Source organism: Lytechinus variegatus, chromosome 10 (assembly GCF_018143015.1).
Source record: "Lytechinus variegatus isolate NC3 chromosome 10, Lvar_3.0, whole genome shotgun sequence".
Taxonomy (NCBI): Eukaryota; Metazoa; Echinodermata; class Echinoidea; order Temnopleuroida; family Toxopneustidae; genus Lytechinus; species Lytechinus variegatus.
In genome coordinates, this window is record NC_054749.1 from 13,922,184 (window position 1) to 14,210,541 (window position 288,358).

Genomic DNA, 288,358 nt, shown 5'->3' on the forward strand with positions numbered 1-288,358 from the left:
ACCTCTCATGCTTTACTTCTACTTCTAACGTTCTTCTTTTACTTCTATATATTTATTCCATTCCACTTCTATTTCTTTCTACACTTCTACTTCTAGATCTATACTGCTATACTTTTACTTTTACTTCTTTGTACTTCCACTTACATATCCGTCTACTTCTTCACATATATGTCTGTCATTGTACGACTTCGATTTCTACTTCGACCTCTCTTTGTTTTAATATCTACGTCTACTTTCGCAACTGTGCTTTACTTCAACTTGCACACATCCACTTCTATAGGCCTGTACTTCTACGCCCGCTTCTACACTGTAAAAACTGTGGTGTTAAAACTGACACCAATTGGTGTTAATAGAGGACCACACCCTGAGGTGTTAAAATAACACCCTAGAGATTGAACATAACACCAAAGAGTGTAAATGTAACAACCATAGGTGTTGTAATAACACCTATAGGTGTAAAACTAACACCACCAATTTAACACCGGTGTGAAATAACTGGTGTGGTCCTCTATGTACACGGGTTAACACCACAGTTTTTGCTGTGTACGTCTACATTTCTACTTCTGCGTAGATCTGCTGCTATACTTCTACTTTTAAATCGTATTGTATACACTCGCCTGAGCTGCATGCCAATCATATGTAATTTGTTATAGCGCCATCTACATGCTAACTACAATTCTCTTGCTACTTTGTGATTGATGAATATAACAAAACCACCTGCAAAATTGAAATAAATCTTTTCTGTAAGCTATATACCGGCAGGATTTAACCACTGATGAAAAGGGACAGGCGGGGAGTCGAGTGAGCCTCCGTATATGACTCAAGACTATATAAATTCTCGGGTCTTTTATATTATAGTCTCAAAAAACCTTTTAGGCCTATATACCTTCCGTTACCCTTTCACCTGCCAACAATGTTACCTACCAAAAATCTAATATCATGCTCTCTGTATTGGCATAATTAGGCCGGTTACTGGAACCTAAGCCCCGACCGTTACTCGATCTGGCCCTCCCCTCCCCCATCTGTCCACCTCTCTCGGTTTTCTCTTTTTACACAAGTTCCAAATAAAAAACAATAAAAATAAAAACAATAATAACAAAACGGAGACGATGAACAAGCAAAAATAAGGAAACAAAATAATTATTCCTCAATGATTCATTTTTTTATTTTTTTAAATGAATACTGTTTTGTAATCAGTCAAAGGTCATCACATATGTTATTCTGCTACTATACATAGTATAGGCTTTATGTGGATGTCATAATGCTATATATATTCTGATCAGAATATATACATGATTCAGACTTTCTGTAAAATTCATTTTATTCTGTTATAGTCTGATCAAAGATTTTCCTATTAACTAGAATCATATTCAGACTTTCTGTAAAATTCATTTTATTCTGTTATAGTCTGATCAAAGATTTTCCTATTAACTAGAATCATATAAGCCTATCTAATAAAGGTGATAAACACCCCCCCCCCCCCTTCTCAAAATGAACGCCCTAAAGAGTCCCCTAAGTCAGCCTATCCCCATGCATACTCAACCATTCGTAATTTGAAATACCATGAGCATTAGCTTATTACGTTGCACGATTCGCATTTTTATTATAAACCGTATATTTATCTAATAAATAATCAATCAAGTATATAACCTGATACTGTATAAAGTGTAAAGCCGATCATTCAAGAAGCACGTACGTATTACGCCTTTGTGAAAGACTATTATTAGTGACTCCATTATTTATCGATGTTTTACAACCACCACCTCAACAAGCACCCTAAGTTTGCAATTTGCTTCCAGATCCAGCATTGTTTCTGCGGGAAAGAGGACTTTTAAGTGGAAATATTCGTGGATATAAACCGACGGAATTGAAGTTTCGTGTTTGTGCTATTATGTACCATTCTTTTCTACTGAGAAAGAGAATTACGAGCTGAATATTTAGTCTGGTCGTGAATATCAACCGAATATCACTGGCTGCTGCGGTTAAAATCGGGTAGAATTGCCTTGAGCTGTGGACGTCTTTATCGAGTGATTTTGTGTGCCGAAAGCGAATGATGATCACAGGCTCAGCTGCTCGCGTGTGAGAAGGCTGGCGGAGCTGAGACAAGAACAACTGAACAAGGACAGAAATTTCTGTTTCGCATTGAAGATTTCTGTAGTTTAGAACCTAACAATGGTGGAATGCAAGGCAGTTTATGCTTTCAAACCCAAAGAGCCAGATGAATTGGAATTTAATCAAGGGGACACATTATTTGTGAAGGTACAGAGATGAACAGCTACCGTACTCGAGTCAAAATCAAATATGAAATTGAAAATGTCATATTTGTGTTAGCAAAGTATGTCACGATTTATGTTTGTCTGTTACTAAATAATAGTGACTGTTAACTTTTTGTGTAGTTAATTTGTCCTGCTATCAGTGCTATGTAAAAAGGGAAGAAATGCAATTACTGTGGTAGGATGGGGTAATCAAATTATGTTAATCTTTGCATTTAAGGGGGGGGGGGGTACTTGTAATTGCTACACAGATAACAAGTACTCGAGTGACACGTGTATGTTACTTTGTTATTAATTAAAAAATGACCAAGACAATACTTTTCCATATCCTGTTTGATAAAAATAATGCTATACTAATTACTATGCTTATTTTCAACCTGTAAATATTTTAAAGTTTTCAGTCAGCCTGTTGATATTTATTTTATAATTCCATTATATTGAAATTATAAATCTATGTAGTCCCCTACAGATAACAAAATGTGGGGTTTTCAAAGAAAACTATGCCCCCTTTCAGTGGGATATTTTGGGGAGTGTTCATCCTTACAATTCGTTGACACCAATATTGCTACATTGGCTGTGTGTGCATTTGATTAATTTAGAAGTTTTCCTTTTCACTTTGCTGTTCCCTCTCTAAAAATATTAGCTTTCACCTTTTGTCCCTACCCCCTCCCCTTTAAATTTGGATGTGGTGCATGGGGCTGTGGAGCACATACCAGTATCCCTACCCGTACCCTATCTTGCTAGGGATCAGTTTTTAAAAGAAATAGGACTCTAAAGCCATTTAAAAGTGTTCGCATCGACGACAACTTAACAACATGGACATTTGGACACCAGGGCTGCGATTCTTCTTGCTCCATTAATAGGAGTCGTCAGCAAACACAGCTTCTGTATGGAAATGACCAAATATGCACAAATCATACAAAGTAACATAATTAAATACAATAGGCAGGATTTATTCATTTACATCTATTTTATTCCTATTTTGTTTTAAGTGCACCATAATTCAAGTGGCTAGTAGATGCAAATGTACACTGTATTGTAAATCAAGTGCACATTACATGTACATGTATATCTTTTAATCATTATTCGTGTATAAAGCACTTTGTAATAGTCACATGATAATGCATTGACATGGTACTGGTAATGATGTGATAACTATCATGTCGATTTATGTTAATTTTTTGAAGACCACTCACCGGCCAGTAGTACTACAGTAATTCATTTTTATTCCCACATTTCATTCAGCGTAAATTGATATCAGTAATGAAATGTGTACACGGAATCCCTTGCAGAGTAATACATGTCAGATTCAAAACTTCTTCTGCACAGATTGCTTCCTGTAAAACAGACAGTCAGCTAGCTAGGAATGCCCTTCTAGTTCAAATGCTACATGTAGTATTCTTATTACCTTATTACCTATTACCGGATCTACTGGAAAAATGCAATTAATTATGCAGTCGTGTTTCCAGGTCTATCACTGTTGCTATCTCCATCTAACTATTAAAATAATGTGTGCCTGTGTGCTGTGCCAGAGTTACTATTCCCATGGGTGAGCATATTGCACTGCAGACCAAAACTTGTCTAACTGTGACTTGAATCTGTTCAACGTTGATGCAGTAACTATCTCTGCCGGCAAGGAGTTCCAGTCATTTACAACTCTGGCACTGAAAGTATTTTTTCTAACATCCAGTCTGCTTCTCCTCACATACAATTTGCATAGATGTCCACGTGTCGTCTGAGTTGATGCAGATGTGAAGAACATGTCCTTGTTCAAATCATCAATGCCATTGATGATCTTGTACGTCTGTATCATATCCCCTCTTCGCATTCTGTACTGAATGGAAGGTAACTTCAAGGAACGAAGCCTTCTACTGTATTCTTGATCTTTCAATGATGGCACCAACTTGGTCGCACGTCGCTGAACTTTTTCAATGGCTTTAAGGTCACAGACATACCTTGGGTGCCAAATAGCATTTCCATACTCAAGAATAGGTCTCACCAATGCTTTGTACAATTTAACAATGGTATCTTTATCTCTATAAATGAAAGTACGCCTGATCAGAGCAAGTACACGGTTGGCTTTCAGTACGGCACTTGCAACATGGGAGTGGAACTTCAAGTCAGAGTCAATGATAACTCCTAGGTCTCTCTCTTCGCTGACTTTTTCAAGCACAGTGTCATCAATCTGGTACTGAAAGTGTACGCTCTGCTTTCCTATGTGAAGAGACTTACACTTAGATGCATTGAAGTTTAGTTGCCATTTCTCTGACCACTCCACCAGCTTATCTAGATCATCCTGAAGTCGGTCACAGTCACTCCTTTGCTTGATTTCACGAAATAGTTTTGTGTCATCTGCATAAATCTTGACAATGCTGTCGACAACTTCAGGCAGGTCATTGATGAAGATCACAAACAAGGTGGGGCCGAGAACACTTCCCTGCGGAATTCCACTTTGGACGGGCCTCCACCGAGAAACTTTTCCATTAAGGGCAACTCTCTGTCTGCGTCTTAAAAGGAAACTACGTAGCCAATTCTTGATACAACCTGTAATACCATATGACTCAAGTTTATTCATGAGCCGCTGGTGAGGCACGGAGTCAAAAGCTTTACTGAAGTCGAGATAGATTGCATCCACTTTGTATCCTTCATCAAGAGTTGACGTCCAGAGCTCCATGACTTCTAACAGCTGTGTGACACATGATCTACTTGGGAGAAATCCATGCTGGGAGTCATGCAGGACATCATTCTCAACAAGGTGCTTAACAACAGCATCTCGTATAATTGATTCCAAAATCTTGCAAATGACTGAAGTTAGACTAATTGGTCTGTAGTTCTCTACAGCACTGCGGCTACCTTTTTTGTGAATGGGTGTTATGTTGGCATCTCTCCATGCCTGTGGGAGGACACCCTCTTTCAGTGACTTCCTGAAGATGAGTGTAAGGGGTACACATAGCGTTTCTGCCGTTTCTCTCAGAACTTTTGGGTGAAACCCATCAGGTCCTGCTGCCTTACAGGTCTTCAGCATTTTGAGTTTGTTCTTTACCATGCTTGTCCTTACTTCTACATCAGACAACATGTTCCCTCTGTGTCTGTGATCTAGCAATGGGACTTGCTCTAAATCTTCTTCTGTAAAGACACTGCTGAAGAAGGCGTTGAACAATTCTACCTTTTCTTCATCACTCTCAGCAGTTATTCCTTGATTGTTCTGCATCACTCCACATTTTGAACGATACTTCAGGGAACTGTTCACATACTTCCAAAAGGCCTTTGGGTTTGCCTTGACATTTAGGGCAATGTCTTTTTCAAACTTCCTTCTGAGATTTCTTGTCATCTTACGCAGTTTGATAGCTTCACATCTGGATTTTCTGTAGTCAATCATATTTGCTCGTCCACCATCTCTAAATCTTTTCCAGGACTTGTATTTCTTACGCTGTTGCTTCAGAGCTTTCCTCGTCATCCATAATTTCTTCTTCTTCAATCGAATTCCCTTAGATTTTGGAATACATTGGTCAATGGCAGTTTGAAGACTACATGAGAAGAAATTCCATGCTTCATCTACATTCATTTGATTCATTTCTTCATCCCAATCCACAACCATCATTGCATTGTTTATTGCCTGATAGTCTCCTTTATGGTAACGATACCGTTCTCCTTTACCAGCTGTCGATTCAATGTACAGATTCATATTGAATAGGATGCACATGTGATCACTAAGTCCAAGGCCAGGTAGGTATGATACTTCATCTATAGTTCCTTCATCATTGGTAATTAGAAGGTCTAGGATACTTGGCTGCTGTCCTGTGCGATAACGAGTATGCTCGTTGACGTGTTGATACAAGAAACAGTCACTGAGACAATCTATAAACAACTGTTCATTGGAACTATGAGATGTCCAATTTTCCCAATTAATATTGGGATAGTTGAAGTCACCCATGACTAGAAGATGAGAGGGATTTCCATTTGTGACTTCTCGTAGTAGTTCGCTCAATTTTTCTGAGCTGGCATCATCTCTACTAGAAGTTGGGCTGCGATATATACTTCCCAGTATCAAAGAGTCTTTTCCTCTCAGTCGCACTTTGACCCAAACACATTCAGTGAAATTTGCAGCATAACTGACTTCTCTAACCTGATCTGCAAAACTTTCATGAACATATGTGACAATTCCACGGACATTTTCTTCTCCAATGTTTGTAAAGATGACATAGTTGTTTAACTGAAAGTTTTGCGGTGTTGGTTGAACCACACAATTTTTTGGAAGGCTTTCACAAACAGATATGATATCCGGTTTATGTTCTTCAACTAATAATAACAGTTCATCCATTTTATTGAGAAGATTATATCACTATTGGTGTACAGTATTTTCAGCTGCTTCAACCTTGGAGTTGTGTCAGTATCATCCTTTGAGCCTCTTTCACTGTCTGTCTCTGTATCATCCGAGTCTTCTTCATTGTCTATTTTGGTATTATCCAAGTTTCTTTCGCTCTCATTGTCTGTATCCTCTGAGAATGTCTCACTATCTGTCTCTACATCAGATGATTCTGTATCAAAATCGATTTCTGCATTTTCAGACTCAGTTTCACTCTCTGTTTCGGTGTCCTCAGAAAAAGAATTGTTTTCTGTATCTATGATTGTATGAGTCACTGGACTTTCTCCTTTAATAGCACATATCAAAAGAAGTGCAATGATGCACATCCAAGGACAAAGCAATCCCAACAATGGGATACCTGGCCCCTGTCTTTAAGAGTTGCCATTGATCCAATCATTCACAACTATGGAAAGCCAGGAGTGTCAACTTCTGAAATGCTTGTTTGTTCAAAATATTGCCTTACTATGATGTATTCATACATCCATGGTTTTCTTTAAAAAAATCAGTGTGCTTTTTGTTTTACAAAGGACATTTTTTGAAATTCTTGTAGTTAATCGATATGACAATACTGGATTTCCATAGAATTGCGATTGATGGGATCAATCGTAACTCTTTGTAAGACGGAGCCCTGGATTAGGCAATGGTGCTACCCCTAGTAAGTGGGAAATAATTGACCAATGACTATAAAGAAGAGTTTCTAAAGAATAGACCTATGAAAGTGTGGGAAAAAGTACTACTGGCAAATCAGATACATATGACATATTTAGTGTGATTTAACACAAATATTTAAAGCTATCATATTCACTTAATAGAATAGATATAATGATAATAATGAAAATTTCGTTATATTTTGCCAATTTGCATGCAAGGAAAAATGGAATCACTTTAACGAGATTTTAAGCAATAGAATACAAGAAAATCCAATTCTACATGTATATGATGTACCTGTGCAACGTTGTACAATGTATTACAAAATATAACAGGCAAATCATTTACCAGTTATTCTCATAATCTGATCTGAGTCTTATTACTATTAATTATTATTCATTATTGAATTAATGTTCATCTGTTTGAGCAAGATTTTCAATCAAGAATTTCAATCAATTGTAATTTTTTTTCTCGTTTTATAATGCAGGGTCCTGAGCAAGATGGTGCTGGTACGGGTTGGTTAAGAGCGAGGCTTCGTGGCAGGGAGGGGCTTGTGCCTGCTAATTATCTCACAAAACTACCGTAAGTCATTTAAAAATGTTCTAGTCTTCTAGATCATATTATCGTCTAGCTCGCAGATGGGTTTTATGAATGATGAACATGTATTTTTTTTTCCTCCAAGAGAGGGAATCACAAATTTATTGAGGCAATGGCACTTACAAATGAACATGTACTCGACAGAGACCATACATGACATAAATTATGGAGAAAAAAAATTGCAGGGGGGGGGGGGCTCGGTAAAATTGCCCCTGAATGCCCCAAGCCCCTAAGGCCTTGGAAGACTTGAAACAGAGCTCTTGAATTTCCCATTTGGTCCACTGTAAAACTATGATACAATGCAGCAAATTATAGCCTGTAATTTTTTTACAGGTTAGGGATAAGAAGACGGGCAATACAAAATCTTGCCATGTACAGTACTTTAATTTGATGGCCAAACTAATTTAAATACAGTATGCATGTATCATTTTCGTTGGTAAAATTTTGGCAACTCGTCCATTCATCACATGGTCTACTTTCATAGTCTAATGCCATTCCATCCATCAACATTTTGTCTAACAGTCAATTGGTCCAATAACCATTTGGTACTAGTCATCACCTCGTCTAATCACCATTTTGTCTATGACCATTTCGTCTCATAACCAGTTGGTCTAATGCCCATTTTATTTTCATTCATTTTGCACAATTAACACTTAGTCCAATTAGACCAAATGGTAAGTGGACTAAATAGCTATTGGACCAACTTGTTATAGATGAAATGGTGAGTGGACAAATTGGCAATTAGACCATCTAGATATTAGACCAACTGATGGTAAACTAAATGATAGTAGACGAGTTGGCAATTGACAAATTAATAGACCAATGGGAAATAAACTATTTCATCAATCTGGGGCCCACTGCGGAATTTTTTTGGAGTTGTGATGATTATAAAGTTTACATTCAATCAAATCACTTGCTATTCATGAAATAGGAACCAGGAGTTGTGTCATAAAGCTGTTTGTACATGTAAGTTAAGAGTGACTTTAAGAAGGACTGGTGATCCTTTTTTCTGCACTTTAAAACCATCACCAACAAACATTTTGGTGTATACATGTACCTCAAGAAAGGATCACCAGTTATCTTAAAGGTAAATGCCAGTTTGGTAACGATATCAAAATGAGTTCGTACAGAATCCAATGAAATGACCACCAAAGTGTCTGTTTGTATGAGTAAAGAATATGTGCCAGAGGATCCTGGAAGAAATTGTGTAATTGCTGAGAAATAAGCATACAAAGCACAGGATTCAGGTCAAGCGTCGGGCCCAACATTCAGAGCAATGATCTGTGTTGGTGATCTTCAGTGTGAACATTTTTCAGCGTAGATTTCAATATTTCACAAAGTTCAGTTTATGTAACTACCAGATCTAGATCCTCGATGATATACTGACAACTACATGTAAGCCTTGTTTTACAGACTTTCTCATGAAATCAGTGTTTACTGCAATTACTGGCATTTCTCTGTAAGAGTGACTGGTGATCCTTTTTTCTGCACTATAAAACCATTGCCAATGAACATTTTGGTGTATACCTCAAGAAAGGATCAACATTCATCTTAAAGTCGCTCTTCTGTTATGAACAGCCTTATGAAAGGGCCCCCAGGGCCCAGTGAAATTAAGCTCGTGGTCCTGATTTTTATGATTGATTGCATTGATTACTGTGTAAAGTATGATCAATTGTAAAAAAAAAAATGCACCCCACATTGAATCATTTGTGACCTGCCACCCCAAAACCAACACGGGATCGACCAAAATGAATGTTGAGATTTTTATTGAGCTTGAAAATTCACTTCCTAAGCTTTAAAATGATATATAAAATGTTACAATTAACAAACAATAACCATTACAAGTACTTGTTTGAATGCAGAGGAAATTAAGCAAGGGTTTTAATACTCAAGCATGAGATGTGCATACTGTGTAATCTCAGTGAAACTTCCAAGCAGTCCTAAAAAGTAGTGTCCAAGACACTCTTGTATCTTTTCTTTTATTCAACTTCATGACTTCAAATTTTCACGGTATGAAGAAGAAGAATTGCTTTTTCAGATAAACTACATGTATTTATATTTTTGGTTTTTGAAGACCAATTTACCATTTTGGCTATTTACAGAGAACCTAGTGACTTATTGTTTTTTTTTTTTTTGGGGGGGGGGTCACATTTGGTATTGGTATTATAGCTTTTTGTGTACATACATACATGTAGGGCTCTGTTTATTGTGGGTGTTATGCGTAGGCAGAGGACATCTGGATGTGAAGTATCTCAAAGATCTGAGGGTACTAAATGCGGCAACTCCAGAGCCTCTAGTAATACCAGTAAATGTTCTGAGGTTTAAATCTTTGCAGCATTTGGAATCATACATGTACATGTAGGTTCAATCAGTAGGAGTTGATTTAAATGTAAAACTTTAAGTGCTTAAAAAATTGAAGTAATTTTTTTATAGCTTTGCTGTGTACATTGTCACAGGGCTCCATTGGAGACCAAGATATTCCAGGCTTCCCTGATTTTTAAGTGCATAAATAAAGAAATAATTGAATATTATTATAAGAATGAATGAATGAGTGAATGAATGAATGAATGAAGGAAGGAAGGAATGAGTGAATGAATGAATGTATGTATGAATGTATAAATGTATGAATGTATAAATGAATGAATGAATATATGACTGACTGAATGAATGAATGACTGACTGACTGAATGAATGTATGAATGAATGAATGAGTGAATGTATGAATGTATAAATGAATAAATGAATGAATGTATGAATGAATCATTCATTCATACATTCATTCATTCATTCATTTTATTCATTCATTCATTCATACATTCATTATGAACGTATGAATGAATGAAATAAATGGATGAATGAATGTATGTATGGATGAATTAATGGATGAATGAATGAATAAATGAATGAATGAAAGAAGGAAAGAAAGAAAAAGAATATAATTACAATTACAATATCTTTTTATATGTATGGAAAGATATATTGTATGAAGAGACCTATGTACATGTAGGCTTTATAATTGATATTGATTTTTACATGGATTTCTGTTTCATTGGTTATGACATCTATTTTTGACAAATTATTATAGGTTGCTAGACTATTGAACATAAATCATAGATCTGTATTTTACATTGCATTGTACTACTTTATGAGCAGATGACAGATTTATGTAGAAATTACATGTATTATTATAATTTTATAGTAAATAGTGGTAGTAAAATACGAGCTGTGATTGGCTGGATTGGTACCACGTGACCTCCCTTCAAAAAGTTATATTGTACATATGTACAATATAACTTTCGATTTTTGGATGGCAAAACCCGTGTTAAATGAATGGGGAGAATATCGATTAATTTGTTTTCAATCGATATATTTGTATATCGATTTCCCAAAGTAGCATTTTTATAATTTCCGATAGCAGATAGAAATACAAATTTACGTGGTTTAACCCCTTGCAGCAGACGACAAATTGAACATCGTGTTCAATTGGAATTTCACAAATATAAGGTAAGAAGAACGTATGCCATCTAGATCTAGACTATGGTAAAATCCATGATGGGGGCTTAGATTGAGGGATCTATTTACTATAATAAATAGTGAACTTCTATCATACAATATTACTGGACTATATGAACTCCAAATATAAAATTATCCCTCGTGCAAGCCTATTTCACCTCGGCCTTCGGCCTCGGTGAAATAAACCTGCACTCGGGATAATTTTATATTTGTCGTACATATAATCCAGTATATTGTACAATAGATTGTACACTATTTATATAATAGATGTTTTGACCAGAAGGGCCTAGTCATTTGATGCTTAAAACTCTCATTTTTAAGCATTTTCTTCAGTAGCATGCCATTGTAGGATAGGGCAAGGGTATGTGGAGATAAAAAAAACAACAACATGTATGCTTGAAATGCATAAATTGTAATTATAGCTTGCAGTGCATCACATACATGTACTGTTACTGAGATGCACTGTACAATCTAGGAGCAATTTCATCAATATTAGCAATCTACTGAAAGATGCCCACTGATTAAAACAAATTACATGTATTCTTCCTGTCAATTGTGACCCCCATGCCCTTTTGGCTGGAACTCCATATTAAAAGACACTGAAAGCAATGATGATCTAGCTCATTTGAAATCTACATGTAATGCACATTACAGTGTTGTTCGCTGGGCTCTCCGCCTTGGCATTTGCCAGTGGCGGCTGAATTTGTGTAGTATTGCATAGTGCATACTTGTATGTGCTTGCGATGGTTTCGATCTGTCTGTCATGTTTGATAGTGTAGTCTCGTGTGAGCAGACTCCTACAATGACTCCTGGGCCCTGTCTTACAAAACGTTATGATTGATCCAATCAATCAATCGTAACTCTATTGAAATCCATCAGTGTCGTAATTTTTTCTACAGGAAATTTGCAAAATGTCTTATGAAAACAAAGGAGATCACGCCAAATTTTCAAGAAATCAATGAATTTATGGATATACATTCACACCTAGATTTTTTTTGAACAAACGTGCATTTTATATGTTGACTTTGCTGGCTTTCCATACTTGTGATTGATTGGATCAATCATAAGTCTTTGAAAGACGAGCCCCTGTAATGATATAGGATGGGTTGACAAGGGGACAGATAGAGAAAGGTGAAAAATAAGGGAGAGGGAATACTGGTAATGACAATGGTCAAACATACCATTGCTTCACATGTACATTGTACATGTAATTTCTAAAGGATTTATTCCTTGGGAATATAAAATACAGCTGTTTGATTTCCTAATTGATCTTTTGTTGGTGTCAGTTATTTGTGGATTTTTAAAAACAACTATTAATTTTATCATTATTTTTTTTAGCTTTATTTTTATTGATTGATTGATTTTTTTTTTATTTCTTATTATTTTTTATTTTTTTTTTGGGGGGTGGTTCAAGATTATGAGCCTACGTGTAAATGTACATGTATTTTGCCAATTAGGGTGCCTGTCACATACTTCATGTCAAAAATAGAAAAGGTGATTCTTTTGGATGGAAATTGTTGCTGTTAGAATATGTACATTGTACATCGTGAATTTTTTCATCATATTTGGAAGGTTCATAAAAACACTTAACATTATTATATACATGTAGGTCTTTATATTATTTCGTTACTTTCAATCCCCCCTCCCCTCTATAAAGTACATAAATATGTGACATGTTTGCAATAAATCTGATTCTGTATAGGGTGAAAAAAATATAGGGACTTGAGGTGCCCTCCCGGAACCCCCCCCCATACTCATTTTTTGATACATGATGTACATGTAGTTTCAATTAAAAATCTAATGTAGTATCAAGTGCGTGAAAAATGGTAGACCTCTGGCCCCAGACAGAAAAGTTAATAGTATTATCCCTGTTGCAAGGTGCTATGTCAGTGTTTTATCGATTTATATCTTTGAAACCCCAATGGTTTGAATATAGGCGTACATTGTTTTTTGTGACTTCTACAGAATATCAATTTTGAATTTCTTCAATCTGCCTTTACCCCATATTTGATTGCATCAACTACAAGAGAGCGGACATATTCTGAGAAAAAGGTCCTGAGGGTTAAGACTAAGTTTTTCGGGGCTTAATGTACTTCCTATTGAGGTTTTGAGAAGGAAGTGACAGGAGGCTAGCCATCACTACCAGTGACTCATTATTTACAACCTGTGTGCTGGCTTTTATCACAGCATCATTCTCATGAGTACATCATGTTCATGATATAATGCCTACATACATGTGCTCAGGCAATTACATCACATAACCTTTTACAGTAATATTTAACCCTGCACAATACAAGCTCCACACTAACTTTTTCTTGGTAGCCCGATCGGTCCACCAAAATCATCTATTTCATAATCTTGGTGGCCCTAAAACAGTAGAAAACATTACAATTTATAAAAACTCTGATTGCCCAACTGGGCCACCAATGGCAGGCTTTTACAGAATTTTGTGGCCCAACTCTCATTCCCGGTTGCCCGGGGCCACCGGGCCACCGCAAATGTTGAGCCCTGCCTACGGTATACATTGTGCCAAGCCAATTGGAGGAGGGGGAGGAGATGGGGAACTTCATCAATCCATCTCCATATGAGGTACATTTAGAATATTAGGGGACGGGAGGAAGACATTTAATATCATTTTGCTATGCGGGCTGCTATATCAGCAATTTCAGTTTAAAAAAGCACCCTGTAAAAAGTCTGAACCGCATCTTTCCTGCAGGTAGCTTTTCATGTCATACCTTTTCTCACATTTTCCCCACAGAAAACATATTTGGGAATGCAGGAAAGTTTCTATAATAAAACTATCCACATGTACATGTAGTCAATGACATAGTATATCAGGATTCCTGTGTGGATACATAGCGCATACTTGACATGGTTGCTTACTGTACATAACAATTTTTGCTTCCAAGTTCCATCAACTATCAAGTCACTATAATAATAATGCATATATGTCTTAAAGATACAAGAGAAGCAAGAAACAGGATTGCTTTCATAGACTCCTTTAAAACAAATCAATCAAACTATAAAGAAATAATGTTGATTACTTGATTTATTGTGAAAATTATAAAGGAAGTGGCCTTTGTCATTTTGAATATGTGTACATGAATTACATGTACACCTCAGTTTTTGTCTCACCTGCATAGCAGAGTGAGACTATAGGCGCCGCTTTTCCGACGGCGGCAGCGTCAACATCAAATCTTAACCTGAGGTTAAGTTTTTGAAATGACATCATAACTTAGAAAGTATATGGACCTAGTTCATGAAACTTGGCCATAAGGTTAATCAAGTATTACTGAACATCCTATTAGAGTTTCATGTCACATGACCAAGGTCAAAGGTCATTTAGGGTCAATGAACTTAGACCATGTTGGAGGAATCAACATCAAAATCTTAACCTGAGGTTAAGTTTTTGAAATGTCATCATAACTTAGAAAATATATGGACCTAGTTCATGAAACTTGGACATAATAGTAATCAAGCATCACTGAACATTTTGTGCAAGTTTCAGGTCTCATGATTAAGGTCAAAGGTCATTTAAGGTCAATGAACTTTGGCCGAATCGGGGGTATCTGTTGAATTACCATCATAACTTTGAAAGGTTATTGGTCTAGTTCGTTAAACTTGGACATTAGAGTAATCAAGTATCACTGAACATCCTGTGCGCATTTCAGGTCACATGACCAAGGTCAAAGGTCAATGAACTTTGGCCATGTTGGGGTTTTTTGTTGAATAACCATCATATCTCTGTAAGTTTATTGGTCTAGTTCATAAAAAGTGGACATAAGAGTAACCATGTATCACTGAACATCTTGTGCGAGTTAGAGTAGTTTTCAAAGTCAGCACTGCTGCTATATTGAACCGCGTGATGCAGGTGAGACCGCCAGAGGCATTCCACTTCATGTTTCAGTGGTATTTAGCACAACTAAAGGTACATGAAAACATAACAATATTAGGCCTGAAAGATATAGCTCTATGCTTTACCCATGGGTATCTGTCCATCAGGGATATATTGATGATGATGACGACAATGATGATGATGATGATGGTGATGGTGATGAGGTTTTTGATGGTGACGATGATGAATGATTATGATGAGGGTCATGATGATGTTGATTATAATGTTGATTGATTGATGATGATGATGCTGGTGGTGAAGATGATAATGGTTTATGATGATAATGATAAATGATGATGATGATGGTGATTATGATGTTGGTGGGGATGATGATGATGGTGGTGGTGAAGATGATGATGATAATCAATGATAAATTTATAAAGATAATGATAAAGATGATAATTGTGATGATGAAGATGATTACGCTGATGGTACATGTAGCGATGATGTCATCCTTTCGAGTACACTGATCAGTAAGACCTACTTCTCAGATTTCTTTGAAAAGTTTGATCGTGGGGTAGATTTTCTTGTTTGATCATCAGGGAAAAAAATACACGGGGGCTCGGGGCGATTTTGCCCCCGAAATGCCCTAAAGAGCCCTGGAAAACTAAAATGGAGCCCCTGAAATTCATATAGGGTCCATTGTAAACTTTAACACAAATTAGGATATTTGGGCTAGTGAGCTCAAAAATAGCCCCGGAAAATAAATTTATTATTTTTTTCCCTGTTGATCATACAATATAATCAATGCAATCAACTTCAGAAATCAGCACCATGATCAACGGTAAACGTCCATTTCCTCTTCTGCCAACTCGTCCACCCACCACATGGTCTACTTTCATTCTAGTCTAATGCCATTCTGTCAAACATTTCATGTAAAAATCATTTCGTCCAATAACCATTTGGTTCAATCATCACTTTGTCAGATCACCATTTCATCTATGGGCAATTCCACAGGTTGGTCCAAATCATGTAACGTGAGTAACCGACACATTCCAAAGATTTGCCAGGAGCATAATAGAATTTCCCAAGTTTTGTTTTTATACAAAGGATAGTCAGACTGTGTACTTTGTTGTGATAAGGAGATGTTTAGTTCCTATCAATAATAATGGAGTTTTAATACAGCTCCAAGTATGAGTCAAGGTGTCTCCAAATGTAACGTGAGTAACCTTGGAATAGCCCCTATTCATGACCATTTTGACTCATAACCAGTTACATGTCCATTCATTTTCATTTATTTTGCACAATTATCACTTAGTCCAATTAGACCAAATGGTATATGGACTAAATGGCTATTGGACCAACTGGTTATTAGAGGAAATGGTGAGCGGAGGCATTGGCAATGAGACCTTGTGGATAGTGGACGAACCAATGGTAGACAAAATGCTAGTAAAAGGGTTGGACGAATTGGCATAATTGACGAATTGGAAACAAAGATCAACAAAGTGCTATTAAAAAAGCTCTATAAAATGTTTCATGCTATGTTATGAGTGCCTTTAAGTGTTGAATCTACTCAATTTCGTGATCTGCTGTACTTTAAATGTCATCATTAGAGACCCGGAGGGGTTTGTCGATTTCTGATCTATCATGCCCCGCTTGATGAAGGATTCTGAGGGGGTCCTACAAGGTGCAAACTTTGGGAGCACAATCTTTAATCTTTTAATCTTTAATCCATTTTTGAATGGATTTAATCTTACAGACATCATGAGATATTTTTTATAATTGTCTGTCCAAGTTATAATATTGAAATGTAGTCTTTAGTACTGGAAATGCCTACATGTACATTCAGTTTCAGTTCATTTGAAATTAGTATAATGCTTTGTGGTTGAACCTTTTGTGTTAATAATTAAAGCATGGATATATTGGCATGTATAGGGTCACTTAAGAAATAACCCAATAATTCTATATTAAGTACTGTACTGGTCAGTACAACCTTGCTTCTCAGATATTTTGTAAAAAGTTTGATTGTACCAATTATTGATTGTGTGCTGATCATTACGATTAATCACACACAATCAACAACTGTGAACTTCAGTCTTTAGTACTACCAATCACTATTAAAGCTTGATATTCCAGGGCCCTTTAAAGAACCCATCCACTTGTGTGATCTGCTGCACTTTAAATGTCATCGTTACAGACCCGGAGGGGTTTGTCGATTTCTGATCTATCATGCCCCGCTTGATATTCTGAGGTGAATCTACTGTACCACCAGGCACAAGCTTTCAATAGATTTAATCTTTCAGACATCATGCGATATTAACCCATTTGCCACTGCTATACCTGTCAGCTATCTTTCCAGGGGCCCGTCTTACAAAGAGCCAGCAAAGTCAACATATGAAATGCATGTTCGTTCAAAAAAGATTTCTAGATATCAATGTATATCCATGAATTCATTGATTTCTTTACAATTTGGTGTGTTCTCCTTTGTGTACAAAAGACGTTTTGAAAATTTCCTGTAACTAGAAAAAATATGACCCTGGGCCCTGTTGTATAAAGAGTTACGATTGATCCGATCAATTGTAACTCTGGAAATCCATTAGTGTGATAATTTCCTTTGTATGCAAAGAGAAGCACAGTGAATTTTCAAGAAAACAATGAATGCATGAATGTACATCACAGCTAGAAAATATTTTGAACAAACATGCATAATAGATGTTGACATTGCTGGCTGTCCATAATTTCGAACATACGATTGATCAGATCAATCGCACCTCTTTGTGAGACCGGTAACTGAATCTACACGTACATGAACATTCACTTTCAGTTCAGTATTAAAAGTCAGTTCATGGAGGTCCTTTTTACCTCCATGGTCAGTTAGGTTCGAATGGTTTCTGTTTTAATCTTCAATGCTATTAAGAATTAAAGCATGAATATTTCAATATTGGCAACTCAGCAACTTAGTTAACCTTGAAATAATCCCATACAATAAAGGAGTAAAGAGCATGAATTAGAAAGGATCAGGGAATGTTTCTTCTTGGTCAATCAATGTGATATGTATGCGTTGATCCCATTATATTTATAAAAGCAAGTATTAGGTGTGTATGAATCATAAATAGAAAATGATAATGTGTCAAATAATTGTGTATTATCTGAATTTATAGGCTAGGATGGCTCCTTTGAGAATGATTGTAGAATAACAAAACACTAAAACATACATGCATGTACATGTACATGTATGTTCACTCGTTTCATTTGTGGAGCAGAGCGCAGTTACCGCAGTAAATGCAACATACTACATGTACATGTACACGATAGGATTCTACATACTTGTTTTAGGAAGGTCACAGGCAATTTGCAGATAAATAATTCACCCGCGGGATGCCCCTCCCTAATAATGTCGATCAGTAATTAAACTCCTTGCATTGTGAAAGTCCTCAAGATGGCCCCCCTCATCTTCATTACAATTTGATTATCCCATTGAGTGATTGAATGCGGCCTTTATCGATTTGTAAGCAATGGCACGATGCACAGTCTTAATGTCATTAGGCAGAAACAAGAGTGCATGGGATTAGTAAAATACATATGAAATTGATAAAATTAGAGCAGTAAAATGATGGGATACCACACAATCTCATGTCATAAGGCAGTTACATAAAGTTGATCAGTAAAATGATGGATTATACACAATCTAATGTCATTAGGCAGAAAGTAAAAAAGAATGCCATGGGCATTGCGGGACTAGTAGATTACACATGAAATTTCTGACTGGTCAGTAAAATTGTGACATACTGTACTATACAATGTACATTTAATGTCATTAGGCAGCAACTACATGAATTATGCAAAAGAATGCATTAATGTGGGGTGATACTGATAGTAAACATGGAATTGATGATGAATTGTTGACCAGTAAAATGGTGAAAATTTTTTAACATGAACTTTCAGGTTATATGTTACAGAGAAGAGCTAGGAGAAAGAAGTTACGGAATTCCTTGAAGAGATGTATTTAAAATTAAATATGTTCCAATGCCATGTATTGATAGCAATGTTCTATTTGTAGCTAGACCCTTTTTAATGGTGGCCACAATTTCGAGTTACTGGTCTTAGGCAGAAAGGGAATGAACATTATGTAATGCAACTTGACATTAGCAAACTTAAATATTTATCAAATAAAAGAATGTTTATTGTAAATAATGCAAGTACAAACGAGATTTAAGATGGAAACTAATGCAAGTTCAATTCTTCTTTGTAAGGAGTTGTGTTTGAAACACTTTTCATTTGAAATTAGTGGTGGTCGGAAATCTTTTTGGGCCAGTTTGGATGACCACTGCCGTCCACTGTAGCTATAACACTGATTGACAGGTCAACACCATGGATGGTGGTAGTGCCTACTCTCGCCAGTTACCTGTTTTTCTTCGAAAATACCTCAAGTGATTTTCATTTCTATTTTGTAATTCAAAAATTTTCAATCTTCCTATATATCTCTCTCTCACAGGTCATGGTTCTTTCCAACGATAACAAGAAAAAATGCAGAACTTCTCTTGATGCAGGAGAGGAATGGTGCTTTCCTTGTCAGAAGAAGTGAATCGTCAGAAGGCCTATATTCATTATCAGTAAAGTAAGTTTGAAATCCTTTTGGGAGAAAAAAAATGTTTAAAGAAAATGATGTATTAATTTTTATTATTATGTTGGCATTTTTATTTTTCAAAGCCTCAAATCATCATTTTTAAAGATAAATCTTCAGAAGGCCTATATATTCATTATCAGTAAAGTAAGTTTGAAATCCTTTGGTGATTTAAAAAAAAAAGAAAATGATGCATTACTCTTAGATGTACTATGGCATTTGTATTTTTCAAAGGTTCAAATTTTCTTTTTAAAGACAAATCTTCAGAAGGCCTAATAAAGTAGGATATAAAGCTTAAAATCCTTTTCTGGAAAAAGCTGTCTAAAAACGGGTGAAAGGGTTGAAAAAGATAAACATCCGCCCCTGATACCAACAAATTGTCTACAGTGTAAATATTCACTTCCGAAACCAGAAACAAAAAGTGGGAAATCAGAAATAATGTATTTAAAAATATCACAGTTTGTCAATTATACGTACGTGTATATATTTCTCCACCTGAGTAACATACTGTCATCGGTGTGTGCTTCTACATGTAGATTCAAATAAAGATAAATGTTAAGAATTATATAAATCCCTTACATGTACATCAAAATGCAATTAAAATGAGTGAGTGATTTACGTATGCAACTGCCCCCACAAACTGATGACAAATGCCCTTGATGGAAAGATCATATTGTACCTAGGGTGTAATAAATTCATCACTGAAAATAATTGATTGTCTGCTTTGAAAACAACAGCATGCATACAAGCATTGGCAGATCCAGATTTTTTTGAGAGAGAGAGAGGGGGGGGGGCAAAATTTTCTGAGAAGCAACCCTAGAAGGGGGAATTATTTGAGTTTAATCTGATGCTAAAACTATTTTAAAGCATTATCTCTATTTTGTGATAAACTCTCGGATAGTAATCTGTGGCAGAGTTGTATTATGTAACTCAACATGATCACAGTTAGATTTGCAGGTGGTATGTGATAGAAGTTCTTACCTTCCCAAGTTTTGTTGCTGGTTAAATTTATCTCAAATGAAGTCGTTGACCTTTTCACTATCCTCTCAATCCCTGCCAGTCCTTTCTTCACTTGTAACTTTCTGTGAAATTTACATGAATATTCTTCCTCTTTTTCTCAGCTAATTTCTTTTTCTATTATATGATTTTCTCTTTTCATTCCTTTGTTAGAACAATTTTTACTCCATCCCTGCAACTACCTGGACCCTCCCTGTCTTATCCCCTTTCTCCTCTCTCGCAGCATGCCCAGTACAAGTATTTTAAGTGCCTTACCCCCACCCCCCAAAAAAATTCTACAATATCAGACACCAAGTGGTCTCCTAGAAAGAAAGAATGAAGAGAAGAGGAATAGAGCTCTAGTTTCTTTTAAAATTCAGGATTCCTACAGTCATGGAAAATCCTGGAAAAATTTGTGGTCATGGAAAGTCAAGAAATTTGAAAAATTTGTGAAAAGTCATGGAATTGCATCTTGGCTATGGCAGCTTTCCAGTTTGTCGTGCCTCGCAACTCTCATTTCTCTGTGATCATACTCTGCTATCATAATTGATGTTCATGATTTCCATTTTTCCCAGTTGTTTGACATCCCAATTTCTACATAACTCTCGGGTCGTCACGGGAAGTCATGGAAAGCAGCAATTTAGTCAAATTTCTGTGGGAACCCTCGGAATTATACCAGTATTGTCAGACAGCAGTGGAAAGGCAGATTTTATTGGAATATCATAATAATCGGCTCCATGACATTTGATTCAATGACAATCACTCCGTTGGAAAATCTACTTTTTAAGCCAAACATAAAACCTAACCCCCAAAACTAAAGAAACCAAAATCTTTGTCTTTACATTAGTCTGAAGCAAAAACTCTATTACAGTCCTTACTCTACTTCGACTTGGATTTTTTCATTCATTTTATTGGAATAGAAATAAATATTCCAGTCCAATTCTGCAATTGTATGCGTTTTTAAACTTGATATTCCCGATATCAGCTTCCAAATGCTTCAGATGACTGCTGACGATATATCACATACAGGGGCTGCGGAACAGTTTTCAAAGTGGGGGGGGGGGGTGACCATGCTAAAAATCACAATCATATGGTAATTTTTACGTTTTTGTACACGGTTTTTGAAAAACGTGGGGGGGCTAAAGCCCCCCCCCCCCCCCCCCCGGTTCCGTGGCCCCTGACATACATGATGATGTACTCTGACTGATTTGTTTCTTTATATTAGGTACAATGAAAGTGTACAGCACTTCCGAATCCTGCAGGACACGGCAGGTAAATTCCATCTTTGGATCGTCAAGTTCCCCTCTCTAGATGCCTTGGTAGACTACTACAGAACAACATCCGTCACAAGAGAAAACCAAGTAAGAAACTGGAAGTAATGGCCTTCGATGCCCTGTCGATTGGTCTGAATGCTCCTTTCATCGGCATTGGATATGATATGTAATGATTGGGGTTTTTTTTAGGCCTGACTATAAAACTGTCAAGGTTTTTGTGATTGAGTCGGTCTGAAATAACCTGGAACCCTCATATATTTGCAGAATCCAACCAAAGTGAGGATGCCCCCTTTTGGATATGTTTATTTACTAGTGTATGGAGCTTTCTAAAAAAAAATGGTCATTACGATTGTTTTAAGTGATTGGCTAATTCATTGATTTGACTTTTAAAAATCTGAGCTAGAAGGTCACACTTGTAAACTGTGTGTGTGATATATGTTACAAAAATGCAGCCCAGAAAAATTCATGTCCGGAAATCATTTAGTGCTTCAAAAAGTGAAATATAAAGTGACCGGAAACATCATCTTAATTTCATCCCATAAACTAATGTGTCTTTAAGACACCTAATTGCAAAATTGGATTTTGCTTTGTATTTTTAGCTTTTTATTCTCAATAAACATTGTTTTAAGGGTTCCTTTCTAGTTCTACATGTAATACATGTACTTGTACACATGTTTCATCTTGGTTTGAGAATTTTTTAAATCGGCTGCTCACAAAGTTAAATAATACCTTTAACCCTAAATAGACTGGGCTATTTCGACGCTTAAGAAGACTGGGGGGGGCTGATTCAGCCCCCCCCTTATGATCTTGGCCGTAGATCGCGCGATCGCGACGAAAATTGGCACACGCGTTACCCATGGCATTATCTACAAAACTATAACATCAAATTCTGCGAAAAATCTCATGTCTCATTAATTATGCTAATTTATGCGTAAAATCATAAGTTTGCTCTAATTAATAAAATAATGCCCCTGAAATGCCAATTTTTGTTTGACATGCTCTAGATAGGCATTTGATCAAATTGATTTTTAAAAAATTTCAAAATCACATTTTATTTTCTTATGTATTCTATTGTTTTCTAAATTTCTTATGTATTTCTTTGTTTTTCGACTTTTTGTTTTTTATTGTTTTTTAAATGGAAATTGTCTGGGACTTTATTTTGACCATAAACAAGATAAAATTAATTGATATTAAGCAGTAAAACGAAAAATAATAATACATTTATGAATTTTGGCTAAGAACACTATTTGCATTGGATTTGTACACAAATTCACGTTTTTGAGTAATTTTGGGTCTGCATGCACTTACGAAATGTTGCGTAATTTTGGAACCGCGTACCCGGGGGTCACAATTGTGGTCTCAAAAGTTGCGCGAGACTTGAAAGTAAAAAGTCAGTGAGCAACGCTGTCAAAAAATTTTGCGCGGCAGATTTATCGCGAAAAATGTCGAGGGGGGGGGGGCTGAATCAGCCCTTTAGGGTTAAGTCTAAGAAAGAAAAAGTGAAAATTGTTTCTCTGGGTAAATTGACAAATCGTAGCTGCCAACTTGTCCATTCACCACAGTACACTCACCACATGGTCTACCTTCATTTAGTCTCATGCCAGTCCGTCCATCAGCATGTCGTCTAACAACCATTTGGTTCAATCATCACTTTGTCTAATCACCTGTTGGTCTGTGACCATTTCGTCTCATGCAGTACAAGCAGTTGGTCTAATGTTAATTTTATTTTCATTCATTTTGCCCAATTAACACTTAGTCTAATTAGACCAAATGGTATATGGACTACATGGCAATTAGACATGTGGATATTGGATGAACTGATGGTAGACCAAACGATAGTAGACGAGTTGGCAATTGGATGAATTGGCATTGGACCAAATGAAAATAAACCTTTCTTGATGAGGTGCACTCACTTCACTTTCATATGTGGGATACTGTAACCCCACACACCTTGATCACACTGCTGGTCGGGTCCCTGTTTCATAAAACGTGTAAAAAAAAGTTAAAAAGCTACTGAGATCCGTCTATCTGATAGGCTGATGGTTATTTTGTTCAATAAAAATTGTGCACTTGTTTAATACTATAACAAGTCTTTTTATAATGAAATTGATGGGACCCGGTTCTTGATGCCTTTGTGATTCCAAGACCTGTATTCTAAAGTTGGATTTAATTCAAACTCTGTTTCAAATTTGTGGTTTAACTGTGGATAGCCAATAGTGGCATAAATCTCTAACAGTAGATTTAAGTTCATCAGCTCATTTTCACTCTCAAATCCGAGGGATAAAGAAGATAGCGTTCTTCACCATTCATGACTTAGGACAGAGCACAGTAATGCAAAGAAAATTTTGATATTTTTGGCTTTCCATAGTTTTAGCACAGAGTTAGACCATGGTCTAATTTCAAACCGACTTCAGAATACGGGTCCAAGCATCTGTTTTTGCTGCGACTGGTGTACAGGGCTGGCGTATGTCAAACATGCTGCGAAAACAAGAGTTATACAGTGCAGGTCAATGTCCACATCACACGAGTGCTTTGATGTACACATAGGATTTGTTCTTGTTTTGATACGGAAGACAATTTAGACAGTTTGAATGTATCATTTCCTGGAATCCATTTAGCTTAGGTAGTGATACACGCTTGTACATTTAAAGGGATGAATTAACTACAAGGTGAAGTAGAAAACTTGTTTAGAAGAGGCTTGTGCATACTATCTCTTTCTTGTACAAAGTGTTCACCAATAACATGGTTTACTATACACTGTATCTGACAGCACCTACATGTAGTCTAGATCTAGACGTTTGTAGTTATTTGTTTGGAAACACCCTATACTCACTCATTGCATACAGTGTACACACCATTGGGGTTTCCAAACAAATAATAGTCTAGATCGAGACTAAGGAGCGCTTATAGTGGGCAGATGGGATGGGTGGCCTAGTGCAGCAGCATGATGAGAGGCACCGACAGAGACCATGCTTTCTTGAAGTGAAGACAGTATATGGGTACCTTTATTTGCAGTTAACATTGTTGATCCATTCTCAAACTGACTGCTTAGATTACAAAGCTATGGCTACTCCTGTCTGACCTAAAGCATTACAATTGTGATTGATTACTACATGTAGCTAAAGCTGTAATAATTTATTTTTATTTTAAATGTTTTCCAAAATTTCAAACTGCCTTTAAATTTAATGCTTCATTGTTAGATGCATCTGTCGTGGTTTCCTTATGACTCAGTTTGGCCTTCATAATTGAGGGTGAATCTTTTTGTTCTAGAGCTCTAGAGCTTCTGGAATACATGTACACCAATAAACAGATATACATATAACTCAATGTGCACCCAGCCAAGGTTCTACATCAAGGGGCTGTGGGAAGAACTTGTAACTGTAAAAAAAGAATAACTTCTACTTCAGTCACATTTGCTCTACGGTGGCAGTACAGCGAGTCGAAAACGGCCATTTTAACATTGTTCATTATATAGTTGGTTTGAATACAAATGAATGAAACGGCCGTTTTCGATTTGCTGTATGGCCGCCGTAGATCAAATGTGACTGAGATATAAAGGTGCCAGGCTATGTTGTATACACATTCCACCATAGTTAGAAAATGAAATCTAAATGCATCAGTTTTGTTATTGGTCTACATTCATACCCCATCAACATTTTCCAACATGTGTTTAGTGAACTATACCCTTAAACAATAACAAGAAACCTCATGGAAATACAGTTAATCAAGGAATTGTCCTAGTCATGCCAAGATCCAGAATGTTTTTTTTTTCAGGAATATACTCTAGAGTTTCTGATTTAAGCGTCAACTTCAGGAATTTGTTGCTGATATTTGGCATACCTGACACCCTATGAATGTGTCAGTTTGCGTATCGCAACTCAACCAGCAGACACTACCCTTTCTACATACGTGTCCATGTTTTTCTGATCGTGCCCGAGTACAGCAATTCCATAGTTGAGTGGCTGCCCAGATTTCAGCCCTGCTGAAGCATCCTCTATTCAAACCTGTAATCTGGAGGTGTTTTACAAAGATTTAAGAGTGACTTAGAGTCGCACTTAAATTCTCAGTTGCGTACGGTAAAGAAGACATCACCACATTGGTCAGAACATACGCACAGGACGTGCACTACCGCACACCCATCAATCAGATTGCGCGTTACCTATCAAGTTGCGCGTCAGCTTTTAAGTGTGACTCTAAGTCGTTCTTAAACCTTTAAAAACACCCCCCCAAATAAGATTCCATATAAATGTAGCTACATTTATTTTGTCCGTTCTATCAAGACACCTGGGTCTCGTAACACAAAGGTTAGCGATTGATCGTACGCCTGATTTTACAATTGATTGTACATTGTAGTCGATGGAATAAATCGTAGAAAAATGTTCTACGATCATTGCTAAGTTTTGTGTTTTGGGCCCCTGGAAATGTGATCATCCTGGTTGACATGCAGCATATGGAACAAACCATGCAGAAGATGCTTGATCCATGGTCATTGCCTTGGATCACTTGCATTCCTGCTTTCTTCTTGAGTTGATCTTGCATGACTCTAAAAGTATTCTACATTTCATTTTCATTTTCTATCAAGACACCCGGTGTGAAGACCGGAAACGTGATCACCCTGGTTGACATGCAGCGTATGGAACAGACCATGCAGAAGTTCCCGCACCTGAAGATGCTGAGATCGGATGGAGGGGGAGGAGAACCCATGGACAACGGCTTCGCCCAGAAAGCACCCGGCCCCGGCTACATTGGCAGCAACGGCCAGAGCGGAAGGCACTTCAGCAACGGAGGCGTGAATGCATCTCAGCAGCCCGTACACAATAGCTGGGACGTCAACACAAGGCATTCCCAGAATAACATGATGGTGATTAGATTTTATATTATTCTTTAAAATTCATGTGAACTAGAAAAAATAATGACATTTATAAATAGGATGAGGTTTAGGTCCCTTCCAAAGAAATCAGTGAATACGTCCCATTTGGAATTGGTATAAAGTCAAGAGCCTCGACAAAATCAAATGCTTTATTGACAAAATCAATCTGATGCATACATATGCCAGTTTGGTTTAAGCTTTAGTTTGTGAAAAGTGATGAGTTTAGTTTTGGAGCAAGTGTGATAAATGACTTGTAAAACCAGGAAATGCTTAAAGCTTTTTTAAAGCTTTTTTTCCCAGTAAAAAACAGAGGATACAGTTTCCTTGCAATTCTTGTCCAGGATTTGACAATTGTAGACTTTGATGTGCACGAGGTTCCACTCTCGTCTTGGATGAGACAATAAGCTTTTTAAATCCTTGCATCTGATTCACTCAGAATGTATTAGAAACGAAATGATGAAAATCATGAACAGTAAGCTTCACGAAGCACTGCCCTGTAATCCATGTATTGATATAAGGTTTTCTGAAATTCATTGTCATTGTACTCTATGTTCATAATCAGATGATAAAGGCAATGCATTAAAGTGCTCTGAGAGTAATTTGGTTGTCGTTTTTGTTCTTTCCATAGCAATCTGCTCCTAACGGTTGGGACTCAAGGAGAAAGCAACCCACAGGAGGTGTAACGGTAAGAAAGTCACCCACAGCTCTCTTCATCTCCTTTCCCCCTGTATTATTATTCCTCCTTTATTTACCTATATCAGGGTTCCCAGCTTTTTTTTTCAATTTCAATTCAATTATTTTATTTTTCCACTTTCAATTTCATATTTACAATTATGATACAATTGACATAGTAACATTATAATCACATTTGAAGTACATCCAAAAAAAGATAACATTCTAAAATTACAATAGACAATCATCAAATCGAGATATATAAATAATTGAAAGGGAGGGAGGGCCAACCGAAAAGCAGAGCTTGTAAAATGGAGGCCCCCCTTAATGTTGTAATTACGTGTTTATAGCAACTGAATTGCTTTTTTTGTAAAGAAAACCAAAGTCCCTGATTTTCCCTGACGAAGTTTGAAATATCCCTGATAATTATTCAAACCCATTCCCAGTTTCGCACGTTTTCTAAGTTGTTGCAGTGAATAACATGTATTTTCAGCATAAAAACAATAATGTAAAACTAATTAGTACCACCATAACCAGTCATTCAATGGATGTTGTTTTGATATGCAACCAAATTTAACAGTCTGACTGACTACCGTGCTTTCGACTTTTGGGCTTATCAAAATTCCCTGATTTTTCCCTCGTTTGAGGCATTTTTCCCTGATTTGAGGTATTTTTTTTATCAGATTCTCTGAATTTTCCCTGATGGGCTGGGAACCCTCTGTATACCTCCCCTATATCTCACCTTTATTGCACTATTCCTATCTAGTAGATCTTTCACCTGTACATGACATTATTTTCTTTTGTGCTTTCACTTTGTGCACCACCCTCCCACACAATAGTTTCTTTTCTTTCATGAGCCTCCTCTTCTCATTTGTCATATCAGCTATTTTAGCACATCTCACTTTCAATCATGTTTTTTTTCCCACAGCCTTGGTTATATTTACCACTTCTTTCTTATTTCATTATGAAGCCTACATGTATCTAAGAAAGTCTTTTTCTTTCATATTGTGAATGATTAACCAAGAACTTTCATAATCCGTTTTTCTCATTGATGAAATGGCTTGTTCTTTTCCTTTGGTCCTTTTATCATTCACTTTTAGAGTTTATAGACACGTAGGCCCGTATTCTGAAGTCGGGTTTAACTTAAACTCCGGTTTAAAGTTGTGGTTTAAGTGTGGATAGCCAATTGTTACATAAATTTCTAACAGTAAAGATATCATTTTTTAGCTCATTTAGCTCTCAAATCATTCATAAATATCTAGGAAGTATGAATAGATGATTGTCTGCATCATCGATGAATCAGGAAAGAGCACAGTAAACATAAGAAACATACAACTTAATAAGAATTTTGACAATTTTGGCTTCCCAAACTTTTAGCACAGAGTTAGACCACGGTCTAGGTTAAACCTGACTTCAGAATACAGGCCATGGACTCCGTCTGTGTCCTCAGTACACATTGAATCTAGTCTCACTACTTCAGACTCTTTATTATGTACTATTCGAATTGCGAAAACCAAGGGTCTGCAGGCAGACTAACCATTCTTTGCCAAATACTTTGCCACTCTCTACCCGGTGTTAAAATGGGCACCGAGGAGGATGTAAAAACCATTGTACAGTAGTATGCCAGGCAAAATTGAGTTTGGCAAATCTCTTGTTGGGAAGGGATCGAATGCTCCCTAGGGAGTGGAGAAGTGCATAAAATCTGTGGGCAAGCCAGGATCCAATGACCTGGTGGGTGTTTCATAAAGCTGTTTGTCAAGTTACGCACAACTTTACGCAAGACTGGAACATGTTCTTAGGTCATAAATCAATTACATACGGATATCACATAGCAAAAAAAAGGATCACCAGTCATGCGTAAAGTCATTTATATCTTACGAACAGCTTTATGAAACACCCACCTGGATCCAATGACAAGGGTAATGATATATCAGTAAACTGCAAGTAGAGAGGTTGACTTGTTCTGATGAACGAACACGCAATATAAAATTCCTCTATGGAATTTATTCTGTAGATTGATTGTTCTTTCTTTGTTCTCTTATTAGGATCAAAGACAGCAGAGGCTACAGGCTCTTTATGACTTTGACCCTGAGGAAGAAGGCGAACTGTGTTTCCGCAAGGGGGACATCATCACCCTCATCGACAAGCCCACCAAGGACTGGTGGCGTGGCATGGTGGATGGCCGCACTGGCATGCTCCCGGCTCCCTATGTCAAAGTCTTATAATAATTAACACCAACTTTTGCTCCGTTATCCTTCGATGATCGAACGTTCAAAGAAAAAAGACATTTGACTCTGATGATGATGATGATCATGGATGAATGAATTCAAAATCTTACTTCTATGCGGCGCATTGAACATGGAATGGTGTGCTTGTATTGCATCGACATGAGAGAACGGTGAATGTGACACTGGATATCATAGATCCCAGTTCCTGCCATGCCATGGTATGAAGTCAGCGACCCCCTGTGGCTTGCGCCATCAAAGCTTGATGAAATGTGTTTACATATTTTATTGAATGGCAACGGTGTACATGTTCTTGCACATAGCTACATGTATGTTTCATTTCATATGCCAACATGGACTGTTAAAAAAAAATGCTACACATTGTATTTAATATGTTCACTTTTTTTACATGTATTATTGCATAAAGCTTCAGTATATATTGAATGTTTTGTTTCCATCCATTTATAAATCAAGAACTTTTAATCTAAAGAATCATGTACGCTTGATTGAAAGTGGATAGTGGTGTATTGTTATGGGAAATATGATTCAACCATACTTGTGCCGATACCAGTTTTCTTCAGAGCTTTTTATCCATTGTTTATACATAGATTATCCTATATACTGAATATTACTGTTAATGTTCAGTGAGAGCTGTTTTTAAATATGTATTGATCACATGCCAAAACTTGTCCATAAAATGTATATTTTAAACAAAAATCACATTTCAGGCATTTCGAGCACAAATGCTGAATGGGAAAGCCTAGAAGTCTTGATAAAAGAGTGAATGAAATCAAAGGAGTATTTATATCACCAATCAGGAACTTGAAATCTACAGGTAAATCATATCTCGTCTTTTTCATTTCTGCCAAAATACAAACATAGTCGATGAATTAAAGATATGTTTCCTCCAATTTTTAAAAAAGACAATGAATTCCTTCAAAGTAGGAAAAACAGTTATGAAAAATGAACAGCCAGATTGCCAATTTCCAGGTGGCGTGGAGTAGAGATTACATGTTTTTCCTCACATGTAGGAAGAAGAACCATGGTTTTATGTCAAAATAGAAAGGATATTACCTTAATAACAGGAAATTGGGGGAGGGGAAGGGAGTATAAATCGTGCCAAATTGCATTTAAAGACGTTTGATGTGAAGAGGTCTTGTAGCATAACGGGGAAGTTGGCCAAGTTGGCGACAGTTCCAAAGGTGGTTGTTAGAGGCCTTTTGAAGTTCCTCCTTTACTTCAAACATTGTGGATGGCTTTGGGAATGTCGGGAGTACCCGTCGCTTGTTGACAATACTTTTCCTTTGCATAGATCACCAAGATTGCGTTAGACTTCAAGGAGGACCTGTATGCTTTCTACCTTGTTGTACAGGAAGGTGCTACATGTATGTTTTTGGGCTTGCTGCCAAACTCTGATTTAGCAAGAGGAAGTCTGAAGGTCGGTCGAGTCTTTAAACGGAGAGGAGCAAGGGAGGGGTAGCGAGTCAACAAAAAACATCCTTGCTGATCTGAATAGTGAATGGGATTTGGGTGTGCACGTATGAAGCCAAACCTATTGTCATCTCATGACGTACCATCCATTCCCATCAAAACTTGTTATCAAATGTAGAAACACCCTGGCCCGTATTGCGAAGTTCGGTTTAACTTTACTCGGGTTTAAAGTTGTGGTTTAAGTATGGATAGCCAATTGTTACATAAATATCAAACAGCAGAGATATCCATATATCAGCTCATTTGGCTCTAAAGTCATTCATAATTGTCTAGGAAGTATAAAACATGATTGTCTTCACCATCGATGAATCAGGAAAGAGCACAGTAAACATAAGAAACATACAACTTAATAAACATTTTGACACGTTTGGCTTCCCATAATTTTAGCACAGAGTTAGATCATGGCCTAAGTTAAACCTGACTTCAGAATACGGGCCCCCCAGTCCAGTATGCACACAAAAATTGAACTTAACAACAAAGAAATATTAAGGGGAATATTAATATTTTGTTTGTTTGGGAGGGGCAGAGGGGGAAGGTGTAGTGATTGTTGGAAGGTGGCCAAAGGGAGCATCGATGTATGTATTTAGTTCCTTTGATTTTATTCTTAAAGGGAAAACTGATCATTGAACTACATAATCTATCGGAAACTGTCTCAAAATCAAGGTCACTTGTCACCATATTTTCGTCATATATAATAATGTGCACCATCACAGAAGTTCTATTCTGCGTGACTGTACATGAGTGGATATCGTGTTATAAAATTCCTTTTCACATGCGTTGAATGTAATCATACAGATTCGTTTCTGTTCATTGTTTATGAAACCAAGGTGCAAAGGGTCATTAATTACTACACGTATTGCTATTATTTTGTTATATAGAGTCTGTATATATCTTAAAATGTAAATAGACATACTTATCGATTGTCCAAGCAGCTTTCTTGTCGTATATCGAAAAAAAAAACGTATTTGAGCTGAACATGATTTTAACGTATGGAAGCTCTTCTGTAAAGAGCAAGGAAAAAGGGAATGAAAATGGGGGGGGGGAAGGTACAAGCTATTACATTTACAACAATAGAGCCATACTATTACTGGGCTAGCAACCATCTAACTTGTTTCATGTCACTCATAAGCAAATCAGTCTTAATAGCCAACGCTTAACGTTGTATTTCACATCATGCAGTTTCACAGTTCCGACAAAGGATTTATTTATACATATATATATATATCATAATCAATTGATTATTCAGGGTAGTTTCTAAGGCCTGTATTCTGAACTTGGGTTGAATTTAAGCCATGGTTTAAAGTTGTGGTTTAACTATGGATAGCCAATTGTGACACAAAATTTCAACAAGTTAAATTTACCAGCTCATTTGACACACGCATTATTCACAACTGTCAGGAAATGATTTTCCTTAACCACATTTTGTTTCTTCACCATTAATTAATGGGGGAAAGAGCAAAGTTAAATTAAGAAACAAAAAATGTTGACATTTAACTGGTGGCTTCCCATAATTTTAGCAGAGTTATGATCTCTGTTATAAACTCACACTTCAGAATACGGGCCTAAATGTGATTTTTTTTCTTGCCATTTCCCAGGTTGAACTTGGTTCTTTATTTTCTTTCTTTGATTTTCGTTTGTGTTTTTCATGTCCTTTCTTGCCAAACTATTTTTGTTTTCATGTAAAGATTGTTCTGTTTTTATGTTAATACAGTGTATCTAGACTTACTTACAGCCAAATTTTTATCACAGTATTGCCATGGATCAGTATAAAAGCAATATCATGATCATGTAACATGCACAAATAATGTTGTTTATGTTTCATTAAACTAGATAAATGGGAAACTGCTCAACTGTAAGAAATAACACCATATCCACTGAATGGGACTGCAGTGAACAGTGCATGATTTTGAATTACGGTGTTTATGTATTAATTCCAATCAAATTTAGGTGATCCCCACTATCCAAATAATAGCAATATTTCATGCTTCAAATGTCAATTAAGCAGTATCATCTCAATCATATCTTGCATTAACATTGATTTCTTGCAACATCACTAACAAAAAGTGATGACACCTTTGTTGGTTGGTGTTGATTTTTTTTACCTGATTGCTAAGAAAGCATGAATGCTTGTAAGCAAGCAACCAGGGGACCAACGGCTTAAGGTCCTCTCGAGGGACCTGGTAATGAGGATAAATGCCTTACCAGAAGGCACTAGTGCACAAAACCCCAAACCCAAAACACCAGCTCTCCCGACTGAGCTGTCACGTCATTACATAAAAAGTCTCATGTGTATGCCATCAAGGTGTGGATCGTATATATTATTCTAGAGCTTTCACAAAATATCCATCATGGTTTCTTTTAATTTGCCAAATTTTATTGAAATGTGTGGTAATATCTTTAGGTGTAGTTGGTTCGTTTAATTGGTTGTACTTGCCCGCAACATCTCTTTTGCTTTCAATGGAATGTTCTAGAAGTATATACATGCTATGAATATTTTATTGTATTTCTTGAGGACATTCTGAAAATAAGTGCCACCAAAATGCATGCAGTAAGCTTTATTACTTGTTCATCACTGGATTTTTATAATGGGGGGTGGGGGGGGGGGGTTATGAAGAGTAACAATTTAAACTTTTTTGTACATGGCTTACCATAGACTTTCTTAGGGCCATCAATCGTTTGGATTACAAGCAGAGGTTTTTCTACTTGGTACATGCTGTTTAGACATATTGGCATTAAATAATAACCCCCCACAGTACGTATATACATGTACCATGTTACCAGTTATTTGAGTTTGAAGTTGAGCATGATATTGAAGACACGGTTTGAATGGTAACAGGTACAGTATCCATTTGAAAATTTGTTCACATAATAACGGTCTGTAAAATCACAGCATGTTTCATTTGTAGGTGATAGAGAATCACAGTTAGCTTGCCATAGTCTATTCTGTGACTTCCGTCATTTATATTAGATTGGGGGCCATTTGTCCAGGCAGTCTTGCCGCCCTTTCACAATGTAAAAAAATTGTAATTTGAATGACGATTCCAGTGAAAAATAAGGCACATGTGAAACCAAACTAGAACATGATTAGAATCATGAACGCTAATCACTGTCACAACTACAATAGCAATCATCATTACAATGACAATTCAAGATTCACATGTGAAAAGGCCCCTAGAATATTATTCTAATTATCCTGGGATTGCTTTTCAAACATTATGGGCCTTTTCACACGTGAATCTTGAATCATTGTAATGATGATTTTCCAGTCATGCATAGAGTCATTTGTAACCCTTACAAACAGTTTTATGACCGCACCAGGAGCCATACATAGACTTCTCGACCATTTAAAGGTCTTGTTTCGATTTTGAAAATTTTTAAAGTAATCATTCCTATGTAATTTTTCCAGGCGGGCTCTTTTGTACATACAGTGCAGATGTGTTTTCTTTTTTTCTCAATCAAAATTACCATACAAGATGAGGTGCATGTCTGAATGAATTTCTCAATAATCAAATTTTAAATAGGGTATAAATAGGGTACATATATTTTTCTTGTCATATGATCTCAGTCAATTGTAAAGAGATTATACGTTCCAAGTCGTGGTTATATTTAAATATTGTGACAATCATGTACCTAATGTATAAATTTGTATTACATGTGCTACTCATGTTTTATTTAAAAAGAAAATAAAATGATATATTAACAATGCTCAAGACAACTTCCATTGTATTGAAGTTTTTTTTTTGCATTCCTGTATCCCCCCTTTTTTGTTGGGGGGGGGGGGGCATTCTAAGCACAATTAATATTGAAGATGGAAACTTTCGATGTAAATGTTGGTTCTTTATAATAAACATGACCAATCTCTGTGGTTTTCGTGGAGTACATATATGAATCAGGATGTGGCAAGGCATTTCGGACTCTAGCTGAAGTCATGGAGGTAGTCTTAAAGGGAAAGATCTTACAGATTTAATAGGTAAATGAGAATCGATACATGTTATGTACGTCGGAAAACATAGGAGTAATTGTCATGGCATTGGTTGAGGGGCCAATTTTAGATGGCGATCCCAAATCCAAGAGGACATGACTTTGAAATTCAATTAGTCCCTAGAATTATGTTTCAATGAGCTTTTAGTGACAGGTTAACAATCAAACAATGCACTTACAGGGCCAGCGCTTGTCTAATCAGTTTTCCATGCAAAGTTGAGAAGTACACGGAGAGTCTATCAAAATGTATGGTACACAGAGAGTCTATCAAAATGTATGTGTGTGAATAGTTGTGGAAAAAAGATATATTTCAGCCCCACTAATATAAGACATAATGCAAGGTAGCTGCCACGTCACTCTACACTAGATAATCTCCTTTTCAGGATAAAGTTTGAAGTTTATTTCATAACCACAGGTGGCGCTGCACCAGCCCGAGTTTGCTCAATCTCAAGATTTTAGCCCGATTTGCTCTCTTCGTGATTAATCTCGAGATTCAAGAAACCCCGTCTCCACCATCGCAAGAACGATTCCTGCTCGAGCGAGGCATTGATGCATTATGGTCTTGACGCTGTGAATAAAGAATCCAGAGTGCGTCTGCACCTGCGAATTTAATTAGCAGGATAATTTGTAAAATAGTGCGTTATTTTGCAAATAATCCCAAGTTGATTAATCCTGCGCGAACTAGCGCGATAATTGCATCTTCATTGCAAATAATTTTGAGATTGTTCAGATCAGGATAATTTGCCGGATCAGAAGTAGCACGCTAATTTGCAAACTCGGGCTGGTGCAGTCTGCCCTTAAGCCATCTTCTTATTCAGTAACAAGTGACCTATGAAAGTATCATGTATTACAAAGTTGGTTATCAGCTCAGTGTTGACTTTGGGATAATGAAATATTAACCAACAGTCTAAATATGTATCTCCAAAATAATAGTCATTAATTTGTGCAAAAAAAACAAACCCAACTGTTATTCAGCAGGGATGAATATACATGTAGAATGACTGAGAATCAAAGTTGTGTACAACTTCATGAAAAACTCGCTTTTTATATCAGATCCATCCATTCCATTCCATAAGTTTCTATGGACATAATGGCCCGTATTCTGAAGTCAGTTTAACTGTAGATCATGGTCTAACTCTCTGCTATAATTATGGGAAGTGTCAAAATTTTTATGTTTCTTATGTTTGCTGTGCTTTTTCCTGATTCGATGGTGAAGAAAATCGTCTTTTTATACTTCCTAGACAATTATGAATGATTTGAGAGCCAAATAAGCTGAAATATGGTATCTCTACAGTTTAATAGTGATCTATGTAACAACTGGCTATCCATACTTAAACCACAACTTTAAACCTGAGTTTAAGTTAAACCTGACTTCAGAATACGGGCCAATGACATTAACCTGCTCACTACCGAATTACACATTTTTCATACGCTTTGTACAGTAACCATTGGGTTAAAATGACGCACGACGCTATACCCCGTGGGGGCTACGTTGTATTCACCCAAAGTACAACTGCATATCGCTGATCATTCATGGACATGTCCAAGTTAGTGTATGTATTCCCATGCTTATATAGACTTTGCCCTTGGTGACAATAACACAATGTAGCATATTGAACATTGGAAACACAGAATAATAATTACTGGTATGCACTTTTGGGGAAGCCAAGGTACAGACCCCCCCCAAAAAAAAAAATAAAAAAATAAATAGATATATAGATAGAAAGATAGATGGATAGATAGATGGATGGATGGATAGAGAGATAGATAGATAAGTCATAAAATAAAATCAAGTAAAATAACAAAATAACCAAAATTAATAATAAAAAAATAATTATAACAATAATTAAATAAATAATAATAAAATACAAATGAATTCAACAAAATGGCAGATTTTCATTTGGTATCATGGTAACAAAGAGCAAAATGAATATTCCACATTTCATGAATAACTGGACATCAAGTAACAATGACTCTTGACAACTTGTCATGGGCTCTGCTTTATTAAAGCAATGTGTAATATTAGCATTCATAGACATTTTACAGGTACATCTGTTTTCAATCCGAGATTTGAAATAAATAGTAAATAATCATTCAAGTTGTAGCAGTTTTTTTTTCAGATTAAATTGTGCTAAGCATGTGATATTTATTTCATTTTAGTCAAATCTTGCTGAATTAAAATATACTTCTGTTGTCTCAAGAAATTTGACTTTGGTAAATTTACCTGTGCATTATGTATACCAAATTCACAATATGCAACCTTGCAATACACAACACTGTATGAAATACAATTTTTAGTATAAAATATGCAGATTTTTCACTAAAGTATACCAAAATAACAATGAGGTTCCGGCGTGGAAGGAAGAAAAAAAAGATACTGGAAAAGAAAAACAAAGGAAGAACAATTTCGATATCATACAGAACAAAAAAAAAGCAAACAAATTTTCAATACAAATCGTCGCACGCACCACGAACCGTCCTCTCTGCGCAGATACAGTGCGTTATCACGGCTCGCAATTTCACCACGAAATGTCCTCTCTGTTATGATGCCCCCTGTAGCGTAAATAATTCACTTCAAGAAAATGTAAAGATACGGAATGAAACTTTGAAACCTTAACTTTTAAACGAAGACACCGGTAAACAATTTGCTCTCCTTGTAGGTGCACTTATTGCTAGTTTTAAAAAAGCTTTTCTTTAAATGCGTTTTCTGCAAAACTAACTTTCGCATCGAAGTGCGCAGAGAGGACGGTTCGTGGTGCGTGCGACGAAATGCTACATAGTATAACAAGTAATAGAACCACAACACAAAGAACAGTGTCACTGATATTAAAAAAAGTGTAAAATTCATACACTCTCTTTTCTTCAAAATTGTAGACTCAACATGCTCAGCATGTAATGAGATATTCCTGAGAATTTGTTTCTGCATATCAAAATCATTGTCTCCATGTGCATTGCAAGTATTCATAGCAAAGAGAAATTTACATGGTGCTCTTTGCCCGAGGATACAAGCCCTTGCTATCATTACCCCGGCTTTAGCTCAAGCTACCATCATCGGGGCCCAACGCATGCAAGGAATCAATCCTGCAGGGAACCCATTCACCTCTCCTGGGTTGAGTGCAGCAGTGTGGATAAATTTCTTGCTGAAAGAAAACACGCTATGGCTAGGATTCAAACCCATGACCCTCTGTTTGAAAGGCGAGAATCAGAACCACTAGACCATGACATGCCCATTGCCTGTTAGATTAATACCATTAAATACTGATCATGATTAATAATTAAACATTTAATCAACCACTCACAGATTGTTATGAATTGGAGAAACCTGTAACATATTGTATTCTATAAACTAAACAAAAATCATGTACATTCACTAGGGAGTTAAAACCTCAAAATTGAAAAAAAAAATTGAAGAACTGAAAAAAAAAATTGATTTTCGAGTTATGAATATCGCCTCATAGCTCAAAATTTAAAAAAAATGAACAGCTTAAAAAAAAACTTGATCTTCAAGCTTGATCTGAGAGTTATAAATGTCATAACTCTATGACTTCTGACCCTCTTTTTCTTTTCTCTACAGAAATTAGGAACTGTTTTCAGATGGTTTTTGGTTGCCATTGCCACATTTCTAAAATACTTTTTTTTTCAGCTGTGAAGGTTTTAAATCTTAATACCCAGCAGCAATCATACTCTATATCTGCAAAATGTATTTCAAATCTACATATTCTTCTTTCTGTACAATGTCTTTTGGTTGCACATGTTTTTTTCATTTGGCACATATATTCAAGGCCTAGCTCAATACCGGTACACAAATAAATATATAAGAAATTTCCATAGAGCTACACATGGTTGAATGATTTTGTACAGGGTTTAATCAAAGTTTGAGGTTAAGGAGGGGATCTCAAGGAAGATTGAGAATTACATTTCTGAGTTTCTACACCAATTGTAAATAAATATAAACAGTTTTGAATGGTTTTCAATGTATATAAACAGTGAAAAACTATTAGCTCCTGCAAAATGACAGCATTCATTCCAATTCAAATTGAGATTTCAGTTGGATAAATAAATAAAATACCCACAAAAGTAACTTTTTATCAATTTCATCTGTACTGAAATGTCATACCTCCATCAAACAAGTGGACAGAATAATTGAATATCTTCCTCTTTACCGGGACAATTTCATAATCAAATTTAAAGATTGGGTGCCTGAAACTTGGCAAGAAACACAAAGAGGAAAGAAAAATGACTTAAATGTGCACACATATCCACATGACAGTATAACAACCAATTTCTACTACGGAATGCATAATAAATCCATTAGATTAACAAATAATCTCCACATATTAGTTCAGCTGTCAGGTCTACTTCCCATTTATGTTCCAAAGTATCGCAAATATATATCTGAATATTCAACTTCTGAGTATCAAACTTGTAAAACATATTCATCAATAAAGCTGTTGTTGCTTGCAAATATATAACTTCTCCTCAATAAAATATACTCGATAATGAAGAAACACACGGTGTAAGCAAAATTTGCTACAATGTACTTCTTAGCTATAGGTAGCATTGTATATAGGTAGCATTCTGTTCAAGATTGCTTTAAACATTTTTTTCTTTAATTTTCACAAAAGAAAAGGAATAAAAAACACTGATACAGAAAAAAAGGTAAAGAATTCTATTACATATTCATACTCTGTTTTTTTTAACCACCTGAGAAGTAAATGACTAAATAACACTTGAAATAGATATGCATGCTTGCAGTGACATACAGTAAGAATAGCATTACTTGGAAAAAACAATTTTTCTACTTCAATATCGAATTTCGTTTGTGCTTTAACTACCCTGCCTTACTCATTTCTTTAATTTCATTCTGTATGTATGACGTTTTTGGCATTGGATTGGTCAACTCAGTAGGCATGATTTTTTGGCTAAATTGCTGGCAATACACATTTAGCACAAATATTGACCTTGATATTTTGAATGAAAAATGCTTGAACTAAGCGAATGCCATAGAAATAAAAATACACTTTATCCTCTTTGAAGGGAATAAATCTATTCATTAAGGAATCAATAATTAGGTTATGCTAACTGATTAAGTGGTGAATTAAACAATACTTGTATCAACCCTTTCATGGATTTTCTACACCTCTCGTTGCCCCAGCCTCAAATATATTCTTTTCTCAAGATGATTTTCAAGGCAATAAACTAGACCTCTATCCAATTCAAAGCACTCAGGATATTTGTGCTACATGCATTCCATATGAATTCAAGACGAATCCTTTATATTGAAATTTTACAATGTTTTTCATTTTTACTATAAACTTCAGGAGTTGAAAATCCCTCAAATTTCCTCTTCATTATATTGCCATCGTTGCGTATGAAAACAAAATCCAATCAAATAGTGAAAGTAAGAATTCATGGTGAAGCGAAATCACTACAAAACCATGAAAATAACTACACACTTAAACGACGGCTTAGGCAGTATTTCTATCATCAAATACGAACATCTACATTAACTATATCAGGATTTTTTGTGCTCTGTTTATAATAAGCCAGGGCTAAGTTCTATGACTGCTGTCTTATCATCTACATCTAACCTGTTATGCCTTACTTGCTCTTCATACAATTTAAAATAACAGTCCTATGTATTTTCTTTGGAGGTCACAAAGTATGAATCACTCCCAAAAGTTTATCGACCTCATAAAAATAACTCGGTTACATCAGGGGACATGACACGTGCAAACTGTTGAAACGGAATAAATAATTGCAGCGTAGAGCAGGTTATGAGGAAGTTATTGCATCATGTATGATCCTGCCTTACCCTTTACACACTATTGAATGCCAGCATAACAACAAATAAATGCAATCAGCATGATAAAGCACACTCTGGTCATCTTGAAACAAAACCAGGGGTGCTAGCTATTCATAAACAGTTCCATCAGCGATTTTTCATTGACTAATCAGTTCTCAGCCAATCAGATGCCAGGATTTCACTAGCTTATAACAATATTCGGTGAACAATATGAACCTTTTTTTCATGAAATTCTCCCCTGGTGCTCTGATTTACAATTAATCTACAGTTCAGTTGACAAGTGCCTTTACAGGTTCTTCAAGTATGTTTTTCATATGATTTTGAAGTGCATGGACAATGCGTTCTGGTTCTTTCAGGGGCCACCGCCCAACAGAGGAGGCCCGTTACACAAACCTTAGCGACTGACCATGGAGCTGAATTCTACGATCGATCTTACACAATAATCAATGCAATCAATCCTAGACACCAGCCCAAAGATCAATCGCTAGGCTGTATGTAAGCAGGCCCTGATGTCAGCCTCTTCTCAAGATGTAAACACTTCAAGATAACGCAACGAGGAACTACCTCTTCCCGACAGTTTCACTTTCTTCTGGGTATCTGCAAAACAATCTTTGTACACAATACCATGAGGGAGCATTTGAAATAAACACAAGGGCACGTATTCTGAAGTCAGGTTTAACTTAGACCACTGTATTACTAAATGCTAAAATTATGGGGGGGGGCAAAAAAATATTGTTTATATTGTACATCTCTTATGTTTACTATTTTGTTTCCTGTTTCTTTCATAGTGAAGAAAAATACTTCAGTTATCATTCCCAGACAAATACAAACAATTTGAGTGTCAAATTAGTTAATAAATTGATGTGTACTGTTAAGGATATGTGCCCTATTTGCTCTCAAATGTTAAAGCACAACTTTAAACCTGGGTTTAATTTAAACTTGAGTTCAGAATACAGGCCTATTTGTTACAAGCTACTGAAATCCTAGCATCTCATTGGTTCAGAGCAACATTGTCAGTGACCCCCCCCCCCCCTATTTTGTTCTTGTTTAGCCCTACAAAAGTCAGCCTTACAGGAGAGCTGCCAACCTGAACAAGAATATTTCAGCATTTTAAAAGCAGAAAATCTGTATTTTGGTCAGGAAATCAGTATTTTCAAAGAAATGCCAAAGGACAACACAAAGGCATAAAACTGAAACTTAAGAAATCAGTATTTTGCATGAAACCATCAGTATTCTTCTAATTTTTCAGTACTAAGTACGAAAAATCTGTACTACTTGGCAGCTCTATGACAGTGTTGGTTTTATGACACATTTTGGCCTGCGCAATAGGAGTAGCCTATTTACCTACCATTAAAAATCGACCAACTACCGCAGGATTTCAGTCGCTGCCTGATGCATTCATTTTATTACAAAAAAAATGCAAGTCTGAAAAGGTAATCAGACTTTCTTCAAAATATCATCCTCTGCACTGTACTGTCACCATGCCACTATACTAATCTGTATGCATAATGCAATTTGTACGCATAACTTGATGAAAAGACCTAGAGAGTCCCACTCCTTCAAAGTCATGCATTGCCCTCAATACATCAGCCTAGTCCCACCTAATCATCTTAATGTTAAACTTTTTAAGATTCAAAATAAATTGATGTGATCTTTCCAAGCAACAGTACTCATCACCATGCATTCAAATTTTTTCCATGGACATATAAACACATAACTTGATGAAAACACCTCGGACGTCCCACTCCTTCACTTTCAGGCATTGTCCTCAATATATCAGCCGAGTCTGACCTATCCATCTTGATGATATACTTTGCTTTGATCCTCTTTTCAAAATAAATCTATTGTTTTTTCTGCACTGTCTTAGCTCCACGTAACAGCATCCGTCACCACGCATTCCCTTTTCTCACAACCTATCAAAATAACTTCAGTGAAAACACCTAGGCAGTCCCACTCATTTACTTCCATGCATTGCCCTCGATACATCAGCCTAGTCCCACCTATTCATCTTGATGTTAAACTTTGCATGAAGTCTTCAAGGTTGTATTCTGTCTCATACTGGCTCTCATCCCACAGATCGCCAAGGTTTGCTAGGACCGAGTTCATTGTGTTAGGACCTTGTTTGGCCTTGCTTCCATTCCCCTCGATGGTCGCCTCACCAGGTCCAACAGGGCCACTCTATAATAAAAAAATTAATAAACAATAATAATAATAATAATAGTCAGTTCTTGTATAGCGCATTACACATTATGAATAATGTCTCTATGCGCTTCAAAAGGACTTGGATATTATTACCTGGCTGTAGCTCGGCATTTCAAGGAATAAATTCCTGCCAGGTACCCATTCACCTCACCTGGGTTGAGTGCACCACAATGTGCTGATGGAAACTATGCCATGGTTGGGATTTGAACCCACTACCCTCTGTTTCAAAGTCCGGAGACTAATCCACTAGGCCACAATGCTAAATTTCAAGATTCTTCTTGTTGTATACAAAATTATTCATCATATGGCACCCAAGAATCTACAAGACTTTAATCTCCCTTTGTTCCTCCTCTTCAGTCACTCAGATCCCTCCATTCATCTTTTTCCCCTCTCTAATTTAAACCATAGCCCTTGCACAAAGACCCAATGGCCCGTATTCTGAAGTCGGGTTTTACTTAGACCATGGTCTAACTCTGTGCTAAAATTATGGGAAGCCATGTATCAAAATTGTTAAAAAGTTGTTTTTTATGTTTGTTGTGCTCTTTCCTGATTCATCAATTGTGAAGACAATCATCTTTTTATACTTCCTAGAAAATTATGAATGGTTTGAGAGCCAAACGAGCTAAATAAGGATATCTCTACTGTTAGTGATTCATTTAACAATTGGCTATCCATACTTAAACCACAACTTTAAACGTGAGTTTAAGTTCAACCCGACTTCAGAATACGGGCCAATATGTTATTGCCCCTGCCATCTGGAACAAGCTCCAAACCAGTATCCCAAATGTTCCCTCTGCTGAAAGGTTTAAATCCTCACTTGAAAACTCATCTTTTTTCAACATCTTCATCTTTTTTTAGTCAGCCCACCTGTGTGCTTTGAAACACCCGTATAATGCGCACTACAAATGTTATTATTATTATTATTACTGTTTCATAAGAAAATGAGATACAGTATTAAACGATTAACAACTGTATACTTGTACCTAAAAATCATTAGACATTATTAAAATATTAATGACTAGATATACACTTGTAACAATACATGGGAAAATTATAGACAGTTTGATTTCTACAATCTTGTCTTTTGACTACCGGTATACAAGTCATACATGAGATCAAGGCCAAGTTTAAGATGACAAATGTCTTGACTTTCTCTTACAATCCGATTTGAAACCAACTTTAATTAATAATGTATTCTCAAGTGTATAAATGGCCAATAAAAAACCTGTAAATCTGATTGGGGTGGGCATCACAAAAAAAAACTTACAGACTATTAGAATTATTCATACTTCATAAGTTTCACTTTAGAAACAACCACAAAGCCCACTTTGAATGTTTTTAATCTTCAGCATAATCACTTTCAGGGGGGGGGGGGGGGGTGATGGTGGCATCGGGAAATGAACAGTCTGCACATATTAGGTAATGGTATTTATTCATGCTTCATCTATCTATAAGTTTCAATTTACAAATAACCACAAAAACAAGCTTTTAAGGAAACCAAACCCCAAGAAGACAAGCAGACCTATTGGAAAGTGTGAGATTGGTTATGAAATTATGGACATTTAAACAGTCTATGGGGATCCTCAAATTGGCAAACATGCTTCAAAATTCATTTGCTTTATATACAAAGTTTCAGTTTTTCCTCATAATCTTTCAAATTGCGTCTTGTATCCTTCTGAGCATAACATCTGTCATTGGAAAGAAAACAATTCACACCACATATGTTAAGGTCAGGAGGAGATAATGTAAAATAAGTAAAAAAAAAAAAGGGAAATCTGAAAATTAGTGTACAAAACAAAAGGAGAGTTGTCCACATAATCAGTCATTTCGTAGCACATTTGCCAATTTGAGGGTCCCTATAGAAAGTGTTGCAAGTATTTTCAAACTTTCATAACTCTCATTTTACAAACAATTTAAATGAAACACGATATTGCTCCTCTCAATTTTATTCTTTCTGAAGATTGATTCTCTCCTCATATTTTGGTTTCCTTTCTCCTGTCGTAAACTTAAGCATAATCACTTTTTTTTGGGGGGGGGGATGATAATGGTGGTGTCACTGAAACAAACAGACAATAAATGAAAATTAGGTAATTAAATGATTTTCATTTTGATAAGTTTCACTTTGCAAACAACCACAAAAGCCAGCTGTTAAACATATGGTCATTTCACTTCAGCACTATCACATTTGGAAGGGGGGGAGGGAGAGGAGGAGGAGGTGGGGACATAACATGAAACAACCAGACTATGCATATTATGTAATGGTTTTCATTCATACTTGAAATTAAGCTTCACTTTTGAATCATCCACAAAATCCAGCTTATAAAGGTACAGTAATAATGATCAACCATCAACCCAATCACATATTTGCTTTTAAATCTTTTAAAGGAAATAAGTAAAAAAATAAAATAAACAGCAGTTTGCAGTATATTCCAGGAAACTTAATTATGAAATCCTCTGTAATTGATTCTAGTGGTTGGGAAACTAGAAGCCTTTATTTTCCTTTTATGTAGTGATAAAACTGATAATAATCTGAAAATACAAGTTCCCTATCTTGATAGATGCTGCTATCCAATATCTATAATTGCTGATAATACTAAAGAAACTTACCATATCTAAATTGAATAGATCCAGAAGCTGATCGGTACCCATAGATTGTAGACTTGAGTTATCCTGAGTAATTACGGTATTTGCAATGTTCAGCTTAAACTTCTGAAGACTGAAATAAGAAAAAAAAGGAATAATAAACATGATAAAATAAGTTTAGTCCTTTGTGACAACAAATTTCAAAGGAAGCAAAATTTCAATCGATTATGATCTTCATGTTAGAAGAACTACATCGAGCATCAAATTGTTTAACTACAGCAGACTTTGCATAAGTCAAACTTCAGACCAGGGGCGGGGGGGGGGGGGGTCACAAAGATTTAAGCATGACTTAGAGTCGCACTTAAATGTCGACAAGTACATAAAATGCAATGCGCTATCTAATTGATCAATAGTATACTCAGTAGTGCGCGTCATCTTGGCATGATCTGACCATGGACCTACTAGCAAACGGCCCCCAGTATACAATGCACAGTTGAGTATGCTTTAGTAGAAGTTGGGCAATATGATCAACCAATTTTTATTATAATTAATAATAATCAACATAACAAGCAAGATGGTGCATATACAGTTTGCATATAATTTGCAATAATCTATTTTGTTTCCATCTATGGGTGAATAATTTATGATCATTACTGAATGTAAGTGTATTGCTGTAATCTAGCTGACAGTGAAAGTCAACAGGGGAGGGAGGGGGGTCATTTCATAAAGCTGTTCATAAGTTAAGAGCGACTTTAAGAACGGCTGGTGACCCTTTTTTACATGCTAAACCATGAATATACCATATACCATAAGAAAGGATCACCAGTCATTTAAAGTTGCTCTTAACTTCCGAACAGCTTTATGAAATGGCCGCCTGAAGTCGTATACAAAGTCACCTACAGATACAAGTAGGAGACTGAACTGGGTATTCTGGACATGTATAAAAGCCAAGTTACACTATTATCATACAAATAATTCACTAAATTTTGCCAGGGTAGAGCTGCACATTCTCAATATTTCATTGAGCTCTGATTTGTTTTGCCACAAATACACTTTACACGAGCACCAACTGACCAATTATTTATTTAGAATAATCACAAATATTTATAGTATATCCAAGACAATCAATTTGAAATTTGTTTCTATTGACTCGAAACTAGATTTTGAAATCAGCCTACCTGTATCCCAAAATCACTTGACAAAAAATAATCAAAACATAACTCATACTTGTGTCAGTTGTGTGAATGTCATTATCAAGGTCAAATCACCCAGGTAGGCTTCCTGATAAAGACAATCTTCCTTCCTAGTTGTCATTGTTGCCATGGCATCAAGGTTGCAAGAAAACTGCCTATAAAAAGGAATATCTACTGTCTTGTAGACAATACTTTGTGTATCCCAGCCATGGCGTAATTTCCGTCAGCAAGAAACTGATCCACAGTGTGCTGCACTCAACCCAGGTTAGGTAAATGGGTACCGTTAGGAAGTAATTCCTTAAAAAGCTGTGTGCGCTATGAACGTCTAGCTTAGCAGGGTAATATTAGCCTTAAGCACTTAATAAGGTGGATATGTGCGCAATATAAATACCCTACATTATCATTATTATTATTATCTTTGGCACAGCTTGGTTTAAAGATCTCAAGCTCAGTCTTTGACAAGATCCTGGTCCCAATTTAAGAAAACTTGTAAAGATTAAATCAATCTTTGTGACTGGTCTCAATTAAAGATTGATCGTAACTTATGATATGAAAATTGTACAGGTTTATATCACTTTCAAGTTGATTTCAATTTGAATTAATAGAAAGACATGAAATACAACTAGTCATCAAAAAATGAAAATAAACATACTTTCCATAATTTTGAGGAGAATTAAAAAATTTGAACCATTTGATTATCTCATAGGTACATGTAGCTTATAATTTGTTAGCTTTTTTCGATTCTTTTAGTTCTATATTTATATAGATATGTGAATATGTAATTGTGCTATTGATTATGCAAATATTACTGATTCAATTATATCAATTGTAACAAAAATTATGTGGATAAGACCATTGTGGAAAGCACCCTGTATAACCTGTATAAATAAAATAAATAGATAAAAAAATAAATAAATAAACAAATGAATGGATCATAAATAAATAAATTAATGAATAAACTATAATAATTGATCAATAAATAAATGAATAAACAAATGAATGAATAAATAAATAAATAAATAAATATATAAATAAATAAATAAATAAATAAATAAATAAATAAATGAATGAATGAATGAATGAATGAATGAACAAATAAAATAAATAAATAGTGATTTTATCTGTCTGTTAAAATATATTATTTTGCCTTGCCTATTAATATAGGCCTATGTATTGTATAGTAGATTTAGATACTTTTCACACCTCACCTACAACCAATTTCCCTTTACCCCAATGTATTTTTCAGATAAATGATTTAACTTGAACTTTGTCAAGTGTTTTCACATGCGAGTATAAATAGCAGACAATATTATTAAAGTATAATATTTCCCACCCCCACACTCCCAAATTTTATGAACTATTTATAACAAGTTTTCAAAATAGAAATGTCAACATCCAGACAGACTTAATGGTATTACATGAAAGTACAACAAAATAAGCTAAGAAAAAACTTCAATGGAATGACGCACTAAAAAGCATAGATTATGCATTGATATGCCATACTGAAGGAGAAAAAAACCTGTTCGTTTGAAAAAAAAACATAGGAAGAGGAATGGTTGTTTCTATCTTGTCTCGAGAGGAAAAGGCTGAACTTGTTAACGGATCTAAAGAGTTTAACATGAGAGAATGGACACGCCCTAACGACCTCCACTTCAACTTCGAACATGTTTCTCCTATCATTCAATAAGGAAAGACAGTTGGCTTCTTTTTTTTTTTTGGGGGGGGGGGTAATCGAGTCTGGTTTACCGATATATGAAACTTGCAAGTGATAAATTACCTTTACAAATTAAGTACACAATGGTTTATAGGGAACGACTTCAAAATGATATGCAGACTTCCTGCAAATAATTAATTTATAAAGACTGATTGCTGGTTGTACAAAGAATGAATTTTGAATCAGCTTGTAATTTAGTCCTAATTGCAATCCGTTAGGTCAGACAAACCTTTCTAAAGCTAGGGTTACACCGGAACCAAAGCAGCTGCGAATTCATCTGAATACCCGTATTCGCGTGGTTTCGGGAGTGTTCTGTTGTCCCTCCGCGAATGCGAGAATTTTCGGGAGGGATTCAGAGACATTCGAATCTCCTGAAACCATCTGAATCAGGCCGTATTTGGGCAGAATCGGTCCGCATTTATTCGGGAGAATTTGGTTTTGGTGTAAACCTGGCTTAATAAAGGATGTCATGAGAAGGGTACCACCCGTTGGAAATTCTTTCCACACTGTAGTGTGGCAATCCTTGATTTTTAGTTGCCTTGTTTAGATATTATCGTCTAAAAACTTTGGTTGGTTTCTGTTGATTTCACATTCTGAATAGTTACAAATAAAAGTAACACAATACATGTACCTCTCATTTCGTCAGAAGCATTTTTTTTCAAATTCATCCCTTTAAACCTATATCACATGATGACCAGACAACTTCCCTACCAACTGTATTGTGAGACTCCTAATGATGAAATAATAATGCACTTGAGGATTCGAAGGCAAAAAAGACCTAAAAAGCTATTAAAGGAGTGTTGAAAAAGTCTGAAAATTTTAATGCAAATGTCATTATTCGGCCGTATGTAGAATTTTGATTTTTATATTCTTGAATACTTTTTATGGTAGGTCTTGGAGCAGCGACTCTGAAAAAGATGGTTACCTGAAAGCATCTCATTTGGCAAATTTAGGGAACGATTTGGGCTGTGAAGAGGGTAAAATATCACCCTTAGGCTATACATTTCCTACACAAATTCACAGGCCCATGGTTTTTTATAAAAAAAGGGTCATCGTAATGCACGGCTTCATGCTTTAAAGGTAAATGCTAGTCGTGGTAACGATATAAAAATGAGTTTGTACAGAATCCAATGAAATGACCACCAAAGTGTCTGTTTGTATAAATAAAACATTTGTGCCAAAGGATTCTGGAAGAAATTGTGTGATTGCTGAGAAATCAGCAAATAAACACAGGATTCGGGTCAAGTGTCGGGCCCGACATTCAAAGCAATGATTATACACTGTCCCACGTGCGCTTATCTGTGTTAGTGATCTTCAGTGTGAACATTTTTCAGCGTAGATTTCAATTTTTCACAAAGTTCAGTTTATGTAACTGGACCAGATCTATATCCTTGATGATATACTGACAATTAAGCCTTGTTTTACAGACTTTCTCATGAAATCAGTTTTTACTGCAACTACTGGCATTTCTCTTTAAAGCATTTATCTATTCATAACAAGACCTGTTACTGGAAAGTGATGATTCAAGATGGGTCCGGAAGCGAGCGACAAGTGTCTTTTGGTTAATGAGAGGATCAGCTGTGTCAGAGTGAGACTCAGACAATTTGGTATTTCCTCCCCGGGTCGAGGGGGGGAAACAGACCCACTTGCCTCGCTTCCTGTTACCCCCGGCAACCAGGAAACAGTTGTATTTATTTAAAACCATCAACAGTAACGGTTTTCTGGCGCACAGGCAGGCAGTGACTGTCTCTGCCTATTTGACTCTGACTGGTTGCACATGTATGTGCAGTGTTGCACATGAATAAAGAGGTTGTTCATGGCACATTACTCCTGGGTTGTTATTAGTCAATTCATTCTTCTTTTTTTTTCCACAGTCAAATTCTTAGTTTTGATGGATATCGCTGAATCGGTTCATCAAACTATCCCTTTGCCTTCCAATAGAGATTGCATGATGATTCATTTCCTTCATCAAGATTTTCAATTTTAAATGTATTCCAGTCATGTTCAAATTGATAAATCAGTAGTTCATTCAATAAATAGCAATTTTTCATTGCATGAGCATATAATAAATTCTTTTTTTTTTACTGAGCACTGCTAAAGATTTCTTGGGTATAAAAATAAAAGCTCCCACTGTTGTAAAGACCAATTCTGTTTGGGAACCCTCCAAAAAAAATATTTGGAGGGAGTCAAGTATGCCCTAACAAAAAATATCTAAATTTATGCAGTGACAAACATGTTTTTGTTCTTCTTTAGAACTCCCATTAAGGCTACCATATTGGATCAAAAGAGGATATCATCACAAACCGCCCTTTCACACAGAAAAAATTGTAATTTGAATGATGATTCCATTGAAAAATAAGGCTAATTAATGACAAATTTATAACATGTGTGAAACCAAACTAGAATCCCGAACGCTAATCACACTCACGAATTCAAATTCTACTCCGGAGGTGAATTCCAGTTGAATTTTACCCAAATTACGGTACAAATTCTCCATGTGAAAGGCCTGACCTCCAAAACATCTTTTTGGGGGCGGAGCTGACATGTCCTTTCGAGCACTTCCGTAGATAATACAATTGTCACGCACTCATCGTATCGATGAAGTGCTTTAATTGACAAGTTACCAAGGACACAAACTGCCTTCGCTCGGGAATTTGAATTCAAATCACAGTTTTTGATTGAGCGTGTGAAAGGCCCGATGATTCTAAAGACGAATAGCAATCATCAATACAATGATTCAAGATTAACGTGCGAAAAGGCCAAAAGACTATGCGACATACATAACCCCTAACCTTTTCACTGTATTCTGGTCTTGGTAGCGTATCTACATGTATTCATGCTGTCCTTTTTCACCAGCATAAATATGGACATGCTCTTGGGCTGCATTTTCAACTCGGTTTCATGTTATGCTAATTTTCAAAACGTAATCAAAAAGCAAAAAAAAATCAGAAAGCTTCATTATCAATAGTTATCATTTCTTGAATGTTGTAACTATTGTTTCCTGCAATACATAATTTTTTTTCTTCAAGAACAGCATACTTTGTTGTTGATCCACCCTAAACTCACAAAACACTATCACTCCTAAAAAAAGTTTAATTTGAAATGTCCAATTATTCTTTAGTTCCTGAGAATGAAAAATATGATGGACAACCAGCACTAGTCTGCAGGCACAGACCCCGATTGAAACTTTGATCAACAAGTGTGTCTCCATGCAAAGACTCCATGTAGCACATACAAAACTTGCTGAGGGCCTTCAGTACACAAGCCATGTGTAGGCTGCAATTCAGACCCTTTACTCAAGTGAAGGGTTTGCCCAGCAGACTAAACTAGCACTGGGTGGAAGTATTTAATAAAACCACAAAGCATTAAGTTTAAAATACATTAAAAATAATCAGACAGACTGATTTGAGTCTGCATACTCAAATGGCTTGATTTGGTGGATTTTGAACAAGCATGAACTTGAACCATTGTCAATGACAAAAGGAAGTAGTTTTCGTGTGACAGGTGAAAAGCTTTGAAGTGAGTAAATTCAGGACAACTATCAAAATCCTACCAGTACTACTGACGCTCTTCCTGTATTTCCTAACCAGGAGGTGGTACTGAAAACAGTCAGTCATTAATTCTGCAAAACTCGAGTTCAACCAGCAATGACATCAGAAAGCCCAAAACTCCTTATTTAGTTACCAAAAACAGTGAAACAGAACAATACCCAGAATTTAAGTTTAAATCAAATAATTTTCATTTTCCTCAAATGGTGATTTCAATCTTGTACTAAAAACTAAAATTTAACCAACAATGATAGTGAAAAGTACACATTCCTTTAATATTTGGCTGTCAATTTAGGCAGACATAAGACAATGATATTAAATCTAGAACAAGAACTAACATCTAGAATTAGAACAGGATTAAAAATCATTCAGATATTTCCTTACAAAATATTGATTTAATCTGTCATTAGCACTGAAAGTATTAAGCTCAAGTTCAACCTACAATGGTAGCAAATAGCAACAACATAACATTCTTATTTGGTTAGTCAATTTCATGCAGTCACAAATCAAAACAGTGAAATTCACTAAAATCTATAAATCTAACTATTTTTAGAATCAAGATTAAAATTAAATAAATAAAGAAGTTTCATCTGTCATTAAAACTGCTGCTTTTTCTCAAGTTCATGCAACAACTATGTTTGGTTGCTACTTCAGTCAAATTTAAAGCAGTAATGTTCACTAATCTTACAATTCCCCAAATCAAGATTAATGTTTGTGACCGGCCACCCCAAGACCTGGGAGGGGGAGGGGCAGTCAAATATATTACTGTACAAACGCGTGACCCAAAAAACGTGTTTAAAGTGGTGTTTTCTCAGTTTTGGACGCGGTCCATGTGTGGACTTGTTAAGGGTATCAAAAACACCAATTTTCAAGGAAAGGGGTGGTTTTAAAAGACTGGTCAATGGTCAATTGCGGGGTCAAACATATTCCCCCTCCCCCCACAAGCTTTTTCCCCCGAGGTCATATTTTGGCAACAACTTGTTTAGGGGCCAAAATGTGTAAATAAAGCATGCAAAAAAATTGTTTAGGGGGTTATTTTGCACACAGAGAAAAACGTGTTTAGGGGGTGTTTGGAAATTCCTTGGTCACGCGTGTGTACAGCAATATATTTGACTGGCCCCCCTGGGCCCAAGACCAAAAATAAGTCTCCAGGGAAGGTTCACTACAAATAGCCAAAATAGTCATTTGGTCTCCAAAAAGCAAAAATTAGAAAATTAGCTCAACTGGAAGAGCAATTATTCTTCTTCACACCGTAAAAATAAAAAGCTGTCAAATTGAATAAAAGAAAAGAAATGTCAAAGAGTTTCTTTGACATTTCGTACGCACATCTTGTGCTTGAGTGAACCCCAAACTTCAAACCTTGTTGTTTTCCTTATTCTTAGAGGCTCTTACTGAAGTTCCTCTCTGGACATTCAATCATGAACAGACAATGAAAATTTCATGATTCAATCAAATACTTGTGTGGGTTACTATTGACCAATTTAGACAAGTTATATATCATTTTAACGCTCAGGAAATGCCTTTTCAAGCTCAATGAAATTTAAACTCTCAATATTCATTTTGGGCAACTAATTGTTGTTTTTTGGATGGCGGGTCACATTTGATTATCCTGTCAAATAAGTGGTTTAATTCATCAATTAGAGCAAAAAGTTCCAAACTCCATGTTTGGTTTCTAATACTGTATAACACTAAACCATGATGTTCACCAATCTGACTTAAAATTCCCAGAATTAACATCTTTCAAATTTATTGGAATTTTAATCAAGAAGTGATTCGATCTGTCATTCGAACTGTTTCCATTTCCCTCAACATACAATGCTATTGAAAAGCCAAGAACTTCTTTGGTTGCCAATCACATCCTATACAGTTGAACATCAAAATTGCAAAATTAACTTATATGTAACTGACTGTTCCCAATCACATCCTATACAGTTGAACATCAAAATTGCAAAATTAACTTATATGTAACTGACTGTTCCCAGAATTAGGCATTGACTCATCTCTGGTTAGACTTTACATGTTCAATGAAATTTGATGATTAACCAGAGAAAATTAATTCATGACCATTTTGATAAGACTACCCAAAAAAGGTCATTGTCTAGCCTGTGAAGGATTCATTGGTCTTTGTGTTGAAACAAATTATAGATTTTTCATCCATGTAGATTATACTGAACAGAAAATAGAAAAGGAAAGTGATAAAAATTTCTCAGAAAGACGACTTCAGCTTTTTTCAAAATTTTCAGGCCAGATTGGATGCCAGTGTAGAGTACACGTAGGCCTATAATGTGCTACCCATTTTAGCTAATACATTTTCCCCATTAAGATACAGTTCACTCTTACATGTAGTTTGCCCATATCACTTCACATTTCAAATAAAAGGATGTGGGTGTACAAGTGTGTAAACAATTTTTTTTAGAAAAGGGTATCAGATGCAAGGATGCTTGGAAGAGATCATAAGATCACATTTTAAGTGTAAACAATCAATCCATGACATCCAACTCTTATCTCACACAAGGCACATGACTTCATTCTCAGTTTCACTTCGTTTCACACAGTCACCTTCAATGTTGTAAATTATTATGTTAATACCTTAAAAGGAAATAGTAACGTGGAATTTTTTTTTAAACTTGATATTAGAATCACATGAACAATCCTTTCTCTTTTTATCAATGGGAAAGAAGAGAGGTGTAACAAAGGGGGGGGGGGGGGTAAGAGAAGAGGGGTAGAGGAAAGGGAATGGAAACAGGTGAAGGGGGGGTGGTGAAGGGTATGGAGGGTGGAAGTGAAGAGGGGTGGTTGAAGGGTGAGGGTGAAAGTAAAGAGAGGGAGGGGGTTGAAGGGTAAGGAGGGTAAAAGAGGGGGGTGGATGTAGAGAGGGGGAGGGGAAAGGGAATGGGAACAGCCGGGGGGGGGGTGAAGGCTAAGGAGGGTGGAAGTGGATGGAAACAGCTGAAGGGGGTGGGGTGAAGGCGTGGATGTAAAGAGAGGGAGAGGAAAGGGGTTGGAACAGCCAAGGGGGGGGTGGAGGGTAAGGAAGCTGGAAGTAAAGAGGGGAGGGGAAAGTGGATAGGAACAGCTGAAGGGGGTGAAGGGTAAGGAGGGTGGAAGTAAAGATAGGGAGAGGAAAGTGGATGGGAGCAGCTGAAGGGGGTGGGGTGAAAGGGTGGATGTAAAGAGAGGGAGGGAAGGGGGTTGGAACAGCCAAGGGGGTGGAGGGTAAGGAACTGGAAGTAGAGAGGGGAGGGGAACGTGGATGGAAACAGCTGAAGGGGGTGAAGGGTAAGGAGGGTGGAAGTAGAGAGGGGAGGGGAAAGTGGATGGGAACAGCTGAAGGGGGTGAAGGGTAAGGAGGGTGGAAGTAGAGAGGGGAGGGGAAAGTGGATGGGAACAGCTGAAGGGGGTGAAGGGTAAGGAGGGTGGAAGTAAAGATAGGGAGAGGAAAGTGGATGGGAGCAGCTGAAGGGGGGGGGGTAAAGGGTAAGGGGTAGAAGTAAAGAGAAGGAGAGGAAAGGGATGGGAACAGTTGAAGAGGGGGGGGGGGTGGGGATGAAGGGTAAGGGGTGGAAGTAAAGAGAGGAAATGGGATGGGAACATTAAATGAAAGAAGGGAATGGTCTGAGGGTGGGGAGTCAGAGAGTATAGCAAAGCAGGGTAGGAAATAATTAAGGGGCCATTTTTTTTTGGTTCATTGGGACAACTGTTGAATTTCTGCTGTAAATAGTTCGAACACCAATTCTTGTTTTCTACAATGTTCTTGATTATTTTTCGTGGCAGATCTTGGGACAACAAAGATGGACACCCTTAACATTCCATTTTGCAAATTTTGGGGCAAATCTTTAGCGGTCATGAGGGTGAAATCATCCGTCGCCCTTGTGTATTTCCCACACACGAGAGAGGGTGAGAAAGAAAGGTGAGAGAGAAGGAATAAGAGGAGGGCAAGGAGTGAAGGGAGGAGATTGAGAGGGAAAGAGATGGGGGGGAAAAAGGCTGGAGGAAAACAAAATGTTAATTAAAGCGAAGGTGTTGTCAACTGAATTTAAGGACAAGTCCACCCCAACAAAAAGTTTATTTGAATAAATAAAGAAAAGTCCAACAAGCATAACAGTGAAAAAAAAACACTGAAAATTTCATCAAAATTTGATGTAAAATACGAAAGTTATGACAATTTAAAGATGGCAAAAATGCCTACATGTGTATCCACCATGACTGATACTGCTGAAACCACAAGCTCAAATTTGCCTTGATAAAAGAGGAGCAATGGTTTATATTGTATGAATAAGCATTTGTCTTTAGCCCTTTACTAGTAACAAGCCACTTTTATACCTTGTATATCTTCAATTTGTTTGAAGTACAAAATATGCATAAACTATGACCACAGAAAACACTGATGGCAATCAGATCAAGCTATTTTTGGTTACTGGTATAATCAATGTTCTTGAAAAATGACCTCTTTCCTGTTGATATGATTTGGAAAAGGCAGTGAAACATAATTATGGTTTGTTTTGAGAGGGTTTTAAGAGGGAAGTAATAACTGGGGGGAAATATGGTGGTTTCCCTGAAAAAAATAGATATTTGAGCAAGATTGCTTACTATGGCTACACTTATTATGCCCATTAGATATTACATTTGTGAAATATTTCCATTGTTATTTGATCTAATACCAGATAGGTTAGTTTAATAATCATTGTTGATAAAATGGTCAAAATATTTTAGCCTTTTTTCTAATATAAACCATCTGTTAAATGTCATATTTGGGTATCAAGAGTGAATGCAGCCCTGGTGAATGTCAGTTACAGTTCTTCATCAATCCCTCTCCCTCCCCAGCATTGTTGCAATTAATTCACACTCTAAAATTAATGGCATTTTTTTTCTGACACAAAGTTTGAATAATCAGATCTGTGGTCACTAACTTGCACATAATGATTAACCCGAGTGCCTCCCCAAAAAAATGAAACCAAGGTTTTATTTCTTACGATTTTTTATAAGCATCATAGAAAACACAACTATCATTACAATGCAATGGAGGAAAATGCCTATATACCTGCATGTACACCTCAGGAAAGAGTGTTCTCAGGAAATAATATGTTCTCAAATACATGTATTAGGTATCTAGATTAAGACAGTCACAGACAGTAACTAAAATAACCTGGAGCCTGGTTAGTGTTTTTTTGAACAAAAAGAAAATTAACAATATTCTCTGTTTCACAGGTCACCAGTGTACTTAATTCAAGAGTGACTGGGAAGGGGGATCTCGAGAAGTTTTTAAGATTTTGAATCTAACCTTATGTTGGACCTATGCTGAACCATTGCGTGACACACAACACGATCCACACAATACCGTTGAAGAACTTTAGAGTCACCTGTTATGAAGACCTTGGAACCTAAAATAGCATTGTTTAAAGTGATTCAACTAATTCATAGTCTTTATCCCCATTTTAGGTTAAACTTCTTTGTAGATAAACCTTTATAAATAAAAAGTCCTTTATGAATAAAACATGATTAAACCGATCTCTATTGCCACAACCTAAAATGTTCTGTAAAATTAAATGATGTGGGGGCTGATATCTTACTCCTAACAAGTGGAATGCCTCTGGCCGTCTCACCTGCATCACGCGGTTCAATATAGCAGCAGTGCTGACTTTGAATACTACTCTAACTCGCACAAGATGTTCAGTGATACATGGTTACTCTTATGTCCACTTTTTATGAACTAGACCAATAAACTTACAGAGATATGATGGTTATTCACCAAAAAACCCCAACATGGCCAAAGTTCATTGACCTTACATGACCTTTGACCATGATCATGTGACGTGAAACTCAAACAGGATATTCAGTGATACTTGATTACTCTTATGTACAAGTTTCATGAATCAGATCCATAAACTTTCAAAGTTATGATGGTAATTCAACAGATACACCCAATTCGGTCAAAGTTCATTGACCTTTGACCTTGGTCATGTGACCTGAAATGTGCACAGGATGTTCAGTGATACTTGATTACTCTAATGTCCAAGTTTAATGAACTAGCCCAATAAACTTCCAAAGTTATGATGGTAATTCAACAGATACCCCCGATTCGGCCAAAGTTCATTGACCCTAATGACCTTTGACCTTAATCATGAGACCTGAAACTTGCACAAAATTTTCAGTGATGCTTGATTACTATTATGTCCAAGTTTCATGAATCAGATCCATAAATTTTCAAAGTTATGATGGGAATTCAACAGATATCTCCAATTCGGCCAAAGTTCATTGACCCTAAATGACCTTTGACCTTGGTCATGTGACGTGAAACTCATGCAGGATGTTCAGTGATACTTGATTAACCTTATGTCCAAGTTTCATGAACTAGGTCCATATATTTTCTAAGTTATGATGACATTTCAAAAACTTAACCACAGGTTAAGATTTCGATGTTGATTCCTCCTACATGGTCTAAGTTCATTGACCCTAAATGACCTTTGACCTTGGTCAAGTGACATGAAACTCTAATAGGATGTTCAGTAATACTTGATTAACCTTATGGCCAAGTTTCATGAACTAGGTCCATATACTTTCTAAGTTATGATGTCATTTCAAAAACTTAACCTCAGGTTAAGATTTGATGTTGACGCCGCCGCCGCCGTCGCCGCCGCCGTCGGAAAAGCGGCGCCTATAGTCTCACTTTGCTTCGCAGGTGAGACAAAAATTGTATGTTTTAGATTTCATTTTTTTTTGAGGTAGAATAGACTACTTAACATTTATTTCATTCACCATAAAAACATGTGTACATAAACAAGAGAATTATCAGAAATGATTCAAAGGTAAAAAGATGATGAATACAACTAAATAATAAACGGTTTTATGGGAATTGAGGACGACAAATAGAGCTAGAAACATTATAAACGTGGACCTCTTTGTACATAAGTTAAAGCAAATACACTATTACAGAAGAAAACAATAAACGACAACAGATGGATTATTTTCAAATTCTAGCACCAAAAGTCAAAGTTAAAATCCCATAACAATGTTAATACAAACAAACATAAATGCAATCATTCATACATTCAAACAGGAATCATTCTTCATCTAAATTCTGTATAGAGTCATAGAGAATTGATTCAAATGACTACAGATGCTATTTAAAAGCTTAAATGGATCATCAGATAAACACTTACACTAATATTTGGATCAAAATATATTTCCAACATATTTTGCGGATGAGATTAGAATCATGACATTTTTGGGACAAAATTCAATTTCAAACACTTCTTACGAGACATGATATACTAGCTGTGAAATGAATTAAAAGGCATTAAAAATCTCTGTTTCCTTTTTATATCTTAATGCCAAAACATTAATGTCAAGAATGCTCGCTGCAGACTGGCATGCACCAAGGTCTTGTACAGTTTCCATGGAGTCTAATTATTATCATTAACATCATCAAGATGAAAACAGGAAATGGGAATCCGGTCGATTAATTAAAACATTTGCCATTCAGCCAGCTGCAGAGAGGGTTCTCGCAGGGACCTGTTGCTGAAACTGTGAAAGTGTTGCGGTTAAATGATACTCAAGCAGTCAAGCGCAAGTCCCAAATGCATGCATTTCATTGGTTGAAAATCAAGTTGCGCTTGATTGTGGGAGTTGCGATCGATTGCAACTATTTGTGCAATGGGTCCCAGATTTGTGGCACGTTACCAAAGGAAATGGGTAAATTGCTGATTGGTATACAAGCGCTTTGTCTGCTTTCCATCTAAAGGACTCAAAATCCAAATTCGAAATTCAAAAGGGGCAAGGCCATTTTTCAATAGGGCTTTAAGGGAAGGGAACTTGCACTGTATACCATGAATACAATGCAAATTTTATTCATAAATCTCAAAAATGGATAAAAAGGTTTATCGATAATAGGGGTATCTTGATGATATGCTATGTCTCTCTCTACCCATGCCATTTACCTCCACTTACATCATCACACACATAAATTCAAATATAGATAAAGAAAACATTGAAATTTGATAATTTAATCTAACTCCAGTCTTCTGGGTATTATCACAATCAGAGCTCAGTATTCTGTACACAGGTACACAGATCCACCCCCCCAAAAAAAAAGTTTATTTTTGAAAAAAAAAAGAGAAAAATCCGACAAGCATAACAATGAAAATTTCATCAAAATCGGATATAAAATAAGAATTTACGACATTTTAAATTTTTGCTTAAAGGTCACGTCCACTCCAGAAAAATGTTGATTTGAATCAACAGAGAAATATCCAATGCGCACAATGTTGAAAATTTCATCAAAATTGGATGTAAAATACGAAAGTTATGGCATTTTAAATTTTCACTTAATTTTCACCAAATAGTTATAAGCAGAACCCAGTGAAAAGTGCAATGAAATAGTTGATGATGTCCCTCACTCACTGTTTCTTTTGTTGTTTACTGTTTGAATTATACAACATTTCAAGTTTTACAAATCTGACAAAAAGGACCAACATGACTGAACCATAAAATGTAAAAAAAAGGGGATTCCACAACTTCAGGGAAAAATAAAACTTCTTTCACATTACCATGAGGAGAAAATTAGAATATTTCATATAATAAAAAACAAAAGAATTAGTAAGTGGATAATGTCATCAGTCCCCTCATTTGCAGATAACGTTTTTGTGAAATTAAGCGAAACTTAAAAATGTCATAATTTTCTTATTTTACACCCGATTTTAATGAAATTTTTATTATGCTTTTTGGATTTTTCTCTTTTTATTTAAATCAACTTTTTTGTTGGGGTAGACATCTCCTTTAATTTCACAAAACAGTTATATTCAGATCCTGGTTGGTATGCAAATGAGGGGACTGATGATATCACTCACTCACTATTTCTTTTGTATTTTATCATAAGAAATGTGAAATATTCCAATTTTCTCCTTGTTGTGAAATAATGTTATATTCCTCCATGAATACGTGGTATTACCATTGCTTTGAAATCTTATGGTTCAGTCAAGTTGGTCCTTATTGTCAAGTCTGTAAAATTTGAAATATTGTATAATTGAAACAATAAAAAACAAAAGAAATGGTGACTGAGGGACATCATCGACTCTCTCATTTGCTTGTCACTGAGTTGTGCATATAACTGTTTTGTAAAAAATAAGCAAAACTTTAAAATTGTCATAACTTTCTTATTTTACATTAGGTTTTGATTGAATTTTCAGCATTATGCTTGTTTGATTTTTCTCTATTGATGAAAAAATCAACATTTATCTGGGGAGGACTTGACCTTGAAACAATGGTCGACCTGGGATTTTCTTTAGAACGAGCAGTCAAATATGACACAAATTAATTTGTACAATGTACATAATCAAATTATCATCGCAATTTGTACTCAGATCATTATAAATTGCCTAGAAATGTTAAATAGAAGTTTTTTTTCATATCTAAAGAAGCTAGAAAGAGTACAGTAAACACAAGATGCATAGAGTATAAACACATGTTTGACACTTTAAAACCTCCCATAATTTTAGCCTACACACGCACTGAGACAATGGTCTAAGTTTAAGCAGAATTAAGAATATGGGCAAGAATGTTGATTAGTGGAGGTGCCATGACCGAATGGTCTAAGGCGCCTGGCTACGTCATAAAAGGTCCAGGTTTTAATCCCCAGCCGCGGCACTTAGCAAGGCATTTAATTGACATTGCTCTTTTATCCTGCATTTAAATTGAAATGCTACAGTATACGCACTGTTGGTAACTAGGTGTGCACTTGTAAAAAAAAAAGAAAAAAGAATGATATTTGATTATTATTCAGTATTACATTTGGCATCACTTGTGCCTGGGAGGCGAAGAGCAAAGTGAATCCCTGTGGATTGTACGTCTCCTTCTGATATTACTGATTGGGGCTGTGCAGGTGAACCAATCACACAAACAATACAATGGGCTTGCCCTACACACAGGACCTCAATTTTAACATCCTATCCAAGGAACAGCTTGCTTATCACTGTAGCAGATCCTGTGTCAATGAAACAGGGGGGCAAACCATATAAGCTTGATTCATTCAACCCGGGCGGAGTTGGAACCAAATCTTTGTTTCGACATGCAGACACTCCACCGACCGAGCAAAGTAGCCCCTGCTGAAATTGAGAAAATTCCTGAAATTAAGAAATTGGAATTTGACTTACCCCATGATCTTCTCCTCCAGAGTCCCTCTAGTGATGAGACGGTAGACGTTGACCACCTTCTTCTGTCCTATCCTATGAGCCCTGTCCATAGCCTGCAGAGGTAAAGATAACAATTAGGGTGTGGTTGAGGAGAGAATATACCTCCAATCAATGAGATCACTATTATATTCATCAGGATCAACCTCCATGTTACCATACTTGATAACCACCTCCATCACTACCATCATCATCATCTTCATCATCACCATCATCATCAACATCATCATCAACATCATCATTATGACCATCATCATCATCATCATCTTCATCATCACCATCATCATCAACATCATCATCAACATCATCATCATCAACATCATCATCATCACCATCATCATCATCATCATCTTCATCATCATCATCATCAACATCATCATCATCACCATCATCATCATCATCTTCATCATCACCATCATCATCATCTTCATCGTCGTCATCATCGTTGCCATTATTTTAATTGTAATCACCATTACCATCATCATCATCTCCATTATCACTATACTCCTCCTCCACCTTATCATCATCCTAATCTATCAACATCATTCCCATAATTTTATTTGCCAATGTCACAGTCATGACCACCAACATCATCAACAATATTGCCGCCTTCTCCTCCTCATTATCATCGCTGCCATTATCATCATGACAGTTTTGCTAATTATCATCATAATCATAACCACCCGTCAAATAATAATTGTTCAAATCATTTTCACAATCACCGTAATTGCTATCGACATCATGATCATCATCAAAATGATTGTCATTATCGCCATCACTTTTATCTCATATCACCATCATCACCACCAATATCATCTTTCAAATCATCACCTTCGTCATCATCACCATCATCACCATCATCACCACCAATGTCATCTTTCAAATCATCATCAACGTCATCTTTCAAATCATCACCATCATCACCATCATCGCCAGCAATATCATCACCATCACCTTCATTATCATCACCATCACCATCATCATCATCACCTTTAACATTTCTTTCATCGTCATCACTACACTCCTCCTCATTATCATCTTTGCCACTTAACAATCACTGTTATCATCATAATTAACATCATTATCATCATAAGCATCAACATCATCACTAATGTTGTTATCGCCATTATCTTCATTAGGATATTACCAACGCTATTCCCACTTCAAACACAGCTGTATCTTACTAAATGATATAATAAGTATACAAGAAAAAAGGGAATGTGGGCACATGACATCTTCAGCCCACTTATTGCATATTCATGACAGAATTCACTTGACCATTTTCACAATATATTGCTGAACTTTGAAATTCAATATATATTTATCAGATTTTTATTAAATTTTCAGTATTCTGCTTACTTCATTTTACTCTATATTTTTTTAAGCTCACAGTAGCTTTTTAAACCTGTGCCAAGTCTTATGAATTAATTGTTATCAATGTTATCTTATTACTATATTACTATTGCTTGAATGATTGTGAGTTATCACAAATGCCTAATAGGCATCTACAGACCATTCAAGCAGTGCAATCACAGGAATCGATAAGCAATGGCCATTTGAATTGTTTGATTGTTTGATGTTCACTCCCAGGCCTAGTATAGTTGTAACTTTTTATGAAACAGGCACCTGCAGTACTTACCTGCAAGTCTTTGGTGGGATTCCAGTCATGTTCTACAAAGATGACCGTGTCTGCTCCGGTCAAGTTCAGCCCCAGACCACCGACATGAGTGGTCAACAGAAGAATATCAATAGATGGATCATTGTTAAATCTAGGGGTCAGGGAGGGAAAAAAATAGAATTACTTTAGATGGCTCAGAATAGAAAACTAGAAATATATCCACGAGTGGCTAACATTACATGAATCATGGGTGAGTGCAATATTGGCACATAAAAGTGGAATATTTTTGATGTCCCATAAAAAATTTCACCTAATATATTCATCATTAGAATATGCAATACAACATGATATGGAACAGCAAGATTTGTACATCTATAATCTTATTTGATAGATTTTAGCTCTCTGTGCAATATGCTTAATTATTGCACAAGAAAATGAAGCTGAACAAAATATGCATTTTTTTAACTTACTGCTAAAACACCCTATGTAGATAATAATAAACTACACCGTTTGTGCTGTCATCATATCAATAGTTGATTAAAAATAAAAATGAAATTTAGAAAGGGGCAGAGATGTCAGATTTTCCCAGTAAAATAATTTGGAAGAGGATGTTTGGTATTACGTACCATTTTGCATCTGACCAGTTTTTAGAAAGAAAAAAATTTGTGAAATAGGTAAAAAACACCCCCCGAAAAATGAACAAAACAACTAAACAAAGAAATAAATGTCATTTAATTAAGAACCAACCTGTGAACAAGATCATGTCTTTGGCTAGCAGGTACACTCCCATCTAACCTCAGGTATGCTACTGATGGCATCTGAGATCTGAAACATAGCAAAAAAATATGTCATATTATTAAAATGTTTATTTTTGCATTATTTCATTAAAAAAAAATTAACATAAAGCTAAGCAATTGATTGTAGGGATCTTTAAGATAGATCATACACAGTGACCAATATAATCGATCATATAAATCAGCATTAAGATCAATCACAAAGCTTTTTGTTACGAGGCTTTGGAGAATGTTTTATCAACATTTGTCATGTGACAAGTCTGCTTAATTTTGATTGGCTGTAATCAGGGGGATGTTTCATAAAGATTTAAGTGTGAATTGCTCTAAAATTCCCAGTTACATACGGTATAAAACACATAACTACCGCATATCCATCAATCAGATTACGAACATATCATGTACGCTTCAGCATTTAAGTGCGACTCTAAGTCATACGTAAATCTTTGTGAAACACCCCCCCCCCCGGTTACCAAGGCATTGGTTTGGTGAGGCGTTTATCCTCATTACAAGTGGGGCATTTCATGAAAGGACTTGTCACACGTTTGATCCGACAAGTCCCATTTAATCCAACAGTTACCATAGAAACAGTGCTTCCCAGCCAATCAAAATTAAGTAAAGTTGTCAGATCCGACGAATTGTCGGACAAAACTGTTGATGAAATGCTCCCCTGGTCACTTGGAGAAGACCTTAAGCCATCAGTCCTCTGGTTGCTTGTTTACATGCCCTCATGCCTTCTCAGCAATTAGGTAAAAAAAAATATCCCCACCACCGTAACATGTACCTGAGAAGGTCTTTCTCTACGATGTCCAGCATTCCTTTGAGTTGACAGAAGAGAAGCACCCGATGCTGGCCAACCACAGACTGGGTCAACTCGGAGCCTGGGTTAGATCCTAGAGCATCCACACCAATGCCGCAATCTAACAACAGTTGCCTGGTATGACGAAAAAAAAAGATATTCATTCGCTTCTGGGGAAGGTGTGAAATGACCTTTTCACATTCTTCAAACCATTTTCATGAAACACATGGTTCGTAATTTTCACTGACTATTGTTACAGGCACCCAGAATTCTTGCATCTGATTGGCTCTGATCAAATATGTTGGTGAAATTCACTCAATATTTGTTTTATGAAACACTCCTTTTATCATTTCCTCATGACAATTCATATAGATAGATAAAGAGTTGTAAGGGAATGAATACTGCTAAGATTTGCTCTTCCACTGTCCTAAAAATAATTGATACTTGGTTGATAAGTTTGAGATGTCTATTCATTCAAGATATGTAGTTGAACCCATATATTTATTTCTTAGTGCAGAGTAACTACATTTTTGAGAGAGGGGATACATGAACAAGTGTTGCTAAGGCGAGCACATAATACGCCCACCTGAAACATGGAAAATGGAGTTATTGGTCAAGCAAGAAAAGTGGAAGATGGCGACTTCACCTTTGACCTTTTGACCCCAAAATCAATAGGCTTCCTGGGATTGATAATAGGATCCTACACACCAAATTATATGAGCCTAGGTTAAGTTAAACTGAAATTATCGTGTTTACAAGGAAAGGTCAACGGACGGACACGGAGCGTGATACCATAATACGTCCCGTAGGACGGGCATACAATAAAACAATATAAATCTTCAATGTCACACAACCCACGTGGATTTATGTCTAACCAATATTACTTTATAAGTTATATTTAGTTATCTAGTTTCCTATTCAATGGCGCACTATATATTACCTCGGCTATAGCTCCAGCTGCTAAAGGAGCTTGGTGCATTCAAGGAATTCATCCTGCCAGGTACCTATTCACCTCACCTGGGTTGAGTGCAGCTCAATGTGGATAAATTTCCTGCTGAAGGAAAACACGCCATGGCTGAGATTCGAACCCATGTCCCTTTCATTGAAAGACAAGATTCGTAACCACTAGACCACGATGCCCCCACTCTATAAGTTACACTGAATCATCCGCTTTTCACGAAGAGAAATCTCCTTGAGAGAATTCCATCTCTGCAAAAGTACAAATACTCTGCAAACACACTTGTTTATTCTTTCCTTCTAAAATTGTCAAATATTCAGTCCAGGACAAGAGAACAAAAAGGAACAACCAATGCTTTTTGAAAAACATGCAAAAAAAATGCACGTGGAAAAGTGCATTTAAATAAAAGGCATCTTGTATAATTTGTAATGAGTAAAACCTACTTTAGGGCAGTTAGTTTTGGAGCATGGTTGATGTCGTGCAGGGACGAGTTCTGTTCTTTCAGTTGCTTGGTTACCGCTTCATACTGTGGATGTTTGTTGTTGAGAACGAGTAGAGGATGGTTGCATACCTTACGTAGATACTGCAATGCCTGAAGAGAGAGAGAGAGAGAGCGAGAGAAATGTATTCAAGCAATGGAGGAATCATGGTGTAGTGGTTCTGATTAAGTCTCTTAATCAGAGAGTCAGGGGTTCAAACCCTCCTGTAGGTGTTAATTTTCTTCAGCAAAAAACAAATACCCATATTGTACTGTCCAAATTGGGACCTAGGAAGAATTTATTCTTTGAAACATCGAAGTGTGTAACAGCTGCTCTGCAACAGCCAGGGTAATTATGCTGCAATTAATGTATACCGCTTAGGGACTTCTGATACATTAAGCATTAATCGTTATATAAACAAGTATGATCACTTAATCATTCCATTCACTTTAATATTCAAGCTTATTCGATATTGCATATTTACACAGAAGATTTGGAAATGTTACCCAGGGGGAAAAAATAATAAATTTTTGCCTGATACCAAAGTGAACTGTTACTTTGAGCACAATTATACCACAAATATGTCAACTTATGGCAGCTTCTGACCAACCTGGAATATATGTCCAGTAGCAGCAGCCGGGGCTTTGGGTTTCTTCTCCTCAGCCTCGGAAGAGATGGTTTCCACCACTCCCATCTTGGCCCTAGACCTAGCAAAGTCCTCATACAGTTGAACCTAAAAGAAATGATCACCAGTCAAATGAGAATGTAAGAGCATTGTAATTGATAAGATACTGTATGTAGTTATAGTGGTTGTTCATGGAGGAGGAATGTAATCTTCTTTTAACCTGCTAAGCAAATCCATTTATTGAGAATTCAAACCTCATAGAACTATAAGAACCCCCTCCCCCTCCAAACTGATAAAAAGTAATAAAACCAAATTTTCCCCCATTTTCACCATTTAAAACTGCTTTAGCATGTTTTCTACATGTCACAGAATAACACAAAATTGATGTTTATAACATGAAGAACACAGATTATGCATTTCACATTTCAAAGAACACAGATGAATGGGGGTCTTCAGGCTAGGATATTACCTGTAGTGGACTGAGCTCGCAGTAGTAATCCTGGATGATCTTGGGTGGAAGGTCATCAAGGACATCTTCTTTGAGTCTTCTCAAGAGAAATGGTAGGACCTGACGATGAAGGGCCTCCATTGCCAGAGCTCCTGTGGGTTGGAACCGACAAGAATTGCAAGAATGGCAACACAATCACAAATGGGTTTTTGAAAAAAAAACTTAACCAAATTACATCATAATTCAGAGGTTAAAGAGAAACAAGGTTGAAACTTTCAAGGTGTTGGACAATTTATCTTTATCAGGAGAATGACAAATATACTGTGTTTCCATGTACAACTATCTTATGTAACTAGCCGCATTGCCATGGAGACACATTAGACTCAAAACATTGATCATGATAACAATAATAATGAAACACATTTCGATGTCATAATGCATGTTTTACAAAATAGGCAAAGCATATGTACAAGAAGTTTAGATAAGATTAGATTAGTTTAGAAATTAATGTAGTACGGTCAACTGCAGAATGGACTCATTGGCCCGTATTCTGAAGTCAGGTTTAACTTAAACCGTGGTCTAACTCTGTGCTAAAACTATGGGAAGCCAAAAGTGTCAACATTTTTATTAAGCTGTATGTTTCTTACGTTTACTGTGCTCTTTCCTGATTCATCCACGGTGAAGACAATCATCTTTGTATACTTCTTAGGCAATTATGAATGATTTGAGAGCCAAATGAGCTGAAACATGATATCTCTACTGTTAGTGATTTATGTAACAATTGGCTGTCCATACTTAAACCACAACTTTAAACCTGAGTTTAAGTTAAGCCTGACTTCAGAATACGGTCCATTGCCACAACTTAACAAACGCTGCAGTCACACTAATGAAACTGACCAAAGCTGAGTCATTGGTAATTATGTAATAGATTGCATTGGTCCAAAGTTGGTTCCGTTGGTGAGACCGGAGCATTAGTTGGTAGTCAGCAGGGTTCCTAGCTTTTCAAGAAAACACAAATTCCCTGATTTCTCCTGGTGAAGTTTAAACATCCCCTGATAAACATTCAATCCCATTCCCAGTTTCGCATATTTTCTAAGTTGTTGCAGCGAATCACACATATTTTTCAGTATTAAAACAATAATGTAACACTAATTAGTACCACCATAACCAGTCGTTCAATTGATGTTGTTTTGATATGCAAAAAAACACAACAGAGTCTGACTGACTACCTGACTGGAAAAAAGTAAGATAATTTTCCCTGATGGGATGGGAACACTGAAGTGGCAGTGGGTGATTTCAAATTCAGTGTTAACCTTTTTAGTGTTGTTGTAAGGTCAATTTTTTAACTAGTGTAACACCAAACATAAAATGAAGATGGTCGCAAGAAGTCACTCACTATGTGTTGAGCTGTCAATATTGTGATCTGGATTATTTGTTTCGACTCAGAATAGGTTTAGGAGCTAGGAAACACAATCCAAAATGTGCTTCAACACCAACACCAACACCAAACACAAAATCACCCAGTGAGTGCACTCTGCGCTGAGAATATCATTATGGTCAATCTAACTTGGAATATTGACTTCAATTAGTTTAGCAAACTGGAATGTCAATGGCTACTTCATTCATAGGGCTACAAGAGGAAGCAAGATGAATTCTTAACTTTACATAGTAAAAATTCACGCCACCAAGTGTGTTTTCTTTTACAGAATTTTGGTGGCCCTACTCTCAATTTTTGGTTGCCCAGGGCCACTGGCAACAAGCCCTCCAGTAACTCACCAGCCTCTTGTTCCTTGGAAGAACTCTTGGCATCCCGGCTTTGGAGGATGGGTTTGGCAAACCTTGCTATGAACTGTTTCTCTGTTCCTAGGAATCCAGGCAGCAGGAAGTCAAACAGAGACCACAGCTCCAATACATTATTCTGTAAACAAATGACAGAGAAAGAAAGAACAGGAGCGAAAGATTAAGAACAAGAGAAAGAGAGAGTACATGTTAAGGAAGTTTAGTGATAATGAAATATACTAATACATGTACTGCTAGATATACAATCATGTTGGTCACTAAACTGTGATGATATTTCAGCCAGCTGAGTAATAAAGACAGTCTAGGTTCATTAACAAAAGAAACAACCCTCTAAGAGCTGCTTGAACTGGTCTACAGATTCAGCAGTGTTTGGGGAGGTGGATGCATGTACCCAGCTAAAATGGAGAAAGAAAAGTCATTATTGTTTAAATAATAATTTGGATTCCTAAATATTAAGGATACAATTATAAACAAGTGGAATGCCTCTGGCCGTCTCACCTGCATCACGCGGTTCAATGTAGCAGCAGTGCTGACTTTGAATACTACTCTAACTCGCACAAGATGTTCAGTGATACATGGTTCCTCTTATGTCCACTTTTTATGAACTAGACCAATAAACTTACAGAGATATGATGGTTATTCAACAAAAAACCCCAACATGGCCAAAGTTCATTGACCTTACATGACCTTTGACCTTGATCATGTGACCTGAAACTCGAACAGGATGTTCAGTGATACTTGATTACTCTTATGTACAAGTTTCATGAATCAGATCCATAAACTTTCAAAGTTATGATGGTAATTCAACAGATACACCCAATTCGGCCAAAGTTCATTGACCTTTGACCTTGGTCATGTGACCTGAAACGTGCACAGGATGTTCAGTGATACTTGATTACTCTAATGTCTAAGTTTAATGAACTAGACCAATAAACTTTCAAAGTTATGATGGTAATTCAACAGATACCCCCGATTCGGCCAAAGTTCATTGACCCTAAATGACCTTTGACCTTAATCATGAGACCTGAAACTTGCACAAAATTTTCAGTGATGCTTGATTACTATTATGTCCAACTTTCATGAATCAGATCCATAAACTTTCAAAGTTATGATGGGAATTCAACAGATATCGCCAATTCGGCCAAAGTTCATTGACCCTAAATGACCTTTGGCCTTGGTCATGTGACGTGAAACTCATGCAGGATGTTCAGTGATACTTGATTAACCTTATGTCCAAGTTTCATGAACTAGGTCCATATATTTTCTAAGTTATGATGACATTTCAAAAACTTAACCACAGGTTAAGATTTCGATGTTGATTCCTCCAACATGGTCTAAGTTCATTGACCCTAAATGACCTTTGACCTTGGTCATGTGACATGAAACTCTAATAGGATGTTCAGTAATACTTGATTAACCTTATGGCCAAGTTTCATGAACTAGGTCCATATACTTTCTAAGTTATGACGTCATTTCAAAAACTTAACCTCAGGTTAAGATTTGATGTTGACGCCGCCGCCGCCGTCGGAAAAGCGGCGCCTATAGTCTCACTTTGCTTCGCAGGTGAGACAAAAAAACAGTTGTCACTTTGTATTTTAGTTAGTGTCATAAACTAAATTGGGCCAGCAAGTTATGGATTACTTTCAAGGAATTAAATTGTACAGAGTAATTGCCTACACATCAGTTGGTATCACTGCTCATACCTGTATAGGTGTCCCAGATAGGATGAGTCTGTGACATGCATTGAGCTGCTTGATGGCCTTTGCTAGCTTGGTCCGTCCATTCTTGATTATATGACCCTCATCAAGGATGCAATAATTCCAATCTATTGTCCTATAACAATATAAAAGTGTCGTATAAAGAGCGATTTCCTAAAATGATCAAACATTTTCAGAGATGCCAACTTTTGGAAATCAGAATTAGGGAGGATTTGCAAACTGACACCAAATTATGTGCGCATAGCGCACATCTCAAGCGCGGAGCGCTCGACCCTTGCGGCCGGGGTCCAGGGCCCGCCTTAGGGCCCTGGAAGCTCTGGGTTTCTAGATGCTCTCTGGTGCAATCTGACCCTTATTTTGGAACATTTCACATGTTTTTAAAAAACATTGTTCCCACTTTTTTAACATAAAAAATATCAAATATGCATTTTTACATGTAAAAAAAAATGAGGGGACAATAGAAGAAAAGTACCTGTTCAACAATAATAAGGAGGAACTATCAGCTATAGGCAGGTTATGTTCCACTATAATTGAGTATAAATCCAGTAAAGAAAAGCTCAGCGCGGTAAGGTCTACCTGTATAAAAGATCTTGTCTTCGTAATGTCCGTATGCTCCCAAAGTCAGACCTCCGTGCTCAACTGAAATGTCCACGCTGCAATTGTGCAAAATGCTTGGTAAATTCCTCTTTCCGGCTTATGAATACACGGATACTAGAGACTGTATTCAGTCTTATACTTCTGAGACCATTTCTTGGACTTCTTTTGATGATTTTCCGCCATTTCGTGTCAATATCAACCCATCAACACGCCGAAATCACACACCGATATTCCACCGCACGACTCGACAAATCCAGCGGCCGCAAGCGCAAACGGCTCACGAAGCTAGCCGGGCCTACCGGCCTGGTGCACAGTGGATTCCCGTTGGGCATATCACATGCACCAGCTTTTCGCTGCTCCTTATTTGTCTGCCTTTCACACAGAATTTAGTAGCAGCGAACGTAATGGAGTTAATACATGCTAAAGTTAGCAGACGATACATGTACTTCCAATCCAATTTGATCAATGCAAAAAAATCGTAATTTCGGGAGGATAAGGATGGTAATCGTAAGGGCGGGAGTTGGGATGAATTTTCGGGAGCCTCCCGATGAAATCGGGAGGGTTGGCATCTCTGCATTTTGTACGTCCAGCCCCCATTTTTTTCCTCCCAGGGAATAATTTTCCTGGGCCCTTACTTACAAAGAGTTAACCCTATCTAGGGTTGTGATGTAACAACCCTAGTTGTGGCAATTTGCAATTTCTTATGTATTTCTTTGTTTTTTGGACCTTCTGTTTTTCATTGTTTTTTAATGAAATTTGTTGGGGACTCTTCTGAGATCATAAACAGCATAAAATAAATACATTTAGACCAGCAAAAATGATTTTTGGTTGAAAACACCATTTGCATTGACTTTGTACACGAAGTCACGTTTGTGAGCAATTTTTGGTTGACATGCACTTACATAATGTTACATAATTTTGTGTACCTTGGTGACCCAAAACTGGTCTCAAAAGTTGCGCAAGACTTGAAAGGAAAAAGTCAGTGAGCAGCGCGGTCAAAAAAATTTGCGCGGCGACAATATTGCTTGAATCGCCGGGCCCCGGCCTGGATAGGGTTAAGATTGATCCGATCAATAAAGTAGATGGAAATCCATCAACGTCATTATTTTACCTAAAGGAAATTTGAACAATGTCCTTTGTAAGCAAAGAGAAGCACCCTGAATTTCTAGGATGCAAATATACTATGAATTTCCTTTTTCTTTTCAGTGACCATTGCTATTAATTCCAATGTAATCACCTAGCATGAGTGTCATTTGTACTCCCACCCTGTTAACTAACAAATAAACAATTTAGAGCATTGAATAAAAGAAGCAGGGGAAATTGTGATTTGCTGTAATATGATGATTTTTTATCAATCTTACCTAAAGAAATCAATATCATTCCTGACGATATCATAAGAGACAACCACAAGATTGTGCTTCTTGACTTTGCTCCTTAACCTGTATAGGGATAAGAGACATGTAAACAAATCAAACCTACGCAAAAATACAAACTCATTTGCAATAATCATATTTAGAGCTGAGAGTTTTCTTGCAGGGATAGAAAGCACAAGACTTATGGGGCATTGCAAGAAACTTGTGATCAATTGCAAGTCTACTTTCGTTCCCGAAATCAAGCATGTGCCATGCAATTATTTGCAAATTTGCAATTGATTGCAAATCTGCTCCATGAAACACAAAGTGAAATCTGATTTGCTATAGTTAAAAGTGATCAATCAATTGTAGAATTGCAACAGAATATTTGCAATTGAATGCAAATATTTTCTTGCAATACCTCCTTAGTATTTTATGGTAAGGCTGATTTTCATGCTTCATTACATTGATCTTTATGTGCAAGCAAGCTCAATCCCAATTTGAGTTTCGTATCAGCTTAATATCAAGGCCTCCTTCACTCTAATACTTTAAAATACTGGTTTGGAATGACATCTTAATGACCCTTTCTCAATCTGGGACCCTGGAAAGTTGGACTCTAATAATAGAAATAACACCTATTTTAATAACATTTTACACAATTTCAAGGTAGATTTCATGTCAAAACACATGAAAACCTCAATATATATATACAATTATTGTGGCAGGCAATTTATCATAGGCCCAATATTTTCTATCCACTGAAGTCCAATACCAATTTTCGATATTATATCATGCAAATTTACAGGGGATATCCCTCAGGACTGAAGGTTGACAAGGCCGAGGATTACATCTGTCCACATCAACATTATTTTCTGCACAGGAATGGTCCCAACATTATAAACCTTATTTGAACGCACAACGTGAAGGTGCATAGGTGATTTCTAGTTGGTGTTTTCTAGTGTGTATACTTCAGTTTATATTGAAGGTCAGACCAAGCAGAAAATCTTTCATGTAGACAAACACATGTAACACTCGGCCTCATGGACCCTCGACATGGTTACCCTTCCCTTAATATACAATATTCCAAGAACATTCCTCACCTAGTACGTTCAGTTGGAGGACCAGTGTAGTGCAGGGGGTTCAGATACTGGGTGGAGCAGAACTTCTGAACCTCGTAGACCCAGTGACCAGTCAGGGTCGGGGGACACACTACTATGGACGGCATGGGCACACAGTCGGCGCTCTTGGCCTTCTTGTAGGCGGCGTTCCGGTGGTGGTGGTCGCCAGCCATGATGCAGATAGACTGTAGGGTCTTTCCCAGACCCATGTCGTCGCACAGGATGCCATGGAGCTTGTACTTGTTGAGGAATGCTAACCAGTTCACACCATCCTACGGATGTAAAGGATAAGAATTTTAGGGTGATGAGCTATGGGTCCTGTATCATAAAGATCTAGGCCCCGTCTTACAGAGAGTTACGATTGATCCGATCAATGTAACTCTATGGAAATCCCTCAGTGTCATAATTTTTTCTACGTAAAATTTGCACAATGTCTTTTGTATGCAAAGAGAAGTGCAGTGAATTTTCAAGAAAACAATGAATGCATGAATATACATCACAGCTAGGAAATATTTTGTACAAACATGTATAATAGATGTTGACCTTGCTAGCTTTCCATAGTTGCGATTGATCGGATCAATCATAACTCTTTGTAATACGGGCCCAGGGTTCCATTGCATAAAAGTTACTATAATAGTAACTATGCAATCCATTGGTAACTCTAATATAATCCTTGATTTTGATTCGCTGTTGAGACATGTTACCATGGTAATTACCATTGGATTTTAAAAAAAATACCACAATGACAACTTTTATACAACATGGTCCTGTTTTAATACCAAACGCAAAGTTTTATTAAAATTTTAAAATCAGCCAATTAAATTCAATGATTTCAGTAGCTTTTAACTGTTATCTAAAACTTGTTATAACAAGTTCTATGAAACAGGCCCCTGATTCATGTTATACCCGCAGGATAGATTTACATTACAGGCGAGGTCACAAAACAGGTGGAATTGACAAGCACTCAGGGTTCTTGTATTGCAGATTAGCCTAGAGGAGGAGTGATAGATTCGAACACACGACCCTCTGTTTACTAGGCGCGAGTCAGAACCAGTACACGACAGCTATTCCAGATTAAAAATGAAATATACATAAGAATATTTCCAGTATTGTTATTATTCTGAAATGACATTTTCGCTCACTTGTTGGTACTTCCTGAGTTCAGCCTTGATAGGAACGGGGACCTTGTAGTTGTCTAGCTTGGAGCCGTCTAGGAGTTGTTCCAGGAAACATCTCTCCCTGTTTTTCTGCTCAACGAGGGCGTCTGTCATGGCGGGTGGGTCAGGGATACCAGCCTATCCAATCAACAAGTAGAGGAATTATTAAGACTATTTTTTCTTTTTTAACAAGAGGTCATATAGTTACCAAGAATGCATACAGCATTTCCATTTCTTTGATCGTAGGATAAAAGAGCACTGTTGAGGCATACACATTCATATCATTTAGTGATGCATTTAATGGTGAAACATATTTTGGTTGGATTCACCAAATTTGAAACAACCTTTGATTGAAGCTTAAGTATCTGACATTACCATCACTTAAGGTATTAACCTTGATTTTTTACACGCAATCCCAGTGTTCACCAATTATCCAAAATAATGACCCACAGAGTAAAGTTACAAGTTTTAACAATTTTATTTGGACCAAAAGTCAACCTGAGCAAGAAATATCATATCACGCAACCATGTTTAATGTCCATGTACAGCTAGGTATAGCAGAAATATGCATTATTCTGTGCTTTGAAATTTGGTTTAACATTAAATTAAATGAAAACACACAAACAAATGGAAATAAGCTTACTATCACCCTACGGTCTCACCTCAAGCGGCATTAGCCTGATCAGAGTGGCGAAGCATTGAGTAGCGGTCAGCCTGATACTGTCCACCTGGTCACTCATCCTGCCTAGTAGAGGTACGACCAGGAGGACGATGTAGGGGACAATGTCCATCCCAAGCTGATCAATGACACCTGTTCAGATCAGAGCTAAGGATCATAAACTATAATAGCTGAATCTCCAAGGACCACACTATACTGTTTGTCTTATGAAATATTTGACTTTAAAAGGTGTTCAATGCATATCCAATCCAATCCATAGGTTATTTTTTAGAGCACCTTTTCCTTTCGGTTACAAAGCACTGTGCACACATCACTCCATGTTTGGGCCACTAAAACAATAATTCAACACCTAAGAATGGTTAGCTTAGTCCACGCAATTCATTGTCCTCTTCAGCAAATTAGATGGTATATGATGGCTTTCTTGAATTGCTCAACAGAGGAGGTTGTCAGCAACAGGAAGGTGATTCCACAGCTTTGCAGCAACCACAGGGAAGCACCTTTCACCTGCTCATTTGGGATATTTTAGTGGGTGACTCATAAAGCTGTTTGGAAGTTAAAAAACAGGTGACCCCTTCTTGCACTGAATGATATATCCCCATGTAGCATACTTATCATCTGAGAATATGCTCCAGTCTTGCATAAAGGCATCAGGCATGCATTACTTTATGAAACACAACCTTGGTAATGAACCAAAAAAAAGGCTACAGACTGATTTACATGCTACATCATTGTTTGGTTAGATTGGTACTTAAATTTCAACTTGATCTAATCCTGTGTGTCTTATTCCCCTCACTCGATCTTACATATTTTAGTATACCTTGAATCAAAAATATGTCAAAATATCTGGAGCACAAGAAAGAAAAAAAAATCAAAGGATACAAGCTAATGCTTCGACCGCTCCTTCTCGCTTGACCTCATCCTCCTGGGCTCCTAGCATGGGAACGACCTCCATCAGGAGACGGTTCATGGTTGCCATGGTAATGACCTTACACATCATTCCCAAGCAACGGGATGACATGTGACGAACGGACGTGTAAGGGTGCTCCAGGCACGTGATGAAATGGGGCAGCAGCGCCTCTAACTGCATGGTTCAAATGAAAATCAAAGTTAGAGATAAATATCAGTTGTGGTAACGACCTCAAAATGAGTAAGAACAGACTCAGATGAAATTACCACCCATGTGTTTGTATGTATGAATAAAAAATGTGTGCCACATAGCTCTGGAAGAAAATACGTAATTGCTGAGAAATGAACCAGATAAGCACAGAATTCCTCAAATGTTGGGGTGGATTTATGATGATGATGGTGGTGGTGGTGATGATGATGATGATGATGATTATTATTTATCATTATTATTATTGTTTGCCATCATCATCATCATCATCATCACCACCACCACCACCACCATCATCATCATCATTATTATCACCACCATTATCATCATCTTCTTCCCCTTTTGGTACTTGGTAATTGGTTGATATAGAAACGGACAGGACTTCTTCCTACTGACCTTGGGATGATAACAGGAATGTAAAACAGGAGCAAGAGTTTCAAAGACTTGCATTGAGGTGACAAGATCTTGGGCATGATGGTCCTTATCCAAGTGAAACAGTCGATCTAAGGATAAGAGGAAATATTAAATTGATCTTCGCTCTAAAACCAGTTTCTTATATAGATCATCAAAAACTGACATGGATAAACCAATTTGGTCTGCAATGACTGTTGTCGCTGTCAATTGCACATAAACCTAGGATCCAAATCATTAGTAGTATAACACTAAAAGAACCCAGAACAAAGAGGACACAGGGTGACAGAGCATTCTTTGCTGCTGCACCCCGTCTCTGGAACTCACTTCCCTACACAGTTCAATTCTCATCCTCTCTTCAGTCATTCCAAACAAACTTTAACACCTACCCTATGTCTCGTCTAATAATACATGTACCCTAATAAACACCCTCTCCTTATGAGTTATAGTGTTTTTTTTTATTGATGTATGATTTAATATTGTTCTAATTTACTATTTATCATGGTGAATTTATATTCAATTGTCAGGCGCCTCGGGCATTCCTTGGAGTGGATACATGTATGTGCGCATTAGAAATATGGTTATTATTCTTAGATAAATGGAGAAATCGGAGGTTGGTTTATAGTTTGACATAAAGGAACACAAACATGTGTCCATAACAAAATATGCTTACATTATGTACCTCAATCTTTCCAATACAAATATTTCGTAAACCCATCAAAATATTTGAATAATAGTATTAACAATATTCTGCTTTTACATCGCAACAATGTCTCTAAGTGCTTTACAGATACCCTGGTCATCAGATCCTGGCTTGCCCGCATACAATATCTGCATCTTCACTTCCCCTAGGGAGCATTCCAACAAGAGTTTTCTAACTCTAGCTAGGCATAAAAAATTGTTGCGGATATTATATATGAGCACCTCTCCAAACTTGGAACTTACCAAAATTCCCAGGATTTATTTTCTCCATGCGGAAGGCATACAAAATAATCATAATTGCAGACATTATATGAGAACGTCTCCAAACATACATGGAACTTACCAAAATTCCCCGGTTTGATTTGCTCCATGAGCTGACCTGTCATGGACTCCCAGACCTTGCCTAAGGACTCCAGCAGCCTGCTGCCAAAGTGTGAAGTGATGGTAGTCAGGGCCATCTCCGACCCCCTCCTCTGGATCTTAGTCTGCTTCATGGTCTCTGATGATTCCCCACCAGGGTCGACGCCCAGGCTTAGTGCTATGTCGGGCATGCTGCTGTCACGGCTGCGAGACTTGGTGAAGGCTGCTCGTCTGCTCGCAGCTGTCAATACTGCTTGCTGAATGAGAGAGAACAAAATAATTCACCTCAAAAAATCTTACATGTATGAAAAGGAGTCCCAACCTACTACTAAAGCAGCATTGTATTGATACGTTCAAGGTTTGGAAAGACATAATTTTGAGGTTTGTAAAGGGATACTTTGGGAGCAATAGACACAGTTATGACGGTTATTCAGTTTAGGAAAAAAATCTGAAACCTGTTAAAAATGTTTTCATATTGATTCTATATATTGTGACCGACCGATAAGCAAATTCATTCCATCTAATCTTTTTAATTACTTTCAATGAGAAAAGGTTCAGAGCAAAGCAAAATAGAAACTTTGAACAGAGGAGCCAAAGGAAATTATGACAGAAAGGTGCAAAGTAACTTGACCATTGCTGTTGGTCATTAAAGAATCACAGGAGATTACATTACCTGTTGCTGCTTGGACAATGTAAGGACACCATGAAGCTTATCGCAGGGGACGATCGTCTGTGAACTGCTGCCCTCCCCGCCCCCGACTGTCAGGGGCGATGACGACCTGGACCCCCCCGGGCCAGGCATGGGCACGGCAAGGGTGTTTGATGGGGGATCGTTGGTGGAGGAGCGTAGAGGTTGGGAAGCCGGTGGGGTGATGGATGGGTCAGAACAGAGACTGGTGCAGAGGTTCTTGATGATCTTAGGGTTGGGGCAAGGTTGGCGGGATGAACAAAGCTCCAGGAGACGGGCCAAGTTCCCTGCAGCTCTTTTCTGAAAATGAAAAAGAAAATTCTCTTCAGTACATAGCATCAAACTTATTCTCTAATATTAACTGGGAAATTCTCATTTTTTCTTCCCTTTTGCTATCAAAATAAAATACAAATCCAATCACAGGACTAGTGACATTTGGTGTAAAGACACTAATTTACATATTGTGTACATGTAGGTGTAGTAAGTGGGTACCAAGAAGGATTGAATTCTCCAAAAGAGCATGCAATACTGTTGCTGAAGAGTGTACAAAAACAATATCGTTGTTGTCCAGTCATAATCCTCCTCCTCCTCCTCATCATCATCATCACCATCATCATCATCGTCATCATCATCATCATCACCATTACCATCACCAACATCATCATCCACATCATTATACATGTAATAATCATCCTCCTAATCATTATTATCATTATCAACATGACCACCACCATCATAATCATCACCATCACCACCATCATAATCATAATCATCACCATCACCAACATCATCATCCATATCATTATAATAATCATCCTCCTCATCATCATCACCATTATCATCATTACCATCATCATCATCATCATCACCATTATCCTCATCCCTTCAGTTACCTGCATAATTGGACTCTCTTCCTTTTTGACTGCATCCATCAGAGGTCTGATGAGTGGATTCAATTTATCAGGTAAGGCTTGAAGAGAGACTAATGCTCCTGTCACACATGACTGAGTTCTAGATAAAGAGAAGAGTACAATACAAACTTAGTAACCAAGGCAAGATAGAAATTTAATCTCAAACTAGAAGCATTCTCGATTTTCATAACATTTTGTTACAAATTCAATCTCCAGCATATGATTTAATGATTTTTCAGCTAAAACATCTTGACAGTGTCTGCATGAGTGACATATATTTTTTTCTTATATGAAGGGGGACCATGTCTGCACACCTTACAATTCAACTTAACATCATTCATGATTTTTTTTTCAATTTCTCAAAAAAATTCAGTTGATAATCTTCCTTGTATTCTTATGAGTAAGTTTGCCAAATATCTCCTAAAGAATTGAGAAAAATATGATCTTCTTGGGGAAAAACCTCGGCCAGTCATTTTCACATTGAACAAAACGATGGTTCCCCATGTCTGCGCACCCATTCACTTTACACACAATTCAGGGATTTTGATGAGAAAGGCTGCATTTATGCCTGAAATTCTTTATTTTCCACCATTTTTAGTCAAATCTTTTAATGAATATTTTTCTATGTGTAAACTTTGTGGTTGTCGTGTTATCTTCTTATTACTATAGTCACAAAGATTCATGTGTGCGCAGACAAGGGGCACTGTGCAGACTTAGGTGACCTTACCATACATGTGAACAATATTTATCACAACACACATAAACATTTTGTCCACTCCCTGGGGAGCATTTGGCCATAAAATTCTATATTCCTTACCTGATACTGAGTTTTTGTTGCTGTTCATTGATTTCATGGACAGATGCCAGCACCTGTCTTGCTTTATTCTGGAGATCTTGGTGGGCATCGCTTCCACCAATCGTCTGAGATAGATGCTGCTGAACGGAGTCGTACAATGACTTCGCTTGGTCAACAGTAAAGGCACTGGATATGGGAAGACATGACAAAATACCCTGGAACATTCCTTAATAGCAACAACCCAAGTCCTAAACTTCTCAAATCTGGTCAGGTTTCTACCCATAATGCAACAATCTGAAAAGTGTAGTCATGTAATATAGAAATTTTGAATGATAGCATACTAATTCGCAACTCAATACATTCATACCACAATAATTATGCAAACATATAGCAAAACATCAAGTATTTTTCCTGTCAAAATATTTTAGTTTCAGGATACAAATAGGATTAGGGCTGATTCATTATCTGCACTATTAATAGATATTTCAAAATGCATAAAATAAGACTAGCTATATATAAGACCCAGTCAATGGGAGACCACAAAGTGTTGGTCAATTTGCCCCCCCCCCCATCCCCTTTAAAGGTACCATGAAAACTCTATTAGAAACTAGATAAATCAATCAATGGTTTACTGAGTTTAATTATATAGATCTGGGTCCCGTCTTACAAAGAGTTATGATTGGTGCGATCAACCTCAACTAAATGAAAATCCATGTCATAATTTTTCTCCAGGAAATTTGCACAACGTCCTTTGTAAGCAAATAAAAGCACCCTGAATTTTCAAGAAAATGTATGACTTTACATCATATCTGGAAAATATTTTGAACAAACAAGCATATCAGAAGTTGATTTTAGTGGCTTTCCATAATTGTGGCTGATTGGATCAATCATAACTCTTTGTAAGACGGGGCCCAAGAAGAGTGAAATTAGTATGTTTAGAATGAATATGTAATCTGGGGCCCGTTGCATAAAACTTTTTACCTGAGAAAACTTAGATTGTTTTTACCGGAGTTATTGCCCTGTGTTAAAGTCAATGGCAGAAATCAGACTAACCTTAGTTTTCAATTTTTACCAGAGTTTTCTCAGGTAAAAAGTTTTATGCAACGGGCCCCTGGTCATTCAAATAATGGCTTAAAGGTAAGTGATAATTGGTGTAGAAGAGAGTATAAGATCCACTATTTACCTCGGGAAACTGGTTTGCAATATGTCAGGTCTCATTGCTCTCCAGGCCACAACAAGGCTCTAGGCGTAAACATACAAAAATATTAATAACTTATTCATCTTTTCTTCTTTTTTTTTTTGCAAATCATCATGATCACTACATCTGCAACTACCCCCATCCCCACAATGACTACATAGGTGACTCCCCCTCCCCCCTTACCCATCTTGCAAGACTACGCCATGATCATTACCATCGTAACTACATGTACCACCCCCTCCTTTCCCCAACTTTCAAAAACAGACAAGATAGAGCACAGGCCTCGAAATAATCGACGGCCATCGACGGCCATGGCCGTCGATGCCCCCATTACTGGCCGTCATGCCCTTCTTCTTTTTGCTAAAAGTTACGGCCACTAAAAATGTGCCCTTTTTTATATGGCCGTGGTGCCCTTTTTCTCATAAATGTGCCCTTTTTCTGATATATAATGTGCCCCTTTTGAAAGTCTGCACCTTTTTTTCTGAGCGAGGAAAACTTTTCTCCGATCTCAAAAAGTATCCAATATGTTAGCTTTCGATGAGCTAGCTATACACCGCTAGCGGCCGGCCGGCAGCTAGTGCGCTTTACATATGCTATGTAAGCTGCAGCATAAGAATGGACGAGCCCTTGATACACAAAATGAGTTCATTGTCTGCGTGCACAAAACAATAAGAAAACACACAACCAAGCTCACTTGAGCTGATTGGACCTTCGGATAGCCAATGAAACTTTTGGGGAAACAAAGAAGAAGGCACTGGTTCCCTTATCAGGAGAGGTCATGACTTCAGAAATAAATTGACCCCTCCCCCATCTGTGTGTGTTTGAGGGAGAGAGAAAGATAAGGGTGGGAGCCGGAGAATTCCTTTCATGTTTCAAAACAATAATGCAACCTTTTTTTCTATCCCCCTCACACAATGAAAACTACATTCCAACATGTGCCAGTCTTCACCGGTACTTTCTCGACTAGTCTCCAAAAATAGACCCAGTTATACATGTAGGTTCAAATGATAAAAAATCGTAATTTTAAAAGGTATTTCAAATTAGATATTTTGCAAAATATTTTTTTGAAATACATGTGTAGAATCGTGGGCAGTGCCACAAGTGGGGGCGGGGACATGGTGTGGGCAAGGGATGTAATTGTTCAAGAAATGCTCCACCTGGGGTCAGTCTCAAAGAATAGTTCATGAATGAGTTGTTTACATCTTTGGGCTTTGGACTTTGAACTCTGATCTGGGCTGATTCATTCATATGCAGGGGTGTGGCACTTGGAGGGATGCATGCATAATACCAGAGTACCAGCATGGATTTAGGAAGGATTTTCATTGGAACAATAAACTGAAAGTTTTAATCTCATTTCATGTAGTTTCTTTTGATATAAATATCATGGAGAAGGGGAAAAGGTCCTACTTTCATTTATTCTAAACATGTGACTTTGATGGAGATTTATTCATGGGGTGGGGGGTCACCATAAAGTAGGTCAACTATTGTGACCTAAAAGACCTGATTCCCGACGAACAATCGAATCATTCGATTATTTTTTCAGGAAATTATTGAATGGTAAAAATGACAATCGTCCCAGGCCTAACATCCATGCACCATAGCGGTCACGCACAGTTCTCAAAGTCCTTTGCTATTCGTTCATTGTGTGCAGAGAGGGCGGGATAAAATGACAAACACAGTACAACTCCTTTGCTATTCGTTCATTGTGTGTATAGAGGGCGGGATAAATGACAAACACAGTACAAGTACATGTTCCTTGTATACAATGCATTTATTCCAAGTTCCACTCCCATCATATCAGCCCATATCAATAAGCGCAGCTACCGCTAGGTCATGGAAGTAGGTCAATTTTTGAGTGCGTGATTTCTGATATTCCAGGAATCTCGATTAATCGAACTAATCGAATGTTTCCTCTGGCAAACAATCGAATGGCAAAAAGGGTATTCGTCCCAGGCCTACTTGGCATGCCATGAGGTAATTTGGATAAAGAATTAGATGAAATTTACTTCTACCAGAGGTACTTTTACTTGATTTGTTAATATGTACATGTTACATGTTGGATGTCAAATTCAAGACTCAAAGCAATGCAATGATGTGTTATCCTGTCCTGAAGTGATTCTGAAGAATAATGAAACTTTCTTTTAAAACCTTATACAGTGAGTGTTGTCAGACTATTAAAGTTCATTTTTTCTTAAGTAAATAATGTGGTTTGGTAATGAATCTGATGTATAACATCGACTGTGGAAAGCCCCCCCCCCCCCCCACGCCGCGAAACTGTAACACCTACAAATAATTTATTACATGCCCCTTAAAAAGTGGCCTTGGTGCCCCTCTGTATGGCCTTGGTGCCCTCTGCTGCCTGGCCTCAGTGAAAAAGTGCCCCTCAAAAAAGTGGCCTTGCCCCCCAAAAATCCTATTTCGAGGCCTGAGAGCATGACAGTCTATATGAAGAGCTCACTTGCAAAAGGGGTTAGGTCCATTTATCATCAAATTGATTTTTTTTGTCTCAATGTATAGATTTTTAGCAGCTCTATAAGATGATGCCAAAGAACAGTTGAAATATCCATTAAAAAGTGAACTAAAATGGCAATAAAAAAAATCACTTTTTTTCAAAAGGAGTTAGGTCCATTTCACTTTGGTTACAAAAGGGGTAAGGTCCACACAGAATTCTTTTGGAAAATATTTTTAAAAATAAAAAGACAGGTAAAATTCTTTTATACCAAAGTTTATGTTCTCATGGAAGTGCATCATGACAATTTAATTTCTCATAAGAATATTGCAATAAGTGAGAATAAAAAACATATATTAAAATCATTGTAAGGACAAATTGACATCATGTTACCAAAGCCGCAATGATCGCATTTGCTATTGTCTAGGATTTGACGTCATCTGGATCAAAATCATCATTCTTTAAATAATTTCTTATACCTGACATATATAATAATTCAAACATTCTTTTTTCAGACGATGTCACACCATCAACTTTCCACACAAAGTTTGCATCTCACAAGAATTCAGAGATCAAAACTTGGGCAGAGTAAAGTCTAGCCAAATGTGATGTCATAACAAGGGCGGAACATTATGTTTATGAAATACACACATTAAAGCTCACCTTACATTCCAGCTGTAGTTTCATGAAAGGATTTGTAACCTCATCAAAATAGACAGTACTTGATAAGACCTCCATCAGGGTTGACCTCAGGCCATCGGGGCATTTGCAGTCCTGAAAAAAAATAAATAAATGTGTTCATGGTTGAAGCATTTCAATAATTTGTTGGAATCAATAAAAGTCTGAAGAGTACATGTATCTACTTAACTAACATAATTATCAAGAATTATTTTTATTCTCTACTTGTTTCCTACCTTCATGTCTTGTAAAAAACTTCACATAAAAGTGAACCTTTCATCACTGTGATACATACTTGTAAAAATATAACTTTAAAATAAAAGTTACCATTACATAAGAAAAAAAAACAGATCTAAATAAGTAATGCAGTAATAAGCTATTAAATTTCTATAAAGAAATATTTATATATATATATATATATATATAAATATGTATATATATATAGATGAAGTTTGAAACATGGAAATACATGTGATAGATTTTTTCTAAACAACAGATAAGTTATATAACTAACCTGTAGTCCTGCTTTAGCCCACTCCTCAATTACCATGGCAACCTGCATCCGCTGTAAGGAATTCTTGGTGTTGAGATGGAAATGAAGGAGCTGACAGAATGGGTCCAGTCCGCCATCTTGACTGGGAGCGATGGTCAGGGTTAGGTAGGGGGCTAAACGACCAAGGAGTCTGGAAAGGTGATATGCGAATAAAAAAAATTGTCTTGGTAAGATGAACTAAGTCTGAAGTTGATCCCTTAAACAGATGATGAGAACAAGATATTTCAATGTATGTGTATCACTTGACCTCATGACCCCCGAATCCAAGAGGTATGGAGAGGTAATATGCATAACAACTGATGATTGTGGTGATAGAGTAATAAGATTTAATTAATAGTTATGGGTAATTGTTTCAATACTGCAAATGAATATTTTACAAGGATTCAACTAATAATATTTCTGTAATTGATAGCACCCTTAGGCTCCTAAGTCTTTGATTTTGTGCAAAGCATCAGAAAAGCATGACATTTCTATGTAAGAAATCTGTGACTTACAAAATACAGGTATCTATTTTTGGACAAAATATTTTGAGTTGTTTATTGTGGTATACTTTATTTTGTATTTTGTGTTATTATGGTAAACCATATCCAGAGAGCTGCAAGAACACTGCTCTGGTGTGACTGGCAACAGAGATGAGACTGAAAAGGCAAGTGGAAGTAACTCACAAGCAGCTGACAATTCTGGTTTTGAGTCTAATGTCAGAAATGCATTAAATTTATTCCGAATAACCATGACTCGATGAAGCATTGCATCCAGAAGCCTCAAACAACACATGCTGAGCTGGAAGACTCTCTAGGAGGATAAGGAAGGATCACAAGCAACAGCTGCTGAGGTCATCAGTAGTGATATAATACTAACGTTAAAAACAACCCAGGGCAGCCACTTCAGTTATCAAAGTGCAGCCCTTCATAATAAGTTGTTATTACTACCCTTCTTCAATCTAAAAAGCCAGAAGCAAGAAGGTCCAATCTAAAAGCCTTTGCCGTGACTCGGCCTGAAAACCTCCCTTTCATGAGGTGGAACTCTGACAGTGAGCCATTTCATCTGGTGATGAAGGAATTTACTTAAGGACTTTTTTATTCTATCATGGGTAAATGGACAAATGATTTCTCTTCTCTCTGTATTGATACACACAATGGCGCTAGCTTGAATGAATTTCAAAAAAGGAAGTTGTCCTAGGTAGTTGTCCTGGGGTCCGTTGCAGAAAGAGTTGCGTTTAAACGCAAGTCAAAAAAATCAATCGCAAGTCCCAAATGCATGCTGTTGATTGGTAGAAAATCAAGTTATGAATGATTTTTAATAGTTACGATCGATTGCAACTCTTTCTGCAACAAGGCCTCTGACCTTATAAACAGCCCTTATTCTATCATTGACAACAGAATACATTGCCAAAGGGATTGTGTGTATGTTGACTGAATGGTCGGAATAAGATCAATCATGTTAAAAACCTGGATTACAAGATCAAACTCAGTGATCTTGATCCAATACCAGTGCAAAAACTTTTGACTGTGTGAACAAGGCTTTAGTATGGTATAAGTTGTGGTCACATTGATATCTGTGATTTTGTATTGTGTTATCATACAAGAAAGTATGGACAAACTTCTTGGAAAAAAAATGAATTATCCAGGAGGAGAACGAGTTTCAAGAAAAGGAAGTTGTCTTGATCTTTTGTACATTTATTTTATCATTGACAACAGAATAATCTGTAAAACGGAGAGTTTTGTGTGTTGACTAACTGTCCGAGTAAAATCGACTAAATGAAAGACCTTGACTATAAAATCAAACTCACCAGTCTTGACCCAATATCATTAAAAACACTTTGACCAGTGAACTGGGTTTTGTCATGGTATACAAGTATGTTGTGGTCATATTGATATCTGCGATTTGAAATATATATTTTACTACGTAATATCGTAAGAGATTACGTGTATGAGAGAGCCCGTTACTGCGCATGCGTCAATTCGTTACTGCATGCAAATGGCGGCTTGCTGAGCCCCATTTTTTCTTGGAATATTTCCTCCTTTATCGGCGGAATCCTCATCGTTTTCAACGATTTCTTTTTTGTTTATTCAACTAGTTTCGAAGTAGCCTCTGTCAAACACACTTTTGTGGACAGAAGGTCTTTTCATCATGGAAAAATCTTCGCTTAAATCTGCTAATGACAAAACCACCACGAGTGGTACCTCGACCGCTTCCCAGGCCGCCACGGGCGGGGGACAGACAGCGTCGCAGCCTGCTACCCCTGCGGGGGAGCGGAGCGGGAAGTCTACCAAGCCGAAGCAGGCCCGCTCGAATGGGTCCGTCAACAAAGCAAAGCAAAAATCGGCAAATACCACAGACTCTCCCGAGGTCCTTACGAGGATGAATAAACTTAGGGACATGATGTCTAAAGTCCTACAAGCTCTACCACCACCGGTGGACGATTCCCACGTTGGAGTCAGGGCTAGATCTAATCGCCACGGGCGAGAATCAGCTTCAAAGTCAAGCTCATCTCAACCACGTGTTGACGTTGCACCTACGGGTCCCACTGGGATCGGTGCTCAACCAGACCTCCCAATTTTATATGACTCACCGGACTTAAGTCCAGACGAATTAGAGTCTGGTCAGATTGATGTCGATCATGATAGAGGAGCAGGCCTGGCGGATGAAACTTTTGTCCCGCCTATAGCGGCAAAATTTGCCCTTTCTACAGACATTGGGGAACCAGTCGATGATGGTATAGCGGAGTCAACTACATACCTGCTTAGCCACCAGCTAGAGCAAAAAGTGCTTATTGACACGGCTACCAGGTACCCTACTCCCAACAACTGCAGATTACTGGATGCACCCAAAGTAAACCCAGCTATCTGGGATAACCTTCCAACTTACTCTAAGTCTAATGACTTGAGACTCCAAAAAATTCAGAAATCACTGACACGAGGGCTAAATGCCTTTGTACACACGCTTTCCTCTACTGACATTACTGAAAGCCAGCAAGATGCGTTAGCACTTTTGTGCAATGCCAACTTTGAAATAAATTGCATGAGGAAGGAGTTGATAAAACCTGCCATGGAACCCTCGCTTTAGGCACCTTTGTAAGCCTACCACACCAGTCACTGACTTGCTGTTTGGAAACTTGAGCAAACAAGTTAGAGAGCTCAACGAGGAACAGAAGGTTACTGCAGGGGTTATTAAGGGCCCCAATCGCAAACCCCAATCCCATCAGCATAACTATCACCCCTATAGTCGGGGTTCAGGACGGGGTGCACACTCACAGTATGCTAAGGCTGGATGGAAAAGAAGTGCAGCACCAGCCACTGCAATTCGTCCACCACCAGATAGTGAAGATCTGCATTTTTTAGACCAACGATCCAGGTGGAAGGACCGACAGTCCCCACCTCACGACAACACTCAGAGGAAGCAGAAACAGCCTGCCCAAGTGCCACGTGCACACCACAAACAAGGTCACAGAACCAAGTAATTCCTGACGAGGTGAGAAATTACACATTTGCTTACCTTAGATCTACCTTTAGGCCCACTGTTGGAGGCCGACTGAAAAAATTTCATGAAAATTGGCGTGAAATCACCTCAGATCCTTCCATTCTAAATGCTGCGCAAGGATATAAAATTGAATTTGCGAAACCACCACCTTCACGAAGTTATCCCCCTTTCACTTTCAAGTGTAGTGGAGAGGAAGAAAAAGCTTTGTCAAATGAGATACAAAAGCTTCAGGAGAAAGATGTTATTGAACCCTGTCAAAGTGAGAAAGGGGAATATGTATCAAATATCTTCTCTAGGCCAAAAAAGAATGGTGGTCTTCGTCTTATTCTAGACCTATCAGATCTTAACAAGTATCTACCTTACCAGCATTTTAAGATGGAAAATATTTATACTGCGGTGCAACTTATCACGCAAAATTCTTTTCTTTCTTCAGTCGACCTCCAAGACGCCTATTATTCAGTCCCTATTCATAAAGATCATAGGAAGTACCTAAAATTCCTCTGGCAAGGCCAATTTTGGCAATTCAAAGCTTTGCCAAACGGGCTATGTTCAGCCCCTAGATTGTTCACAAAATTACTCAAACCATTGTTGGCTGTTTTGAGGAAACAAGGACATGTGGTTGTGAGCTACCTAGATGATCTTCTCATTATTGCTGACTCAAAGCAGGATAATGAGAAAGCCCTAGAGGCTGTTGTTGAAAGTTTCTCAAAACTTGGTTTCTTAATCAATCCAGAAAAGTCTGTATTCACTCCGGTGACAGAAATCACTTTCTTAGGCTTCGTTCTCAACACAGAGAAAATGATAATGACCTTGCCAGAGGAAAAGGCCCAAGACATTATTAGCTTGTGCTTTGAATTGCTACATACTCCCAATCCTTCCATAAGACACGTAGCCAAAGTTATTGGGAAAATCGTTGCTGCTCTACCTGCCACGAGATATGGTCCACTATTTTACAGGGCACTAGAGAATGACAAGATTGTCTCATTAAAAATGAATAGGGGTCATTTTGATAGAAAGATGACTTTGTCACCAGAAGCCAAGAAAGAATTGTGGTGGTGGATAGACAATGTGCAATTAACCTTCTCACCTTTGAGACGGTCCACACCACAACATGAAATTCGTACCGATGCCAGTGGTATCGGTTGGGGGGCCACAGATCTAAAATCTAATACTGGTGGCAGATGGAACAGCATCGAACTTTTATATGCCCAGAATAATAGAATAAACTATCTTGAGACTAGGGCAGCTCTGCTGGGGCTGAAATCTCTGTGCTCAGAATTATGCGATACTCATATATTGGTGCGTGTAGACAATGTCACAGCAGTGTCCTATATAAATTCCATGGGTGGCACTAAATCAAATGAGTGTAATAAGGCCGCAAGAGATTTGTGGATGTGGTGCAGAGAAAGGGATATCTGGGTCACGGCAGCCTACCTCCCTGGAAAACTCAATACCCAAGCTGATAAAATGTCAAGATCCTTTAATGACAGAACAGAATGGATGCTAAATAGAGATAAATTCCTTCAAATTGTGCATCATTTTGGTTTGCCCAAAATTGATCTGTTTGCTTCTAGACTCAACAAACAGTTAGAGAATTATGTTTCATGGTTGCCTGACCCAGAAGCTGTAGCAGTAGATGCTTTCACCCTCAATTGGAAGGGGCTGGATTTCTATGCTTTTCCACCCTTTTGTCTTGTTGCTAAATGCCTCCAAAAAATAAATGAGGATAATGCATCGGGCATTTTAGTAGTCCCAAATTGGCCCACTCAAGCATGGTTCCCCCTCTTCAAGAAAATGATAATTGGGAAACCCATGTTCCTCTCAAGAAGTGAATCACTACTTACACAACCTATTACTAATGAACCTCACCCTTTACATTCTCGCCTTGATCTTGTCTGTTGCAGGTTATCACCAAACCCTTTGAAAATAAAGGCCTAAAACCTGGAACTGTAAAGATTATTATTTCTTCATGGCGCAAGTCAACAAAGAAACAGTATGCAATATACATGAAGAAGTGGAAAAGTTTCTGTGAAACATTAAGCTCGGATCATTTGAATGCAGACGTGACTGTTGTGTTAGACTTCTTGAGCAAACTTTATTACAAGGACAATGCTGGATATAATGTTTTGAACTGTGCACGGAGTGCTCTATCTTCCTTTCTTAATTTACTGGACACCCCTTATTCAGTTGGAACTCACCCGCTCATCAAGCGTTTCATGAGAGGTGTGTTTCATCTTCGTCCTCCCACAGCAAGATATAAAGAGATTTGGGATGTCAGCCATGTCCTTAATTACTTACGTTCTCTTTCACCAGCGAGCTCATTGACTCTTAAAATGTTAACGCTGAAACTATGTATGATTATTGCGCTGACCTCTGCGCAACGTGTTCAAACACTCCACCTCATGAAACTGGACAAAATGAGTTTGTCTAACAGCGCAGTCTCTTTCCACTTTGAGGAATTGTTCAAACAGTCAAAACCAGGTAATCTAGATACATCTGTAACTCTGGAAGCTTATCCCCAAGATAAGAGACTTTGTGTTGTAAGATACTTAAAGTACTACTTGAAGCTGACTAGACCAATCAGAGAAAATGAACAGAGATTGTTCATCAGTTTTAAGAAGCCACACAAAAGGGTCTCAGCTCAGACAATTTCCAGATGGTTAAAATATGTACTGAGTTCAGCAGGCATTGATACAGTCAAGTACAAGGCCCACTCTACTAGAGCGGCTTCAACGTCGGCAGCAAAGAACAATGACTTGCCAGTATCAGCTATACTAAGCCAAGCAGGCTGGTCAAATGAAAGGACTTTCAAGACTTTCTATGATAAACCAGTGGTTACTGGAAGGACTTTCTCTCAGGCCATCCTAAGCCAGTAGTCTACAAGATAGTCCTGCTTTATTCCTTAAGTGGTATGTGTCATGAATATGACTCCTGTTTTACTAGAAGGCGACAGTGTTGCTTTAAAATCTCATACACGTAATCTCTTACGATATTACGTAGTAAAATATGAAAATTAAACGAGAACTTACCGTTTGAAGTTTAATTGATATTTTATTAGTAATAAGAGGAGGAGATTACGTCCCTCCTCACCCTCCCATGTACTTCAAACGCTAATTCAGTTCTCGAAAAATTTATACACAATCGCCTTCTACTCTACGAAAATTGACGCATGCGCAGTAACGGGCTCTCTCATACACGTAATCTCCTCCTCTTATTACTAATAAAATATCAATTAAACTTCAAACGGTAAGTTCTCGTTTAATTTTCATATTGTATTGTCATAAGAGAAAGTATTGGAAATGTTCTTGAAAAAATAATTATCGAGGAACAAAATGAACTTAAAAAAAAGTTGTCTTAATCACCAAGCCAGCCTTTATCGTATTATTGATAACAAAATCCTTTTTAAAGGGATAGTTTTCTGTGTTGACTGAACTGTCAGAGTAAGATTGATCGTGTAAAAAACCTTGATTACAAGATCAAACTCAGTGGTCTTGAACCAATACCAGTGCAAAATCCTTTGACCGGTGAACAAGGTTTTTAGTATGGCATAAGTTGTGGTCGCATCGATATATGTGATTTGCAAGATACAGTGGAATATCTAAAAAGAAAGTATGGGGAATTTCTTAGAAAAAAAAAGAACTATCATGTTGGAACAGAACGAATTTCAAAGAGAGGAAGTTGTCTTGGTCTTTGTACAGTCTATTTTCTATACTTTGTGAAAGGGAGAGTTTTTTTTTGTCTTCATTCAAACTCAACTGGCTGAATAAGATGGATTGTATTGATTGATCATACATGTACATTATATGTAATTCATGTTACATTTTTTCGCTGCTACCTCATACTCCTTGCAGAAGGACAAAGATATCCTGGAAGCTCAGATAACGAGGTTCAAGGATAGCAGCGGAGAAGCTGCGAAGATGATGGTTAAGGAGATGGCTCAGAAAACAAGGAGATTGTGGAGGGAAGAAAGGAGGCATCACAGCTAAAGGGAAAGACGGCAAAAGCGGTGAGGCCGAAGGAGAAAGCAGAGAGAGAGAGAGGACAAGGCAGAGAAACGGATGGAAGAGATGGAAAAGCAAACAAAGCAAGCGGAGTGGAAGAAGTATGTGGGGCGAAACAATTGAGTTATATTGAGGAGCTCAAAGTTTATTGAGAAACTCAAAACAAGCAGAGAGTAAGGAGTATGTAATGCTGTTCAATCGAGTTGTTATTGAGGAGCTCAAAGCTTATTGAGAAACTCAAAACAAGCGGAGAGTAAGGAGTATGTAATGTTGTTCAATCGAGTTGTTATTGAGGAGCTCAAAGTTTATTGAGAAACTCAAAACAAGCGGAGAGTAAGGAGTATGTAATGTTGTTCAATCGAGTTGTTATTGAGGAGCTCAAAGTTTATTGAGAAACTCAAAACAAGCGGAGAGTAAGGAGTATGTCATGCTGTCCAATCGAGTTGTTATTGAGGAGCTCAAAGCTTATTGAGAACTCACAGCAAGCGGAGACTAAGGATGAGGAGAGGCTCAATTGGATTATGATTGAGAAGCAGACTCGATGAAGCAGGACATCGCTTAAAAGGCTGGAGAAATCAATCAGCTGCGCAAGGTCAGTGACCGGTGGGTAATTCATGTTACTATAGGATATGTCAACTGACACTTTCAAACATAATAGATGGAATTGCTTAGGGACAGAGCAGTACAGCATCCACTGTAGATCCAACAGACTGAACCACTGGCCAGCTGCCACTCATGGTGACCAGTAAACTGCTGACATGGCTGAGATGCGTGCTGCTCTTGCAGTGAATGATAGGATACATGTATGTTAACTCATATTTCCTTAACGCAATAGATGAGTTCGCTCAGGGAAGTGAACAGTACGGCATCCACCATAGAGCAGAAAACACCGAAAATCACTGACGAGCTATTTTTACAATATTTCATTTCCCCATGAAACCTACGGTATCAAACAACAGACATCAAAGGCTTCCATGCTTCTTTAAATTAACAGCTGCTTGAATAAATTTGTTGCCAGTTGCCACTTCAGCCATAAAAACTTCTTTGTTGCACTTTGCAAGTGATCCTGCCTAGAGGTCCTAGTAATGACTAGTGTGTTTGGATGTGTATGAGTGTCTGTGTGTATGTACACTAATCTGCATGCATATAGCCAAATCTCCATACTTTTTTTGTGTTTTTTTATATTTTTTTTTGGAACAGGAGGTAGGGAGAACTAGCTACAATGACAGGATGGTAACTGTGATTGCTACTTACGTGAAGCAACATTATCAAGACTTATACCCCAAGATGGATAAGCCAAATGTGAGTATTTATCTTATCTGTTGTGAAGTCATATTGTACTGTGGCGGAACAATCTTCATGAATTATCTGTATGTCACGATCTCAACACATATTAATGTGAAAAAGATTCCTAAAATAATTATTTTAAGTATTATGAATAATTTATGCAAATTTATTGGTAAAAAGCTTATTTGCATATTTATAACCCAATTTCACATGGGATTATGAATTCCATTTTTTATTCCAAATTTCAGCTCTGTAATCATATCATAGAGTTTACAAAGAAAAATTGTTAAAGCCAAATTTTTCCTTGTATGTATTTTCTTGTATTTAGAATTTCTTACATATTTCTGTGTTTCTCATTGTTTTTGTTTTTTTCATTGAAAATTTTTAAAGACAATTGTGCCTGCAGATAGCAGTCAACACAAGGGTGTCTAGAGGTTCAGCTACTTGGGAAGCAAACTCACACATCATGCAGCCATTGATTAGAACATGCATGTAGGTGCTAGCGTACAGAAAGCACAAATTGTCTTTTGATGGCTTCATAACAAATCTAGAAACCACATGGAGCGAAGATCTGTACCCAAAGAAAAGTCTATCAAGCAATTGTCCTCACAATGCTTCTTTAAGGTGCCAGGCAAGAGATTTTAAACAAATCAAGAAGTAGCCAGGCTTCCTTAAAATTGAGGCATCAAAAATGATAACATGCAAATCATCTCTCTGACAATAGACAGGCAGTATCCCGATCCAGAAACAAACCGAGAAGCTTTCTTAAAAACTTCAAACTTTGTGGTTAAGTGTCAGAATAGATCTAATGCAAGAACCATAGCATCATTCAAACGTGGATGTGCCTTTTATAAACATGGAATCGACAATGGTACGCCAGGCTTTGCAATCTGACATGAGAGTTGGAAAATTATGTAACAGACTACATGTACATGTACTTGTACATGTATCCCTACAATCAACAAAATCTAAAGGTCTTTGTCCTCTCGTTTTAATGAGGGAGGCGCAACCAAAGAAACATCAGAAATAACTTCTTTCTCACTACGGAAACAGTGACCAGCAAATCTCATACTATGTTTAATTACCGTGGTGGAGATAGGTGGAAGATCTCCATAAATCTCTTCTTTTGCTTTGTGATCTCTCCAACTAATATGTTGTACCCTCATCAAAAATTGAGTAAATGTGTCACAAAAGTTGTTGTATACTTGAAAACTGACATATTTCAAAATTGATGGACAACTCTACGCAATTTTCATCAACACTTCATATAGGTCATCATAACAATGTCCCTTCTACTGGAAGCTTCTTTATCATGTGCAATGGTGATATAGAAGATGAAGGTCATTGTTTCAAGACTTGTTCTTAATGTGATGATCTTAGATCTGAGTTATTCAGAATTGTTTTCATGGATCAGATCCAATATTTTACGAGTAGCCTACATGTATTTACCATCTGTCCAAAAGCCAGTTTTGCCAACCAAATTTCAACACGTCACAGAAGTTATCATATACTTGAACAATGACATCATATTTCAAAATTGTCTGACAACTCTATGCATTTCTCAGCAACCATATGCACTTATTGTTTCAAATTATGTGCTCGTGTTTCTTAAGTTATGTTTATGTGTTTTACTTTTGTATTATTTTCTACGTTTGATGTACATCACTACTAAGCCGGTCGTCTATGAACAGGTGTGATTTTTAATGAAGAAGTACACTAAACTGTCATATGTTATTTTATGTTCATTTCACACACACACATATACATATTGAGACAGTGATGTTGTCACTCCATACACACATTAACAACCAGACTGCTGGACCTGAACTTTACATGTATATCAATTCTCAATCCGTGTCATTATTTCAGTTTATCTTAAGAGTCAAACTAACCCACATAACATAAACTAAACTTAACTCTTTGCCTGCTTTGTTTAACTAGAGTCACATACAGCAGCCTGCCAAGTTCGACTCAAGTCACATTCTTTTCACAATACACACAGAGTGCATTAAGTCTATTGTTCAAACACACTACACAATAGTGGTGTGTGCATTGCATTGTACTGTTTACTCACAAAGTTTTTCTTTACTATACACCTATCAAAGCAATTGTGAGCAGAATTAGCACTGTCCATGCAGAACCCCTCTTAAGGCTGCACCATGAAATTAATGTGGCACAGGAGTAATTCTGTCTGTGGCGGCTGAAGAGTGAAGCAAAACTGTTTGCAATCAATTAATTGGAAAGGACCTATCTTCGTTTGTTCATGTGGAGAGTTGCTCAAAAGCAGGGACGCAATTCATTTTTCTTTGGAGGGATTAACATTACCTAGCTGCTGTTGCCCTTGCAAGCAAGACTGCTTCTTCCTGGTCGGTCTGAGAGGCAGTCATGGAGACGTCCCCTCCGATGTACTCGACGTCGTCCTCTCGTATCGTCTGCTGGCTTTTCCATGAAGACTTCCCAGGTGACTTGCTGGTTTCCTGTAATTAATTCAAAATGAATAATGCGTAATACTGTAGTATACTCAGTCATTTAAAAAAAAACAGCTTGTAGGATTGGGGTCAAATCATCGTCTTTCAATCTGATTTTTCTCAACACACATGCATCATATAGAAGAAATAATTCTGAAAGTGTATTTACAGCAATGTTATTATCAACCTGGATTCCGGCACGTTTTTCGTTACAAAAAATTGCCACCAGAAATTCGTTGATAAAAAGAAAACAACTAACGCAAGACCTAAGTGTATAGGCATTGGCTAATTTGTTGCCACTGTGCATAGTATTCCTCATCAGACAGACAGCTGATGTTTCCTGTAACAGCATCAGATTCAACAAGAGTGTCGCTAAGGAGACCAGATCGCGTGTCGTAATACGCCCACCTTCAACGCAAAAAATTGAGTTACTGGTCAAGAAAGGAAAGGGGAAGGTGGCGACTTCACCTTTGACCTTCTAACCTCAAAATCAATAAACTTCCTTGTTATCCATGCTAGTATCATACACACCAAATTATATGAGCCTCTGGGTTAAGTTAAATTGAAGTTATCACGTTTACAAGGACTGCAGAAGGGTAAGTTGAACACATGTCACTGTGACCTTGACCTTCAACCTTTTGACCTAAAAATCAAAAGGCTTCCTGGAATCCATGCTATCATCATACACATCAAATTATACAAGCCCAGATTAAATTAATCTGAAGTTATCGCATTTACAAGGACTGCAGAAGGGTTAGATGAAAACATGTTGCTGTGACCTTAACCTTTGACTTTTTTACCTTAAAATCAAAAGGCTTCCTGGGATCCATGCTAGTATCATACACACCAAATTATATTATGAGACTAAGTTAAGTTAAACTGAAGTTATCGCATTTACAAGGAAAAGTTAACGGACAGACGAACTGACACCAAGCGTGATACCATGATACGTCCCGTCTAGGACGGCATATAAAAAGGCAAGATTACATGATAATAGAAAGGCTGCCTGGGGGCCGTTTCATAAAGCTGTTCGTAAGATAAGAACGACTTTAAGAACGACTGGTGATCCTTTTTCACGCGATAAACCATCGCCAATGAATATACTATTTACCACAAGAAAGGATCACCAGTCGTTCTTTAAGTCGTTCTTATCTTACGAACAGCTTTATGAAACACTCACCTGGACTATAAACTCAAAAACAACTTACCTTCGGTTTATGCTTTGCTTCTATGAGCATCTGGGGATCTATGGGTACTCTTGCAGGTTGCATAGCTAGACATAGCCAGGTGCTCACCCACGGAAAGGCTGCCTGGACGATGAATTCAAACGGCGTTCTCTGGAGAAGGGCATCCCAGACCTACCGGAAGAAGTGCAGAAGGTGAATCTTGTTATTAAAAGAAATCAATGCATCATCAGGGTAAATTATCAATAGACCAGTTCGTAGTTAATTCATGGGCAATTTTGGTCAAATGACCTTTCATTTCTTTCATCATGATAAGCAGATTTCAAAGCAAGATATTACGTAAGCTTGCCTTACATAGCAGGATGAAGAAATTGAATAGACCAAGTGACTAGAATAACACACCAATGAACACTTAATGAAGGTATTTGTTGCATTCCTACTTTGAATGGATATCTTAGCATGTTGCACAATGTACTTGACAAACTGAAATACCAGTCGTTCGTGGAAGGATTGTTGTTTTTTGTGGATGTAAATGAAACGACAATTCAAAAGAATATATGAATAATCAAGACATCAAAGTTGGTGCTTATCTCATTAGATTTTAAAGCACCATGTCACTTTAGTACAAATGACCTTCACCTGATCATGCGTAGAATCATTTGATCATGCGCAGAAAGGAACTACGAACTGGCTTATTGGTCTACTGCCAACTGGTCCACTCACAACATGGTCTACTTTCATTTGGTCCAATCATCACTTTGTCCAATAACCATTGGGTCCAATCATCACTTTGTCTAACCACCATTTCGTATATGATGCACCACGCCGTACACCAGGGTACCGTAGTACCCCAGGGTACGACGTTGTGCAGCGCCATCTCGTGTTGTAATAGTGTACAGTTACATTGTTGTCATGGTGATCACGGTCGTACGATCGCACAGTGGGCCAGAATGAACCCAAAGTGCGACAAAACCCTTTTTTCACATATTTATACGATTAAATTTGGTAGATAGGGGTAATTTCACCCGTAGAATTCAATAAAAGTATTTTCAAATATCGATGACGTCATTAAAATACTGTTTTCTGATTGGCTGTTAACATTTGAGAAGAAATTACATGTTTCTAATTCTACAATAATTTTCAAATTTTCAGAAACTAGTTTTAGAGAAATTTCAGCAATAAGGAAGCATATTAGCAAACAGCAAACACATAAACAGGCAAACAAACAAAAAAAAGTCTGTGCTCGGGGTACAAACAATTCAATTTGTGACTTGAGTATCGCTTAACCCTAAAAAGACTGGGGGCTGATTCAGCCCCCCCCCCTCGACATTTTTCGCGATAAATCCGCCGCGCAAATTTTTTTGACCGCGTCGCTCACTGACTTTTTACTTTCAAGTCTCGGGCAACTTTTGAGACCAAAATTGTGACCCCCGGGTACTCGGTTCCGAAATTACGCAACATTTTGTAAGTGCATGCAGACCCCAAATTACTCAAAAACGTGAATTTGTGTACAAATCCAATGCAAATAGTGTTTTCAGCCAAAATTCATGAATGTATCATTATTTTTCCTTTTACTGCTTAAAATCAATTAATTAAGCCCCTGACAATTTACATTGAAAAAAACAATCAAAAAAACAAAAAATCGAAAAAAAAAGAAGTACATAAGAAATTTAGAAAACAATAGAAAACATAAGAAAATAAATGTGATGTTGAAATTTTTTAAAAATAAATTTGATCAGGTGCCTATCTAGAGTATGTGAAACAAAAATAAGCAATTCAGGGGCATTATTTTATTAATTAGAGCAAACTTATGGTTTTACGAATAAATCAGCATCATTAATGAGACATGAGATTTTTTGAAGAATTTGATGTTATAGTTTTGTAGGTAATGCCAAGGGTAATGCGTGTGCCAATTTTCGTCGCGATCGCGCGATCGACGGCCGAGATCATAAGGGGGGGGGCTGAATCAGCCCCCCCCCGTCTTCTTAGGCGTCGAAATAGCCCAGTCTATTTAGGGTTAAAAAGGGCGCCCTACCATGAATCCGGAATTGTAAAATTTAAAGTGAAATTGTAAAAAAATGCAAAGGGTTTTTTTTTCAATGGGTACAATGATTAACCACACCTACATGAATTAAAATGGATTGATGCCAGTATTCGACAGTGAAATCTTTAAAATAATTATCCCAATGATAAATAATAGAGGCCGGGTCCTCTGCAGGTTAATCGGTACAAGGCCTACCTATATATTTCACCAAGAACAGCGTATACAAAGTTATTCCGAAACAGAGTCTCTCTCTGTTATCTCAACAACCATTATGTCTTTGGTGAGAGGATCTTTTAGCATACATGTACTTTGAACATCAGGAGGAAGAGGCTGTGCTTGTTGTACTCTTAAAAATTTGCTACTAATCACAATGTCACTTGTTACCATTAGTCTGTGGAATACATATAAAGTCAATAAGAGTCATAGACCAATCAATCCTTGAAATGATAATATGCACTTCCTTCTTGATTGATTTTAACAATAATTTATAGCAAATTTAGAATGAGCCAAGAGATAAACGAATTCATACGTGTATGTGAAGTTACAAACCCTTCATTTTTTTTTTTTTTTTTTTTGGGGGGGGGATAAATACTAATAATGATAATGCAACTTTATACATGTATAGATCCCACGTATCTGTCATTTTCATTTTTTGGCAGAAAACTGAGTGAAACCAATCACATCCCTAGTCATGTGTGTTATAGCGATATACAGTAGGACTTACTTTATGATAGCGATATACAGTAGGACTTGGTTTATGAACAACAAAACAAATTAATAATCTTACCCGGGAATCTTACCTTAAGAATTAATCTTCTCAGAATGACAGCATATATGAAACACGGGATGGAACAGTTTGACATCAAAATGAAGTTGTTTTACATGTATTACTATATAGTTAGTGGAAGTGGAAATGACAGCTTGTCTTAACGTATGTTTAACGAAAATATTTTAGGAAGATACCAGTCTAAAGAACCAGACACCTGAGCCAGACACCCCCCCCCCCCTCTCTCTCTCTCTCTCTCTCTCCCACCACGCGACGGTGAGTTTCACAGAGATACGGTCTTATACGGTCCCGAAGGCAACGTTCGGCACGCGCATAATGGGACACTAACTTGGAACGACTTTTTGTGATAAATACGGCGAACATGTGGTTGGAAAATTGGATATATCTCCAGAAAATGCACGTATCTGCAGCTAAATTTGGTATCATTGTAAAGCATGAACTATAACAAAGACCGTCATGGTATTTATAGCGCAGCAATCGGCAGCAATTTGTAAAAGAAATGCTCATGAAAAAAAAATTGCTAAAACCCCCCATTGTCAAATGGTTTCGTCCAAAATTACCTCTGAAGGGATCATCATTTTATCTTGAAAATTTTTGATCACTTAAAGCAATCATTCATCACAAAGTACCGTGAATTAGAAATAAATTAAGCTATCCGTTTTGTTTAAACAGTGAAATGTCTAAAACGTGTCGTTTTCACATGCGGTAGCCGTAAAGGGTCATTTTTCCGGTAATATTGAATAAAATGGGCAACTAATAATCAATTTCATGGAGAAATATTGTATGGAGACATCCTACAGGTTCTTATCTTTGCTTAGAACATGAAAAAAACAAAATTTGTTTCATGACCAAAAACCAGTTTTGGCGCACTTTTGCTCTCTCCCGGCCCACTGTGGATCGGTGCGACAATCATGACAACGATGGGGACAATGATCACAAAGCCTATTTCCTTTCTTTGATACAATCTTATGCCAATAATAGTAAACAAATAGAATAAAGTTATCATTTGCATGCATTAATTGTTACATAAGATCACTAAAAAGAAAAAAAAAATCTGTACAAAACATTAAAATATACTTGTACACATTTTTGGTGACCCAGGGTACAGCGCAAAAAATAAAATAAATAATTCAACAAAATGGCGGATTATTTGGTACCCCAGGGTACCAAATACTGCATCATATGACCATTATGTCTCAAAACCAGTTGGTCTAATATCCATTCTATTTTCATTTGTTTTGCACAATTAAAACTTAGTCCAATTAGACCATTTGGTATATTGACTAAATTACTATTGGACCAACTAGTTATTTGACGAAATGTTGAGTGGACGAATTGGCAATTAGACCATATGGATAGTGGACAAACTGATGGTAGACCAAATGATAGTCAATGAGTAGGCAATTGGGCGATTTGGAAATAAACCATCATCAGGCAGTGTTGTAGCTAGAACATTTTTAATGCTGGGATAAGTGTAAACGGTAAAGCGTAACGAGTGAAGCACAAAGAGCGAACTACTTGAATTGATTAACAGTGACTTCTTATCAGAAAATAATGAAAACCAAATGTAACTTAAACATAATGACTACTGAACAGCATAATTCTTTTCGGAGATGTGGCACATTTGTATTTCCTACCAGGAATATAGTCAAGGTCGGTACTCCCGAGTAACAAGGTCGCTGGAAAAAACATTCTCCCAGAGACTTTGTACACATGACTCAGCCCAAGGCCAAGGCCGGTTTCAACTGTATTCCTATCACTTACCTTCTTGACAAGCTCTAGGATATCTTTATTGGTCTCCAAGATGCACCTTTGATAGACATGTCTTAACATATCAGTTAAGATAGGAGCAATCCAAGCAGCTACAGGCATCTATGGTAGTATTAAAATGAAAAGAATACAAATTCAGACAACAAGGTCCAACTCCATCTTCACAAATTCAAGCTTTAACTGTAAATTCATCTAATTCATTTACTGTCAGATTGCATGAATCCATTGCCTACCTGTGGGTTCTCTGTGCAGAGTAGGGTGTGAAGGGTGTCCAGTACGGCCCTCCGGACAGATCCTATGTTGTGCCTCATGAAAGGCCAGAGTCTCTGTACCATGACCCCCAGGGGTTGACTGAGACTAGACTGGATGCAGACTGAAGGGTTGGAGAGGAGGGATGCCAGGAGATTCATGATACTGTTGGTGGACGCCGTCAGGTCGTCAAGTTCGACTAGGGTTTCCCACAGTGTGTGCAAGATCTGCATCACCTGAAGGACGAATGGGGGAGAAAAAAAGAATTCTGTAATAGCTTTTGCACTGGGATCATCAGGTTCCAGGTCACGTAAGGAATGAGTGCATCTTCTGTGAGCAAGCCGTTCATGGTTGCTCTCAAGTCCTTAAAGGTAAATGCTAGTTTTGGTAACGATATCATATGAGTTCGACCACCAAAGTGTCTGTTTGTATAAATAAAACGTATGTGCCAAAGGATTCTGGAAGAAATTGTGTAATTGCTGAGAAATCAGCAAATAAGCACAGGATTCGGGTAGAGCGTCGGGCCTGGCATTCGAAGCAATAATTACACGCTGTCCCACATGCGCTTATCTGTGTTGGGGATCTTCAGTCTGAACATTTTTCTGCGTAGATTTCAAGCTTTCACAAAGTTCAGTTTATGTAACTGTACCAGATCTAGATCCTCGATGATGTACTGACAATTAAGCCTTGTTTTACAGACTTTCTCATGAAATCAGTGTTTACTGCAACTACTGGAATTTCTCTTTAAGCTTGACTATGGTTTATCAGAGTGTAAGCTCTGTTAGCAGTGGCACTTGTATCTTAGGTCAACAGAGTGTGGGATCTTCATCACCAGGTGTGTAAACGGGAGGAAAATCTTTATAATATTGATCCTTGATGATACTGTTGGTAGATACTTTCAAGTCGTCAAGTCAGACTAGGGTTTCCCAAAGTGTGTGCAAGATCTGCATCACCTCATGAGTGAACAGAGAAAATTCCTTTACGTAACATTTTCAAACAAGAAGAGCGCCTCTGGCAGTCTCGCCTGTATTACGCAATTCAATATAGCAGCAGCGCTGACTTTGAAAATGACTATAAAATAATTATTCACAAAAAACACCATTCATATAATAATATACTTCATTGACCCTAAATGACATTTGACCTTGATCACTTTCAAAGTTATGATGGCAATTCAACAATTACCCATAACATGGCTAAAGTTCATTGACCTTAAAATGACCTTCGACCTTGGTCAGGTGACCTGAAACTCGCACAGGATATTCAGTGATACTTGATCACTCTTATGTTCAAGTTTTACGAACTAGATCTATAAACTTTCAAAGTTACAATGGCAATTCAACAAATACCCCCAAATGTCCAAAGTTCATTGACCTTGGTCATGTGAAGAGGGACATACCCAGACTTTGATATCTTTCTAAAATATTGTCAGAGCATTTTTGAAAGATTTTGCATTTGCCCACTGGTCCTAAAGATAAACGTGATGGAAATAAATTAACAATTTTTTATTAATGCATGAGGGGCAAATGCACATTTTCTGCTTTTGAATGAAGACATTCATTTATAATGGATGTACACATCAATCACCACCCTGAAATCAACGAGGAGTTATGTGCCATAATGTACACACTTGGTGGATTTCGACACAAGCAGAAGGAATTCACCCAGTTTCACCCCCTCCCCCCCCTCCAATCATTACATGAAATCAACACAACTGTGTTAACAAACTTTAGAGAGAATTTTTTTTAAAGAAACATAAATAAATATATAATGAATATGAAAAATACAATTCAGCATTGTTGAACGATTTTCAACTTAACTGGACCCCTTCTCCTGACTAGAAGTCATGTTAAACAGGTTTTAGATTCTAGAATGATGGCTCTAGAGCTACAAATTTGCATCATCATGGATTAAAAGTTCATATTACCATCCCAGGACAATAGGAAGGTGGTCCATGAAATGAGTTTCTAGGTTAATGAGGGACATGTTTCATTGTTATATGTGGAAATATAAAAAAGAGTTACTTGCTCTTTTAAACGTCTATATTTTAGAAATTAGGGGTAGGCCATGAGACTCTAATTCCTTCAGCATCATGTAAAGCATGTAAATCATCAAGAACGTCCATTTTGAAAAGTAAAATTGCAGTTGTTTCCTTATTGTCATGGGACGGCAGTATAATAGTTCTGCTGGATGATAAAGCAAGGAGTTTACCTGTTGAGGGCTAGTCTTAATGAGCACTTGAGTGACAGGTAGCAAGGCTGCAGCGGAGACTGCCCTCACGTCATCATCCACATCCTGGAGTCCTTGTATGATAGAGGGCAGTACAGCAGGAAGGAGGACTTCTGTCATTTCCTAATATTATCAGAGAAATTAGGAAATATTGATGCATGTTTTAAGATTCTTCTCAAAGTAAGGGCAAGGACTGACTGTTCTTTTACCTTGCATACATCTAGAACATCAGATTTGTGACTATTTGAACCATAGAGTTCTGGCTAACTACTTTGAAAGGTTGAATGGAGTTCAACCTTTAACGTCAACTGACTTTTAAAAAAAATACATATACCTATATTTTGTTTGTTTACAGTTTTATATATATTCTATGTGAATCCTTTACCTTGTACAGGCACTTGTAACACACACATCATTGGCTGCAATAAATGTTTTAATGTATCATTAAAAGACCACAGTGGTCAGTAGCAAGCATTAATATCATTAAGAATGTATGATTTCCTAAAAAGTGCTTTGAGCACTCTACTGAGTGGATTTGGCACGATATAAGTTGAATTATTATTATTATTATCCTTATCAAAAAAGGTTTAGAAGAATACATTTTACTGTGAAAAATCAATAACATACAAATAGATATATTCTCTGAACTGTTTCTTTTTCACTATCACTTACTAACAGTTCCTGTGACTCATCAGTAGTATAAATGTGCAGCTGTGCTACAAAATGTATTCAAACATGGGCAGAGCTTGAATTTTCTCATTCCTTTCTCCCAAAATGACTAAACAAAAAATTTTTTCCCCCAGAAAATATAAACCTAAGAGTAGGATGAAGATATTAATGATGGTGCATCCACAAAGATTTGTTTTTCAAAATAAAAAATGTTTCCTCCCGTCCAAAATATAAGAGCATATAATGATATTAACTTCAAAAAAACTCCCGTGATACAATTGGCACACAATAAATCTCTAGTGTAAAATTTACTTGACCATTTCTTTGAAGCATTTGCATATAACAGACACGTTACCTTCCTAACTGCTAGCAGATACTTGAGTCCCAGCAGTCCACCGTGACGGACCTCCCACTGATTCTGGGCTAGGAGCTGGAGTAGGATCGTACACACTCCGTGCACGGCCTCAGGGGTCATGTGATGTAGGACCACACCCAGAGCTTGGGCACAGGTTTCTCTGACTGGTGCTACCACCTGAAAAAAATAGAGAGCGAGAGCTTTCAATGCATATGATAAGCTTTCTGACCTTTGACCTCACTATCAGGGGTCATGTGATATAGGACCACACCCAGAGCTTGGGCACAGGTTTTCCTGACTGGTGCTACCACCTGAAATATCATGACATGAAAAGTCATTCTAGCTTGCCCAGTATCGTGTGCGCCTCAATGGCGACTGGCTTGAATGCTGCCAAGGGAGTGGAAGATGTGCATAGGCTGTGTGTGATGGAATCCTATGACCAGGCAGTGCTTAGATACAAACAATATACGTCTGAAACTTCTTATGAATAACCATATCAATATCATTATCAGAATTCAATCAATTTGGAACAACAGTTGTCCCGAGAACAAAATATTTTGATGTATATAATGATCTTTGACCTCTACCTTTTTTTTAACTCAAGGCCTACATCACCAAATGATAGTCTTTCATGTTTCACCTTCATTATAACTTTCTATTGGAGGTCTGCATTACAGAACAGCAAATGTAATAAGACAGAAAATTACTACTTCAATATGACAAGAGAAAAATAGTACAAATTATGTGATCATTACCTGTGCCTAGAGCTACTTTATATACCTGTCCTAAATTTCACCAGGGAATTCCTTGCTTCTCTCTAAATATGGCCAAATAACATAACAAGTGGAATGCCTCTGGCCGTCTCACCTGCATCACGCGGTTCAATATAGCAGCAGTGCTGACTTTGAAAACTACTCTAACTCGCACAAGATGTTCAGTGATACATGGTTACTCTTATGTCCTCTTTTTATGAACTAGACCAATAAACTTACAGAGATATGATGGTTATTCAACAAAAAACCCCAACATGGCCAAAGTTCATTGACCTTACATGACCTTTGACCTTGATCATGTGACCTGAAACTCGAACAGGATGTTCAGTGATACTTGATTACTCTTATGTACAAGTTTCATGAATCAGATCCATAAACTTTCAAAGTTATGATGGTAATTCAACAGATACACCCAATTCGGCTAAAGTTCATTGACCTTTGACCTTGGACATGTGACCTGAAACACGCACAGGATGTTCAGTGATACTTGATTACTCTAATGTCCAAGTTTAATGAACTAGACCAATAAACTTTCAAAGTTATGATGGTAATTCAACAGATACCCCCGATTCGGCCAAAGTTCATTGACCCTAAATGACCTTTGACCTTAATCATGAGACCTGAAACTTGCACAAAATGTTCAGTGATGCTTGATTACTATTATGTCCAAGTTTCATGAATCAGATCCATAAACTTTCAAAGTTATGATGGAATTCAACAGATATCCCCAATTCGGCCAAAGTTCATTGACCCTAAATGACCTTTGACCTTGATCATGTGACCTGAAACTAGCACAAAATGTTCAGTGATGCTTGATTACTATTATGTCCAAGTTTCATGAATCAGATCCATAAACTTTCAAAGTTATGATGGGAATTCAACAGATATCCCCAATTCGGCCAAAGTTCATTGACCCTAAATGACCTTTGACCTTGGTCATGTGACGTGAAACTCATTCAGGATGTTCAGTGATACTTGATTAACCTTATGTCCAAGTTTCATGAACTAGGTCCATATATTTTCTAAGTTATGATGACATTTCTAAAACTTAACCTCAGGTTAAGATTTCGATGTTGATTCCTCCAACATGGTCTAAGTTCATTGACCCTAAATGACCTTTGACCTTGGTCATGTGACATGAAACTCTAATAGGATGTTCAGTAATACTTGATTAACCTTATGGCCAAGTTTTATTAACTAGGTCCATATACTTTCTAAGTTATGATGTCATTTCAAAAACTTAACCTCAGGTTAAGATTTGATGTTGACGCCGCCGCCGCCGCCGTCGCCGCCGCCGTCGGAAAAGCGGCGCCTATAGTCTCACTCTGCTTCGCAGGTGAGACAAAAACAGTTGGCTTCATGTCCATTTGACGTGATCTGACTTAATTTGTTGCGTAACTCATGAGACACACGTACATGTCTTCAAACTTTATATTTTCCACAGTAATTTTTTGGGCTGACCTCAATCGACTCAATTGAAGAAATCGCAGCGGCCAATACATACCTCATCTGATACAAAGTCTCCAAATCGATCCAGAGCAAGCACGCACAGCAGACGAAGTGACATATCTTCAAGGAACATCTGGTTGAGAACAACCTACGTGACAAAGGATATCAAATAATTACAACAATAATGATGATAACAATAGCATAGTAAAATAATAATCCTTATAATAAAGTACAATGGTACCACAATAATGATAATAATCATAACAACACTTATATTAATAATATGCAGCATTTAAAACAGCACTTAATACAATGTTGGTAAGAGCTCCATTCTATTATCACAGCATCCCTCATCAGATGTTCAAGCACTCAAGAAATGTCTTCCTTTCAGGTTACTTCACCTAGGTGGTAGGCAAGTGAATGCTATGAAACTGGTTGGCCTCTGTACAAGGCCTATAGGAATTACAGAATTCAGTAATTAAGGGGTTAACACTAACTTGCCTTGCCTGAACATGTTTTATTGATTGCATAGATTATAATATACTGTATGTGAATAGAGTAGCAATGGAAGAAAAAAAGAAATAAAAAAAGGAAAAAAAAATTGCCATATACCTGGTCTACAGATGAGTCAGCTGACTTTCCAGCACTCGGTCCATGGGCCTTGAGCACCTCTCTTAGGCCTGTAGCTGCCCCATGCCTGATCTCCCAAGATTGGTGGAAGAGGTCATTAGTCAGCTGCTCACAGAATGATGTGAAGGACCAGTCTCCAGGCTGCAAAATAGATGGGACGTTTGTTCCACGGATGACATAACATGCATGTCTCATAGCAGAGGGAATCAAGATATATTTCCTTTTCAATTTGTCTATTCATTGATACACTAGATGTCTTTGTGCCATTCTATCACCAGCTGCTTTTGTCCTGTATAGGGCCCATTGCATTTAAGATTTTTTTTCCTTTCAATTTGTCTGATCATGGACACAATAGATATTTTTGTGCCCTCTCTAACACACTTTTTTTCAGAGTATCTGGGGCCCACTGCGTGAAATTCATGATTATGGTGACTTTGCCATCTACTGAATTTTATGACAACAACCAATGAGGAGAGCCTTTATACAGAAATTATTATTTCTTTTAGGTAATCCCCAGGCATTGGTTGTTGTTTATGTTATTGTGCATATTGTATATTGTTAAGTTTCATATGAGAATTTGTTATGTTATTATGTTATGTGTTCCTGGAAATTAAATAAACATAAACATAGACATAATGACTGCCATGGTAATAATGCCCACCAGTCAATTAAAATCAAGAATTAGATTTAATCAGATGCAAGGATTTCATTCGCTTTACAGCAGTTGATAGTGAATATCTTTGCCTATTTGTTTTCTGGGGCCCGTAACACAAAGCTGAGCAATGATTGTACAACAGTTTTCTACGATTCATTCCATAGACTATATTGTACAATCATTCGTGAAAATTGAGTGTACGATTACTCACTAACCTTTGTGTAACGGGACCCTGAAGTACTTCCAAGGTGTGTCAACAACCTCCACCATCACTTAAAAGCCTCTTCCTTTCTCTTTCTTTAACTCTTCCAAGAAAATAGTATTATGGGGTGTCCAAACTTCGTGAACTTTTCAAGAATATTCATCAGGCCTAATCTTGTTCACAAATTATAATTCATACAAAACCAATTCAAGAAATAGTTACAACATTTACGGCAAGATCATAAACTATAAAATCATGGACGAAAATGTAAAGTAGGTCAAGGGATTTCGCCGGTATTGCGATCGCAAAATTCTATTCCGATCGGCGATTGCGGGCTGTGCTGGAAAACCGTTCAGAAAAAGTGTGACCTAACTTCGCGCACCAAAGCTTTTGTGGAGATTTAAACAAAGATTCAAGCTCAAAAACTGAAATATTTATATCAGATTGATGGCAAAATGCTATGGAATCGGTTAGTACCACATTTAACTCACATTTTTGATGATTTCTGCTTGTAAAATGGTGATATCGTGATGCTTGTTGCATTCTTCAAAACGGGCGCTAACGGTGACAAATTTGCAGATCTTTTGCAAATATTTTCATGAATACTGGACTAATCCTAGAGAAAATTTCACCAAAGGGTAATTTTAGGTCGCTTTTCACGTTGATGATGTCAGATTTTAAGGATATTGGCTAGTTTTTGAGATAATGACCGTCTGCGAAGTTTGGACTCACTGCCATACTATCCAAGTTTTCTATGTTTGCCTATAAACCGAATGCACTCATTCCTTCTCTCATCATCATGACCGACCAGCTGGCCCAATCTATCTCTCTTTCTTATCACCCCAGCTCCTTGTCTGCAAGCACAGACCTATAGTTTTTTGCATAGTGCATAATGTACAGTCAGGAGTAGAGAGACTAGGTCCACTCGTTTACTGCCGCTGCGTCGACCCAAGACACAGTCTGAGAGTTTGGAGAATATTCATTTACTCTTGTCATGGTATCATTTGTTAGTGTCAAATTCAGGTCAAATTCAGGGCCCTGTTTCATAGAGGACTTGCAACTGTTGTAAGTTTGCCATAATGGCAACTACCATGGTAACAGGGCTCAGCAGCCAATCAGAATCAAGGTTTCCATGATAGTTGCCATGATGGCAAAGTTACAACAGTTGTAACTCTTTATGAAACGGTCCCCAGGTCTGTGCTTGCAGACTACCAACCCCTTCCCTCTATGTCTCTGCCTCTCCGTCTCTCTCTTTACCTCTTCCAAGAAAATGGTACTATCCACGCTGTCTACCGATGCCTTATCAAAGGACGTACTGGCTTGACTACCAAAGGTGCTCCCGGCTCTCAGTCGTTTCTTGGACGGCTCCTCCTTGTCCATGCTGTGTAGAGGAATTAAAGATAAATACCAGTTGCGGTAACGATCTCAAAATGAGTTCAAACAGGATCCAATGATATTACCACCAAAGTTTTTGTATGTTTCAATAAAAATAGGTGCCAAATAGCTCTGGAAGAAAATGCGTAACTGCTGAGAAATGAGCAAAATCAACATGGAATTCCATCTAATATTGAGTATTTTTCGAAGCAACATTAATACACTGTCTCACATATGCTTTTCTGTGTTAGTGATCATCAGAATTATCGATTTTGAGCTAAGATTTCACGATTTTACAAAGATAAAATAGTTTACATTAATGTAGCAGATCTATGTATAATATTTTGACAATTAACCTGAATTCAAAAAGACTTTCTCATGAAATGATTGTTTGCTGCAACTATTGTCTTTTACATTTAAAGTGGTATGTGTCAGTTTTCATGGGGAATTTCAAACCATTTGGATGTCAATCATGCAGTGTGGAAGAGATTTATGACCAGCAGACATTGTGTAATGTCACTGGAAATTGCCTTGTGGTAGAATCATTATCTCACTCTTCCTAGCCTGACAGTTGCCTGAGAAAGAAGTTCTCAGTGGTACATTGAGTTTGCTTCCCCCCAAAAGAGATCTCTATCACAGGTATCTCCAGTGCTTATTACAAAGTCTGGGCTCAGCAAATAATGATCAACTCCCCATAAAGCTAATGCCTATATTGGCTAAAGTCATCCAAGAAATTTACTTCAACCGTGCAGAACTTGATACTTGGAAAATTGCACTTATGGCCTGATACAAACCAGGTTGTCTACCAAATCCAACTATCTATGCAAAATAAAACAATTATCAATCCTTCTCCTGCAAACTGTAAATGTTAGAATTTATTTGGTAGTAGATCATATTTGTTTGTTTAGAATGACTTTTTGTTTAGTCCATTTTTTTATGATTCATGCCACAAAAACAAATTAACATATGTTATGTAATGAAAAATGTATTATATAAGAATGTTATGAAAGAAGAAGAAAACAATAAATCAAATCAAATTATGTAGGATTCAAGGTTAAATAGATTTGAAAATTCAATATTCATTAGGTGTTACGTTTTTGGTTTCCCATAACTTTAGCACAGAATTACACCATGGTCTAAATTTACCTCAACATAAGAATACAAGTGAAAGCCTCTGGCAGCCTACAGTGGGTAGAAGAATAAAAAAAAAATAATATACCTTGTTCCTTCTAGACCATCTTTGGACCTCTGTTTGGCCAGCAGCTTAGCCTTTCTCTTAGCCCTGTTCTTCTCTCTAGAACTCAGCCCTGGACCAAGACTAGCCATCTCCTGGGCTACAATGTCAGCTGCACTTGCCTTGGTATGAAAAGGTCCAAGCCAAATTATACATGTAGGGAAAAGTTATCAAACCTCATGGATGTTAGATCAAGTGTGTTTGTAAACATTTGCTAAAGGCCTGGTCACACCGCCCGAGCGTTGTTGGAGCGGTAGGGAGAGAGGATCTAATTTCGCTCACAAAAATGGGGAAAAAATCAACAAAACAAAAAAAAAAAATCGAAATCGAAAATGGTGAACGGTAGCGAGCGGTGATGATTTTTACTTTCCGCTCCACGACCGCTACAACAATGCTCGGGCGGTGTGACAAGGTCTTAAAAGATGATGTTTAATTCTGGCTGTGAATTGTCGTAAAGAAGTTGTGAGTGCACAATCCAGAGTGCAGGTTTATTTCACCGAAATAGACCTGCACGAGGGATAATTTTATATTTGGAGTTCATATAGTCCAGTAATATTGTATGATAGAACGTTCACTATTTATTATAGTAAATTGTACAACGCCCACTTAGCTTGTTGTACACGAGCAAATGGGAGGCTGAATGTCAAACATTTGTACTCTTGCAAACATACCATCCAAAATGTAACGTCCATAATGTAAAGTTGCACAGGTCAGGAAAAGGTGACGTCACTATATAAATTAAGATTTTGCGCATTGCATGCACTTGGTAAATGCAGACGTGCAGGACTGACTGGCTAAATGCACACTGCCATTAATCAATATTCTCTCCATTCATTTAACACAGGTTTTACCCTCCAAAACGAAAGTTATATTGTACATATGTACAATATAACTTCTTGAAGGGAGGTCACATGGTACCAATCTAGCCAATCACAACTCTTATTTTCCTACCACTATTTACCATAGGACATTACTTTATGGTTATGGCAAGCAGTAATATTATTCATTTGTTATTACAATAATCATATTTGGCACTTCATAAAAAAGCAATATCAATCCTTTAAAGGGGAATCCAACCCAAATAAATACTTGTTTTATAAGGAAAAGAAAAATCAGACAAGTTGATAGGTGAAAGTTTGAACAATATTGGACAAACAACAAGAAAGTTATGAATTTTTAAAAGATGTAAATATTGGTAATCACTATACCCATGGAGACTTCAAATTGGCCGCATATGGGATGTCATAGTGATGTAAGGCAAGGACTACTCTTCCATGTACTCCAACGTATTATGGCTAAAATGTCATTTCCCCCAAAAGTTTTATTTCAAATTATATTTTTCTGTCATGAGGACATACAACAATATACTACCTGGGTTATATTTAGATCACAGCCCCAGGGGAATGGGTGCTTAGGAGAAAACCACAAATCCATGAAAATAAAGTACATGGCCTATGGGAGGGTTGTCCTTGTCCCTTGTCATAATTTACTTACTCAGTTGCCAATTTGAAATCTACATAGTATTAGTAATCTCAATTTTAAAGCGTCTATAACTTTCTTGTTGCTGGTCCGATTTCTTTCAAACTTTCACCATTATGTTTAATTTAATTTTCTCCTTCCAAGCACAACATTTTATGGCTAAGGCTGGATTCCCCTTTAATTGTTACTATCATTATCCTACTTTGCATTTAATAACTTACTGCATATTAGTAAAATTTGGATTTTAATTAGAAAATAGTTCTATAGACATTTCAGAGGTTTAGTGTTCACTCAATCAAATATATGTATGGTCAAAACGGGATAGTATACATAAAGATATCCAATCATTATGCTGTCAAATATTTTCGTAATTAAAAGAAAGGAAAATATTTAGAGAGGCCAGTGTAAAATAAAACATATAATTAAACACATTTTCACTGACAGATAAGGACAAAAAGCATTTTAAAACTCACTGGTGGTTTCAAGAGGTTGGAGGTTGTTGGAGTCTGAGGAAATGTACTCAGGTCATCATCATTGAAGAGGTCATCCGTTTCCACGCCGATAAGACCAACATCTAGACCAAGCTTCTTCTGGAGTAGCCTCTTCTGTTTGGCCAGCCTTTCCTTAGGGTCACCACCTGCAATGATGAGAACACAAAAGAAAATAAAAAAACACTAGGCATAAAACAAGACAGACACATCGTACAATGTGTATAACGTATAAAAATACATTTGAATACAAATAACTTTTTTTGACGAAAGAAAGGAAGAAGCCGGTAAAAAATGGTGATGCATGGGGCACGGGTCACAAAAGTAAAATTTGAAACCTAACCGTTGCCCAGAGTCAAGCAATCACAGCTAATCCTCTTGTTAAGCAAACACATTTTGCAAAGGGGTAAATGTCATCGGAGCAAACATCATGAAATCTGCAGGAGTTGTGGAAGTGATCAGATACCTACCAACATCTACTTCAAGCTCGTACTCTGATCCTGCCGATCCAAGGAGGGAAGCGCCCTGGTCCAAGACTCGAGCAACATCAAACTTTGAGAACTCTAGACGAGTGGCATCACGCTGTGACTGCACTGAAGGAATACTGATACTGGGTGGACCGTCTACGCCTGGTTCTGAGGTTGGAAAAGAAACATAGGCTAAGCATACCTCGCAAACTCTGGGAATGAAAAAATGTATTCTGTGAATAAAAAAATATATTTCATTATAAAATGCGTGGCGACTCATCGCGGCGCTCAAGCTGCATGTAAGTGAAAATGCGCACTGCTATTGCAGATGAAAAAAAACATTGAAAAATATCTCACCCTGGTTTCAACAAAACGATTGAATAAAAGACATATTACCAGAAATTACATTGATCCAATAACCATATTTGTGTAAGTTTAAGAAATAGAGATGTATAGAGATGATTTTTTCTCAATAAATTATGATGAAAGCTGAAAATTATATTCAATTCTTAGAAGAGCATATATGGGGGAGGGGTGGGGTGGCACTGTGTTAACTATTTGTGATAGCAGATCATTAAGGAGCTACATGTACCTGGTTTCATAGGATCAACTGGATGACAAGTTTGTGGTACATTCTTCGCGATGGCTTCCACGGCTTGCCCAGCAGCAATCCTCGTCTCCCAAGATCCACTCTTCAAATATATATGAACCTGTCGATATGGTTATAATGAAACAAGAAAAACTATGAATAAGGTGATAGGTAACCAAAAATGCGATTCAGATCATTTGGAGTAGCATGTAGTTTGAAGCAATATTTCATTAACTTCATATTGCTTCAATCTAGAATGAATATCGCTCCATTATCGGTAAGTAATTTATCTACAATATATTTTTATGTAAGACACAGTTTATCAATGTTGGATTAAAGATGCAACACATGTATTGTACTTTTTTTTGACAAATAAAAACTGTAATGATATAAAAATATTGCACAAGAATAGGTGATCTTTACTCTGATTTTGTGTGTTAAAAGTGACCTATCATTATGGACAATATGACTCAGCAATGCAAATCCTTATTATACGATGCTCTTTATTTCATACTTTTTATGGTCATATATTGTTCATACCATCTTTTAGTTGTTTTTGAAATATTGAAAGATGGTACTTGCAGTTTCAAATATGATGAGCAAAAACTGATTTAGACTTCAGGAAAGTTGCTGATTCCAACATCATTCTGGAATTTTACACACAGAGAATCACACTACTGTCACTACTTGTTCCTTCCTCATATCATATATTCCCTATATTTTGCACTTAACATGTACATGTATTTGTGTCAGAAGTTTATTTTAAATTTAACTCCCCTTTACTACATGGTTGGGTAATTCTAATTCACTCTTTACCTAATTTGTTTATGAATAGACCAAACCTAACTGCTAGAGCAGGCAACTCCTCACTGTGTTTGATAGCTATTGTGTTTGTGTGTGCACTGCATTTAGGGCAATGCAAGCAAATTTTCATCAGACAGAAAAAAAAAGCAAGCATAGGGTGCAGTAGTATCTTGTAATAGCTCATTGGCTAGTAAGGCCAGCACTTTGGTGCCTCGCCTTCATTATGTGGAGTAACATGTAAGCCAGCTGTAGTTAGTACACTGGTTTGAGTTCAAGGTCCAGACTGTAAGTTGAAGGGGTTTTTTTACCATGTATTTAAGGAAAGCTTTGATAATATTTAGAAACTGAGATGATAATTTGTAAGTAACAATTGAACTTGATTTATTCCTTGAAAAAGGCTTGAAGCATTTATATGTCCTTACACACGTCAAGAAATGATTGCTACAGGACTTGACTTAATATTCAAATACTTAAAGAGATGAGGTATTTTGTCACTTAATGAAGGCAATTAGTCTTTCTATTTAATGTTCAAAGCTTTTGTTTAAGCTCTGTAACCTTTGTTAACTGAGGTGATTTTATATGACAACACATTAGATTAATTTTTCACCTGTTGAATAGAACACTAGTTAGGTAACCAAAACAAGTACAACATGTTTAATGACCTCGTACTCAAATTTGAATTGTTGCCTTACATTCCATTCTATAACAAAGGGGGAAAAATTATCTATGTAAGTCTATTTAAGGACTGTTGGTTTATGATATCACCAGTAAATAAACAAATATTCAATGCTCCTAGTGTGATTATTCTGAATACTACACGAGTGTAACTTGAAGCAGTCTATTCAACTTGGCTTCACATTCTTGATTCAAGAATGCGAGGCCAAGTTGAACAGACTGCATCAAGTTGCACGTATTTAAACGACAAGTCCACCCCAACGAAAAGTTGATTTGAATAAAAAGAGAAAAATCCAAAGAGCATAACACTGAAAATTTCATCAAAATTGGATGTAAAATAAGTAAGTTACGACATTCTAAATTTTTGCTTAATTTCACAAAACAGTTATATGCACATCTTGGTTGGTATGCAAATGAGGAGACTGATGATGTCATCTACTCACTATTTATTTTGTATTTTATGATATAAAATAGGGAATATATTTTTCTCCTTATTGTCAAGTGAATAACGATTAATTCCTCCCTGAATATGTGGAAGAAGTATTGTTTAATACTATATGGTTCAGTCAAGTTGGTCCTTGTCAAAGTTATAAAACTGAAATATTGTATAATTCAAACAATAAAAAACAAAAGAAATAGTGAGTGAGGGACATCATCTACTATCCCATTCAAGTTGTGCATATCACTGTTTTGTGAAAAATATGCAAAATTTTAAAATGTCATAACTTTCTTATTTTACATCCCATTTTGATGAAATTACAGCATTTTGCTACTTCAATTTTTCTCTATTGATTCAAATCAACATTTTTGTGGGATGGACTTGACCTTTAACATACCTTAGAGAGTAGGATATGAAGATCATGAGGATGCAGCTTCTGAACTTCTCCCAGCTGTTGTGCAGCGGCCCTCCTAGTGACTGGTGTTGACCCTGTATCTAGCAGTAGGAACAGCCTGTCAAGCCTACATGTATACACAAAAAATTTTAAAAAATGATAATCAGACATCTAGTAAATTGTTATTCAATTCAAAATGCAACCCTTCCACCCCATTTCTCCCTCATAAAAAAGGAGACGAAAACTGAAAAGCATTTTAGAAAATGAATGGATGCCGAGTATTGATAATAGAAATAATGCATGTCATGTCATTTCAGACTTTTGAAAGATTAAAAAAAAATCAAAGAGGCCACTCGAACCAAAAAATCAATAACAAATATATGTACAATTTGAAACTATTTTCATATATTCAATGCCCAATTTCTGCATTCACATTACCTGCAGGGAATTCATACATTGATACTGACAAAATAGATACTGACAGTTTAAAAGCAGTTTTGCTTCTTTTGGGTCCTGGCCATTTTTAAATACCCGGTAGTCATTTTGTTTGTTAATGGATGACTCGGATGATTTTTTTATGATGATCATGTAATATGTTGATTTTAAACGGTCAAATAAGTGAGATGAAATGAAAACCATGAAGGAAAAATTCACCCTGACTACAGGTTGGTTTTAATAACAGCAGAAAAAATTAGAGAAAATTATTGTTGAAGGTTTGAGGAAAACTTTTAACGAATAAGAGAGTTATGAAATATTTATTTCTGATTTGTGGTATCATATGCGAGCAGCTCCACACATATAACATTGTACATTTCAGACATTCTATTTTTCAATGGAAAATGAAGAATAAAAATATTTTTTCTGATACGAGGGGGCATGAAATGATGTTCCTGATGATAATGTATATTCACCCCCACAAAGAAAATCATTCATACTTTTTTTTTACAAAATTACATTTTGGGGAATTTAGATTAACATCACATAACATATAGAGCAGATGCTTGTCTGTGACATCACAAAATAAATACAGTAGTATAAACATTCATAACTTTCTTTTTCCCAAAAATGATTTTCATCAACCTTCCCCAATATTTTACTCTATTATTACATGTATGTAATTATCAAAAAAAAATTGACATTGGGGTGATCTTCTCCTTTAAATATTATACCTTGTAGCCATATTGATCTAGGAGACATCAAATCAACATAGGAAGCTTGAATCTTGGGATCCTGAAAAAGAGAAAGAACAAAAAATGTTCGTTCGAATTACTTTTAGAGCATGTGACAAACAACAATAACATGCTATTTGCCCTTGTCCCAAAATAAATTAAAGGAAATTCATTGTCATTGCACTCAAAACTATTCACAATTTTATAAACTTTGGTATCCAAGGTATACAATGCACCAAAATTTTAAGTTTTGCCACATTTTTGTCATTGTTCTTGGGTTTGGAATAAAAGTCTTAATTTAAGTTTAGTTAGAACAGGTCCCTATTTTCTAGACCAAAAGCTTCAGTCTCTGTATTTTGGTTGTTCCGCTGAACTATGTTGGCTCCACTCACCAATACATAGACTGAAGAGCTTGGAGGCCCGTACGTACAGCCAACGTATAAGTGAACGTTTTATAGGTCGCGGTTTAAAACTGTTTTTAAGCGAAATTTACAGTTTCATGGTTTCCATTATCAGGGAAATGTAAGTAATTGCGTACCTTGGACCAGAGTTATTGATAAAAATCCTCTGGATGATCGAAAAAATCTTTCATCTAAGTCGACAGTTTCACCTGAGCTGACGGTTTTTCTTGCAAGTTGCCATCTTGAATGACATCATTATCGTTATTAACTTTTTAATGTCTCAATATATTGAATGTCGTCTGCTACCTGTGATCGTAGCTGTTTAGCTCGCATGTGCCCAGGGCAGATCGCATAATAATTAATATAGAAAGCAATATCAATATCACATTCATAAATTGTTGACGCCCTCTCCGTTCGTTTGTAAATATTTCATATTTTGGCTGCCATTTTTATCGTTTTTCCGGTGTCCAAGACAATTAAACATCGGTAAAGTACAATTTTCATACCTTTTCATCAATATCGTTGAAAGTATTTTAATCATTGAATATCAAATATTCAAAGTTTGTAGTTTATAAATCCTTAGAGTGTAAATTCGATGTGTAAAAGTACATCAAAGTGTCGACAGTCAATTGACAAAAGGGAGGACGTGATAACACATGCGAGCGTGAGCTCACACGAACACTCTACCGTCAGTGAATGGGGATTATGGTAAAATGTCAGAAATTGTTTTTATAAATCCCCAGAAACGACGGTTATTCCTGTCTACCTATTTTCATGATTTTGTAGGTATGTGCGAATACGGAGCATCGCTTTTGACAGTCAGTGGAATATCAATGTTGACTTTTCTAAAATTAAAATCGTGGGTGGAAATCCCAGGGGGACATGTCCCCCTACCCAAAATAATAGGGGGACATGTAACAATAATACATTTTTTTTTCTTTCTTTTTTGGTCAAACTTTTTGGGGTTAAAATGACCTTACTACAGTTTGGGGATAAACCTTTTTTTTTAACTTGTCACAGTTGCCAGCGAAAGCTGGGGGAAGTGTACCCCCCCGCCCTTAATTTGAGGTGGGGGATGATCCCCCCACCCCAATCTTTTTTTTTGATAACCTTTTTTTTTGTTTGTCAAATTTAGTTTTCTGCGTCCCCCCTATAATTTTTGGTTGATAACCTTTGGTGTATTTTTTGATTATCAAAATAATTTGGTGGTGGTCCCCCCTAAAATTGTTGGCTTTTGCCGCCGATGCCAGCGTCCCCCTACCTTTGGGGCCAATTTCCGCCCATGATTAAAATGCAAAAAATATGTTGTTTAATTTTTCACTCTTGTAAGAAAATACATGAAAACTCAGAGGAAATATTTCACTTCCACATGGCTCTATTGTCTATTTTTTTTCTATGTTATTCATTTTTTTCTATTTTATTATAATTATTTTTTTTTTTTCAAGGGTGCAGGGGGGGGGTCGTGTTCATAAGTTGAAATGGGGATGGGATTTGTATAAGTTTTTGTGTCACTTTTGTTCTCTTGTTTTGAGTGTTTGGAGCTTTGATGCCTGTTTTTGTTGCTGTTCAGAGCTTTATTTATGTGCAGTGATTTCACGCTAGAATATGAACTTATTTTTCATTAAAAAAAAGAGTGCTCGAACAGGGCCTTTGTTGTAATCATACATATCTAAGAAATGCATATATTAAAGCTTAATTTTTATGTTTCCTTCTTGATACTTGAATTGCATGCAATGCTACATCTTAACACCCTCAGACTCTGCTGCTCATCCTTCCTAAAAAAATTGTAATCGAATGCCCACGGTCTCCAAAATGAAAGCTACATTATCCATCTATAAACAAATTGTTGAAACAATAAAATACATAAAGAATTGGTGAAACAATCAAATACATCAGAAAAACACACTTGTATTTTTATACCATACAAAGTACATGTACAAAAGGAATGATATTTTTCATTTGTAAAAAAAGACCCCATACATACATGTACACAATACTAAAGTTGAAAAAGAGCTAATTGTAATTTATATCAGAAAAACAAAGAAATACATTAGAAATTACAAAAACAATACTTTAAACAAATTCATTTAGGAAATTATCTACATGATGCTGTTTTGATGCCAACTAAATTATATATAAATTATCTCTCATAATCACCTTCATTTGGCAAAAAAAGAGGCGAGTAATTGTGATTTTGCGTAATTTGCATAATTAATTAGAATTAATTAAAAGAAATTATTTTACACATATTAAGAAGAAAAATTACCAAGTGAAATTATTACACATCAATTGAGTTTTCTTTCACCTTACCATTGATACCTAAATTACTTCAAAGGGCTCAAGAACAAAGAAGTTAGAGCCCGTTGAAGACTTGGGTTCAAAATGGTCACAAAAATCGGTTATGCACTCCATTGACTTTAAATTAAGACAATGACCACAAATAAAATTTGGATAAATATGCACGACTTAAACTGGAATAACTTTATAATTTCTTGATGAAACTTTGAGTTCTTGGTATCATTTGAAAGGTCTTTTAAGGGCTTTTAAATGATACCAAATTCATTGAGATTTGAGGATTTTCATTTTTTTTGTCACATACCTAGATTTTGTGTTAAAAAAAATGTTGTGCCAGTGTGTTGTGCAGCCATTGGCAGAAGTTGTAATTTAGCAGAGCAATTAGGCCTATGTATTTTTAAACACTGTGACATGCACTGACTAAGCCTATACAAAATCATAAGAAATACATAACTGAAAAATGACACCCAGTCCTCTAGGCTCTGACTTCCCTAGCTCTCACACCCACACCCAGGGCCAAATTCCCTCCCCTGCGCTGCAGTGCAGCTGCATTGGCCCTGCCCGGCCCAGCAGGGCCACATCTAGGGGCTCACGCTCCCGTCCGCGCCCGGCTTGATAGCTCTACGATACCGCTTGCTCCAAATTGTGTCTGCCTGCCCCATAACACGGGACGCATCCGGCGACCATTTATTGTTAGAGCTAGAGTTTACTAAAATTATTTCAAAAGAAAACCGTAAATTATACCAACACACACACATTAAAGTCGTTCTTTAGCAACTTACCTATGCTACGGTGAAGTAAAATGATAAAACTTGAAAAGTTTGCTGGGATTATCTTCACTCAATCGAGCGAACGTAAGTCCCGTCAAAGGTCGAGAGGCAAAAGGTCATAGGTTGGCTAGCTACACGTGCGCGTGGAATCTGTCGCAGTAGTATTGTAAACAACAGACATATCATAAAGCACGCAAATTTCGCATAGGAAATCGATCATATTTTACGTACTTTACGGTACTACTGTATTGCTTGCCCTCTGTAATGAGGTTTGGAAATGGGATTTTGAGGTCTTCCCCACGCAGTTAGTCCATCATCAGATCATCGATCATCATGCCAAGTGACAAGTTCAGACAGAGAAATCCAAAGAATAAGCAGACTAAATTTCAGCTGGTTTTTGATGAAGGAAGCAGAAGGTAAAAAATATAAAGTTCAAACATTGAATTTTGAAAAACTTGTTTGACATGTTTGACCTGAAAATGAGTCTGAGCGAAACTTTGTCATGAAACTGAAGTAAAATGTGGAACTGAAAGCAGAGATGCCAAGTTCAAAGACCAGCTGAGCTGTGCTATACCAAAAGCTTCAGTCTCTGTTTTGTTGTTCTTCACTCACCAAATACAGAGGAGAAATTCTTTTAAAAATGTTTAAAAAAACTCCTCGAAATAGACGGCTGCCAGCTGTCTAAGCTATGCCATAGTATTGAGATTTTTCTGTGAATCTGACTGAGATCACAGAATGTATAATATGGGGATAGGCTGTGATAGTTGCGTTAGAGATTTGAGGGGATGATCGAACAAGAGTCCAAAATGCTTGAGTCTCATGCATAATGCGTGAGACTTGGTAGCTCTGTGAAAGTTGAAATTAGGCTGAAACTGAGGGGGGGGGGGGTGGATGTGCAGCTGATGTGAGATTGAGTCATTTGAGTGATATGAAAGTAATTGAGGCGAAACCATGGTTTTTATGGAACCACTGGTCAGTCTTTGTACAACCATCCATGATCATCACACAGTGTGAATAGAATGGATGTGGACATGGGAAACCGATGCTTCGCAAGGGCAAGGCAGCGTAGCTCAGTCGATAAGATCGTAGATCTCAACGTGAGAGGTTTGAGTCCCCGCTCATGCCGAAACACGTCTTAACAAAAAAAAATCTGATGCTCACCAGCGTTGTGGTCCTGGCAAAATTCATGTCAAGTCACCTGATGCGTTCATGCCCAAGTCCAAGAGGGCCCTGCATCATACTGGTAAAAATTATGATCATTTGCCAACACTGGGTTACTATATTTCTTATTGCAATAATTGCAGAGTGAACTCGCAATAAAGCAAATAATTTATACTCTCCAATTCAATGCAGGCTCTGGCTAGTTCAGAGATGTTGAGTTCAAGAGTCATCTTTCAAGTTCAAGAATAAAAGTAACAAAGAAAATGCTGAATGTGATCTGAATGGAAAACTGAAATTCAAAAGCTCACATCATCACTAATCATATTCAAAAGTTCTGTTTTTTTCTTCTACGTTTGTAATGCCTAAAAATATTAAGAAATGCTTTATTATTTTTTGAATTCCCCTTTCATAGTGAGTTTCTGACCGGCTTCCAGCGAAGAAAGAAAGCTCGAAAGAAGATTGCTCTGCAAGAAGTAGAGGAGAAGAGAAAAGAAGATAGGAGGAAAGAAAGACAGAAGAGGAGGGATGCTCTGGAAGAAGAACTGAAGAACATCAGACTTCCTGGTAAGTTGTCGCCCTACATGTTAAAATCTCTTGATCATGCAGCCACCAGACGGTATACCAAAAGGCCAAACTATTGTACACCACAGACCCGGGGGGGGGGGGCACTTCCAGTGACAAGTGGATACCATGCTTGACCATTGGGTCCTGAAAATTGCCCTAAACAAGTATTTTTCATATTCTGAATATGCACTCCTTGACAAGTATTGGCATGTGAAACCCTACCCTTAACAAGTATTGGAAATAAAACAATACCCTTGGCAATTATTCCCTGAATTGAACCCCTAAACAAGTACAGCGATATTTTAATTGTTATTTATTTGTCACGGACTTCGGTTTTGCCGTTACCTACATCATTGGGTTTAGGATGGCCCCAACTCGCACAAATCGTACTCTAAACACGTAGCATTGACTGTTGGGGCAAAATCTACATCCTTTATATAACATTCTATTATTGTTACCCTCCCAAATTTGACCCTAGTGAAATAGTGCCCTATCTTGGAAAAGACATCCCTTTTTACATGTTTTTGGGGGCACGCATGGTATCCACTCGTCAATGTAAATGACCCCCCCCCCGGGCCACAGACTTCTTCTCAAGGCCACACAGTTTATTTCCAATTCGTCTACTCACCATTTAGTCTAAGAACCAGTTGGTCCAATAGCCATTTAGTCCATATGCCATTTGGTCTAATTCGTTTACTGCACATTTCTTGTCTCTCAGATCTGGTAACATCAACTCAGAAGAAGAAAGATGAGGTGTTTGATCATCCGGAACACACAGTAACGGTTACAACCAGCCTTGATCTCAAGAAAGAACATGGAGGAATTGGAGAAAATCAGGTACCAATTATTCCATTTCATTCATATTTGCTAAGGCTTGTGTCATATACAGTGCATATCAAAAAAAGCGGGACAGATTTGAAAAGTCTATAAAATCTTTGTTTCAAATTATGATCTCTATATTTTGGTGTCAGTACGTGCTCTGGGGTCTTATCCTTAAATGCCATTAATATAATTTAGTTTCGTTCATGCTTGAGCGAACACGGAATGTTTTTGTCTGGGGTAAAAAAGGAGGCTTGCGCCAAAATGGCATAAAATGATCAATATGCTGGTCGGACTTCTTGCTAATCAGCAGACTTCCTCTTAACCTTTTCATTATCTTTGCCATAATTTTCGAATTATGCGGTCAAAATTCATTTCCAAATCTACTCATTTGCTTGAATAGTTCTGTTGTTGTTCTTTTTTTAATATGTTCTCTTTTAGCTTTGAATATTACTTCTTTAGGCAAGAACTTTTTTTTAAAAAACCAAAGTATGGGAGATCGAGCGTTTTTTTCAAATCCTTTCATTGTGTGCTACAAAGGTTATGGTGCCTTTGATCAGTGGCATACTGAGGGGTGGGGGCTTGGGGTGCCCCAAATAAAAAATCATGACCAAACAAAAAAGTGGGAAGGAAAATAACAGAAAACATAGAAAGTGAAATATGATATCATTTTTTTAATATCATGTCAAAATCACAAAATTTGATATTTTAATAAAAAAGTGGAAATTTTTGCTTCCTCACTTCACAACTTTTTGATACATTTACCTGATCTACCATATCTTTCTCCTTCAAAATTGACTCGATTCACCATTGCCATTTGAAAGACATGAATCCTTTCCTGTTTGTCCTGTCAAGCACATAATTAAACTTGGTGAAGGATTCAATATCCCCTTGAAAATAGGATTCCTGCCTTTTATAGGTACCATAACATAATTTGTTTCACATAATAATTATTAAAGGTAAAAATAACATAATTTTTTTCACATAATAAAAGGATTTGAATAATTACAAATCTCCCAATTAATAATGCAAATCTTCTTACTTGGGTTGACAAAAATTCTCTTCTTTTCTTACTTATGAATGAAAATTAAAAGGTAAAAGAAGTTTAAATGAAAAACCATATAATTCAGGAAAATAAATAAATTTGTAAATGAAATTGGACAGAATAATTCGAAAACTATGGCAAAGAAAATGAAAAGATTAAGAGGAAGTCTTCTGAGTAGCCAAACTCTACTCATCAAATTTCCCATTTCTGCCATTTTGGCGCAAGCCTCATTTTGAACAAAAACGTCCCGTGTTTGCTCAAGCATAAACAAAATTTTTTTTTTTGAATGGCATTTCAAAGATAAGATCTTAGAGCATCTATTAACATCAAAATATAGACGTAATGATTTGAAACAAATTTTTTAGACTCTTCAAAACTGTCCCGTTTTTTTTGATACGCACTGTATAGGACTTACAGTTGTGATTTTGCCATCATGTCAGGTACCATGGTAACAGGGCACAGCAGCCAATCACAGCAAGGTGTTCATGGTACAGTAGCGCCCAAAATAAAGTTGACACCCTTAACGCACGTAACGCCGCACCGGCCCGCACTGCGTTTATTTTTTCATTAACGTTCACGCGCGTTATTGCCAGCGCGGAAGGATATCAAACAAAAAAAAAAAAAGTACCTCGTAGACTTACGTCGCATAATTATTGCGATAACGAACGCGATAATAGCGCAATAATCATGAAGATTGTCATAATAAGATGAATCGGCGCGCCGATGTTTTACTAAAACCTCGTGTAAATATTTTGAAATTTACCACCCTCTTGGAGATCGAAATCCAGGAAATCCAAGGGTGTCGATTTGGGTTGATTAACGGTGCGCTAGTTGACAAGTCAACAAACTGAAGAAGTCTCGGAGGAGGTGACTTGGTTTGACCAGACCTCGGAGATGCCAGAACACTCGTCGTCTCGTGCCATCATGAGAATGCTCGATCCGTTCTGATTTGGAGTTCAGTTGTTTTCCCCATGATTCATTAATATACTCGTTTTAACTAGTGTCACTTTTTAAGAATTCTCATTTGTCTTATCGTGTTTCACTTTCTTTAAATGCGTGTAGTTTGTTTTCAACCTAAAAGACATTTTGTCCAAGAGCAAAAATAAATAAAAATAACATGATAAAAAAGGTTTTCAACCCAAAATTATGACATTTCGTCTAAGAAAAATTTTGACAAGCTGAAGCAGAAATAAATAAAAAAAAGAGGCATTTTTGTTTTCACGGCATTTTTACATTACAAATTTTAATTGTGCTTCTCGAAAGTGGGGGGATCCCCGGGATCCGCCAGTGCTAGTGGATACAAGATAATACGCGGGTGTTGTACCTCTGTGTTGTGATGTTATGTGATGTTGTAAGAGAGATTGGCAAAGCGAGGGGGAGACACCATAGGCGGCGGAAGCGGGGGGGGACGTGTCCCCCCCTAAATTTGAGGAGGGGGGACGGTCCCCCCCTAAATTTGTTGTTGATGACTTTTTTTTTTTTTTTTTTTTTTTTGCTTGTCAATTTATTTTCGTACGTCCCCCCTAAAATTTTTGGGAACCTTTTTTTTTTTTGCTTCTCAAAATTTTTTTGGTTGTCCCCTCCTAAAATTTTTGGCTTCCGCCGCCAATGGGAGACACACATAAAAAGATAATAAATACACAGAAAGTAATACGACTTGAGAAACCACAAGAGAATGACACAATTAAATAGCGAGATGCATAAAGATAGTCCTTTAATTTGTTCCCAGATCAGGATGAAAAAAAAATCAGCTCCCGCTTTGCGCTCGTATAACTTATTGGAAAAGATTTCAATGTATCAGATCAGATCTATCATTTTCAGCTCGAGCTGAACTATGTCATCTTCATGAGTCACACTGTAAGCAGACCAGTATATATAACTTCAGCTAACGCTTTGCGCTATATTTTTTTTTTTGCTGAGATACAAACCGTGATACACAATTATCTTCGGCACAAACATTGCTCATTACAATGCTTAATTTCCAGGGCAAACGACATGTTATTTCCCCCAATATTTTAGCTCACTCTTATTTGTGTGATATAATTTGTTAGTTAATTTCTTTGAGCTCTCTGACAGTTACTAAGCTTTATTCTTACACACAAAAAAGGTAAGGTTAGGGGAAGATGGGGCAAAGGACCCCAGGCTTTCGGGCAAAGGAATTTTGAAATTTGCATAAGTTAATAATTTTGAAGCAGACGTTCGACATGGCGGCATAGTATCAACCATGAACTTGTAACATGTAAGAATAAAGCAATTAAAGTATATCACGGCTACATCTTGAACTGTTCAAAGGAACCACAAAAAAATCAGCTTTTACCTGCAGTTCAGCAGTTCAGGGAAATGGATGAAAATACCCCCCCCCCCCCTTATTGGCGGAAGCTGCATCCGCGGCCCCTGTTTCTGTCAAGTTTTCAAGATCCATTTGATGGTGTAGTACTATCGTAGCCGGGATTTATTTGGGGGGGGGGGGGCGATGATTGCACGCGAAGTGTATAACACTTGCAGTCTTGCAGAGCGCGCAAATTTTAAATAATTTTTCTTCCCGCTCGAAGCGTGGATGTTAAATTGCGTTATAAAAAAAATAACAAATGCCTACTTTGGTATAATCAGATTTGATAGAAAAAAGATTCAGCAGCATTAAAAACAGAGTAGAAGACAAGTATGCTATGCAGTAAGGGAGAAGTAATCCTACCCGCGGATGACATAGATGCTCTGAAATTTCGAAGAGCAAAATTTCCAGGTCATATCATGGTAACACCAACAGGATTTGTTTATAATTGTGCTCTGGCATTATTAGCTCATTGCGTGATATTTAAACACAAAAGGAGGGGGAACATCACGGTGACTTCTCTTTTCATATCCTTTTCGCCGTTGTCAGAATAATGTTTTCTATTTCTATAGAGAGTAACAAAAGGTAAATCAAGTATCTTAACTCCTTAGCATCTCAAAACAATTTTGAAACATGTCCTGATCATTCGTTAATTAAATCTGAGATGTTTGTGACTTCTATTTCATTTCCTTTTGCCGTTGTCGGAATGTTTCTTTTATATTTCTTAGAGAGTTCATAACAAAAAGTATATAAAATATATGTTAACTCCTTAGCATCTCAAAGCAATTTTGAAACATATCCTGGTCATTCGTTCATTAATCTGAGATGTTCGTGATTAAAATCGTGAATTCTCTTTTATTTTGTTTCCTATTTGCCGTTCTCGGAATAGTGCTTCATTTATCTTTCTTTGAGAGTTCATATCGAAAGGTATTATTTTAACTCTTTAGCATCTCAAAACAATTTTGAAACATGTCCTGATCATTCGTTCATTAATCTGAGATGTTTATGACTTCCATATCAATTTGTTTGCGCTCCTTTTTTGCAGTGCGTAGCGTGTTAAATTATTTCCCTATGGAGAATAATAGAAAATACGCAGTTTTTGAGGGATTTACTAAGATATCTCCCAAACGCGTCAACAAGGTGATCTATCAAACCAGAATAGAATAGAGCAGATTCTCACCTTGAACATGATATGATTTTCAGTCAATTTTAGTCAAATTAAGTTCTGTCACTTTTGAGGTTTTTGGAACCTTTCTTGATGATTTTGAAAATCCATTTGTACATGAGCCAATGGGCAAGTGCGGGAAACGAAACGTTTGGTGCGACTTCACATTGTTGTAAAAAAATATATACGTCACAATAGACCCTATCAAAAAAAGACATTTTGCAGAAAATGCTGTAGATTGCGAATACCTAAGAATGATTTTGATTGGATAAAAAAAACCTCTGTCACTTTTCACATTTGCAAAAGCTTTTGCAATTTGGTCACTATAGTTTGGCGGCCGGTTCAGCCGATGGCATTGTGTGTACACAGTAAACACGCATAGCTAGGCAACGCAGCGCGTGAAGAATGTCACTATTCGTACAGCGACGACTTGAGTGTATGTTGGATAGAACCGTACCATTTTTGACCGGGGGGTGTGCCAATGAATGCAAGTGATCAAGAAGAGTTACAAAACTGAAGGGAGTGAGAAAACAAGGAAAGTGAGAGGGAAATTTATGAAAACAAGTAATGCGAGGAAAAATTACAAGAAAATTAGAGAAAGGAGAAGAAGTGAAAACACGTAGCTGAGTGCGCTCACGATATGTAAGTTGAACACCCTGCACCGCAATGTAGCAGCCCGCCACTATACACGTAGACTGCCTGCACGATGCGAAGACAGCGGCGCGTATTAGTGACTGTGCGTTAAACGTCCCATTTCTATGCCTTAAAAAAGGAGCGTTTTTTGTACACAACAAATTGATATGTATTTTATATCCTTTTGCCGTTGTCGGAATAATGTTTCATATATATATTTCTTAGTGGGTGTTGCAAGAAAATATTTGCGATTCAATTGCAAATATTCTGTTACAATTTCACAACTGATTTTTACAACGTTAGCTGAGCAAACCAGATTAATACCTTGGTCACATTTACTCTACGACGGCGAGTTGAAAACAGCCGTTTTAACATTTTTTTTTTTGGTACTAGCTATACATAAATAAAAATGAATAAAACGGCTGTTTTCGACTCGCCGTACGGCCGCCGTAGATCAAATGTGACCGTGGTATTAACTTCGTGTTTCAAGGCACAGATTAACAATCAATTACTAATTTGCAATTAATTACAAGACATAATAGTGATTGATTTAGGGACCAAGAATAGACTTGCAATTGATCGCAAGTTTCTTGCAACACACCAATAAAAAGCTCATAAAGAAAGGTATATAAAATATATTTTAACTCCTTGCACCTCAAATCAAATTTGAAACATGTCCTGATCATTCGTTCCTTAATCTAAGATGTTTGTGACTTCTCTTTTATTTTACTTTCTTTTCGCCGAGAGGTGTTGAGGAGTTAAAATATATTTTATACACCTTTCGTTATAAACTCTCTAGGAAATATAGAAGCATTCATATTCCGTCAACTGCGAAAAGGAAATACAATAAAAGAGAAGTCACAAACATCTCAGATTAATGAACGAATGATCAGGACATGTTTCAAAATTGTTTTGAGGTGCTAATTAAGGAGTTGAAGTAAATTTTATATACCTTGATCCTTAAAAACTAAGAAATATATAGTCACTGCATACTTGTAACTCATATTTGAGTGATTTCGGGTGATTTCTTGCAATGGTCGAGAGTGGGCCATAATCGGGCCATAATATGCCTGCACGTCTATCATGTACTGTGTTATAGAAGTGTTGGTGTATTGTTGAAGTTTAATAATGACCCTATATAGCTAGCTACTTCGACCCGTTGAACCTGACTGGGATCAATATTCGTCAATTACGCCGTCTAGCACGTTTTGAGAACAATGGACGAAGGTGTGAAAATCACAAAGCATCCAACAATAGGAAGAATCCTTTTCAAGAAGTTATGCTAAGATCTCTTGTGTAGCGGTTTGAATGTGAATTAACCCTGGACGCCTGAATGGTCTAAAGAAATTACGCCTATTTTATCTTCAAGACAAAAAAGATAAATCAATGAAATAAATAATGTGTGTGTTTTACTTTTTACAAACGTGTATCAATTAATTGAACATCTTATTTGCTGTATTGATGAAGAGTACCAGGTCGATAACATGATTTATTGATGACACCATGTGAGTTCTCAAATAATGGTACAAGATTTTAGAAAAAAAAGTTTTGGGTGTCGTCTCGTTTATATCAAATCTCAGCAAATATTGAAAAGTTTCTGAAATGTCATTACTTTGAAAGTATGCACTTCATTAAACGTGCACATCAGGATGGTCTCCCATCCTGATGGGAATACATTTTGCCTTGTCATGGGGAAACTCCCCATGTAAGGAGACAAATGAGCTGCACTCCTTCCCTATCATTTCAGCGGAAAGGAAGTGATTACTCAGAGAATCCGGAGATGGAGGGGAGAAAGAGTAAGGTAAGGATCTGTCTATTCAAAAAACAAATGGAAGAAACATAAATAGAACGGGGGGGGGGGGGGGGGCGGCGGAAGGAGAGGTTTGCCAAATAACAAATTATGAAAACATTCAGGTCACTGTATCAAAAGCAAGTTCAAGTTCAACTATTCAAAATTTAAAAAAATATATATCACATTATAGTAAAAATATAGGCCTACATGCGATGCAAGTGACTACAGTAATAGTATGATTTTTTGTAAATGAAAAATATGCATGTCCTCTTCCTCCTCTCCTTTTTTTCTCTCACGTCATTATCCTGATCACTTCAATCTATCATAATTATGATTTATCATTAATCTTTAATTTATTTTGAACACTATCATGTTAAGGATTGGTATGTGATAATTTATTAATAAAACATAACTTGAAAAAACTATATAGCATAGACAAATTGGTTAAAGCTCCCCCCCCCCCCGTGGTGCAAATCTAGCTGGTCCAACAGTTGGGTAATAACAACGTATATTGGTATATTCCATATTTATTATTATTCTAAGGTTGCGTATATAGAACATGGTTTAATCCTGACAAAATGGCTTTTATTATATTTCATTTTACTTTATTTTCACCATTCGTTGTGCTCAATTTCGGCTCCAGCTACTCTCTTCCTTTCTATTCGTTTCAACGTTTCCTCTGCCTCTACATCAGGGGGGGGGGGGGGGTACTTAGATTTGGACAGGGGTGTGCGGCTGAAGGTTCAAAACCAATAACCATTATGGGTCATTTTGGCTAAAAGGCACCCATTATTAGGGATTTATTAAAATTTGACCCCCCCAAAAAAAAAAAAATGGAGAATATGGACCCACGTTTAATTCCAGTATCTAAAAATTAGGGCCATGTTTAGGGATTTTTCAGCATAAAATGTAAAATCAAACCCCATGTTTAGGGATTTCTTTAAAAAAAAGCGACCCATTCCAGCGGCACATATGCCTTATTTCGTGAGTCCCCCCCCCCCCCCCCGTTGGTCTGAATGTATTCAAAATTTTCTGAACGCTAAAATATGACTTTATTGCTCATAATTAATTACCTCGTAATTTTTTCTATTTATGCCTCGACTGCACTGATTTTTGCTTTTTGCAATTTGCAGATACCATATTAAGACTCGTGAAACGAAAATTAAACGGCACGCACAAAATTTACAATTTGAAGCCAACACCGAGCTCTATCTAATGAAATTAGATCTAACTGTTGTCTTGTCGACGGAGAAAGGTCATTTGTTCGCGATTTGGTATATTTCTCCTTATCCTGGGGCTGGCTTCAAATTGTAAATTTTGTGCGTGCCGTGGAATTGTTTTATCACAACTTCCAAGTCCGGACGGCTGCACACGCGTTGATCCTGTTGACTGTATCCACCGTCTTTTGACTTGTTAGCTCCATGGGCATGGTACAACTACAAAGTACAAGAACAAGTCCTGCATTTGCCTGGTCTTTGGCAGAGCCTCTCTTTTTCGAGGCTCAGGTTGTGGAGTAGGGATTTTCGTTTATTTGGTTCTCTGGTTATTTTTAATATTGTTATTCTTTTACTGGCATTTGATCTATTCATTATTTTCTAATACTGCCTGGCCAGGGTTAAACTGCATGTAACAACGTATATTGGTATATTCCATATTTATTATTATTCTAAGGTTGCGTATATAGAACATGGTTTAATCCTGACAAAATTGCAGAATTTTCTGTTTATGGGGGGGGGGGGGGTCGAGTACAAAATTGAAAATCAAATTCTTCGCAAATGTGGATGCATACGTTATACCGGATGTGGTTTATGAAAATATATAGCCTTTAGGTCAATCGATATCTATTAGCATGATTAGGTAAATAAGAGTAGGTCTTATCATCATGTCGGCATCATGTTAAAGGTGTGCTAGCTCGGAAGGACAAGTGGAAAAAGTATATAGATCAACCAGTTGCCTAATTGTGAATGTGAAAACAGATCCTCTTTTTAACCTTTCAATCCTAAAATTCAATTTTTCTTTAAAATTTTGACAAATGTAGCTTACCAAAAACCTAATACAAGTTTTAAAATCATATTTCTTGGGGGAAATCCATGCAGTGCATTTCCTTCCCCTTAAAAATTCCAAACTTTGGCAATTAACTCTTAAGAAGTCACCATGTAATCAAATTTTTGCCCACGTAATGGCAACCATACGATAAATAGACCAAAGGAGAAAAATTTGTCCATTGACATCGTTTGCTATTATTATGTTACCTGGTTATTGTTCATTCGTTCACTGTTTGAGGTTCATGGGTGGAATCTCGAACCAATTGAAGAGTTGCAGCTCTGTAATTACTGATAGCTTGAAGTAGAAGTTCGCCTTGGTGAGAAACACGCGGTGAAACTGTTCAGTATAGGACCTACCTTTAATTTTTAAATGGAATCTCAACAAAAAACAACTGCATACATGCCCCCTCCCCACTGCCATGTCATCACCATCGCAATAATCATCATTGACATATAATCATCAAACTTTTAGGATTATTATAATCATTCTCGGCACCTTCATTATCATCACCGTCAACATCATAAAACATTAATTAATCATCACCGAGGGGCCGAAGCAGGGATATATCCTATTTTCATAGGGTGCATCAATAATTGTCCACCGCAAAATATCCTCTGATCCGCCGCCCATGATCACTGTTTGCTATTCTCGGGATTATTTCACATTGGCGGCGGGAGCAAAAACATTTAGGGGAGGACCTAAATTTTTTGACACACAAAAAAGGTCATCAACCTAAATTTTAGGGGGAACAAAACATTAAACATCTGAAGGGAGGGGGGGGGGGTCCACGTGAATTTAGAGTGGACGCAGGAAACAAAATTGACAAGCAAAAAAAAGTTATCAACAATAAAATTTAGGGGGGCACGCCCCCCGTCCTCTGCTTCCGCCGCCTATGTTATTTCATAATTCTAATGATCAATTATTAAGATCATTGTTACCATCCCATCATCATTATCTCAACATAATTATCATCATCACCATTCTTGTCATTGCCACATCATTAGGATCACAATCACCGTCATTACCTTTCTTATCGATAATGATCATCACGATCATAAAAACCAGCACTGTCATCACATGTTACTCAGAAAACTGATTTAAAGACTTCCCAATTCGACGAATTATTCTCTTAATTGTTTCAAATGTAAAGCTCAAGTTATACCTCTTTAATAGAGAGGTACAATCAGTTGCATCGTACTGATAACTGCAAATAATAATAATTGTAATTATAGGGCTCGGGTCTCATTCGAAAAAAAACCCCGCTATAGTGGTAAAATTAATAATAACATCGATGAGTATGATAATCATAATAGTAGTAGTAATAATGATGATGCAAAAAGCTATGTGACTCTAAATACGGCCCTTGAGATTTGGTTCAGCCAACAAAGAGTCAGCATCAGGCAGATGAAGGGGATTTTCAAAGACGTATACTCGGACCCTAGCTAGAGCTGGAGAAGGAAGAAAGAATAAAAGGGATAATTATTGGTTGGGTCTGAGCATGTAATAGGTCCATGGTCTGAGGGACGATTGTGAGTAATCTTTTCATCATTACAATGTTAACAAGTGCTTTGCTTGGGACAGCTGCACTGGCAAACAAACTCGTAGTCAGCGTCTATCAACCCATTTCATTTCGCACGCGCGTACGGTACGGCGGAGAACTGAGGCTAGTAACCAAGATCGTTTGCTAGTAGTCTGGACGGGCATGTAATGCGCGGCCGAGTAGATTCTAGGACTAGATTCGTATTCTAAAGCAGAGCGATTCTGCTGATCTCTACATGTGAGTTGTTTTCCAAGCCAATCAGTTATCGAAAATGTAATTGAAAGAAACAATCTATGCCCACAATCTTTGCGAATGGTATAGAAAAAGGCTCGCTGATTTGGAGTCCTAATCATATCGCGATAAATTATCGCAGCTCGAGAAAGTAGTTCGCGGCCGTGGCCGTGCGCCGAATCACCGGCCAGAACACGGCGATATCTGCCACAGACTAGCCTAACGTTCACGCACGTTAATATTGCGATAGTCAGACCCACATCGATTAGCGCGTTTCACGTGCGATATCTGTCAAGTTTATTTTGGGCGCTACTGTAGTTATCATAATGCCATTAAAGGGATCGTTTAACTTTGTGAGAAGCTGATTTAAAAAATTCTCAAACTAAGATGAAATATGTTTATGAGTTTATGTATTTGTTCCAAGAAACCCTAGAAATCATCTTTATTTCGGATGAAAAGTTGTTAGTATGTGGGAATATGTGATTATATTGGATCGCGTCTACTAGACGATTTTTCAAATCACTGAGACTTCGCCAATTTGAACGCCTCCCTCTGCCGTTGAGATCGTACTAGTATTAACGGCTACGCAAGCGAGAACTGTCAATCAACCAACAGTGAATAGTGGGGGGGGGGGGAGGGCCTCTACGGCCGGTATCGGCGGCTGCACTGAGAATTGTAAACATTACATGCAGCGCATGTTCCGCTGGCCCGTGCCGTGTAATGTAGCGCCTTGCCGGTTCTTGGGTGTCGAAGCAGAGAAATTCACTTTCAAAGAGAAACAGAATCTGAGCGCAATACAAGATACGTACAGACCCTTTTAGATAAGAAAAATTGCGGACTTACTGATTCCTCGCCGGGATGATAGTAACGTGGCAAATTTGGGTCGATGTATTACTTGAAGATAAATCTAAAGTGTAGCATAAGAATATGTGCGATCCAATTATCATACATGTACTTGCGAATGGAATAAGGACATGTGGCCTCTCGAGCTCTGTGTAGTATGTCGTGAACTGAGGGGAGGATCCGGGGCCGGGGGGAGAATGCCTTCATCCCATGCATGAACGTTTCATAGTTGATGTGGGTATGCAAATTACTTGGTGTTACGTAAGACTCTTCTCATATCGCTCGAAAAATGAACATAGTGCAGGACATAATGTTTTCATTTCTAATATATGCATGTGCAGTCATATGATTATAATATTTCATATATTTAAGACTGAGCTCTGATGGGCCGAGCACAACTGCGCTGGCTGGTCAAGGAGGGGAGGGGGGGGGGGGCAAATCCGACTTGCACCCCCTTTTTGAGAGTAGTAATTAATCAAAACTTGTGAGGTAAATATGCCATACATTTTTCCCACGTGTGCACCACCCCACTCCCCCCCCACCCTTGAACGGGAGGTCCTTTCCTCTTCTTTTTTTTTGCTTGACAAATTTTTGGCGAAATACCTTTTAGATGAAAACCTTTTTATTTTTTTTGCCGTGTCAAAATTTTCTCAGGAAATGGTGCCCCTCCCTTTAGAAAGTCCTGGATCCACCCCTGCACAACATAAAGCTGTTTATCTCCCCCTCCAACACATAACTGCACACAGCCAAACAACCAATGTAATGTGATTCCTAAAAAGAGTTAGTAAAAAGAGTTCGTGCAGTATAATATATATATATATATATATATATATATATATATATGGGCAATTCCATGGTAACGGAATTACAAATCAGAGAAATTTTGCTGTTATTTTTGCTCACAGCATCCAGATATCTCAATATTTTCCAATTTTCTGAACCTAATACTATGCATGGTCACTAGTGCTATATACAGAACCAAGATTTTTAGAAAACCCCTCACACGTTCAGATGTGAATGACGGATATGTGCTATGGTAACGGAATTACCAGAGAAATGAGTCATTTTGCAACCCAAAGTTTAGTAAAAATTTCTCTGAAATCTACAACACACTAGCTCCAAGTTAATGTCTGATTCAATTCATTATAATGTCAACCTTATTTTGAAAGTAATTTAATCGCAAATATCATCAACAAATTTTCACGATTGGTCTTTCTTTAGGGGAAGTACATGGTAACGGAATTACACATAATGGTAACGGAATTACGCCTCTGACATTTGGGAAGGAAAATGATATTTTTAGGCATTTAGGACTGGTGAAATGCCTCAATAAAGCTTGTTTATATATTCTTCTCTGATACTTAACACAAACTAAGTACTTCACATCTCTAAAATTAAATAAAATATAAGTATATAGTACGTAATAGGTGGCTCTACCATGAATAAACATCATTTTACAAAATATTAGGGATCAGTGGTAATTAAATTTAAGTTCATTTTCAATTTTAGTGGTATTTGGACTTACTAGCCACTTTTTGCCTTCTGTACTGATGGAAAGAATTATGTAAAGGCCAAAAATCATCACTAATAGTCATGGTAACGGAATTACATGGACAACAGCCATACCTTATACACATCAGGAATTTTACAAAAACTGAGGATAGCATGTGATCAGATCTGCACATTTAGTCAAAAATTTGTGTAGATGATAGTTCAAGATATTCTAAAGTCTTTGAATACTCAAAAGAAACATAGTTAGCATCTTAAAACAAAAAACTTTCTATTTGTTTGTTCAATAAATGTTCTGAAAACAAGAAACAATGCTGAAACCTCCTGAAAATAGTGCTGACATTTACATCTTGAAAGAATGTTGTGGACAACTAAGTGTGGTTCTAATAATCAGTGCACCAATCTATTTTTTTTAAGGTAAGGATTCATTTTCTGTCTATATGTAGCTCACTGCGGACTGCAATTATAGCAGATCTGAGTATAAAATCAATATCAGACATCTTCCTGACAGATGTATTGCCGAAATGTGACCCTAAGAAACTGCAGTGATTTGATGATCATATGTCATATTCATGAAATCAGTAGGTTTCTTGGGCCATGATTTTTTATTTTATTTCTATTAAAATTTTTTATCTTTCATATACAATATGAAAATTTATCCGAGATGAATTTTTATCTTCCGTATCTAAATTTTCATCTTCCGTATCCATGACAAAGCAGTGCCTAGGATGCATGTTTATTGTGTATCCAACCATTGCATCACAGATGATGTGCCTGCTCCAATATTCTTTGAAGAAAAAAAAGAACTTCAAATTCGGTGGAGGCCATTCTCTCAATACATTTTCAATATCAGCATTATTTCTAGGTCAATTTACTCAAGACTTTGAAATAAGAATAAAGGGAAATGATAATCATTTAATCATTAGAGTACTACTCTTAACATTATTCTTGTAGATTATTAACAAAAATATTTCAAATAATTTTATTGACTAATGTTGTTTATGAAATGAAATGAGGTATGAAATGATGTGATATTGACTTCATATTGTTGTTCATTTTTTTTTTCAATTAAATCCCTGTAGGCACAGAATTTCATTTGATGCAATCTCACTCATTTGCCAAAACTCATGGCAGAAAGGCTTTTAATTGGTTGAATGAGATGAGTGCTGTAAAAAAACAGCCTTTCTCATTGCAAATTGCTTCAAAAATAGGTTTGTGTCACAGAGATAAAACAAAGACAAAATGTTTATTGGAATACCATTTTGGAACAAATTTTAGTTGATTTTATAATTTATATCACTTTATATTTTAGAGATAAAATATTTTATTTTATTTTATATCAGAATGTACATGTATCCAAGAATACTACCACTGTCTCTTCATTTCTCTCACAGCAGAATGCTGTACATTTCTACCCATTTCAAATTGAGTTATGTTGCTGTTCTCAGATGATTTGTTATTGATGACTTTGTTGGTCTCAATATTATCACCATCCTCTCCTTACAGAAGTGTTCATTCTGTGTATCATCCTCACTTGAAGGGTCATGTTGTTACTCACTTTATCTGTGAAGCAGTGATTATTGGATGATGCTGACTTTGCATGTTTCTGAGCATCCATTGCATACATGTAGGGATGGAGCACATTATTGGTTTGGTGCTAATTAAGACATCTTGAATATCTGTGTCAAATCCACATTACTTTTGGAAATGTAAGATTCAGTATGATTTTTGGCATGTGATTCTTGTAACATCTGTAAATTATGGATCTGACTTCAACCTTTTCCACTCATTACTTTTTACTGCTCGCTACACTGTTCGCCAATCAATGCCAGAGTCTGGTCCCTCACCATTGCTTGTTGCAAAGAATATCCAATCTTCCGTTGCAAGGAGAGTTACACAGAAGATATCGCTTAAATTATTAGGCAGTCCCTTCTGAAAAATATAACCATTTCTTTGAAGCATAGGACTACTCCCAGCCATCCCAGTTGTCCGTTGAGACTTGAGGGTGAGTTGATCAGAGGCAATTACAAAAAAGGAACGTCATTCTTTTCCAAGGCACACACAGTGAACATGGTCACTTCGTGATTGTGCTTCTAGTATTTTGGATCTCATTAGAATTGGTACTTGGCAATGACATTTTTTGCACAATCAATCTGAATGAAATTTTTGTTAAGATCATCGTGCATAATCATTTTTCTACTCCTCCCCAAGAATTGATTGCCCATTAATCCTTTGTAGGGCATTCACCTACATTGTATGCTCCATCAATATACTTTATTAATGGTAATGTACATTATCTTGCCCCTTTTCTGAATGTTATACTCAGGCCATATTGAATGGGACTTGCTGTCAAGTAATTGTATAATTTCATCCTGATTTGGAGTGTAATTACTAATCAGAAGGCTTTTAATGTTTATAACTGTGATCTACAGCTAAGATATCAACATGCCAATGGAACAAAATGGGCTAACGCACACCCCTCTAAAGATATGATAATGGTAATTCCGTTACCATGTAATTCCGTTACCACAGTTACAGCAGAATTAGAAATGATATTTCAAAAAAATGTTGCTAAGTCTTTAGTAAGTCACATGAAGTCAGAGAATTCAGAATCTTATAAAATTCAAGCAAGTATTTAGTTCATAGGAAAAACTTTGCAGTTTCATGGTAACGGAATTACATCCGTTTTTGTAGTAGATTGCAAAATTTTCTCTGAGAAATTTGAAAATACCCATGATAAAGACATTTGCTACTGGTAACTATTACACCTTCACACACAACATTAGATGATTTTGAACCAAAATTGTAAAATATTTTTTAGTTATCAAATTTATCCCAAATAATGTAAAATACATGTTCTCTAATTGAAAATGGTCATCAAATTCAAAAGATTGCTCAGCCAAAACCGTAACAGATATTTGAAAAAGGTTTTCAGTTCCTTAAAATATAAGGTTTTGTGTAAAAAGGACATTGACATTCAGATGCATATCATTAATTTGGAATTTTACTGTTTTTACCCTCTCCCATGTGGAATTGCCCATAAATAAAGGTATATCTTGGGCATAAAAAGGACATAAAATAATTGCATTCTGCGGCCGGCGGCGAAAGTATAAAAATATTAGATTCTGGATTGGCAGCGTTGAAGCATAATCTTCCGCCGCCAGTGTCAGAATGTATATTTTTAGGTCCTTCGGGGATGATAAGAAATATTTCCATCCACGTTTCACATCAGCAGATACAATACTTATTATCATTTAGGAGGGATGTCCCATGCAACTAAAGTCTGATTTTTTTAAGTACATCGTAGCTTTATTTTTATAATCATGGACCTACTATGGCCTAAATTAATGATGCGAGCGCGAAGCGCAAGTTAATGTTCACTCTTATATTTCGATTTGAAAGGAAATATAGGAGCGCGAACTGTTTTATGTACATGTACATCTTAAACGGGTCATTCTACTCTTGGTAATCAAGCAGGGTATGGATATCTTAAACATTTTGATTTGATTTGGTTTGATTTATGTTCTCGCGTATAACATTGTTTAAAATTTTGGCATGAATCATAGAGTGTAATTAAACATTATGATTCAACCCACACACACACCAAATTATCCATATCCAACTATTACTATAAATTAAAAATTAGCAAGATCGAGGATTGTCATATTGTAAGCATATTGCTTTTAAAACAAGTGGAATGCCTCTGGCCGTCTCACCTGCATCACGCGGTTCAATATAGCAGCAGTGCTGACTTTGCATACTACTCTGACTCGCACAAGATGTTCAGTGATACATGGTTACTCTTATGTCCTCTTTTTATGAACTAGACCAATAAACTTACAGAGATATGATGGTTATTCAACAAAAACCCCAACATGGCCAAAGTTCATTGACCTGACATGACCTTTGACCTTGATCATGTGACCTGAAACTGGAACAGGATGTTCAGTGATACTTGATTACTCTTATGTACAAGTTTCATGAATCAGATCCATAAACTTTCAAAGTTATGATGGTAATTCAACAGATACACCCAATTCGGCTAAAGTTCATTGACCTTTGACCTTGGACATGTGACCTGAAACACGCACAGGATGTTCAGTGATACTTGATTACTCTAATGTCCAAGTTTAACGAACTAGACCAATAAACTTTCAAAGTTATGATGGTAATTCAACAGATATCCCCGATTCGGCCAAAGTTCATTGACCCTAAATGACCTTTGACCTTAATCATGAGACCTGAAACTTGCACAAAATGTTCAGTGATGCTTGATTACTATTATGTCCAAGTTTCATGAATCAGATCCATAAACTTTCAAAGTTATGATGGGAATTCAACAGATATCCCCAATTCGGCCAAAGTTCATTGACCCTAAATGACCTTTGACCTTGATCATGTGACCTGAAACTTGCACAAAATGTTCAGTGATGCTTGATTACTATTATGTCCAAGTTTCATGAATCAGATCCATAAACTTTCAAAGTTATGATGGGAATTCAACAGATATCCCCAATTTGTCCAAAGTTCATTGACCCTAAATGACCTTTGACCTTGGTCATGTGACATGAAACTCTAATAGGATGTTCAGTAATACTTGATTAACCTTATGGCCAAGTTTTATTAACTAGGTCCATATACTTTCTAAGTTATGATGTCATTTCAAAAACTTAACCTCAGGTTAAGATTTGATGTTGACGCCGCCGCCGTCGCCGTCGGAAAAGCGGCGCCTATAGTCTCACTTTGCTTCGCAGGTGAGACAAAAATGACTGAAAGCCGAGATTCAAACTTACTATTTAATTTGCATTAATTATACAACAGAATGGTGCGAGCGCGGAGCACAAGTTGAAAATTGTTAATATTTTGACATGAAGAGCTGAATCGGGTCATTCTAAAATACGGTCTTATGGTAAGTGTAAAGATTATACGCTAAGCGAGCTGAAATTTGCTGAACATTGGATAAACTGTTCTGTAATATTGCATATTTTCCTAAATAATGATAAGAGCGCATGTAGAACGCAAGCTGATTTTTGTCTCACCTGCGAAGCAAAGTGAGACTATAGGCGCCGCTTTTCCGACGGCGACGGCGGCGGCGACGGCGACGGCGGCGGCGGCGGCGTCAACATCAAATCTTAACCTGAGGTTAAGTTTTTGAAATGACATCATAACTTAGAAAGTATATGGACCTAGTTGATAAAACTTGGCCATAAGGTTAATCAAGTATTACTGAACATCCTATTAGAGTTTCATGTCACATGACCAAGGTCAAAGGTCATTTAGGGTCAATGAACTTAGACCATGTTGGAGGAATCAACATCGAAATCTTAACCTGAGGTTAAGTTTTTGAAATGTCATCATAACTTAGAAAATATATGGACCTAGTTCATGAAACTTGGACATTAGGTTAATCAAGTATCACTGAACATCCTACATGAGTTTCACGTCACATGACCAAGGTCAAAGGTCATTTAGGGTCAATGAACTTTGGCCGAATTGAGGATATCTGTTGAATTCCCATCATAACTTTGAAAGTTTATGGATCTGATTCATGAAACTTGGACATAATAGTAATCAAGCATCACTGAACATTTTGTGCAAGTTTCAGGTTTCATGATTAAGGTCAAAGGTCATTTAGGGTCAATGAACTTTGGCCGAATCGGGGGTATCTGTTGAATTACCATCATAACTTTGAAAGTTTATTGGTCTAGTTCATTAAACTTGGACATTAGAGTAATCAAGTATCACTGAACATCCTGTGCGCGTTTCAGGTCACATGACCAAGGTCAAAGGTCAATGAACTTTGGCCGAATTGGGTGTATCTGTTGAATTACCATCATAACTTTGAAAGTTTATGGATGTGATTCATGAAACTTGTACATAAGAGTAATCAAGTATCACTGAACATCCTGTTCGAGTTTCAGGTCACATGATCAAGGTCAAAGGTCATGTAAGGTCAATGAACTTTGGCCATGTTGGTTTTTTTTTTGTTGAATAACCATCATATCTCTGTAAGTTTATTGGTCTAGTTCATAAAAAGTGGACATAAGAGTAACCATGTATCACTGAACATCTTGTGCGAGTTAGAGTAGTATTCAAAGTCAGCACTGCTGCTATATTGAACCGCGTGATGCAGGTGAGACGGCCAGAGGCATTCCACTTGTTTTTTTTATATATTCGCGATTGAATTTTTTTGTATAATGATTTCTATTTTTCTGTTTTTCAAATCGTTCCTCTTTCCTTATTTCATTCACATTTATTCTCCTTCTTATATCCTTTCTTATTGATCCTCTCTGTTTCCCCTTGCTCTATATAGGCATAGGTAGAAAAGCCCAAGAAACTCCAGAATCCTGAGACGTCAAGATGGTATTTTGTACCAAAAAATATGAAGTCATGCACCAACCTAAAAATATCAATTCAATCGGATTTTAAAAAAAATGTGGAAAGACACATAGTGTTCGGCGACAGGGCATATAAAGTTAAAGAATAAAATAAAGAAATGCTAGTAAACGCAGAGAGTTGAGTTTTAAAAGTTCCTCGATCTTATATTCAAAGCTATTCCCGGGATGCACGGTTTCAAATCTCCCGAAATTTTCGGAATTTCGGGAGATTTGACCTTTTCCAGGAAGGGTTCTGAATGAAACAAATCAAGGAAATTTCGGGAAATCCGAAGATTACAAGTAAACAATAATTAAACATAGCAACTATCAACATTCATGTTATATTTTTCAAAATTGTTTGCTGAAAATTTTCTGTTCGCGCTAACGGATTTCGTAATTATGTTGATCTTTCAAAAAAGGGCATGAATAAACGGGTTTTAAGTCCTTAATTTTGTTTCGGCTGGCTACATTATTTGTAGGATTTTTTTTAAATATCAAACTAGAAATTCCAGGAAATGTCTATAAATTCGAGAAGTTTGTTTTGGATCTGTGGAAACACCGATGCACATGACCCTGGGAAGCGGTGGTGCTAAATCACCTCCAAGATTTATATGGGGGTACAATGCTATAATGTACTGGTTTGATCCAAACACCTTCATTTCGGAGGGGATTTTTTTTATATATATTTTTGATTGTATGATTATTTTGCTTTAAATTTTAATTGTTTTCCTTTGTCAAAACTGCTAGTTTGGTATCATTAGTAAATCGTAATATTCAACTTTTTCTTATTTTATTTCCATATTTATTCTTTCTTTTCTTTTTTTTTCTTTCCCTCTTCCTTTTTAAGGGGGAACTGCCCCACTTATTTAAATTCAGGAGGGCGTCCCCCCCTCGCTTCCATTTATCGATACCTTTCCCATTCCCTTCGTTGGGCTGCAAATCTTATTTCGACGTCAAAGTGTACACTATTATACAACACATGAAAGAGAGAAAATTGGGAGAGAGACGTAAAATGAAAGGACAAAAACGATAGTGTGACGTGGTTGAATTCTCTAATTATTCACAAAGTGCAACCCTGGACATGGAGGAATGGGGGGGGGGTCTGAACATGTCGTGAATTTTGAAATCTTGAAATGAATATCATTACATCATTATGGGATATAAACAGGGGGAAAAGACACACAAGAACATAGCAGACATTTTCGTTTCTAAAATCAAAATGTGCTTTATTTTTTCTCCTTCAATTTCTTGTCTTGTCCGAGGTTGGAGGTTGGTTGCCAGCGACCCCCTCTCTTCACGCCAGCACATTTACACACTGACGAAGCGGATCGGAGAGATGAAATCGTATATCTCCAGAATGGTCGATGAAAAAATTAAAATTATTGAAAGGGGTAGCGGGAACGGAACGCTACAGATTAAGCCAACCCGCGGCCCCCTGAAAAAAAATGGAGACGAGGGAATTGGAAGGGGCAAGTAGCGTATTTGTTCTAAATAATGATAATGATAGTAATAAAATAATATCAGATTTATATAACACACGTGTCCATCTTGTTAGGTGCTCAAGGTGCCAATGTATCATTTTACTGCTTGATTCGTGTGATCAAAACGAACATACCTATAATCCTTTATTTGAGCCCCTCGCCCGCGCAAACGAAAAACACTATACGAACTTCCACAACCATGCAATAGAGAGAGAGAGAGAGGGGGAGGGGGGGAGTGGTGTTCATTTTCAAAAGTGATTATTTTATTTTATTTCTTTATTCATTTATATTTTTGCTTACGAGCTACACTCCATCGTAAATGTTCAAAATGTTTGTCGGTATAGCCCTTGATTCTACAAACGTATACTACCGGTACCGACGTCAGACGACCATGAGTCTTGGAAGTGTTCGACACTCTCAGTCACATTTTCTTTCGCCATACCAAGGCCCAAGGGGCATTACTAGCTTTCTCAGTTTTGGCATTATTCATTATTCATTTCATTTATTTATCTGTTATATATTGGAGGGCTTGACGTACTACTAAGGATCGAAGTTCTAATACAGTCTTATCTTACCATATCTCATAAGGTCTAAATATATCACATTTCAGCTCATTTTATTGTATACTTTTTATTTAGAACTGAGAGTTGAATATTCTGGGCAGTTATTGTAGTCATGAACAAGATGCGTATCTATGATTCATGCATGCGAGCGCGAAACACAGAAGTAATTTTTTAACATACTCACCTACAAAAGTATCCATTTTGCAGTGACTCATGAATAAATATGTCATACAAATCTCACCAATGAATAAAATGCGAGCGCGAGTTGTACATTTGAAAAACCTCGGACATAAAAATGTATATTCGAATCACATTTTCAACCAAAAATTGGATGGATATATTATAAGCATAACTTTATGATGCGAGCGTGAAGCGCGAACTGAAATTCTAATTTTCCGCCCAAACTCGGACATTCTAAGCACTTTTTCTGTCATGTACAATAATTTTTTTATGAGTATTATTGAGAACTGAACATATTAACCACGTTTTTTGAAGTCATTAATAGGATGAGTAAGCAATCAATCAATGTGAGCGCGAAGCGCGAGCTGATTTCCCCCCCCCCCCCCCCCCCCCCTCTCTATATATATATGTAACTCGACAATCGATGCGAGCGCAGAGCGCAAGCTGATATTTTTTCCGACATGAAAAGTGGACTTTCTTACATGGCGTATCTAGCAGGGGCGGCAAGGGAGGCACGTGCCCCGGGAGCCACTTTCAGTGGTGCAAAATGGAAAGAGGGATGCTAAGAAAAAAAAAAGAAAAACAAAAAATGAAGAGAAAAGACAAAGGAATTAAGACGCAGAAAAGGAATACCGCTGACGGTGTGATTAATACCCCCGTCCTATGCACCTTTAATGATCTTGCATGTCCTTACCCAGAGATGAATATTCGTGACAACTTTTGATTAGTGATCTACTTATATTCTCTCCTTGAATTCTAACAAACACTCCTTATAAAAATAAAATCCTTTTTCAAACGCAAATGTCATAACTTTTAATCTATAGCTACGAGTTTGCATAATTTTTTTTTTATACCTTTTCATTAATTCTTGCAAACAGTTCGGAAGTATATTTTTTCTGGTTTGCCAAAAGGGAGATAAAAACTCTCCATTAGTTTTACAAACGATAATTAAAAGGACATTTTTAGGTGAGGATATACATGTTTGTGTAAAACAATAATCAGCTCGCGCTTCGCGCTCACATTATAGGGCCTACCCCAATGAGATACGTATCCTTTTCATGAATTCCTACAAAAGTCCTAAAAATTATCGATGTTTTGATTTCCATTCGTTTAGATTTATCAAACTCATTGTTCTGTAACCTCCCACAAAAAGATTCGACGAAACTTTAACGTCTACAAAACTCTGCTGCCCGTCTCCTAACGTACACTGAAACGTATGACTCCATCTCGCCAATCCTTCAGTCCTTACATTGGCTGCCTGTTGATAAACGAATCACCTTCAAAATTCTTTTACTTATACATCATTCAATCTATATTCTCTCTTCCCCATATACATGTATCTCCGAAGCTCTATCTCAAAATATTAGCATTCATGTAGCTCTGATCATCATCTGATGCTCTATTGCTCCCGACACCCAGAACAAAACACAAATGGGGGACCATGCATTCTCTGTTATAGGACCAAAGCTATGGAATCAATTGTCAAATTTTCATCAACAGAAACATTCAAGTCCCAGTTGAAAACTAAATTTTGATCTCCCACTAACATTCAGGAGAATTCGAAATCTATACCCTTTCGCTTTATATTGTTGGTGTGTGTTGTGTTTATTTTTTTTTTGAAGCGCCATGAGCACCGAAAGGTGGACCTGTGAGCTATATAAGCCACCATTATTATTATTATTATGAATTATTATTATTGTTAGTATTATAATTATTATTATTATTAAAATTTCCCCTCAATATATTTTTTCAGCTCACCCTCGTGCTTGCATGAGTTGCTTAATTATAGATACGCATCGTTAAGAATCATTAAAAATGTCCCGATTGTAGGTCTCAATATCAATTTTCGGCTCGCGCTTCGCGCTTGCTTTCATTGTCTGGATATGCATTATGTTAATCATTACAAAAATTGCTTAGAATATTCCTTTATACGATCTTAATAGGCACGTGCTTAGCGCTCGCATACATTGTTTACGCTAGATACGCATCATTTGCATGATTAAAAGAAACGGACTAAACTATTATTTTGTTTTGACTGGTCAATTGCCGAGTATATATATCATAGACCTACAATTTGAAAGGGGTGCGATTTTAGCACTTGCCTGGGCTTCGTTTGTTCTAGATACGTCACTGCTGACATGGGGGATATTCATTGAAACAATGCAAGCGAATAGCGCGAGCTGAAGTTTTCTATATTATGACCCGACAACTAAACATTCTAAGTAGGTTATTCTTTAAATGTAAATATCAAATTCGATGTACCTCAATAAAAAATCATTGCAAGCGCGAAACACAATAAGCTATTTTATCTACACGTATATACGAAGGTTATCATCTCAACAATATATTTCACGATATAAATACTTGATCACGACTGGACGTTGTACAACAATAAAGACAAAGTTGTCTATATTGCGAACTAAATTTACTGATCTGAAAGGGACTATTTTAAAAGTGCTGCCCAACACGTATATAAGAATTTTGTGAATATATTGAATACTCTAATTGAATGACGACAATTTTCGCGACTGGGACCTACGGCCGGGCAATTTTAATCACTGTACGTAAAAAATGATGGGCTTAATTTTAAGGGATTTAGACGTACAACCTATACATTCAAAGCATTTTATTAGAACAGCCCTGTGTGCCTACATTACACTGATGGTATTTAGCCTATATACATGGAGTAGAGGAACATTCCTTCGTGACAATCAGTTCTATCATTTTTCCAGTAGGCGTCAGTCCGACAACCTCTTTTCTTTTAATTTTTCCCCCTTTTCCACTTTTCTTCTTTCTCTTCTTCCCCACCCTTTTCCCTTCTATTTTCCCTCTCTTCCCTTATCCCGACAGTCACGCATATTAACCGACGATAAAATATCCAGAGTGGTGGGGGGGGGGCTTACCCTGTTAGAGATGGCCTTTCAATATTGACGGAAATACAATTATGCTCATTCACAAGCATTTGTTTTAAAATACACGAATTCAAGTGTACTGTTACTTGATGGTTGTGGTGATGATGGACTAATTATTCCATGGAATCTAAAAATTACAGTGATTGGATCGAGCAGAAACGGGAACTTTCGTGATTGACGGTGTGACTAGTTTTGTTTAAAATTCTGACTCAAACTAAGATTTTTACATTGTTTCATTTTTCATTATTTTCCTAAAATGAACATGATATGATGATATATATAAACAATGCCAGATTGAAGGTAAAGGATGCTTCATATACGCTGAAATAATGAGGGGTTTATAAAAAAATTGTATAAAGAAAATCAATAACCAATTTACAGGTTTTCAGGTATTACGAGCTAGAAAAGAACACAAAAAATATCTTCACGTAAGGTTCATAGGATTGTGTAACAAAAATCAGATTGCGTCTTTATACTGTAAAGAATTTACGGAAGGAAGAGCGAAGGGAAGCAGAAGCGGGAAAGAAATGGAAATTGAAAAAGAAATGTGATATGATTTGAAAGGTGTCATGAGCGGATTATATGGCGGAGAAATGTAAAGAATTATTGACCCCAATCATGGATAAAATTAAATACGGCTACCCCTTCCAAAAAACACACTGTCATACATGCAAATCAAATACACAAAACAAACAAACTTATGCATAATTTGTAGGTCTTATACAGTCATGATATTCCAGGGTCTCGGGAGTTGAGATGTTTGGGTTTGCAAATTACTACCCTATATCTAACACGTTCCAAAATAGTCTAAAACGGATAGGCCCCGATCGATCGGAGGGGGGGGGAGCAACAGGACCCGGGAGTTTCTCACAAGTATCTTACGTGAAGATATGCCTATACCGAAGATTGTTGATGGGAACATAGGCGGCGGAAGCGGGGGGGGGACGGCCCAAGCGGGGGGGGGGGGGACGGCCCCCCTAATTTTTTTTGTTGATAACCTTTTTTTTTTTGCTTGTCAATTTTTTTTTCCTGCGTGATCCCCCCTAAATTCACGTGGACCCCCCTGAAACGTGTGTTGCCCCCCCCCCCCTAAAATTTAGGTTGATGACCTTTTTTTTTCCTTGTCAAAAATTTTAGGTAAGCAACTCCTAAAATTTAGGTTGATAACCCTTTTTTGTGGGCGCTTGTAAAATTTTTTACCTGTGCATCAGGTGGACACCCCCTAAATTTTTTGGCTTCCGCCGCCAATGGATGGGATGATCTTTGTTGGGGGAGCTCGTGGAGAACGTAAACACACAAACACGATGGTGGATGATGAAGTTTCCATGTCAGGGGCACGGGGGGGGGGGGGTGGAGGAGGGGAGGTCACTGCCTTTCGGGCTGCCTTTATTCCCAGCTATGTTCCGTGCATGTAAACATGCACATCGACATATCATGACAAGAGTTGCGCTCGGATACATACATGGAGCTATATTCAGTGCATTCGCCTCTTTTATCGTCCATATCAGTTTATCTCGATCGAACCAGTCGACGGACGTTTGCTATATCGTGACCAGGTAAAAGAGAATAATCAAGAACCACAAGGACGTATTGTAGTTTATGCAAAGGTAAAGCAAAGAACAGAAAGGTAATTTTGGGAGGAGGGGCACAATATAGCTTCTGGAAAATCACACTCCATCCCTCCATGATCCACATAACCAAAAAAAAAAAAAAACCTACTCTACACTGTACGCAGCTCTGGGATTCTTCATGTATTTGTAGACCTGGCCGTTATTTAGCGTTATTTTCTGTTGCCGTTTTATTTGCTACTAATTTATGTCGCCAAAATATAAATTCATCAAAATCCCATGGTCTATCCATAGAGCTATTGGTCTGTCATTCGAGGCATACATGTGGCTTGACCCAGGCTATAGCATATACAAAATGTACAGACCAAAGGCGGAATGGACACTCACGAGTTCGACACCTGACAGTACATTAGATTCCCCAATGAAATGCAAGCGATACACACACAACTAAACCCTTTCACCATAGAGCTATTACAGACTTCAAGGCACATGCGCTTATCACACAGAGCGGACACCGAGAGAACACAGACCCCCCCCCCAACAAACTTCGAACACAACAGATCACGGAGAACTGAATTCCGCCGTGGTAAGCTCCGCCTACTTTCTCACATACATCACAAGGTGGCGCTATATAATATCGATTTAAATTGGACACAGAATCATGAATCAACCGTCGAGAAGTGCATTTTTCTCTTCAAACATTGCCTCAGATTTTCAGTTTTTAAAAACACTTCCCGAATATGTTATGATCCCAAACTTTCACATGGGTATTTTTGAGTTGTTAGTCGAATGTTCATAACATTTTCAAAGAGCAATATGATAATTTTTTAAATTGCTCACAAAGTTAAATATTCCCTTTAAAGTAACCGTAGATGTCATTCTTTATGAAACGGGCCCCATGTGCAATTCATTCAAATGATATCTTATACATACATAATCTCCAGGGAACGTTTCATGCAGATTTTCACCTAAAGGTGTTAGTAGCTACTGGAAACCCTTGCATCTGCTTTGCCGAGGACAGATTAATCAGTGAAAAATCTATGACAAAATTCTTCAAGAAATGCTCTCCTAATCAGGGTTGTCATATTTCTGGTCAACTGGTTGGAATACAATAATAATAATAATATTATAGGATTTATTCAGCGCAGGTATCCACCTTGTTAATAAGTGCTCAAGGCTCCCCTATATACCCCGGGTCACCTAGTCTACCTACTCCGGTGCTCACATCTTTTTTGAGGAATTACTTCCTGCCAGTACCCGTTTACCTCACCTGAGCTGAGTGCAGCACAATGTGGGTAAATTTCTTGCTGAAGGAAAACATGCCATGGCTGGGAATTGAACCCATGTCCCTCAGATTGAAAGACGAACCCCTAGACCACGATGCCCCATATATCTTTCCCATTTTGCTCAAAAAAGACAGATTTCCATGCAAGTTTGTTTGATGTATTGTGGATTTATGTATGATGAATATACTTGTTTAGCTTCTGGAATTACAGAAATGTATGAAGGTTCTGCATGATTGTACTCATTTTGAAGCTTACATTTTTTCTATCTGTAAATATTTATTGACAAAAAAATGATAAGATTATTTATATATTTACATTCCATCGTCAATCAAAGTAGACACATTTTTTGTCTGATAAATATTTAACAGGTTGACTATGATGATCCAGATGAACTAGAAGAGGAGGATGGGGAGGAGGAGAGCGGAGATGGAGAGGAAGAAGATGAAGATGAGGAGGAGGAGGATGCCATCCCAGGGATTTTAAGACATTCCAAGGAGGAGGAGGATGAAGAGGAAGAGGAGGAAGCAAGCGAAGATGAGCAAACCACCCAGATGAAAGCAGCCAAGAGTAAAAAGAAGTAAGCAAGCCTCCAAGGAGAAGTAATCATAGACACTCTTTAAAGTGGGAATGAACTGTGTGTGGTCTCTCATTGACTGTGTGTTATAGTCTTAAAATATACGTGTTCAGATATCTACTGATACTACAGAGAATAAATTAACCTATAATTGTATTTGTGTAGAGAAACTAAAATGTTTCTGACAGGATAGCATAGAGTGATCTGTCCAATCCTTGAAAAATTTGAGGGATCCAAACTAAGCCTGAGTCGAATCGATTTTAAAATCGTGCAGATTTTGCAAAATCGGCGCATCGAAAAAAAAAAAAAATACGTCGGCTGGCCGATTCGTTTGGATCACACAATCATCAAAATATCAGTAATGTCCAACTTGACTACTACTTACTTGATTTCTATTGCCCCCCAAATGAAACCGATTGTGTAATTACGATGCCTATTCACCATTAATTTTAAGTTTATTTCGATCATACTTCGAGTCTTACTCGTCTGCTCGTGCTGAGATAATTTATGCACGATGAATTCATGAATGGAAGTCATGGCCATCGATCGAGCATGCGCAGTACTGTTCTTTAATCAAACCAGAAAATGGCCGGAGATTGACGCGATCAACGTAAAATAAATCTTGCTTTCATGAACAATATTGATATCATGACCAAAGAACATTATTTAATCGTAATATTTAACAATAATTTGCATATGATAATCATTAATATGAATTCAGAGCTTGATGTGAAACGTTTGTATTTCGTTTAAATTTTCAATGGCGGACATCTCATGACGATCGACTTGAGTCGAGAGAGTGCACTTGTCTAAAAAAAATAATTATCACATCAGGATTGATTCTCGAACATTGCCTACATGCAAAAACTCTTTTCAAGATCGTAATATAACCATATAATAACATTTTACATGACAAAACAGAGAAAATTGCGTTTGATATTTTTTCCCATCAATTTGAAGCTAGTTTGTGCCCAACTTTGGGCTCTGATTTCATGAATGGAAAATATGTCATACGTCATCGAACACGCATGCGCATTGTGCTTCTTTTCTCGGAGCTCGGAGAAGACGTCCAGAGATGGAATAACAAAAGAAATAATGCCAGTATTAATTCTTCCATATGAACATAACATACTTTGCTGACATCATCAATATTCTTAGTATGACAATAAAATCTTGTTAAATCGTAATAATTTATATGAATTTAGGGCTCGATTCGAAACATTCGTATTTATTTCGATCGCATGCTCAATATTATTGTGTCAACAAAAAAAAATGGATTGTCATCATCAGGATTAAGTCATATTTCACAATCTTTCCTCACAATCGTTATATCAGCATTGAATAGCAATTCAAATGACCATCCAGAGAAAATTACGTATTTATTCGCATAAATTTATTTGGAACTCATTTTGGAGCCAACTAAACAATCTCAGGCAAGTTATAGCGCTCTCCGTTGGTTGCACTTGTTTGCTGGCACTGACAAGCACGCCTGTCGTTTCGGGAGAGTGAGTGTACGGGGCTGCGGACGGGGCTGGTGAATGCGAGTCTGGACTGCGAATGCTAGTTGACCGAAAATCATTCGGATCGACTCTGCGTGATTCATGTCTTTATTATTGTTTCACTTTAAACTTATATGTTGTCATCTGCAAATATCATTGTTGAAGATATTTTGGGAAGAATTCTGCATTGGTCCCCGGCCTTTTTTTTGTGTGTTTTGTGGTCATGGAAAATACAAACGAACTTTGCTCTTGTCATCTGCTTGTGCAACGCTCACCCGGCCAACGCCAGCGCAGCGCATACCGTCAGTGCGTAGTGCATGCATAGCGCATCGACGCGATGGCCGGAGCAAATTTTTTCCCGCCTTCAATATTCGATGCATCGATGTTCGATCGAATTAAAGCTGTCGAACACCGGTTTTCAAAATAATCGATATGACTCAGGCTTAATCCAAACAACCTTTCCACTACAAAGTCATACTGCTGACCTGTTATATAAAACAAATAATGCACATTTAAAAAAATTTGTGGTATTATCGATGATGCGGGCATTTCTGGTATTCGTAATTAACATGCAAACACCCTCGAGTGCACTGCATCGCCATTACACACTCATAAATGTGCATTATTTTTATATTAAAGGACAAGTTCACCTCAACAAAAACTTGATTTGAATAAAAAGAGAAATATTCAACAAGCATAACACTGAAAATTTCATCAAAATCAGATGTAAAATAAGAAAGTTATGACATTTTCAAGTTTCGCTTCATTTCACAAAACAATTATATGCACATCTCTGTCGATATGCAAATGAGGGAACTGATGACATCACTCACTATTTCTTTTGTATTTTATTATATGAAAATTGAAATATGAAATATTTTTATTTTCTTGTCATTGTCATGTGAAATGAAGTTTCATTCCTCTCTGAACACGTGGAATTCCATTATTTTAACATTTTGTGGCAAGGAGGTCCTAATCATCAAATTCGTAAAAATTGAAATATTGTATAATTCAAACAATAAAAAAACAAAAGAAATAGTGAGTGAGTGACATCATCGACTCTCTCATTTGGATTTAACTGGCTCATTCATATAACTATTTTGCTAAAAACAAACGAAACTTTGAAATGTCATAACTTTCTTATTTTAAATCTGATTTTGATGAAATTTTCAGCATTGTGCTTGTCTGATTTTTCTCTATTGAATCAAATTAAAATTTTTCTGAGGTGGACTTGACCTTTAACATTCCATTCAGAGATTATAATGAGGCTGATCTAGGATTAAGATGATGTTTTGATAATTCAATATGGACCATGATCTTCTCTTTCACTTCATACGCCTGTGATCTCCTTCCAGGGAGATATTCACCAAGCGACGTCAGAAGCTCAAGAAACAGATGATGAAGCGGAAACGAGGCGCCTCCCAGCACACAGTCAAACGCATGAGGAGCATGAAGAGAAAATCGTTGGGTAAATTCATCAAACGTGGATCGGCGAACAAAGCAAAACGGTGACACAGGTCCCAACCTTCCTCAAACGTCTGAGAATTTTGTAAGCCCATTTTGTCTGTTTTGAAATTCATTTTACCTTACCTGTATGCACTTTTGAGATAAATTGCCATTTGGTCAACATCCGCTTTGTGTACTTTCCATTTGGTCTCCTCCCACATGGTTTAATAACACTTTGGCCCATATTCTGAACTCAGGTTAAATTAAACCCTGGCTTTAAGTTGTAGTTTAACTATGGAGAGCCAACTGGGGCACAAATCCTTAACGGTAACACATCCAATTTATTAACTCATTTGACAATGAAATTGCTCATAATTGTCTGGGAATGATAACTTAAGTATTTTTCTTCATTATGAAAGCATAAGGAAACAAAATAGTAAACGTAAGGAATGTACATTATAAACATGTATAATTTTTGAATTTTTGGCTCCTGTTAGTCTTAGCACAGAGTTAGACCACGGTTTAAGTTAAACCTGACTTCAGAATACGGGCCTTTGTCTATAACCAGTATGTCTACTAATCATTTGGTCTATTTGCCAGTTAGCCCATTTACCTTATTTGTCTAATTTCCAGTTGGGCTATACCCAAGTGGTCCAATATCCACTTGATCTAACGCCACTTGGTATATATGATCAGATGAACTTTATGTACCCTTTATGTACCAAATTTACATTTGACAAAGTGCTGAGTAATATTAAAGTAGACAAGGGTAAATTCAGACCTGCATGGAATCCTTGATTTTGATTGGCTGTTGATCAGGGTTACCATGGAAGTTACAAGTGGATGGCAGAGTTACCATAATAGTAAATTTAATGCGATGGGGCCAGTTGGTTACGAGACTGAATAGGGAGTTTTAGAATGAGTGAAGGAGAACGACGTATCAGTCTACTGATCCGTATTTGTCTGTGTTCACTCCAGATATGAATATTTAAATGAAAATGAAAGGATAGATTTATTATCTGATCATAAACTGATTACACTTCACTGATTGAAATAAAATTTAAATGAGGCAGAACGGTTTCCTATTTCCCATGATATGCCAAGTCAAAGTTATCAATATTTTTATATTTGAAAGACCCGTGGAGATCGCCATTTTGCTCATACTCCCTATATCTCCGTGGGGGGTTGTGACGTCAGCGACGAACAACTCGGTGTCATATCTTTATCAGGCAGCTCGAGCTAAAGCCAGGGTAATAATAATGATAATGACGCGCCTTGGAATAGAATATTTCTAGATAGATGGCGCTATATAAATACCTATCCTGATATGTTCATAGACGTTAGTGATCACTATCAGAATGATAGCAAGTGATATTGCAAAGTGATCATCCTTGCAACTTATGTTGATTACCAGTGGATCCAGGATATTGAAAATAAAAGGTCGCAGATGACAAATTGATTAGATTTAGTATACCTAGATAGATCCTTGTCAATTGATTGGTTGTTCGATACCAATCATTTAGCCCATTTTACAATGACGTCATCAACCGTGCAATTTTGGATCCATACAATTTTGTCCAAATGTTGCAAATGCGCACCGAGACTACAGGCACCTCAAGTAAATCACTCGTGTTTGCAGCGGACATGTTGTATGTACCGGCAAAGATCAAGCTCATACTGCATGAGCATATTTTGCATCGAAATTCATAAATTTCACTGAAAAAGAATCTTTAGAAGAAAAATAATTTTTAGGTGTCATGTCAACCAAATAATGAATGTTCTTTTCATTCGTGCAATGGACAGAATACTTCATTCGGTGAAAGATGAAATGAATGATCTGTTCAACTCGGCTACACCTCATTGAATGGATCATTTAATCTTTCACCTCATGAAGTATTCTGTCCATTGCACTCATAAACATTCATTATTTGTATACGATATTGATATTTATGTTGAATGGGCGATTCTAAAAGAAAAGGGATGTGCACCCCTTGTGCCATTGCCTGGCTCTGCCATTGATCGCAACTCCTCTTTATATCAACTAGATGTTAAAAACTATTCATCCTGATGTAATTACAATTAATTAATAAAAAATAATAATATAGGATATTTATATTGCGCACATATCCACCTTGTTACGTGCTCAAGGCGCTCCTATATTACCCGGCTAAGCTAGGCATTCATAGCGCACACAGCTTTTTAAGGAATTACTTCCTACCGGTACCTATTTACCTCACCTGGGTTGAGTGCAGCACTCTGTGGATTAGTTTCTTGCTGAAGGAAATTACGCCATGGCTGGGATTAATATCACTTTCTAAACCTAACTCTTTGTTTAGTGCTTGGTTTAATAATCTGAAGCACATCTTGTCACCTACTTCATTTGCAATCCTACTTGGCTTTATGATTTTTCCCCAAAATACATGTAATGTAGGTTATCAGACTTAATACTTTGTATTTGTATGGGAATGAAAAATTGTTATCCCGTAGGCTCCGAGATTCGTTGAATCCCACATGTTTAACACAGGGACCACCCAGTTCCCGTAAGCAACGGGTTAATTTGTCAAAATCTTTATTTAGTTATGCTGCCCTCTATGGCTGAAAATGAAATGCTGTGGCAAGAACCGTGTGCCCATTGGGCATTTTATCAAACTAATTTATAATGTACAGGGACATGCTGCTTTTATGACCCCCCCCCCCTTTCAAGACATCAATTTTAGGAATTAATGGGGGGGGGGGGGGGTTACAATCAGGGTATATTATACAATAGGCCTTCCTTGTATCATAATAAGAAATATATGTACAACTGTAATCTCAAATCTACTTCAGCAAAGTATTGGGCATTGGCACTGTGAGTGCAACCTGAAAGATTGTAAGAGAAGAAAAATTTTATGTTTACTTTTCAAATTGATCATATCTGGCATGTTAGGGCCAAAATTGTCAAATTTCTCCCCCCCCCTCCCCATCTTTTTTATGCATTGTTTTACCAATTGATTATTTTATTTTTACTCAAAGTTGGCGGACATGATATAGTCTCCTGATTTTATTCAGATTTCCTTTTGTTTTTCGTAGTTATAATTTGTAATAAACTATCATGTTTTTAAACAAAATTCTAAGTTTGTTGTGGCTATATTTTGGTCAATGCAAAGTATATTTTATAAAGGGACTCTAACATGAGTGAATCCGGGTGCCGAGTTTGTACCATGGTTTGTGTAACATTCAATTGTGTATAATGTGCAAATGCAAGTACAACAGCAAGGTTATGAGTGTTTCGATTGATTATATTTTGGCCGTATTGTAAGGATGAATGTGCTTTATTTTGCTGTGATCACATGTGCGTGTGTGTATCCAGGGTGGGGTTGGGCTCAGTTACAAGGTAATTGATCAATTACGTAATTAATTACATATTTTTAGTAAATGTAACTGTAATTGAAGTTTTGAAAGGGAAAGTCATTGTAATTGAAAAAAATGTAATGACTTCAATTTCTGTCAATTACTTTTAATTACATTCAATTACTTTACAATAAACTTTCTGAATTTGTGATTTACGGTAATTTAATGACCTTTTTCAGGTCAAATGCTTCAGCATCAAAGAGAGTAACAGGCAGAATCTGTGTTTTTTAACCTAAACCTTCATCTTGTCAGAGTCTCTGTAACATGGAATTAAATGTATGTTAGGGCACTAGAACCAAAGGGTTTTAAACTCAACTATGTTTATTTTTTTCTCTTGTAAAGAGCTATAATGTCTACCGGTATTCATCTTTTTGTCAAACCCATTGCAAAAATTGGTTTTATCATGTTTTTGTATTTTCATCAAGTACTCTGGAATATTGCTTCCCCAAAAAATAATAATTGATAATAATCATTGTCTCAAATCACACCCATTCTCAAAAACATACAAGTAACACTTCAGTTATTAAAGGAGTTTACTACAAAAGTTTTTATTGAGGATAAACACTACCCATTTGTTGAATAAACAATTCATGTAATACAGAGCTGTATTAATAAATAAATTATAGTGGAGCACCACATGTTTCTCCACTAAAACAATAATATTTACAAACAAAAATCATTTCAAAATATATGTAAATATGCCAAGTAAAGGCTTCGTCATTTCTTTACATATTTACAGCTGTTGGTTTCTGTTATGGGAAGTGGACTTGCATAGACATCACCCAGTATTATGTAAAATGGGAGTACAACTGAATATTGTTGTAATAAAATGTTTTTGTTGCAATATCTGATAATGGGTCCCTCATTTCATAATTAATAAATGACTTAGCCTATTCTATCAATTTAAGTTTTTATGAAATTGAAAATAAATCACTTTCCAGTTTCGTAAGTCAGAGTAATGGAGCTTAAACCAAAACCATTAAATTCTTTATCAAGTTCTGATGATTTTATGCTGATGTCATTAATGCATCACATTCCTTTTTAACCCTTGTTTGATAAGAATTAATAAAGGATCAAAATTGTCCATAAATTTTTAATATTTTCTTATTATCCATGCACATAAAAAAACAGCAAAAGGAAGGGTTCTATTTCTAAGCCAGCTCTTTATACACTGCAAAAACTCTGGTGTTGATTTAACACCAGCCCAAAATCTATGTCCACACCAGAGAAGTATTGAAACAACACCAGTTTGGAATCAAATCGATGCTGTTTTAATACTAATTGGTGTTGTAGAAACACCTATCTGGTGTTAGACCAAAAGGAAACTGGTGTTGTTTAACACTTCTCCGGTGTTATTCCGGGATGCTGTTAAATCAACATCAGAGTTTTTGCAGTGTAACACCACATGTGAATGAGCAGAAGAGGTAGATACAGAGTGATTGGAAGAAAAAATCATCAAAATGAATGGATCTTACTCTTCCACACAAAAAAATATTCTTTTGTGCATTGGTCTTGTATGAAATTTGAAAATAACTAATCAAACATCAATCCTACAGTAATACATAATCAACCTTGTTCAGTCAAACTTGTCATAATGAACACGTGCATGTGCTGAAATAATTCTGTTATTACGATGGTGTCTATTTCATCCATGTGTATTTTTATGTTTTCAATCAGGTTAAAGCTATTTCAGAATGTGCTAGTAACCTAAACTCATGGTTGAATGGGTTGTCCAAACTTGTCCTTAAGCGTGAACCAATTCAGGTAAAATCTGCAACATTTATAGCATGCTTTATGCAATGTTTGAAGTGCTGCACACAATCAACATTGGCTTCGAGCATGGCTACCCTGGTAGCTTTGAAAAGGCACTGATAATCTTCACAAAGTGAGGTCAAGGTACATGTATATATCTCAAAAGTAGAAAAATAAATGAAATGATATGTTTTGTTTCTATTTATAATACTATACAGTAGTTGGGGGATTAAAACATTAAATTCCTGTTACAATCCATTGACTTGCCAGTAACTTGAATTGAGAATGGAAATTTACAAGGGATTATAATTGATTGATGATGTTCTTTGAGTGGTCAGGGCCCCATTTCACGAAGCTAACCAATTGATCGTTGGTTGATCTCTGCCACTTATCATGCACATTAATGAATGCGATCACTCCTGGAAATCGGCCCAGTGATCAACCATTAAGCTTTTTGTTAACAGGACCTCTTGGGATCAAACGCATCACCCGACATGAACCTTGCTCGAAGCTGATAAGGATGAATGGACAAAATATTTGAGACGGGGAGGAAACCGATAAAAAGTTTCATTAAGGAACTGTACAAGGTCCTCCCCACAATGCATCCTTAGCCGTCCTGGGCCCCGTAACATAATGCTTAGCGATTGATTGTTGTGCAGATGTCTACAATTGATTGCATTGATTTATTGTGTATGATCAATTGCAAGACACAGCCTTATGATCAATCTCTAAGGTTTGTGTTACAGGGCCCAGGTTTGAAGCAAACATTGCGACGGTTGTTAAACACAAGATTTCCTTTCTGTGTCTGGCATTGGGACCTCATTTCCAGGCAAGACGATGGGTTTCCTAGAAAGGCAGGAAGCTGCTTCCTCTAGAAAGTTTCGATTCCTTGAAATCTTGACCCCCGATGTCTCAACCGCTGAAAGCTTCCATTCATCCCTTCAGAATGCCATAGAATGTTGCTTCTCTTGTTGAAAATACTCCAAGTGGTGAATTGTAAACTTAGGGAAAAAATACTTAGCAGAAATGTGTGGTTGATTGAAATCTTGACCCACTATCTGCACACTGCTGACATACTTAAAAATCTAAAGTTCAAAGTCATTTCCGTGTAAAATTGATGCATCAAATTCTCCTTTGGAGGTAATCCCTCATATCTGAAAAACAGGCACCATTCTGATAAGTCGATATAATTTCTCCAGCTTAACAGTTGTACTTTCTTGTTAGGTTTGCCCTCCTCCTCATAATCCTTATAGAGACAATGCCACAAGTTGTTCTCTTGTTCAATATTTGTCTAATAATCCAAACAATGGACTCGTCTTATTAAGAAAGTCAGTGAAACATCCAGATCTTCTTAAGAGTTTATAATCCCCTTCATCAGAGTGAGGATCGGTGGTTAGTATATCTGTGGTGGACTCGTTGGTGGGCAGCCAAGAATATCAACTCCAAAGTTCCTCTTTCCAATGTTGGGTACATAGTTATCTTCATTTGCCTCATAGTAGTCGGGTCCGTCAAGAAGGAATTTATGATCTGTGTGAGATAAAGACAAATTTGCAATAATTACTTTTGGAATTGGTGACCTTCCTGTCTGACTGTCAATAACAAATATTCTATGCAGCGTTGTTAACATTTTCATGGAGTGTAAGAAAGAAAAATGAGAATAAAACATGCGCCACAAAAATCTTTTTGAAGAATATAAACTTGTATAAATAAAATCTAAATGATACATTTCAGCACTTATCACGCAATTACAAATACTTAGAAATAAAGAAATTGTGAAGAAATTATAAAGTAGACATTCTCATTATAAATGAAAGAGTTAACTAAATCAATGAGGGCCATATAAACCGTTTTGTGTATTTTGAATAAAATATCAAAACTAATACATCAAAGAAAACTGGATATCATCATCTGCACGTTGGGAACTTCCATTTATCCCCCCCTCCCAAAAAAAAAAAACAGAGTGAACTTACTATTCAGCATAAAAGCACCGTTGACTCTCGCTGATGGGTGGAGGCCCTTGAAGACCTTCTTGAGCGTGGACTTCTCAATCGTTCCGAGGGCTTCGTTATAAAGCCACACCTTGTTGCCCTTGAAGAGATGGGTCAAACCACTGGTCTTGTCATAGAGGGCGGCGTACACAGTGAGAGGGTAGCCGTTCGGACTGGGACTGACGCGGACAGGTCCCTGGTAGAGGGTCGTCCCATCATAGATCCACTTCTTGCGTGCTGTTGTTTGCGACAAAAAAAAAAGAAGAGAGGTAGATGTAGAATCCAGGATGTATTTGGTAGAGCTTAGTCCAGAAGAATTCTGGGATAGTACTAATAGTGTTTTGTGCATGTCGCAATTGCAAGATAAACTTCCCTAGTTTTCCGTGGCATGGAAAACAAAAAACCAATCCAGAGAATTCGGGAAGAAAGATTCATGGAATTTAAGTGGAATGCCCTATTTGTCAGTCCAAAACATTAGTTAGAATCATGAAAAACATGTTGAAGGGAAATCCTATAAAATAAAACCATGCATCAGTGAATCTGCTGATTTTTCACTGATCTTCATCGTGTTGAGCAAACATGTACTTACTGCTGTTGGAAACTTATATGTTTTCCTAAGATTTTCACTATTTGCAACCGATTGCTTTATCATCATGATTATGTTTTGTACATGATATAGAACACAGAATTTGCATTCTAGAAAACATGAAACTGAGGACATGTTTCTGAGGTCCCACAACACCTGTATTTCATCTGTATCTGAATTCAAAATAGAGATGAGCACACACACCATGTCAGACACTAGATCTCTTATTAGCAACAATTCTTTTAGCATATTCTAAGCAAAATTTGTTGTTCTGTTGCAAGCAGTTTATGTAGCTATCAAGGAGTTCAATAAAAAATAGCTTTGGAGTTGTTTTTCTTAAAGGACAAGTCCACCCCAACAAAAACTTGATTTGAATAAAAACAGAAAAATTCAACAAGCCTAACACTGAAAATTTCATCAAAATCGGATGTAAAATAAGAAAGTTATGGCGTTTTAAAGTTTCACTTATTTTCAACAAAATAGTTACCGGTATATGAACGAGCCAGTTACATTCAAATGAGAGAGTTGATGACATCACTCACTCACTATTTCTTTTGTATTTTATTATATGAAATATGAAATATTGTTATTTTCTCGTCATTGTCATATGAAATGAAGTTTCATTCCTCCCTGAACATGTGGAATTCCATTATTTTAACATTTTGTGCTTCAAGCAAGGAGGTCCTAATCTTCAAATTTGTAAAAATTGAAATATTTTATAATTCAAACAATAAAAAACAAAATAGTGAGTGACATCATCGACTCTCTCATTTGGATGTAACTGGCTCGTTCATATAACTATTTTGTTGAAAATAAGCGAAACTTTGAAATGTCATAACTTTCTTATTTTACAGTTTTCTGTATATATCTTAAGGAACTGTAATTGGCTATATTGCTTTGAGCGTCTTCAGACGGTCTGTGCTTAAAAAGATACCGCCATTATTATTACATGTAATGACCTTTACCTTTGAGGAAGACAATCTTGTTATCTTGTCTCTCGTAGACTGCCTTCATGCCTTGCTTGATTCCCCTGAAGAACTGTTCAGTCAGTATGCCCATGTCTGTATCGACTGCCACCAGAGGGAACGTGCCATCGGGGTATCCTTCGGAGTTGTAGTTTGGTCGGAATCGCCACATTTTTTTGCCCTGATCAAAGAATGGATTGGTGGAGAAAAGGGGTGGTCGGAGAAGAGTAGATTGGAAACGAGGGTTTAAAAAAGGGTTCTATGACATTTCATTGTTCCAGTCACAATTGCTCCGCTCTGAATTCTGCATGCTAAACAAATGATCAACTTCAACCCTGGGTTAAACACTATATACCCTACCCTAAATTACCTAACGTTATACCCTATTACAATCCTAACCCTACATCTTAGACCAAATTAAGACTGGAGCAATATTGTTGCAGGAGCAAATGTTGTGTCATCATAAAAGAGCCATGTTGCTTAACACTTGCATATGAATGAACCATGAAATCAAATTCGAGTCATATTTGTGTAAATTGCCACCTCTAACCCAATATATTTTCATAATTCGGGAATGATTTGTCTATTTTGCCTGGTTCATATGAAATGTTGCAAAGCCCTCAGACTGTACCATAACTTCAGAAGAGAAGAAAGAATGGAAAATGCAGGAGACAAAAACTTTGTGCAGGTCTCCCCTCAGTCCCCTGACATTGTGCAAAAAAAGGCCATTTGACTGTAGATCTCCCTCCAAAAATAATAGGAGAGTTGGTATCTATGGAGATCATAAACCTTCATCTATGAAAATAGCCTTTCGGATTGATATCCTTCTAAAAAAGTGAGACTTGGAAGTGTCTTGAAATCATAGCTCTTCTATGAAAACTTCTGAAGTATAACATAAGTATACTAGCTTTTATTGCTTTGAGCTCTTAGAATGACGATATGACACTAAGAGGGCGTTGCAAGGAAATGTTTGCAATCAGTGTCAAATTACAAGTGATTTCTTTTACTAAAACAGATCAATTTATTTTGATCTTGTTAATATATGGAGCAGACCTGGGTCCCGTCTTACAAAGAGTTGCAATTGATCCCATCAATCGCAAATATGGACGGCCAGCAACGTCAACATGTATTATGCATGTTTGTCCTAAATATTTTCTAACTGGTGTTTATTCATGCATTCATTGTTTTCTTGAAAATTCACTGTGCTTCTCTCTGTTTACAAAGGACATTGTGCCAATCCCCTATAGAAAAAAATTATGATACTGATGGATTTCCATAGAGTTACGTTTGATCCAATCAATTGTAACTCTATGGAAATCCATCAGTGTCATAATTTTGTATACAGGAAAGTTTAATATCCTTTGTAAACAATGGAGAACACACCAAATTATCAAGAAATCAATTAATTTATGGATATACATGTACAATCATATCTCAATTTTTTCACAAACATGCATGCAGTTTATATGTTGACTCTGCTTGCTTTCCATAGTTGTGATCGATCAGATCAATCGCAACCCTTTGTAAGACGGGGCCCTGTGATCAATAGTCAATTTGTGATTAATTACAAGATTTGTGATTGGTTTTGGGACCTAACATGGACTTGCAATCGATAGCAACCTTTCGTGCAACACCCCACTATTACTGGTACTTACCTTGAAGATCATGAGGTTACCCCTGATATCAGCGACGGCATCCAAGGAGGTGTTACAGTATGGTGGGATGAGGATAGGAGGCTGGGTGGTGGTCGTTTGGGTGGTAGGAGGGGGGTCAGTTGATACCTGGAAGGGGTTCTTTCCTGTGTGACAAAGAAAAAGGAGGAACATTGATTACAAACACATTTTCATTATCATTTCCTCTGGAATGTTTAATGTGTTATCTACTTGGAAGATACTCATGCCAAGATTATTTGTCTTGACTTGTAAATTTAATAGCATTATCGTGTTGACGTGGTGACATATTTTACCTTACCAAGTCGACTTCAAACCTTATCATGTCAGCATGGCTATCGACAATCATGACGCAAGGTATGTTAGGTACCTTTAAAAAGTTATCACCATGTTAACATATAACCTTTTATAAGTTGACTTAGAAGGGTCATTTGACATGGCAAGATAAAATATCTAGCCCACATCTTGTCAAGTAGATGGCTCCTGTATGTTTCAGGGTTTTTTCCATGGTCATTGTCTCTCCTTTAGTATGCTTATGCCTCCCCCTCTCTATATTTTTGTTTTGGGGGTTGGGGCTTCTCACCTTTGCCTCTATAGATTTGGACATTTTCCCTCTCTGTCTCACTCTCCTTCCCTCGCAAATCGCCGATTGATATATAGGACAATATTTATATCTTGTTTCTAAAATACCATAGAAATACTTGTATGCCTACTTCTTTCATGCAAATGCACACTGCTTCGAAGCATTTTTCCAGCCTTATTCCTTGAACCTTCATGATTATAGAATTGGGATATACTTTTGATATTTACTGATTTCAATTTGAAACAAATTAAAAATCTGAATCAGAACCTTCTAAGTGTTGCTCAACACGTGGTATCTTCTTTATTTCAGGAATTATTTTTTTTAGGGGATCACAAATGGGACACATTATGATATAGGGTATATTTTGTTTATAATCTTTCATGAAATGAATTGAAAAATCAGAATCAGAGCCGCCTTGAATATGTTCACTCAACATCTCATTATTTTCTGCAATTTGTTGTTTTTCTTGCCGTATTTTAAAGGTGGTCATGATGGCAACAACACAATTTCAGCAAATATTAAAACAATGTCGAATGAGCAAAGCGCAGTACATGCAAAGCTTTGGTAATAATATAATAAGGGATAGCTGGATTTTTTTGGCAGAGATTATAGCATTTATAAATTCCCCTCTTCTGAAATACCTTCAGCGGGATGATTATAAGGTAAAGTGGGCCCATGGGTATTTGTTTGGACTTGTTGATGAGCTGGTCCCCCTTCAACGAGTTCCAGTTCATCCTTCTCTAGTTGTGACGGAGGAGGGGATGAATTCAAGTTGCTTGCGCGGTGAGTGGTGGGTGTGGTGGCTGTTCTTTTGGTGTTGCGCCCTGCTCAGGTTGATTCGATACGAGATATATGTTTAATTCCAAATTTAATATACCCTTACCACCAACGGAAATTGCGGATTTGGATGGGGATAGTTTTGTTATGAAATATATCAGACACAAGTGGGCCATGTTTGAGGGTGAGGGGAGGGGTGGGGGGCTAAGGAGCCGTGTGGACACTAAGGAACCGGGGGTCGGGACCGAAGTAAGGAGGTGGAGAAGGAGGCAGAGAAGGGGGGGCATGAGGAGGGGGAAATCAAATATCATGATTCATTCATTCGTATACTTCAAGTGCACAAATTATTGACTTACATGTATGACATTAATTAAAGCAATTCAAAGAAAATAAAACACATGAATCTACATTTTCGGTTGAAATTTAAAAGTTCTGTTTAACAATATAATCCAGGATCGTATTCAATTTAAAGAAATAAAAATAATAATTGGCATTTATATAGCGCTTTATCAATCTACGACTGTTCAAAGCGCTTCACAATTATTATTACCCGGTCACTGGATTCATAGCATTCCAAGCAGCCTGTTTGGCGCAAACTTGCTAAACCAACCACAATGACATATATTGATTAAACTTACTAAATTATATTAACACTTCCATCAATTTGGTTAAACATTTTTCTTTCAATCTTTTCGACGCTTGGCAGTACATAAACAGATAAATTTATGAGTTTTCATTTTTAAAAAGGGGAAGGTCCCTTAAATATGTGACAAAATTGTGTAAAGAAAATTCTTTCCAACTTCATCCACCAACCTATTACAAATGGCATGCTGTTCAACCAAAGCAATAAAGGGATTACAAACGAGTTTAAAGTTCTATTTTTGTATATCACATGATAATTCCAACTAACGATTTTAATTGCTACATTTTGTTCAGTAAAAAAAAGACATTTATCTTTGTCTGCACTCTTAAAAGATTGACAAAATAAACGATGACAAAAAGAAGCTGCTGAAAACTGCTTATCTAAAAAAAAAAAGAGCCAATGGAGTAATGCAGAGTCAAAAGGGGCCTAAGCTTTCGATCCCAGCAGAATCTTCGTCGGAGGCAAAGCTTAGGCCCCTTTTGACTCTCTAAAATAAACGATACGTAGTGAATCCAAATGCGACCAAAAATTGTCCAAACCAACCTATTTCTAGACTTATAATTGATAATAATTATTTTTGATAGCACACAATAATCATAAAATATTGGTTATTTTGACCAGCACTTTATTATGTTGAACATGGGCAGTGGGCGCCACAGGTAATAGGTGTCACCATCCCTCTAAGATTTTTTTCAGGTCTTGGAAACATTTATTTTTCTAATCGGAGAAAAAAAAGGAAATGGTGAGGAGAAAGACCTCTAACCACATTGGTGTACAGATGGGGGTGCTATGGACACCCAAAAGTTTTATGACCAAGATGACAAAAAATAAAAAGAAAAGGGTGAAATGGGCCAATATAATTTTCTGAACATTGCGTTACTGAAATCTTACACATATCTGGTTCATTTCATCACTGTCTAAACTCTCTAAAGTTCCTATTATCCTATAGAAGAAAATAACATCCCTCTATGAAAATTACCCTGGTGCCGCCCCCGTTACTATACAAACGGAGAAGGCGATCGAGCGCGATCACGGAGGAGATTGTTTGACCTTACCGTAGATGACTTGAATGCCGAGTCTGTCATCGAGAGGGAGGCGGAAGTTTGGGATGTAACCCTTGTCCCACGGCCACATGAGGGAGTTCCTCTGGTCAGAGTGATCGAGTCCCAAGGCGTGCCCGATCTCGTGGGCGGCCGTGTAGAAGAGATTTATTCCTGTTTTGGTAAGACAACCACAACAGCAAAAGAATGAAATAAAAGCGGGAATGATTATAACCATTTTGCTTAATACATACATGTATCACACTTAAAAAACGAAATGTCAAAATATTGTGATGTGAATACAATTATGGTCAAAATTAACTATAAAAAAATTGTTGATATTGACTTTTATTGTTTATTCACTAACAGATTTTGGCCGTTCCTCTTTAAGAGAAGGGAGATCTTTAGAGAATCCAAAAATCTCCCTCCATCAAGAGTTTTGTCGGCTAATTCGCAAAATATCATTCCAAAAAGAAAATCGAATGTATCATACTTTTTAAAATAAAACATTTAAAGATAAACGAGAGGGGAGCTAGGAGAGGCAGGTGTGAGGATCCCAAGATTTGAGCAGAATATCCGAGCAGATGTGGGGACAAAAATCTGAAAGGTGCATGGAAAATGATTTTATTTCAAATGTTATTAATTATAAACCTTCCTTTTTTTGGGGGGGGGGGTAGGGGTCTCATATTATGAACACCAACTAGGCTTTCTATTTTTAAATCTACAAAGCGCTATTCTGAAATGATTTCAAGAGCGCCAACTCACCGGAATAAACCTTGTGTGTGAAATGCTCGTCATCATCGAAATGGACGTCGCCGTTCGTTTTACCCCACCCGCTGTTCGGTGTGAACGCGTGAGCCAGTGTACCGCCCTCGCCATCGAAGGCGGGATCGCCGTAGACCGATGTGTGAACACGGCTCCCGAACCGCAGCTCGATGTCCACTTCAACCGTCTCGTCGTGGACTTCGACGAAGCTGTGAGGTATGTTAAGAGAGAAAGGGAAATATTTTTGTATGTTGATATTTTCTAAAATTATGCACAGCAACCTATCATCTCAATGCATCCGTCCCGTGATTTGATTAAAATGAGGTGAAATAATAATTGCCGAAAATGAAACTTGTATTCAATCATAATATTGAAGAGACCGACGCTAAATTCTTTCTTCACCCAAATAATAAAACCACATAGGATGTGGCCGGCTGCCACCCGTTATGTTCACATCTGATAAAAGTTTATAAAATATTCCTCTTGTAGGCATATAGCCAAGGAGCGTAGTTCCTCCATGGGGGTATGGGGTGCACTGTCATTTTCAACAATGGTATTATATTTATCTAAAAAAAAAAAACATGAAATTCATGACGATCAATAAGGGCATCGATATGGGGGTGCCTCAATTTATTAAGTGTTCATCTCCTTTTTAGTTCCTTTATAGGGCCTAATTAAGTTCTGTATAACCCCTCCCCCCTCTTTATTCCATGCCTCGAAAGCGACTCTAAGGTTAACCAACAGAGCGTCTATATCAGCCATTAACTTTAGGAGAGAAAAAATGCACTCTTTAAAACCACTTCCAAATTTCCTTCCGTCCTACTTATTTAACTGAATGAGTCATGATAGTGATTATCTAATTTTTAGATAATTTTATTACTCGAAAAAAAATCATGTGACTTCGTTTGACAACTGTGAAAGTACATTGTTTCCTTTCTGCGAAATCGTAGTGCAAAGACCGACGAAATGAGTCTAGAAAATGAACTTCACCCGCAAATATAAATATTGAGCGGATAATGATATTTTTTTCCCATACTATATTTAATTATCAAGGACAGAGGTATATAGTCAGACAAACGAATCACTTCTGGGTTTTTATTATTGTCCTCGATTACAGTTAGATCTGAAATGCAAATAGTGACACATTCAAATCTGAAAAATAAACTTGCTGCGAATGTAAATAGCGGCCGTCTATATGAAAGTGATGCAAAAGAAATTTCGGTTAATATGGGAATGGTTATTGACAAAGGATAACCGGGATGGTCATGAACTCCAAATGACTTTTGATTTGCCGGGCAATGACTTCTTTGTGAAGCTTTTAATCGGTCACGAGGAGTCAACTGTCACTTTTGGAATGAGTATTGTAGAATATATTTTTACAAAACATCATGATTTCGGGTATTTTTTAATAAGAAATTTATTAGCTGTGGGATTTGCACATTGGCGGTGGAAGCCAAAAAAATTAGGGGGGTCTACCTGAAATTTTGTGATGGACACATGTAAAAAAATTGACGAAAATGAAGAGCTGTGATTTCAGGTTATTGGTAAGAGAATCACAATAATGACATATATAAACCCATCAAAAAAAAATTGGAAATCTGTGTTTGGCCATTAATTTCTCCCAACTCCCAATTTTACACAATGCATATTTAACATCATTCAAAAGATAATTTAATTTTCTTTTTTTTAAATGATACGATGCTTGTTATGATCATGCCATCACGAAAAGAGCAGGATTCAAATCTGTTGGATGAGGTCTGAATTGAAAAGCTGCAAAACGAGCAGAAATAGTCATGAAGGGTCAATACAGAACATGATTCTTTTGTCTGTGTCAATAGAGATGAAAAGCCATTCAAATCAAACCCCTGCTTCTGATGGTTATGTGAGATAACATGGTTTGAGTCGTGGTTTGTTTGTTTGTTATGTGTTTGCTTGTGCAGAGTTGTGTTTGATTCCATGTTAATTGTTGATGTTAAGGTGCATGAAAACAATTAAATGAAACCGCTGAGAAACTCACTCATCACCACTGAAAAAAATATGTCATTTTGCAACTTTTGATTTTTTACCTTGCCCCACATCAAGGCACTGCACCTCCATGTGAACCATAATCATAATCATGTAGGGTATCATTTTTAAGAAAATTAAATGATCTATTCATTGATATTAATTACACATTGATATTTACTAGAATCGAGGAGGGATTATCGATCAAAATCAGATTTCCAAACTTTTTTTGAGGAGTTTATTTGAAGCACCATAAAGACATTAACCCTCAGCCACATCAAAATTAACCTCCCAACACCTTTGCTAAATTTTCTTCCAAACAATGCAAACAGATCAACCTGTCAATGAAAATTCGCCAATCCATGCATTAATCCCGCATTAATAGAGATATTTATATTATTGTGGGGAAAAAGAAGGTGACTGAGCATTTAAAATGTAAATAGTTTGTTCCCATTATCATCCCTGAGGTCGTGGTAAATGCATATTAAAACGAAATTTATCATCTTTTTCTTCTGGAAAATTCAAACGATAAATGGAGGTCCCTGAAAATCGGGTCAAGCTTTTCAAAACGTCAAAAGTGTGGTCAATTGCTCAAATACGATTCAATAGAAGTAAAATGGATAAATGATTATTATTGCCAGTAAAATTTAGATAATGCATTGAACGCGAGCGGGCAGGCACCCTGACATAATTTAGTTAAGAAGGATATTCAAATTTACTGAAATTTTTAGAAAAATCTGTAAAATGAATGAATTATTTGAAGTGGAATATAAACCCGTTACATTCATATATTCTTCGATATATGGCAAGGGAATTCATGTGCGTGCTTTCGGTTACTCTGTGTTGTCTCAAATACTTCACCCATTCTTCGAAATCAGTGAAGTCATTCAAAGAGAGAAAATTGAGACATCACATTTCTGTCTCATCATTGCTCACTCGCCATAATAAGGTCAAACCTACTCATTAAATGCTGTTCAATGTTCATCCTTCATGCTAATCTATAATAATCCCTTTCGCTTTAACTCCATATTTCCTACCCCCCCCCCTTCTCTTTTCTCTTTCGATTTCCGAAAGTAAAACTGTATCAGCCTCAGTCTCGGCTCATACTTCGGTAGTGTTTCCAAAAATAATGAACCAGTTTATTGATGTTATAAGAAGTTCTTATTTTATTCATAATTTTTGTGGAGCGTTGTGGCCCAGTGGATTAGTCTCTGGGCTTTGAAACAGAGGGTCGTGGATTCATATCCCAGCCATGGCGTAGTTTCCCTTCAGCAAGAAATTTATCCACATTGTGCTGCACTCAACCCAGGTGAGGTGAATGGGTACCTGGTAGGATTTATTCCTTGAAATGCAAGATGGGCCCCTGCTCATCATCTAAAGTCCATAGACAGGCTTAACTTTTTTGGATAGCAGCCCAATAAATAAAAGGTAAAGTCATTCTTAATCGAATATAATATGAAATTCAATGGTAGGCCTATTTACGAAAAGATGCCGTTGAACTCGTTTCCGTTGCATATTCACTATATTGCACCCCTGGAAAACAATTGGCTTACCAGGTTTAAAATTGAAACAAATAATAATAATTCGCCTACATTGATTTGATTGATATTTACATGCATCAATGGTAAAAATGATATCTTTCATGTTTCGATGCGTTTATTTTGGAGGGGGTGGATGCCACTATTGTTTACACCAGTATGATAATGTACATGTAGGTGACCTACAAAATTACTACCTGTCAGCCAAAATATTCCGATTTGTTTCTCAACATTTATGAACGACATCTTCTTTCAATTGACAATGTGCATTGATGTATCAAGACCAAATATTGACACGAAGGTCGTGCTTAATGCTCCCACATAGAAACTGTCATTAATATCAATCATCCGCAAAAGAATGCACATTGTTACTCAAAGGCTGGTCACACCGCCCGAACGTTGTTGGAGCGATCGTGGAGCGGGGAGAAAAAATCTTCACCGCTCGCTACCGTTCACCATTTTCGATGTCGATTTTTTTTCATTATTTTTCGATTTTTTTTTCGATTTTTTCCCCAATTTGGTGAGTAAAATTCGACCATCTCTCCCTACCGCTCCAACAACGCTCGGGTGGTGAGACCAGGCCTTTAAAGCAATTCTTTTTTTCCATCGTGTATAAGCTTTGTTAAGTATAATGTTCACCCAAAGTCATTGTAACGTCATGCATATCTGCGAGGTCGTTACAACGTTGGGCCAACGTTTTGTCGTGTAAAGCTTGGCTTAAAGGGAGGAGGGGCGGCAAGCAAGCATAACAACAATTATTTCTTGCTGTATAATGTGGAACAATCTCAAAGTAATCATTAAACCTACACTCTTAAAACAGATCAAATTGACTAGACCAGTAGTCAGCTGGGTACAACTGATCATTATGGATATCACATTTCTGACATATATTCTAGTCAGAAATAACTCTGTTCTATAATACGACTAGAAAATAGTCAAATATGACTAGAATAACAGTTGCACCAGCTGACCCTATTAACTAGTCACTTTTACTGATTTTTTTAGTGTATAAGGCCTACTACAACCCTCCTGAAGCGTCTGCATATTTTCCTGCATCACTGCCATCACCCCCCCCCCCCCTCCCTCCCTCCCTCCCTCCTTTACCCAATTGCTTACTGAAACGTTTTGGTCCATGATACAAAGTACTATGGGGGTTTCAAAATTCAGTAGTTAACTCTGTTGATACTAATTCTGGAAACCCCTCGTAGAAAATATAGGGTTATCGCTGTAGAATTTAACTCAAACGAGACAGCCTTTTCAAATCCAGGTCATTTTCTATGAACAGAAAACATATTGTATCCGAGTCCTCAATAGTGATTAATGGTCGTGCTGTAAAATCTACGGTAAAAATGAAATAAAAGGAATATTATTTCCCTGTTTTTCTTTGAATGAAGAAGTGACCCGGCCTTTGTAGGGATGGAAAGAAGAGCAATAAAATTAAAAATCCAAACTGGATTGATGAATAGACGTCTTTGTATCTCTGATGGTCAAGTATAAGAGGGACCTTTGAAGTGAGGTATATAAAATATCGAGAAGCGGACAAGGACATTTGCCATGTACAATGTGATTACGACTTTAGGTATTAGATATTACTATTGCCTTGTACATTATTATGACCGGACTCTTCAGCTTGTATATTATTCCGTCGATTGGTTCAAGGAAGTTCAAATAGATTCCCTTCTGTATTACAGACAAGAATATCACTTGGTCCTTTGAAGTCCCAGTGAGGCCTGTTAAACATACTTATAAATTTTGATATGCACCAATCGTAATTTTAATAGTATTACTTTACCTGGAAATAGTCTCATTCCACTTCAAGTTGATCATATCACGCAATTCATGATATCAATTTATTTTTGTTACAACAGTGGTATCATGCTTCATGAAGCATAAAACAATTTCTTTTCCTCGCAATAGTTTGATTGACATTGTTAAAGGATTAGAGAATGTCATGCAAGAACGTAGGCCCTATTGTTTGAGATCAGAAGATGGCCAAGACCACGGTACTCAAATTTAAAGTTTATGTTTTAATCCTGTATCAGATTGATGCTTAGAAAGAGCAAGCCTGTAGCAGGCCATGCATTTTTTTTTATTTCATACTTCTTCAGATAATTCATTTTATTCCCTTCTCACCTGATCACATTTCACGTTTACTGCAAGTTTTTTTTTCAACAAAACCCTTAACTATATACCTTTCAATTAATGTATTACTGAAATCGATTATTTATTATAGTCAACAGGGGTATAATATAAGAACGCAATATTAATGCCCGAAATATCGTTTAAAGAAACAGCATTAAAAGATGATTCAATTGGTGCAGGGGGCGGCAACGGTGTGTTATGATGCGGGGGGGGGAACAGGACATTTTTTCTCGATTAAAGTACAAGGGTGGCATAGAGTTACATCTGTCTTCTTGATGCTTTTCTTTCTTTTCTCTTTTTTTATTTTTTGTTCTTTATCTCTTTTCTCCATTAAACCCTCTTTTTACACTGCTTGGAAATCATAGGGGATATCACCCCTGGTCCCTGTCTGAGTGGGACTTCCCCATAGCCCCCCCCCCCCCCGGTTTGGAATCTATATTGAAAATAAATATATGTTCCGCTGCCTTATGTATATCAACAGATCATTCTAACGATTTGCATGCATCACTGGCGTACAGATGGGGGTGGGGGTCTTGGGGAGAATGGACCTCAAATTTTTCACAACCAAGAAAAAAGGGGGAAATGGAAGGAAAGAAATACTAGTAAGAGAAGGGAGAAAGATGGTATTTTCTGAATATTATGTCGAAATATATCACAAAATTATATTTTCATATTTAATTCGGATTTTTTTTTACAAATTTTGCCTGATATGCCATGTACATCCCCTCGAAATGTTTAGCTCATGACGCCACTGTCACCCCTGCTAGGGAATGCCTGTTTTTTTTTTTTTTTTTTTTTTTTATTTATTCATTTTCCAACACATGGGCTGGATAGCCCTCTTCAGCCTAGCGGCTGTTCTTCTGAGGGGTCCAGATGTCGATGTACTCTGCTACACCTATCCCGTACAAAAATAAACCATGTTCCCCAGGTGAGGCTCGAACTCACAACCTCCGCATGCCTACAGTTGTAGCCAGACGGTGCTGGGTACTGTCTATAAGTACAGCGCGCTAACCTATTGCGCCACTGGGGACGGTTGAGTAATAGGTTGGTAAATAACAATATGGATGACTTGAGACCAAACTTGACGCGGAAGAGTTGGTCATTCTTTCATGTTCATTCGTCCAAATCTATTGTTTAGTTTCGACGTGAAATGCATGTATAATCCCTTTTTTGTCTAGATGTTGCCCGAATAATGAACTTTTTTTACAATATTAAAAACCGTTTTTATCTTGGTAGATTACTTTGTGAAATAAAGTATTTGCATAATATGCCCGCACACTTGCTTTTTTCAAAAGGCCCCCAAAATAAAATGCAAACCTTAATGCAAAAGGTGTTCTAATCCATTAAATCCAATCAGTTGTAGGCATATGAGATAATCAGCGGTACACAGACAATGAAGATTTTTTTTCTGATTTATATTGTTGAAATCATTTTTCTTTTGGTTGTTTTAATTCTATTTTGACCCCAGGTCCCACAAAACGCAAATAACGCATAACTATAAGGAAATTGACTTCGACGATTGTCTTTTCGTTTCTTAAACTTCTTCGGAAAGTATAACCCTATCATACAAAGACCAGATTCAGAGCCATTTATTACTGTCCATAATAAATCTTACATAAAGTATTTTGAAAATTCACAACATTCGCGCATAATGTTGACACAAAGATACAATATACAATCGATATGCCACCGTGTTTACGATTCTTTATATTTTGCTTTGAAAATGTATATTAAATGCAATTTGCTTATTCCTTTTACTGAAACCTTTTTATTAAAAAAAAATCATTGTATGCAAATCAGCCGATACCAAATATGTTTTGGATATCACCGCTCGTAAATATAGTTGCGGTTTCGCCATTAACTTCTCCCGTTTTTCTATCATTTGTCATGTTTGTTGTGTAACTATTTTTAGAGTATATAGGCCTGCTGGCCAAAATTGGTTTTCCCATACTACAGATTGATTAACTATCGAATCTAGGTTAATTTGTATTTACTTGCGAGACAATTTTCTTCTCAATGACAACAAGATGATCGAAAAATGGGGAAAGAAAATAATCATTAGGTAGTTTGAAACTCTGACTCACCATGTCATTATCTTCTTCAAAACATGTTTACAGTTGCTTGTATTAAATGGAATTGAAATTGGGACATAATAAAATAGATGAAAGAGAAACTACTTGGACATGTTCTAATATGAATATTACCCTTGTATAGTGATAACAAACATGCTGCTCATCGTGTGTTTTTCCTAGATTCATGCGTGAAAAGTTACAACATCATTTATTTTTCTTTCGCACCGTCGCAAATGTTGTTATCCGACGCAACAATAGAAAGAGCTGGCAGTAGCGCCAAAACCGCAACACCACCACCCTAAACTGACATGTAATCGAACTTGCCCCCACACAATAAAAACGCCACTGCTGACAATGGACAATGGGGATTTTTTAAAACCAGTTAATATTTCAGCCATTTCGATCGCAAATGCACATGATGTAATTCATTTTCCTATAATCAGCCGGCGTCGATGTTAGCATTCTTCTAACGTGAAATCACCCTTAATTTGAATTCTATTTATAACTCTCTGGCTTTCGAAATATGAACAAGGAAGATCTTGTTGTTTATTAGGGTGCATTGGTTTTGCAGACACCGCAAGTGGCACTTAACATGTTAAAGATCAATTCTTAAGTGATCAGAGTTTAGGATTTGTGACGCAGGCGGAACAAAGCAAGCGATACAAAAATTACCATTGATAGCTGTGTTTAATTTTCAGGGTATTCCTTGGCAATTTACTTGTCAATAGGGGGCATTTATTGTGCGGTTTTTTTAATCTCATCTTTTGATCAAGTATCATGACGGGTTGTATTTTGTGTTAAAAGCAAAGGGTAGATGAAGATTAATGTCGATGTATCTGTCACTCAAGCTTATCCCAGGAATTGTGTCAAATCTGTTTTGATGTTTTTTACATTTCTACCTTGAATATCGAAAAATGATAGCAAACACTGTTTTGCAGTGCACCGTGACAATTTAGTCAATATTGTATCGTTTAGAAACTCTAATGTTCTCGTGTTTTCCTGCTTTACATAATTTCAAGAAGTCTTGATAGCACGGTTATTTCATTTATTGAGAACGGAGGAGTCGAAATTGAACATGGAGATTATAATTTCTCGAGAATTGTTATGGTCTATGATTTCTTGGAAAATCCAATTGAACTTGTTTCATGAGGAGGGGGGGGGGTACAAAGTGAACCAGAATGTCTAAACGAGTAACTGTCAAAGAAAACATATCGTTTGGCAGTAATGAAAACATAATGATGATTGATGCCTGTCATTATAATCATAAATAATGAGGCGTGAACCAGAACCGAATCTCACAAAAAGTTGTAATTGATCCAATTAATCTTAACTGTGGAAATCCATCAAGGTCATAATTATTCACATGAAAAACACCCCTTCGAAAACACAGGAAAGCACACTAAAAAGACATCGATGTATATGCAAATATATGTATAACACTTTAAATTTTGGAGTTGTTAGCTTTCCATAGTTGTGAATGATCGAATCAATTGTAATTCTTTGTAAGGGGGCCCCTTACAAAGAGTTGATCCGATCAATCGTTACTATGGAAAGCCAGCAATGTCAACATATAAAAATACATGTTTGTTTAAAATATTTTCTAGAAATTATGTATATTTAATTCAGTGTGCTTCTCTTTGTTTTCAAAGGATATTGAGCAAATTCCCTGAAGAAAAATCATGACACTGATGGATTTCCATATACTATCGGATCAATTGTAACTCTTTGTAAGACGGGGCCCATGCAGGTGCCCTTGACTAGGTTTATTATGCACTTTCGCTGAAATGATATCTTATATAAACGTGTCCAAATCAAGGACCAGATAAGATACTTCGAGGTGCCAGAAAATGGATCATTCAATTGTGGCAGTGAAAGGGGTCGATCTTTACCCCCCCCCCCTCCCATTATAAAGGTGTGATTTCACTGCAACCCTGGTTGATCACGTTAAGTGCTCCGAAATGGTGGGGCCGATTTATTTTGCATATTTCATTTATTTATTTATTTATTTGTTTATTTATGTAATTATTCAATTGTTTATTTTATCTATTATTTATCTATCTATCTATATTTATGAATTTATTTATTTGATTTATTTATCAATCTATTTGTTTGTTTATTTATTTACATATATACTTATTTGCTTATTTTTATTTTTCCATTCATTCATTTTGGGGGTATTTTATCATCCAATCAGATGCAAGGATCTATCTCAGTAGCTTATAACAGTGATCAGTAGAAATCAGCAATAAATCGCTTCGTGAAAATGCCCTGACACGAATCTGTCCCATCGTTTATAATGAATGATTGGCACGCGTCTGAAATAGGCCAAATTGATAGTGATATTACCAAATTGGCATTGACAACGCCCTAAGTGAAACTGATAATGGTTATCGCACCGCCCGAAGAGACTTGTTTTTCAGTATACCCGATAATGGGTTCAGCAGAATAAACTATTATGACATTATTGGTCATAAGCTAGTTATCTAGTTAGTCAAATTCCCGTTAAATCGTTAATGTTTGTGTCGTGGAAATATCTGCCTATATACATATACGTAACTTATCAACAAAATGTATGAGTAATGCCATCTGTATTGCCCCCCCCCCCCATCTCATTTTCTCCCTCTATTATCTCTCTCAATCCAATACAACGTGGTCATTTTTTTCTAAAGAGTGATTCAGGCCTATAAAGGAACAAAGTCATGGGCACATTCCATAGAGCGTGTTATAAAAAAGTTTGCAGTCAAATTTTAAAGCTATTACCATAATTACTAAAATCATTCGATTTGATTGGATGATAGTTAGCTTATTATAGAAACTGTGCATTTGTGTTTTTAACAAGACTTTATGAAACAGGTTCTTTAATATTGGAAAAATGCTTATTTGGACATAATGAGGAGTGTTTATTCTAATATTCACCACGCCCTTCATATAATAACATTTCATGCATATCCCTCGATCTTATAGGTTTCGCTAGATATGTTTATGCTTAATATGTTTCCATGGCTACTTGGCGATGTATGACATGGTCATAGTATACCAACAAAAATGTTTGTTTTTCTCAAAAACAAATCTCACTTGGTCATCGATGAGTCATTTTCTTCAATGGATTGTAGGAAATCAACTATTTATAAGAATTGTGCATTTGTTATTTTAACAAAACTTTTTAAAACAGGTTCTTTAATATTGGAAAAATGCGTATTTGGACACAAATTCGTAGAAGAAAATGCAGGCTTTATAAAAATAAACATTATCATTAACCAAAATAATGAGGAATGTTTATATCAATATTCACGACGCGTTTTTATAATGATACTTTCATGCATATCCCTCGATCATAGGTTTCGTTGGTTACGTTTATGTTAAATTTGTTGCCATGGCTGCGATGCATATATATACATATCATTGCATGATACCAACAAAAATATTTGATTTTCTCAAAGAAAGCTCACCTGGCAATCATCGATCAGTCATTTTCTTGGCATGTTTATCAATAAAAATGTTTGTTTTTCAAGACCACAGCTATTCACGGCATTCAAGATGATGTATACACACTCATTCTCATTGGATGGAAGTAAATAAACGCAGTGCAGTGAGGCTTTAAAACAAACTTTCTGTTCCTCCATGACTTTAAAGAATTCCGTTTGATTTTTTTTTCAAAGATGAATAAAGGTATAACTGTCAACTTGCAATGGCATTAAATATTTATCATGAAGGTACATAAATATAGTACTGGTATGTCAAATAATTCATGACAGAATATACGAATAGAGTATATTTATTCCAGTAACTTTGACAATATTGTCAGAATTTTGACAGTGATATTTTATGAGAGATGCCACAAAGCAAAACCCTTACAGGAACGCAGCAAAGAAGTAAACTAAATTGTACTTACACAAGAGGAGTGACGTCGCTCCACAATTTAAAGGCCATTCTGACGTCATGACGGACTTGGAATTCGTTGATGGAAGACGATTTACGCATCGTCGGGAAGTTCTCAATCCTGTACGTCAGCGTCTCTTTATTCCACTTGTAATTGCCGCCGGCGACGTTGTAACGCCGCACGCGGTTGGTATGCGGTTGAGTGTCCTTGTTACCGCAGCGCGGTTTCTCCATCATAAATTTCGTTTCATCTGTAATTGTCCCTGTAATATCGATGTTGGCGAAACGTTGGAATTCGCTGACGGCGCGCTGAAATTGTTCGCTTCCCAGTGTTTCGCCCGGTGTTTTACCGGGTTCTATGCTGTCCGTGGAAAAGTAGCCGAATTGGTACAAATAGGGCTGTTAAAATCCAAGAGATTTAGAAACAAAGTGGTATTAGAATACACATGTGAGGGAACTTATTGTACGAGCATTTCATTCTTATTTATAGCGTCATAGTGATTTTCATATATAAATATATCAAACAGCCCCTTGTGAACACGTTTAACAGAGAATGTATATAAAACAATAATGCATTTTGCGAAAAATCTTTTGAAATTGATACCCAGAAAGGCCTACTCTTATTTCTCTGTTCTGTCCATGTTATAAGGTTTTGCGTTGTAATCATGTAAATCATTTGCAAATGTATCTCCCATGAGTTGTTTCAATAAAGAATTGAAATATCTAAATAACGATAGGAATAAAAACTTTTTCGACTTACCAAAGATAATGCGAGATCCTCTCTCGCATTATCCTGTATCGGTGTGCCATGTGATAGGTTTAATGTCAAACATGTTGAAAGTACCAATATCAAGATATTTCTTGAAGATGCAGAAGTCCTCACGTACACTTCCATGATGAAATGTGATGAATAAATAAATAAATACTCCTTCTGGTGAATGAATACAAAATACCGTCGTAAGTTCACTACAAACGAAAATTAAGATAAGTTTGTGTTTGACCCGTGGTTATCTTTAAAGTTATATTTAGATTTAACACGACTGGTTTGAGGCTTCGTCTGTCCACTCCTCGCAATTAAACGAATGTCTGTGTGCTTTCTGATAGATAATTCTCTTGATGTGACCTTGTTGCTTCTTAAGTGAGTCAACACAATCGTGTATGCATTCTGAACTAAAAGATCTCGAGTGATGAAGTTTTTTTATTTGCTTCTCTCCTTGTTGGGTTCGACTGGACTGAATGTTTTTGTTGTGACTCGATTATTAATCTGCTTCTAAATGCTGTGTAACTCGTCTGCTCACGTGTATTTATGCTCGGCACCTTATTGAGTGACGTCATGGTAAAGTTATTGGCGGGAGTTAGTGGTTTGTAATGCATTTTGATTGTTTAGTTTGGTCGTCTGCTTGACTAACGTTGCGCAGAATGCCACTGCGCATACACGCTTGACTCATCCGGAGGAGGAATACCGGGAGCGAGAGAGGGCTGATTTGATTTAGATGTGATTTTCGTGTTTCTCGGATTCTGTCTCTTTTCAAAGAATAAGCATGTCTGCTCCCCTTTTTACTTTAACTACCCTAGCTTAGGATGGTGGAGAGACGGGGGGGGGCAAAGTCTATCGGATGTAGAAGCAAAATATAGAAAAGAGAGAAAGGGAGAGATAGAGGGGGGGGGATAAACCAAGGAATCAGGAATCTTTTCAAAAATTAATATTCAATCTCAATATATTTCCAGAGCAAAACGACTATAATTATAATTCGGTAAACCCATCAGTGCCTGACTCTACTTTAGCCAATTACATAGAGCATGGGCCTAGTTCCGTGCATAGAGTATTAGGGGCGGGTTCGAGATATTGGTTTCCTCTGTTTTAATAAAAGATCTAATGGGAACATCGAGCAAGGGATTAAAAAAAACATTATTCCCATCCACCTTTTCTTTACGAATTGATCCATCAGGATTTTTTTTTATTTGAAATGATTTCCCGAAGTTCCAATAATCATGACCCAGCCAGGCCACGTCATCATTAATTATTATGTCTTTGAATATGATTAAACAATTATCTATGACAATGATTTATATTGTAAATGTTTGTTGTAAAGTTATTAAATCAATTTTAATGTTTTGTTGAAAATAAATTCAAATTTGAATGATTTTACTCACCTAAATCACTTTAAATCTCATTATATTGTTGGCTCAACATAAACAGGTCTTTACTGACGAGAGTGAACTTTTATGACTGTGACATTTTTAAACGATTTTTAGTATAAATTACACTCTGAAAAGAGATTGGTCAAAATAAAGATCTGTCATGGATATCAGTCATAATTGCATCTAAAAAAATGTTTAATTGTAACTATCTTTTTTGTGGGGGGGGGTCGGACATATTTCACCAACACATTTGACCAATATCTTTAATTTTTTTTTTACAAATTATTGAACATAACTCATAATGATAAATTAACATTTCTAACAATAAACAGAGTCACAAATTAAACGAAACCAAAACAAAAGGAGAAACATAACAAAACAAATCAAATGCAGAGAAAAATCAACTATATGCTGTCAGAAACTGTTTCATCTTCAAGGGCATAATTATTCTGATCAAAACTGAGTACTAGTAAGCATACACGGGTATTACTTTCGAATTATAGAGGAACACAAGCACCCCCCCCCCCCCCCCCCTGCCCCAAGGGGGAATGTGCATGATGGACATGTTGGTTTAAGAAGAAAACAATGTCAGAGGACAGTAAAATAGGGGCTTATGATGCAATATGCCTATTTCGATCATGATTGGAGACGGGTATAGGTAACGAGGTACATAATATGGGTGGGGGAAGACCGAGAAAAAAAGGGGGAGAGAAAATTAATTGAGGTAAAGGGGATGGAATGTTAAATATTTTTCTGAATATCATGTCACAAAATTCCATTTTTTTTTTAAATCAAAATGGTCAAAACATTTGCCCCATACGCCATGTGTTGCTCCCTGAAATTGTTTGACTCTTTAGCCTACTGGCTGGGGGAGGGGGGCACGGATATACTCGTAATCATGGGTGGTTTTGTAAACCTGTTACGTCAGAGTCATCAAATTAATTTTCTTTGTTTATAGTTACCTATAAACAGTTTACAGTTCGCTTTTGTTGCCATTACCCTGGTTGATTACATTGTTAAACTCCTGTAAAAGTAATTAACAGATGAAATATGATCACCATTACTCCAGTATATCCGGTGAATCCTAAATCTCGCATACCGGTTCATTCACACGCGCACTGCCAAACCGGCAGTGGATAACTTCCGAAGTCGCATAATACTTCGACCTATCCGGACACTACTACATCCTTGTGCGGCGAATAATCTACTTATTAAAGACTGGAAAACAATTTCTTGTCGGTTATATTTATCCGTCTTAGGAGGTAGGGAGACATTCGATATTTTCCTTTCACACGCTAGTTTCTTCCTGCTAGAATTTTACTCTTAAATTTACTTGTTATGCTTTCAAATAAAAAAGAATAAAGAACATAATCAGAAAATCGATAACAATCCAATTATTATTAGGGGTGATGTTACGTTTCTTTAGAAATTTAAGAGACAGAGGAAACAGAAAATCTCGAATAAGGAAAACGGAATCGGAATTATTGTTTGGTTGTGATTGCTCGAATTCCTTCATGAAAAAGATATAACATGTCCTTACTCTCTTATCGCTCTTTTTCAGAATAGAGTGGGTCTACTCATAACTGGATTTTTATTTCTTCTGCGAGGATAATTCATTAAAAAAGTCATAAAAACTCAAATAAATATGTGAAAAAATCAATATGAAAGTGCGAAAATTATGAAACATGCATCATATTACCATTAAAAATTTGTCATTAAAAAACGATATAAACTTTCTAATCAATGCGTCTTTTTGGTTTGTTTTGTTTTTTTTTTTACTTATTTGCAGGATATTGATCCTGTTACCAGTGCTATTATTTACTTTTCTATTGAGTATGTTTTGTTTGTTTATTTATCTCTTTTGTAAATAAAAAGAATATGGTAGTTATGGCTAGCACGGCCCGTCCCCCGCGAACCTTCGTGGCAAGGACTTCGAAGCGGCAATAATGATCAGCCTGCATTATACTCTCTATATAACCACTTAAAATAGAAGCAGACGACAACGACGTTCGAGACAGTCGTGTGACTAATAATATCGATCGACTATTTCTAAAGTCACGTGGTTCGCTTGATTGATCGTTAATCCTGTATTGACCACATTTTATTTATAAGCGACATAACTTCAGAATTTCAGTCAACCTTCAGCAGTCTGTGGCGTAATTAGAAAAATATTTTGAGGGGGCGAGATATGGCGTATGGAGTATAGATGCGAGCGATCGAAGCAAGCGAGCAAAAATTCTTGACCTTATTAAGACATGAATTTACTTTTTTTTCCGAATATTTCAACATAATATTCAGAAAATTATGTAATATTTTACTCTTTATGTTTCTTTTTTTTCCTCTCCTCTTTTTTTTCTTGGTCGGGAACTATAATATGAAGGGGCCATGGTCACAATATTAAGTCCCCCATCTGTACGCCAGTGATGATATTATGGTAATTCCTATCCAAGTCTGAGGACAATTATCATAATTATTGAATAATAAAATGGGTGGTTCATAGCTAGAATGAAAGTTCAGAATATAAGAGATTTGCGAAGAATCGAGATTAAAATGTTTCCTAATATTGGGACGTGCTCGTACTGCAAAAACTCTGGTGTGCAACACCGGAGTTTTTGCAGTGTGGCGAATCATGGTGTCAAGTTCTTTCTTGAACATTTGGAATATTGAATTTTTTTGTTTAGTTCAGCTCACAACGGTGACCTCTCGCCAAGCATGTTCTTATGCATTCTATGAATGATGTTATATTTGCTACTTTTTAAACATAAATATATATATATATATATATATTCTCTTTTCTCAAGATCAAAATTGACCTTCAGAATAAATGCATGACTGATTTTGCGGAAGTTATGCCTGTGTCATGAGTACTTTTGAACATTACCGGACGAAGAAGCCAAAAAAAAAAAGAGCAGGCCTCCCGGCAGGCCTATTCTGCTAAAAGCTGCTTATGACGTCATGAAACCGACGATGATATACATTCAGGGATCGAAGTGATACATTTTCAAGAATAAAAACAAAAACAATCTAGCAGAATTTATAGATCTATATGACATCCGTTCCTTTAAAATGATTTAAGAACGTTTAAGCAAGAAAGCATCAGTTGGGAATTGAATTTATCTTTCATAATATTACATTCCGTCTCTCTTTCTAATAATTTTCTTTATCTCTTTCACATTTTTCCCCCTCCCCTCTTTCCCAAACACACTGTTGACCCCCCCCAAAAAAAAAAAAAAAAAATAGGGGGAAGGACATCGTCGCGACATTGGTAACAATGTCATCGTGGTTATCATGTCACATTAGGTAATTAGAATGAAAGGCAAATAATATTCTTGAACAGAATCAGCAGGTGCGATTTGAATGTGATTGTTGGTCTTAGCAGGAGATTCCTCATCAAGCAGAATAACGAGAGAGTTTATTGTTTAATAGACCACAGGGCTGGCATGGGGTGTCGTGATTAATGTCAAGTCGATTTCAAAATCGGGCCTTTCCCCTCTGATGAAGCCATCACACAATTACCACCCGAAGTCAGTAGTGCATTGGTAGTGTATGCATTTTTTTTACTTCCAAATCGTCTGATGCCAATTCGTCCAATTGCCAACTCGTCTACTATCATTTGGTCTAACATCAGTTCGTCCACTATCCACATGTTCAATTGCTATAGTCGTCCAATCACCATTTTGCCTAATAGCCAGTTGGTCCAATAGCCATTTAGTCCATATACCATTTGGTCTAATTGGACCAAGTGTTATTTGTGCAAAATGAATTAAAATGAAATGGATATTAGTCTAACTGGTTATGAGACTTAATGCTCATGGACGAAATGGTGATTAGACGAAGTGATGATTGGACCAAATGGTTATTTTACCAAATGGTTGCAAGACGAAATGTTGATGGATGGAAAGGCATTAGACTAAATGAAAGTAGACCATTTGGTGGGTGGACGATTTGGCATGAGGAATTGGCATTTTTTTTTCATAGGCAAGTTCCTCATTTTTTAATGTGATTGCAGGAGTACCTTCTTTTGTTTCCCTCCACTCTCTCCCATACTCACTGATGACCCCCAGGCATAAAATTTTGAAAGTCAGGAAATGTGCTCCAGTCAACCCAAATTAAACCGACCCATCTTTTAAACCAGACATTATTTATTTTCGTGTCCCCTCCCCCCCTCCCCACAGATTCGATGAAATTGTTCACTGGATCTACGAACAGTTGGTTCCCAGGCGGATCCAGGGAGGGGGGGGCGGTGGTGTGGTGCGTTTGCCCTAACAACCCACTCCCCATTCTTCTGGGCTTTATTTTTGTCATATATCGCAGACATGTGACAAAATGGGACCTCGATCGCAGTTTGACATTGAAGATAACCGATGCTTTTAAAATACTTTATCTGCTCCTTGCAAATTTTAAGGAACCTGCAGACACTACAAGCTCTGCTTTTCATGCAGGTTCCTTCATATTTCACTTTATTTACTGCCATTATCTTTGTATTTTTCTATGTAACCAAATGTATTTCTTGTATTATGTTATTATTTTGTTATCTTGTGAAGTATGAAAATAAATTCAATTCAATTCTTATTTTTCATTGACTTCACTTAACAAGTCATGTTCTTTCTCCCGTGATTCCCCCTCTTATGGCTGAGGATGGGGGTCCATTCGGTATTACTTTTCCCTTCACCAAGTCTCATATCTTTTACATCTTTCTCTTTTCGCCCCTCCCCCTTTCTTGGTCGTGTTTTTTTTTCTGGAAGAGGGAGCTCCCTGCCCTTCCCCCAATCTGTACGTCAGCGCTTTATGACCGGAATCAATTAAGTGTCTATAGCGACGAGTTATTATTTTTTTTTTGCAATTTGAATAATTATTTTGCTACGCTGAGTGACAAATGATTATGAGAATAGAACTCCATTGTTCCCTCAAGTGAACTTACTCTGATTACATACATGCAGTTGTACAAAGAGGTTGTTAAACTATCGGAAAAACAAGGGTATATAAGGCTTTCTTTAGAAAGGTTGATTGAACAAAAATGAATGTCGAATATATTTAAAAAGTACATATTTTCATGAAAATATTTCAGATGGAAACGATTGCTTGGAATAAGACTGCCTCTTCTGCGTCTTACCCCCTGCTCCATGAGATAGTCCACAAGTACTTTGTGATAAAGTATAATAACCCTATCAAAGTGAGCAGTGGTTACCACATACTGGGATTGGTGCTGGCAAACTGTCAAAGTATTCCTCATATTTCGAAAGGGTTACTGACCTATCGAGAAATAAAAAAAATCCCCTTAATATGACATTTTGTTGGGGGAATGGTTGTTTGGTAAAAGAATTGTTGCTCCTTTTCTCTGTTAATTGTTAGTTTTTTCTTTGTTTTATCATTAGCAAGTTTCATTTTTTACTTTTTAGCATTTTTAACTGCTCAAGCACCTGCTAATATTGTCTGCAACCTTGGTATAATCAGTTTTGTAAATTTTCATAATCATATATCTCTTTTATGTAAAAAGTAATTTATTTACTTTTATGATGGTCACACTATGAACATTGTCATGACCTGCAGAAACGAAATAAATAAATGAATAAATAAATAAATACTTGATAATAAATGATATACCCTCGGTATCAAAAAGGTTTTAATACCCTTATTACTTTACATACGTAAATGTGCCCTATCTTTAAAAAAAAAGAGATTCTTTTTTACGTATTTGGGGGTCGCACAATTCGTTTCTGCTCTCTTATTCGTTTCTGCTCTCTTAATTTCGTTTTACGTTTAATCAAACATTTTGAGGCATATAGTTTTGTAAATCCAATCCTTTTCGTCATTCATTCGTTGTGAAATGTCATATCCGTCCGAACACCGCCAGTAATACCTCGGTCACATTAACTTTGCTCTACGGCGGCCGTACGGCGAGTCGAAAATAGCCGTTTTATTCATTTTTTATACAAACCAGATATGCAGCTGGTGCAAAGAAAAATCAAAACGGCCGTTTCCGACTCGCAGTACGGCCGCCGTAGAGCAAACTTGACCGAGGTATAACTCCCAACGGTTACACTTCGTAATTCCGAAGGTTCGTATTTCCGAAGGTTCGTTATTCCAAAGGTTCGATAATCCGAAAACGAAATAAGGTTCGATGTTCCGAAGGTTCGTTAATCTGAAAACGAAATAAGATTCGTTGTTCCGAAGGTTCGTTAATCCGAAAACGAAATAAGGTTCGTTGTTCCGAAGGTTCGATGGTCCGAAAATGAAATAAGGTTCGTTAAGCATTTAGTTTTCGGACTAACAAACCTTCGGAATTACGAACCTCATTTCGTTTTCGGATTAACGAACCTTCGGAATTACGAACCTCACTTCGTTTTCATATTAACGAACCTTCGGAATTACGAACCTCGTTTTGTTTTCGGACTAACGAACCTTCGGAATTATGAACCTTCGGAAATACGAACCTTCGGAATAACGAGCCTTCGGAACATCCGAACGTTCAGAATAACGAAGCTTCGGAATTACGAATGTATGCGACTCCCAATTCCCTGTCACTACTGTGCAAGGACAGTTTATTTCATCAAAGCGGAAATAATGATGAGTATCATGACTTGTTTTCTTATTCCAGACACTGTTATGAGGAATGATGGCCCCAAGGATGAGACGCTAAAAAAATCAGAATAACGCTGTATATGAAAGGCATGTAGTGATATTGAAATCATTCTCTATAATCCAAATCCAGTGGATTAGGATTAGTTGGGTATGAAAGTGTGAAGGACAACTCAAATTACAAAGAAGCAAGTCAAACCACCGAAACCATTAAGAATAAATTATCCTTGGACAAGGTATTTGTTGATCCAAGAGGTTTTAACAGTAATATCACCATGCGTGCCCCAAAGGCCTTTAATGATTATTCTTAAAGTCAAATGAAAGAACAGTGATCATGGTAATTAGGATGGGGAAAAAATCAGTTTATTCTAAAATCACAGTAAATAGGGCTAAAAAGGTGAAAGAAAAAACCCCAACAATATCCAGAAACTGAAGCGCAGAATTCTGTGAATTCGATCTCAAAATGATAACAATGAGATTAGCTTTATTCAATAAAAAGTTCCCTAAGCATTATATTTACTTAGCTTCCTCTCTGCAAGGAATGAATTTCGTGAAGCCCTCCTCCCAGTCATGCGCGATGTTTACAGTTACCTCATCGGCTGCCCCCTTGACAGGAAATTGATGAAGGCAACCCAAAATAATGAGATTTTCTGGGAGTATCTCACTTTACAGAGGGAGATCTTTCCGAAACTGTCATACCATGTTCATGTTCTATCTCAAACTATTTCATCGTCATGGGGGGTGGGGATGGGGCATGGGGCCACCGCCCCTGTGATTTTTTTCTTTAAAAAAGTCCTAATGTGGGGGGGGGGGCAATGGAAATGAAGTGCATTATAAAAATGAAAATGTGTGGGTCGTATGAGTCTATGATACCTCTAAAATGCAATCGACAAAAATGTGACCTTTACGCCCTCTTGACCCCCCCCCCCCCACTCCGCCATTTACATATCTTGCTACCCCCCTTCCTGTCTATTTTTCTAAAATTTTATTTTTTTTTATCGAAATTAATGAACAATCCATAATCATGACTATCTGTGTAATTGTCTTTTCCATATTTGACGATATTATACAGCACAACTGATTTAATTTCGATTTCGAAACTTATTTAAATCAATCGTAACTCTGTAGGACGCCCCATAGGTAACATCATTTTCATTGAACTTGGGGGCAGTTTCATATGGTTGTTCGTAAGTTAAGAGCGACTTTGAAAACGACTGGTGATCCTTTCTTAAGCGCTAAGCAATCGCCAATGAACGTTTTGGTGTATATACCATTTACCTCAAGAAAGAATCACCAGTCGTTCTTAAAGTTGCTCTAAACTTACGAACTGCTTTATGAAACACCCACCAGGAATGATTGATACGAGAAATTAATATGGTAATAAATAATTAATAGTATAGGACGTTTTAATGTTGAAATAAATCAGAAATAAATGCCATTACAAGCATGCTTTCATTTCAGTTCTTATTGAAAAAAAATGAAATAAAAATACAGACTAAGAAATAATTTGTGCAAATATGAACTAAGCCTATCATGAAATTGATGGCATGGAAAATAATCATAGAAAAAGAATATGAGGAAATCAAACTACTTTACGGGCGGGAAAATATGATTATACATTCCCTGCAAATATAAATAAATGAGATGAATTAAGATAAAAATAAAAAAACAGATGCGGGAAAAAAATGCGATCATATCACCAATAAAAACAGAAATTTTAAGTTTATGACATTTTTAAGGGAACAAATTATAAAGATTGAAGGGCGTTTCCAAGATACATTTACTTTTCTGTTTTGTAAGGGTTTGTAAATTCCAGACTAGAGTGATATTTCCAAACATTGAGACGCACATCAACACTTCGGTATAATCATCGACTTGGCTCAATAACATTCGCTCAATGATGATTTAACCGCAATTGATTTGATTTGTGAATGACGTATCGGTGGATCCTGATACACGCATCTCGATAGGTAACGAGCTAATGACTTTCACAGAGATCCGGGATGTTTAGGAGTGGGGGCCGCTAAGAATTTCTTGCGGATCGTATCTTCCAGAAGTGAATAGACTAATGAAATTCCTTCAGAAAGTGATTAGGAAGCTCGAAAAAACAAAATACATCATGTTCTATAAATTAGCGGTGTTGTGTAATGTCTCGGCAGTCCGAGATACAGAAATGTCTAACCGCATTTTATACACCATTCAAGGAATCCCAACATTCCTTAGCAACCGGACCATAGCAACGGTAAACGATTGCAATAAACGATGTTGTAAATGGTGATGTGATCACTCTGTAGTCGGAAATCCGAAGTGTAACGTTGTTTAAACATTGACAACACCATGGAAGGGGGGGTGTTATATTTTTGTCCCCGATATGGACATGGCAACAACAGAATGTGGGTGAAGATGTGATAGAAATTAGAATACGCAAACTGAAGGGTTGAGGTTGCGGGTTTCACAAGATGAAATAAATGTGTAAAGAAGAATGTTTGTTTATTTTACATTGTTCTCGAGTGCACTGAAACAAAAACAATGAAACTTAAAAGGATACTGTATTTATTACGAGACAAAAGAAAATATTTGTGACGTAATTAATTCATGGGCACTCACGAAGTCTTTCTTCATGCATGTCGTGTTCCACTTGGCTAGTGAGTATGATATACGTCATTCGCTGTAAGAAACATCTCATGTAAAACGAAGTATTTTTCGGTATTCTTCAAGAGGGGTGTTCTTGACCGGATTATACCGGCGACGGGACCTTGAAATGGTTTGACATTAATCTCTTCTTTAAACTGTAAAATTATAGGTCATGGTTAGTCGAGAGAGAATAAAAGAGAGAAAAGGAAAAAGAGATGGGGTGGTGGGAAAGAAAAGGGGGAGAAGTGGTTGAGAAAAGGTAAAAAATACAAGGGCAGATGAATTGGCAATGGAAATATGGAAGAGAACGATATAGAGAGCGAGAGAGAGAGGGTGAGAGGGGGAAGGAGATGGATGAAATAAGAGAGATAGGAAGATATTGGAAAGGGAAGGTGAAGAGGGGGGCACTGGCGTACTTAGAGTGGGGCGGCATCCCCGATATATTTAAAAAATAAAGTTATTTTCTTTGTCCTTTACTCAATTCCAAAATTTCCTCTAATCTGTAATTGTTTCTTTTTTTACCCGTCAGATTCGTTATATTCATTATAAGATTCCATGCTGGGGGGGGGGGCTGGTTCGAATAAAGTGCACCGTGTCTACCAGAATTCCAGGGGGTGTGGAAAATAACTCACGCAACACTCCCTGTGAAAATATTGGGGGTATTTCAGCACCCCCGCTTCCCAGGGCCATGTGTTTGAATAGGTCAAGTTATTTCTTCTTTTTTTTTTATTTCCCTTTCCACCAATCAACAAATCCCCATACCTTAAAAACACTCTTCTGAAAGTCATTTCTTAATATTCATCTATACTTCAGTTTATGTTGTTGATCATGAAATGTTATATTTTTGTGGTTTCGAATAGTTACCAAACTTATCACCAGCTTATTCCAGATTTATGAGCTTTGAGAGAGTTGAGCTGATTACAAAATAGCAATGTTGTGTCCTGGAACTTGGTTTACGTTTGTCATTGTTTAGATATTTAACAAAAATGCCTTATTTGGATGGATAAGTAAATGAACGAATTTCAATATTCACGATTGGCTTTGCTTCAATGAAGAAGAATGAAAGCGAGGGCAAGGAACAAAGATTTCGACAGAAGAGCATTCCCCCACCCACCACCCCACCCCCCCCCCGCAAAAAAAGATGGAAGGAAGGAAATGATGAATGGCGAATACACGAAAATGCTTCAGTAGCAAAGAAGGGTGTCGATCCCCAAAAAAGTCTCATATTTCGAACATTGAGCTTGACTTTGCAAAAACAGATCGCAATATATTATGATTGTTCTTAAAATTTTTCATTTTTTCACTCGCTACGCTCACTCGTAAAACTAAATTCAGAATAGTTCCAGGTAACAATTATTGTATTCAAGGAACTGTTTTCTTGAAATGTTTTCCGTGCACGTAGCAAGACTCGATTATGTACATGTATCAGTTAGGCATTTTTTTGTTGGGGGTATTTGTTTATTTTTAAATAATGAAGTAAGTTTTAAGCACATTACCTTTACTACATTGTTTGTATCTTTATCCACCAATAAAATTCATCAGTTCTATTTTATCTTAAATATGTTTTTTATTTTATATTCATTTGTATTTGTAACTTACATTGAATTATTCTGTTTTTGCTTTCTTGACTTTATATCGTCTTTGTCCCCAATATCTAATTTTCATATTTCAATTTTCATACAAATATCAATTTTATGGTCCATATTCTAATATAGATTTCAATGAAACTACGTGTATGTTGTTTTTATATTATATTCGTGCAGAGGCGGCGGACATAAGGTTCGGACAAAGAAAGTGGAGGGCACCTTTTGTCTGCCAAACAATAGGTGCCCCTCCACTTTCACGTTCCGCCGCCTCTGATTTTGTGTTCTATGTCTTTATACTTATATTTTTATCTTCTTTAACAATGTTTAAATGTTTTTCCCCTTTTTTGTTTTTATATGATTTTATGTTCAATGTTTGAAATATATGATATGTTAAGGGCTATATATCGAAAAAACACAGTTTTTTTTAATAGGTCTTGCCGTAGAGATATAACAGAATGAAATTAAAAATTGGTATATAGTTCTTTATAAAGTTTTATCGGTATGAAGAATAAGATAAATAAATCTAAATTTAGATATTCGATCATCATATCCATAAGAAGCACTGGAATGATTTTCTAACACAGTACTGGTCTGCTTCCTGTTTTGGATCGTTGTATCAAATTGAATTATTGTTGTCTCACCGCTGGACGCTGGCATTAAAGAGCATTACTTTGACAGCACTTCCAAGAAAAGATAGTTTGATCGTAATTGATATCGACATGACAAAATGTTTTGGAATCATTTCCATTGGTGATTAAAACATACAGCTTGATGAGCTCGTGAACTGGGGATTGAACGTTTTCAATTGGCTTAATGATATATTATGTAGAACTTACCCCGGGGTTAGAATTCAGGTAAAATGTGTGGGACAAAAAGAAGCGAATACATATTTTACATGACATATACATTTGAAGCAATAACTTCATTTCTTTCTTATTTTTTTAAGCATTTTTTTTTATTTCAGTATATTCTTAATCAAACAAATCATACATGTATCACAAAACATTACAAGAAAAAAAATGAATATTGGAAATAATTATTAAAGATAATATTTTTTGCTCACACTTGCTGAAGATTACATAATAACTTAAGTCTAATATTATAAAACATTGTTTAATACATGTACATACTTTGGGGAAAAAAGTAATAATGAAAATGAACTATACGCATCCCCTGGACGCATTCATTCGTTACTCTGAATCAACCTGTTCCAATTTCTGGAGATGTTTTGCCAAGGCATTCCTCTCCTGTGCTATCTTATATTCTTCTTCCCTATATTTTTTGAATGTTTATTATTGTTCCAACAGGTGGCAAATCAGCTTCCTGGCCTGCAGAATAAATCTCTTAACTAATGAAATTACTGTATTCAGCATTTTATCCTATTTGAACTTCCATCAATCCCTAACAAAATGTTTTCCATCATGTCCATGGAGAGTTACTCCAATTTTTTAAGTGATCAAAAGTTTCAACTTCTTGATAACAAAAAGAGCATTTGTTAGATGAAATATAAATATATATAAATATATAAATATTATGTGGAGCGTTGTGGCCCAGTGGATAAGTCTTCTGACTTGAAACAGATGGTCGTGGGCTCGAATCCCAGCCATGGCGTAATTTTCTTCAGCAAGAAATTTATTCACAATGTGCTGCACTCGACCCAGGTGAGGTGAATGGGTACCCGGCAGGATTAAGTCATTGAATGCATGAGCGCTGAAAGGCAGCTCGAGCTAAAGCCGGGGTAATAATAATAATAACAACACGCCTCTGAATAGATTATTTCTAGATAGATGGCTCTACTATATATAAATGCCTATTATTGTTGTTACTATTAACCTATTGTATGAAGTTTATCATTTGTGTAAATAAACCCATGCAACTTTTTGAACTGAAATTTACAATGTACGGTAGAAAAACGAGGTGTCATAAAATATGCCGAATATGTTTTACTGTTAGACCTGAGAAAATCCGATTGATTTTATGCATGTCATCCGTCTTTTTTAAACCGTTAATAACATATCTATTTAATTGCTTTGAAAATATCTGGTCTAGTGTTACATTTCTTTTCTATAATTCTAAAGAAATATGGTCGTCATGGGACTGATTACTTTATGATGGATTAAGCCTGAATGAACGTTTCCACATAATTGGCAGAGCATCATTATGTATCATATTTTAAAAAATATCATTAGAGTCCAAACCACGGTTAAAAAATAAGATACTGGCCTTAAACGGCCGTTTAAATCAATCACATGAACAAGTTTAAATTTGTTATGAGTATAGAGTTTAACATCAAATACCATTTGCTATCAATACATGATGTTATTAAATATTAATAGTGTTTGAAACACAATCATTCTCCTTTGATTTGATGGTACACTCCTTATCTTTGTTGGCAGTGCTTTTGCACAGCGCCATCTTATGGCAGAACATGACACAGGTTCTGTTTCTTCATACTTGAATACTACTATAAATATACAATCTTTGTCTTTACTTCGAAATCGTAAAGCATAGACTAAAGATGATCACTGATGTCATATATGTATATTCTAAATTATTAATCCCAGACAACTTCTTTTTATAGCTTTTTAATTCTTTCTTTCTTTTTTCTCCTCTTTTTTCATTCCATAAAAAAAATCCGTGGTTGGTCGCCCCGCCCCCCTCCGGTGGCACAGCCCCAGCATATAGATAAGCTTGTTCTTTCGGTCGTAGTCATCTGCTTCTACAATCATCCTTCAGGATCATGTCTGTAATTAAATTCTTAAGAGGTATATAAACAGTTATTTAAAGGTCAAGTCCACCTCAGAAAAATGTTGATTTGAATCAATAGAGAAAAATCAGACAAGCACAATGCTGAAAATTTCATCAAAATCGGATGTAAAATAAGAAAGTTATGACATTTCAAAGTTTCGCTTATTTTTAACAAAATAGTTGTATGAACGAGCCAGTTACATCCAAATGAGAGAGTCGATGATGTCACTCACTATTTCTTTTGTTTTTTATTGTTTGAATTATACAATATTTCAATTTTTACGAATTTGACGATTAGGACCTCCTTGCCTGAAGCACAAAATGTTAAAATAATGGAATTCCACGTGTTCAGGGAGGAATGAAATTTCATTTCAAATGACAATGACGAGAAAATGAAAACATTTCATATTTCATATAATAAAATACAAAAGAAATAGTGAGTGAGTGATGTCATCAATTCCTCATTTGCATACCGACCGAGATGTGCATATAACTGTTTTGTGAAATGAAGCGAAACTTTAAAATGCCATAACTTTCTTATTTTACATCCGATTTTGATGAAATTTTCAGTGTTATGCTTATTGAATTTTTCCCTTTTTATTCAAATCAAGTTTTTGTTGGGGTGGGCTTGTCCTTTTTAATGAAAATACGAAAGATGACATTTGTTTAAACGTGTCCTCCGATCGTGTCCGGGGATCGAACCCGGCCACGGCACCTAAAAAGATTGTATGGGGTTAAGGATAGTTCGGGTTTAAGTATAGTATGGGGTTAAGAAAATGCAGTGTGAAAAGCATACAAACCTCCGATTTCTCCGACTGTGAGGTTGTTTTGAGGCAAAATTTTCAGATGATAAACCCTTTATGATTGTTATTTCCATCTGCATCATGCAGTTACCTTCAGAGGTCCAACTCTATGTTAATTATTTTATCATCGAAATAAACTTTGCACACGTTTCGATTCATGCTGCTACAGTGCATATTTGAATGATCAGCATTTGCGTAATGGGCCAAAAATTTGATGGGGCAAATTCGTGTATTGGACAAAATTTTGAAATCTTGCGATCTCATCAAGAAATCAGATTTTAAAATGAAAATTTGATTTATTAACAGATTAACAGATTTTTTTTTGGGGGGTACTTTTTGTGAGGAGGGGGAGGAGGTGACTCACTCAAGCCATTTGCCCCCCATTGAAATTAACTAATACTGGATAAAATTGGGATGGAATGTCATGATTAATCATTATAATTATTGTGTGGTAATAATCGTTTACACGACAGTGCTGGTCACGATTCTAAGTATGATCGCACCTTTGCTGTACTATATATTGCATATCTTGCATATTACTATTATCAAATTGGATATATTATCTTCTGTATCAGGTGTATATTCTTTATATTTGGTTTATTTGAATATTCATGTCATTTATATTTTCTGATGTTACGTTTTATTTATTGTAATTATTGCATTATAAATTTTGTTGAAAAAATGAATAAATGAATAAATAAATGAAATGAAATATTGTCTTTCATAACAGCTGCCGAAGAAATTTTATAGGAAAGAATACACCAAACAACCGGGGCAGTGTTACAAGACCAGATAGAGACACAGCTTGATCCGATCACTCACGAATCTTGACCATTAGAAGGCCATTTTGGGTTTATTTTGTCACAATTTGGCTCGAATTTTCGCGGTTGATATCACACCGCGTACCCAGTGGCATGACAGTTACAAAGCCGCAGCTGTCTAACGAGAATAAACAAATCAGCTCCAAATGAAAATGATTTGTGCTGACTCTGATTTTTGTTCGAAAGAAGGAAAAGGAAAGAAATTGTATTATTATCATAAATATGATAAAAAAGGATAATGATTCGTATTTCAATATAGGTTTATGTACACAAGTCATGTTCGCTGTAGAGGAGTTACATGGACCGCATAACCAAGGAGGCTGGTAGCTTCAGCCCCCTATTTTTTTTTTTATAATCGTGTATAAAAAATGTCAAAAGTTACCATCTGATTTTTTTTAACAAGTGCACACGTAGTTACCAATGATTCATATAGCATTTCCATTCATTTGAAAGCAGGATAAAAGAGCATTGTACATTAAATGCTTTGCTCACGGGCATAGGTGCCGCGGCCGGGGATCGAACCCCGGACTTTCTATGCCCAATATAGCCAGGCGCCTTCGGCCACGGCCACGGCATCTGATTTTTTTTGTTTTGAATAATATTTTATTTTCTTCCTCTTTCAATTCAATAAGCTTACAATCACATTTCATATAAATAAAGATTATTTGCATGTATACAATAAATAAACAATCAGACAAATAAATATATCATTATAAATGAGATTACAAATATTTTTAGAATGATTACAAATGAAGTTAAACTGCCAAATTTCTCTTCTATAACAATGTGAAAGCAGAGGGGAAAACCCATATCAATCGACAAAATGAAAAGAAAGCACACTGTGTAAGAGCATGTCTTGGTCGGTTTCTTTTCAATTGGTCCAATGCCAATTCGTCAATAACCAATTTCTCTACTATTATTTGGTCTACCGTCAGTTCGTCCACAATCCACATGATCTAATTGCCACTTTGTCCACTTACCATATCGTCTATAATGGTCTAGCTATTTAGTCCATATATCATTTTGTCCAATTGGACTAAGTGTTAATTGGGCGAAGTGAGTGGAAGTAAATGGATGTTAGACCAACTGATTACGAGGCTAAATGGGCCTAAACGAACTGGTGATTATACGAATTCATGATTGGACCAAATGGTTGTTATGGTTGAAAAGTTGATGGATGGAGTGGCGTTAGACTACTATTAATTGAAGGTAGACTATGTGATGAGTGGACGAGTTGGCAACAGACGAATTTGCAATGTACCTCTTGGTCTAATAGGTCTATGGCATGATGATGGTGTTGATGTTGATGATAATTTCGGTGATACTGATGATGACGAAAATTGTGATCACGAAGATGAAAGAGGAATACATGGGATAAATTTTAGAGAAGGATATTTCTGTGGTGATGATGATAGAGATGGTATTGTTAATGATAATGTCGATATTGATGATGATGACGTCGATGGATGGCGCTTACGACAACTACGACGTCGACAGCGACGATGAGGTCGATGACGACGTCCGTTTACATTGATAACGACGTTGATGATGATGATGACAATGATGATGACGATGATGATGATGATGATGATGATGATAGTTGTGATAATGATGATGATAATGATGATAATGATGATGATGACGTCGACAGCGACGATGGGGTCGATGACGACGTCTGTTGACATTGATTGATAACGACGTTGATGATGATGACGATGATGTTGATGATGATGGTGACGATGGTGATGATGATGATGATGATGATACTGATGATGATGATGGTGATGATGATGATACTGTTTTTGTATAATCGTGGGGATAATCTTCTTCATCCCAGAGAAAGTTTTATTTTTGTGTGCGAATCGTTCAGGTGCAATACTCGTTGTCCTATTTTTGTCAACCTTGGGCTTTCAACACGGAGGGCTCGTGAAGGTCAAATACACATCATTCGGGATCGACGGAGGGTAGAAAAAGACGAAGAAGATGAAAATAATAGAGAGGTAGAGATAAAGTGGGATGGGAAGAAAAATAGGGAGAGAGAGAGAGAGAGAAAATGATAGAGTGAGAAAGAAAGGGGAGAGAGGGAGAGGGAGAGAGACACACACACCCAAATACACCCCACAGCACGCGCGCAAACCGAGAGTGATTTGACAAGGAAGAGGGGGAGAGAGAAAGAGAATTGACACGAGAGGGGAGGGGGAGAGAATACGTGGATCTTTGGCTGGTTGGTCAAGGGGGGGGGGATAAAAGAAAACTGGAAAAGGGTAGAAGGGGTGGCAAAATTATGAGTTACTGAAACTGGACCCGAGATATTTGAAAACAAAATCACTTTTGAAATCTCGGCTCAATGTCAAATGCAGTAACGTTTTCAAAGTTAGAGTGTGCGGATTTCATTTATCCCACCAAAACATCTAACATGTGTGCCTCGTCAATAAAATGTTTGATACGTTAAAAAGGGCGGTGCTCCATGCAAGGCCGTGGCAGCGTTATAAGGGTGGGGGTTCTGCAAAATTTGAATAAATCAAACGTAAATCGAAACAAATGAAGTTGGTTGTTTTGACAGATAATTGAAGAAAAAATTTTTTTGAAATATTTTATTTCTTACTCATATATAACGTGTGAAAATCGTGTATAACATGAAACCATTAACACATTTGATTCAGAATTCATACATAAGCATTTTAGGGTCTAACTTGTTATTCCAAAAGCGAACTTAGGCAATCTTTAAACATGTTTCAACAATTTATATTCACAAAGGGAATAGTAACACAGAAATTCCTATGAATAGAAAAACTCAAACACACCCACAATATATAGGATAATCTCAAGTTGAACATGATCGATAGCCGAGATGTGCGAAAGACTATATGCAGTTACATTCAGTTCGAAAATAAAAGAGGACTGTGAATAAAGATTTTTTCCATTACGAAATATCACAAAATCTGCCGCCCCTATATCCCCTATTTCTAGATACGCCTCATCCACCTCTGCGCGTACTCTGACCCTCAAATCCCTCCACTTAGCTACTGGAAACGTCCCATTTTTTATTTCCACCCTTTCCCCCGTAATATCTCAGCAAGGGATCCACAAGCTCCAGTCAACATCAACAACTGCTTAACTCTCCTAGCCTTGTCGCAGGGTGTTTAATAAAAAATTAGACTTTCTGAAGTATGGAATTTAAAAAAGGTCCTGTTTTCAATCTCTGATCCACCTGGCATCATTTGGACGATTTCATCTGGTTTATTCTAGCTCTCGTAAACAATTTGGTGGAGTGTGGATTGAAAAATCCCACTTCTATCCGAATTGAGGCCATCAGTTGGTACGTGAGTTTACAGTCAGGGGACGGGTGCATGGCTGCTGAGTGAGATCAATTTATGAATAGGGATGGCGGAACATTCATATTTTGGGTGCCAAGTTTTCGATTGATTCGGGATGCGAGGCTCCGCATTTTGGGGATGGAAAATGAAAAGGGTTTCCCAGAGTAACTCTTGACAACGGCTGGGATGAGTTGACGAACCCTGGATTTGCGATCTTCATCGGGTAGTCTTCTGTTGGTTTAAATCCATTACATCTGAAGGGAGTTCTAGAAAGTGAAGTCAACCGGATGAAACATGTCGAATCTAGATTGGACTATTGCCTTTGCGATTCGCTTTCTCATCTTCCACGTCGAGTTCGTGACTTTTCGACCACGGGCGACGACGATGACGATGTCCATGCCCGTCGTCGGTGACGACGTCGGGTTATCGGTGCCGTACACCGTCGATGAGCTGAGAGCGATCGTTGACGTACACAACCAGAAGAGGGGCAATGTCACTCCCTCAGCAGCCGATATGGAATTTGTGGTAAGCCTGGGATTTATGCCGGGATTTATGCTTCAGTCACAACATCGAAACCGACTCAAAATCGACAGATAATAATGTCATTGGAAATAACGTATTAGCTTTGATCGACCTGGAGTCGGTTGGCAAGTGTGACTGAGACAGCAGTCAGTGATATTGATGGAGATTGGTGAAGGAGGACACAATCCCGAATGGAAAAATATACGGAAATCGCAAACATATAGTTTTGTGACTTCTATCTACATCGGAACTCGATGATTCCACCGTCTGTGTTTTGTCGTTTCGGAAATTGTTTCGGTATCGCTAGCTACCTGTAAATCTAAATGTGCAGCCCTATGGACATGTGTTTGCAATGATTTGATTTTTACTGCCAAATTTATTAAAATATATCAATGCTGCTTCTCAAAACCAACAAAAGGAAAAGAAAAGAAACATAGAAAAGCAATACAGGTCTGTTCGTCTACATTACCCAAAATCTAATAGATTCCATTTTTTTAAAAATCTATACATAGAAGTGTCCCTATAAGCAATACATTTTTCTGTTTGGTACACTTGTTTTAATTTACTGATAAACAAGTCAAAACAAGGAAGAATATTAATATATCTACACAGATATAAAGTTTTCTTTGCTACAATAAGGCAATGATTTAATAACACATCTTGCTTGTTTTTAATTCCGAATAAAATCTCTTCATCCTTTACTTGGATAGGTTTTTTTTATCAAAATGTAACTTATCCATACTGTACACTGTTATTTTATATTGTTATTAGACTTGTTTGTGATAAGTGTATGAGATGGTTATACTTGATAAAAACGTTCAAAAAAATGATGCTTCTCAGACACTGTGTCTATTGTTACAGTGGTATACCATGTTCTGTAACAATAGACAAAGTGCTTGATAATACTTTTATATTATTATTTGAAGAAGAAGAACACCATTTTGCTAAAAAAAATCATAAAAATTGAGTCTAAATGGCACACAATTTCCAGTAAAATATATGGTATGAATGCAAATATAAAGCCTACAAACAATGAACATATATTATAATACATGTAGTTGTATGATCCTGATGGACTAGGGCTGACATAATTATGTTAAACACCGACAGACGTTGTTTCTATCTGTTCCGATGTAGCGGCGCTGTATAGAGAGGAATATTGTATACGATTAATATGTATGTCACAATATAATGCTACATTATTATTAGTTTACTTGATTTATCCTGGATTACTTGGCTCATTTGTTTTTTTTTTACTGAATTTTAACAGATGATGCAAGAAGTGGGAAAAATAATGATTATGTTTAGTATTATTTCTTCTTCTTGCACGCCGAATTCATGTTTGAAATATCTTGCAAATATCCAAATTGTGAAAATGGATGTAGGCATATTTCAAATTATTTAGAAGAAGCTTTCTCTTTATTATGAATTCTTGGATGTGGATTCGTTTCCATTTCACATTAATAATATATATTAAAAACCACAAAGAAAATCAAAATATAAGTTTAAGTATCAGAATCAGTACCATTTAAAGGTCTATAATATCATATGAATCTTGAAGAAAAATCAGGAAATTAATATAAAACTTAACTTTTAACTTTCCTATTTTCTCTTGTCAGCGTTGGGACGAAGAGCTAGCAGCCGCTGCAGATGGCTGGGCTGTCAAATGTACCTTAGAACATGGAAAACCAGAGAACTCGACCATCTCCAGGTTCGGCCAGAACATTTGGGCTGGTTTCGGCCTCTCCAAGTGGGCACTACCCGAGACTGCCAGTCCCTTCCGAGCTTGGACCAACGAGGATCGATTCTATGACTACGAGACGAATTCCTGCCAAGCCAGGAAAATGTGTGGTCATTATACACAGGTGATCATTACATTTTGTTTTCTATTATATCAAAATAAATTTGCAAAATCGCAGCAACTTGAACTTTTATTGAGAAACTTTTGTGTTGTTTGTATATACTCGGTGTTTTCATAATTTGAGGATTTTCAATAAGTCCGAAATCAGTGCAAATTGTTGCTTCGTCGATTTTGGGGAGTTTTCATTTCCACGACACACCACACTGATTAAAAATCACAGTATGCATTGAAAATGCCCGGCAAATGACAATGAACAGTTGGAAGGTCTTTGTTAAAAATTGGCCAACCGGAACAGCAGTTTCGTCCTACACTCTAATAAATATTGGGTAAAAATGCTCCTTGAGGGTAATTATGTGTCATTCCAACATTGTTTTTTTTCATTTATCCAGCGTGGTGAAAAGTTTGTCCATTCTAAAGTAATTGCTGCTTGTTTTTAACCTTATACTGGACAACATGCTTCCCGCATTGGGTAAATTACTCCCGGAAATTACCGCCCCGAATTGACTGGACTCAAAATTGCCCTCGTGTTTACTAAAATTTTTCCCAATATTTTTTTAAAGTGTAAGATTCGGAATTGACGAGAAATGCAAAACATTTCGTTTGTCCACAGTTCAGGTCAAAACTGCTGTTTTTTATTCACCAGTTTTCGACAAAAAATTATTTGAGTGTTACACCATTAAGGGCATTTGACAATACAATTACTATTTTAATTACTGATATAATTACTGCTATTACTGCTATACTGGAGCGTTGTGGCCCAGTGGATTAGTCTTCGGACTTTGAAACAGAGGGTCGTGGGTTCGAATCCCAGCCATGGCGTAATTTCCTTCAGCAAGAAACTGATCCACAATGTGCTGCACTCAACCCAGGTGAGGTAAATGGGTACCGGTAGGAAGTAATTCCTTAAAAAGCTGTGTGCGCTATGAACGCCTATAGCTTAGCCGGGTAATATAGGAGCGCCTTGAGCACCTAACAAGGTGGATATGTGCGCAATATAAATATCCTATATTATTAGGTGGTCTGTCTATGACAGATCACCTATTGATTTCGTCAGAATTTTCTTTATTTCTTTATTCTTGGCACCTATGTTTGTCGCCAACTTTTCTCGAAATTGGCTGAATCAATTTTGCTGATTTTTTCGTCATATATAGAATCTATCATAGAGACGGCAAAATAAGCTTTTCAAGGTCATATGGTCATGATGACGTCATCTACGCGCCATTTTGTAAAATTCTTCATTTGATCATATCTTCATTATCAATTATCAAAAATTAACAATATTGACATGACATTAACTTCATGTCAAGGGTCAACTGTCAATGTCATCAAAGGTCATGAAGAGGTCATGACGCGCGCGTACGCGCGCGTCAAAGGTAAAAAAATCGTCCAAATGACCTATAAAATTTTTTGGGTACGTTTCAGGTCATTTTAAGCATTTCAAAAATTTGCGCGCGCGCACATATGCGCGCGCGTTTCCGCGCGTTACACCTTAACACAACGCAGAAAAACCGTTTCTTTTAATATCATTGCATTGCTAATAAAATTCTGAGCAATTTGATACCTTGATCAACCTTCTACAACCATTAATATAGAAATTAACACCCATTAAAGTTTGCAGCACGTGTGCGCGCGAGCTCTCACTATAGGCCATATATGGGCAAAAACATGCCTATTGTAAATTCACTGTAGCTCTTTAAAAAGTCCGTTGACCCCCAATTTTTTTTTCATATATCGATAGAGTATGAGTTGTAGATTTGATTTCATGTCACCATTGTCCCTAAATTATATCGTGACGTCATCAAATAGGCGCCCAAACTAAAAATTTCATTTTTTTCAAAAATGACGTCATCAAATTTATGCAAATTTGGCTGTAACTTCTCGAATATAGATCATTTTTCGCCCAGATTTCAATATGTTGTAGTTTATAATGTACTCTTTCTCCTCAGTTAACATGAATATTCGTTTTGAGAAACGCATCATTGCGTAAAACAGCGATGAAAAGAGGCATGTCATTTTTCCTCATTTTGCGTGTAATCTCTATGGGACATGACTTTTTCCCAAAACTAGATTCGACATTCCTCTATTTCGTGAGCCATATCTCCATTTTTTCTTGTCAGCTTTCCTTGAGCTTTTAACATGTTGTAGCTGAGATTCTGGGCTATCGGGAGTGTGCCCTCCATTTTTTTATCAGATGCCGGGATCATGCCCGTATTTCACTTGCAAAATTGGAATTGTAATTCTCAAAATTGCTTACGTGTAATCTCTATGGGGAATATCGTAGCCCAATGGATAACGCATTTGACTTGCTTTCTCGAGGGCGGAGGTTCGAGTCCTGGGGTGAACAAGATGATTTTTTTTTCAATTTTTTTTTTCTTTTTGCCACCTCTTACATGATCCTTTATGATAATTAAAAGGCATAAAAGTTAAAATTTAGCAAGATAAAAGAGATTATAATTACTTTTTTCATATCACATGTGATGTCATACATGAAAGAGACCCTTTTCACAGTGCTTTATCATCTCCCGTCTTTCACAAGTAATCCATCCATAATGAGCATTCCATTGTCATCATGAAGATCATATTGATCTCCATGAACATGGTAATAGTGATCATGATGGCAATAATAAAGACAGACCACCTAATTCGTCCGCATGACGAATTAAATTCTAGTTATTATAATCTTTGTAGGTGAGAGGTAGCTTTGACAACATACACAGCAAAAATCAATGATATCTCAGGTATAGGCTCGAGTGTACTGAGTTGTACTTATTTCATATTCATCATCAATTTTGGTATGATGCTATTGTTTATTTTCAGATCATATGGGCAAGTACTAGAGCGATTGGATGCGGGCGAGCTTTCTGCAGACAAACGGACGATATCCCCTTTGCCCGATGGATGGTCGTCTGTAACTATCTACCTGGGTGGGTGAGATCTTGAAAGTATAAGAAAAAAAACAATACTCATACTACACAGCAATGTGGTGTTAACCGGTGTACATAGAGGACAACACCAATTATTTACACCGGTGTTAAATGGTGGTGTTAGTTTTTACACTTATAGGTGTTATTACAACACTTTTGTTGTTACATTTACACTCTTTGGTGTTGTGTTTGATCTCTAGGGTGTAATTCTAACACCTCAAGGTGTGGTCCTCTATTAACACCAATTGGTGTCAGTTTTAACACCACAGTTTTACAGTGTAAATCCATGAATCTTTTTTACATAACGGCCAATAAGTATATAGTATAGGGCATTTTACCGAAAGGATGTATAGCAGTCGCTTTTCTTGACACCCCTTTGATCCGTATAGTAAAATCTTCGCCAACCAGCAAAAAGGTATAAGAATAGAACCATAGAGGAAACTTTAAACGTTAATTTGATTTTCAAACACATACGCATATACTTTATACCACAGCCGAAATTTAATGGGAGGAGGGGGGTGCACTTATCCCCTTGCCCTTTGATTTGAGAAAGTGACGCGTTCCACAATGTGCTCTTTGACATGTTTGACTTCTTGGGGGAAATGAAAATTTAACTAAAGTTTATGCTACGTGTTTATAATAAAGTTTGGAATAGGAATTAAGGTGCACCTTCGTCATCCCATGGGCTCGCACGCACAGGTTACCGTGAGACTCCATGTCCTGAAGATCGTTTTATCAATGAAACTTTACTGAGATTACTGTCCAATAAACCGGGACATATTAAAAATGTTCATGTAATGTAAGAAACGGCATTCAAGTAACTCTCAATGCTAAGCGTCCTCGCCGGCGGAAGAAACCCAAGATTAGGATTTAGGCAGCAGGAACTGCTCCCGGAACTGCTGCCTTGGAAATGTCAAATAGATAATAAATCAGTCATCGATTTAAAACTTGCTAATGACCATTGAAGTCAATAACGCAGTTACCTCTGATTCTCGCTATGAATATACATTGAAATTTCAGCAGATAAACATATTACTTGTTTGCCGGGGTCATGGGTGCCAGTGTATGTTGAAGGGTGAGAGCGATGCGTTCCGAATGTAACTGTTTTTTTTATTCCTCAGTACAATAACACACGGGTCGTGTGGTCCAGTGGTTAGAGCATTGGACTCATAATCGCAAGGTTGTGAGTTCGAATCCCAACTCTGCCATTGTCTCCACTTTGATAAAAAGGCCCAAGAGTGATATCTGTCGTCTATTACGTCAGCCACTATGACTGATTAACCTAGACGTAAAATGTTTCCAAGGTAATTGGTTATATACCAGCTCGGCGTTTACCAGCAAAAAATGCTGTCCTGCCGAGTTCCTACGGGAGTTACCACAAACAGAAACAGAAATAACAGGTGTAATATAGAGTTGCTCAACCGATGTATGTCTTGTTGATACTTTTCTTCCGTCTTTCTTCTCTTTCCCTTCTTTTTCTTCTGTATTAAGCCTTTTTTATTAAATAAATTCCTCGACTACATAATCAATATCCCTTTTTCTTCCCTGAGTTATTTGGTTAAATCTCAGAAAAGTTCAATTTTACATTTTTTGCCAATAGGGGTAACATACAAGGAAGACAGCCTTATATAACTGGGCCAAGCTGCTCTAGGTGCTCTTCAGGAAATGGACAGTGTTACAAAAACAAATGCCGTAAGTACCTTGGGATCGGAGGATAAACACTGACTGGGCTTTTATAGGGTTATATAGTCACACCAACGAAACCTACTCCAGACCAATCAAAGACATTAAGTTATTTTGCCAATGGCATATACTATTGGTCGGTCTGAAGCCAGTGTTGATAGTGTTAAAAAAGTGTTGTTTTTCAGGACCATAACATCTGATGTGAAGGAGAACAGGCATCTATGAGGAGGCAAAGGGGCACCCGTTAACATAACAGCTCCTTCTCAGGTGAAAGGGGCACAGAACATATTCGAGGGGTAGGGGGCAATCTTCTAAGGTAAAAAGGGGCACTGATACGAGAAAGAGCGCAAATAAGAGGGCAAAGGGGTACTTAATTAATTGCTAATGACATATAAAGGATCCTCAGGTCAGTGAAAGGGGCATAGAACACGTTCGTGAGAGGCACCTCTCTTGGGTATAAACGGCACTGATACGAGAAATGGCACCTATAAGATGACAAAAGGGCACTTGCTAACGACATAAACGGGTCATCAGGTGAAAGGGGCACAGACCACGTTCGTGAGGAGGATTTGGGGGGTAAAATTTGGCACTGATACGAGATATGACACTTGGTAACACCTAAATCGGGTCTTCTTCCCATGAAAGGCGCACAACACAAGTTCGTAAGGGGGCATTTTTCTTGCGTAAAAAAGGCACTTTTCAGTGCTTCAAAAAGTGGGGGGCACTGTGCCCCAGCCCCCCAAGACCGCCGCCTCTGTGTGTTTGTTTATCAATCATTTTTGTAAAAGTAAAATCAGTGGATTGCAGTCGATCTCTACATTATTCTTTGTTTATTTCTCTCATTGGTAGGTACTGTAAATATTGACCAATGACAGTTACGTCAAACCGACTTTTACTGCTTCACTTCCACTGTTTTTTCTCATAACGATTCGAGGAGATAGTCACATTATATTCATAATTGTCTGTTATTCTGCTTTTTACCCCTTTCATGTCATTATTTTGTGTCTTTATTATCACGGTTATGTGAATATTACACGAGTATCGGGATACTGTATCACTTTTGAAGTTATACAACGTAACAATACCAATATCATTCGTGTTGGATTATTCGCCAATTACCAAAAGAATTATAAGTCGAACATTTTATGCACATGTTAAATATATGCCGATATTTCGAAGTAAGAGGGTACATTATATTATTTTCTTCATCATTTTCAGGTCCATGTTCCGAACATACAGAGCCTTGTGGTAAGTTTTTTAAAATGGTGCATTCGATTATATTATGTTCAAATTTTTATATTACTGAATGTAGTATTGTTTATAATTATGGCCGTGGTAAGCGGATGTGCTGGGGGGGGGGTAGTACGTGTGGTATACATAGGCAGCACCCCCTGGAAATCAGATCGAGATGCTAAAAGTAGAAAGTAATCAAAATCATTTGGAAATGAAAACTGTCTTTGTTGTTTATTGTATCTTTTTTTTGCTTGTCAATTTTTCTACACTGTAAAAACTGTGGTGTTAAAACTGACACCAATTGGTGTTAATAGAGGACCACACCCTGAGGTGTTAAAATAACACCCTAGAGATTGAACATAACACCAAAGAGTGTAAATGTAACAACCATAGGTGTTGTAATAACACCTATAGGTGTAAAACTAACACCACCAATTTAACACCGGTGTAAAATAAGTGGTGTGGTCCTCTATGTACACCGGTTAACACCGCAGTTATTGCTGTGTACCAAATTAGCACTCCCTTGTTATAAAATCGCCCAAGGGCCCTGGTTTATATCCCGCTTTGATAGGAAATAACATTTTTTTTTTCAAAATGATTAACTTGTACTTCCATTCCCCTCAAACAGAATGTAACCTACAATGTCAAAACTGCGGAACGCTTGACCGTGAAACATGCACCTGTAAATGTCCAAAGGGTTGGCATGGAAACGAATGCGGAAGTAGGTATATACCTTCTTAAGCATGTTAAGTTGGTTGTCATATATGTTGCTTGCATCCCTTAAAATAAAGGAAGAAATAAAACCCAGGCAAAATTTTACCACCCATTCTTATTAACTTCGAAGCTCCTCTTTATTCAAAGAGGCTAAGGCATGTACACTGTCAAAAATGATGTGCTAATTCAGCGCTTCATTTTTTATAGTGTATATTCTTTTTTAAAAAATGAGAAAAACATATATCATGTAGCATTCTAACAACAATTATGGACGCAACACTCGCATGGTCGTGTGCCAAATTTGCATGATGGTAGAAGCAATAGAATTATGCAGGTTTATTTTAATATTTCGACGCGGCAAATTCCACACTCTGCGTCTTATATTTTCAGCTTTGTCTGTTGATCCATCAAAACAAATACTTTTTTTTGAAGATATACATTTCAAATCTTAATTTCCGTATTTCTCAATGCATTCGCAAGCCCAGACGGTAATACGATACGAGAAAAAGAACCGCGGGCAGACACAATCTTCTACACATCATCGCAATGATCCCGCGTTGTCATGGTTACCGATCAGTTTTAGAAATCCCTCTAATTGCTGTGATTTCCACTCCCCAACGGGGAGCACCATACAGCCAATGATTCCTACATGATATACACTTTTGATAATGTTTCAAGTAATTATGGTTACGCATGATAATGATCAAACTCTACTCGAATGTAGGTCTTCTTAAATGTTATTCTGAGCGGAAATATCCTCCTGGTTCGAATTGAGGTAAAAAATTAAACCTGGGTAAAAAGTACGAAAGCGCACTTTTCAAATGTCATATATGTCGTAAAAGATACATTAAAGTAACGAGGCCTGTCTCTTTCCATTTAATTTCACTTCTTGGTTTCATTTCTATACTTTCTGCATTTAATGTTAGCATGAGAAGCATGCATATTGTTTTGTGCAAATCATTATACATATACGTAGGCCCCACACATTTGTGATGCAATGGATCAAGATGTTTTTAAACATTTCGGAATGAAATAGTAAATATTAATAGAAATTACAGTTATCGTATACTGTTTAGTAATGAGGAAATAATTTTATGCTATGTGGGCTAATTTACATGATTTCAATAAGAAACATGTAACAATAATAATAATTGGCATTTATATAGCGCTTTATCAATCTACGACTGTTCAAAGCGCTTCACAATTATCATTACCCGGTCACTGGATTCATAGCATTCCATGCAGCCTGCTAGGCGCTTACTCGCTAAACCAACCACAATGACGGTTGTTTCCTACATGATTTCAATAAAAAAAAACATGTATAAACTATAAAAGACTTTTCAGAAATAGGTGAATAATTCAAGCGAATTAACTGCTTAGTTTTGACCTTTTAAAATCTTGGCTTCATACAGTGATAACAAAACAAAATTGAAAGCTAATGCTGTTTTTGCAAATAAAAAGTTTGAGTAACTTTGAATAAATTTTTGATCAGTTAAAAAAGGATTTGATTTGTTATCAGTTTATATATATTTAATTCATATAATCATTTACAATTTACATTATCGTAATTATCATAAATTTCATTAATAATGATTATGATATTATTGTTATTATCCTTATTTTATTGTTATTATAATTGTTGTTGTTGTGGTTGATGATGTTTTTGTTACTATCTTTTTCATTATTGTTATTATTATCATCATTATAATTATCAATTTTCCTTCAGAACCATGTGTAGACACCCATCAGTACTGCGGGAGGAGTCCTGGGTGGCCTGGGCGTGTCTACTGTCCCTTCGCTCCATACATAACTCGATATTGCCCACTCATGTGTGGCGTGTGTGGTAAGTGGAAGAATAATTATAACGGTGACGTATCTGTGTTGGAACCTAAACCCCGCGCTAAGCGCAAAATTTTTCGCCCCACACAGTAAAAACGCTAAGATTTTATAAAACTCTGTTTACTACATGAACCTTACAGTATTTGTTTAACCGTTTTAACAATCATGTTTAATGTATTGAAAATTAAACTTCGTTGCTTAAGATTTAAACAAGTCTTGTTTAAACTGTTTAAACAATGACTGTAAGGTTCGTATAGTAAACTGCGTTGTATATATATTTCTTTCTACTCTGCAACCCTTCTTTCAATATCTGATGGCATACCTTGCAATGAAGTCACATCACGCCTTCTAACTTTGAAAATTTGAGGCTTTTCAGTTTCTCATATTTTAACTTTCCAAAGTCACCTCTTTGTTTTGTTTATTTATTTTTTTTTACTTATTTTTGTATTTTTCCGTCCTTCAAATACGTCATGTAAAGAGACTGATAATGTTCTTGGTTAACTGTAATGATTGATCAGGGAAGCATTTCATGAAGAGTTTTGTCAAATATTTTCTCCGACTAATTTGCTCTAAGTCAGTCAAATGCACAGATTTCTAGGGGAGCGTTTCATGAAGGAAATTGTCGGACGTTTCATCCGACTATTTATGATTTCTCCGACAATTACCACAGGAACAGTGCTTCTCAGCCAATCAAAATCAAGGAAAGTTGTCAGATCGGACAACTTGTCGGACGAAAATTGATTTTGTCATCTCTGTGGAATGGCACCGAAAGACCCCTCAAAGAACTCAGAAAATCTCGTTGACTCATTGACAGTTTTTAGTATCGTCTCGTATCTCTGTCATCTTTTTATCATTTCTCGCTATTACTCACCATCTTATTATTATTTCCAATTCTAACTGATTTACACCTGCGAATGAGTCCCATTTATCAAATGTTTAATATACTTTCTTAGGGGATCCACGCTCTACAAGCAATGCTTTTTAGTGGATCCCCTCATTTCCATATAAGATTTTGTTAAAACTATTTTACAAATATTTTGGAACTTGTAATTGATTTGTAATCATTGTTATCATATTTCATTTGTATTTGTTTATATTTATAATGTATGTTTGATTTGTATTTGCTTAAAATGTTGATAATGGAAATGGAAAATAAGACTTGAACTTGAACTTGTCTTACTGGGCTTAGACAAGTCATATAGAGATCTTTTGATTGTCTTTCAGAGATCTTTTATGCAACAAGAGATCTTTCTGAATTCTGTCCATGGACTTTTTCTGGCCTTTCAATGATCTTTCAATCATCGTTTAATGATCTCGCATGCATCTGTCGGTGATCTCCGCAAAGTCCTTGAGACACTGTCAAAAGATCATGGAAAGACTAATAAGAACTTTGAAAGTTCACATCGAGAGACCGCTGAAAGACTGCTGAAAGACCTCAAAGACCATTTTCCTGAAAGACTGCTGAAAGGCTGTTTTGAACTGTTTCAAAACGTTTTAGAGATCATGGAGACCACGAAGATCACTGAAAAAATCAATCAGGAATCATGAAAGACCTTTGGAAGATCAAGCAAGTTGCAGCAGTCTTTCAGTGGTCTTGCTCTCTGTGGAATGGGGTTTTACTTCACCGGAGCAGCAGTGTTGGACTTTGAGTTGTTTTGATCCTTAGGAAGTCTTGGATGTAGAAAGTCCATAACATGCTTGATAATACATTGTATGTCATAAAGACATCTCGCGTAGTAAGTACGTAATGAATGTAATTTATTAGATCTAAAACGGTTCCTCAGTCAGGTATAAATGACTTGATCAGTGTTTTTTTTTAAGTTCCAATAAGGTGCAGAAAGATATTGAATCAAGCTAGATATTGTATGCATCTTATTTTAATATCCAGAGTTTTTTTTTTCTTCGACAGAGGCCGAAGATCCTGATTTCGTTTGCGTGGAAGATAACGCAGGTGAGAAATTTATTTTCGGAGGGGGTCGATAAAATGCCAAAATATAGCTTCGAATGTCAGAATACAAGCTCAAATAAATAAAAAAAAAAGGAACTCATGGACATGAAACAATGAGTGGGTTTTTAAGGTGAAGAAGTGCGATAAGCTCTTCAAACATGTCAAATATTTCGACAGGCTTGCCTGTTTCATGAACTGAGTTACGACGTGCTGAAACCTGGAGTTCTCTTAATTGAATATACACAATAAGCTTAATTTATTTTCTCTATTTGACATTTACGTCAAAGATGAAACTTTAAAGAACGTTAATTTCACTTGATATTTTTTTTTTCATTTTTCAGATGGAGGATGGAAGACCACAGATGCTCTCACGACTATGAACACTGATAGGCCTACAGTCGCACCTACCGACAAAACCGAACATAATGACATCCCAAAGAATACAGTTACAAGGCCATATGGAAACATCACCAAAGGTCCAACCACATCACCACTTGGCGTTACTTCAGCCTCTTTTCTGATGACGACGCTTGACGTCGAAACCACCAGTCCAGAAAAAAAATCAACTAAATATATTGATGAAGCTTCGGGGGAGAAGGAAGAAGGGTTAGGTTTAGATGAAGGTGTCACGACGCCCTCGACGACAGGACTACATTGGTTAGAACAACTCGAAGGGGAGGTTCCTATTCGCGGAAACCAAGTGAATTACGCAGCGAAGAGTATTAACACGGAGGTTTCTAATCACGTGAGATCGCTGAAACGAAATGCGAGCTCCGTTAATTTGAATGAAGGTGCAGAAGTATCGGCGCAGAATGGAATACGCATTGATAAGAAAGTGGAATCGATTGATGGCAATGGGGACATAAACTTAACTACCCAAACACCACTATCTACAACCCATGAGACAAACTCAGTTGGCAACAGTTCTGCGTCTTCGGTACAAGACGCGGTTATGGCCAGAACAGAGGCATCTGGAAATGCCAGACTTACTAATGCTGATAGTACTGGAAGCCACACTGCCATGTTTTCGTCAAGACATTTATACAGTACCGAGTCTCCATCAATACGAACTATGTATAGTTCTTCAACAGACAATCCAGATCAAGGAACAGAAGAACACACCACCCCAAATGCAAGTTTATCCCTTGTGACATCGACTCAAGTACCCTTACAACCTTCGTATACTGCGACAAAATCGGAGGGCCATTCCAAACTGGAAGAGAACAAGGAGGAAAATGACAATTCACAATCACCACCCACCTCAGCTATTCCGACGGCAACACATCTTGAAAATTTCCTTGAAGGATCTTCCTTGTCAGCGACCACTCCCGAGGGACACTCTCGTTCATTGACAAGCGCTTATCAACTTTTAATAAATTCAACGAATTCGGTAACTTCGGCACCTTCAATTCAAACTTCACCAGATTCGCTAAACATTGAAGTTACGACAGAGTCAACGCCTGGAAAACACCTTTCCACTCTAAATACAACAAATAATCAATTGCAAACAGAATATGGAGGTGGTGCGGTCCAGCCTATGACAGATGCAACTTTTGAAGACGTTGTTAATGTCTCGATGGCCCGAGAGCGTCTTGGTTTCATCCCAGAAGATCTATGTAAGAAAACCTTCACGGCTGTTGCAAAGGTAGATGACACAGTCTTCCTTTTCCAGGTGAGCAGTGGCAACGGAACCTTCTGGCTAAGTAAAGTCTTGAGAGGCAAGCTACTGTGTCTTGACAATCGTTCGAACCACAAAGCTTTCTCTGCTCAGAACGTTTTCAGAAGTTGTTTTAGGTACTAAAATAGAAATGACTTTGTCACCACCAACAACAAGAAGAAATGAAGTAACAAGACACTGATATATAGGCTTTATAGGACTGTATATGTGAATCAAACCGAGTTTCATTGCATGATTATGAAAAATAATATTTCGACATGTCTACGACGTATCGTCGTTTACCTTACTCTCTTGGATGTCTTTTCTGTTTTGTTCCTCTTTCAGGGACATCATCTATGGTGGGTTAACATGACAAATGGACAAATTTTGTCTTCAGATAAAGAAACCGTAGAATCATACTTCGGCCTGGAAGGACAGAAAGTAACGGCCGCAGTCTATCGCCAATCCGTGGACGAGTGGACTTTATTTACCTGTATGTAACTCTTTGAAAGGGGGGAAGGACCACAAGGCCAAAATTCTACAAGGCCGTATATCTCATATTTTGATTCCTTATATCAAGATGTTTGTCTGTTATAATACGTCAATTGAAAAACTGGTGATTTCCAATATAGCTTATTCTTCAATATACACTGAAATATAATTTTGACTAAGTTGCGGTTAATAAAACATGATTATGAGGGGGATGAGAAAAATGGCCTCGTGGACCCTCGGTCTTGCATGAAGACCCCCCTTTGAAAAGGATAGTTTTAACTTTTTCTTTAATGTTCTATTTCAAATGCATAATAACGTACACCATGGTACTGTTTTATAAAGACTATCATGATTATATAGAAAGATTATCATGATTTTGGTGATTTCCGTGGAAACCTTCATTTTAATCTGATACTGATCCTGATACCATGTTAATTATCTTAATGGAAATTTAAGTTCTTGATAAAACGAGCACGAGGTTGTTCCAAGTACAGTACGTGGTATGAGCCAGTATGGGCATTTTTTTTAAATCCGTATATATTGTTTTTTATCAATTCTTCGGCCCTTTTTCGCCGAGGTAAAGAAAAGGGCAAGGGACATGCTTGAGTTGAACGAATTGTTAAACTAGTCATTCATCACTTCATCTCCAAGGAGTTCTTAGTACACTGACGGAGAACTTTTTTCAGGGGAGGGGAGGGGTCCATTAAAGGAAGTTTGCATGATATTATCCGAATAAAAATAAAAGCAGCTCATCATGGTTGGGGTTGTCAAATTCGAATATTACTTTGGTTAGTTTATACTAGGTCCATGTTCCGATGAATGTCTAGTCAGAGTAGTATTGATCCATGGACTAGGTGATTATTTCATTATTCAAAAATCATTTTGGAAAAAGCAGAATCACGAATCATAATTAAACACAATTTATGGTAGCTTTATTAACCCAGTCTATTTAAAACCCTGTAAATGGGAAAAGAATAAACACAAAATTGCCCCCTAAAAAAATTAAATTTCAATTTATTCTCTCTCAATTTTGATCTGTTACCAGATATGGATGTGTTCACCATTAGAAACCACTCCCGAAACCAGAAGACCCGTGACTACCATCGGATGCGAGTGACCGAGCTCGGGATCCCCTTCGGGGCCGTGGTCGACGCCGCCTTCCACGATGACAGACGCAAGAAATTGTATCTTCTAACAAACCGATGGGTGTGGCGATATGATGACGAAAGAGATGAAGTGGACATCGGGTATCCAAGACGCAGTCATCACGAGTTTCGTGGACTGATGAGGCATCGTCCTTCAGCTGCCTTCACATTAAATGGTAAAACTTTGGGTACTGTTATAGAACTTGCTTATCAATGAGTGTAAATATGTTATGGTTGCTGGGTTTACTTTTCAATAAAAAACAATTAAAAAAGAATTGTGATGGTATAACTTTTTTTCTCATATTGAAATTGTTTTTTATTAGGGTATAGTTTTTCTGTCTTCATGAAAAAATATCCTCCGCAATTTCCATAGATTGTTCAGTCGGTAATCTCTTATTTCATACATTATTTTGATAAGATATTCAGGTTATCGATTTCTTGGAAACTGAATATTCACCCAGCGACAACATCGTCATCATCCCCCTTTTTTTCGCATGTTTCTTCTTTAACTTGTTTAATTCCATTCTGCGGTAGTGGTAGGGCCAAGAATGCAGCCTTCTCTCATCTACCTGGTGTGGTCTCTAAGGCTGCTCGGTCGTGTGGCAATTATTTTTATCAGTAGTTGCAGCACAGACACAAGAGAGCGCAGTACAAAAAGATATCACGACCGGGTAGGATTTTAACACAACGCAATTGAATTTAAAAACTGATATTCCATTTTTATATATTCCAGTAATAGTGCAAAGCATGAAATGGCGTTTCCTTCTGAGTCAAAATCAACAGTATTATCGAACTATAGTTGTGTCAGCACCGTATGCATACAAAGATGCTATGAGATATTTCTATCTTTGCATGCATATTATTATATTATTATTTGTGCATTCTCCCTTTTTTATACTTTATGCAGGAAAGCTCTTTATCCTGTTTGGGAAGAAATATGCAGAAATCAATCAAGACACCCATCGCGTTGACGAACAGAGAGGTGGAAATTATTTCGAAGATCATTTTGATTGTTTTATAAACTAATTTGATTACTCGTTTATTACGAGTGACCATTCTAATATTTATCATGTGCTTTCAGATTTAAATGTTGATGAGATATCATTATGGGTAATGTTTCTTTGGTAAACTTTATCGAGTTTATATCTCCTAATCTGGGAAATTATATTTCACCCATTTCGTCACAGTTGTATAAGAACGGGAATGAGGGGGTGGGGGTTGTGGGTGCCATCTAACTAGGTATATATTTGGACAACTAGGCCCCGACGAAAAATTAGGTGCCGAGTTGTCCAATCGTGGATCTGTTTGTTCACGTTCTCCTACCAATATTTTTTAGTTTTGACAGGGAACAGATGTAGGAATGCCGAACTCATAACTGGGGCCTGTTTCAGAAAAAGTTGCAATCAATCGCAACTCTAAAAATCATGCGCAACTTGATTTTCAACCAATCAACAGCGCGCATTTGGGACTTGCGATTGATTTTTTCGCATACATTCGTAATTCCGATGCTTCGTAATTCCGAAGGTTCGGTTATTCCGAAGGTTCGTATTTCCGAAGGTTCGTAATTCCGAAGGTTCGTCGATCCGAAAACGAAATAAGGTTCGTAATTCCGAAGGTTCGTTAATCCGAAAACGAAATAAGGTTCGTAATTCCGAAGGTTCGTTAATCCGAAAACAAAATAAGGTTCGTAATTCCGAAGGTTCGTTAATCCGAAAACGAAATAAGGTTCGTTAATCCGAAAATTAAATAAGGTTCGTATTTCCGAAAATGAAAATATTCATTTTGGTAACAAAAACGATGTTGTCATTACAAGATTACACGATATTATGCAATGATAGTAATAACGATCGATGATACATGTGTGTGTTGGGGCCAAAGCATGTATTTCAATGGCGCCCTGATCAAGCATAGGCTAATTTCGATTTTATCTGAGAAATTGCTGCCTATAAGCAAATGGTTTAATTAAAGATGCAGGGGATCAAGTGTGTTGGAAGCGTGCGAGCAACCTCTAGATAATAGGATTTGTATTGGAGGGGATGTCATTTTTAATAACAGCTTCTGCCGGTAATAAAAATAAAAATAATACTAATAATGATCCTTGTGAGATGTTGAAAGCGCGAATCGCAAGCTCAAACTAGTAGACATTTCATGTAACAAGACGTGAAGTGAGCGTTCGGAGCATTTTTTGTAATCGTGAGAAAGATGTGTATCTTTCTAAAGAATTAATGCGAGGGCGAGCTGTAATTTGTTTATATACTGACCTGGGGCCCGTTGCATGAAACTTTTTACCTGAGAAAACTCAGGTTGTTTTTACAGGAGTTTTTGCCCTGTGCTAAAGTCATTGGCGGAAATCAGACTAACCTTAGTTTTCAGTTTTTACCAGAGTTTTCTCAGGTAAAAAGTTTTATGCAACAGGCTTCAGAAAGTAATCTTTTAAGGACTGCATTTAGTGACTCATGAATAGAATATATATCTCACGAACTAAATAATGAGAGCGCGAACCGCAAGCTTAAAATTTGTGATATTCCAACCTGAAAACTGGACATTTCATACTTCTTTTTTGTTACCAGTAATAGAATGAGTTCCTCAATAAACAATACTTGATGCGAGCGAGAAACGTGAGCCAAATTTTTCCGATTTTCCAACCTGAAAACTGGACATTCTAAGCATTCTTGTAAAAAAAAATAATAGCTGGGAGAATAGTTTTCAGAACTGAAGTGGCTTCCCTGGGTAAATAATATCTATATTAATATCATTCTAGGCCCATATTCGCTCGCAACATCTCACAAGGATGCCCTTTTAACAGTATTGACCAAAAAGGTGAATTTTACATCTTCAGATTTGACTTTTTCCCCCAAACCGCTTGCTCTCTACGCTCGCAGAAATGAAACGTAAATATATAACTTTAGTGATCACTTAAAAAATTGTGCTCAATTTAGTTACTACAAAACACACAACCTCTTTACACAGATGATAATCTAATGGTGAAAATATCCGTTTGCACCAAATTGCCCCTATTGGCCCCTTTTTTTTGCTTTGCCCCCCCCCCCCCAAAAAAAAAAAATACGTTCCGCCACCATTGGCTAAAACACGCATCGTCTTCATGGCTAAATGCAAAAAGTTCTTAAAATGTCCCCTTTAGATCAGGTCAGAGCTTATATATTTAAAAATTCTCTTCTCGCTTCTTGCCAGCAGTTATTATCTAATTTTAGTTACATAGGCATCTCACTTTGAAGATCACAAACATATTGCCCATCATATTAAGAAAAATATATAGCTCGCGCTCGCATTATTTAAAAAGGGTTTATCATGTTATTATTCATGTTTTATTGAACAAAAAATCGATAAAAACAACAGTGGAGGGTAGTCCGGTTCAGTTAAAAACTGGTTTACATATTTACTTTATTTTATAAGGATAAAGCTAATTATTGACTGTTAGGACTACCCTTTCAAAGAAACAAACAAAAATCAACTTTAAACTGCCGATCAAGGAAAATATGGCTAAAAAAAATTGCCCCCCCCCCCTCTATTTGACGAAAGTTGGATCCGCCGGGAGGGAGGCAGGGGGCATCAAAAATGGAATAAAAAACAGGGGAATTAATATTTTCAAAAATGGGAAAGTTCCTTTTTCAAAATTAAATATGCCGTTTTTCATGTTTTTTCGAAATAAAATACTCTTTTTAAAGTATACAAGTTAAGTTAAGTTTTCAGGCTGGAATATTGAAAAATTTCAGCTTGCGCTTCGCATTCTCATTCGATTGGTGAAATATGCATCCTAAAGAGGTCACTAAATGCTTTCTTTAACAGGTTCCTTTTCTGGTCAGTATGTTTAAACTCGCGTTTTGCGCTCGTGTTAATTCTTTAGTTAGATGCACATCTTTTTAATGACAGCAGAAATCTGCTCGGATTTTTAAAAGCTAATTTTCATTTTTTATTGAAATAACCTAAAGTTTAGCTTGTGATTCACGCTCGCAACACCTCGCAATAATGCCATTTTAAGAATAATTGACCACAAAAAACGTTATACAACTTCACCTTTGAATTTGTTTTACCAAGCCGCTCGCTCATTATACTCTCTCCCGAAAAATAAAGCCTAAATATACATTTTGCCATAATAAGAAGTCACTTCAAAAAAGTTTTTCTCTTCTTAATCACTATCAAAAACACAATGACTCCAAGCAGATGATAATCTTAAGGTGAAAATATCACCAAAGTGCCCATTTTAACGTATGAGTTTCATTTTTTGGCTTTACCCCCAACGAAAATTCGTTCGGCCGCCCTTGCCTTCCCATCCTCATATGATAATTGAACGGCAACAGTGTCCCCCGCCCCCCTCCCCTTGCCTCTGCCTCTGCTTTCCCGGTTTTCATTTTTCGGATTAACGAACCTTATTTTGTTTTCGGATTAACGAACCTTATTTTGTTTTCGGATTAACGAACCTTATTTCGTTTTCGGATTAACGAACCTTATTTCGTTTTCGGATTAACGAACCTTCGGAATAACGAACCTTTTTTTCGTTTTCGGATTAACGAACCTTCGGAATAACGAACCTTTTTTCGTTTTCGGATTAACGAACCTTCGGAACAACGAACCTTATTTAGTTTTCGGATTATCGAACCTTCGGAATAACGAATCGTCGGAATTACGCCACAAATGTTCGGATTAACGAACCCTTTTTCGTTTCGGATTAACGAACATCGAGGTATAGGCAATTTACGTGTTTCGGAATTACGAACCTTCGGAATAAAGAACCTTCGGAATTACGAAGTGTAACCGATTTTTTGGCCTGCGTTTAAACGCAACTCTTAAACGCAAAATAATTAAAATATACGATGAAAATCCCGGATTCTTGGTCGGTGTTGTCACTAAATGTACTATACTTGAAGAAATGAGTGATAGTGGCAGTAGTATAGTAGAAGTAGTAGTAGTAGTAGCAGATGAGTAGTAGTAGTAGTAGTAGTAGTAGTAGTAGTAGTAGTAGTAGTAGTAGTAGTAGTAGAGTAGTAGTATATAAGTAGAAGAGTAGTAGGAGTAGTAATAGTGGTATCGTCGTATAGTAGTCGTGTGTGGCTTTCGGAGGATGGAGACGCTCCCCCTCATATTTCGAATTTTGTACAGCAGCCCAAATGGGAGGGTCGTATGCCAGGCCTATCCCCCTATATATATTTAAATACTCATACAAATCGCCGCGAATGGTACTCGAACAGTTTCGCCGCTGTCGCCGTCGTAATCATTGTCGTCGTCGTAAAAGTGAGTGGTGTAGTACAATTCTTGTTACTGGACATTGACACATTCAAATAATGTTACCATCATAGATTTTTGGTCCATGGGAGGGGGGATGAGAGGACCCTTTCCTTTAGACTCCCGCACAAAATTCGAAAATCGAGGGGGGGGGGAGGGCGGGACTAACGTCCCCGGCCACTCCACTTTTCCCCTGGATCGCTGCCAACAGTGATTGCCATGGTTACTGTTGTATTGTAAAATGAAAGCAAAATATATCTTTACCTAAGGCCCGTAGTCATGGTAGTAGGTCTATTATCAAAAGGAATTATGTATTTAAGACTTTTGTTTACTCTGAATTGTAAATATGATTTTTCTAAACAGCAAATAATGAAGATATCTTACAATAACTGTACAACGTCTGTCATGCATGTTTTGTTTTATAATAGCCTGATAATTATGGATGATGAGATAGAGCATGAGGATGTGTAAGAATGCAAATAGAAATGATAACAGATATAGAGGACGTGGAGAGGGTGACAGGCAGCTACATCTGAGAGATTTGGAGGAACGAATTGAAGGGGAAATGTAAGAGCAACGTAGACATGGTAGAGAGAGAGGGGAAGGTGGGGGGTCTAAATATGACTTTGCACACATGCAATTCATCGTTTACCCACAATCCTAGACTGCTTTTCATTTCGAGCATTTAAATTTTCTCAGACGACCCCCCCCCCCCATCTCTATTGATTAAAATCAACATTTTTTTCTGTGGGGATTAACCTTTAAGGGTCATGTTTTCATTTAATGGGGTAGCCTATAATGTGGATCTCCTTATGGAAAGCAGTTTTGACACCCCTGGTTTTACCCGGGGTTTGACACTTATTCCTATTTCTTGATATCAAACATTTTGTGCCTGGCGTTTATTTACAAAGCAAAATGAAGAATCGGATTTCGATCTTGTGCTGATTTCTTTAATGGTATTTCCTATTTGATTTTTGTTTTACCTTCACATGTCGATTTTTTAAATATGTGTTTTGGGGAGAATGGCTAAATAGTTATTGGAAAACTAGGAGAAAGAAGTAAAAAAGGTCATGAATATAGCAGGGACGTGAGACGTGAGAGGGCAGCAGACTGGTCGCCATGCTGCGGTGGGCGAATCAACTTTTATAGTACACAAGTCAGTAGGGTATTTGGTACATTCGTTCGATTTTTTTTAATTTTGGACCAATTGAGCAGATTTCTTGTAAGATTCACAATGAGCATTAATCGGAGGAGTTCAGGTCGCAGCTGTGTTGTGTTCAATTGCCACAACAATTGGAGAAAGCTTCAGGATTGGAAGCAAAGTGAATGTGAAATTCACTCGCCTTGGACTCGTGAAGCCTGTTTGTGTGTGAAGCCGTACTCCCTGCATAGGTTTCCAGGCCGTGATGAAGGAATGCGTCGCCAGTGGATAAAAAACATCAACAGAAAGGACTTTAAAGTTAAGAAACATAGTGTGGTACGTAGTAAGAGATCTAATTTTGTTGTGACATTATTATTATGTAGTTTGACGTACAATTTAACGAATGAAAACATGTAAACAATAGGCTCCCGTTTTACTGCGGCAGTGCAGTACCAACGCCGAGTGCGACAGCTACAGTGCCATTAGTGAGTTCGGCCGGCGCGGCTGCCATGCCGCGATCGAACGGTCACTTGGGGTCTGGAGGGGGCGGGCAACGGTCATTACAAGGTACTATTAAAGGTAGTCAGTCCTGTCTATGGTCCCTGCTTGTACACAAAAACATGTACAATACAAGTACAAGGGTATTAAAATTGCACAAATTGAAGGGGTACCGGTACCGGTAGTACACTCTTAAAGGTAAGAAACAGTAATTAATGGTAGCAAAATGAAAGTTCGCATAAAGTTGCTAATAATGGCTTGCATGAAAAGATACATGACATGAGTGAGATAAGCTAGTATTCTATTCATGATTTCCAATGATTTTCAGTAAATTAATTCAAATGATAGTATATCAACTGTTACCTTATACCCTCGCTACAAACCACCTACCCCAACACTCTCGGCTTAATCACATAGTGGTTCACACACACACACACTGTTCACTCTCATATCGAAAACTTGCATACAGTGTACCGGACATGTAAAAAACATAGCAGACGACGTTTGCAGACCTCGCAGACCATTGCGGCTTATGGGGGAAATAGCATAACCGAGGGATAAAATGAATCACAAATAATGTTTCAGCGTTGATTCGCAATATCTTGTGTCAATTTCATGAATAATCCTTGTTTGAACATTTAAAACATCATTTAAAGTTAAATGAATAAGCAAAACTTAAATTTCAGACTTACCAATGCAGTGATAAGCTAGGATGCACCCCTCGTATACATAATGGACCCGTCACAATATTCAGAGACATATCCAACTTTCAGAGAATAAAATTGATTTTTGTTGGCAAAAATAATGGTATCTGATATATTTATATCCATAGTTCGGACTGACAAGGTATATTTATATATTCCTAATAAAATATACAGCACTGCCATGGAAACAGCTAGAAAACCGCTGTGACTCGAACAACACACCGACGGACACAATGCACGTCGAGTGTAGGTTTGCTCTTCGGACATCAGTGTCACAAAGAAAATCTCCTCTGATTTGATTATAAAAGTGCACTATTTCCTTATTAACCAATCTCCATGGTTCTTTCATGAGTATTTGCCTTACAATGTGCCCTTTATTATAAACTGGGCGGAAATTCTTGATACCATCACCCAGCGATGTGACGACGGATATAATCCACCCGGGTACTATAAAAATGTCCCCCAAACTCATTATCCCAATACATATTCCTGACTATGGATGGTTTTGAGTGATTTTATGTAATAAAGTGCCATATTTCCGACCAATTGAATGTAAAAAAAATTATGGTCATCTGATAGAATAAGTTGTTAACATTCATTTCAGGGGGGCGGAAATTTGATCTGAATCAACGCTTGTCCTTGATACACATTAGTTTGTGAAAAAGGGGTATGATGCAAGGGAATTCTGCGTGTTATAAGGGTGCGAGCGTGCAGCGAGGACCTTCTGTCCGCTAGTTTTCCATATGGTGGGAATTTTCGACGCGGGCCCGCACTGAGAACTTGACGTATATTTGGTTGATATTTTAGCCATTTCTAAACGTATATCTTTCAAAAAACATCAACTATGTGTTCGAAATTAATAATTCTACATCAGCTCATGTAGTAGCTTTCATTCCACCTAACAAAGTAGTTAGATATTCAAAGCGCTACCTTTCCCACTACTGCTTATTACCTTTAAAGCTTATTTGCAAAATTTTGCTAAGGATTTCTATTTGAATTTTAATACTCGGGGTGGGGAACTCATGACCAAATACTTCAAGTTCAAGGATAATTATTTGCTTAGAGTCCATTTTGAAAGTCCATGCAATGAGCCTGGTGTCCACCTTGTAATTCAGTGAGCCGTGTCATACAAACAGCTGTCTAATCATTTCTCTTAAGTTTTCCTCATGCATATAAAATATATTGTATCATTTGGCAATACATGCAACCCATAGTGGACTGTGCTAAATATTTTCTTTCTATGTATTCACAGGTGTGTGGGATTCATTTTCCTGACGGTAAACCGACGGAGGCACACCCATACCCAGTTCTTCATATGGGATATGATCCTCATGTAAGTAACCTGTTCAAGGCAATAAAGTTAAATTTATGTAAAAAGGAAGTGAATGCCAGTACTGCATCCAACCTGAATTCTGAAGGAAGGTAAATTATAAACGTGATAGGGCCTAAGAAATGAACTTTTTCCATTTATTATTATTCTTTCTTTTTTGTAGATATAATTTTGTGACTTCTTTTGCTTATAAATGGAGAAATTACTTGCCATGAAAGATACTGTATATTTATCCATTTGTTTGTTTGTTTGGTATTTTTTAATAAGAATATTTATATTGGATTTTTTTTGTTCATTTCTTTCCTTTATTTTTAAGATTTCTCAAGTTTTCACTTATGTTTTCCCCAACAGAAGGGGTTATCAACTGGTAGAGCACCTCCAAAGAGGAGATGTCTTCAACAAGAAAGCGAGACCAGTACTTCTGAAGAGGAACATGGACATGTAGAATCATCTCAAGAAGTTGAAGATGAAGAAGAAAATGAAGGAGTACAGCCTCCAGAAGATAACATCACAGTGATGACATATTTATCTGTCTCTAGTGCCTTGCTGGTTACAGATGTGGACTTTGATGCAGTGTTGTCTCGAGCACGGATGTTTTCAACAAAGTCTGGAAGAACATTCTGTGTTGTTGACTTATTCCACAAACAGGCCGAGTCTGTGCAGGCCACACCAGTGTAACCCTTTAGAGCTGCTTGATTAATTTTGTATGCAAGGCCTGCTGTGTGACTGCAGCATCTCCCTTGGTTTGCCATGCAGTCACATTGTACTTGAATGATTTCTGCATTTTCTCTTTTCATTGTCACTTGTACTTCATGATAATTGTTAATATGTTGTGAATAACGTACATTTCCTTTAAGCACTATGATACCTGAACTTTGCAACTGGTGGGTTATTTCTCCAATCCACCCAGATCTAAGGTAGTTTTGTCCCTCAATCAATGATCTGTAATTAGTATTTGGTGCTTCATCACAAGCCAAATGCTTTAGGAAGTAATCCTGAATACCTATAATAAACAAGGCAAACAAATGAAAATTAAAGTAAATTTCACCATCATAAAGTACATTGTGCTTCTAGAATTTAATCAATTTATTTGATTTGGGGTTTGAAACATTTTCTCTGTATGAATCCTTTTACTCTGTTTGTAGTCAGAGATAGAAAAGAAAGTGTGTGTGTGTGAGAGAGAGAGAGAGAGAGTGGGGGGGGGGGGTGGATGGCCCATAGGTAGATTTACTTAGATGAAAAAAGCATTATGTTGTTGGATCTGGACCCCATTTCATAAAGAGCTGTTACAATAACTCTTGCTGGAATGACAACTTTCACCAAAAAAAGCCATTCAAGGCCCTGTTTCATAAAGAGTTGCTATGATAGCAACTCCTGCTGGAATGGTAACTACCATGGCAAAAGTGAGAATTCTGCTTCCTGATTGGCTTTTATAATAAAAGTTGCCATTCCAGCAAGAGTTGCTATCATAACTTTTTTTTATGAAATGGGCATTCTCACTGTTACCATGGTAGTTAACATTCCAGCAGGAGTTGCTATCATAACAACTTTTTATGAAACAGGGCCCTGGCCCTCTCTTCCCCTTCCTCCTTTCTCCTTCCTCTCTGTTTTATTCTCTTGCCTTGCCCCCTCCTTTTGGATACTTATAGGCCTGCATAAAATGTGGTGGTGGTGGTTTTTTTTGTGGGGGGAGGGAGGGGGATTTATTTGATCATGCTTAGATGGAAATATCAGTCCCTCTCTCTCTCCCTCTCTATCTCACACTATCCCTCTCCCTCTCACTATCCCCTTCTCTGTATTACACTATCCCTCTCTCTCCCTCTCTCACACACTCTCTCGCTAGCCCCCCTCTCTCTCTCTCACCCCCCCCCCTTTCTCACTATTCCCCTCTCACACATACTCTCTCCCCCCCCTCTCCCCTCTCTCATCCTCTCTCTCTCACTCTGTCTCGTTCACTCTCCCGCTACTCTAACACAATTTACTAGCAACAAGAAGTGAGCTCCCTGATGAAAACCAACAGCGATTCTTGGTCATCATCAACTCACTTTTACTGACAAAACTAAGGGGAAAAAGTAGCCAAAGTGCAAAAATTCATCATACCTTCATCGGTCAGATATGGCCATTGTCTTACATCGTCTACCCAGGTGTCCATGCTTTATTTTATTGATTTATGATGAAGTTAAAGGTCAAGTCCACCTCAGAAAAATGTTGATTTGAATCAATAGAGAAAAATCAGACAAGCACAATGCTGAAGATTTCATCAAAATCGGATGTAAAATAAGAAAGTTATGACATTTCAAATTTTCGCTTATTTTTAACAAAATAGTTTTATGAACGAGCCAGTTACATCCAAATGAGAGAGTTGATGATGTCACTCACTATTTCTTTTGTTTTTTATTGTTTGAATTATACAATATTTCAATTTTTACGAATTTGATGATTAGGACCTCCTTGCTGAAGCACAAAATGTTAAAATAATGGAATTCTATGTGTTCAGGGAGGAATGAAACTTCATTTCACATGACAATGACGAGAAAATCAAAATATTTCATATGTCAAACAATAAAAAACAAAAGAAATAGTGAGTGAATGACATCATCGACTCTCTCATTTGGATGTAGCTGGCTCGTTCATATAACTGTTTTTGTGAAATGAAGCGAAATTTTGAAATGTCATAACTTTCTTATTTTACATCCGATTTTGATGAAATTTTCAGTGTTATGCTTGTTGAATTTTTTTCTTTTTATTCAAATCAAGTTTCTGTTGGGGTGAACTTGTCCTTTAATGACACAATATCAGAGCTTATCTGTAATCTTTCATTGAATTTGTACACAGAGCCAATCGCGGTCAGCGCACTTGCCCACCGCAGCAATGGCGTCGCCGATAGAGAGCCAAATACATAAACCGGCCGTGAAATTGGTCTTAAAGGGGAATCCAGCCTTGGCCATAAAATGTTGTGTTGGGAAGGAGAAAAATAAATTAAACAGAATGATGAAAGTTTGAAAGAAATTGGACAAGCAATAAGAAAGTTATAGCTGCTTTAATTAATTGAGATCACTAATACTATGTAGATTTCAAATTGGCAACTGGGTAAGTAAATTATGACGAGGGGCAAGGACAACTTTCCCATAGGCCATGTACTTTAGTATCAGGGATTTGTGGTTTTCTCCTAAGTACCCATTCCCCTGGGGCAGTAATCTAAATATAACCCATGTAGTATATTGTTTTTTGTCCTCATGAAAGAAAAATATAATTTGAAATAAAACTTTTGGGAAAAATGACATTTTAGCCATAATGTGTATTGGAGTACATGGAAGAGTAGTCCTTGCCTCACATCACTGACATCCCATATGCGGCCAATTTGAAATCTCCATGGGCAGGCCTCTACAAAAAATTTTTTCGGCACTTGCCCTGTTGGGCAAGTGATGAAAAATTTTGCTTGCCCGATAGAAAAAACTGCTTGCCCAATTTTTTAAATAATTTTTAAAATAATTAAATAATTTTTTTCATTATGACGGCACTACTCTTATTTTTATTAAGGTATACTAAATAACAATTGAGAATCATGTCCAGTATAAAAGAACACACATTGAAAAGGATATTTTCAGCAATGTAGGCCTGAGTCTTTACGTTTATTTTGGAGAAAAAAAATCAATATTTTATGGCTATTTAAGGTTTTAAAAAACCCTTCAACAAAAGTTGCTAAAATTTCATATTTTGCATCTTTAAATCCATGAAATGGCTACCTGCGTAACATATTTCCTTAGAATTGCTTTCATTTACCGTAGTTGGAAACTATAAAGAAAGCCAGTGAAAAATGTTCAGCTCTTTATTGACTCGGAAAAAATTATTTTATCATCAAAAGTGGAGTGGCTAAAATTTCACATTTTGCATCTTTAAATCCATGAAATGGTCATTTATTTTCCATATTTCCTTGATTTCCTTGATTAAAAAAAATTATTTGGAAACCATCAAGTCTTTTCTTCATCATTTTATGATGTTCCACTCGGTCAATAATTTTTATCTACATGTTTTCACTTATTAATATTATTAGTATTGTAGTAACACTGTTTACGGTAATATTGTATGATATTTAAGTAATCTTTTTCACTATGCTTAGAATCTTGGGTGTGTGTGTGTGTGTGTGTGTGTGTGTGTGTGCGTGTGTTTGTGTGGGTGTGACTGTGAGTTGAACTTTGATATAAATGAATTCAATATATAATTTCTACTTTGCCTATTCCAGTACAATAACCTGTACTCGGCCATGTAATAAAGGCCCACATACCCTAACTTTTCCTGAAGTTCTTTGAAAACGCAGACTTCTACGAAAATTGCATTTCTCTATGGGGGAGTCTAAATTTGGTGAGAATGTATTCATTAATAACTTAAATATACATGACAATAAAGAAATCATCAAACTTTATTGGAAGTTTTGAATAATATACCCGAAATGTAAACTGTCTGAAACAGAAAATCACCATCATTGAGGCCTTTACTGAGCGAATTGTCCCCCAGAGCTCTGGCAGAGAGACAGAGCTCAGACTGGCTAGCTAGTATGCGCACGTGTGTGAGCCTCCCGCCGGCCTTGTAAAATAGATGGAGCTTTGTTTGATGATTTATTGTCTGATATTTACCTCATCCCCTCAAAAAGGGAAACAAATGAATTTTAAGTCATAATTAACAAATACGGCAAGTTATTTTAGATGTTAATAGGCCGTTTTGAAAAGCAAAGCAGAATGACATGACAACTCACCAATGCGAGGTTACTAGACTCAGTGATTTATTTCCTGTGTAATTCTAATTATTTTATCACAGAATTGTGATATCGGAAGGGGGAAAATGTGCATTAGAAATTGCACATGGTGGTAGTCATAATGGACCCCTATACTACATTCAACTGTTTCCCGGCCATTGCGTTGATTTTTTTCATACCCGGTACCATGTATGGAAATAAGTGGTACAGAAAAAATAACGCAATTTCGGAATTTGAAACTGCGCTACTCGTTATTTTTTAAGGCTGATTCATGATTTTGAGTGTGGATTTTGGATGATTTATGGAAAAACGAGGTACGGTACTGAAAAAAAAGACGCAACAACCACTTGCCCGATCGGGCAATTGACTTTGAGAGGTGCTTGCCCGCACGTCATTTTCACTTGCCCCGGGCAAGCGGGCAAGCGGGTTTGTCGCGCCCTGATGGGTATAGTGATTACCAATATTTACAACTTTTAAAAATTCATATCTTTCTTTTTGGTTGTCCAATACTGTTCAAACTTTCATCTATCAACTTGTCTGATTTTTCTTTTCCTTATAAAAACAAGTTTTTATTTGGTTGGATTCCCCTTTAAAACGTGTGAAGCTCGAATGAAGACCATTAACGATGACGTCATATATGTCAATTACGTCATTAGTTCTCAACAACAACTTTACGCTACGGCTACGGAAGTTTGACAAGAAAGGGTTTTAAACGTCCTGATTAACAATAAATATGTCTTTGAACACAGCAAACACTAAAGATGGATCTCTAGTATTACAAGGAGATCGGTGAGTATTATTTTTTTGTACTGTGCTACAAATAGCAGAAGACTGGATCTATAGAGTTTCAGTTTGGCTTGGAAGCAATTGCGGTCGCTGTCCCACATATTGCAATCTATGTTTGGTGAATTCAATATTGTTAAATTTGTGTCATCTGTGGCTGTGTTTTAATTATGTGCAGTGTGCTTGCTTGTGCCCATTCACACGTATTGCGAGGTTAGTATACTATACTAACCTTGCACAATCAATTTGTTTAGGCAATGGATTTTAGAGTGAACTGCGCTTCAATAAATGTGAATAATTCCTTGCCCCACTTGTCCCACTCACACAACATGCGAGGTTAGTAATACTAACCTCGCACAACGCATGTGGTTTCATAGTGGACTTTGACGTTTTCATTCATCACACGAATGTGAGGGAATGAAAAACACCAAACGTTTCAGTATTTCTCCACTATCGTATTATTATTTTAATAATTAAATTTGTCTTAAAAATGATTTGGAAATTGTTTATAAAAGTGTTTTTATCGCTGACCTCCGAGTCTCAACCAGGATACTCTGTTCGATCCGTCCTTAATACTGCGGTAGAAAGTACGCAAACAACAAGCGAAAAGCAATTTTTCGTATCGAACATTCTCAATTCAAGTCGTCAGCGCATAATAGGAAATTGTACCAAAAATCAACAGGTTGCATCTCATGTATATACTTATTGGTAAAGTACGCCATCTTTTGACAAGATGATGATGAAAGTGAATTGAACGAGCAAGAAAATAATGCTGGTCGCCTAGAATGCAGCTAGCTTGCAAGACCGTAAACAAAGGTACGGTAGGCACTTAAGAACCAAGTTTGAGAGTTGTAAATGCCGCTTAGAAATCGTTAGGCATTTTGGCCTGTGTTCAAGGCGTAGCTGTTCTATTTTTTTAGATGTGTGAGATCGAAATCATAGCGAGTAAACACTCTTCCGGAAGAGTGTATACTCGCTGTGATATGATCCCGATAGGGAGGCGCAACACCCCCACCCACATGGGCGCAAATCCCAGGGCCGGGGGACATGTCCCCCTCACCCAAAATAGTAGGGGGCACATATGAAATGTCCCCCTACTATTTTTGGTCATTTCATTCAAAATCGAAATAAAACATGTATTTTGGAAGAGACGATCTTACTTTTGGGATGCCCCCCCCCCTTTTTTCCCCCTTGTTTGCTTGTCAAATTTCTTTTGGTCAAGATGACCTTCTTTAGGGGGTGATAAACCTTCTTTTTTTGTTTGTTTGTTTTTTGCTTGTCAATTTTCCAGCCCCTGGTCCCCCTACCTTTGGGGAGAGATTTCCGCCCTTGCAAGTAGACATACTCTTGATATTGTTTGCGAATCTGCACGGGCGTCGGGGGCTGGGGTATGAGCAAAAGCGGTGAGACGAGAACAAAAATAGAAGGGAAAGGAGGGCAGAAAAAAAGTGAACGAAAGAAAAATTAATTGAAAATAAAAGGGAGGAGAAAATAGGGAGAAATGTGATGGGTTACGTCGAGATTTTATGTGCCCGTGCAAAAAGAAATGAGCAGAGGTTGAGATGTTGTCCGTTTGGGCAAATGCCTGTCTGTTTCTCGAACTTGCCAGTGTTGCAAAAATTGGAATCACTGCTTCATGTATACCAACAGTGACAGGATTTAGCGGTTGTAGGTATAAATCGCGCTCTAACGCTCTAAAACTGTGTTCTTTATCAAAAAGCTGTCCTTCATATTCATTTTCACAAAAGAATATAAAGTTAATTTCAATCATTGTCTATATAGTTATCCTGTTTATGATAAAAATACTTAGAAATTGGGTTAGGTTAGGGTTATCAAATTATCAGGGCAGAAAATATATTTTTTTCTGATTTTGCGCGTCGAGCTGGCATTATTTGATCTGTGAGATTATGTTTTTGATGACATTCATTGTATTCACAGCAATAATTATTAAACATTGCGCACACGAGCAGTTGCTCTATATATTCTATGTAATATAATATATAGAGCAACTGCCCATTTTTTATGGTCCATAATATACCCACTTTTTTCTTTTTTGGAACGAGTATGAAGTTATCTACTGATATACTGAATGTACAATAAAAGTCATTATCATGCAGTTCTTGGCATTTCATTTACCTTTTTTTTTACCATGATTGTATCCCATAGCTGCTCGCATAGGCCTACGCCGTCACAAATAACAAAACAAGATCTCACTTTTTTTTCTTTTTTGTGGGGGATGGATTTTCCATACGCATGCGTACAATTTTTCAAATTATTTTTTTCTGCTATTTTCATAATAAACTTTAAATGATTTCGCCTTTGCACTATTATTTTTTTTAAAGACAAAATAACAAAATTACATCTAGTCATCATCATCATATCATCGTCACCAACTTCATTCTCATCTTCATCACCACTACCACCATCATTATCATCATCATCATCACCGCCACCATCACCACCACTATCATCTTCACCAAGATAATTTTCATCATCATCATTGCCATCATCGTCTCTTTTTTCTTATTTTTCTCCTTCCTGCTTTTTTTCCCTTCCTATTTTCCTCTTTTTTAGAGGGGCACACCACCACGCTTCCTCACTGGATATCCGCCTCTAAATACGTTTGTTGTTGTATATAAGTTGGCGGATGCCTCATGAAATGAAATAAGATAAAATAAGGAAAGGGAAACTAAGAAGAAAAAGAAGGACTGAGGAGAAGAAAAAAGAAAGCCAAACAAACAAGAAAAAACAATATCAAAATTTCGTTGTAAAGTCTTCTACGTGAGTTTAATAATTATGTTTTCAATGAAATGAGAACATAAAAAAATTGAAACAAGTAAGAAGGGCTATACATCGTAGCAAAGAAATAGAGGGAAGCTCCGAGACAATAAAAAGGGTGAGAAAAAGAAAAGACTGAAATACTCACAACACGAGCATAATAAAAAATATGGAATTAGCGAGGACAAGAAGCTGAGGGACCCCCCCCTCTCTCTCTAGTTATTTATGTATCAAACTCGCATACACAAGGATTTCTTACTAATCAAAATATTGCGAGCAAAAAGCACGAGCTGACATTTTTTAAATATTCAAAACTGATAGAGAGACACATTTTGAACAATCCATGAATCATAATAATTATTCATTAGCTTACCAATCGAATCATTCGATTGCGACAAATGATCTGAGAATTAATGTTTTTAGGAATTCATTAAAAGCATAGTATCTCAACATTTAAATAATTAAGGCGGGCGCAAGGTATTAGCTAATACACCGATAAAATTTATTTGGACATTTTAAGTATTTTCGGTAATCATGAAAAGATTGATATTTCATGAAAGCTCAAATCCCGAGGAGGAATATTTTTATTAATTGACTTTAAAAAAAATGTTCTAAGCCCCATTTAATATTTGATTATAAGTCGATGCAGTAAAAGCTGAAAAAAATAAAGTATTTTGTGTTCCTCTATCATAATTATCTTTCTCTTTAACCCTGGTTCTTTTTTTTCGGGGGGGGGGAAGCATTTTGGTTAAAAAAAGAGAGAAAAAAGATAATTGCTGGCTTGTGGACGCCTGGTGTGGACAGTAGTGGTAGGGACACCCCCGCCCCCCCCCCCTGTAGTTACGCCAATATGGGACCAAATGATCCTACATGTCCGAGGCGAAACTTGTGCAATCAATTAAACGTTATATTTGAACAAAATTAAAGCTTGCGCTGTTTAACTTCAATCTCTTTCAGCTAAATTTACGATGAACGCTGCGTTATGAAATATATAATTATCAACATCTGGCGAAAAGAATAAGCGACCGATCACCTGACGAGAACGCGTATCACGTGATCTGCATATCAGGTTCGATCTCGAGTCGGCAGTGAAGGGCAACTGCCAAGAAAATCAGGAAAAAGTCGTCAAAATATAAGTTCCCCTTCATTTATTTCAATTTTTTGTTATTTCCAGCAAAATTTATTTCTCAATAAATCAAAATTTAATCAAAAGACTCAAATTTAGCTAGTACTTTTGTGAAAATTACAATAAATTTAAGTCCACAAAAAATAACCCAAAAATAGCACTGATGTCGCCTATGAGGTCCAAACATTACATGTATGGACCTCATAGTAACTGGCTATTCATCAGTAATGAAAAAGAACAGAGGGGCTTGAAAGAGGCAAGCCCAAGTTGTGACTTACTTTCAAAACATACAGTTGGTTTTGCATACATTTTAATTATTTGCGCGCTTTGTTCGATAAGAGTCACATAAAGCAGACTGCCAAGTTCAACTCAAATCACATTCTATTCACAATACACACAGAGTGCCTTTACACGTACACAATAGTGATGCGTGAATTGCATTGTACAGTGTACACACAAAGCTCTCCTTTACGAAAAAAGTGATCAAAAGCTATTTTGAGCTGAATTTATCAGCATGGTCCATGCATATCCCCTCTTAAGGTTGCACCTTTAAATTAATGTCGCATTAATTTATTAATTGACACAGACAGTGAATTCTGTCTGTGGCTGGCACAGAGTTAGCAAACCTATGTACACGTAGTATGGGTAATAACAGAGATGAACAGAAGACAATCTTAAAAACAAAAATACTATGGAACAAAACACAAAAAGTTTGAACAAAAATGAGTGACAAAATTGCTCAAAGAGGCAAATTTCTGTGCTGGAATCTTTACAAAATCTAATATCAGAATCTGATAAAATCTACATGTATGACAAAATAAGCTATGAGTATTTGCTTCTTTATAAATTTCTGCGATACATTCAATCTGCAGAGCACTATACAAAAATGCCAATGTTGTAATGTATTGTATTGCACAGTCGCTGTGATAACCCTCTTATTTTTTACTTATTTTGTGTTTAGTGTGATCCTGGTGCAAGATGGAGTGGAAGCATCTTTTGAAATGAGTCCCATGGTGGATCACTTCAAAGGAACCAAGAAGGGCAAGGTTTACCTCACATCACTTGTGGTAAGTAGCAGGGTGGAATATAATCTTTATTTATGTTTATTTATTTAATAATAATAATAATAGGGTATTTATATTGCGCACATATCCACCTTGTTAGGTGCTCAAAGCGCTCATATATTACCTGGCTAAGCTAGGCGTTCATAGCGCCTACGGCTTTTTAATGAATTACTTCCTACCAGTACTCATTTACCTCACCTGGGTTGAGTGCAGCACATTGTGGATCAGTTTCTTGCTGAAGGATATTACGCCATGGCTGGGATTCGAACCCATATTATCTTTATATTTTTTTTTACAACAGGGCAATTGCTGAATATGTGGGGCTACTTGTTTCATTTCAAGAGCTACTCTTTGTGCAACAATCAATTACATGTGTGTGGTATATGAAAGTTTATTATTCTGCTGAACATTCATTTTCTCAATATTCATGAATATACATTTACAAACGTGTCAGATCTTCAGGCAACTGTAGAATAGATGCCCGCCTCAGAGCGTGCAATTTGGTGTAATTTTAAGGAAAATTTGAGCTGTCATGAGGACCAACGCCTGTCCACATGTATTTCTTGTGCTAGTAAATAGTGGAAAATATTTGAGTTATGAATAAAATATGGAGTGGGTAATAACCTTCAAATTGTTTTCCCTGCAACTTGTGTTAATATTGTTTGCCTTTGAACAGTTACTCATTTTAAAGGTTTAAATTTATATATTTCCGTTCAACAGAATAAACAAATATAATCAAAGTAATAGTACACATTCAAAACAATATAGACAGTTCAATGACATTTTATAACTAATATAGAAGATAAATTAACTGAACGGAGGGACTTGCCAAGAAAAGCAATGCTTGTATAAAAGGCAAGTCCTTAAACTTCATTTCAGTACTAATTAACAAAGCTATATACAATAATGGAGATGGTAAAAACAAGCAATCTACAAAAATAATGCGACTACAAAAAATTTGAGAAAGTGATTTAAATGATAAAAATGATATTAAAATTCGAAGTATAACATTATAATTAGGAGATAAAAAAGAGGCAAAGGAAAGAGGGATGGAGAGAAGGATGGTGCAAATAAAACTGAAGGGCAATGCCATAAAATAATCAACCTTTTTGTACATCCGACCCCCATTTTTCTCAAGTCTTACTTCACATCATTAACTGACCAAGTCATGGTCATTTGAGAGCATTACAGACTATCAAAAGAACCAGAAATCCGGGACAGAAAATTTTATGAGGTCCCACATATAGGGGGTCGGACGTACATATTTTATGGAATTGCCCTGAAAATAAAATGAGGAACATGACAGGTGCACAGGTCATTGAGCATTGTAGTGTCATTATTTAGTTGAGTCCATTTATGAATTTTTTTTTATTCCTTTGCAGATGGCCTTTGTCCCTACAAAGTCTGGTCTGATGAAATCTCTTGCAGTCCCATTCACCAACCTCAAGAACTTGGAAATCAAGCAACCTCTGTTTGGAGCTAATTATCTCTCTGGCAACATTCAGGCTCAACCTGGTGGTAAGTCTGAGAAGATCCGCTTTCGTCTGACCCTTGGAGCTAAACTGGTTATAGCAGACAAGAGGGAGTTTTCGATTTGCATGTCTACTAGTGGACTGCGACGAAAGTGCGTCATAATAGTCTGCTTTGTGTTGATGGTATACAAAGTCAGTCGAGCACATGATTGGAAGACACTGATCATGTGCAAGCCATTCCTGACTCGTCAACTTCATGATGACGACCGTGGATTTCGCTCAGATCACGCTCGTTCGAAATGTAGTAAACGAGCAAACAAATCCTAGCCCATTGATTGAAGCCACGTGGTGATTTACTCCAGCGGTTCTGTATACCGTAAACACAAAGCAGACTATTATGACGCACTTTCGCCGCAGTCCACTAGTCAACGAGCAAATTGAAAACTCGCTGTTGATTTTTCTACGCCCGTCCTAGACGGGACGTATTATGGTATCACGCTCGGTGTCCGTCCGTTTACTTTTCCTTGTAAACGCAATAAATTCAGTTTGACTTAACCTCTATAATTTGGTGTGTATGATACTACATGTAGCATAGATCCTAGCATTTCTATTGATTTTGAGGTCAGAAGGTCAAAGATGAAGTCGCCACCTTCCAATTTTCTTGCTTGACCAATAACTCCTTTTTTCGCGTTACAGGCGGCCGTATTATGTGCTCGCCTTAGCGACACTCCTGTTCAACAAATTTTTCAAAGGGCATACCTGTATGAACTAGCAGCCTTGATAGCCCATTTCAAGTCCTGAAGTAGGCCAGGGTCGTGACCCATAATGCAACATTCTTTTTTGCTCATTTTCCTTCCCACAAAGAAGTGCCTCTAGCCCCCCCCCACTACCCTTATTTTCTTCTCCCATCTGTCATTTCTTTTTTAAAACCATTTTTATTTGTTGTTTCATGTACTTGTAAGTTCTGCTACTTTTCATTTTGTTGACAGGTGGTTTTGAGGGTCAGGTCAAGTTTAAGATGATATTCAATAATGGAGGTGCTATTGATATGGCACAAGGTTTGATGAGAGCAGTCAAACGAGGTAAGTCTATTTTTTCTTTTCATTACAACCAAATTAAATCCCATCCATTAGTGAAATAGGAATGTTGTTTTAAATATATTTTGTAGTATTGATTTAAAAAAACATGTTTTGCAATAGAAAGAATGAACATTCTTTCCTTGTTGCTTATTGCAAAACATGTTTTTTTTTAATAAAAGCTTTTTCTTCAAATACAAATTTGTGCAAGTAAAAGTGGATTATCAAAGTGTTTTAATTACCAGACACAACATCAAATAACATTTGAATATCTTTATGGATCACTTTCCCACTCCTGCTTGAAAAATTGAATTATAAAAGTGTAAAAGAATATGGACACATTTGCCTTTGTGGAAACTAAATGTAAATTAATACAAATTGTAATTGGTTACTTAGAATTTATCTGGCTGAACTATTGTATGGAATAGAATAATAGATATGCATGAAGATTATAGGGTAATTGGATTTGGTCTTTAGTATTTCTTATGCAATATGCTTTTGCATTATTAAAAAGTAGGAATCTCAAAATTCAAATACATGTAGTTGGTACTACAATCTTGATTTAGTTAAAGGACAAGTCCACCCCAACAAAAAGTTGATTTGAATAAAAAGAAAAATATTACAAGCATAACACGGAAAATTTCATCAAAATCGGATGTAAAATAAGAATGTTATGACATTTTAAAGTTTTGCTTATTTTTCACAAAACAGTGATATGTATAATTCAGTGACAAATGAGACAGTCGATGATGTCCTTCACTCACTATTTCTTTTTTTTTATTGTTTGAATTATACAATATTTAATTTTTACATATTTGACAATAAGGACCAACTTGACTGAACCATATAGTATCAAATAATGCTAATTCCACAGGTTCGGGGAGGAATTAATTGTTGTTTCACTTGACAATGAAGAGAAAATTAGAATATTTTATATTTCATGTTATAAAATACTAAAGAAATAGTGAGTGGATGACATCATCAGTATCCTCATTTGCATACTAACCAGGATGTGCATATAACTGTTATGTGAAATTAAAACAAAATTTTAACATGTCATAACTTTCTAATTTTACAACCGATTTTGATGAAATTTTCAGTGTTATGCTTGTTGGATTTTTCTCTTTTTATTTGAATCAACTTTTTGTTGGGGTGAACTTGTCCTTTGATCATCTGTGGGTTAAGGTTATGATTTTAATCGAGATCATTGTTTGAATGTAATGTTTTTGTTGAAAGGATTTAAATCCTTCAATGTGAGTTCATAAGATATTCTTAATCCTAAAAGAAATTCCCTTATTTTAAATTCTGTGATGATTATCTTGTATTTCTTTTCGAAACTTTTTGTCCGCAGCGCAAAATGCCCCACGGCCAGCTTCCGCCCCCAATGCAGCACCACAGATGTACCCCGCCCCATACCCAGGGGGTCACCCCCAGGCGCCCCCTCAGCCTGGCTACCAGAACGGGGGAGCATATTACCCCCCTCCTCAGGGTGGGATGTACCAACAGCCCTACCCCCCTCCTGGAGCTGCATACCCTCCAGGTATTGAAATCATTATTTCACCTTTCTTCATATTTCATACATGTATCATATCATATTCATATGTCACTCCTTGTTTGTAGTGAAAGTTGTAGTTGTACTTAGGGCTGCATGCATGATATATAACAAAATAGAAAATATTCCATGTTTATAAGATTCAGATGTTTCTTTCACAACAAATAAACCAAACAATGAGTTTATTTAATTAACTTGTGTTGAATCTTTTCATGTTGAATTAGCAAAATGTATTTAGTGAATACTCCCGCTTCATAACAAATCTTGAATATTATTACTCTTTCAAATAGCTTAGTTGGTTATTAAAAATAAGTTTGTGTATGTAGCTTGTGTTAAATCTTATGAATCTTGAAAATATATTCATGGTATAACTCTTGAATATTACTTTTTTCACAGTTTCTGCTTCAAGAATGATGATAAAGAATGACACATTTTAATATTTAAGCATTTATTTTTCCTGAACATGATATGAGTTTTGGGTTCCCTATATCATATATTGGCAAAAATCGCAATTTATTTTTTTTTACACAATGAATTATATTTTACCATTTTCTTTCATAGGCCAACCTATGCAGCCTCCGCCACCTTACTACGGAAATGCTCCGCCTAATGGTATGCAGTTCTTCTCTTCAATTTGCACTTCAGGAAACTCTTATTCTAATTTTTTAGCATGACGTAGTTACATGTAGTGTCAAGTGGATCTGTATTTGCCTACATAATCACGTCTGAGTACACTAACAGTACAGAATACATGTCCAAATTTTTTTTGGGTTTTATACTGTAATTTCTGAATGCACTGATTGAAGAAGTCTTGTTCAACTTTTCATGTATTTCTGTTCACTACCGCTCATGCCAAACTTTAAGCCCTGGAACAAAAAAAAATGTAAAGGATGTTTCCTTGAATTACAGGTTTATGAATCTCTTTGTCATCGAGTTACATTTTGTTATATCCTCCAACTGCTTTATTCTTACGTGGGTCAGCCCTAATGTACCAAACATTAAATTTGCTATTTCAACAAGTGAAATAACTATTTTAGAGTTCTGATAAGAGATATGTTTTCGTCCCTTATAAAGTCAAAAGAAACAATTGTAGATGAGACATTCTATAAAATTATCAACCTTTTTGTATGTCAGCCAAATTTGATACCTTCCTTCATTGACTTCTCAAGCCATGATGATTTAAAAGTATTACAATATTTCAGATGAGCTAGAAAACAAAGACAAACCCTTTCAGGAAGTTCCTCACAAACAATCTGTCGGGCATACTTTTTTGGAATTGCCCAAATGTAAATATTCATTATATTTTGAAAAATATTTTTATACCAGATGTTTAAAGTTTTATGTTAATTCATTTTTGCAAATACAGTTATTTGATCTTTTTTGTTCCCTTTTTGCTTCAGTTGGAACAGCGCCCCCTCAGCCTGCTTATTGGGATCCTAACTCGCAGAACGTTTACATTCCACAAGCAGAACCGGTAAGTTATACCATGAAGAGATCTGTAGTTAAATAGATTTCATCACAATGGCATAAAAATTAATATTCCTCACAAAAATGAAGATAATACTGGCAATAGTGTTGGATACTCAAACTATCATCAGAATTTGGTAAAATTTCGAATCCTCGTGGACTAATGTGGAGTATATTTTGAAAGCTTTTCATCAGTCACGAAAAGTAAAGATCGTTTTCAGTGATTTGATTTCAATTGGCAACCTATATCTGCACTTCATGGCCTGAATTCACAAAGATGGTCCTTAAAATCATCTTTGAACCCGTGGTTTATGCAGATTTCCTTGATAAATTACGCTTTTTTACCACGTACATTAAAAAATGTCCAAAACCTGATGTGCGATTTTGTCACAGTGCGCCAAATTGACGCCTGTTGACGTAGTTATCCACGCTACTTTATTCATGATTCCACTGTTATGAATTAATGTGTCCACTCTTGAAACAGTGGGCTCATGAATAATATAGTATACTTCTCCATGACAACAGGCGTCAATTTGGCGCACTGTGACAAAAGCGCACATTTAATCTTTTTGATGTACATGTTAAAGCGTTAAATCTGCGTAATTTATACATAAAATCTGCATAAACCATGGGTTCAACCAATGATTTTAAAAACCAACTTTGTGAATTCGGGCCAATGTGCTCTGACTTTTTGCTCTCTCTCACAGTGTGTATATGAATGGTATATTTCCACCTGAAACTATTGGGGTAGGAACTGTTCATGAAATAATTTATTGTCATAAGAATCCAAGTATGCAGCATTTTCCTCTTATATCCCTGCCCCCTCAATATTAGTATGATTTGTTTTTAAAGTATTATATATACATATATTTTTTGGGGGTGGGGGGCTATTAGCCTGCCTGCATGCTTTGAAAGATTTGTGTAAAGTGCATTACAAATGTTATTAGTAGTACCCACAGCTATCGAACAAACTTCCCCTCAACATTAGAAATTCAACAAATTTACATAATTTAAAAATAATGAAATATTTATTCCAATAGTATGTACAGCACCTTGGAATCTCTTGCAGTGCAATAGAATATATAGAAATAGTTTTATTGTTATTATTATTACTAGCAGCATTAGATTTGTTATTATTCCTATTTGTTATTATCATTCTTCTTATTATTATTATAGTATTATTATTATCTTGGGGTCTTCTTTTTAGGTGGTCTGTCATTTATGACAGATCACCTCTTAATTTCGTCAATTTCTTCTTTATTACTTTATTTATTTTTAACGATGTTTCTTGTCGCCAAGTTATCTCAAAATAGACTTAATCAATTTCATTGAATTTCATGTCATTTATAGGATCTATCATGGACACGTCAAAATAAGCTTTTCAAGGTCATCGGGTCATGATGACGTCATCTAGGCGCCATTTTGTAAAATTCTTCATTTTATCATATCTTCATTATCAATTATCAAAAATTAACAATATCTACATGATATTAACTTCAGGTCAAGGGTCAACTGTCAATGTCATCAAAGGTCATGTAAAGGTCATGACGCGCGCGTACGCGCGCGTCAAAGGTAAAAAAATTCTTCAAATGGCCTATAAAATTTTTTGGGTACGTTTCAGATCATTCTAAGCATTTCAAAAATTTGCGCGCGCACACGCATGCGCGCGCGTTTCCGCGCGTAATGCCTTAACGCAGTGCAAAAACACCGTTTTTTTTACATCATTGCATTGATAATAAAATTCTGAACATTTTGATACCTTGATCAACCTTCTACGACCATTAATGACGAAATTAACACCAGTTAAAGTTTGCAGCACGTGTGCGCGCGAGCTCTCACTATAGGCCATATATGGGCAAAAACATGCCTATTGAAAATTCACTGTAGCTCTTCAAATAGTCCGTTGACCCCCAATTTTTTTTTCATATATCGATAGAGTATGAGTTGTAGATTTGATTTCATGTCATCAATGTCCCTAAATTATATCGTGACGTCATCAAAATGGCGCCTAAACTAAAAATTTCATTTTTTTAAAAATGACGTCATCAAATTTATGCAAATTTGGTTGTAACTTCTCGAATATAGATCGTTTTTCGCCCAGATTTCGATATGTTGTAGTTTAGAATGTACTCTTTCTCCTCAGTTCACATAAATATTCGTTTTGAGAAACGCATCATTGCGTAAAACAGCGATGAAAAGAGGCATGTCATTTTTCCTCATTTTGCGTGTAATCTCTATGGGACATGACTTTTTCTCAAAACCAGATTCGACATTCCTCTATTTCGTGAGCCATATCTCCATTTTTTCTTGTCAGTTTTCTTTAAGCTTTTAGTATGTTGTAGCTGAGATTCTAAGCTTTCGCAAGTGTGCCCTTCATTTTTTTATCAGATGCCGGGATCATGCCCGTATTTCACTTGCAAAATTGGACTTGTAATTCTCAAAATTGCTTACGTGTATTCTCTATGGTGAATATCGTGGCTTTGACTGCTTCTTAAAGGGCGCGGGTTCGAGTCCTGGGGTGAACAAGATGAATTTTTTTTTTCACTTTTTTTTTCTTTTTGCCACTTCTTACATGATCCTTTATGATAATTTAAAGGTATAAAAGTTTAAATTTAGCAAGATAAAACAGATTTTAATTACTTTTTTTCATATCACATGTATTTTGCGTGTAATCTCTATGGGACATGACCTTTTCTCAAAACTAGATTCGACATTCCTCTATTTCGTGAGCTATATCTCCATTGTTTCTTGTCAGTTTTCCCTGAGCTTTTAGTATGTTGTAGCCGAGATTCTAAGCTTTCGAAAATATGCCCTCCATTTTTTGATCAGATGCCGGGATCATGCCCGTATTTCGCTTGCAAAATTGGAATTGTAATTCTCAAATTTGCTTACGTGTAATCTCTATGGGGAATATGCTAGCTCAATGGATAACGCATTTGACGTGTTCGTCCGTATTGCTGACGTGTAGGTCCGTGTTGCTGACGTGGTGGTCCGTGTAGCTGACGTGTAGGTCCGTGTTGCTGACGTATTGGTCCGTGTTGACGACGTGCTCTGCCGGCATGATCCGTGTAGATCCGTATGAAGCTGCCGTGTTGATGCCGTGTTCACAGTCATCTGGGGCAAAACTATCCCGGACCTCCCCGGATCATGCCGGCATTGCCGTGTTGATCCGTGAGGTATAATCATCTATCTTGTATGTATCTGTTTGAAGATGTATGTCTGACGATTGTCATCACCACATCAATAATCACATTTAGTAATGGTCAAAACTTATTCTTAGGATGTCTACGATCAAGATTATCAATGATATCTAAATGATTTATTTCATACATCAGCCGACACTGAATGACAAATCATGACAGACCACCTAATTCGTCCGCATGACGAATTAAATTCTAGTTAACATTATTATTATCTTGATTATTATTTTTCATAATTATTTCTGTTCATTAAAAAATTATTTTTCCTCACAGACGGCTCCTCCTCCGCCATACACAGAGAAGTCAAAGACAGACTAAAGCCACCATTTTCTAGAGGAATCTGACCCCTCGGCCATGATTCTTCAACTCATATCAGCTGTGGAGGTAATGGTGATTATTCAATTTTATTAAATTAAAACAAAGTTATAGAACAAAATACCATCATGAATTAATAATGTATATTGTAGTCTACTGCTCCAGACCCAGGTGTGATATATTATCTGTTCGAGGCATGAATTACTATGTTTCTGTCCTGGCAATGCACCGAACGTAGTACATCAAGCTCCACATTTGTTGCACGTATATTTTTCGCTATGTACACCATACATGTACATAAATCAACTTTTGTAAATTTTGAATGCAGAGGTCATAATCTCTAGGTTCCAAATATTTTTGTTTTCTTTTTATTTAAGAGTGGTACTATGGTAGACTAGTTGCACATGGTTAGCAAATTGGAGCTGCTACATTGTTGTTATTGTTTTTGTAGGTTTTAAGGTTCGAACCCTTCAGATGTGAATCTTTAAGCCTTAAGATTATTAGCAGATGTAGTCTTAATCCAATACACAATCATTGTTGATTCTTGAAATGTATTTGTGGTACAGTCATGTCTTTTTATAAAGTCCAATGACATACCATCTGTTGGTTTGGAGTCGGTTTTATCGGTGCGCCCCTTGGCACTGCTTTAGATGTGAAATTCATGCACTAGTTCATTGTTTTGTCAGGGGAGTAGTATTACATATATCTAGATATGATTCATTCTAGGAATGGTATTATGTATATTTGCCAATTGGAGCACTATTATTCTGTTTTTGTCTGGATGTGAAGAGATAATGTAATAAGTTTATTAATGCTCAGAATATTTGGTAATTGATGATGGCTTTCTCCGAGTCACATGCTTTATTGAGAGAGAGAGAGAGCATCTTATTCTAAACTCGTGATGTTGCAGTGAATTACTAGATTTGTTTGTGTAAATAGTGATAGCATTATATATTCTCATATATAATGAATATATAAAGTCAAACATTTTTTTTCATTAGCAAATGATAATATATTTTCTCTCCTTGCTCTTTTTTCTCACTTCTATCTTAGTATCATGTACTCTTCTTGGTTTTTTTTTTCTCTCTCTTTCTTTTCATCCCTTTCATCTCTTTTTTTCTCTATCTCCCCTCACTCTCTCTCTTTGAAATTATATGAAAAATCAATAATGCATTTTTTTTTATCATAATTCATGGCACATGTATTTCTATTATTCTTTCTCTCTTGCTTGGCATTGACATTCATTCATATTATGTTGTTTCATTTACTTTTATTCTATTTCAAGTAATATTATTTTGTAAAGTATTTACCATTTTACTTTTCTCTGTAGAGATACTGTCAAATGTATTTAATTTCAGTGATTTTTAAAATTGATAATTCAATCCTGCTCATTAATCAATCAATTGTTGTAATTTTTTGTGTTTGATAAATTGAGACACACTTGAAATTATAAGTTCTGTTCATTTTGGCCTGGTTTGATTAACATTGTTACACAAGGATTGGCGATACTCGTACTACATATTTATTTGCTTTCTTTATGTGCACAACTTGCTATGATGATTTTTACTGACTTTTGGGGATGTTCTTTTTGCATTCCTGGAGTATATTTCCTAAAGTTTATCCCCATTAAATTATCCTCTTACATACAGGATGAGATCTATATGAATATGATGCTCACAGATGTGACAAATTTGTAGATATTATTTTTGGTAGAGTTATGTTTCCAGTGTTCAAAAAGCTGACCTTGTTTGAGATAAAAGTAGATTCCATTTGAGAGAATCCAAAAATTTGAATGATTAGAAATACGGGGTGTTTGCTTCACAGAGAGTTAAGTGTAACCTACATTGTAGAGACATGCTTAAAAGTCAAGTCCACCTCAGAAAAATGTTGATTTGAATCAATAGAGAAAAATCAGACAAGCATAATGCTGAAAATTTAATCACAATTGGATGTAAAATGTGAAAGTTATGACATTTCAAAGTTTCGCTTATTTTTAACAAAATAGTTTTATGAACGAGCCAGTTACATCCAAATGAGAGGGTCGATGATGTCACTCACTCACTATTTCTTTTGTTTTTGGTTGTTTGAATTATACAATATTTCAATTTTTACGAATTTGACGATTAGGACCTCCCTGCCTGAAGCACAAAATGTTAAAATAATGGAATTCCACGTGTTCAGGGAGGAATGAAACTTCATTTCACATGACAATGACGAGAAAATAAAAATATTTCATATAATGAAATACAAAAGAAATAGTGAGTGAGTGATGTCATCAGTTCCTCATTTGCATACCGACCGAGATGTGCATATATAACTGTTTTGTGAAATGAAGCAAAACTTTAAAATGCCAGAACTTTCTTATTTTACATCCGATTTTGATGAAATTTTCAGTGTTATGCTTGTTCAATTTTTCTCTTTTTATTCAAATCCAATTGATGGATAGGTGGAAGTGCACATCCCAAGGGAATTATCTGACCAATATGTTCATGCATTATTTACCGCACATGATTGAAATTTAAGTGCGACTCTACATGTAAATTACACTTAACTGTTTGTAGAGCAGTCCATAGGTGTCATTAAAAACAATGTTATGATTTCAGAAAACTACTCTACATGTGATTCTACAGAAAGGCTTTGGATGTCATTCCTTCTAAAAGTTAAGTTCCATTATCTTTATGGGGGGTTGATCTGTTATCCAAGCCTTTGTTCACATCTTTAAAAAATATATCTATAAACTTTGATTTGATACATGCGCAAAAATATGCAAGTGGATCAAGCAGTTATTTTGGAGGAATGAGAAATGCCCTCTATTGGTGTATTATATCTTGTAGTGTTGTAATAAGTTTGAAATGGCATACACTGGATGAGCTCAGATTGCTATGTTTTTATTTAAAGTGCTGCAGACTATGAATCACTCTTGCAGTGGAAAAAAGATATTTGATATTTGTGGTATGCTCTATAGAAATATGTATCTAGTATATTAAAAGGATTTTTACTTCATTTTATCTCCAAACTCTGGAATAGCTTACCACTGGTAGTCATGGATGCATTATGCGTAAGCAACTTCCAATCAAAACTCAAACCACATCTACATGTATCATTAATGATAAGCATATCAGGAGTTTTATATAGTGTAGTAAAATATAGACTTTATTGAATAGTTTCTGCTCACTATAAAGCTATTATATTTTTATTGGTGTTATGTTGTAATGTGATATTAATTATATGTCATTGTCAATAGGAATTTGCTATTTTTAAGTATGTTATTATGTATAAAGGGTGCGAATGATAGAGTTGATTGGAACATATATGTGTATAATCCTGAGATTATTTCATTGCTATTGGGTGATTTAGATGCACATTAGAGTAAATATATAAGATTCCACTTTATGCATTTAATCAATTGAACATAATTATAGAGGAAGATTCTTTCTTCAAACATTGCCACATAATAGTTTTGAAATATATTATTCACGTTGCACTCTTATACAGTGTTAAACTGATTTGTATGACGGAAAATGATAAATGTTTTTATAAATGAAGCTTAGTATAATTCTGTTACTTTATATTGTGTTTTCTATCAAAAAGGATCAGATTGAAATGTTAAACAGGGGCTTTGAGATATTCAGGTGAAGTCATTGTTCATGCATGTGCATTATATGGAAGAAGAAAACAAGTCAAAAGATTGGGGTAAAACATTTTCTCTGACCTCTTTTTTTTTTTTTTAAAGATGTGATGTAACATTTGTGTACATACAAGTAGTCTCATTCCAGAGTTAAGAGACCCCCCAAAAAAAAAGGGGGGGATTTTGAAAAGCAAGGTAAGGTTTATCCATATCATTTCTTGAAAACAATTTAAAATATATCAAATCATCTGTATATGCTAAATAGATTGATATATGAAACTGCTTTGTAATTTAGGGTGACGGATTGGGTACATGAGTGTACTGTATATTTATATAGCTATTGATTTTTATATGATACTAATGATTTATATTTGTATTATTCAATATTCAATAAAGTGCAATTTGTATAATTCATCATCAACGCAATGCTTCTTTCTTGTGTTCATTTGCTTCTTGTCATCAGAAATATTTGTTCTGAGGATTTTTTGTTGTTATTTTGGCTGTTTTTGTGCTAGTTTCTCAAAACAGGTCAGTTCAAACACTGATGTGCTCATTGTGTGACAGCAGAAACACACATTTGATATGGGGGAGAGGGAGAGGCTACTTAACACCTTTTGTTGGATATGTTATTAAACTTTTAATGCTCTTTCTTCCAACAATTGTTTATTATCTCATTTGCATACACACCGAAGTACATAAGAACATAGAGAACGGAACATAGATAGGCATACTATTCGTATGATTCATTCAATCACATCTAGTACTCTCCCTCCCCCCCCCCATCTCTCTCCCTCTCTCTCTCTCTCTCTAGCCCCCCCCCCCTCCCTTCTCCCTCACACGCATATGCGCACATACTCCCTCTTAGCCTCTCTCCATTCTCTCCACCTCTCCTCTATATCTCCCCTCTCTCCCTCTCACACACATCCTCGCACACACTCATCTTTGCCCCTCTCCCTTCTCCTTTTTCCTCTCCTCTCCATCTCACCTTCCCTCTTTCTTTTCTCCTCACCAACTTCCTCACACAACATAGGTGCTGAATACTATACTCCCGGACTTTACCTTCGCTTCAAAATGCTTTTGAACAGTCTGCGAAATTAACCGCAGTTTAATATGGTAATGCCATTTCGCTTACTATTCAGCTCCCATGAATGACTAAATACTGCTAATGTGAAACCTTGAACGAATTAAATCTAGATCACATATTTCGCCTTGCTACCTCATATAAAAGCATCGAGTCAGACATACATTAAGTGTATTCCTAATCATATCAATCATGTTCCAGATAATTTGAAGGTAAGCGGATGTGTAGACGGGTGAGCGCGTGTAATGTTGAGGAGGAAAATCGAACTTTTTCTGTTGAGAGCATTCGGGTGTTAGACATGACTTCAAGACAGATATGATCTGAAGAGTGATTGGGCGAGAGAGGGGGGGGGGGGTACATATTCGTCAGTGATCAATAAGCGAGTAATACAACACGAATGCCTGTCAAAGTTTAGAAATGAGAAATTACTGAACACCATGAAAGATAATCAGAAGCACTTAATTTGACAGTGACTCGCATTCCTTTAAAGTAATGAAACATAATTATGATATATATCATAAATTGAATTTCTTTCCTCAAGCGAGGCAATTGGCATTCGTCCGTAAGGACAAAAAATTACATACGGATGAGACATCTCACAGAAGACGTGCTGTCGTTTTTAATCATAATAATGATGTCATCGCGACGATCAATTACTAGTTTTAGGTGAGTCAATTCTATCAAGAGCAGTCGAAATGAAATAGTGTTTTTCAAATCTGTTCCGGTCGTTAAATAAAATGAATGTTTTAACCATTTTCTCGAAAACAATATTACCTTGATTCAATGAAAGAATTCAATTTGTGAACTTCTAATGTTTCCATTGAATGATCAACGAATTGAAACTAAATTATCTCTTTCATGCCTTAATGCATTATCGTTAAAGAGCACTCATAAAGATCCACTTATCAGTCGAGTTTTATCCGCTGTGATTTAATGACGTACATGTACTGAAGAAAATCTTCATCAAACGATATTGAGGAAAACAATACTTTATCCTCATTTTTATGATTATAATTCATTCTAGTCAGCGGCGTACCAAGGATTTTCAAAAAGGGGGGAAATTTTTTCGGAGGATATTTCGACCGAGAAATTTTTTTACAAACACCCCCCCCCCCAAAAAAAAAGGTCTTCAACCACAAATAAAGGATTTTGTATCAGAAAAAAAATGACAAGCAAAAAAGCAACAAAAAAAGTCTTCATGTTCAAAAGAAGGGGCACATGTCTGTTTTCATTGCATCCCCTGGATCAGTTTTTGTTTTCCTTTCTCTTAAACTCTTTCTTCTTTTTCCCCTCCCGCTTTTTCCTCTTTTCTTTTTTTTCCTTTTTTCGCTTCCTTTTTTTGGTTTGTGACTCGTCAGGGGGGGCGGGGAGTCTGATCCCTGCCCCCCCCCCCTCTACGCTAGTGATTCTAGTTATCACACAACAAGACAGTGATTGAATCTATATATTTTTTAATAATAATTCTTTCTATCTGATTGATCTAGGGCAGGAACGAATGTACGGTGTTGAAATCCCCCAGTGACACAATTGCAGTGGCGAGTCCAGGTTTGGCAAGGATGGGGGGCTAGCTAAATTACAGGGGGCCACTTAAAAAAAATGTCCGACAGGAGGAGAAATAAAGGTCTTCATTCCAATCTCCGCTCCTTCCCCTTGAAACAAATTTGTACACTTTTTCATTGTCTTTTTAAAAAGAAAAGACACACAAGCATTTTGTTTTCCTCCTGAGATAGGACGCCCCCCCCCTTCCCCCATCCGATATTTCCTAATGGAAGAAGGGTTGGTATTTTGCGTTATCTAGGTTTTGGAGACGCACATATTCTTGTCCTGGGGGTAATAAACTCTCATCTCACCTATAATAGATGGTTTGTCGACGAGACACATTGTTCTGCTCCGTCGCTTTCAATTAGCTTCATGGATCCAAGCATTTCATAACGTAAGACAAAGGAGAGGTATATAGAGCAACTGACAGTATTTTAAGCGGTGTTATTTTTTTAAAGGTTATTCAGAATCATGTTGAGATTTTTAACAAAGGTGAAAGAATAAGTGATTGCACTTGTGTCCATGGGGGTTCAGTGCCGACCTTTCGTTTGAGGACGCGCACGCTTATTTAGAACGGTAGTTCATTTTGGAAGAGACTCTTGTAGCCCAGTCATTTTAGCCGAAATTTTAACCAAACTTGGAACAAATTGCAACATAATTTTTTCTATCACAATGCATTTCTGTGAGGTCTCTAGTACAACATACTAAAAGTCCCAAACTTTCCGAATAGGGGAAAGGGATCTAATTTGCATAAATCCAAGATGGCTGCCAAATTTAATTGATATGCCTTATCCTTAATATTTTTTGTACAGATAATGGAAAAATCTTGAAATGAATACGCAATTCACTATTATTAAGATGTCATAAATCGATTGCAATCGTTTCCGGGACTGCCCGATTCATATTTATTGAAAAATGTGAGAAATAATGTCAAAATTTCCATGTTTTCGGTCAAAAAATTGCATGTGCGTTGATATCTTTCTGTTTTATCATTAGCATCAACAACTAATACAAAATATCAGCATTCAACAAGAAAGGGGATATATCAACGAGAAAATTGATATGCTTCATAACAGTATTAATGTTTTAACTTGCTTAGATTAAGCGCAAATACATCCGAATGTATTATGCGATATTGCGACAAAGTGACACCAAAAACAAACCTCCGTGTCCCAGTCTGTCTTTTATATCGACTACAACGCGATCGCTGGCATGCCTTTGAAGATAGTACAATATATTAAATCGTCTAGCCTCTCCTTTGTTGGTGTGACTAACACGCGTAAATACAATGACGTATAGCGATACAAAGGTGTATATTACTTAAATTGATGTGTGGACATAGGGCTTTTTCTGCATATTAAAGTAACTTTTATGTTAATGAAATCTCTTAGAAAAAGTTAGAGGATGCATTGCTCTGTATCCTGCATGCAATTACGTTCAAGAACATAACAGCATAGCCCCGCAATAGCTTGTCAAAGTTACCACCCTTATCCGTAGCTCAACTATTAAAAATATCGTGCTCTTTGGAGCCCCCAATGTGACAAAGCGGTGCTTTGCTACAAAGAAAAACAATTTTATTGTCTTGAAATCACTTGGAGGCAAAAGAGCAGGCTTTTCTCTATCAGTTACATATAAAGAAGTGATGGCACAGCAAGTCCTACCCTTTCAGGGGTCTTCCGAAGTCACGAAACCCCTTTTTGTATTTTGCTCATTTCTTGGAAAATTCGCACAATTTTTAGCCCCATTGAGGCAAAAGGCGTTTCCCCTTTGCAGTAAACCGATTTAATTGTTTTGTAAGCATTTGGGGATGACAAAATAGATTTTCTTTTATCAGATAAATCTGGCACAGCAATTAAAGTCTATTCCCTACCTTTTGCTAAAGTCAATCACCCCTTTTCCATATTTTGCCAATTTATGAAAAAATCTATAAATCCGGAGCCCTCATTGAGGCAAAAAGATGTTTCTGCTACAGTGTAAGCCACTTTTATTGTTTTAAAACCACTTGGAAACAAAAAAGTAGCATTTCTTCTATGTGCTACGTATAAAGAAGTGCTGGCACATCAAAGCCTGCATCCTTTAAGGGGCTGCTGAAATCACCCCACCCCTTTTGCGTATTTTGCCCATTTCTTGTAAAACTTTGGAGCCCCATTGAGGTAAAAGGCGTTTCCCCCTTTGCCGTAGACCACTTTTATTCTTTGGAACCACCTGGAGATAACAAAATTAGATTTTCCTCCATCAGCTACATACAAAGAAGTGCTGGCACAGCAAACCCAACCTCTCAGGGGTTTGCCAAACTCATCCATCCCTTTTCCATATTTTGCCTATTTATGGAAAAATCTATCGATTCGGAGCCCTCATTGATGCAAAAAAAATTGTATATATATGTATATATAGCAAACCACTTTCATTGTTTCGTAACCACTTGGAGATAAAATCCTTTATCAGCTACATATAAAGAAGTGCTGGCTCAGCAAAGCCTACCCCCTCAGAGGTTCCCTAAGTCTCCCCACCATTTTTGCCTATTTTCCCCTCCTTATTTTATTTATAATTTATGGGAAAATCTGCCAATTTGGAGCCCCTATTGGGGCAAAACGTTGTTTCTGCTCTATAGCAAATTTCTTTCATTGTTTTGTAACCACTTGGAGATAAAAAAAAGTAGATTTTCCTCTATCAACTACAATAAAGAAGTGTTGGCTCAGCAAAGCCTACCCCCCTTAGAGGTTCCGAAGTCTCTCCACCCTTTTGTGCTTATTTTTCCTCTTTCTTAAAACAAAATTGCAGTGTTTGCCCCCCCCCCTATTCAGGCAAAAGGCATTTCTGCTATATGGTCACTTTTATTATTTCAAACTTAAAGATGAGTAGGTTTAGTTTATCAGCACATCGACCCTTCCATCTTCAGGGACTCCAAATTGACAGATTTCCCCATAAATTGGCAAAATACGGCGCATCGACCCCTTCCCTCTTCAGGGGCTCAAAAGTGACAGATTTTCCCATAAATTTGCAAAATACGGAAAAAGTGTGACTTCGGTATATAGTTTAATAGTAGTATGATAGGATGTGGCAGGTCTAATAGCTACATCTTATTTTCTCTTGAACAAGCAAGCAGTAAATGTCATTATTTTGGTGTGCAATGTCACGTGACTAGCATATGATAGTTTCCGTGCCTAGACACTTTCATGTTAAACAATTGATAGAGTCCAAACAGAATCGAATTTATGCATTTAATGTTAATGATAACAATGTTCTTGTAGTATAGATTTTTGCTTACTGATATTTATGATATAGCGATAGTTTGAGGAAGTCGATGTTTATAGTATATCGAGGCCGGAATTGATATGATTTGTAATCGGGTCTGAGTACATACTATACACTAGCGTCGTCTGCTACGTAAACTTAATGAGCGAATATGGCCAAAATTAACCATTATGTTTATGCAAATTAGAACACTTTCCCCTATTCGGATTTTCTGGGACTTTTAGTATGGTCTTCTATGGACATCAAAGAAATGTTCTGCATTGGAATAAATTCTGTTGCAATTTGTTCCAAGTGAAAAGTTAAAATGACTGGACTATTGGGCCCGTCGTCATGGTCGTAAAACTCCGTCCTGTAATGCACATTGTGTGACATGAGATTTTTTTTTCGTTTCGCATCTGGAACGGAAACATTCAATTTGCGTTTCGTGTGCAAAATTCTGGTTGCTACTATGGTAACAGCGATATATCCGATTTAGGACGACTTTCCAAATCCAAATTTGGTTCCTCCCAGATCTCGAGAGGCCGCCCGGGGGACCCACTTCCATTGAATGGTGGATACCAGGCGCGACCACACGTAAAAAGGGAAAGAGTGGGTAAGTACGTTACGTATAGGCCTATGTAGCGTTATGAGGGTGTGAAAAACGATGATTAAAATACTGAAAAAGGGATATATTTCCACTACTTGTAGGGTGTCACAACCAAAATACTTGTTGAGAGATGCATTTTCATAATCTGGAAAAGAATTCCCTGTTTAGGGTGCTTTTCGAAACCCCATGGTCGCGCCTGTTATCCACTCATCAATGGAAGTGTACCCCCCGGGAAACCCCCCATTTCTGCGGAAAAGTTAAACATACTCCCCGTTACATTGTGCGCTAGATGCATATCGTTTGTGTAGGTGCAGGCAAAAGAAAAAACTCTGGCAAATTTGGATGTTATTCAGACGGTTTATGGCCTGTTGCATGCTGTGTACATGTCAACGCCTGCGAAATGATTCGGCTTGTGAGGTGATCTGACCCATAAAATCAATTGCCAGTGATCCACAAATAATGCACATTAAATGCAATATCGATTCGATGGACCGTAATGATCTATATCTAAGCCTTAATTCGGTAAGTTTTTCCTTACTCAATATGTACTCGATTTGTTTGAAAAACCACTTTCTTATCCATGTCATAATCTACATTTCGCATGTCTCCAGCCAGCTGGAGTCATAGCCATGATACAGGTACAGTCCCGCCGCGAGCTCAGGCAGGCAAATGGCATGGCATGGCATGCTGGTATCGGACGATGGAGCTTTGCACACGAAAAGCAAGATCTATTGGGCTTGTAACACAAAGCTTGGCAATGATTGTAGAACAGTTTTCTACGTTTGATTGTATTGACTGTAATGTACAATCAATCTAGAAAATCGAGTCTATGATTAATCGTTAACTTTTGAGTTACCCGACTCTAATCTCGCGTTGTAGAGGTTTGCGAAAGGTGCCTAGTGACTGCTATTATAGACCGGAATTTAATACCTATGAGCCCACTAAGATGTCTGTGATCATCAATATAAGTAAATTATTTATCGCTATGTCAGGCAAGCTTTGAAATATTCGAGGCAACCTGCACTGGGATATTTATATTATGTTGTACAACATGGCAAGACTCAATGTCGATAACATTGGTCATTCTTTTGAAGATAAATCAATTTTCGATGTTATGTGGCAAACTATGTTACTTTTTTTAAAACAAACGCACACCTAGTTACCAAATATGCATATAGCATTTTCATTTATTTGATTGCAAAATAAGAGAGCATTGTTGATTAAATGCCTTGCTCACGGGCATAGGTGCCGAGGCCGGGGATCAGGCGCCTTTGAGACCACTCGTCCACGGCAACTCCACACGCCGTGTTCAGTCCGATCACATGTGATATGTCACAATATATGAAATATATAACATTTGGTATGTGTCTCCTTAGGTATTTGCTATATTATACACAGTAAAAACGCTGTTTAAAATTTTTATACAACGCTGTTTACTATATGAACCTTACAGTAATTGTTTAAACAATTTAAAACAGATGTTTAAAATCTTAAACAACAAAGTTTAATTTTCAATATCTAATTTTCAATAAATTAAACACGAAGGTTTAAACTGTTAAACAACTACTGTAAGGTTCATATAGTAAACAGCGTTGTATAAAATTTTAAATAGCGTTTTTACTGTGATAACAAAGGCAATAAGGAGTCAATATTTCCTTGGCATTAATGTTTTAAAATCCTTCTCAACAAATTTCAGAACTACAGAAAGAGAAACAGAAAGTTAACACTTTCAATTTCCAATGTCAAGTATATTATTCCCCTCTGAGATTATGATTGTATTCTTCAATGATTCGATGATTGTGTAAATGAGGCAAGCGTGAAATGCGAAATGATTATTAAATCTTAACTCAATAAGATTTAAAAATATTATAACGCTAATATTAATCTCTGAGGGTAAATTGGCAGTTCGTTTGTTAAGTTTATGATATACTTAGGATATTATTCATACACTATAATTGTTATTTCTTTTAATAGGGTAAAATCCACAATTCAAAATGTCCTATTTTTTGTGTCCTCTCACTTGTCATCAGTCTTAGACTAAAATGAAACACGTGACTTTATTGTAAATAGCCCATATTTCTTTCATGTCACATTTATGTACTCAGCTAATGCATCTATCTTATTTTCTTGATTTTGAGGCCTAAAGCACATTCTTGTCAGGTGAGAAAGGGAAGGCGGCGACATGGTTACTAAAATATTATACTTTGGGTCAATATTTCACTAGCCATATAACCTTTAGCTTGTCCATCATGTTGTACATTAGAGAGTGACAGTTCCACAGGAGGGGCTGATCCCAAGGGCTGGTTAGTAATCTGTGTCGTGGTATTATTGTCTTTAAAGTCTACACATCACCATTCGAAGATGTAGACGGATTTTAAATGAACGAGGAGTCACAAACAGAGCTTTTTTCTTATCTAATCCCTGTTCTTTGATTTCACTGATGCCATGATTAGCATGAAATTATTTGTCAGTTTATGACTGTATATAATTATTTGATTTATAAGTTTTCACATGTTGACGTCACTGGGAGATGGAATAGAGTAGTAATATTCCAGAATACCCAAAATAAGGCCCGAAATGGTTGATGTCTTAGAATTAATATGTGGACCTTGTGACACCGTAATGAAACCTTTTTTAAATGTAGAGGTTACGTCAACCATGGACCCACTACGGGTGACGAAACTATGATTGTCCAACATATATGGATGCCATTTTGTATTTTACTAAAATAATTGCAGTCGGTATCATGATATTCTGAAGGTGCAAGACGCCCTACATGTATTTAGGTGATGTGATTTTCGCCGCAGGGGACTGGAGTAATGTCAACTTCTTCCACCTACCCCCCCCCTTAAAGTAGTACATCTATGAAATCTCTCTGGACTTCGTTCTGTTGGACCAATTCTTCAAGTGCCCATTACCCATCTGAAAACATACGGTGAAAACGCTTTTTCTTCCGTTGCTCCTCAATTTTAATTCAATTCAATTCTTTTATTTCATTTCCATTCTAAACATAATACAAGGTAATATAAAGCAATACAAATCAAGTACAATTTTCCAGAAGGACATTCTTACATCGTAAAACAGACACACACAAAAACAGTATAATATAGAGAATCTTTGGATCTTTTTTCAGATCCAACTTCGTGATTGAAACAACATTGAGACCTTCAAATTTTAGCAAAAGACCCAGCTTTTCCAGCAAATTTGTGAATAATGTGTGACATATCGTATTTGAATGTTTTTTTAAACAGATAAATGGCGCTATACAAATGATTTTCATAATCATCATTTTAATGTTTTGACTTGGTGCATCCATAGTTTCATATTGATTACACTTGATAATCAGCAGGGGCGGATCCAGCTTTCGCCAATAGGGGGGGGGGGCGAAAAATATTTTCTTCAACATTTTTCTCGATTGGCCGCTATAATCTGTTTTTTTTTTTTTGGGGGGGGGCTTTCAGGGGGTAGTCCGAACTAAAGACTGAAGTTTTAATTATATGTTAGTTTTCATTGTTATAAATAAGATATCGGTCTTAATATATAATGCGAGCGCGAAGTGCGAGCTCAAATTCCTTGATATCTTATGTCCTTAGACCTGAAGATTCTGAGCAGTTTTTGTAATCATGAACAAAGATATGTATCCAACTAAACAATGCGAGGGCGAGCCGAAATTTTATTATAGTAACGTGAAAAGGGACTCAATTGTTTTTAGTGATTAATGAAGAGGATACAAGTACCACCAACTAAATAATGAAAGTACGAAGCGCGGGCTCAAAATGTTTTATATTCCGACCTGAAAACTGGACAATCTAAGTGCGTTTTTATTTAAATAAAGAACAAGCTTTGTGTCTAAAACAATTAAATGCGAGCGCGAAGCACGAGCTTAATTTTTGCGACATACTTATTACTAATTATATGTTAGTTTTTATTGTTATAAACAAGATATTGGTCTTAATATATAATGCGAGCGCGCAGTGCGAGCTCAAATTCTTTGATATCTTATTTCCTTAGACCTGAAGATTCTGAGCAGTTTTTGTAATCATGAACAAAGATATGTATCCAACTAAACAATGCGAGCGCGAGCAGAAATTTTATTATAGTAACGTGAAAAGGGACTCAATTGTTTTTAGTGATTAATAAAGAGGATACAAGTACCACCAACTAAATAATTAAAGTACGAAGCGCGAGCTCAAATTTTTTTATATTCCGACCTGAAAACTGGAAAATCTAAGTGCGTTTTTATTTAAATAAAGAACAAGCTGTGTGTCAAAAACAATTAAATGCGAGCGCGAAGCACGAGCTTAATTTTTGCGACCTACTGACATGATAAAGGAGCATTTTGACAAATTTTGGTAAGAATTTCCAAAGAGGAAATGTATCTCAAAAATCAAACAATGCGACCGCGCAGCGCGAGCTTAAATTTTTTGTATATATTAACAAGTTGCGTAAATCAAACAAAATAATGAAAGCTTGATGTGCGAGCTAAAATATTGTGTGCAAATCGATTTCAGAACTGGATATATTAAGTGCCATTTAATCCTCTTGAATGGGATTCATTACACAGGCAATGCGAGCGCGAAGCGCGAGCGAAAAAAATTATATAAAGTCTATTTTCCAATTCTTCCCCTCACCTTTTCTTGCTTCCATTCGGGGTCAGGCCGGCTGTTACGAGGCTGTAAATTACACATCATGGGTATATAACCTCTTCCTTACTTTTCTGTCTGTTTTCATAGTTTCTAGCAAGTTAAAGAGTACTCTTTTTTTGCAGGTTGTCAAAAAATAGGGGGGCGGGGCCGGCTCGTCCCCCTCCTGGATCCGCGCATGATCAGATACCAGACACCAAGTTACCAATGAGTTGGACAACTTAATTATTCAGTTAAATGCAGTGAATCGAAATGATGTTTAGAATATATTGCGATGATTATTTTCCCTCAAGTGGACTTCAAAAGTACACTGAACTATATAGATTAAACACCTGTTTCAATAACTCGCAAGATTTGAAAACCCGGTTACCAGAGAAACGAAAAAGGAAGAAAATATGGCCAAATGTGAAAATTCTATATTCCTACTCGAATTACCCAACTGCATTCTTCGATGCATACTTTCATTAAAAAATGTATGTGAATCCAAGCATATTTATTTTACAATCCTAAAAGGCAATATTGCTATGTTTATCTGATATTTATCTTTTTTTGGAAGCATGACCACGTGCTACTTCGGATTAAAAAGCAAACAAGGCCAGAGCTTTCGATTAGTAAGTAACAGAAATGCAATTTTAATGTGTTTGAAATTGATTTGTCGCCAGTTGGATAATTGTTTGTTCGTTTGGACAGATCAAATAGGAGGGGGGCAGTGGTGTACCTCGCCAATAGGGGCAAACATTTTCTGACAAATGGGTTATCAAAACGCTGTTCGAGAGGTACTCCTTCCCTGCCCCTCTCCCATGTAGAAACGGGAACAAAAGATTAGGTGAGGATGAGGACACCGAAGGAAGGCTCAGACGAGATGGAAGATAAGAAAATGACCAAAAGCGGGAGAGGAAGTTATACGGAGCGAACACAAATAAAGAAATGGATTATAAAAATGAACAAGAATATCTCCATTTCACTGTCAGCCTATTTTTCAAACTTTCATGATTTCAAAGGGCGCTTAATATCGTCTTACTTGCGACAGACATATCTGGTTGTTCTATTCCGTATATGTATGGACGTTTCTAATTAGTATTATGATAGCCCAAATCTTCAAGTAGCTCCTGTCTGTCACGGTCTGTGCTCGCTCCGGGGCCTTGATATATTCTGAAGTGCTATACAAAATGAAAGGACCAGGAAACCGACCCTATAAAGGTGACATAATGATCATCACTGTGGTAAAGAGGGGAGGGGAGGCTGAGGAGACACGAACCCCCCCCCCCCCACCCCCCCAAAAAAAAAATCACGACCAAGAAAAGAGGCTTAGGTTTATTTCATTCTTATTCCCTTTTGTCCTTCGCATATGACGGCGTTATCCTCTAATACTTGTAAAATGTTTTTGTATTTCTATTCATAGGAATGTATGTACATCCACATACAATGTAAAAAAGTACACTACAGCCTTAGGGCTGCTATTCGAAAAAGGGCGAAAATAGAGGAAGGTGGGTGAAATAGGATATTTTTTCAGAATATTATGTCCAAATCTATCCAAAATTAGATTTTGTTTTATTCAAAATGAAAAAAAAAATCGCTCGCAGCTTTTCAGAAATTTTTGCCCCATTTGACATGTCTGGCCCACTCCAAAATATTGTTTCATTACACCACTGGTCATAATTATTCTTGTGAAGGGAAGATCAGGCTCGCGGGAAAATGCATAATTATTGTGAGTTGTGATAACCTTTTTTCATTTTATTTTTTATTTATTTTTCTGAAAAGAAGTAGACCCATTGATCCCTGTTCCGCTCATGAGTAAGATATGGTCCTATGATCGTCACCGTGAGAAGGGACTGAAGCAGTTCGTGATTGGACATTTATATTTTACAAATTATATGCGCAGTTGATAACAAATCAATGAATGAAAATCGATGTGCAGTTTTTGTTTACCTTTGATAATCTTAGTTCCATGTGTTTTATTTGGGGAAATGTCTGCATAGTTTAATATAGAGGCAATATTGTGATTGATTGTTTACCATTTAAATTTCAATTTTCCCAAGTTTCTCCATAATATTCCAGATATACGTGACACATAGCACGTATAGATCGTGTATCTCTCAATGTTATTGAGGTCCTTATGTGTGAGCAGTAGTTATTGGAACGAACAATATCATATTTTATATCATAAAAATCGTCTGCTTCTCAAGTTTGCTGCTCCATATGAAGCATGTTGACTGAAAGGCACATGCTGAAACAGGGTATCAGCCACCAAAAATCAAGACCGGGAAACTGTTCCGTCTTTGAGTGATCAGGGGGGCGTTTCATGAAAGGACTTGTCGGACGTTTTATCCAACAAGTCCCATTGTATCCGACAGTTGCCATAGTAACAGTACTTCTCAGCCAATCAACATCAGAGAAAGATGTCAGATCTGACAACTTGTAGGATGAAAATGTTGATGAAACACTCCCCAGATATCCTTGGTAGTTATGGTAATTACGCGCGATTGTAACAACACCTGTTTGTTCTCATTATTATGCACATAACCAGCTGACGATAACTATCATTGGATCAAAGAAATGCTCGCGTAAATCGTCCATCTTGTCATGTAGGTCCATACTAACGTCGCCGCAACGTCTTTTCAGTCTTCAACGGGACACGGAGATCTTGAACATACCCGTGCACATGCAAGATTAGTAATCTGATGGAGACGGCGCGGCATACATACGGCGCAGAGACGTCGCGGAGACAGGGAAAACGACCTCATTCAGGTAAACTTTTCTTTCTCTATAATACTGTCTCGTCTCGCGTACATTGCAATTATGTATCTCGTTAATCGTTTTATGATAATTGTGTTTACGTTATCATTGTATGTTGGTTTTTGTAAAAGATTTTCTTTCCCCGCTCTCTAGGCCTACTTAAACTTGTATTTTGACGTCAGTAGCCTACGATATAGTGGAAGTTTAGGCCTACGGAGCTTTTGTTTTCAGTTGACTGAACCAAATGCAGAGGGAGCATGGAGGAACAATGCATTTTGGCTTCATGTGCTTTTGTGTATCGATTTCGTTGAGATTACGTGATGAGGTGAAAATTCCTCGTCACCACTATAGGTCCAAGGAAAAGAAAATCCTTAAATTTGAATAGCTATCAAATCGGAATAAAAGGGAGTGATTCTATATAGAGGGAAAAGGGTGAGGAGAATGGGAAAGGAGAGAGGTAGAGAGAGAGAGCGAGCGACAGGAATAATGGGGGTGGGAGGGAGAGAGAAATCGCAAGAAGAGGATAAAGATAAACTTTTAGAAAATCAACATAGAAGAAAAGGAAGAGAGAAAGGAAGAAGAAGATAACGAGATATGTAGAAAGAGGGAGAGACAGTGACAGACACAGATTGGATGGGATTCGGGATAATACAGACATATTGATTCTAACGCCATTCTGTTACCTGAAAGCTATCATGTCGGGGTTTTTTTTCACTTTCTTCCTAACTACCGATTTGGTCCTAATTTCGACACCTTAGTCATATGAATGTCACAGATGCCATTTAGATGCATTAGGTTCCATTAGGGGGTCTCATTATGACCCATCAACAATCTCTTATCGCTCTCCATCTCTCATTACCACCGTACCAGACGAAATATTTCAACCGAAAGATGGTAAAACGAGAATCATGTTGGAAGATTTCAATGTCACAGATTGATGCCCACTCTATATTCGAAGTGCCATTTACTTCATTTTTCGAAGTATATGAAAATACATAAACCATTTTGGGCTGTCACCGGAACTGTCACCCGTGTTATGGGAATGAGACAGGGAAGAGGAGAGAGAGAGAGAGACACGCAGGGAGGGGATTGTTTAAAAAGTGTGCGTGTGGATATCATAGCGTTGACTCTACGGTGGGTGTGCGTCTGGGTGCGTGTTTGCGCGCGTGTGAGATGAGTGTGTGGTGTCAGTGCAGGAGAGACACTGGGGTGAGATTTCAAATGCACTCTTAAAAATCCTGGGGACCGTTTCATAAAGCAGTTCGTAAGTTAAGAGCGACTTTAGGAACGCTTGGTGAACTTTTCTTACGCGCTAAACAATCGCTAATAAATATACCATGTACCACAAAGGATCACCACAAAGGATCAAAAGGATCACCAGTTGTTCTTAAAGTCGCTCTTAACTTACGAACAGCTTTATGAAACACCCACTCGGTTGTATATCCGTTCTTATGGTCACACCCTGTTCCAATTAATAAAAATAACCATAGTAATTTCCGAGAATTCCCGAAGACGAATTAAGCTGCGACATAGACAGGGCCAGATCTGACTCATAAATAAGTCTTATCGGGCCCTTTTTCGGCTGAAAGATGACCTGAAATTTTGTTCAGTGCATGCGCCTTTCATCATTTGACTGGAATCTATGATGAATGTAATAATGATTCAAGGGAGAGAAGAGAAGATAGAGAGACAGAGAGAGAAGAAAAATATTAATTATCAAATATTCATAAATAATTTAATCTTACTTTGTTGCTGCCTAAGAAAGGGTTTGAGTTATCAAGTTATGACTTTTGTCTAGAATGAACAAAGCAAGGGTGAATTAAGGAAACAACAAAACTGTCATTCATCAACAGCCATAAAAGCGATCATAAACACAATCTTCAGTATTTCAAAAATAAATTTTGATTGACTTGTAAAATACAAATAGAGTAGAAAGGCACACATCAGTTGCAAAATTGTTTCATTTTCAGCAAATTTATTGGCATTGAAATATTCAAATCATATCAAAGAAGTACAAAAACAACCATTTTTATCTAGTATAATGTCTAAGCAAAGATACGTTCACATTTTGATCATTATTACTACTGACAAAAACAATTATGCTGCCGGTTTTTCTTCAAGAAACAAACAAAAACATAGAAAATATAACTGTAGTTAAATAGATGGCTTCCTTTATCCAACTAACAGAGAACTAGAAAATCCAATTTCATTTAAAGACCAATTTGCATTTTTGTATTTCGAATTCTCCCATCTCCTTTTCTCGTTATCTGTTCCTCTCTCTCCGTTTACAATTTCGCTTTCATATTCATCCAAATCCGGCTTCGTACAAAGCACGAGGATTTGAATTTCTTTGATGATAAGCATTCATTAAGATGTATGAAATGGGCTGAAATGCAACACATTATCATTACATGGATTCAAAATTGTATACGCACAATCTCCAAATCGGGATGTATTCAGTACACTGCAATTTAGCATCGAATTCGATAAAATTTCAAAAGTAATCAAAATTCTGCATCGGTAAAGTTTGGGCTCTTTCCCCTTTTTTCTGCTTACACTCGTAATGACGTACTCGTGGGAAATCACACCTTTTTGTCATAACAGAAATCTATATGTGGAATTCATTTGGTTAGTGTGGCGTGTAGCTTCGAGCCATGTAAAATAAACTGCTCCAAATCACCAATTTAGTCTGAAATTGCAACAAGTTTGCCAACCTTTCAGCTTTATTCTGAACGACGTGCATGTACACTGCAAAAACACCGGTGTTGATTTAACACCAGCCGGTTATCTATATATCGGTCCACACCATCTGGAGAGGTGTTGAAGCAACCCAAGTTAAGAATTAAACTGATGTTAGTTTAACACTAATTGGTGTTGCTTAAATGCCAAATTGGTGTTGCTTAAATGCGGGCTTAAATGCCAAATTGGTGTTGCTTAAATGCGGGCTTAAATGCCAAATTGGTGTTGCTTAAATGCGGGCTTAAATGCCAAATTGGTGTTGCTTAAATGCCAAATTGGTGTTGCTTAAATGCGGGCTTAAATGCCAAATTGGTGTTGCTTAAATGCGGGCTTAAATGCCAAATTGGTGTTGCTTAAATGCGGGCTTAAATGCCAAATTGGTGTTGCTTAAATGCGGGCTTAAATGCCAAATTGGTGTTAGCCTAACGCTAAATCGGTGTTGTTTCATCACCTCTCTGGTGTGGACCGATATAGATCACAGGCTGGTGTTCAATTAACACCGGCGTTTTTGCAGTGTAGATAACGATATTGATATGAATTCATATAAAACGCCATTTCCTTTTGCTTGGCAAAGTAACGAGTATTGTTTTATAATGTTTAAGAGCTATAGTTTGTTGATTGGTTGTTCTGTTTTACGGTCGTTTTGATTTCATTTTAGCGATCCGTGACTGTAATAACTGATGATAAACTGGGCACTTGACGCATTAGTCAAACCATGCCAACAGAACGGAGTCCAGTGGGGTTTCATGGATGTAGTATAGGACTTTAAGGGGGATTGACATTACTCCATTTCGATGAAAGGTGAAATAATTGATAAAAACTCTATACAAATCTGGCATTGTTGTCAACTGGCAAGTTGCCTCGTAGCTGTATAAATGTTTATCACAATATACCAGGATCCTTAACCCTTTCCACACGTACTTCGCACCAATGCACACTCGGTGCCGCGCGAACTTCGCATTCCGGAAAGATGACAAATGAAACGTTTTTAATAATTTCAAGAAAGCTTAAACAACTGTTTAATAGTTTTTTTATGTTTAAACAACTTGTCGTCAGATAGTTACGGGCGTGTAGTTTTTTATTGTGTCGTGCATGCACCATGTGTTTTGCTCGAGATGACCCATGTTCAATAACTGAACTATCGCAGAGTGCTGCATGTCATCATGGTCATGATGGTGACAAAAATGAATAATGAAGCATCTCTGCCATGGGCGGAAGTCCCAGGGGGGACAGGGGGACGTTCCCCCCCCCCCCACCCCCCCACACACACTCAAAATAGTTTAGGGGGACACAATATCAAATGTCCCCCTACTATTTGTGGTATTTTATGATGGTAAGAAATACATCATTCAAAATCGAAATAAAACATGTATTTTAGGACGAGATGACCTTACTTTTGGGGTGATAGCCCTTTTTCCCCCTTTTTTTACTTGTCAAATTTTCCAGCCCCTTGTCTTCCTACCTTTTGGGAGAGATTTCCGCCCCTGATCTCTGCCCATGTACGGTTTACCCATCCCATCAAAAAATGGCGTCGTACTAAGCTAATTCACCTCGCCATTCTGTGTATAAAACCCGTTTAAGTTCGGATATCGCTGCCTTATTACGGATATTGTTTGAAGGAAAACATTTCCATTTTAATGACTATTGGCCTGGTTTTGAAATAACGGGTCGCATTGTATGAGAGGATATGTCATGAAGTATTTATTTTGGGAGGCATTTCACCTAATTCAGTTCATGCGTGTCTTCACGCCGTCTGAAGTTTATCAGGGGCGTCCGAAACTAAATCTGATTTCCGCCCCTTGGTAAGCTCTATCGCTTTCATAATTATGGCATTCCAAAAGAAATGTATGCGTTTCCATTGCAGTTATTAATGAGTTGTATTTCTCTCGGGTATATTTGAGACGTGTACTGGGTTACTCCATTCGATTTATAGAGCGCAGAGAGTGTCCTTTTGACGAAGCTCCCATTAGCATGTTGGAGTGCAAGATAGCGTGGGTGTGTGTGTGTGTGTGTGCGTGAGGATGTGTGTGCTTGTGTGTATGGGGATTACGGTGGGTGTAAGTGTGTGTGTGAAGGTGTGTGTGTGTGTGTGTGCGGATGTGTGCTCGTATATGTGCATGTGTGGGAAGGGTTGTGGGTGGGGAGGGTGGGTACATGTGTGTGGAGGAACACTGCTTTCAAAAGCCCATACTGACATGACTGAAGTGGGCGTTAACTATGTTTTACAAAATAGTTGTCGACTTGAGAGTAAGTTGATTTGAGGGGAATTGATAGATTTTACCAATAACATGGTAAACATATGACTTTCAAAGCTGGTTTGAGTATGGGGAGGTGGAACTAGAGTGGCATGGGGATGCATATCTTAGAGAGGTGGAAGTCAAGTTTGATAAATCAGCTGTTGAGAGAAGAACAAGTGGTACAAATTTCGTTTTGTTGCCAATGTCAGCACTCCTCTGCCAGCCTACGCCCTTGCCTTTCAACTGCTTCTTGAACTCGTATGTTTGCAGAGTCTGTGAAACATAAATCTTCCTCATTTGTATCTCAAAGATTAAAATAAATGAAACGAGACAAATATTGCATGCAGCCGCCGAGCATTTCATGCTCTTTCGCAGACACCAATATGAAACTCCAACACATTATAAAAAAAAATAAGTCAGTGCATAAATTATGGTCTACATTCGCGCGCACACACACACACACACACACACACACAAAAGAAAATAACGAATTCATTTTGGCTACGAAAAATTGTTTTAGATGACATGGAAATTGATAAACCGGAAATTTTGCTGCAAACTGGATATAATTTTAGAAATGATTCTCGTGTGTATAGTAGCAATTTTGTATTTACGGACTTCCTATTTCTTCTGATTCAGATGGTATGGTATTTAATTACAGAAATACCAATGAAATTGGTAGGTGTATACGAGAAAAGAACCGGCAGTGGCAGCCGTGAGCAAGAAGGAATAAAAAAAAATAACATCACTAGATGAAGTGTTAGTGTGGAGGCTATATTTAACAGGATTAATGAGTAAATATCATTTTGATTAAACACCGCCCCGCCAGCTGCGGCGTTGGAAGAAATGCATATCCCGAGGGCATATCCCAACTTTCCAGCGGACCGTCCGAACCCGGGAGTATCTTAGCATCGCATTTATTTGCGGACGAGCGGGGCAATATTTACATCATTATTAGTCAAATTTGCTGCACAACATTTTCATCTCATCACTAGGACCGCCTAGGGGCATGGAAATCGGCATCATCCCTAAGTATTGTACACACCTCCAGAATCATTTACATGTAAATTTGACCTTGGCGGAATGAATCATTCAATATAGCATATATGTTTCGGCGTATTTCATAAAAGCTCCGTTATACGAATAAGTTTTAGGACAAATTACATTTTTTTTAAAAATCAGGTTCTAATGCCAGGGCGGTGCTCCATGGGGCAGGCTGTGACGACAAATATGAACCTATTTTCGTTTGGGGGAGGGGGCAAAGCCCAAAAAGGGCACTAATATGCCTAAAGGGGAATTTTGGTGCAAACAGATATTTTCACCATGAGATTATCATCTGTGTGAAGAAGTTGTGTGTTTTTTGTAGTAATTAATTTGAGCAAAGTTTCATTTCAAGTGATTTCTGATTGATAAGATATATATTTAGGATTTATTTTATCGCTATCGAGCGGTTTGGAAAAAAATCAAATCTACTTTTTGGTCAATTATGGACCTAATTATTGTTACAAGGGCACCCTTGCGAGATGTTTCGAGCGCGAATCACGAGCTCAAACTTTTCATGTAATAAGACATGAAAAGTAAACATTCCAAGCAGTTTTTTTTTATCATGAAAAAGGATGTGAATCTAACTAAAGAATTAACGCGAGCGCGAAGCGCGATCTGAAATTTTGATATACTGACCATAAAATAAACAGGAAACGGGCTACATATCTCACCAATCGAATAATGCGAGCGCGAAGCTCGAGCTGAAAATTTGTGATATTCAAACCAGAAAACTGGACATTCTAGGCATGTTATTTAACCAGAAACATAATGACTACCTTAACAAACAATGATTGGTGCGAGCACAAAACACAAGCCAAAAATGTGTAATATTCCAACCTGAAAACTGGATATTCTTAGAATTTTGTATGAACAGGAAGAGTACTAACTAAACAATTATTGATGCGAGCGCGAAGCGCGAGCCAGAAATTTGCGTTTTTCTCACTTGAAAATGGAAATTCTAAGCACTAATTGTTACCAGGAACAGAATGAGTACCTTAATAAACAATAATTGATTCGAGCGCGAAGCGCGAGCCAAAAATGTTGTGATTTTCTAACCTAAAATATATTATGTTTTACTTCAAAAAGGGTAATTCATTTTGAAAAAGGGCACATTTCATTCGGAAGAAAGGGCATTCTCAATTTTGAAAAAGGGCATTTTTCTTACGGGGAATTTTTTGGGCACTTGCCTCCCTGTCCCCCCCCCCCCCGGTTCCGCCGCCCCTGGTCTAAACCTAACTCTTTGTTCTCAATGTGGGACACTATATTGTTATTTTGCTCTTATTTACTTATCCATTTATTTATTCATTATATATATATATTTCCTTGGGGGATCACAGGCTCGATATCACCTCTATCAAATGCCGTTACCTTATTCAGAAATCATGGCGCCAATTTTATCCTATTAAGATTCAATTTGAAATGACGGGTTTTAATTTTGATACGAAATCCCGGAATGTGCCGAAAATTAGAATCATCAAAAATATTTTTCCCTTTCCGGAGTAGAGCATATTTAATTGTTATTTCAGGGCATTTCCCGTAAGTCAGACCAGCGTACTGCACACGCAATATTATGTGCAACTGTCATTAAAAAGAACATCAGTTGGTCATGTTTCTAGCAACAAAAATGAAGGTAAAACACAAAAAGGGTGCAGAAAGTTTCAGTAACAGAATTCGTTGAGAATGTTTAGTATTGTCATCACTGAATAATCATTGACCTAATTTCCCAATTCTATTTTTAAAAAAATATCCTACAGGCTATTGCCATGGGGATGTGTCTCCAAAACGCTCATAGACCAGTCAGTGCTTGTTAAAACTAGTTCTGCAGCAGTTAAGAATATTCATATTGGTTACCATCCACTTTCAAAGCCTTTAACTGTAGACATGCATATTTCTCATTGCTTCACGTTGTTTTGAAGTTGCGATTCTGGGGGGCTTTTCATGAAAGGACTTGTCGGCCGTTTTATCCGACAAGTACGAGTTTATCCGACAGTTACCATAGGAACAGTACCTCTTAGCCAATCAGAATCAAGGAAAGATGTCAGATCTGACAACTTGTCGGATGAAAATATTGATGAAACGCTCCCCAGATCTGACACCGCTTCGTGACCATCATAATCATGATGAGAACCAATATTCAATAACCAAAACATTCACTAGAACGTGTCCTAAATTAGCCTTGTATTCATTAAACATGCGGATAGCGGAATGAATTGGTAGGAGCTGTTTATTCACCCTTCTGAAATCTGGCTATAATGACATCGATAAGTCCTTCGAATGATACAAATTCAGTGAATATTATGGCAGCCATGTTCCGTTATTGATTGGATAAAAAGTGGTATGGATTGTGTAGGTAGGCATGTAAATGCCACTAAAAGCGGTACACACTTTAAATGTTGGGGAACGTAGACTGTCCACTGTTGGGTAATTATGTTGGTAAAAAATATATATATATATATTCTGGGCAATTGTTATCCCATTGAGCAAATTTATTACCCAATTATTAGTTTTATTATCCACTTTGGGCAGATTTTAAACGATAGTTGTGTGGACAGTATGTTGCCCAGGGTTGGTTAAAAGTTTGGCATTTTTTGCCCAACTATTTAAGAAGTATAGATGATAATGTATTGAACATAGAGAACATCAAAATTCCTTCGGAAATTTACTCGAGCAAGATATTCACATTTTGCCATAACATTGAATAAAATTGACACTTTACATGATGTCATTATTTTACATCTTTATTTCGTTTCTTTTGATCAAATTAAAATGCCTTAATGAAATTGGGTTTCGCCTTTTAAATTGAATTTCCCTTTTATGAGTTTATGTTTACCAATCTTCATTCAAATGTTTAATAACTTGCCATTGCTCTTTACTTAGTGTCTTACAGGTTAAGTTTGATTGTAGTCTACAAAAGCAAATAATTCAAATAATATTATTGTTTCCGTGTCGTTACTCACGGATTTTCATAAAGTAAATAAAAAAAAAGGACAGGAAGAATTGATCACGAGTACACAGGTTCTATTTTCATGGGAAAATCGTTTTATTTTAGGGGGATCCTTGCCCAGGATTGCATGACTTTCACCAATCAAAGAAATAAATAAGTACACCCGGGAAATACATCATGCTATATGACACCCGAATTATGGAAGTCCCAAATCCCTACTGCAGCTATATTAATCCAACAACGATCTCGAATTCCAATCCTTTGTGAGCAAAGTGATCAATGCAACCGAATCTCTTTTATCCTTAAAAGAATCCTCACGTATATATAAAAAAAAATAATTGTTGCAAGTCTCCTTATATGTATTTTTTCTTTTATTGTATTTGTGGACTGCAGCATCCTTTTTTAATAATATTCATAGAGTAGCGAGGTTCCACTATATATTTCTTTTTTTTCAGAGTCAACCCAGTAAGCCTATGGACAGAAATGCTGTCTAGGACCCCGTTCCTCTTACACATATGATAAAAATCAATCGTAAAATTTCATTAACGAATTAGTGAAATTTCTTCGCGCATGCTCATTGTTTTCAAAAGAGTGACAAGTAACAATCAGATATGGATTTTCAAATTTTTCAATTAATAGGTAAGCATTTCATGCGATTACTTTATCATCTGATAAAAGAATATGAGATGTTCTTCTGATATAAGCAACTGAAGTTCATACATCTGATTTTTCTGAGAATAATATTCGTCATTTAAAATCACCTTCATACCCAAAATATGAAATCCTCACTGAGTTTATTCAAACGAGTCCAATTTGAGAATTTCAATGAGACACTGTTTATAATGTGCTATACATTGTTACTTTCCTTACTAATAGTATGCTTATTATGTTTGCGCCCCTGAACCCCCCCCCCACACACACACACACACATAGCCATCAAATGGGGGAGATATACCCATACTTCCTCGTTTACCGATTTTTAGCACACAGAGGCCCGTACTCTGAACTCGAGTTTAAAATTATAATCTGGTTTAAAGTTTTGCTTTATCTATGGATAGCCAATTGTTAAGTATACAAGTATCTCACATTGTAGAGGTTCGGAATACCAGCACATTCGGCACTCCAACCATTGATAACTGTGTGGGAATGATATGTAATATAGTTATCATCGCCATTGGAGCAGGGGAAAATAATACAGTAAACATGTAACAAAGTTTGACATTTTCAGCTTCTCATAGTTTTACTACGGACTCAAACCATTGTCTAAGTTAAAACAGACTTCAGAATACGGGCCAATGTAGCCGAAAATGCTTCTCTTTTGATAGTTAAGGTCATCGTAGAGAAGCAGCTATGTCTACAAAATGCGTTGGATGCCGTGTTAATATTCCCTACACAAAAAATTGCACTTTTGAAACGCCTTTATAGCTCTATTTTCTGCTGCACACATTAAACTCACTTTTATAATTATATATAGGCATATACAACAATATTTTACCTAATATATCATAAATCACATAATCCTATATCTATGTAGAAAAAAAATATCAAAAGCATTTAGCCAGCATGGCCAGTTCAACAGTTATATTGTTGGTCTCGGTGCATCACATCATCAGTTGCATAATGGAAGATTTGTCTTTTTCACGAGCGATAGGCAAAAACCTGGAAAGAAACGGCGATCAGTTATATATATATATTTATCATTCAAAAACATATAAGCACTTGGAAAGATGAAAATGATGACGTCACCGTCATTGAATGATACATCCACGTTTCTTTCTAAATCCTGTACCTTCAGCCGCGGGTTCTTCTTCCTCGTCCATATCGCCTCGCTTCACACTCCGAAGCGCGTTGTTGCGCACCTGCAGGAGATCACTGCGCAGACTCGGTCGACGCGCGTTGGGCGAGATGACGCCACACGCGTCACTAATGCGCTTGCGCAGTGTGATTCCCCTTGGGTTGCTCTTGGGTGAAAGATCCGGTGGGCCAGCGTTCTCGCCGCCGCCGACTTTTCGATGAAGCGACGGCGTCATTTCACTTGGTAGTCTAGCGTGCTCGAAGAGCGAATGGAAAAGGCAATCGATGTTGATATTGTCCTTGGCGCTCACTTCCAGGCACGAGCACCGTTTGGCGGAAGAAACTGCACGACGAGCATCGTCGAAGTCGATTTCGCGGAAGTCATCGCGATCGACCTTGTTTCCGGCGAGTACCATGGGAGTTGACTTGATGCCTTTGGCTCTCTTGGTGTCTATGATTTGCTGTCGTATACGAAGCACTTCTTGGAAAGTCTCCTTGTTGTCTATAGTGTATACAAGCATGAAAGCATCTCCTGTATTCAAGGAAAAGAGAGAAGAAATGAAAAAAATTGTTACAATGAGTTGCATGTTTCATTGCAAAATGAAATAAATTCGATGAGAGATACTTATATGTAAAGTCAAACATTTAGGAGCGTGAAATAAATGTCTAATTGCATGTAGCTTAATTTATTTTTTTTTATGTGATTTGGGTACCTTTTTACAAAAAGTAACGATTGATCCGATCAATCACAACTATGAAAAGCCAGCAGCATCAACATCCAAACTGCATGTTTGTTCAAAACTATTTTCCAGATAATTATGACGCATATTACAATGTTCTCTTGCAATTTCAGTGTGCTTATTTTTATTTACAAAGGACATTGTGCGAATTTCCTGTAGTCGAAATCATGACATTGATGGATTTCCATATAGCTGAGGTTGATCGGATCAATCGTAACTATTTTTAAGACGAGGCCCTGGTTGTTCTGACTCTCGCCTTTGAAAACAGAGGGTCATAGGTTCGAATCCCAGCGTGGAGGTATGTCAGTCAGCAACAAATTGATCCAACTTGTGCCGCATTCAATCCAGATGAGGTGAGGTGAATGGATACCCGACAGCTGTAGGGTCAATTCCTTGGATGCACCAAGCCCTGAAAACATTCACCGGAGCTAGACCATTGGTTCCTTGAAAGGAATTTGAATCAAAGTATCCCGTGGAAGCATTCAAGGAGCTTTGTATCATATTGTTTTTGCAATTATTCAAATGCATCATCATTGAAAACTTTATAAGCGCAATCAAGGTCAGATGCATGTATCGAGCCACAAAGAGATTATTGTTGCTTTCATTCCCAAAAAGATTCTCATATGCACTAATAAAAAGAAAACCACTTCTCGAGTTTTCACTTAAAGCCGTTGCCAGCACTACAAACGCATTTGACCCACTGCCTGTACATGGTATTATAATAGGTTGTTTATCTAATGGAGATATGAATATGGTCGTAATATGCAGCGCGTCCCACAAAAGAGTAGACCCGAAGCTAGAAATAGAAATCACGATCACTGAATATGTTTTAATCATAACATTATTAGTAAGAATGACATCTCTTCTCTGATTTCGAGATTGTACTCTCATTGCGAAATAACAACTGATGCATTGCAGAAACGATTTACCCAAAAACTCACATGTGAATCTGCATCAACTTTCATGCAGAGTTTCGCGAAAAACAGCTTAACAGAAAACACAAAAGTTATGCTAATTAGCCACTTTTTTCCATAGGGTGGTCGTCTCTTGAACAAATCTGGACCCTTTTTTCGGCGCAACCTGGTTTTGATCTTCAATTTATCAATCTGTTTTGCTCATCTGGGCGTGAACCGTTGAATTCATATTTGATATCAAAATAAAGAAGTAAGACTGAATCGTTTGGTTATGTACCATATCAGCTATCCATTTAACGCCTGAGAGGATAGTGGCAAAATGTTTATTGAATTCGACACCAAGTCAAAAGACACAAGTATTCGCGGAGGCATTCAAAAACGCGACCCACTGATCTCAGGGAAAGAGTCACAACTGCCGCTACGTCACGATGCTTTCTACATGCGAAGCGAAAATGAAAAGAAAAATAGCGAAAAGAAAGAAATGGGGAAAAGAAAGGCATCAAACAAGAGCGATTTATGTTTCAGTAGCTGGGAAATTACTGTAAATCATTGCATTGCGCTTGGCATGCACGTGTGATCATATTGTCTTTTGCTCTTTGCTGTGATGGATGAGGGCGGGAAACGGAAATCTTTCCATGTCGTCTGCATACGATATTGGGTTACCATGATATCCAGAAAACCAACTCTCCTTTATTATCTCGATTACTCTATATATTTCCTCTTTATTTATTCATTTCACACTCGCTCTCCCTCTCTCTCTCTCTCTTTCACCATTCCTCGTTCTCTTTTTTTTTCCACTTCACACCTACATGTTTGATCGCCAATGTGATATTTTTATTTTGACAGTTGTCATTCATTACTTGGAAAGATCTATAGGTCTACAGTTTCTTAATCAAATGGCCTAGAAACCAACTAAAATAGCTCTTTGGACGCGCTGATCTGAATTTCATTCTTCTACGTTATTCTATTGTCCTTGTTCAATCATTCATAAAATAACAATGTTGTATGTGCCTACGAATGAAAGAAAAGAACCAAACTTTTTACACATGTTTATCGGATAAAGCAAAGTATATATCAGGAAAAATGTTCTACCATGATTGCCATGTTTTCTTTTTCAGAAACAAACTTCAAGGGTCTCAAATTTCAATTCTTAACGATTAAATGAAGAAATTTATAAATCTAAGGGGTGTATCATTACATTAAGGAGACCGCAACAAAGCAAAACAAAAATGGCAAAAAAGGTCGCACTTGAAAAGTTACTTGTCTACTATAGCTCCAAAACTAAGCATTCAGTATTTTTTTCTCTCATACGAAATCATCACAGACTCGAACTCATTTTGGATTCATGCGAACATTTAATATTTATGGAGAATTTTGAGCTTGTATGCACTCGCCTTCAGTTGTGTAATATGCAAAGATCAAAGATCGCCTCACTTAATACTTGGTTGGTTAATATCACTATCATAATCAAAATTAGGTCACATGCCTACAAGTAATGCAACGGTCACAAATACCTTTTCGATCGCCGAACAAACCATTTTCATACACAGCAACATATGGTATGAAATCGTTCGTATACGGTCTTCATAAGGTATGAACCATTTCCCAATACAGGTAAATATGTAATAAAACGATAAATATATGAATAAATAAGCAAATGAAACGAATAAATAGCATGTAGAGCTATGAGACATTTTGCTGTTTGCTAAGTGAAAGTAACTGATATTTCATCCGTGTGCAATGGGTGGTGTAAAATAACACCGTCTTTTTAAAAAAATGCAAATATTGATATCAGAGTTATATTTGATTTCAAAGCTCCATTGTTAAATATCAATTGATTAGTCTGTGTTTGTAGGTCAGATACACGTTATGGGGGATTCGTTCTCAAAAAAAGCTTTGTCGTAAGTTTGTGAATTATTGAGTTTTTTTTCTTAACCAGATTATATTTACATCTTTATTTCATAAGATCCACCTCAGAAAAATGATGATTTGAATCAATAGAGAAAAATCAGACAAGCACAATGCTGAAAATTTCATAAAATTCGGATGTAAAATAAGAAAGTTATGACATTTCAAAGTTTCGCTTATTTTCAACAGAATAGTTATATGAACGAGCCAGTTACATCCAAATGAGAGAGTCGATGATGTCACTCACTCACTATTTCTTTTGTTTTTTATTGTTTGAATTATACAATATTTCAATTTTTACGAATTTGACGATTAGGACCTCCTTGCCTGAAGCACAAAGTGTTAAAATGATGGAATTCCACGTGTTCAGGGAGGAATGAACCTTCATTTCACATGACAATGACGAGAAAATAAAAATATTTAATATTTCATATAATAAAATACAAAAGATATAGTGAGTGAGTGATGTCATCAACTCTCTCATTCGGTTGTAACTGGCTCGTTCATATAACTATTTTGTTGAAAATAAGCGAAACTTTAAAGTGCCATAACTTTCTTATTTTACATCCGATTTTGATGAAATTTTCAGTGTTATGCTTGTTGATTTTTTCTCTTTTTATTCAAATCAAGTTTTTGTTGGGGTGGACTTGTCCTTTAAGGAACAGTATCATATAGTAAAACAAGTTTTTATCATCCGATTAATTATTATTTTCAGAGCCAACATAAAACGTCCAGTAAATGTTTATCACAGTTCTTATACTTATCATAAAAGCTTATATGCCTACAGATCAAAAATATATCGGAAAATAGACAATTTATTCTCTTAACTCTTCATCAACGAATCGAATTGAGAAATGCGATTGCCTCTTTGGTGCATAACTCTTATTTATAAGAGTTATGTAAATTTCAAAATCATCGAAAACAAATAACAAACCGGGTGACTTCTACATAAAATAGCTCTGAATTACCTAATCAGGATCAAATATTGTACGATATTGCTCTCTGTGCAATTCACAAAAACATCCAAAACTAAGCCAAGATCAAATCATACGGCCCACGTCTTTTCCAATGCAATTTCGAAATTTACAATTTCCCCCTAAGTAGATAATCCTCGGCCAAATCTTACGTAAATAACATTAAACACGTCCCATACTGCCCCTGTGAATTACTTTCTATTGACATTTTGCAACATGTGGCAATTGCAGACGACCTCAAAGAGACAGACATTGCACTTTTCGTTTTGGCGGGCTTTTCCCTTTCAACACGAGGGAACGCACTCAATCTTTTCCCAATACCGCGCTAATAAGAGCGATATATATCGTTTTGGGAAATCCTGGAGAAGACCTCTGTGATATAAACATCAAAGGGACACTGGAACTCATATACACGACACCATTAAGACTAATGTACGAATGAATGACGTTGAATGGGGTTATTGGGAAAGCATTTTGGTCTAAATGTACACGAAGAATCGCGGACTGCGTTTAAAGTTATAGTTCCGATTCTTAAAGAAAATATGCGAATGTTCAGGTAGGTATTTAAAATCATATCAGATAATGTCATAGTTTTGATATAGTGGGTTGCCATGATATCATTATACCTAGTATTAAAAAACAATTGTTTTCATAAATCATAAGGCACACTCTAAAAAATGAAGTGCTGATTAAGCTCTTAAAGAGCGTGTATAGTGACTGCACTTCGGAGTGCTGATTTGTCTAGTTCAAATTTGAATTAGACAAATCAGCACTCCGAAGTGCAGTCACTATACACGCTCTTTAAGAGCTGAATTAGCACTTCATTTTTTAGAGCGCACTTCCGATCAGTGCATCAATTACAAGATTGATTAATAAATCTCCATTAACTATTAGACTTTGCAAGGAGTTATGGACCAAAGTTATACCAGTCAATGGACTGGTCTTCGTTAGATCTCTACAAAATGATGCTTTGTAAGTAACAACAACTAATACAACTCAACCAGTTGTAAAATCTTCTATTTTTAACGATTCGTAAATATTGGCCCTTACTTTATAACAGGCAATATCTTGGCATATCCTGCTTTAGTCCCGCGTTAGTCTAATGTTAGAAAACGAGCAGCATCCTAGAAATTTGAGATGCTATGTTTCTTGATTAAATACAATTATATTTCTACATACTAATATCAAACGATACATTTCCCCACATTCAAAATAAATTTTGTAAATGTTTCACGCCTCGGTCCAAAACATTGACGTGTCACCATGGTTATGCTATTAATAGAGCAGCTTCTTAACAATTTGAGATATATTCTGACAATACTGTATTTCTTTGTTCAATGCAGTAAAGTTTCCAACTACTACCAACTTACTATACCCATATAATAAAAAATTAACACACACACACATACTCTGCAATATTGTTGTAGACATGCAGATACTAGCCACTTTAATATCAACTGCGATGATCAGTGCAGACTGATCTTATTTCAGCCTAAGAGGATTAAATGAACACTGTCATAGACGAGCAATGCGAATGCAGAAAATTAGGTCGTATCTCCTCTCACCTGCTTCTAATCTGCTCACGTATTTAAAAAAAATCTAAAATATGAGATACTTTTTCATTCTATTTTTTTTTTTGAGGAATTTACGTAATTATAAAAGCATTGCATTTTGGTGGATTCTGTTTTCCAATAAGAGGCCTACTTTTTTTTAAGTTAATGCATTGTGCCAAGCAGACAAGTATTAAGATAAGGAATAAGTTTTTTATATAGCACATATACGTCTCTACGGCACTTGAGAATATAAAGAAAAGAAGACGTGTGATTGGTTTTACTTTGCTGAATTTATTCACATTTTCAATCAGTACTTTTTAGAGCCGTTTTGAATTGTCTACTATATCAATAGTTTCAAGGGTAGATTGTTCGATAAACAAAGGCAAATGAACTTTCACCATGTTTTTGTTGACATTGAAGGAACGATTAATACTGAAGATGACGTGTTGGTTGTAGTAGTTCCATGCTTATATGTAGTAAATAGATCATTTATGAAATGTGAAAGAGCTAGTCCGTACAAAAAATGATGTACCGGTAATACGATCTTACATCACTCCTTTGTTTTAAAAGGCGAAGAGAAGTCAGCCTGAAATAAAAGGATTTCCATATCAAATGAAGAAGAAGAAATTGACGGATTAATACAACGGTCCACCAACGAATCCAACTCCATTCCGATCAGAGCTATTGAATTTTTGTTTGTAATAATATTTTTTAATCATTCAGTTTAAAATCAAAGTGTGTACGATACATTGTAAAATATAACAATTCAATATTAACAAACCACTGTTCACAAAAGTCAAATAATTATCCATTTTTATAATACAAATAATCGTACAAAATGTCATGTTTAAAATATTCATATTCAGTAACAAAAAAATAACCATTTATAACCAATATAAATTCACAAAATCATACAATAATTATGCAGAAAATTTATTGCTCAACATTGATTAAACTGAATGAAATTAACAATAAAAAAGCGGAAAGGGTTCGAGTGCTCACCCCCCCCCCCCACACACACACAGACAAGACAAGACACAATATCGTTTTCAATAACATAATATCGATTGGTTTGGAGTCCGTTTCGTTGGTGTGACTGTGGTATAATTCGATTAGAATCCGAAAGATCATCCAGACTTTTGAAATCGTCCGGTTTCAAATCGAAAGGTTACTAACCCTTACGACATCATGACATTAAGCATTATGACATTTTCGCTAACCTTTTATTCTTTGATTTTGGTTGCAAAATGAAAAAAATCAAACGTCCGTTGTCTGGCCCTACTGATGAATTGACAAACGAGGACCTAACACGGATGAGACTGAAATAATCTGAGCACTTTTCATGGTTCAGGCTCGAAAGATTTGATCAAGGAAAGTGACAGACGATACCCCGATTCCTTGTGACTTTTCGATATTGCTCGGCGGTCTTCATTTCATATTTATCCAATGTTTCCGATCTTCCTTCGCACCTATTCACTCACTTTCCTCTCCATTTCCCTTTCTCTCTTTATATTCCTTTATTTAACAATCCTACCACCTAACCAATAAACTATAATTCTCCAAAGCTTTTTTTCCGACATCTACGAAACAGTATTTCCGGTTTTATGTTGAAGAAAAAAAAACACACTCCACTTCAGCTGTCTTAATGATTTTATGTTTCTGTTAGGGTATTGATGGAAGTGCTGTACATATAACCCCATGGCCCTGGGAAGCGGGGTGCAAGATTTTCCCAGGAGGTGTTGCGTATATCATTTCCACAAGCAGCACCCCATGGGATTCTGGTAGGTGTGTCAAATTTAAGAAATGTATTGAAAATGACCTCCATTTTGTGTTGAAACCCCCTAATTTTTTTTTGCTTGTCAAATTTATTGGGACCAAAAACGATCTTCATTTTGTAATGAAATCATTTTTTTTGCTAGACAATATCTACTCCGCTATCTCTCTCCCTCTCTCAATAACCCTCCATCTCCTTTTCTCTGTGTATACACTTTCACATACCCGATTCTGTATGTTGTACTTTCATGAAATTGGGTGCAAGCATTCGTGATTAAATAAATTCTAATACTAATTTACAAAAATTACGTTTCAAAAACTAAATGCAGATTGTGAGAGAGGGTATAGACAAGCCATCATCTGCCGGATATTTCTTCATTTATTTAAATCAACACAGGCTGTTCAAAGGAGAAGACCCCCGTTAAATCTTGGAAATTCGAAGGCAGACATCCTTAGAATAATATTGAATATTTAACTTGAGGGAGAGCAGGGCTTGCTCAGATGGAGTGTGCGTGATTTTTACTTCGTTCCTCGAGATTTTATCTCTCACTTGAAGGAGACTAGATTTATCTAACAGTCCTTAAACCACAAAAACTTCATTAGACGCCAAAAATGCAAGAATTTGTATTATTACATTGGTGCAATAATGAAGTAGATATACAAAATAAAGTAAAAAAAAATCTCTTTATTTTTTTCGAATGAGTGATTTGCTGCTCTATAATATGCTGTTCATATAAAAATATAACAATAAGAAAGGTATGCGTTTGGTCTGTATTCGTTAATCTACTTTTCATATACATATATATCAATTTACATAATGTTCGAATGGGAGTGAAAATAAACTCTGAATAATATAGGCTTGTATATTTCTAAATATGTTATCTATATGTATTTTTTGGGAAAATAAAACCGATTCAATTAACCCACTTCCACAATACTTCTGTGACCACACCCTAGAGACAGATTGTACATTTTTTGATATATGTTAAGAAGTTTTCCAATTACCTCAAGCATATCGGTGGCAGCTGCTTTTAGGTACAAGGTAATGTCGTCTGGATCAGTGCTCGACTAAGAATTCCATAATATTCATTAATATTTTGATGAATTCACGCCAGAAACTGGCTTAGTATACTTCGACTCGTATCGGATTGACCCAATAAAATTCCTTTTCTTCGATCTTACCCTTATATGTCAGGAAAAGAGGACGAAATAAACCATTGGCCAATATATTCTATTGGAATAAAGAGGACGAGAATAAGAATTGAAAGCACTGGTAGAATATTTGCGCCAGTTTGGCCGGCCAAGGTGCCATCGGCGATGTCCAAGAAAGGATTGCTTCGCTCATAAAGCAGCCTTGTAATTTTAATTATGTCGAGTTTTCACAACGCCATACAGAACGAATTCTAGTAAACAGCAGATGTGTTGAAAGGACAATGAACAGCTGGAGGATTTTGTCGAAAAGTGGTGAACTGGGACACCGGCTCGTCCTAAGATTCGGAGCTGACGAAAAATCGCAAATAATGTCGTTCGTCCAGAGTCCTAAACGAAACTACTCTTTTGATTGACCGATTTTTGACAAAAACTTGTTGGCTGCTCATTGTCATAAAGAACATTTGACAATATCTTTCCTGTGTTCTGAGCGTTCTGCGTCATTGTGCGAACCTACTTGATATTGTTGATACGAGGCATGGTTAATCCATATGATGTTAGTATCATTATTTTTATTCTTCACCATAAACATGAAGTATTACTTTACTCCGCCGTCTTCTTTAAACATAGTTATTGGTAGAGGTGGTTATTAATAATGGATCATTTATTATCAATTTAGCGAATTTTACCTGCTGCAGCAAATAGTCTCAGGTGACCATAACTTTTGGTTTCATCATGATTATTCTTATGTTTTATGGCACTGAACAACGCAGAGGATGCTCAAAAACACACCATGGCAACAAAGATCGGAATTTATAAACCAGGCGTAACATATAACTTAAGGTCCGTTGCTTCAAAAACATTCAATTATGGGCATGACAAGACATCAAATGATCCATTGATATTTCCTCAAAATTGATAGTTTTTTTTGCTGATCTCATGCACCTTTGGAATTAAAGGACCTGGACGATATGTTCATGCTACACTGACAGGTGACCCTTGAAAAGTGTAGATATTAATTACACGCTTTGAGAACCTTAATCACTGGGGTGTATGGAAGCGTCGATCAGGCCTGAAGATTCGCGTCAGCTTGGGAGAAAGGAAATGAATATTGATGATTTTTCTCTCTGAAAATGAGAAAGATATGGTGACTCCATCGACGGTGATGCAAGTAAGATAACATTGAGAAGGGCGTTTAAAGGATTCAAAGGAAATTTCTATCATTATGAAAATATGAAATACTTTCGAAAGGATTGTGTTTTCTTCTTAAAATGCAATAGCTAGAACCAAGCTAAAGCGTCTAAGTTGTCTAATGAGGACTCCAGTTGGGCCATGTATTGCATTTATAAAATACTTTAACTTTTTAATGATAAAAGTTAAATGTTTACACTTCTCAATAAATTTAATTTTGAAATGGGATTGAATTTTCCTTTAGAAATATGTTCCTGTGTAAGGGTTAATCGAATAGTATGAATATTGTAAAACTTAAGAGCTCAGAGCTATTTCAACGGATTCTGATACCTCGGTCACATTTGCTCTACGGCGGCCGTATACGGCCAGTCGAAAACGGCTGTTTTAACATTTTTGTACCAGCTACATAAGAGGTGGTTTGAATAAAAATGCATAAAACGGCTGTTTTCGACTCGCCGTACGGCGACCGTATAGCAAATGTGGCCAAGGTATAAATAATGACGAAATGTTGCACGAACAATGTTGTGTAATATCAAATCCCTAAGGAATAAACCACTCTAGAAGTAAAATTATTCATTCTGTATCTTATCAAAGTTAAAAACATCAAACTCAATACCCTTTCTTTCATGAAGTCAGCTTATAATAGTAGTACACAAACGTGCTTAAAACACGTATCCGCGTGGCGCCTTTGAAACAAGAACCACGTGATCGAGAAGTGTGACCAATTACATGGATCTTTTTGATGAGAAAGTGAGTTGCATACAGGCACTGTGACTCGGTATAACTTTTGCACTCTCTCCGGTGCAGCGTATAGGTAAAATAATATTGGCAACAATAAAAAAAATGTCTTAATATTCATCCATTTGATAAAGTTTTGCCTTACAGTTTCCATTTTTCACGAGCACCTCCAAATGGCACTTTTAACACAATATCCAAATAAGTTCTTTAAAAGAATAAAAACAAAAACGTGAACAAAGTTGAATGAAGTCTAGTGATAATTAGGGACAGTATTTCTTTCTGATATTAATATAATGATGATAATAATAATAATACATGAGATTTGTATAGCGCACTTTCCATCTTGATTAGAGCTCAAGCGCTTCAGAGCAGAACAACAAAAACTATTTACATTATGATACATGTCTGAACAATATTAAGTCAATGTCTATCAAAAAACACTCTTATACAGGTTTGTTTTCAGGTTGCTCTTTTCAATTGAAAAGTAAATAACAGGGACAGATGCAAAAACCATTCAGAATAGAGATGATTTTCTGACAATATTCTATTTTATGATGATTATCCAATGTACCTTCCAGTATCTGAAAGGCCGTTTTTGCCGATAAAGGAGATGTTTTATCATTTTCATAAGAGTGATCATTAATCATTTGCATTTTCAGTCACTTTCTTGAGTACTAGTAACACAATATTTGTCGCTGCTTAACGCGATTCCATAGCCTGTGATTTTTTTTATCGGAGACTTCCATCATATTTTTAGTACAAATAGCAGAATCAAAGTCGTATCTTGAAGCTGATTGATGTCAAAGAATCAAGACTTCTTCATAAAAAATACAATCTCCAAGGAACAAGAGAGACCAACAAGTCGTCACGTTACTCTCTTTAATATGATTTCACTTCACTGCAAAGGAATAGAGAAAAGGAAATCGCGTGCAATATTTTTCAGACGAAACCTGATATTGTAGAATTTGTGAGTAATGTAATATCTCGTTTGCCTGGATCCCAGATGCCTTGAGCTCATCAGATAGCAGAGGAAGAAAGACTGAGATTTTCTTTGGAGATAGGATTGCGTTGCTCGCGGTGACAGGATAGTAAATAAGGTTTTTTGCGAAATCAGGGGCTTTAGTGAGGAAGGACGTGCGACAAGTGTCCCCATCCCTCCGGGGGGAATTTACCTCGTGAAGTGGGCACATGTGATCACCGCTGGGTACTCGCTTATCTCACGTAATGATGCTAGAGGGACACCAATAAGGGGCGTGGTGATAGCTCAGGTGTGTGTATGCGTG

At 36.8% G+C, this 288,358-nt stretch overlaps 8 protein-coding genes and 1 non-coding gene across 11 annotated transcripts; 5 read left to right on the forward strand and 4 right to left on the reverse strand.

The window, feature by feature from the left end:
• The first annotated feature begins 1,693 nt into the window (after positions 1-1,693).
• On the forward strand, positions 1,694-31,473 carry LOC121422493 (growth factor receptor-bound protein 2-like). Its single transcript, XM_041617581.1, has 7 exons — positions 1,694-2,259; positions 7,775-7,869; positions 19,728-19,850; positions 22,078-22,213; positions 26,709-26,987; positions 27,625-27,681; positions 29,714-31,473. The coding sequence occupies exons 1-7, from the start codon at positions 2,173-2,175 to the stop codon at positions 29,891-29,893; spliced, it is 957 nt and encodes a 318-aa protein (XP_041473515.1). The 5' UTR covers positions 1,694-2,172; the 3' UTR covers positions 29,894-31,473.
• An 11,336-nt stretch (positions 31,474-42,809) lies between these two features.
• LOC121422229 (TATA-binding protein-associated factor 172-like) lies at positions 42,810-123,498 on the reverse strand. Its single transcript, XM_041617138.1, has 40 exons — positions 123,417-123,498; positions 119,939-119,999; positions 118,773-118,896; positions 116,461-116,578; positions 115,872-116,036; positions 115,387-115,550; positions 113,420-113,556; positions 112,084-112,207; positions 109,952-110,110; positions 109,395-109,487; positions 107,118-107,294; positions 106,076-106,216; positions 103,849-104,100; positions 103,610-103,717; positions 99,039-99,188; positions 97,688-97,839; positions 86,556-86,724; positions 86,027-86,137; positions 82,900-82,958; positions 81,738-81,902; positions 80,903-81,020; positions 79,995-80,309; positions 79,305-79,578; positions 78,245-78,351; positions 77,614-77,815; positions 76,718-76,866; positions 76,041-76,193; positions 74,881-75,170; positions 73,790-73,867; positions 71,817-71,946; positions 70,090-70,231; positions 68,335-68,465; positions 67,851-67,973; positions 67,205-67,353; positions 65,789-65,938; positions 64,961-65,038; positions 64,235-64,364; positions 62,560-62,651; positions 45,981-46,089; positions 42,810-43,349 (listed from the first exon to the last, which is right to left on the reverse strand). Exons 2-40 carry the CDS (start codon positions 119,947-119,949, stop codon positions 43,176-43,178), a joined length of 5,673 nt encoding a protein of 1,890 aa, XP_041473072.1. The 5' UTR covers positions 119,950-119,999; positions 123,417-123,498; the 3' UTR covers positions 42,810-43,175.
• A 145-nt stretch (positions 123,499-123,643) lies between these two features.
• LOC121422632 (nucleolar protein 12-like) lies at positions 123,644-153,876 on the forward strand (the record flags this gene model as incomplete). The annotated part of the gene is made up of 4 exons (XM_041617794.1): positions 123,644-123,820; positions 124,978-125,129; positions 125,848-125,966; positions 153,817-153,876. Coding segments are annotated over exons 1-4 (414 nt in total), but the record flags the coding sequence as incomplete, so codon positions are not given.
• A 7,755-nt stretch (positions 153,877-161,631) lies between these two features.
• On the reverse strand, positions 161,632-184,070 carry LOC121422519 (72 kDa type IV collagenase-like). Of its 2 annotated transcripts, XM_041617644.1 has the most exons (9): positions 183,522-184,070; positions 182,775-183,160; positions 171,127-171,335; positions 170,377-170,535; positions 168,543-168,725; positions 167,304-167,446; positions 165,649-165,829; positions 164,080-164,334; positions 161,632-163,636 (listed from the first exon to the last, which is right to left on the reverse strand). In XM_041617644.1, the coding sequence occupies exons 1-9, from the start codon at positions 183,654-183,656 to the stop codon at positions 163,503-163,505; spliced, it is 1,785 nt and encodes a 594-aa protein (XP_041473578.1). In that variant the 5' UTR covers positions 183,657-184,070; the 3' UTR covers positions 161,632-163,502. The 2 variants fall into 2 exon arrangements, with proteins under 2 accessions (XP_041473578.1, XP_041473580.1); XM_041617646.1 differs by lacking the exon at positions 168,543-168,725 and having other exon boundaries at positions 183,522-184,069.
• On the reverse strand, positions 177,731-177,840 carry TRNAI-UAU. Its single transcript has 2 exons — positions 177,803-177,840; positions 177,731-177,766 (listed from the first exon to the last, which is right to left on the reverse strand). It is a non-coding gene; the product is annotated as a tRNA-Ile (tRNA).
• A 19,130-nt stretch (positions 184,071-203,200) lies between the features above and the next one.
• LOC121422988 lies at positions 203,201-220,874 on the forward strand. 2 transcript variants are annotated; one of them, XM_041618253.1, is made up of 12 exons: positions 203,201-203,916; positions 205,533-205,778; positions 208,592-208,698; positions 210,299-210,390; positions 211,600-211,629; positions 212,243-212,335; positions 214,055-214,171; positions 216,077-216,118; positions 216,457-217,787; positions 218,118-218,265; positions 219,310-219,585; positions 220,317-220,874. In XM_041618253.1, exons 1-12 carry the CDS (start codon positions 203,686-203,688, stop codon positions 220,433-220,435), a joined length of 2,832 nt encoding a protein of 943 aa, XP_041474187.1. In that variant the 5' UTR covers positions 203,201-203,685; the 3' UTR covers positions 220,436-220,874. The 2 variants fall into 2 exon arrangements, with proteins under 2 accessions (XP_041474187.1, XP_041474188.1); XM_041618254.1 differs by having other exon boundaries at positions 216,463-217,787.
• A 5,144-nt stretch (positions 220,875-226,018) lies between these two features.
• On the forward strand, positions 226,019-229,382 carry LOC121422989. The gene is made up of 3 exons (XM_041618255.1): positions 226,019-226,127; positions 228,246-228,326; positions 228,675-229,382. The coding sequence occupies exons 1-3, from the start codon at positions 226,065-226,067 to the stop codon at positions 228,999-229,001; spliced, it is 471 nt and encodes a 156-aa protein (XP_041474189.1). The 5' UTR covers positions 226,019-226,064; the 3' UTR covers positions 229,002-229,382.
• A 4,326-nt stretch (positions 229,383-233,708) lies between these two features.
• LOC121422845 (WW domain-binding protein 2-like) lies at positions 233,709-248,011 on the forward strand. Its single transcript, XM_041618058.1, has 8 exons — positions 233,709-233,865; positions 238,725-238,830; positions 240,210-240,345; positions 241,289-241,381; positions 242,727-242,915; positions 243,489-243,539; positions 244,328-244,401; positions 247,868-248,011. The coding sequence occupies exons 1-8, from the start codon at positions 233,810-233,812 to the stop codon at positions 247,910-247,912; spliced, it is 750 nt and encodes a 249-aa protein (XP_041473992.1). The 5' UTR covers positions 233,709-233,809; the 3' UTR covers positions 247,913-248,011.
• Positions 248,012-274,723: 26,712 nt separating this feature from the next.
• Positions 274,724-276,729, reverse strand: LOC121422856 (dexamethasone-induced Ras-related protein 1-like). Its single transcript, XM_041618077.1, has one exon. It carries the CDS (start codon positions 276,720-276,722, stop codon positions 276,090-276,092), a length of 633 nt encoding a protein of 210 aa, XP_041474011.1. The 5' UTR covers positions 276,723-276,729; the 3' UTR covers positions 274,724-276,089.
• Between the last annotated feature and the right edge of the window lie 11,629 nt (positions 276,730-288,358).

Coding starts and splice junctions, on each gene's coding strand:
- LOC121422856 (XM_041618077.1), bottom strand. CDS start 276,722: ATGCAACTCATTGTAACAATTTTTTTCATTTCTTCTCTCTTTTCCTTG.
- LOC121422845 (XM_041618058.1), top strand. CDS start 233,810: ATGTCTTTGAACACAGCAAACACTAAAGATGGATCTCTAGTATTACAA. Junction 233,866..238,724: donor CTAGTATTACAAGGAGATCG/GTGAGTATTATT, acceptor TTTTGTGTTTAG/TGTGATCCTGGTGCAAGATG. Junction 243,540..244,327: donor CGGAAATGCTCCGCCTAATG/GTATGCAGTTCT, acceptor TTTTTGCTTCAG/TTGGAACAGCGCCCCCTCAG.
- LOC121422493 (XM_041617581.1), top strand. CDS start 2,173: ATGGTGGAATGCAAGGCAGTTTATGCTTTCAAACCCAAAGAGCCAGAT. Junction 26,988..27,624: donor ATTCCCAGAATAACATGATG/GTGATTAGATTT, acceptor TTCTTTCCATAG/CAATCTGCTCCTAACGGTTG. Junction 27,682..29,713: donor AACCCACAGGAGGTGTAACG/GTAAGAAAGTCA, acceptor TTCTCTTATTAG/GATCAAAGACAGCAGAGGCT.
- LOC121422988 (XM_041618253.1), top strand. CDS start 203,686: ATGTCGAATCTAGATTGGACTATTGCCTTTGCGATTCGCTTTCTCATC. Junction 205,779..208,591: donor TGTGTGGTCATTATACACAG/GTGATCATTACA, acceptor GTTTATTTTCAG/ATCATATGGGCAAGTACTAG. Junction 210,391..211,599: donor GTGTTACAAAAACAAATGCC/GTAAGTACCTTG, acceptor CATCATTTTCAG/GTCCATGTTCCGAACATACA.
- LOC121422989 (XM_041618255.1), top strand. CDS start 226,065: ATGCGTCGCCAGTGGATAAAAAACATCAACAGAAAGGACTTTAAAGTT. Junction 226,128..228,245: donor AAGTTAAGAAACATAGTGTG/GTACGTAGTAAG, acceptor ATGTATTCACAG/GTGTGTGGGATTCATTTTCC. Junction 228,327..228,674: donor ATATGGGATATGATCCTCAT/GTAAGTAACCTG, acceptor TTTCCCCAACAG/AAGGGGTTATCAACTGGTAG.
- LOC121422229 (XM_041617138.1), bottom strand. Junction 116,579..118,772: donor TTCATATCCTACTCTCTAAG/GTATGTTAAAGG, acceptor CCATATCGACAG/GTTCATATATATTTGAAGAG. Junction 99,189..103,609: donor TCCTAGAGCTTGTCAAGAAG/GTAAGTGATAGG, acceptor TTCTTCCGGTAG/GTCTGGGATGCCCTTCTCCA.
- LOC121422519 (XM_041617644.1), bottom strand. CDS start 183,656: ATGGAAGTGTACGTGAGGACTTCTGCATCTTCAAGAAATATCTTGATA. Junction 171,336..182,774: donor AGCGACGTCACTCCTCTTGT/GTAAGTACAATT, acceptor CATACCTCACAG/CTTCGTCGAAGTCCACGACG. Junction 163,637..164,079: donor CGGTGCTTTTATGCTGAATA/GTAAGTTCACTC, acceptor TATCTCACACAG/ATCATAAATTCCTTCTTGAC.